Source organism: Phodopus roborovskii, unplaced genomic scaffold (genome assembly GCF_943737965.1).
Source record: "Phodopus roborovskii unplaced genomic scaffold, PHOROB, whole genome shotgun sequence".
NCBI classification, from domain to species: Eukaryota; Metazoa; Chordata; class Mammalia; order Rodentia; family Cricetidae; genus Phodopus; species Phodopus roborovskii.
The window spans coordinates 28,750,603-29,000,593 of NW_026125052.1; the positions used below are offsets into that span (position 1 = coordinate 28,750,603).

At 50.9% G+C, this 249,991-nt stretch overlaps 7 protein-coding genes across 13 annotated transcripts; 6 read left to right on the plus strand and 1 right to left on the minus strand.

Annotated features, from left to right (window-relative positions):
* The first annotated feature begins 6,942 nt into the window (after positions 1 to 6,942).
* Ttyh2 (tweety family member 2) lies at positions 6,943 to 48,191 on the plus strand. Its single transcript, XM_051179917.1, has 14 exons — positions 6,943 to 7,129; positions 16,783 to 16,955; positions 21,393 to 21,504; positions 27,785 to 28,005; positions 31,891 to 31,986; positions 32,353 to 32,425; positions 37,027 to 37,096; positions 37,340 to 37,395; positions 38,089 to 38,181; positions 38,454 to 38,546; positions 39,700 to 39,842; positions 40,467 to 40,652; positions 41,398 to 41,476; positions 46,405 to 48,191. The coding sequence occupies exons 1-14, from the start codon at positions 7,001 to 7,003 to the stop codon at positions 46,477 to 46,479; spliced, it is 1,599 nt and encodes a 532-aa protein (XP_051035874.1). The 5' UTR covers positions 6,943 to 7,000; the 3' UTR covers positions 46,480 to 48,191.
* A 5,923-nt stretch (positions 48,192 to 54,114) lies between these two features.
* Dnai2 (dynein axonemal intermediate chain 2) lies at positions 54,115 to 85,927 on the plus strand. Of its 2 annotated transcripts, none has more exons than XM_051179929.1 (13): positions 54,115 to 54,522; positions 59,186 to 59,385; positions 62,358 to 62,519; positions 63,412 to 63,533; positions 65,565 to 65,707; positions 67,539 to 67,652; positions 74,051 to 74,190; positions 75,360 to 75,482; positions 78,008 to 78,231; positions 80,485 to 80,620; positions 81,436 to 81,582; positions 83,202 to 83,429; positions 85,721 to 85,927. In XM_051179929.1, the coding sequence occupies exons 2-13, from the start codon at positions 59,203 to 59,205 to the stop codon at positions 85,826 to 85,828; spliced, it is 1,830 nt and encodes a 609-aa protein (XP_051035886.1). In that variant the 5' UTR covers positions 54,115 to 54,522; positions 59,186 to 59,202; the 3' UTR covers positions 85,829 to 85,927. The 2 variants fall into 2 exon arrangements, with proteins under 2 accessions (XP_051035886.1, XP_051035894.1); XM_051179937.1 differs by having other exon boundaries at positions 81,472 to 81,582.
* Positions 85,928 to 92,755: 6,828 nt separating this feature from the next.
* Kif19 (kinesin family member 19) lies at positions 92,756 to 116,218 on the plus strand. The gene is made up of 20 exons (XM_051179952.1): positions 92,756 to 92,944; positions 94,541 to 94,621; positions 103,884 to 103,994; positions 104,706 to 104,793; positions 105,089 to 105,225; positions 106,381 to 106,506; positions 106,813 to 107,007; positions 107,410 to 107,556; positions 108,352 to 108,474; positions 110,517 to 110,682; positions 111,208 to 111,382; positions 111,519 to 111,714; positions 112,151 to 112,421; positions 112,529 to 112,650; positions 113,079 to 113,212; positions 113,432 to 113,537; positions 113,678 to 113,765; positions 114,784 to 115,181; positions 115,421 to 115,580; positions 115,807 to 116,218. Exons 1-20 carry the CDS (start codon positions 92,906 to 92,908, stop codon positions 115,935 to 115,937), a joined length of 2,994 nt encoding a protein of 997 aa, XP_051035909.1. The 5' UTR covers positions 92,756 to 92,905; the 3' UTR covers positions 115,938 to 116,218.
* A 779-nt stretch (positions 116,219 to 116,997) lies between these two features.
* Positions 116,998 to 123,194, minus strand: Btbd17 (BTB domain containing 17). The gene is made up of 3 exons (XM_051179965.1): positions 123,016 to 123,194; positions 119,926 to 120,202; positions 116,998 to 118,189 (listed from the first exon to the last, which is right to left on the minus strand). Exons 1-3 carry the CDS (start codon positions 123,098 to 123,100, stop codon positions 117,115 to 117,117), a joined length of 1,437 nt encoding a protein of 478 aa, XP_051035922.1. The 5' UTR covers positions 123,101 to 123,194; the 3' UTR covers positions 116,998 to 117,114.
* A 3,350-nt stretch (positions 123,195 to 126,544) lies between these two features.
* Gpr142 (G protein-coupled receptor 142) lies at positions 126,545 to 132,759 on the plus strand. The gene is made up of 6 exons (XM_051183003.1): positions 126,545 to 126,633; positions 129,030 to 129,156; positions 129,202 to 129,320; positions 129,536 to 129,570; positions 130,716 to 130,877; positions 131,900 to 132,759. Exons 1-6 carry the CDS (start codon positions 126,545 to 126,547, stop codon positions 132,757 to 132,759), a joined length of 1,392 nt encoding a protein of 463 aa, XP_051038960.1.
* Positions 132,760 to 167,469: 34,710 nt separating this feature from the next.
* Positions 167,470 to 194,926, plus strand: Gprc5c (G protein-coupled receptor class C group 5 member C). Of its 6 annotated transcripts, none has more exons than XM_051180011.1 (5): positions 167,470 to 167,705; positions 187,955 to 189,034; positions 191,057 to 191,151; positions 192,744 to 192,893; positions 194,531 to 194,925. In XM_051180011.1, exons 2-5 carry the CDS (start codon positions 187,987 to 187,989, stop codon positions 194,561 to 194,563), a joined length of 1,326 nt encoding a protein of 441 aa, XP_051035968.1. In that variant the 5' UTR covers positions 167,470 to 167,705; positions 187,955 to 187,986; the 3' UTR covers positions 194,564 to 194,925. The 6 variants fall into 6 exon arrangements, with proteins under 6 accessions (XP_051035968.1, XP_051035977.1, XP_051035948.1 ...); XM_051180020.1 differs by lacking the exon at positions 167,470 to 167,705 and adding an exon at positions 175,023 to 175,150; XM_051179991.1 differs by lacking the exon at positions 167,470 to 167,705 and adding an exon at positions 175,157 to 175,390.
* A 26,116-nt stretch (positions 194,927 to 221,042) lies between these two features.
* Positions 221,043 to 233,460, plus strand: Cd300a (CD300a molecule). The gene is made up of 7 exons (XM_051180032.1): positions 221,043 to 221,315; positions 224,147 to 224,521; positions 225,268 to 225,415; positions 228,265 to 228,362; positions 231,194 to 231,252; positions 231,621 to 231,728; positions 232,742 to 233,460. The coding sequence occupies exons 1-7, from the start codon at positions 221,249 to 221,251 to the stop codon at positions 232,901 to 232,903; spliced, it is 1,017 nt and encodes a 338-aa protein (XP_051035989.1). The 5' UTR covers positions 221,043 to 221,248; the 3' UTR covers positions 232,904 to 233,460.
* The last annotated feature ends 16,531 nt before the right edge of the window (positions 233,461 to 249,991 follow it).

Here is a 249,991-nt window from a genome sequence, read left to right on the forward strand (position 1 = left end):
CGGGGAGCGAGCGAGGGAGGAGGAGGGGGTGCGGCGGAGCGAGGGGGGGCAGCCGGGTCGCAGCCGGTTGACGCGGAGGGCTGTCCCCCACAGGTGCGGTCTGCAGCGCCGAGCGCCCGTCGCCATGGTGAGTCCGGGGCCGGGGACCCGGGCGGGCTCGAGCGTCCCCAGGATGCTGGTGTCTTCCAAGCTTACTTTCCGCTTCTCCTGTATTGCAGCCACGGAAAATTGAGGAGATCAAGGACTTCCTGCTCACAGCCCGGCGGAAGGATGCCAAATGTGAGTTTCCAGAAGGCTCGGGCTGAGCCGTGGGGCGGGCGGGCGGGCGGGCGGAGGGCCTGGGCGTCTGGGGAAAGGCAGTTTCTGCCCGGTGTGCGGCGGGGCTTCCACACGCGATCTTCTGAAAGCGTGCGGACGCCCGATGGCAGCGCGCTCTGTCTTTACCTCGCCGGCCGTCACGAGGTAGAGGCAGGAGGATACCTGTGAGTCAGAGGCCACCCAGGGCTGCATAGTGAGGCCTCGTCTCAAAAAAGGAAAAATACAAGAAGCGTCATCGACGAGTAGTAGTCCTCCAGTTTCCAAATAAAGTCCAAAAGCAATGGCCAGTAAAAGTGGCCCGCGCCTGTAAAATCTCAGGAGGCGGAGGCAGGGGGATTGGGCGTCCAACACCACCCTTGGCCCGCGCAGCAGGACTTCGCAAACCCAAAGCACGGGGCGCCCGGGGTGTGGGGACTGCTAGCCCAGCGTGCAGGAAGCCAGGCCTGCTGCACAGGCACTTGGTAAGCAGAGATAAAAGGAGAGGGAAATTCAAGGTTCTTGGCTACATTGTCTCAAAAAATAGGTGGATAAAACAAACATTCAGCGTTGTTTGTCACCTCCTGCTGGGTTTGTGTTCTTTTATACACAAGGAGGGGATTGTCCCCTATTTAAAGGATGTCTGGGAGGATGTACCTAATAAAAGCTCTTGAATGGCATTACCTCACATAGCAGGTTTGTCTGCTCTGTGAGATAACCCCACGTGGCTTCCTTTTCCTCTCAGATGGGTCTTTAAAGTAAGGTCCGGATCGAACGGGTTGGGATTGACTTGTTAGGTTGGACGGGAAGAGCCCGTGAATGAGTTTCGGGGATCTTGGGTGGCGGTCACTGTTAACAAGCTGTTGCCTTTGATCTGGTGCTGTGTGGACTGGTGACCACCAGTGTCCTACGGTGGGGAGGAAGTCTCCTGCTGGTGGGCTCGCCCGGTGTTTCCTTGTGTTGTCCATTCCATCTGCTGTACGTTTGACCCTGCCTTCTGGTGCCTTGGGTGATGGTTTTTTCCTTCTGTGAACGTAGGACCAGGTTTGAGGTTGTGCCCTTGGGAGTTGAATTAAGCGAGTTTGTAGGTGTGACTTTGTAGGTGGATTTTGTTTTTAGGAACAGGCTGTTTGGGCCCTGCTGCTCCTGTAGCACGTGCTGACCTCAGACTTGGGGCAGGACTGGGTGATTCTCTCTCCCAGGTGTGAGGGTCACAGGCTTGTGACACCACTTCTGACTTGCTTTCTTCTTGGTTGTGTTTGGTTTGCTTTTTTGCTTGTATGTGTGTACTTGTGGCGGTCAGAGGACAACTTGCAGGAGTTGGTTCCCCTGAAGGGTGGGTCTTGGGCACTAAGCTCATTGGGTTTGGCAACCGGCTTAGCTATCTTGCTGGCTGTCTTGAGCTTGAGCTGCCTCCGCCCCCCAAGTGCTGGATTTGCAGGTCAGCATTTCCCCTGTGTGGTGTACCGTGTTGAGTTGATGGATATAGGGCTGCATGCACACTTCTGTCAGCCTGAGTCTGTTTATTTCCTCCTCTGTTGGGTATCGACCCACACGTAGGATTGCTGTGTCACGTGATGTGTCTGGCCTTAAAATGATGCTTGGGCTGACGGTATGAGGGCGCCTACCTAGCCCTCTTAGGGCCCTGAGTTCATTTCCCAGCAGTGGGTAAACAGCATGGTGGAACAGCCCTGTAACCTAGCCACACAGTGAATTCAGGGCCTGCCCAGCCACATGAGACCCTGCCTCAAGAACTCAGTCACATCCAGAAATGCTGTTTTGACTTCGTTTTCGGGGGTACAGTAACTGCCAGCACAAAATGCTGCATTCAGGTGTCTGGACTTGGTAAGGTAAAGTCAGCGTAGCCTGTGCCTTGAGCAGGCTCAGCCCTGTGCTTCCTGTGAAATGGCCTGCCTCTAAAACAGTTACCAACAGAGATGGAGTTGAGAATTCATGTTAATCTTGTGCTGCTAGTCGATGAAGCTTTAATGCTTTGCCGCTTTTATGGCCTGGAGTTGATGGTAGTGTCGGGAAGGGGGAAGGTGTGACAATTGCCCAGGATGGCCAGATCTATCTAATGGGATCTGAGGTGCACCTGGCCCATGCCTGAGCTGGAGTCACAAGGTAAAATTATGGGGTAGAGGACCAGGAGATAGCGTAAGAGCCAAGAGCCCCGGCCAGGCAGTGGTGTGAGGTTTGAATCCCTGTGGAGGCAGGGGTCTCTGAGTTCCCCACAGTCAGAGCTGTTACACGGAGAAACCCGTCTCAACAAACAACACGAAAGGTTAACAGCCCTGATGTTCTCACAGCTGCCTGTAGCGGTGATGCCCTCTTTGGACTCCGGACACCTACGCCCTCATTCTAAGAGCCAGGTCCCACAAAAAAACTTAGGAGAAGCTTCCCTGCACACTGAAATACAGTGTCCTAAAAGGGCACTTTGTGTGCAGAAAATTGGTTTTCAGAAGTGGAAGGCCAGAAAGTTGTAATTCCAGCAGATAACTCATTTCCTTCCTTTACAGACTATCCCTTTAAAAGGCTGTCATGGGTCATTTTAGGGTGTTCTGTGGTGCTGTATTTAGGGTGCCAAGCGTGGATTTCCTGTGCATGTGCAAATGAATTCAGTAAGCACTGAGACCCATTAAGTATATAAGAAAGAAAGAAAATGCACCATTTCGGGGGAGGGAGGGATGAGATGGGAGCTTGTTTGTCTGTCTGACCAGTTGTGGCCATCCTTTCTGTACCTCTTGCATGGTTCTGATGTGCCTGCACTCAAGAAGGCGCCAGATCTCATTGCAGATGGTTGTGAGCTAACGTGGTTGCTAAGAATTGAACTTTGGACCTCTGGAAAAGCTGCCTGTGCTAAGCCCACAGCTTCATCCTTAATTCTGGTCTCCTTGGCAGCTGTCAAGATTAAGAAGAACAAGGATAATGTGAAGTTCAAGGTTCGCTGCAGCAGGTACCTTTACACCCTGGTCATCACAGACAAAGAGAAAGCTGAGAAATTGAAGCAGTCCCTGCCCCCTGGTGAGTAAGCCTGGAGGTGGGTAGGCGGTGTTTGTCTTTGCTGTGGTCAGTGCCAGGGCATGGTTGTCTCAGGTTCTGTCTGATCCCAAAAATAGCTTCCTTGGCACTAGTTTATAGTTCGTTTAATCCTCGCAAGCACCTACCTACTCTTTGATAATCCCGAGTTTGCAGAGGATCCTGTCAAGTGTGGTGGGCTAGGTCTGAGGGCAATGTTTATGTCAACCATCTCTCTTTGTTCCCCCAGGTTTGGCGGTGAAAGAGCTGAAATGAACCAGACCTCTGCGTTTGACTATTAAAAACCCTAAAAAGTCATATGTGTCCTCAGTCATTACATGGGAAGTGATACTGCTGTGGGGAAAGCCACATAGCCATCCTCATTGGCTGCCCTTGGAATACCCCTGGGTGCAAGAGAAAATGCATGCTGTGAGACTTGGGAAAGGGAAGACAGCAAAGCATGGGGGTTAGTGGGGTGAGTGCAGGATATCATCTGGGGCTGCTTATTACACTTAACCATTTTCAGCCCAGCAGAGTGGCTGTGAACCACACTGGGTCCACCACCAGGTGGTGCCCTACTGCAGTAAGTGAGCCCATAACTGGGAAGGGCATTGGGTTTTTTGAAGATCTCAGGGATCCCAGGCTGGCTTGAAACCTGCCTCCACCTGAGTGCAGGGACTGTAGATGTATCATGAGTGCTGTACCCAATTTAATGTGCTATGGTTGGCATTTCTTTGTCTGCTCTTAGAAAGTGTAGTCCAGCGGACTGAGGGTGGTTAATGCTCAGACGGGCCAGTTGTGACCAGAAGTAATCTGCTTGGGTGAGCTTTGAGCATTTTGGAAGATGGTTTTGTTTATCCCAAGAGTGGGCAGGGCAGGAGAGGACCTGACCCATGTGTGGTGTTTACAGAAACTGAAGGCAGCTTACAGCCTTGGCTCTTTCTTCCTCCAGCACGTATCTGGAAGGCTTGTTCTGGCTCCTAGGAAGCTTGACAGCGTGTCTGGCCTTGTCCACTGCAGGTGCCTTTGCTTGCAGCGCCGCCTGGCCTGGCCAGCCTGAGTCATAGGATGGGGGTGCTTTTGCTCTATGCTGCCTTTGCCCTCAGGGATTGGGACTCAGGACTGCTGAGGTCCCCGCTAATGTGTGTCAGCAGAGGAAGCACTTCCTCTTGCTCCCTTCATCAGTACCCCAGGAGCAGCTAGAGTGCCCAGCAGTCTGGTGTCCTGAACTGCACACAGGTGGCCATGCTGTAGCCCTAGGGAGAGCTCAGTCAGACCTTTGGCAGTGTAAACTCTGGCTCTGCACCAGCTGGAATAAGTGACTATTGGGGGACATGAGCAGTGTTGTCCAGGGCCACTGAGGGCAGGACACTGGGCAGCACCTCTGGTGCCGTGAAAGGGACTCTAGAGAAATTGCTATACATCTCTCCCTGCTTGGCAGCCAACAGGAACTACACACAAATTTACCCCTTGCTCCAACCAGCCTCGCCCTCCATTCCCTTTCTATTGCGTTATTTATTTGGGACACAGTAAGAGGGTTTTCTTTTGAGGCTGTCAACCACATTGCCCTGGCTGCCTTGATCTTGTGACCCGTCCACCTCCTGAGTGAGGCAATCTCAGGCTCATGGGCATGGGTCACTATGCCAGCTGTTTTTTCTCTGTATAATTTACATGCATTGGAACACCCTTGTGATCTTGATACCTGGGAAACAAGCAGGATCGCCACAAGTTCAAGGCCATCCTGGGCTACCTAACAAGAACCTGTCATAAAAGGATAAGAGAGGTGTGCCTCTCATCCTAATACTGCAGAGGCAGTATTGAGTTTGAGGCCAGCCTAGTCTACAAACCCAGGGCTGCAGAGGAACTCTGGGCAGGAGGAAGGAAAAAGATGGAAAGAAAAAGACTCTTAGCTGTGTGACTGCAGAATATTTCCATCAACTCTGCTAGGAAGCAGTCCCAGCTGTTCCCTGCCCTTGCCTTGCAGCTGCTCATCCTTCAGTCTCTGCACAGAGACTGTTTTCCCTGTCCAGATTCCCATCTGCCACTCAGAATCCACTGGAGACATCATCCAACAATTCTTCCCCTCACTCATCACTTCATCCCTCTGGAGGTCCCTGGGGGAGGGGCCAGCCCCAAACCCCCCCTCCCTAAACAAATTGCAGGACTCCAGAATACTGGGCATGTTTATAATTCAGAGTTTTCAAACCTCCCTACTGAACACTGTAAAAACAGGAAACTTGGGTCTTAGTCATCACTAGGATGGGGAGGCTTCCTAGACAGTGTTGAACTGGTGAGACATCCTTGTGAGAACGAGGCTGTGCAGAGACAGTAGCCAGGTTCAGCAGCTGAGGAGAGGCCCCTGCGGCTGCAAAGCAGGGCTCTCCTGTCTAGGCTCTTTGAGGGCAGGGGCACCTGTTCTACCCAGCAGTGCATGTGACCCTTAGCAGTTTTCAGGGCACCACCAGCATCTAGTGGATCCTCCAAGCTAGAAGCTAATTGCCCCCGCCCGCCCTCTGCGGTGTCTCCTTTCTTACTCGGTGTCACCAAGTCTGCCCCAGCTGACCACCTGTCCAGCACTGTTTCCAACCAAGCCTGACTTGACCCCTTGGCCACCTCACAGGTGTGCTGCTGGCCCTTACCTGCCCATCACCTACCTCCGGCTTCAAATCCTTGCTGCGCTTTGGTCTGGGAGCTCTGCACTTAATTCTGGGTGGGGCTTTGCTGAATGTGACTGCTCTGGTGTTGCCACCACCGCCGCCGCCGCCACCTAACACCCTCTATCCTGGCACCGGAGCGTGTGTGCTGCCCTCCACATCCTCAGTGTGGTCTGCAAGGGCTCATGGCTTTTGTCTCTGTCAGTCTGGCATGAAGGTGGCCCTGCCTTCCAGTGTCCCTTCTGCCTGCCCCTCTAGGACTTCCCCAGCCCTGTCCTTCCTGCCCTACAGATTTAAGCACATTTGAAAGTAATAGCTCTGGGTTCTAACCCCAACACTGCAATGAACAAGCTGGGCATGGGTGCCATACACCTTTAATACCAAGCAGAGGCACTTGATTACTATGTGTTCAAGGCCAGCCTGATCTACATATTGAGAAATAAGTGAATAAATAAATAATAGAATTAGAAGGGCTAGTCCAGCCTCCTAGGCCAAGATCACTAATTACTTATCCACTGACAACTAAATGGTCTTTTTTCCTTTCCTTTATTTATTTATTTATTTATTTATTTATTTATTTATTATTACTGTCTGACTGCAGTAGGTCTTTTTTTAAGATAGATCTCCCATAGTCCAGGCTGGCCTCCAACTCACTACCGACCTGAGGAAGACATTTAAACTCATCCTGTTCTAAGGCATGCGCCATCAAATGTCCACAATCTTGATGTGATAGCAAGGCATCACATTTTAGGGACTGAAGTTTACTTCTCTTCACACCTTCCACCTTTTTCGTCCATCGGATCAGTGGACGCTTTGGGGCCTAATTTCTGGAGCGGATGGATGGGTGTATTCAGGAAGGGGTCCTGGAAGAGAGGTGGGCCAGGGCCTGGGCTAAGAGCCTTGTGCAGGGCGGGGCGTGTCCTCGCCTAAGGCTGGACATGGGGCGGGGCGGGGCGGGGCCCGATCGCGTCCTCAGCCGGCTGGTGGGAGCGGCCGTGGCAGTGGCGGCGGACCGGCTAGAGCTCCTCCAAGCCATGCCGGCGGCGCGAGTGGAGTACATCGCGCCGTGGTGGGTTGTGTGGCTGCACAGCGTCCCGCACCTCGGCCTGCGCCTGCAGCGGGTAGACAGCACCTTCAGCCCCGGCGACGAAACTTACCAGGAGGTAAGCCCGTGCGTCGCAGATCCGAGCCACCGAAAGGGACCCTCGGAGCCGGAGCTGGCCCGAGCGCGCCCAGGTCCCGGCTCCATCCTCTCTTGCCTCGGCAGCCCGCGCTCGCCGCGGTCAGACCCCTTCTGTCCCCAGTTGGGTCCTCTCGGCTCTTCCGGGGGCCCTTGGCCGGGACGCTCGAACTGGCTGGGAACCTCGGGGTTCGGGGAGCTGGAAAGATCGGAGTTAGAGTGCCCTGGGGAAGGAGAGCCAGCGCGCGGAGTTTGCGCTGGAGGCGGAGGTTGAGCCACCCGGAGACTGACGGTGGGGGTGGGGCATCTGAGTCAGGGTGACTGGCGGCCGAGTTGGGTGCGCAGGGGTGCCCCGAAGTTCCCTTCCGGAGACTAAACCACCAGACGTTTTTTTCTCCCGGTCCTGGTGGCCTGAGAGAAGTTTAGGCAGAAACTGACTTGAGTCTCCGGAGTCCACGGTGCTCCTTACCCCGGCCCCAGCTGCCAATACCTCTGCCCTGACCCCTTCTGGAAGGCTTGGGGGGGGGGGGCTGAGAAGCAGCGTGGGTGACTAGCCTCTTGGACTCCAAGAACCCACAGCTGTTTGAGTCAAGGAAGGAAGGTGGCTTCACCCCATCTCACACCATATCCCGCAACCTATCCTGACGACCCTACACCTTCTAGGCCCTGCAATCCCGAGGTCTTGGTTCCCGGGCAAGCTATACTTCCATGATGAACAGGGCCTTCCCTCTGCAGGTTTGGTGGGTAGGTCCAGGCTTCTGATTTCTCATCCAGATCCAGCTACAGTCTCTCAACCTATCTCAGCTGCAGTCAAATCCAAGGCCTCTGTGGCCTGGGCTGAGCCACCCCCCCACACACATACACAAACACACACTCCATAGGTCAAAGATTCAGAAGTTGTGGCAACCTGGGAAGAGGCTCATTATCAGTTCAGAGCTCTGTGCCCATGTCGGACTTTGACCTTAGCCTACTGTGGCAAGGCACCCTCTCCTGATCGTGTGGCAGTGTGGCCCAGCAGATCCTCTCTAGGCTGTGCCCAGGAGTGGCTTTTTCCCTCCCAGACTGTCCTCATTCTGAGGCCGGGGGCTTCTGTTCCCTGTGCTGTGCACTGCCCAGGATCCAGGACCAGGATTCCTTATAACCTTCAATGCCCCTGCTGCTTGCAAGCCTGGGGAGACAGCACCTGCTCTTCTGTGAGGATGGGACCCGTTTGTGCTGCTGGGGGGTACTGTCACCCCCCAAACAATGCAGCGTCAACCTCTCTGGATTGCACCACCACCACCCCCCACCACCACCACCCCCCACCACCACCACCCCCGCTGGGAGGAAGGCGTGTTCCCCCAGGACTGGTGCCTACCGGCACAGCTACCTACGGGGCGGGGCGTCTTCCTTCAGCAAGCCCTTGAAAAGAGATGATACGGGGTTTCTGAACAGCTGGGTTGGGGATGTGAAGAGATCCCAGAGCCTGCGCTCTAGGTCCCAACCGTATTTTGTCCTCTCTCCTCGAAGAAATCTAGCCTCTCAGCTGGGTCAAGGACACCCCTGGCTAGGAGAGGGGTGGCGTGGGTACTTCCCCCCCCCATGGCCTGAGTCTGACTCCACCCACCCCCAGTCTATGGTTAGATGGCAGCTGTGTGGGTGAATCCCACTCACGGTCCCTGCCTGCAGAGTCCTGACCCCCAAACCTTTTGTTTCGTCTCTTTCCCATGACCACTGTACCTATTCCTCCCTGCTTCCATCCTGGCCCAGCTACGAGGGGAAGCAAGGCCCTGGGAGATGAGTGTGGGGGGCCTTAAGGGAAGTCTGGCATTGGGTGTTATTTAAGGCCACTCCTACTTTGGTAAGTTCCCCTGTTGTCTGACCACGGGTCTCTTCATCCTGAGCACCGGAGACAGGTGAGCTCACAGAGTAGACTGGATGCCTTCTGTTGTCAGTCAGCTCGGGGTTCGGCAAACTTAATTTGAGGCTGAGTGTTGTGGCAGGGCCTGGGTGACATGATAAGCAGGGTAGCAGTGGCTGAGGCTTCTCTGAAGCCAGCATAGTTTGAGGCAGCTGCATTGCCATTCCCCTGGTTGAGTGGGATCATAGCCCTATGGCTGTGTGAGCACAGGCACATGGGAATTTTTCCCCTTGTCTGCATGTATCCATGAGTTATTCTACTGAGCAAGCACGGTACAGGCATTTGCACAGGACATAACCAGACCCAGTGATGCAGTCCTTAGACAAATGGCCTTGAGGTGACGGGTATCTAAGGGCTGTGCTCTATAAAATAGAGAATACGGACTGGAAAATGCATGGGAAAGTCACAAACAATGTGGGTTTTAGAGTGTGTGTGTGTGTGTGTGTGTGTGTGACTTAGGTGGGAAATCAGCAGCTAGGATCCAGGAGTGACTCCTTGTGTGCTGAGACCTAGAAAGCAAAGCCCGGCTTAGCAGAGCAGCTCATCTGAAAAGCAGCCCACTTGGTAAGCACAGTCTGTGATCCAAAACCTTCCTGGGCAAGAAGGGCCCTGCTTGCGTCCTGGGATTTGGGGAGGGGGCGCGGGCAGTGGCGGCCAGAAGAGGAGGTTGCATGCCCTGCAACTGGGCTTACAGGTGAGATGGGCACCACCTTGTGGGTACTGGAAGCAGAGCCATCTTGCCAGCTCTTGATTGATTGATTGATTGATTGATCGATCGATCGATTGAGACAGGGTTTTGTGTAGTTCAGACTGGCCTTGAATTCACCACATAGCAAAGATGATATTGAACTTCTGATACCCTGCCTCTACCTCCCCAGTGCTAGATTGGTAGGTGTGTCACCGTGCTCTGTTTATGGAGTGCTGGGGGTGGAACCCAAGGTTTCCCACATGCTAGGCAAGCACCGGACTGAGTTCAACCCCCGCTCAACCCTCCTGTCTGTCTTTCTGTCTATGAGACAAGTGCCCCTGTGTAGTTGAGGATAGCTTCTAACTGGTAACCCATCTGCCTTCCCACCCTAAGGTCTGGGATAGCCTTTGTGTGTCCCATTCCTGGCTTCTGCCTGGGGACTTTGAGCACAGTGGAAGTTCCTAGTTTCCTCATCGTTGGTTCTCCTCATCCTCTCCCCATTAAACTTGAGCGTGAAGCCTCTGCGTCCCCAGCCATTTGGAGGGAGTGCTTCTATGTCCCGGAGAGGCTGGCAGGGCAGTGGACTGGGAATTCTGCTGAGCTCTGTGTCTGTAGTGGGGAATGGCCTAGCTCTCCATTGCAGCTCTCATCCGCTTCACAGAACAGCAAGTCTGGAAGCGGGAGATGATCCCTGCTCTGGGGAAGCAGCAAAAGGGCCCAGGAGCTCACAGGTGGGGAGCAGATGGCCATAATCCCTGTGTGGGATGGAGACCCCAGCTGGCTAGGTGCCCAGTGGGCAGTGCTGAGGACAGTTAGGAAGTCACAGGGTCAGACTGTGTCTCTCTGGGAAGCCTCTTCAGTTCCCTCCTCTGGGGAATTGTCGCCCTCATCATCCATCATCCACTCAGGAGCGGCCAGACCCTGACGATATCATGTCCATAGTACTTCCTGTTGGATCTGCCCACAGCACCCACCCAGGCCTTCTGCAGGCTGTGCTTTAGGAGGTGCAGGGAGGTGGCCATTGTTATAGTTTGGCTTGGGTTTTCCTGAGTTCATAGGCCCCCCTGAGAGTCCCCTGTGGGAGGCTGGGGGAGGATGTAGCTTAGTTGGGAGCTCTTGCCTAGCCGGCACAAAGCCCAGCAAACTGGGCATGATGGCCCACACCTGGGATCCCAGCACCTGGGAAGCAGAGGCCCGTGGATCTTTGTGTGTTCTAGACCAGCCTGGCCTACACAGTAGATTCCAAGGCAGCCAGGGCTATATAGAAAGACCCTGCCTAAATAATAATAAAAAAAAAATACACAAATAAAATCACTCTTGGCTTCATATGGAGCTTAAGACCAGCCTGGGCTATAGACCCTGTCTTTTCTTTTTTCTTTTTTTTAAAGCCCCAACAGAGTATAGAAGGGACAAAGTTTGGAATTCTGGGAGAACAACAGGATGCCCTGGCTCAGCTGGAGGCAGATCTGAGGAGGAAAAAGCAGACTTTTAGAGCCCAGCCCCGTGGGAAAAGAGCCAAGGTCGGGATGAGGAAGCCCGTTCATTCCATCTGAACTGGAGTCATGGTCATCAGGCAGTCACACCAGTTTCCCAAGGGGTTAACCCTTCCCAGGCTTTCGACATGGTGCTCTCCCTATCAGAGCATGAGGCCAGGCTCCCTGCTTCAACCAGAGGCTAGCTAGCTTTCCACTCAGGTTCTCATCCCTGAGAGGGATATGGCTGGGGGCGGGCAGTAGGAGGCACGGGGTGATGGGGATATTGGCCGGTCTAAGCTCTGGCAATTGCTTGGGGGTGTATGAATGGAATTACCCACCCCCTCTTCTGTCCTACTTCCCATCCTGTCCTAGCACTAATTAGGAAGGGACACATAATGGCCTGTTAGAGCAGCAGGTGATACCAAGTTGACTGCTTCCCTCCGTCTTTCCCACCCCCTCCCTTTCCTTCCTACCTTCTTCCCCTTTCTGTTCCCTCCTCCCTTGGCCCACTGACAACCCAGCTTTCAGCTCTAATCCTTTAGTCGCCCAGGGCTCTTGGGGTGAACAGCTAACAAGCCCTACCCCACCTGTATTTGGGCTTTTTTTTGCACTGGCCTGCTCTCAGTGACCTAACTGAGGCTAACTGCCTGGCCTGGAGAGGGCCCAGATCCAGAGCTGTTCAGGACATCCAGGCTCAGGAGTTCAGGGGGCTGCACAGGAAATCTAGGCTCACAACTTCCAGGAATCTGAAATCCAGCACCCAGCTAAGGAGAGCTGGTGGGCCGGGTTTATAGAGAATGGAAAGGCAGTCCTCATGCCTCAAAGTTTCATCTCCCTCCTGAGTGGGGACACCTGGTAAAGTCCATGGTTCCTTCTGCTTGGGGGAAACACAGAGGACATTCTAGTAGCTTAGCAACATTGGTCATTATTACTGAACAAACTTTCTGGGGCAGGTGAGATGGCTCAGAGAGAAAGGCACTTGCCACCAAGCCTGATGGTGTGACTTCAGTACCCACAGCCCTCCCACATTGCGTAAGGAGAGAATTGACACCCTAAAGTTGTCCTTTGACCCCCACACTAGAGTCATGGCATGTGTGTGCCCCACACTAAGATTAAAAAAAAGTAATGAAAAGTAAAAAATATATATTTTTATAATGGAACATGTCCAGTCTTAACTCTTCAGCTCAGTCAATGTTATTTTTTTTTTTTTTAATGTGTGTGTCGCAGATACACTCATGCCTATTCATACATGGAGGACAGGAAGAGACATTGGGTGTCTGGCTCTATCTTATGAGACAGGGTCCTCTCATTGTGCTTGGAGCCAGGCTTGAGGCCAACAAGCCTCCTTCCTGTCTTCCCCCATAGTTCTAGGGCTATAGGGTGTGTGTGCACATGTCCGACTATATACAACCTCTTATGTGGGAGCCGGGATCTGAACTCAAGTCCCCTTGATTGGCAGCAAGTATTCTCTCCACCAAGCCTTCCCCTTGTAGCTAATACATTGTCTTAGCCAACGGGTACCCTTGACCACCCAGGGCTCTGCTGCGTGTGCCTTCTTCTCCATTGCCACAGATGATCACCTCTGCCTGCACTGTGTGTGAATGCAAACCTGTCTGTGTTGGTCTGTTCCTCTGTCGATTTACCCACATATGAAGATGCCATTGCCCCCTCCTGCCTGTGTAGCGTTCCGCTGTATGACTACTGGTATATGACTGCGTGCTGAACACTGTGCTGTTTCTAGTGTTTGAATGTGGACTTTTGTGTGTGGATCTGGTGGGGGAGACACCCCTCCCTTCTATGAAGTAGAACTGCTGGGTCACAGTGTGTATAAGATGCACAGTGCCTTACAAATTGTTCAGGGGCGATGCCTGCTTCTTAGCGGTGGGATCTCAGGGCTTGTGAGAAAAGAGGGAGGATCTCATTTTGAAAGTGCAGGCTGGCCTGCGCCCCTTAACCGCTAGGATGATGGGCACAGATGTGTGCCACAGAGTGACATTTCTAGAGCTGGGACTTACCATCCCAGCACTTGGAAGAGCTGAGTACCAACAATGCAAGGTAAACCGGGGCTACATTGTGAGCTCAAGGGCAGTGTGGAGACCCTACCTAAAAAATAAAAAATAATAAAATTTAAAAATCAACAGTGGTGGGGCTGAAGAGACGGCTCAGTGCTTAAGAGCACGGACTGCTCTTCCAGAGGACCTGGGTTCAATCCCCAGCACCCACACGACAACAGCAGCTCACAACCATCTTTATTTCCAGTTCCATGCATATGAAAAACAAACAAGCAAACAAAAAACCAGCAATAGTAATTGCATCTACAAGGCTCTGTTGGGCCCTAAAGAGTGACTCGGTTAAGCTGTTGGGGTGTGTTTGGGGGGCGGGGGGGTGTTACCTTCTATTGACATCAATCTGTTGCTTCTGCACTTGAAAGCCCCTTGGATGAGATACAGTTGGCATGGGGTCTACTCTGGTTTTGTTCTGTTCTTTGGGATTTGGGGGATTTTGCTGTTGTTGTTTGTCCTAGTTGGGGTTTTATTGCTGTGAAGAGACACCATAACCATTTCAACTCCTTATGAAGGCGACCATTTAATTGGGGTTGGCTTACAGTTAAGTGGATCAGTCCGTTATCATTAAGGCAGGAAGTATGGCAGCATGCAGGCAGACATGGTGCTGGAGAGGGAGCCAAGAATTCTGCATCTGGATCAGCAGGCTGCAGAAGAGTGATTCTGGGCCCGGCTTGAGCTTCTGAAACCTCAAAGCTCATCCCTGCCCCAAGACACACACACACACACACACACACACACACACACACCCCACTTCCTTCAACAAGGCCACTCCCACTTCAACAAAGCCACACCCCCTAACAGTGCCACTCCCTATGGACCTATTGGGGCCATTTTCTTCTGAACCATGCCACCATTGCTGTGGTTGAGTTTTTGAGACAGGGTCTCATGTGGCCCAGACCGGCCTCAAATCAAGTGTGTAACCGAAGATGGCATTGAGCTTCTGATCCTCCAGCCTCTTCAGGCCCACCTCGCAGCTCAGGATTTTCAGGGGGAGCTGTTGTCTGTCAGGAAGCCTAGGTGTGTCCCTCTGGGTGGGGCTGTAGGATGGAGGATTCTGTGCTGGGAGCTGCTGCCCCACCTTCCACCTGCTGGAGGAGGAAGGAGTTCCCTTCCAAGCGTTTGCCAGAGTGGAAGTAGAAGTCACATGCTAAGTGACTGAGACATCTCATTTGTCCTCCTCGTTGACGCCATCACTTTCAGATCTGCCCCTAAGGCCGAGAAGCCTGTACACCCAGAGTTAGCACAAGTCCTATGAGCTGCCTGCATTCCTCACAGGGATGGGCAGCTGAGCAGTCACCACACTCCATACAGTCTACCCAGCCTGCAGCCACCAGCCTCAGCGCTGCGGGTGGCCTCCCGGTGCTTGCCCTCAGACTTTGGTGTCCCTCGGTCTCCTGTCCAGATGATTGCTACCACCCACACGGATTCCCTAACAAAAGCCCTAGGAAGAGCAACTCCCATTGGGGTTCTGTGGGCACTCTGCATGAGGGCATGGCTGAGGCCGAATGGGAAGCCAGGAGGCTGTCAGTTCAGGAGCCTGACTTAGAGCCAGGCCCAGCCCTGGCTGACGGCCACTGATCCCAGGGCCATCTGGTGTCCATCTGGCCAAATCAAGGGATTGGAAGATGCGGTGGAGGGGGACACCTAGGCCTCCTGACAGACAACAGCTCCCTTTGAGAACCCTGAGCTGCTGGGGGGGGGGGACTGAAGAGGTATCCCCATGCCCTCCTCCCTTTGAGAACCCTGAGCTGCTGGGGGGGGACTGAAGAGGTATCCCCATGCCCTCCTCCCTTTGAGAACCCTGAGCTGCTGGGGGGGGACTGAAGAGGTATCCCCATGCCCTCCTCCCTTTGAGAACCCTGAGCTGCTGGGGGGGGGACTGAAGAGGTATCCCCATGCCCTCCTCCCTTTGAGAACCCTGAGCTGCTGGGGGGGGACTGAAGAGGTATCCCCATGCCCTCCTCCCTTTGAGAACCCTGAGCTGCTGGGGGGGGGGACTGAAGAGGTATCCCCATGCCCTCCTCCCTTTGAGAACCCTGAGCTGCTGGGGGGGGGGACTGAAGAGGTATCCCCATGCCCTCCTCCCTTTGAGAACCCTGAGCTGCTGGGGGGGGGACTGAAGAGGTATCCCCATGCCCTCCTCCCTTTGAGAACCCTGAGCTGGGGGGGGGGACTGAAGAGGTATCCCCATGCCCTCCTCCCTTTGAGAACCCTGAGCTGCTGGGGGGGGGACTGAAGAGGTATCCCCATGCCCTCCTCCCTTTGAGAACCCTGAGCTGCTGGGGGGGGGACTGAAGAGGTATCCCCATGCCCTCCTCCCTTTGAGAACCCTGAGCTGCTGGGGGGGGACTGAAGAGGTATCCCCATGCCCTCCTCCCTTTGAGAACCCTGAGCTGCTGGGGGGGGGACTGAAGAGGTATCCCCATGCCCTCCTCCACGTTCTGGCCTTACTGTTACAACTGGCATATGAGTCAGCTGACCCTGACAGGGTGCAGCAAGAAGGACACCAAAGATTATCTACCCCGGCTCCCCTATACCCACCCCAGAGCACAGGGCTGACTTCTGAGGACTCTGGATAACCCAGCACCTAGCATAGGCACATTCCGTTCTGGTGGGGCCCAGGTATGCCAACACCAGTCCTTAGGGTCCCTAGCTTAGTTCCACTTAGCACCTAAGGTGTCCAACGCAGAGTGTGTCTCTTTCCGGTCCTTGTGGACATAGCACTCATTGTGCACAGCCCTGTTTGACCCTTGCTCTCCCAAATGGCTCAGGGCTTGTCATCAAGCCTGGCCTGGATTGTATCTTCATCCAGAACCCTGGGCTTAGCCATGCTTAGCTGTGTTAGTTATTTTTGTCATTCCTAAGACAAAATTCCTGACAAAAGCAGCTTAAAGAAGGAAGGTCCATCCCCCCCTTCCTGTCCCCCACCCTTACAGTGTGAGGGTGCATCCATCTTGGCAGCTCGTGAAGCCATTGGTCCCATGGCATCCGCAGTCAGGGCGCAGAGGGAGCTGAAGGCTGTTGCTCACTTTCTCTTATGTTCAGTCTGGAACTCCAGCCCATGGGATGGTGTTTCCCACACTTCTGATGTATCTTCTCACTTCTGTTAAACTAATCTCGAGGGGCTGGAGAATTAGCTCAGTGGTTAAGAGCATTGACTGATCTTCCAGAGGACCCAGGTTCAACTCCCAGCACCCACATGGCAGCTCAGGGTTAGGGTTAGGGCTCCAGTTTCAGGGGACCCAAAACTTCCCATGGAAAAACACTAATGCACATAAATTATTTTTTTAAAAAATTTAATCTAGACACTCCCTCACACACGTCCAGAGATTTGTCACCTAACACTCTCTGGGTCCTGCTGAACCTGAGCCGTCCTCCCTGTCCATTTTTCCGCCATCCCCACCCTGGCTCCCAACTGTAGGACAGGCTGTTTATTTAGAGGACTGGGCAGAAGGACTCCTCGCCCCCTGCTGGACCAATAAGCTGACATAATCCCTCCTCTTACAGTCGCTGCTCTTCCTGGGGGTGTTAGCTGCCATTGGCCTGGGCCTGAACCTCATCTTTCTTGCCATTTACCTGGTGTGCACATGCTGCTGCCGGCGGGACCACACAGCACAGAGCAAGCAGCCCAACTCATGCTGCGTCACCTGGACAGCCGTGGTGGCTGGGCTCCTCTGCTGGTGAGTGTCCCGTGCGCAGCCAAACCATGTAACTCAGCTCGAAAGGGGCCAGGTGGGAAGGGGGCACTCAACAGGCACAGGCACAGGAAAGCTAGCCTGTGACTAGGACACACACACACACACACACACCCCGCCGTGTCCATATGGGAATACTGTCCCTTTTGAGGCCAAGAATGGGAAACCAGTCACTAGTGTGGCGATAGTGACCCCCCCCCCCAACCCTTCTACAGACCAGGACCAGGTCTGGCAGCCACATGAGTCCCTTCCTGAGTTGACCAGGTGACTGTGGGCATCTTTTCTCTGCATCCCCATCTGCCATCCTGGGTCTGCAGGATCAGAAGTTAGCCCCAATCAGTTCCATTGTTTCCTGATCAATGGAACTTTTTTTTTTTAAGCTCATTTTTATTATGTATACAGTGTTCTGACTGCATGTATGCCTGCAGGCCAGAAAAGGGACCAGACCTCATTATAGATGGTTGTGAGCCACTATGTGGTTGCTGGGAATTTTGAACTCAGGACCTTTGGAAGAGCAGTCAATGCTCTTAACTACTGAGCCATCTCCTCAGCTCCCCACCCCCCACCCCAGATCAGGAACTTCTAATGCCCATAGGTAGATCTTCTCCTCCGCACTGACTGAGGCATGAAGGTTCCCAGCACTGAGAGCCCACCCCACCCACCTAGCACCCAGCCCACGTGATTTGTGCAAGCTCCATTCAGGAATTGGTGTGTTTTCCTCGTTTCTGTATCCGTGGACATTTTTTACGGTATAGCACCCCCTTGAGACCTCTAAGGTAAGAGTCCCTTGCAGCTTGTCAGAAGGACTGGTCCTAGGTTCTAGTCTGCAGGAGGGTCAACTTTCTCCTGAACACATTAACCCCCCCCTGTCCCGCCCTTTCCCATTATAATGTGTTCATTCACTATTTCTTAGCCTTTTGGCCATGATGGAGTGTGGTGAAGTGTTCATGATCTCGTGTGGGTGGGAATGTGGGGCTCACTGAAGCCAACGATAGGCCATCCTCAGCAGCGGAACAAGGACAGAGGACAGATGAAACTTGTGGCTGGGGCCAAGGCCCGCAGGAAAGAGTTCCAGCCCAGATGGGAAGGTCCTGACGTAATGGGCAGACCAGAGCACCCATGAAGAACTGGGGTACTAAAATCCCTCTACCTGGGTAGGGTATCACACGGTGGTTAGGGACCCAGAGACACAGGCCAGCTGTGCTTGCTCCAATGCAGCGACCCCTGGATCCGCAGAAAGCTGCAGGTGCTCCTACATTTCCAGTAGGGCTATTGCCAGATAGGCCTTTTGTGAGGTACAAATGCCATTAGAGTAATGCGCATTTAATGCTGGCTACCCAGCATCCAAGCAGAACCATCGAAATTTGGCCATGTGTGTTCCGCAGCAGTGGCTTTAAGTGTTCAGTACTTAAGAAAAACTCAAGGCGCCGAAAAGATGACTCAACTGTTGCTCTTCTAGAGAACCTAGGTTCATTTCTCAGCAGCCAAATGGTGGCTCATAACCAGCTGTAGGTAACGAGTTCCAGGGGGTCCAACCCCTTCTTCTGGCCTCTGAAGGCACCAGGCACACACGTGGCGCCTAGACATATACTCCCGGCAAAACACCCACATTTATAGAATAAAATGGAAGAGAAAAGCTCAAAGCAGAAGAGGCTATTGTGGCAGGGTTCCTTCCATGCAACATTCTACAACCGGTTCCCAGGCAAGAGGATGCCAGCGATTAAAAAAATCCAGCCATTGCTTCTGCCTTTTTGTTTTGTTTTTTAATTTATTTTTTTAAGCATACTTTTCACGAGTGAATGTTTTGCACATGAACCTGACACCTCCAGCGATGCTCTAGAGAAAGATGGACAGAGCTGTGTTGCAGCAAAGCAAAGCCTACTCAGAGCAGAGCACGTTTCTTGAATGCAAAGAATACCGATGGGAGCAAGGCATGGTGGCACACACCTTTAATCCCTGGTGGAGGCAGGCAGATCTCTGAGTTCTAGCCCAGCCTGATCTACAAAGTGAGTTCCAAGGCAACTAAGCTACAGCTGTCTCAAGGAAGGGAGAATAAGCATCACTCTCTCTCTCTCTCTCTGTGTGTGTGTGTGTGTGTGTGTGTGTGTGTGTGTGTGTGTGTGTGTGTGTGTATGCATGCATGCTTGTACTTATCTTTCCCTGAGTTAGTGTTTTGGGTGAGAACTCAGGAGGCTCCCTCATTGGTCCTGTGATCCCAGGAGGGGAGAACCACATAGAATATGATGGATGACAGAGTTAAGATTGCAAATGATTTACTCAGGCTGGAATGTTGGATCGAAGCCAACCATGAAGCTTCATACAGATGGATTTCAAGTTTGTCTTTTGGTTAAAATCAATAAGACTCCATAGGAAAAAAGAGAAACTGAGCCTGACAATTCCTGAGGAGGAATCCTGGGAGGGGCTGTTACAGAAAATAAGGTCATTGAAGACGGGAGGGCAGCCCAATGTGGAATAGAACACGAAAGCACACACACACACACACACACCAGCTCCCACACTCTGCTCAGAGTCCAGGTTCAAGAGTGACATTGGAAACCAGGCATGGGGGAAGGGGGATCAGGAGTTCAAGGTCACCCTTGGCTATAAGGGTGCGTGAGGCCCTGCTGGGGAATACTTGAGACCCTGTCTCATGTGTCTGTCTCAGAGAGCAGAAGGCAAGAGGTGACAAAGGGACAGTTTGTGGCAGAACTAGAGACTTGTTCCAGCTACTCCAGAACATGAATCAGGACCCAGCTGATTCTGGGTTAACAAGGCAGGCAGAAGCGAAAACTTGATAGCACAGGACTAGATCAGGGATATATAGAGAAGTCCAGGGTTCTTGACCATGTCAGGAAGGACCTGAAAGTTGGCATTGAGCATGTCAAATCAGATCTCAAGACCCCACCAGGGCCACTGAATCATAACCCCCCCCCCAGACTTGCTTGAAGTTTTGTGCCTTTTAGAAGTATGTTGCCAGCCAGGACAAGCAGGCCAGGTCACGTTGGTGGTCCTTAACGGTCACCCTCAGACAATAGCCCCTCATCCCAAACCCTCAGAAGAGTAAAGCTTCTCAGCTAAAGTTGAGCCCACATTATGACTGCTTGCGGTGGCTTTTATTCACAGCTCCCCGCACCTGGAACCAAGTCAAAGATATCTTTCAGTAGCTGAGTGAATAAATACACTTGGACACACGTGGACAATGGGATATTATGCAGAGCCGAAAATAAATGTCCCGCTGAGCCATGAAAGACACTGGGGACCTCCAATGCCTGTCACTAAGGCAAAGGAACCATCGGAAGAGGCCGCATGCTGTGACTCCAGTTGTGGGACAGAAGGGAGCAGGGAATAGGGGCCTCGCTGATAGTAAATTCCTGACACTGTATCTAGACCTGTAGCATTTCAACCTAGAGTGACCCCCGTGCACGCTGTGGGCCTTGGATGGTACCCATGTTCCCACTGGGTGATCGATCATTCGTAGCAAGGGCATCACTTCATAAAGGGTGTCAAATGGGGGACTGTACACGAATAGAGGAATCCTGCACCTGCTGTGGACTTGCAACTGCTCTAAATTTTTTTTCTTTAGATTTATTTTATGTGTATGGATGGTTTCCTGCACGTGTGTCTGGGCACTATGTGCATACAGTGCTTATGGAGACCAGAAGAGGGTGTTAGACCCCCCTGGAGCTTGTAGATGTTATGGAGCTATAACTTACATAACTTACAGAGTTATAGATGATTGTGAACTGCCGTGCGGGCGCTGAGAACTGAACCGGGGTCCCCTGGACAAGCAGCCAGTGTTCTTAGCCACTGAGCCATCTCTGCAGCCTTAAAAACAATTTTGCGTGTGTTTTGTTTGTTTTTGTTTTCCAAGACAGGGTTTCTCTGTGTAACAGCCCTGGCTGCCCTAGAACTCATTACATAGACCAGGTTGACCCCACACTCACAGAAATCCTCCTGCCTTTGCCTCCCGATTATAGGCGTGTGCCACCACAGAGGGCTGTAGAAAAAAGATAAACGCAAGGACTGGGACCGCACCTCGATAGTAGATTGTTTGCTTAGCATGCCTGAGGCCCCAGGTTCAATCCTCAGTACAAGGACACAGACAGATAGGGGTACAAACACAACGACCTACCTGAGTTTGGGTTCCCAGCACCCACATAGAAAGCTCACACATCTGCAAACCCAGTCCCAGGCGTGGGGACCAGAGACAGCGCACTTGCTGCCACAGTCATTCAGTGAACACCAGGTTCAGTGCGAGACTTTGTCCCAAGGGAATAACACAGAAAGCAATGGGGGAAGGCTCCCAGCACCCTCTTCTGGCCTCCTGGTGCACATGCGCACACCTGTGCACACAGAGATAAGCGTATTCTCTTCTGGGTACATCACCCCTGACCTTTGTTGTGTGGGGGGGTCTGCCGGCAGTGCTGCAGTGGGTGTCGGTTTCTATGGAAACAGTGAGACCAACGATGGGGTGTACCAGCTGATCTACTCCCTGGACAACGCGAACCACACCTTCTCTGGAATTGACGATCTGGTAAGGATTGGGGATGTGGGGCGGGGGGTGTGGCTGGGCACAGGCATAGCCCATGAGCTCAGCAAGGCCAGAACAAGGGTGCCAGTCAGATCTCAGGAGGCCAGCTGCACCCTTCAGAGCTGTGTGATCGATGCTGTGGGCTGGGCTGCCATCTGAGCAGTTGCCCTGCCAAAGGCGAACCGTCTCTACCACTCAGGCCTAGAGAGATTTCAGAGCAGCTCTACCCCCTCAGCCCCCAGTAAGTCTGCAGAACATCTGAGTACGGCCTGTACCCTGAAGGAGACCTTGAACGTGGGTTTCTGGAGTCGTTTTATTGTTTTTAAAGCAAGAGGGTCTCACTATGTAGCCCTGATTATCCTAGAACCCACTTCATAGACCACACTCATCTGGAATTTTCTGTGACCTTCTTGCCTCTGCGTACCCAGTGCTAGGGCTACCATAACCTACTGAGCATCGCTTGTTTGTTTCTTTGAGATGGAGTCTAACATCCATCAGACCCTGTAGTCTCAGTGGACTGGCTGGTATTTGAGCACCATGCATGGTGGGTGCCATGTGGGCACCCCAGGCTTCATACGTGATAGGCAAACTCTCTACCAATAGAGCTACATCCTCAGTCCTGAATGTGGATTTTCAAATGTTAGCTCTAAGTACTTTGTACAAAGTTCTGATCCATCCATCAAAAGGGGAAACTGGGAATCTAGAATGGTGGCACACACCCTGCCCCTGTAAGTGGAGAAAGTCTCCAGTAACAATGGAAGACCATCCACCGTGCCCCCTACTTACACACACACACACACACACACACACACACACACACACACACACGAATTGGGAAGAGTCCTCTGGGCTCTGGGCTGTGGGTTCAGCAACATTCTTGCCGGAAGCTCACGGTGGAGACTGAGCTGGACTAAGAAGTTAGGTTGCTTGGAGGAAAAGCTAAGGGGCTGAGCCTGAGTGTTGGAGCAGGAGTCAGGAGCTAGATTTCCTCTTTCACCCTGGTCCCTGCCGGCCTGTCACTTTTGCAGAGTGCCCGCCTTTCCTGCTGATTTTCTAGGTGATTCCATGTGATGTCTCCCTAGGACTCTCTCCCTAGTCCTTGGGCACCTGACCTGCTCTAGACCTGATCCCCCTGGAATATCGAAAGTCCCCAAGAAAGGCACATCTGTGTCTGCAGCCCTCCACCACCAAACCCAGCCCTAACTAGAAGAATCACTCACTCCCCTGGCAACCTCCTAGGGAGGACTCAACCTCGTCTGCCCCCTCCCTGCAAGCATCTTTAAACTCTGCAGTTCTAATCCTTCCATCACCCCCCCAGGGGTGGGGGAGGGGCAGGGACAGAAAATTTCACCTTAAAGAGACAGGCTGTGTGTTGCTTGAGATGTGCACTGCCCAGTATTTGTGGGAGGTGACCCCTGGGAACTCACCCACTCTTACCTCGGTACTGATGAGGATCAAGCAAGCCCCCAAGGACACCTTCTGCCTGTCCTTGGCAGTGTACTGTCTCCCGCTAAGAGCCATCAGTGACCTTGAAAGAGGGAGAAGCCTGAGTGCCAGAACGCCCCAGAGCTGTGACCTTCCCTGAGGGGAAAATGTGGTCTTTATCTGGTGGGAGAAGCTTGCTGATGTCTGGGAACAAGCCCTAGGGCTCCCAACTCTCCTGAGCCAGGCTTGAATGCTTTGAACCTTCCTTCACCCCGTCCCCAGAGATAGCCGCTTACCCTGCGGCTGTCAGGGCAATGTGGGACAGCTGGCCTGGGGATTTGTGATGCCAACTATGAAAAGTTTCTATCCCTCTTACCTAAGGGGTTTGTGAAGGCCTCAAGGTGGGCGCCCCGCAGTGCCTGGCCTGAGGGCTCCCGGGAGATGGTAGATCCTTGTAGGGCCTTCCCCTTCTCCTAAGGGGTGGGGTCCAAATTGCAGGTAAATGGCTAAGTGGCATCAGAAGAATTACCACCAAGGAAAGTAAACTATAGAGTGCACCCTCCCTGGGGGATTAAGGTAATGGCGTCATTATGATAATTACTGCAATTACCATGAAGTAGGGGTAGGTGCTGGGAGGCTGTGGGTGGCAGAGTCAAGATGGAGACTCACCCCAGCCCAGATGACATGAAGCTGGGCTGCCAGAGCCCAGATCTAGCAACCAAATGGTCAACTAGAGGTCCTTTTAGGGCTGTCCCCAAACACAAAGGCCAGGGACCCTCTGCATTCCCTTCTCTTGACTAGAAACCCCCACCATCCTGAACCCATAAGCCTATGGGAAACCGCTCAGTGGAGAAACTGAGGCACAGATAGGTGGCATCACCCCACAGCTGAAAACCAGTGATCTCACAGCAAGAACACAGAGTCCAGACCCCAGGTCTTCGCCCTATGTTCTTCCCCTCCCCCTACTTACTTATCTGAGATGGTGTTCCTCCCAACCACTCCATACCTGACCTAGCGCTTATGTGCGCTCTCTCTTTCTCTCTCTCTCTCTTTCTCTCTCTCTCTCTCTCTCTCTCTCACCCTCCCTCCCTCTCTTCCTCCCTCAACCTGGTGCTTGCTTCAGAATCTCTTCCAGAGCTTGCGGGGGGGGGGGGGGGGGTGGGGGGGTGGCAGCAAGCTCCACCCTGCTGGGGCTCCAATTCACCTTCCAGACAGGGTGAAAATTTGCATTTGTAATGAGCTCCTGAGTGATGATGCTGGCCTGGGGTCACAATTTGAAAACCACACCCCTGTCCTTTGAAACAGTGACCTATCTGGTCCTGGTCCCCATATGGTGAAGAGTTGAGCTGTCCCCTTCATCCTCAGTTACTAAGAGAAAGCTACAGTCCATCTCGGGGACATCACACCTCTGTCTTCTTGAACCTCGAGGACTGGGAACCATTTGAGCAAGCACAAAGCTTCAAGGAGGCCACTGTTGTGACACCATCATCTATCTGTCATCTATCTATCTTTCTATCTCTCTATCTGTCTGTCTCATCTGTCATCTATCTTCTATCTCTGTCATCTATCTATCCATCTATCTCTCATCTACCATCTATCTATCTGTCTATCTGTCATCTATTTATCAATCATCTGTCTGTCATCTATCATCTGTCAACTATCTACCTGTCAGCTATCTATCTATCTCTATCTATCTATCTATCTATCTATCTATCTATCTATCTATCTATCTATCTATCTCTATCTATCATCTATCTAGTCAGTCTAGCTTCTCTTCCCATGAAACAGTACCAGAAGGAAAAATGGACTTGACAGATGTTTATTGAGTTGTGGTTTTCTTTCTTTTCTTTCCCTTCTGCAAGGTTCTGTATCCTAGAACTACTGATTCTCCTACCTCAACCTTCTAACCAATTAGATTACAGGCCTTGGACACCAATCTTGGCCTATTCTATAATTGTAGTTGTTTTATTTGGAGTTTTGTTTTGTTTTGGTTTGGTTTTGGTTTTTCAAGACAGGGTTTCTCTGTGTGGCTTTGGAGCCTGTCCTGGAACTCTGTAGACCAGGCTGGCCTCCAACTCACAGATATCCTCCTGCCTCTGCCTCCTGGGTGCTGAGACTAAAGGTGTGCGCCACCACCGACAGCTGTTTGGTTGGTTTTTTTTAAATACAGGGTCTCTCTACAGAGCTCTGGCTGTCCTGGAACTTGCTGTGTAGACCGGGCATGTGTCACCACACCTGGCTCTTCTCTAAACTTTTAACTTTTCTTTTTCTTCTTGGATTTTTGTTTGTTTGAGTCAGAGTCACTGATAGTTCAGGCTGGCTTAGAACTCTCCATGTAGACAAGGACGATCTTAAGCTCATTCTGCCTCTGTCTCCTGAGTGCTGAGATTATAGTGTTCAATACCACACCCAATTTGTTGGGTGCTTCAAATGAAAATCAGGCCCTCCAGCATCCGAAGCAAGCACTCTACCAGCTGAGCTGCGTGTCCAACCTTGACTTGTCTATTCTTAAAGTCACCTTGACCTTAAGACAGTAAAAACTGAAATGCCAGGCTTGGTGGCACAGGCCTATAATCCCAGGACTTGGGGCTGAAGCAGGAGGGTCTCACACACATACACATACACACACACACACACACACACACACACACACACACACACACACACACACACAAGTGAGGGGTAGAGAGCTTGAAAAAGTCCCAGACAAAGTTTAACATTTTGTTTTGTCTTTTTTTTTTTTTTTTTTTTTGAGATAAGAGATTGTGTATAGTGCAGTCTGGCCTTGACTTCAAGGCAATCCTCCTGCCTCAGCCTCCCAAGTACTAGGTTTCCACAGGCCTGCACCATGGTGGTGCTGACACAGAAAGCCATTCTCATCTAGAATCAGGAAATCACAGTGTAGGGAAGACACGAAAAACCACAAGGGTGATGTCAAGTTCCCATGATTCCCCAAGATCAGAGTGCTCTCCTGGGCTCCATTGCTGCACGGTCCTCTGCCCCTCTGCTGTGCCTTTATCCTGCAGACTGTGGGAGCCAAGACTGCTGGGTAAGGCTTAACCCGGCACCCTGCCCTCCTTCAACTGCACGACAGTGTCAAGGCAGCAAACCAGACCCTGGCAGCATAGTCCTAACATCCCAGCTATTCCAGAAGTTGGGGCAGGAGGATCTCAAATTCCAGGTCCACCTAGACTACATAGCCAGTTCCAGGCTAGCCTGGGCAATTATGGAGACCCTGCCTGAAAACACAACAGAAGCAAAGCGCTTCCTAATTCAGCTACCAACATGCTGGCTCTGCTTAAATGGCTGTGGAGCTGTCCCCAAGCCTACTGGTCCCCAGAGTATGACATTTGCAATATAAGCTGCACCTTGCGCCTTGGTTAGGAGCTGGCAAGGACAGACCCTGCCGTCACCCTTTCACTTAAGTCTGCGTAGACAGATGTTCTTCTGGAGTCATTTACGGCCAAAGCAAAGGACAGGTGGGCAGGACAGACATACTGGGGACTTGGAGGGACATGAGCCCAAGAAAAGACACTGACTTCTTCCTCCTGTCCCAGGGCCAGGCTGGGAGGAGACAGCATCTGTTCTCTGTTTTCAAGGCCCCATTGTTCTGCCTTGCTTTGTGGTTGGGACACTACATGCTGATTCTAGCTCAGAGACAAACCCCTTCTCTAGTAGGGTGCCTGGGAACCCTGTTGGACCAAAGCACAAGGTGGCAGCCTGGGACTCTGAGTCTTTGATTTCAAATCCCAAGTGACTCACACTTTAGGGGAATGTTCATAGAAGAACTAGGAATTATTTTGGTTTCCTGTTTGGAGTCCAGGTTGTGCCCCGCCTCTCTGAAATTCAGGAGGCCTGAGGTGTTTGGGATTTCGGAGTTTGGGGGTTTATATTTGGAGTTATTTGTATAGCGTTTGCTGCTAGAGTGTTAAGATGTGGGTTTTCAGGCTAGAGAAGCTCAGGATGCAGCAAGGCTTGGATTGGAGAGCCAAGGCCCAGGGAAAGCTAGAATAACAGAGCCAGAAATGACCTGGCTCTGTGTCTATGGGCCAGTCTTCCAGCACTATAACAAATCACTGAGATCACCAAATTTATGAAGAAAAAAGGTCTGGATACCTGTAGTCCCAGCACCAGGGAGGCAGGAGGATCAGAAGGGACCAAGGTCATTCTCAACTTCATAGCAAGTTGGAGTCCAGCCTGTCTCAAAAATAAAGGTTTTTAAATGAAAGAAAAGGGAGGAAAGGGAAAGAAAAAGGCTTGTTTTGGTGCAGCTGGGAAGGGTTCAGCTATGCTGGTTGTCACATTACTTTGGAGCCTTTGATCTGAGAGGCCATGGTGAACCTACAGGATGAGCAGAGCTGCTCACTTCAGTGTGTACAGAAGCAAAGAAAGAAAGAATTCTTGCATGTTTGTCTGATCTTGGAGTTACAGACAGTTGTCAGCTGCCATGTGGGTGCTGGGAATCGAACCTGGGTCCTCTGGAAGAACAGTCAGTGCTGTTGACCACTAAGCCATCTCTCCAGCCCCCTCCAGTGTCTTTTTTGAGGGACCTTAAGTCCTGTCACAGATCTAACCACCTCCTATGAAACATTCTGCTACTTCCCAGGATCACCAAATTTGTGTCCACGCCTTTAGCACAGATCTTTGGGGGACATTCCAGACTCACATGATGGCAGTAGGCACAGGACCTCTGCCCTTGGTCACTCCCCAGGGACAGCAGTCTCATGAGCTCCCAGGGTCTGTCAGTGTGGAGCCGCCCTTCAAGCCCAGCTAGCTGGTCAATTGCTACTTCCTCCTGCAGAGATTTTCTCAGTGGCTATGCCTGGGCAACTCCTAGCCCCTTCCTTACCTCCCCCAGGTGTCTGGAAACACCCAGAAGATGAAAGTGGACCTAGAGCAGCACCTGGCTCGGCTCAGTGAGATCTTTGCTGCTCGGGGAGACTACATCCAGACCCTCAAGTTCATGCAGCAGATGGCGGGTAACGTCGTCAACCAGCTCTCGGGACTGCCTGTGTGGAGGGAGGTCACCACACAGCTGACTGAGCTGTCCCACCAGACTGTCTATGTGGAACACTACAGGTGAGGGACTGGGGAGGCAGTGGGGAGGGACTGGGGAGGGACTGGGGAGGGACTGGGGAGGGACTGGGGAGGCAGTGGGGTGGCCACTCACTGGGTAGCACCTCAGCAGTGCAATGCTAAGGGGTTTGCCGCCTCACCCCATCACATCTGTTATACCCTTTACTCATTGCTGTGACTAAATAACACAGACAACGGGAGGGAGGAGGGAGGAGGGAGGGAGGGAGGGAGGGAGGAGGGAGGAGGAAGGGAGGAGGGAGGAGGGAGGAGGGAGGGAGGGAGCAGGAAGGGAGGGAGGGAGGAGGGAGGAGGAAGGGAGGGAGAAGGAAGGGAGGAGGGAGGGAGGAAGGAGGCAGGGAGGGAGGGAGGAGGGAGGAGGAAGGGAGGGAGAGAGCAGGAAGGGAGGGAGGAGGGAGGGAGGAAGGAGGCAGGGAGGAGGGAGGGAGGAAGGAGGCAGGGAGGGAGGGAGGAGGAAGGGAGGGAGGGAGGAGGGAGGGAGAGAGGGAGGGAGGGAGGGAGGGAGGAGGGAGGGAGAGAGCAGGAAGGGAGGGAGGGAGGGAGAGAGGGAGGAGGGAGGGAGGGAGAAGGAAGGGAGGAGGGAGGAGGAAGGGAGGGAGGGAGGGAGGGAGGAGGAAGGGAGGGAGAGAGCAGGAAGGGAGGGAGGAGGGAGGGAGGAAGGAGGCAGGGAGGAGGGAGGGAGGAAGGAGGCAGGGAGGGAGGGAGAGAGCAGGAAGGGAGGGAGGGAGGAGGGAGGGAGATTGGGAGGGAGGTAGGGAAGAGGGAAGGAGGGAGGGAAGTGTATTTTGGCTCACAGTTTGAGAGTGTGGTAAAGGCCTGCGGCACCAAGTGTGACAACCTGAGTTCAATTCCCGAACCCCACATGATGGAAAGAGAAAATTAACTTCTGCAAGTTGTCTTCTGATCTACCTATGTATTGTGACATGCATACATACACACACAGAGTTTTTTTTTTTTTTTTTTTTTTAATCTTTCTCAGACATGACTAGAGATTTGCCTCCTGGTTGAGTCTCGGTCCCATCAACTTGACAGTCAGGTTTAATGACCACAGCGAATCACTTAGGTCCCAAACTCATCTCTGCCTCATCCAGCATCTGTTTATGTCCCTCTGTAACCCCATCCCTGATGATAGTCACTAAACTCAGGCCCTAGGCCTCAGACTGGCTGCCCTCCTTCCGAATACAGGGCCTCAAAGAGTCAATGTTGAGAGCCAAGAAAGGAGACAGCTGTCTCTGTCCTAAGTTGACCTTCATGGTAGCATGCACTCATGTAATGTGCGTGCATCGTGTGTGACACGCACGTCATTGTGCTCAAAGGGTCAGAAGTCCAGTATCATAGACACAGGGTGGGACAGATGTGTGGGTCTTGCATGACAAGTGTCAGCTCTTTGAATCCCTCCCTCACCCAAATGACTTGGCACCTCTCCAAGCCATTGACGAAGATCAGAGCCTCTGCCTCAACATTGCACAATATACTTTTTGGCTTTCTGGATTTGTATCCTATTATATCATAAAGCCCCACCCAGGAGGCTGCTGCTCAGGGCCTGAGTCCAGAGAAAATGCTCAAGGCCTCCCAAGTCAGACTCCCTTTCCCAAAGGGAAGCGCTCACCCAAGTCCCCAGCTCCATGTGGGACTCTGGGTTCCAGGAGGTGCTGCCATCTCCCTCCCCACAGACTTTGAATTTCCTTGGTGGCAGAGTCATTATAGATGAACAGGCCCTTGGGGTTACTCCTCTGAGACATGGGCAAAATGCCTTCCTTCCCCGGGGCCTGAGAGGAGCTGCCAACTCTGAACTGGAATAGCCATAGAAGGTATCCTTATTGACCTTGGCTCTTTCCCTTGAGCGCATCTGGCTGGTCCTGTGAACATTTTAGCAAATGCCTTGATGAAATGGGAAAAGGTTTTCTATATCAAGAGAGGCTTCTTACTCTGGTCAGGCTAAGGAGCAAGGATAGTTCAGGCAGGCCCCTGCAGCTCCCGAATGCTGAGGGTCACTCCCCAGAAAGGCTTTCCAACAGTTGTTACGCTGGCCATCCACCCCCATCGGAGCACTTTACTGGGGAGACATGTTCCAGCTCCAGATTGGAGGGGATAACAGGCTGTTACTGCCTGGGGCTGAGATGTGGATGCTGGCTAACAGATGCCCGGATGTGGTGGGGTGAGGGGTGAAAGCCAACACCATTAATTCATCAGGCAAGAGCCAAGTTCGTGGTGAGAACTCTCTCCCCTAGTTCCCAGGGGCTCCTCTGGGAGAACACATCCGCCCCGAGCTGTTTCTAGGAACAGCTTCCACAGGCAGGAGTTAGGAAAGCACTGCTGTGGATGGGTCAGGAGCCTCTCTGCATCTGGAGTCGCTGCAGATGGGAGAGGAGACGGAAGGAACAACCCATCTTTAGTAGCCACCCTGAGTCTCCATCTACCTTCTAATCTGTAACATAGGATGAGGACACTAGATGGATCCCAAAGTTTCTTTCAACTCTGACTTAAGAAAACTGGCTCCTTAGTGGCCTTCAGCAAGTGGCAGGCCAGCTCTATTCATGTCCCAAAGCCCCATTTCTAGGACCCCAGAGACCTGCCATGGGGTGGGTACCTGCTGCTCTGTTTGGGGGCCCAGAGTTTCAATTAAGCATCTTCTTTAAGCATCAAACCTGTATCCCCAAGGACAGAATCTTATTCGGCTTCTGGGGACCTCCAGCTTGCTCCATCTTCCTCAGAGCCTCTACTCACATTCTGAGGTCCAACCCCGGCACCACATAAATGTGATCCCAGCACTTAGATAGTGATGGTAGGAGAATTGTGTTAAAGGTCATCCTTGGCTACATACCCAGTTTGAAGCCACCCTGGAATACACGAAACCCTCTCTTTTAAAGATTGAAAATAAAAAAAAAAAAAAAATTCAAGGAAAGTAGCATGCCACGGTGTCTAGCTGGTACAGGACAACCGTTCTCTGGAAGCTCAGCAGGGAGTCCAGAGGTTAGCAAGGATGACCCTAGCGCCATCTGAACTCCCTGATAGTCAGGAGCAAGCCCTTTCACACAGGTGTCATGACTCCAAGCTCAGTGCCAGGCACAAATGTCGATTGGAAAAACCTCTGCCTGCCACCCTGTATAAACCACACAGGCTACACATGCCGTGGACAAGACAGGCAGGCTTTCACCAAGGGAGGGGCCTCTCGAGCTCTCTCAGATCTGTGACTGTAACGTCAGGCCTTACCAGGTCTGCTCTCTGAGGGTTCTAGAAACGGAGCAAAGCAGACAGGAGCTGCCTGATTGTGGGGTGGAAGCTGCAGAGACAGAGCTATGTAATCCACTATGTATGTCAAAGTGGATTAAAAATTTGGCCGGTGAACTGGGGTGTAGCTCAGAGGTAGAACTCTTGTTAGCATGTATAAGACCCTGGACTTGCTCCCTGGCATCATTAAAAAAAAATAGTAATATTAAGTAAATTATGACATTCATGTCCTTTGTGGGAACAGGCTAAGTTTACTCTGTAGCCCAGGCTAGCCTGGAACTCACAAGAGCTGAGATTCCAGGTGTCTGCCACTACACTTGGCTTCTTTTTCTATTGCATAAATTCACATCTCTGGTCCTTAGGCATTTTTTTTAAGGTTCTTAGCAGGCATCAGTGAGTAGTGGCAGATAGAGTGGACAGTATGATGTAGACCGTTTCCACCATGATGGAAAGTTCTAGTGCCCAGTACTGGTCTAGGTATTCTACCAGATGATTAAGGCAAGGGGCAGGAGAGTTTGGGGTGCAACTCCTTGAGCCCCTGAGAACCCCGGCTGGCCTGAGCTGCTGTTCTGGCCTCCCAGGGGCAGCAGGTATTGGGGGGGGGAGCGGGTTCTGATCTGTCTCTTTGCCTCCACCCAGGTGGCTGTCCTACCTCCTTCTTTTCATCCTGGACCTGGTCATCTGCCTCGTCACTTGCCTGGGACTGGCCAGGCGCTCCAAGGGTCTCCTAGCCTCGTGAGTAGCCCTGCGTATGGTCCTGAAGCAAAGCGTTGGATTAGAGGCCAACTATAGAGGGAGATGAGGGCCTAGCCAGGCCCTGAGAGTGGTAGTAGCTAGGATGTCCCTGTGTGTCACATGCCCCACACTCCAGCTGTCTCTGTGCTGTCCCAGCTGGGTCTCTTCAACCAGGGCACTGGGATCTACAGCCCTCTCCTAGCCGTTAGTGGGAGCGGAGGGGTGGGGTCAATGCATGGTGGAGATGGGGTGGGGGTGGGGGCCAATGCCTGGGAGGAAGGATGCTGAATTCGAGTAGGATAACTACTGTCCAGGAGACACCCCCTCCACCCTTCTGAGGTCCCAGCGTGTCTGCCTCTCTCCTAGCATGCTGTGCTGTGGGGTACTGACCCTGATCCTCAGCTGGGCTTCTCTGGCTGCTGACACCGCTGCAGCAGTGGTAAGTGGAGGGGATTGTGGATGGCTGTCCTGTCCCGTCCCGTTCAAAGGCCCCAGACAGGCACGGTCCCTTACTTCCCATCTCAGAGTCTTAGAAGCTTGGATCACTTTGGCCTGGCTCAGAGACAGGAAGGGGTTTATCCGGCTTCGGGGACAGAGCCAAGACAAGACACACTGCTTGTTGGGGCGTGCAGAGAACGCGTGGGTGGACAGGGAGCTTCTGTGTGAGTGTGATGAGCTAACCTGGGAGCTTCTGTGTGAGTGTGATGAGCTAACCTGGTGAAGGCTGCCTGGGTCCCTTTACCTTCCTCCAGATATCAGGTGCCTACGCAGAAGGTGGCGTCTCCTACCTTCTGTCCCCTCGACCCTTACGCTCACACGCGAGGGGCTTCCTATATGAGTATATTTTTAAGTCATTGATCTCAGAGCTGAGCTGTCTGAGCACGTGTTCACTCGGCAGGTGGGGGTGCTGTGTGCCTTGGGTTGCAAACTCGGGGGATGGGGGGATGATGCTCCCTGTTGACAGTCACTTAGTGGAAGACAACTTGTAGGCAGAGCATCATGACGTGGTGGTGTGAATCACTAGTTATAGGTGCTCGCTCTATGTGTGTGTGTTGCTGCATGCCCGTGTGAACATGCATGCACAAGAACTGCACACATGCAGGGGAAGACACACTTCACTAGGAGATTTTAGGGAATCACTCTGATTTGAGGGCTCTAAGCCATCCCCGTGGTTTGTTCTTGCTCTGCCTTACCTTGCCTGGTGTCTGTCCCTGGAACTGGCTGGGAACTCTGGTCTTGGGCACTTTGTCTGTCATATCCACAGGATAAATGGTCCCTGGTGCCACCTGGCTCTGCCACTCTTGATAGAGGCTTATTCAGAAGTGCTGAGGAGCCAGTTCTGGTGACACAAGTCTATGGCCCCAGCTACTCTGGAGACGGAGCCAATTCTGGTAGTCATCAGTTACTCTGGAGAGTAGGCTTGCAAATTAAAGGCCTGTGTGAGCTACAAAATTAATTGAAGTGCAGCCTGAGTGACTTAGTAAGGCAGGTCTTCTAAAGGGTGAGGGAGGCTGTGGGGCTGGAGAGATGGCTCAACAGCTAAAAGCACCTGTCCGCTGCCCTTGCAGAGGACCCAGGTTCTATTCCTAGCACCCGTGGTAGCTTGCAACCATCCATAAACTCCAATTCCAGAGAATTCGATGCCCTTTTCTGACTTCTGATCAGAACACACACGGCACACTTGTGAATGCATACACACACACATACACACCCACACATGCACACACAAACATGTACACACACATACACATGCACACACATATATGCACACACACACACACACACACTACTCATACACATAAAATAAATTTAAGGGGTGAGGGTGGGACTGGAAACAGCTCCGTGGCAGAACACTTGGCTACTAAAAAGCTGTAGGTTTGAGCTCTAGTATTATAGCAGGGGATAGAGAGGCCTGGGGACACTCAGTTGGTAAGGTGCTTGCCTACACAGATCACGCCCTGGGCCGTGATAGTGCCCATTTGTTATCCCAGCACTCGAGGGGTTAAAGGCTGGGATTTGTAAGTTTCAGAGCAGTTTGCGGTACATGAAATCCTGCCTCAGAACCAACAAAACTGAAAGGAAGTGGGTATTTCTCATCTCCCCTTTCTGTGTTGCAACCATGCGAGAGGCCAGCACTGGAGCCCAGGCTGTGCTCACGGCACCCTGGTGGCCTGTGGAGCCAGGAGGTTGTAAACTGTGGGGAGGGGCTCCACTGCCCAGAGTGATGAGCACAGCTGCCTGGCTGGCAGCCTCTGCTCCAGATGCAAGTGTGGGTGTAGGGAAGCTTTCCCTCCTGAGCCTATGGGGCTGGGTCCCTTTTCTGGCAGCCTCTGCCTTTTGAAGAAGCAATAGCATCCAGCTTGCCACCGTGAGCTGCCCTTGGGAGCTGGCTCCCTCCCAGCAGGGACTTCTCCCATCAAGCATCTTGCCCGTTCAAGGAACCCGCAGGCAGGCCCGCATTATCTGCAGCCCGGTGCCATGGAACGCCAGGGAGCTGGGAGCCATGCCATTTCCCTAATCTCTTTAGTCCAGCCCTTGTGCAGGAGAGGCGGGTGTGAGGGCACTGAATGGGTCTTTGACAGAGCTGATGCTGCTGTGGCATTTTAATAGGGAAGGGGGTAAGGAGGAGGGGTGTGCGTGTGTCTCGGGGAGGCAGGGGGGAGGGGGAGGGCACCAGCTGTCAAGGGGTCATTGTGCAGAGCTTTTGTGTTCCTCCGCCCTGCTCTCTGAGGCCTATTTAGGGGAGGGGGGCAGAGTCACACCATCACCCTTTCCCCAACCTGCTCACCAGGCAGGACATCCACAGGACAGAGTATGGACACTGAGACAGTTGTTCCAGGGCTCGCTGAGTGGAAGTGGAGCCTGGGAAGCCAAGCTCAGATCATCCAGACCCGTGGCCCTAGGCCCCCACTGCTGGGCCTGCTGGCCACCCCTACGTAGTCGGCATTGAGCTACAAAGTGCCGGGGGCTCTATGGGCAGAGGAGAAGCAGTGCCTAGAAGGAAGAGAGCAAGAGTTGGTAAGGAGTCACCATGGGTGCTTTGGCCGCAGCAAAGGTGACAGAAGACTCCCAGAGCATGCAGGCCTGAGGGGCGGCAGGACCATAGCTGCTGGAGCCCCCAGCCTTAGCCGCATCATCCCTTCCCAGCAGCAGAACCTCTGGAAAGTTACTGAAGTAACAGGAGATGCCTGTGTAAAACAGGAGAATAGCACCCGGTGCCTCAGATGGCACACAGGGACCGTTCGGTGTGTAGTAGCCATCTTGGCTTCTAACACAGTTCTCAGCATGTGAGGGTCACAGGAATGACCCCTTCAGGTACTTGGGTAAGTTCCTGCAGGCTCAACCATCAGCTGGGCTAGCCAATGGCAGCTTCTCCCAAATGTCTAGCTGCCCACTTCCTGTCACCCTATTCCTTCATGCCCTCCATTCTATGTGCCATTGAATGAATCATGTATGGACACAGACATGCATGCTCACATGTATGCATGTGCACACACATGCATATATCACCTTCATTGGTAGATCTGGCATCTCACAATAAGCCATGTACTACCCCATGGTCTCGTAACCCGCTTTCCCAGGCCCGGCCTAATTGGAGATGAAAGAGAAGCCTCAGCATTGGTGATGCCTCATAAAGGGGTCCCTAGCTCCCCCTCTTTGGATCCTAATCTTCTTGAGACACGTGTGGCTCAAAGACAGTGGCCTTCCTCCACTTACCAAGCCACCCCAGCCTGTCTCCCCATCTCTGCTATTCCTGCCAAAGGGTGAGGGTGCACTACCCAGCCTGCTAGCGCTGCAGCTCTAACTGATAATAATAGGCTCGGTGATTTATTATGTATGATGGTGGTTTGTATACGAAACCATTCTCCGAGGTCCTAAGTGCATGTGGGTGACCGCGTATATCAGGGGGAGGGTGGCGGTGTTTGTGTTGGGGTACTCTGGAGAACTTTTGAATATAGAGGAGCCTATTGCTCTCCAATGTCACACACACACACACACACACACACACACACACACACACACAAATACACACACTCTACTCTCAGTAGAGTACAAATACACATGGCCCTGGCAAGTACCAGTCCTCAGTCCCAGAACCATGCCTGTATCTAGTAAGTGCCTATTGATTCAGTGGGTGAGGGATGATGCTGCATGTGGACAGAGTACCTCTTGTGTTTCAGAACCACCCGAAGGAGCTCCATGCTCAGGGATCATGCATCAGAGAAGTGGGTGCCTCCTTGTATGGGGCGTGGAGTTTGCCCTGCTTGCTCTGGAAGATGGAGTGCCTCTTTCCTCCAGTTCTCCATTGCAGCCCATACCGATGCTGGGCGGGCTCAGAACACTCCTCTGCTGCCACTCCTGACCATAGAGGTCACTTAGCCAGGCCATGCTCCAGCTCCAGTCCTATTCCACTGACTCCCTACGGAAACACAGCCCCAAGGGCCCCAGGATGAGCTTTCTCCTAGTCTTTCCCTTCAGATGGCAAGCCAGAGCCAGGCATAAGAATGTAGGCCTTTAATCCCAGCACTCAGAAGGCAGACGGCAAGCAGATCTCCATGAGTTCGAGGCCATCCTGATCTACATAGTGAACTCCAGGACAGCCAGAGCTACATAGTTAGGTCCTGTTGTTTTGTTTAAAAAGCGACCTTCCATAGGTTGACCCCCCAGAGTGTGCAGAGCTCGGCAATGGCAAGAATACAGTGGGGAAAAGCTTTAAGCCCGAGAGCAAAGGAAGACCACCCAGACTCACACTTGCAGCTGCCTCTGGATTAATAGTCCTATGTGAGGTGTCATTGTGTCTATACCATAGATGAGACTACTCAGGCACAAAAAGAATAAGTCACTTGTCCAAGGTAACAGGCAGGAAAGGACAGAGCCAGGGCTCAAACCCAGTAATCTGGCTCCCAGCCTCTCTTCTGCTCTGGATTGAGTTAGAGATCAAAATCAAAATGACCAGGGCGGCAGGAGCTAGGCTCACTCCTCCTGGTGCCTGAGGGTCTCTCTGACCTTCCTCTACCCACTCCTGTCTCCATGACTCAGGGCACCAGTGACTTCTGCGTGGCTCCTGACATCTACATCCTGAACAACACACGGAGTCAGGTCAGCTCAGGTAATATACTTTGGGGCCTCTTGTCACATTCCCCAAACTCAGGCTAAGCCTATGTGGTCCGACTTCCTACACTTTACCTCTTCCTGTGGTCACCAAGCATCTCCGTAGCCCAAACTTAGCTTCCTCTAGACCACTGGACCACTTTCTGGAAAACTGCCTTCTTTGGGAGTGGGGTGGACCACTGGGCAGGCAGAGGGTCTGGTTCGCTGTGAGCTTCCTGACACTGATACTCTTGCTTTGCAGAGGTGGCCCACTACTACCTGCATTGCAGTCAGAGTCTAAGCAGCCCCTTCCAGCAGGTACAGCCCCAAGCACACCCTCGAGCACACCCTTCCCACAGCCCCTCCTCACCTCCCTCTCCCTGGATCCTGAGCCCCATCACGTATCAGGATGGTGGACAGCTGGGCATCGCTTCACTGTGGTCCCTCTCTTAGCTGTTCTCTGAAGGGAGGGAGTTTTGTTCTTGGTCGCTACATTCTATACCTTTCTCCTATGCTCACGAGTGTCCACCTCCCTGGAGAGCTGGTTACTCTGCCGGTGCTGTGGCCGGTGGGGATAGGTCCCAAGGTTCTGCTTTTCTCACAAGCTCAATGGCAAGTTCCATGTAGTGTGAGGGTTACATCTGAGCACCGAGAAGCAAGAAGACTGTGGAGCTCTTAAAAAGCCAGAGGGATGTAGGGAAAGATGTCTTTTGCGGGAGGAGCACAATCGTGGTGCCATAGTGGTTGTGTTCACCAGATGGCTCGAGATCTGAATGCTGGGGAGCAGTTTCCTTCTGTGAGTTAAGGTCCAGTATTCCAAAACCAGTGGAATCCAATTCCTTATGCCTGTCCCCTGAATCCGCAGTCCAAGAAGCCCTTCACAGTGGTACTGCCTGCCCCTCCTATGCAGTTGGCTGACGCTGATGTAGCTATAGGAGGGCAACCCTCCTGGTAGCTGTGGAACCCCTGGGGAACGGATTCTCACGGGGGGCCTGTGGTCTCTCCACCCAGTCATTGACCGTCTTCCAGCGCTCACTGACCACCATGCAGATTCAAGTTGTAGGCCTGCTGCAGTTTGCTGTGCCACTCTTCCCTACAGCGGAGGTAAGGGACCTGCCACTCACAGCAGCCGTGTTGGGAGGAGGGGAGCCCTCGTTGAACCCCACCCCATGCACCCTTCCCTCGCCACACTCCAACCTGCACCCCAGCCAGGCTTGGGTGAGCATCCTGCCAGCTGTGCATCGCTCCCTCACTCCCTGTGGCTCAGCCCTTTCCTCGCATCCAAAGGCCTCTTGGCCTAGCCACTCTTTGTAAGCTTGTATGCACGCCCTCCCCAGCTGCTCACCCTGCCTTCTCTTTCCCTTTTCCTACTCCAGAAAGACCTTCTTGGCATCCAGATTTTGCTAAACTCCTCTGAGACCAGCCTGCACCAGCTGACTGCCATGTTGGATTGCCGAGGGCTGCACAAGGTACTAGGTGACTGTGGGGTACACCAGCAGGGCACATTTTCCCAGAGAGAAGTCAGCAAAGACATAGGAAAAGGACTATCTGGATTCCCTTCAGGCCCAGAAATGAGGAAGCTGAAGCCAAATAGTGGGAAATGGAAGGAAATAGCTAGCGTCTTGATTACATGAAAGGAACTTACAATAGGAATCTATTGTAATGCTAGGCAGGATAGTTTTAGAACAGTGGAAGACTCTTGACCTAAATGATTAATGTATAGCTACCCACTGCCTAGACTAATAGCCATCTGGTCAACCCATCCATCTCCCCGCCTTGCAAGTCAGTGTTTCAATCTCATTGCCAGGATACAATGTACCAGACATACTGATGCATGCTTGTAGTCCTAGTATTTAGAGACTGAGGGAGGAGGATCATGAATTTAAGACCATCTGGGCTATATAGTAAAGCCCTGTCTCAGAGAGAAAGAGAGAGAGAGGACAATCCAGATATGGTAGCACACACCTTTAATACCCAGTCCTTGGAGGCAGAAGCAAGTGGATCTCTGTGAGTTCCAGGTCAGGTAGGGCTACATAGTGAGATTCTGTTCAAAACGTACCAAAAAACCTAACCTTACTTAGATGCAATAATTCAAGGGCCACTGGGGGTATATGAGTGCCTCACCCCAAGCAGTGAGCCAATGTTTATCAACATCTTCTACGACCTATATAGATTTAGAGTAAACATGTGTGCTATGGCCCATATATGCCCCTCACAACCCCCTTTACACTTAGAAATAAAAAATAAACTTTTTTTTAATGAAAGAGTTATAGATGTACTCTGTTTGCAATTCTCCAACTAACCACCACCTCATCTGAGTTGGCGATGGCAGTGACCACATCTCCAAGCCTGGCATCTCCCATCACATCTGTCTTGTTTGAAGTCAGCCTCCAGTGTCTGCCATACTGTAGGAGGTCAGAAAATCCTTGTAGAGCAGTCTGTCCCAAGGAGTTGTCAGATGGCTCTGGAGTGGGGACCCTAAAAGGCAGTGGCCTCTGCTTTGGATGGGGGTCAATCAGATGATGGTAGGCAAAGGCAGGAAGGAGAGGAGTTTTCATGGAAGGGCTCAGCCCCTAGGCTTGCCACACATCCCTCTGCAATGACATGTCTCTGTTTCCCCAGGACTACCTGGATGCCCTCACTGGTATCTGCTATGATGGCATTGAGGGTCTGCTATTCCTTGGTCTCTTCTCCATCCTGGCTGCCCTGGCTTTCTCTACCCTGACCTGTGCGGGGCCCCGGGCCTGGAAACACTTCATCAACAGGTAGGATACCAGGAAGGAGGTGCCCCCCTGCAACATGAAGGCTTTCTGCAGGGGGTCACCAATGAGCTGGTCACCTGAGACAGTGCAGAGTAGCAGAGGGTCTGGCCTGCAGCCCCTGCAGCCTGGCTGGATTTCCTTGAGAAGTAAAATAGATCCCTGCAAAAGTAACTGGGCCAAAGATGGTGACAACCCTGCTGTCACTGCCCAGTATCCCTTGTGCTTCTTCCTAGGCAAGACTGTGTAAGGTGACATGCTGAGAAAGAGGCCCCAGAAAATAGCAGGGAGGGTCAAAGAAAGTACTGTTAAGATGACAGCTACAGGCACCTTATGGAGCGAGACAAAGACAGGAGCTCAGGACCTCACAGGTGGACGAGATAGAGGGAGCGGGCCGCCTCCTCGCCACCATGTATGCAGCCGGTGTGGTGCGCTGCCTGGAAGAGGCAGATGTGCACTTTGGGTCAGGTGCAGTAAGTTGTACCCCTGAAGACCATGCTTTTTGTAAATGCTGAAGAAGATGCATATGGCCTGAAAGTGCCCTAGGAAGAGAGACTGGGGAGCAGAATAGGACCCCACGGCCTTGAGCCTCACCCCTCATGGCTGACCAACTTCTACATCTTGTTCTAGGGGCAGAGACTATGACGACATTGACGACGATGACCCTTTCAACCCCCAAGCTCGGCGCATCGCAGCACACAACCCGATGAGGGGACAGCTGCACAGTTTCTGCAGCTACAGCAGTGGCCTTGGCAGCCAGTGCAGTCTTCATCCTCCCACTCAGACCATCTCCAATGCCCCTGTCTCCGAGTACATGTACGCACAGTAGGGCCCCGAAACTCCCACACCCCGACACCCAGGCTGGCAAGCATGGCCCTCCCAGCCCTGGAGTGAGGTTGAGACAGAGTGTTTGGTCCCCAAAAACACATGCGGGAGGGAAGGCATCAGAGGTCACAGGTTGCCTGATAGGAGCCTCTGGCCACCCCTCCACAGCCGTGTATGCTGGAGAAAAGCACGCTATAGGTGTCAAGCTGTGCACTTCTGCCACAAGGCTCCAGGTCAGTGCCAGGCCTGAGAAGATGCACTTATCCAAGTTATGGTACCCCTGGCATCTGTCCCTTCTGGAGCAGTGGTTCTCAACCTGTGGGATCTCAGCTACCCTGCATATCACTTACAGCTATGAAGTAGTAATGAACTCACTTCGCTGTTGGGGGTCACCACAACATGAGCAACTGTGTTAAAGGGTTGCAGCATCAGGAAGGTTGAGGACCTGCCACCCTAGAGTGCTCTTTCCTTTTTATTTTATTAAATTTTGAGACAGTCTCACACTGTAGTCCAAGCTGTCCTCAGCCTCCCTCAAGTGCTGTGATTACAGATGTGAGCCACCTCGCCCAGCTCTTATTCCTTTATTGCCCTACCCACAACCCCTCCATCACACCCATCTCCACCCGCCACCACCCTCAACTCCCATGAGCACAAGTTCATACACACACACGCACGCACGCACGCACGCACGCACGCACGCACGCACGCACACCTGATCTCTCCTCTCGGCCCACAGGAACCAGGCCGTACTCTTTGGTGGGAACCCACGATACGAGAATGTGCCACTCATCGGGAGAGGGTCCCCTCCTCCCACAGTAAGTATTCCTTCTGTGTCAAAGTCACTGCCCTGGTCCCTGTCAGGGACATAATCAAAAATAGGACCTGTCAACAGAGTGCGTGATCCCCATTGAAATAGAAAAGAAGGCAACAGCTTTGCTATCAAATAGGCATTAAAGCAGACTGCCACACACGTCACGGGCCATCAGCTACCTAGACTATAAAGACACAAAGCAATCTCACCCTATTAGATGGTCTCTTGGGCATGGCCCATTGCACAGCTGTCCTCAAGATAAATGGCTTCTGTCTTCAAGCAAGAGGACCAGCGACAGCATTTGTCACACCAGCCCCTCATAAATCCACCTGGTAGTTGGGATATCCATGCTTGGTTGGTCATTGTTTTTACTCAGAGGGAGAAGCAAATTTCTTATCTCACATGACAGTCAAAGGGGTTCCAACTTGGAGCTAGGCACGTAAGCTGTCCCTGGGGGACAGAGTGTCTTCTGCGGTAATGGCCTTTACATGGCCCTGGAGAAACTACTCCTAGGGCTAGGAATGTGAGCCAATGTTAGAGTCTAGCATGCAAGAAACCTGGGGTTCAAACCCCAGCACAGTGTAAAGCTGGGTGTGGTGACTCAAGAAGTTCAAGGTCGCACACAGCAAGCTCAAGACAATCCTGAGATGGAGATCTTACTTCAAAAGGAAAAGGTGAAAAAGAAAAATTATTCTTGTATTGTAAGACCAAAAGGAAATTTATTCTGCTTTTATTTATTTATTCGTTCATTCATTCATTATTTGATGTGCTTGGGGGCTTTGCCTGCACCGTATACATGCCTGGTACTGTGGAGGCCAGAAGAGGGTATCAGATCCTCTGGGACTGGAGTTACGGATGATTTTTAAACCGCCATGTGGGTTCTGGGAACCGAACCCAGGTCCTCTGGAAGAGCAGAAAGTGCTCTTAATTGCTGAGCCCAGCCCCTTATTATTTTTTTTGAGCAGGGTCTCACGCTGCCTGAACTCTTAACTCAAGGCTTACACTATATAGCCAAGGCTGACCTTGAACTTCTGATTACTCCCCTTCCCTCCCCCCCCCATAGCTTTGAGAGGCTTATTTATTCATTTATTTATATGAATGCCTGGCCTTAGGTTGGCTTATTTCTAGCCAGTTTTCTTTCATTTAAATTATTCCATCTACCTTTTGTCTCTGGGCTTTTTCCTTTCCTTAACTCTGTACTTTCACTCTTAACTCTGAGGCTGGCTGGCTGGGTGGATGGGTGGGTGGGTGGATGGGTGGCTGAGTGGCTGGGTGGATGGGTGGATGGCTGGGTGGGTGGCTGAGTGGCTGAGTGGCTGGGTGGCTGAGTGGCTGGGTGGATGGCTGGCTGGGTGGCTGAGTGGCTGGGTGGATGGCTGGCTGGGTGGGTAGATGGGTGGATGGGTGGATGGCTGAGTGGATGGGTGGCTGAGTGGCTGGGTGGATGGCTGGCTGGATGGCTGGCTGGGTGGATGGGTGGCTGAGTGGCTGGCTGGGTGGCTGGGTGACTGGGTGACTGGGTGGCTGGGTGGGTGGCTGGGTGACTGGGTGGCTGGGTGGCTGGGTGGCTGGCCCCTAGTGTCATCCTCCTTCCTTCCCAGATTTCTCCTTCTGTTTATTCTCTCTTCCTGTCAGCCTTGTCTATTTCTTCTGTCTCGCTATTGGCCATTTGGCTCTTTATTAAGCCATCAGGTGTTTTAGACAGGCGAGTAACACAGCTTCACAGAGTTAAGAAATTGCAGCATAAACAAAAGTCACACACCTGAAAATAATATTCTACAACTCCACCCCCAAGTGTATGCTTCACAGACATGCCCCTCCCACGGTTTATGTAGCAGTGAGTTAGAGGCTGCACCTTGAAAGTCCCACCCTGCCTTCTGTCAGTCAGCTTTCCAGTTCTATCTCCCTCCAGCTGCCAGGCCCCAGGGACACAGACTGACTTTATTATTAAACTAAGCCAAACATGATTTGGGAAAATCTGCTGCTGTGAAAAAGGAATTAATCAGTATACTATGACTGTAAATGAAAGTGATTTTTAGGTTACCTTCTGTCGGAGACAATCAGGCCACTCTCCTTGTTCTTAGCTGAAGTAAACAATAGCTGACCTTATTTGCAAGGCTTCAGGACAGAACAGCTCTCATTGCCTGGGCAAAGTTGATTACCAGCTGCCCTGTCTCAGCCAGCGCCCGGGGAAGATTCCCACCCTCTGCCCTTGCTGGGGACATCTGGAGAGACAGGTACTGATGCTGTCATCCATGGAAACAGGCAGGACAGGAAGGCAGCGCTGCTGGCTACCCTCCACCCCAGGTGCTGTTGCTGAACTTGAGCACAAGCCTGTGAGGTGGAGAGGGTTCTGCCTCTGCTTCTGCCCCCCTCCAAACAGTTAGAGTGTGAGTGACAGGAATCAAGGCCTTCAAAGGCACAGCCTGGAAAGTTGTCTTCCCCTCACCTCTCCCCAGGAATCTCTTGTTCCCAGACCCCTTCCTAGACCCCAACAAAAATAACTCAGGGTAATTGTGAAAATCCCTGAGTTCAAGATCGTCCATGGCTTTGTCTTCAGTTCTAACCATGGCTTTATCTTCTGTTCTAAACCCCATAAAATACCAGTACTGTTGAAAGGGGCAGGCAGTATTGGTACTGAGGACTAGAACTCAGGACCTCACACATGCTCTGTCTACCACCAAGCTGTACCCCCAGCCTCAAGAGATGGGTTTTACAGACAGCAAAGGACCAAGGAAAGCAGAAACAAGGAACAAAATTCTGATTGGTCTTTTCAAAGTTCTCTGTCTTGTAATGGAGACCCTTGTAACCCTTACCATTGGGTAAGGATTAGAGCAGAGGGGACCTCATGGCCACCCTGCTTGAAACTGACCCATTTCAAGGAAACCTGGCTGTTTCAGGGGAAGGGTCTTGTGCTTGTGTGCTCACTGGAATCTTGTAAAAAAGCTTGTGGAATCTGGGCTGGGACCCAGGCATTTGCTCATCCAGCCTATTCCCAGGCAAAGCTGCTGGCCTAGGAGCCAATGGAGAGAACCACCACGCTCAGGCTGCCTCACTCGCCAGTCCCAGGGCTCTGATGGACAGGATGGCCCTGAGTGTTGAAGCCAGCCTGTGCGTTGTGGGATGCTTATCTGGCTTCTGCTTGCTAGGTGTCCACGGTATCCCATCCCCAGTCCTGACCCAGCTGGACCATCCTTAGACACTGTATGTGTGTCTAAGAGACAGCATCACCTCACGGAGATGCACTGGGCTACCTGAAGGGCCTCATGCACCTTTCTCCTCCTCATCCTAACCCAAGTGGCGTGCTTCCTGCTGTGTGTCACCTAGACCTCAGAAATGGCCCTGGGGCCTGGAGACTCTGACCCTGGAGTCAGCACACCAGCAGCACTCATGAGCTTGTTAAGAAATGGAAAAGGTCTGGCTGGGCAGTGGTGGGCACACACCTTTAGCCCCAGCACTTGGGAGGCAGAGGCAGGCGGATCGCTGAGTGTGAGGTGAGCCTGATCTACCACAGCAGATGCCAGGACTGTTACACAGAGAAGCCTGAAACCCTGTGTTAAAAAAAAAAAAAAAAGGAAGGAAGGAAGGAAGGTGTAGAATCTTGGTGACACTTTAAAAAGTTTGGTTTTCTACTTTCTGTATCCTATCTCAATGGGGGGGGGGGACCTTCATGGGTATGGCCTGAGCATGGGGATCTTTAAAACTCCCTAGATATTTAAAGACCCTTAGAGAAAGGGTCTTGCTGAATTGGTTTAGGTCCATTTGTTTTTTCCAAGTGGGGAAACAGGTCTTCTAAGACCTCTGCTGAAGCCACTGGGAAGGTAAAATGTTTAGATGGGGACTGGATGACTGTTCAGTCAGTAAAGTGTGTGCCTTGGGGGCTGAATTCGAGCCTTCAGAACTAAAAAGCTAGGTGTGGTAGTCTGTACTGTAACCTCAGCACTGGAGAGGTGGAGACGGGTGAATGAATCCCTGGGGCTCACTGGCCAACCAACTTCAACTACGGGGCAAGCTTTAAGGTAATGCAAGACCTTCAAAAACAATGTAGATGGCAGCTACACACATATGGTTCACACTTATGATTCAGACGTGACTCCTAGGATCTGTGGGTCTGCGCCCCTCAGTCTTCTGGCCCCTAGCTAATTGCTCCGAACTTCCCTGGCACACCTGATACACAGCAGCTGCCTGGGTGCTGGGGTGGAGGAAGGAAGATCCCTGCTGTGTGTGCACACTGTGCTAGAGGCCGGATGTCAGACAGGAGGGAGGCATCAGTGGGCATGACGCTTCTCAAGCCACCCTGGTATTCCCCCAAGCTACGATACCTTGTGATAAAAACACTGTCTGGCTGCTGTCGCTGGCCAGGTCGTCATTCCTCTGAAGTTCCCAGAACCGTTGCTGGTGCACTTATTCCCTCAGTGTCCATAGAGGACTGGCTCCAGGAATCCCAGGATACCAAACTCCGAGGATGCTCGAGCGCCTTATGTAAAAGAATGTGCTATTTTTCATGTGACCTGCACACACCCTTCTGTATGTTCAGGATCATAGTCGGGTTACTAATGCAATCTAACTCTGCAAATTGTTGCTTCATTGACTCTGGGTGTGGTGACATACACACATAATTCCAGCTCACTGGCTGAGACCAAAACCACCTTTTTGAGTTGAATGGAGTCTAGCCTGGCTGCATAAGGAGCTCCAGGCTATCCTAGACTACAAAAGTAAGACTCTGTCTAAATAAATAAGTAACAGAAACAATAGAAGAACACCAGTACATACATACATAGTACAAGCATTTTTTGGTTTTGAGCTTTGATCCACAGTTGAATCCATGTGTGTGGAACCAGCATCCACAGAGGGGAAGGCAGGCTGTATAGTGTCAGGTTGACCCAATAGCAAGCTGTGCCCTGTTCTGACTGTCCCTCTTCTCCTCCATAGTACTCTCCCAGCATGAGGGCCACCTACATGTCCGTGGCGGATGAGCACCTGAGACACTACGAGTTCCCATCCTAGCAACCTTCAGGGCACCTGCTTCCTCCTGCCAGCTTGGTTTTCAGCCCATGCAGGTCCTGGCTGTGCTTCTGTAACAGAAACTGAAAGTTCCTGGACTGGAAAGTTCCTGTGGCTGCAGAGACAGAGCGGGGATGCCTGACCAAAGCCACAGGTGGATACAAGGGCTGTGACTAGACCACCCTCACTGGCCAAACTCTCCATCCTGGGACTCCCCAGGACTCGGCAGCTGTCCCAGAACCAGCTGCCTGGTTCAGCCCCCTAAGTCCCACCCTCAGCAGATACGAAGAGGCAGGGAGGAGAGGGCCACCAGCCTAAGAGCCTGATTGTCTCAAGGTCCTGCCACCAGGCCCCTGCCTCTTGTTAGCATGGCCCTAAGCCCAGGCCGCACCTTCCAGGTAGTCTGCCCTCACTGCCTAGCAGGTGACAGTTGGGAGTGTGTTAGGAAAATAGGTGTCCAGGAACCACGTTCTGGGACCACACAGACTCTACCTAGACCACAGAAGGATAGAGTTGAGTCCTTCCCAGAGGGCTTGGTGGTTTCAAGCTGGGCACTGCAGCCTGGCCGCCTTGGGCAGGAGCCTGGGAGAAAGCCTGCCCCATTCTGCCTCTCTAAGCCGCCTCCATTCTCAAGCGGGTCTCTGCTGCAGGTGGGGACAGTCTCAGGTCTGAACAGACACTTTGAAAACAACTGGACTCTTGTTCCCAGTATTTTAAGACATTTTGATGATCCAAAGACTCACAGCTCCCTCACAGGCGCCTCCAAACAGGTTCAGATCTCTTGCATCTCTCTCCCATAAGCCATTTTACAGATCTGGAGCAGAGGCTGGGGAGCGGGTTGTAGGGTTTTGTTTTGTTTTGTTTTGTTGTAGTCTCATTATATAGCCCTGAGTGGCCTTGGCCTAGAACTCACAGAGACCTGCTTGCCTCTGCCTCCAGAGTTTAAAGGTGTGTGACACCACACCAAGCCAGGAGCAGATTTTTTGGGGCGTTCGGGACAGGGTTTCTCTGTGTAACCCTGGCTGTCCTGGAACTCCCCCTGTAGACCAGGCTGGCATCGAATTCAGAGATCCACCTGCCTCTTCCTCCAGACTGCTGGGTTTAAAGGCATGCAGCATCATGCCCAAGTCCATCTATTTTTGGTGAAGATTGGTGAGACCTCCTGTCCTAGATGACTGGAGAAGGATATCTGGGGCCTTGTAAAGGGAGAGACGGGGTAGCCAAGAAGACTGAGGGGCTTTCTCTGTTCTGAAGAACTGCCATTTTTCTGTGCTGCCCGCTGAGGGGACAGGTTAGGCTATTTGGTGCTTCCAACCTCCTACCACTCCAGGGTACACAACACACTGAAGGTCCGTGGCCTTGCACACCTAAGCAGGGCCTGTGATAATGTGACAGGGCCTTTTCCATCTCAGAAGAGCCACGTTGTCATCACACCGACAGCTCCCAGCTGAGCCACCAGGCGCGTGTCTCGCCATGTCTCCTATAGCCCGTGCATACTGTGAGCCATCTTTCTTTGCCTGTGTCCTGTGGTGCAGGCCTTGGGCTGCGACCTCAAGGCATCGCTTCTAATGTTTCCTCTGCAGCAACTGAAGGACTTTTTAATGCATGTACATTAAACTAAAACCCCTCTGGGTTCTACAGGAATCAGGTGGGCAGACCTCTGCTTGACACATGTTCACCCTCCCCTGAGCCAAGAAATAAACCGCATCTCTTAAGATGTGCAGTTGGCTGCTAAGTCTGGGGACTATGGAGGGTGCATGTCTCTTCCACAGAGGCCGTGGAGGGAGGGACTAAGAGAGACTCCAATGAGAGGTGAGAAGGGGCCATGAAGGGCTGAATAGAAGGCTCAGCAGGTAAGAGTACTTGCTGCTCTTCCAGAGGATCTGAGTTTGGTTCCCAACATCCACATGAAGCAGTTCATAACCACTGGAGCTCCATCCTCCATCCCCAGAAGATCCAATACTCCCCTTCCGACCTTCCAGGATAACCACATATACATACATGTGCCATACACACAGAGAGACATATATACACATAAAGAGCAATTTAAAAGCAAATCTTGGGGCTGTAGAGATGGCTCAGTAGTTAAGAGCACTTGTTGCCTTTGCTGAGGACCTGGGTTCGGTTCCCAGCACTGACGTGACACCTCATGATCAGACACTCCAGTTCAGGAGGATCTGGTGCCCTCTTCTGGTCTCCATGGGCACTCACACCTATGGAGCACATACACAGGTCTTGTAGCCTCGGTTGACCTGAAACTTACTCTGTAGACCAGGCTAGACTTCTGCCTCCCGAATGTTGGGACCAAAGTATGCACCACTTCACCTAGCTACAAAACCTTTTCTTACAAAGGAAAAAGAGGGGGTTATGAGTGGCTTTCGCAGGTCACAGGTGCCTGTGGCCTTTACCTATGTCTTTTTCTGTGTGGTGATGGTGGTGGTGGTAGTAATAGGGGTGGCAATGGTGTGTGTGAGTGTGTGTGTGTTCTGCACATAGACAGAGGACAAAGGACATTGGCTTTTCAGCTCTACCCCCCACCTTATTCCCTTGAGATGGGTCTCTCACTAGGCTGGCAGGCAAAAATCCTCCTCCCCTCCCCCCCCCCCCGCTGCAGCACTGAGGTTACAGGCATGTACCCAGCCACACCCAGCTTTTTAGGTGAGGGCTGAGGATTCGAACTCAGGTCCTCATGCTTGCACAGCAAAAGCTCTTATCCAGGGAGCCACATCCCTAACCTCTGCTTGTAGCTCCTCTTACAGAATCAGGGCGAGGCCCCATTTCTCCTCTGGGATTTCTCCAAAGTTCTCTCTGAAGGCCACCCATTGTTCATCGGGCTGCTAATAGTAAGTAGCCTTTATTAAGTGTCCACCTGGAGCCGGCAATTCTCCCTGGGATTGATGTTAATTTTTCATTAACCCTCAGAATAAATATATTGTTTTAACAGGTGCATCAAGGCTCAGAACCTGGTTGGACTGAGGACAGAACCAGGGTGCCTCACACAGAACTGGGTGCCTCTGGGTGGGCACGGGATGGGGCAGTGGTTGGGCAGGAGTTGCCCAGGCTGCGCTCTGGCACCTGCAATCTATGGGTTCATGCTGTCCTCCTGAGCACCTCATCGTCAGAGGCTGCTTCTTGGGGCACACCATACACACACACACACACACACACACACACACACACACACTCACGGGCCCTGCTGGCTCAGCAGCACTGGCTCTGGTGCTTGCCCCCGGGCCCAGTGGCTGCTTGCATCTGTGTGTAGCTGAGCTCCAGGATGTCTGGAACATCACAGAGCCCCTGGGTAAGCGACTGTATCCTCCGAGAGCACTTGAGAGGAGAAGCTGAGAGTCACGTGCAGATGACCTCAGTGTCTCTTGTGGGTTTTCATGTTCTCTGCCTGCCCTAGGGAACCCACAGCCTTGGGGAGATGAGTAAGAACAGTGTGCAAACTCCCATAGCTAATCTGATTTTTTTCAGAAGACTGTGGCTGAGCACCCAGGTGACGTGGGCCAAGGGTGCTTTTATGGTCTCTGTAAACTAGATGAAACTTGAGTTGCAAAAGGCCTGAAAGAAGTAGGAAGGTCAGGACCGGAGAGACGGCTCCGTCTCTCTGCTCTCATTGTAAATGGAGTTCTTCCAGAAGACCTGAGTTCAATTCCCAGCACCCACATGGCAGATCACAGCCATCTGTAACTCCAATTCCGGGAGATCTGACACCCTCTTCTGGCCTCTGTGGGCACCACATGCATATGGTGCACAGACAGGAATGCAATCAGTACACCGGTACATGTAAAATAAAATGAACTCAAAAGTCTAGTTCTCTTATTAAAAGAAAAAAACAATAGGAAGGTGACTCTGAGTGCACAAGCCCAAGGGTGGGCAGATCAGCACTGTGCCGCCCCTCTTCCCTGAGGAAGAAACACACCAGCCGCATGCCAAGGGAAAGTGGTGTGGTGTTGAAAGGTCACAGTGTCACTGACCACCACTGGGCTCACCTGACCGTCATCTGGCAGTGATACAGCTACAGACATGGAAAGAGCCAGCTGTGGGAAGAGGACCTCTATTTAGCCTGCTTCCTAGGAAAAAAGCAGGACTCTGTAGAGGCCCTCAGTGAGCACAGGCTTCCTCGGGAACAGATGTAATAGACCACAGCCCCCCCCCCCCCCAGTGCTTCACATTGAAACTAGGGCCTTGCTCATTCGAGGTGGCCGCTCTACCACTGAGACACACCCCCAGCTCAGCACTACCTCTCAGCTCCATACAGTGCGAGAGGCCAGCCATGTTCACTGCCCGACACTCTCACTCAGATAAGAACTGTCCTTCGCAGCCTCCATGAGAACTTTGACTTGTGCCTCCTAACCCACAAAGCCTAAACATTTGATGGCCTCTTACTTTCTCTGAATTCGAGGGTAGCAGAGATGTCTGTGAAGTCAGGTCCGGGTCCCGGGATGGAGTTTACCAATTGCCATGTAACAGAACCAGATCTGATTAGCTTTTGTGGACAAGACTCACATGAGCTTTGTGTTTCCTGTTTTAGTTTGCTGTGTGTGTGTGTGTGTGTGTGTGTGTGTGTGTGTGTGTGTGTGTTTTATTTGATGATTTTGGTTTTGATTTGAGGAGGTTTCACTATATAGCCCTAGCTAACCTGGAACTCACTAGCTAGCCTGGAAATCAGAAATCTGTCTACCTTTACCTCAAGAGTGCTGGGATCAAAAGGCACCCAACTTGCTCTAGTTTTGTTTGTTGTCTGTTTTGGGATAGCCTCGTATAGCCCAGGCTGGCCTCAAACTTAGTATGTAAGGTTAACCTTGAGCTTCTGGTTCTCTGGCCTCCACCTCAGAAACATCAGAGCCATGTCTTCACTCAGTCTTAAAACTAGAAAACACAAAACAAATCAACAACAGCAGCAGCAGCAACAAGGTGAAAGCAGAAGGTAATGGGGAGTAGATATGACCAAAGTACCTTTTATACATGTATACATGTGTGTATGTATGTATAATGAAAGCCCTTACCCTGTACTATTAAATATTCTAATCTTAAAAAATCACTAACTAATCTTACTGTAGAGGAGTTCTAAGGTCTGGTGTGGTGGAGCTTGTACTCACAGCACTTAGGAGGTGGAGGCAGGAGGATCAGAAGTTCAAAGCTAGCCTGAGTTACAAGAGACCCTGACTTAAAAAAATGAAAACGGGGGTGGACAAGCCAGTAGTGTAATGGACTAGGGACCTGCTGGAGTTTGTCCAGGGCGGGGGCTGACTTAAGCAAAGAATTTCTGTGGCCAGTTACACTGTGATTGGGTGGAAATCCGAGAAGCTGGGGGGGGGGGGAAAATACCCAGGACCTTATGAACACTCCTAATTATATGACCTCATGCTGGTCTCCCATGGTGGTTTGCTAGACTTGCCAAGAGCTTAAGAGCTAAGAGCAAGTGCGTGAGTGAGCCAGTGAGCGAGGTAACCCTTCCCAGTATTGGTTGGCTTTACACAGGTCTGAGTGAGGATAGGGTAGGGTAGGGTAAGGTAGGGTGGTGTGGGGCAGGGAGCCAGGGATAACGTCATTGTCATAATAAAAATGACTGCAGTTGCCTTTCCAATTCCCCCCACTTTTTCTTATCTACTCCCCACCCCCGCTCCCCTACCCACGAGTCATCAGAGAGGCCCCAGCTTGCAAGCCCAGCCAGCCACATCGCTCCATCCAGGAACAGATCAGCCTGACAGTCTGGTTCACATTGCACCCCACCCCCCACCCTGGGAGTAACTCCCCACTCCTTCCCCCCACTCAAAGCCGATTTCTAGGGCCCTGTTCCAACCCCATATCCCACATCTTGGTGACTCACTCTTTGCCTGGCTTCGTCCAAACCTCCAGTGCCCACGCCTGGCCTCAGGTTCACCTCGTTCTCTGCGGCCTGTAGCCGCAAGCACGGTGCGAGCGGAGGGGTGGCCTCTGCTCGGTGGTGTCCGATTGCGTATCTTCCCATTACCCAGAAGAACTGTCACTGTCCTCCTCCTGGGAAGATGAGGGACATTAAGTGCCAGAAATGGAAACTAAGGCTGGGAATGTAGATCACCAGTAGTGCTCTAGCCTATCAGATGCAAGGCCCTGTTCAATCCCAATACTGAAGAAATGCCTTAAGTCACTGTTCTGTTGCTGTGAAAAGACACCATGACCAAGGCCACTCTTATACAAGAAAGCTTTTAATTTTGAGGGTTGGTCCAGAGTCACCACGGCAGGAAACATGGTGGCATGTAGGCAGGCATGATGCTGGAGAAGTAGCTGAGAGCCACATCCTCATCCCTAGGCAGCAGGAAGAGATCGACACTGGGCCTGGTGTGGGCTTTTGAAACCTCCAAGCCCCCCACCCACCCAGTGACACACCTCCTCCAGCAAGGCCACACTTCCTAATCCTTTCTAAACAGCTTGCTCAATTGGGGACTAAGCATGCATCTCGATGGGCCTGTAGGGACCAATCTCAACCAAGACATCACAAGATAGGGAGAGGGAGTTGCTAAAAATTACACGATAAATAAATGACCAATCTGGGCTCCCCAGCTCCAAATGCCCGGAGGGTCTTCTGGGAAGCTATAAGAGATTCTGTAGTTTTCTTCCTGTCTCAATACAAACAAACAAACAAACAAACATCATTCTGCGTGCGTGTGTGTGTGTGTGTGTGTGTGTGTGTGTGTGTGTGTGTGTGCGCGCGCGCTCATGTACCGTAGGTAGCACACGTTTGGAGGTCAGAGGGAAGTCAGCTCTCTCTTTCACCGTGGTGTCCAGGGGCTCAAACCCAGGTCATGAGAAGTGATGACAAGCTCCTTTTCCCCACTGAGCCATCTTACCAATCCTAGATGCAGGACTAAACCTCCCTTCTTTAATTTTTAATTACTGCTTTATTGTTACTATTGGTGGTGGCGGTGGTGTGCACCTTGGCAGGAGTAGGAGGTCAGAGGACAACTTTGTGGAATCTGTCCTCTTTTTCCACTTTTACATGGGTTCTAGGATTTGAACTCAAGTCTGTCAGGTCTGTGAGGCAAGTGCCTATGACTCACTCAGCCATCTTGCTGGCCCTTGATGTGGTTTTCTAATCCCTCCTGCATTTTCTCATTTCATTGCCTTAAGCTCGTGAGAAACACGTCTCTCCTGTCATTCATGCGTCCAACAGTTCTTTCATTCATGCAATGAAACCATGTATACAATGTGCCAACCACACAGCTAAGCCATGGCCCTCAAGAAATTTCCATTCTGGGGATATATTCACCAGGGTGGTGGTGCCGGGGATATGGCAGCAGAAGAGACCCGGGCATTGCGGCAAACAGTGACAAATCAGACAAGATCAGAACTGAACAGAGCAGGCTTTCATTAACCCAGGCGCAGGGCTTCCCACGCACTGGTCACTTTTGCTTGCGTTTCCAGGAGACTTCGCCGGATGCATAACTGTAGCCTTGGGTAAGCGTTTTTTTGGACAAGTGCTTATGACCATTAGTGGGATTTACAAGTTGGTTAACTTTCTTCCCCCTCTTCCGCAGATGGCCTCTAGATAAGGGAGGATAGAAGGGTTTTGCTTCCGACCAGGTGGGGGCCGATGTCACGTGCTGCAGATCACCAGTGTCTCGGCCCCTACAGGGTTGCTAGGCAACCGGTAAACTCCACAGCTACCAGCCGTTTGAACTGTGCTGGAACCGGGACGTGGCCTGGGCGCTTCCCGGGCGCGGTGTGACAGGAGAAACTGAGTCTAGGTAAGGGACTGGCGCCCGGGAGGACGTCCAAGCCCGAGAGGAAACCTGGCGAGAGGAGGGAAGAGCCCCAGAGGGTAATAATCACCAACAGTGTGAGAAACCAAGATTCCTTCTAGGAGAACTGTCGGATGCTGGAATCAGGACCAGCGCCCCCTAGCGCTCTTCCCGCAGCACCAGTCCTCGCTGCCCGGAATATTCTCCAAGTTCCAGGACCTCGGCAACCCCCAAGCACCCTGCCTTCTGCACCACTACCCCATCAGGCCCTGACCCGGACTGTGTCCCTGAGTGGGCGAGACTTCTTTAGGGCTTTCAGGTGAATGGAGCAAACGTTCTGTCCGGGGAGGATGGGGCTGATAAGAGAGCTTTCTACTAGGAGGAGGGAGAGGGAAAGGCACACGCCTGTGATCCCTGCGCTACTCGGGAGGCAGACGCAGGACAGCCGAGAGTCCGAGGCCAGCCTAGACTACTCTGAGTAAGCTCCAGGCCAGCTGGATTAAGAGTGAGAACCCTTCTCAAAAACTTAGAGAGGAGCCTGGAGAGATGGCTCAGCAGTTGAGACGGAGCATTGCTCTTGCAGAGGGACAAGAGTTCGGTTCCCAGCCCCTGTAACTCCGGCTCCAGGGGATCTGGCACTTCCGCCCCCCCCCCACTGCACTTGTGTGCACGCCCTCACACACAGACACACACGCACATGATTGAAAATGAAGTCGATCTGAGAAAAGTGAGGTGGGGGAGGGGGGAGTAATGGTGGGAAGTCACAAGAGGTCTGGGAGCTGCATGTAAACGCATCCTTTTCCTTTGCCCCTCCTGAGCTGGCCTTACCATGCCCACTGGGGTCATAAAAAACACTTTCCTAGTCCGGCCCAGGAGGTTCTCAAAGACATGGGGAGGACCCGAGGAGCTGTCCCTCTGCATTCATCGCTCGAGCAAGGCTCCTCAGTTCCAGGCACACAAATGGGCTGCCCCAAGCGACAAAGGCTGGCCCTCCTCCTGGCCTCTCTGGGCACTGACAGCCCAGTTTCCTGCCATTCCCTGGCCTCCCTCCCTACTGTGTACCTGGCTTTCTGTTAAGCCACCAGACTTCTCTCTAGGAATAACGTTGCTCATCGTCCCGCAGGAGGCAAACTCTGATTTGAGATTGGGTGAAGGGTCCCCCTTGACTCTCCCCCAGCAGAATGCAGGAAATGATCACATGCTTTGGTGTTTGGACCAGGTTCTTTGTGGCTCTGAGTCTGAGAGTTGCTGGAACTGGGTGTAGCCCAGTGGTAGAGTACTGGTGTGTGTGTGAAGTCCTAGAGTATGTTCTTTTTGTTTGTTTTTTATGTAGTGGGGGCGGGGTGAGATTGTGGTTCTTCACACTTCTGGGTCTCTAGATTCTCATAGGGGCAATAACCCCCTGACACTCCTAGGCAACAGTAATACTCTTGGTCCCCTCTGCTACACACACACACACACACACACACACACACACACACACACACACACACGGCTTGCAGAAACCCTGCTTAGACCCTGGGGAAACCCCATCCTGTAGCGCTTTTCTCCCAAAAGAGGGGAAGGACTTTTGTGACACTCTTAGCCAACCTTGTCGTTTATCTTCGCACGGTGCTTGCTTGGGAGAAGAGAGCCTGAGTTGGGTCCTTGAATGTGCTGTTCTTCCTGGCTAGCCTTTAAATGCCCCTCTGTCTGCCTCCAGACATAAGACAATGCCTCTGTTCTCTACGAGGGCTTGGTCTTGGGAAACACCAAGAACACAGCAAAGCTGTCAGAGTCTGATCAGGGCTGAAGAGGCTGGTTTTTGGTTTTCTTTTCTTTTTTCTTTTTTTTTTTTTTTCTTCCCAGAATGTTCGCATTCTCTTAAGCGTCCTTATGTCGCCTTAGGAGTCAGCTGTATCACCGCAATCGGAGATGGAGAGAGACAGCCCCTAATTGCCTGAATCCAGCTGCCGGGTCTGGGAGGCCCGGGTGCTTTTCACAATTGGCGGAAAACAGGGAATTTAATTGACTTTGCATCCTTTCCCCCAAGCTTCAATTTCATCCCTACAAAATGAAGACATCAGGGCACCCTTATGCAGACTTGGGGCCTTGACCACCCCCTTGCCCTCTGAGCCATCACTCCCACACATAAGGGAGGCTTTCCAAACCTTTCTCCAAGAGCATGGTTTGTGCTGGCTTTGGGAGTGTTTTGAAGCATGCTTTTATTGTTTTTTGTTTTGTTTTGTTTTGTTTTTTGTTTGTTTGTTTTCAAGACAGGGTCTCACGTAGCTAAATCTGGCCTTGAATGATATAGCTGAGCCTAGCCTTGAATTCCTGATTCTTCTGTTTCTACCACCCAAGTGCTGGGATCACAGTCATATGTCACCATGCTTAGCAGGTCATGCTGCCTTCAAGGAGCAATATAAGGATGCTGAGAGCCTGGGGCGTTAGCCCCGCCCCCTTGTGTTCTAGCTCAGCCCCTGCTCCAGCTGCTCCTGTCTGCCCTGGCACCTGCTTCCGGATGAACCTGCCCAGCTCTCAGCCTCACAGTGTCCAGGTCTCAGCAGCCAGAGCCATGGGTCCGATTCCTATCATCAGGGAGCCTTATAGTTTCTGCTCTTGCATTCAGAGTCACACGGCCCATTTTGAGTTCATTTTGGCGCATGGGATAAGGAACGGCTCGTTTTGGTCTTTCGATTGGGAAATGCCCAGTAGTCCCAGCATCATCTTCTGGAAAGTCCGTCCATCCCCTCCCCTTGCATCCCCTGATGGCTTGTCAGAGATCAGCTGACCATAAACATGAAGGAAGGCTTAGTCCTGACCTTTCGGTTCTGCCTCATTGATCATGCGTCTTTGCATGAGGACATCACTGCCTTCATCATTCATGGTTGCATTGACTGGTTGATTGATTGATGACTGATTTTAGAAAGTTTTTTGAGTTTAAGTCTCACTGTGTGGCCCTGACTAGCCTGACACTCATTCTGTAGACCAGGCTGGCATAGAACTTGCAGTGTGATCCCTCCTACTTCTGCTTCTTCTGTGCTGAGATTATAGACATACTACCATGTCCAGTGTGTGATTGATTGGGTTATTGTCTGTCTCCCCTCTCCCTCCCCGCTCTCCACTCTCTCTCCTCTCTGTATGTGTGTGTCTGTCTTTGAGATAGGCTCTTTAAAAAAAAAAAAAAAACATTGTTTTTAAGATTTTTTTAATTGGGCTATATGTTTTTCCCCATCCCCCCTGTCTTTAAGATTTTTTTTAAAGTGTTAATCTTTTGCCTGCATGTATGCCTGGTACCCTTAGAGGTGGGTGCTGGGAGCCAAACTCCAGTCCTCTGTAGAGGACTCTGCAGTTGGTGAGTGCTGTTAACCACTCAGACATCCCTTTAGCACCAAACAGGGTCTGATGTAGCTCAAGCTGAAGTCCAGAGTCCCAGTACAATCCCCAGATGGCCAGATGGCCAGCCATCTGTACTCAGCCTCCTAATGCAAAGGGTCAGGAGGTCCCTTGTGTTGAGTTCAGGGCAGTTGGCATCATTGACTTTCTGTATTCTCAGGACTTTGATAAGGAGGCTTTTTTCACACTGTGTTTCCCGGACAGCCCCTTTACAGCACCCTTGTAGCTGTAGGTTACCCAGCCAAGGACACCCTGCTGGTGAAGGCAGGGTCAGAGCTCCAGAATCTTGCCAGCCTTCTTTACATTTTTTTATAGTATGGCGTGAGTGTCACATGCCTTTATTCCCAGAACTTGGGAGGTAGAGGCAGGCAGATTCCCATGAATTTGAGGCCAGCGTGGTTTACAAAGCAAGTTCCAGGTCAGCCAGGGCTGTTGCACAGAGGAACCCTGTGTTGCAAAACTAAAAAAGAAAGAAAGGAAGAAAGAAAGAAAGAAAGAGGAGAGAGTGAGTGTGTGCGTGTGTGTGTGTGCTTGTACAAGCCACCGTACACATGTGGAGGCCAGGGAACGACCCGTCGGAGCTGGTCTTCTCTCTTCCACCATGGGCTCTGGGAATTGTGCCACAAGCACCTTTACCTACTAAGCCATCTCACCAGCCCCAATTCTTGATTCCCATAGCCACGTAGCACAAATCAGGGACTGTCCATTTCCAGAACGTGGCTTTTTGTCTCCTCTCAATGCAGCTTACAGATCCACATAGGTAGAGGTGGCGCTGGATCTCCTGGAGCTACAGTTAGAAGCAGTTGGAGAACCAAAGTCCAGATCCTCTGTAAGGGCAGCAAGTGCTTTTGAGCACCGAGCCATCTCTCCAAGGCCCACTTTAGACAGTCTCACTACACACACAGGCTGCTTTCGAAGCAAAGGCTGACCTTGAATTCATGGCAGTCCTCCTGCTTCAGTCTCCCAAGTGCTGGGAGTACACGTATGAACTGTCACACCTGGTTTCAGATAAAGGATTTTTGGGTTTTTTTTTTTTTTTTTTTTGGCTTTGTTTTGCTTCTGTTTTGGGTTTTGAGACAGGATCCCAGGCTGACTTTGAACTTGCTATGTGGCCTAGGGTGATTTTAAAGTCCTGGTCCTCCCACCTCTACCTTCAAGGTGTCTCGCTGATGGGATTATTTTTAAGAGATTATGTGGTGTGGGGAGGGGGGGGGGGGCTACCTGCAACCTGCGTGTACGCCAGCGCACAATGTGTGTGCACTACCCATGGCGGCCAGAAGAGGGCGATGTTGGTCCCCTGGAACCGTAATCACAGGTACTTGTGAGCAGCTATATGGGTGCAGGAATAGACCCCAGGGTCCTCTGGAAGAGCAGTGAGTGCTCTTACCCACCAAGCCACCTCTTTAGACCCTAAATGACTTAAAAAAAAAATACAAGTGTAGCTTCTGGAGAAAACTCCTAGGCTTCCCTAACCTGGCTCCTTGCAAACCAGATGAAAAATGTAGCCTCTGGTGGGACCTGAAATGTGCAGTGTCTGGGTGGACCCCTCACCATTCTCAGACTCTCCTCTATTCCCCCCAAACACCCACCCCTCACCTCCGCAGCCGTCGCAGCCATCGCCATGGAGATCGTCTACGTGTACGTCAAGAAGCGCAGCGAGTTTGGGAAACAGTGCAACTTCTCAGACCGCCAGGCTGAGCTGAATATCGACATCCCGCCCAACCCTGAGCTGTCCTCACTGTATGTGGAGCGGAACCCAGTGGACACGGGCATCCAGTGCTCGGCCAGTATGTCAGAACACGAGGTGGGTTCCTGCTGTGCACACCCAGGTCAGTAGGGAAACTGGCCTGCCTGGAAAGTAGGTAGAGTGGACGAGAGCAGGTGCTGGAAGTGTATGTCGGTGCCAGAGCAGGTGTGTCCACAGAGTACACATGGCAAGGCCATGCTCTGAATTGCTGTTGATGCACAATCTCCGCAATGTTGAAGGATAGATTTTTTTTTTTTTTTTTTTTAAAGACAGGGTTTCTCTGTGTAGTCTTGGCTGTCCTGGAACTCGCTCTGTAGACACCAATCTGGCCTTGAACTCACAGAGATCTGCCTGCCTCTGCCTTCCCTAATGCTGGGATTAAAGGCGAGCGCCACCACTGCCTGGTGAGGAATGGAGAATTAATTACTGTTGATCTGCTATCTCCTGGCATGGGTGGGTGAATTACGGGGCCTATTCAGCTCCAGATGTGGCTGAGGATAGGTGTGAATGTGGCCCAATATGAACCGGTAAATCTACTTCAGGCATTATGAAAATTTTTTGTGTGATTGTTTTTTTTTTTTGTTTTTGTTTTTTTTTTTTGTTTTGTTTTTTAAGTCTGCTGCAGAGGAGGGTGTATACCTCAGCTTGGCTTTGAACTTGCCAAGACAAGAATGACCTTGAGTCTCTGAACCCCCTGCCTCCATCTCACAAGTCTGAATTTTAAAGATCACAACTATTTCCTCTGTCCAGCAGTGGGGAAGACCATGTGGTTACTGAATATAAATTTTGTAGATGACAGTGCTGGGCCCTATTACACTATCAAAAACATAGGACATGCCTAAAGTGGAAATGTTCCTCCCAGGCTTCTGGGGCCTCTGTCATTCTATGCATTTGGCCCTTCTGAGAGAACTACCCAGAGGGACTTCAGAAAAAGAAAGTGTGTAACACGATTAATAAAACCCAGTGAGAGATAACTGGGGCTCAAGCTGAAGCTCAGAGAAGCAAAGCAGCTATCCAGTAGCTCTTACCTCTACCAAGGCTGAAATGGAGATCCTGTCTTCCCTGAGACTGGAAACTGAATCTCCCATGAGACCCTTTGCTTCTTCCTTATATACTCTCTAGTGCTGGGATTAGAGGCATGAGCTCTGTTTCTCTTTTAGACCGATTCACTCTCATGTAGCCCAGGGTGACCTTGAACTCACAGAGACCCAGCTGCCTGTCTCTTGAGTCTTGGGATTAAAGGTGTGTGCCACCACTGCCTGGCCTCTATGGCTAGCTAGTATTGCTGCTGGGATTATAGATGTGCATCACCTATAATCTGTCTGTATGGCTGCGGCTGGCTTTGCATTCTGAACCCCTTGGGCAAGCTTTATTGAATCATGGACAATATATCACCACAGAAGTGTTACATAGAAAATTCCCAGTGGAATGCCTCAGGGCCCCAGGAAAACTGTGTCCCTGTGAAGCAGGGGATCAGACCCTGATCCTGTCATCCACACTGAGAATTGTATGGAATGAGCTAACCCCATTTTATCCTGCCAGAGGTCAACCAGTGAAAGAATCACTCGACTTAGCCAAAACCCCATCACAATCTTGTGGGCGTGAGTGATCTTGATGGCCCACAGGAATAAGCTTCTTGCTTTCCCAGCCTAATTGCTGGGACCCAGAACGATGGTGTCCATGTCATAGCACACCACCCAGGGCTTCCAGACCCAGAACCGAACCGTGGTGCTTGTGGCATGGCCCACCACCCAGGGCTTTGCAGTTGTAGCCCTGCATTTCAAAGCATCTCACTCTAGGAGAGCAGGCTTAAAGCAGAGAGGAGGTGGGGTAACCAGTTACTGGGCAAGGGAACCCTTCCTACAAGATAATGAAAAGCTGTGGGACTACAGAGAGGTGATAGCTGCACCACACTCTGATGAGATGTAGCTCAGTTGGTAGAGTTCTTGCCTGGCACACGCCGAGAGCCCTGGGTTCCATCACAAATGTTGCATACAACCAAGCGTGAGCCAGGCGTGGTGGTACCCATCTTTAATCTCAGCATTTGGAAGGCAGAGGCAGGTAGGTGATTCTGGTTTCAAGGTCAACTTGATTGGCACATCCCGAGTTCCAGGCAAGCTAGGGCTACAAAATGAGACCCTGTCTCAAAACTAGAATAAAATAAAATAGGGGCTGGAGAGACTGCTCAGAGGTTAAGAGCACTGGCTGCTCTTCCAAAGGTCCTGAGTTCAATACCCAGCAACCATGTGGTGGGTCACAACACCATCTGTAATGATATCTGGTGCCCTCTTGTGGCCTGCAGGTTACATGCAGGCAGAACGGTGTATACATAATAAGTAAACAAACCCTTTAAAAAAATAATAACATAAGCAATAAAAATAAAGCCAAGTGTGCCAGTATATGCTTATGATCCCAGCACTCTGGGAAACAGAGGCAAGAGGATCAGAAGTTCAATGTCATCCTCAAGCTACCTAGTAAATTTGAGGCCCGTCTGGGCTACATGAGACCCTGCCTCAAATATAAAATAAGTGAGTGAATGAATGAATGAATGAATGAATATGGGGGTGGGAAGGGTGGGATAATGGGGAGGAGTCAAGAAGGCAACTTTACCTGGGAAAACTGTTCTGCCGGCTCCACACAGCAAGCCACGCTCCGAATCGCTGCTGAGTTGCAGTTTCTGCGATGCTAAAGGATAGAGGATTAATCACTGCTAATATGATGTCTCCTGGGATGGGTGGGTGAGCTCCTGGGCCTACTCAAGATAATGATAAAACTGGGTTTTCCATGGCCACCATTGCCCCCTGCAAAATTGCCCCCTGCAAAGCTGTCAAGGTAACGCTATTGAGGCCACCTGTAGTCACCTGAGGACCAGATAGGGCCTCACTTTGTGCCTTTGGTCAGGGCACCCCTTCCTCAGTAGCCCTTTAAGAGCTCAGGGTCCCAGGACCTGAGACCCGAGGATCTGGGTTTGTAGAAATGGCTGAATGCTTGAACCTGTGACACCTTCTCATCTGTGGCTCTCTGTTTAGGCCAACACGGAGCGGTTTGAGATGGAGAGCTGCGGGGTTAACCATGTTGAGGGGGGCTGGCCCAAGGATGTGAACCCGCAGGAGCTGGAGCAGACCATTCGCTTCCGGAAGAAAGTGGAGAAAGATGAGAATTACATCAATGCCGTCATGCAGCTGGGCTCGGTTAGGCTCCCGCAGCTCCAGCTGTCCCACACCAGGTCCCCTACCTTGTACTGTGCCCAGGCCCATGTAGGCTTCCGTAGCTCTCACCCAGGGAAGTGGGGAGGAGGTGCTCACTGCTGACCATAAGGGCCTATGGCCAAACAGGTTTTAGAGAGAGACTGAATGCTGGAAGAGGGCTGGCAAGATGGTCCAGCCTCTGTCACCAAGGCTGCAGAGAGCTCACTCCTCCTGTAAGGTAGTCTCTGACTGCCACACATGCGCAATGGTGAGCACATCCCGCCAAAACGCAGGCACACACACACATACACAACGATAATAATTAAAAAATAAAATGCAGAAAGCCCTGTGGGTAAAAGGGTACCCCCAAAAGAGCCTACCAATCAGTCAGTCAGTCACATTCATGCACAGAACCGAATTCTTCGTCTCTGCCAGACACAGCAGAGACTGCAAACTGAATCTTACATGCCTTCTGCCCCCAAAGAGTCTGTAACTCACTCCAAGAGTCCAAGACAGACAGACACACAGACCTTGCCAGACACCACCATTGGAGACAGGGGTTTGCCGGTTTGCTTCATAAGGAGGGAATTTCCCGCTGACGGGGTAGAAGAAGGTTTCCTGGAAGGGTGTTGGACTTAGGCTAGACCTTGCTGAACAAGAAACAACAGGGAGGGCCTTTGGGGTGGTTTTTCTTTGACATAAATGCTACGTGGGCCATGCTTGTATGCCTGTATCCCCAAGAACCAGCAGGAACTCTTTGGAGGTGACATTTCCCCCACGCAACAAGGGCAGGGACCAGTCTGTGTGAGTTCCTTCTCAGACTGTAGGATAGGATAGCCCTGCTGGGCAGGGCCAGAGCCCTCTTCACAGCTGAGAACTCTGGGTGTCTCCGCAGATCATGGAGCACTGCATCAAGCAAAACAACGCCATTGACATCTACGAGGAGTACTTCGATGACGAGGAGGCCGTGGAGGTAACTGAAGAGGCCCCTTCAGCCAAGACCATCAATGTCTTCAGGTAGCCCCAGAGGGAGGGTGCCCGGTCTCAGAACTGGAGTGGCAGTTGAGCCTCCCAGTGAGGATGCTGGGAACCGAACCCAGGCTCTGTAGAGGAGTTCATACCCTCTCTGGCCTACACCGGGCATTCATGCGAGGTACATACATACGCGCAGGCAAAACACTGACACACACAATAAATACATATTTTAAAAGGTAGCTGACTTTAGTTTTTCACACAGTTTTAGGCTCTCAGCAAAACAGAGTAGGAGTGAAGAGAGATCTCACACCACTCCCCACCTCCCACCCTGACTGCACAGCAAACCTTGGGGTTTCTATACAGCCAGTGTGATGTCTCACGCACCCACATTCCTAGCACCCAACGGGCTGAGACAGGAGGACCGAAAGTTCTAGGCCAGTACGGGTTACAAACTTTGTCAAACCCAAAACCAAACTCATGGTAGCACACACCTGTAATCCCAGCACTTGAGAAGCAGAGGCACGGACATCAGGAGTCCAAGGTCATCCTCAGACTCTGATACGTGGTTAGTCTGAGGTCAGTCTGGGCTAAATAATAAGACCTGGTCTTAAAGGGAAAAGAGAAGGAAAACAAAAAAAAAATCATTGACCAAATCTCTGCTATGCAGAGACCATGGTTTCCACTAGGGGGCACTGTTGGGCCTCACAGTCTGTGACTTTGGACTAGGGTCCAATGCAGAGCAGGTTTTTCACTACTCATTCTCCTGCCCTCCAACTCCTGGCACCCACCGATCTTTTTATGGTCACCGATGTCTGCACCCACACAATGCTCTGCACTTTGTGGCCCCGTCAGTCTGCCTCCTTTCTCTGAATCTCTCCTCCCACTTCCGCCTCCGTCCCTCCCTCCTCCCCTCCCTCCTCTTTTCTTTCTTCTGTAGCTCAGGCTAGACACAGTAGCCCTGGATTCCTCCGTCTGCCTCCCAAGTGCTGGGATTACAGCCCTTGTTTTACGTGGGGCTGGGGAGCAAGCTTCATGCATGTAGGCAAAGACTCTAGCAACTGAACTACATCCCCCAGCTCCCCCTTTTATTTTGTTAGGATGGGGTCAGGGTTAGAGGTGTGCTGCCATGCCCAGCTGGACAGGAGTTTTGAACTCATTTGGGCAAATACCAAGTAGTGAACTGGCTGGGTTTTTCCACCTCTTCTATCCTGATAATCAAGAGATAAGGCTCCCAGTCAAAACTTCCATCAGGTAAAAGTGTTTAAACTAGGTCAGCATGGTGGCGCACGCCTTTGATCCCAGCACTCTGGAGGCAGAGACAGGCGGATGTCTGTGAGTTAGACTCCAGCCTTGTTTACAGTGATTTTTCACAACAGCCAGGGCTACACAGTAAAACCCCTGTCTTTAAAAAGAAAAAAGGAAAGAAATGTGTTAAACTACAGCCCGTAGTGGTGACACATTGGAGTATCAGACCAGTCAGGGCTATACAGGAATCGCCTTGCTGGGGACACAGCCTGTGTTGGTATGTGTCTAGTATATACAAAGCCCTGGGTTCGATCTCCAATATTTTATAAACTGAGTGCCCCTGTACACACCAGCAATCTCAGCACTTGGGAGGTGGACACAGGAGAATCAGAAATTCAAGGTCATCCTCAGCCTGGGATACATGAGATCTTGCCTCAAAAAAATATACATATAATTAGCCTGAAGTTTGTTCATCTGCTTCCCTGGCTATTCCCTCTAGGTGGAGCTGTTGAGATTGGCTTTCCATTTAAGGAAGCTTTGTCAACTTCAGGGTTTCTGCTTTGTTCTATTTATTTACTTAATTTATTTATTGATTTGCTGTGTATCATCTATTTATTTATCTATTGAGACAAGGTTTATCTAGTCTGTAACCTAAGCTGGCCTGAGTGATGGATTACAGGCAGGAGCCACGAGTCCTCAGCTTCAACCTTGTAAAATCAATTCCTAAGTGAAAGCAGTTGTTTAGATCTACTTGGATTTTTTGCAAAGGAATCTGATAGACACAGATATGGGTGGGGGCTACCCTCCAATCCTCTGCCTTCCCTCCAGGGATCCCCAGGAGATCAAGCGGACAGCCACACACCTCTCCTGGCACCCTGACGGCAACAAGAAGCTGGCGGTGGCTTATTCCTGCTTGAACTTCCAGCGAGCCCCCATGGGCATGAGCCACGAATCCTACATCTGGGATCTGGGTGAGGAAAGAGGTGGTTCCGCTGGCCAGGGAGGGCTGTGGGGTCAGGTCAGAAGCCATCAAACTCAGGGAGCTGAGGCTAGAAACAAGGGGGTCAGAGACACTCGGGGGAGGGGGCACCAGGGGCAGGAGGGAGGCTCTTGTCTCTTCCTGTGTGGGAGCAGGCAGGCACACCTCCATCGAGCCAAACCAGACCAGGAAAGTTCTGGTACACTCTACATCTGCCTTCCACACTGGGGATACACTTCACAGCCTTGTGAATGTTAGGAGTTGCTACTCCCCAGCCCAACTCCAGATTGCTAACCTAGGGCATTAAGACCCAGATCCATGGGATCCCAGAGCCATGGGGTCCCCATAACAGAATTCCTACCTGACCAAGCAGGGACCCAGGTAGAGGGAAACCATCCCACCTTCCCTGACCCTTGCCTTTCACTCCTGGCAGGCAGGGACAGACCATTCTCCCCAGGGAGAAATGGTAACGAGGTAGACATGTAACTCAGACCTGACACACCACTACTTTCTACAGCTCATCAGATTCTGACAGCCACCCTCACCCAGGGCCCCTCCAGCTCCGGCCCTGGTCCTCAGACCTGGGTGGAAGAAACTGACAGTAAATTTTTTTGTTTATTTGTTTTTTATCTTTATTTTTTAAGACAGTTTCTCTGTAAACCAACCCTGGCTGTCCTGGAACTCTCTCTGTAGACCAGGCTGGCCTCAAACTCACAGGAATCAGCCTGCCTCTGTCTCCCGAGTGCTGAGATGAAAGGCGTGAGCCACCACTTTTTGGCAAGAGAGTAGATTTTTTTTTTTTTTTTTAAGACAGAAAGATATTGTTTGGGGGGAGCGCATGTGTGTCACGGTGCACATGTGGGGGTCAGATGACAACTTTGTGGGGTCATTTTTCTTCCACCTTTATCTGGTCTCTGAGGACTGAACTTGGGTCACACCGGGCTTGGGCAGCAAGTGCCTTTACCTACTGAGCCATCTCCCCGGCCCCAAGAGCATTCTCGATGCCGTCAATTCGTGGATCCAGGGACTTGGAGCTGGCGGAAGCAGCAAAGAAATGGAGAAAAAGGCAAACACGGACACACACTGAGGGCTGAGGCAGGGCCTTGTGAGCTCTGTGCTGGAGAAATCTCAGTATTGAGGAAGCTCAGTGTGTTCACTGTGTAGAGGCGAACAGAGACGTGGGGCTATTGCAAACAGCTGAACAAGGATACGGGGTTAGCACATACAAACAAACAAGGAGGCAGGGTTATTGTACAGCTGGATCCAGGAGGCAGGCTTAGGTAATCTTAGGATCGACCCCCGAAGGCCGGTCATCTTCAGTCTGTGAAGGTGAGGAGGCGGCTATGGTAGACGTTCTCTGTACACGCTGTCAACACTCATTCTAGTCTGCTGAAGGAAGCATCACCATTGCCCTTTGAGCCTCACCCCCAGGGTGGGATGAAGGTGGGGCGAGGCTTAGCCCTTCCTCCCTGGGCCTGAGGCTCTGGGGTCCTTGGCTGTGCCTGTGTCAAGAACACACACGTACGCATCCACTCATGACTCACTCACTCACTGGGACTCCCTCCAAGCCTTCCAGCTCAGGACCAAAATTTCACTTCTTACCAAACCTGGGGAATGGACTAGAACTAGAATTCCATAGGTGACTATACAGCCCCCAGGTCCCCCCCCCATTAAGCCACTAGCCAAGATTCAGGCAAAAGAGACCAGAAGGGGAGGAAGGGCCCTTGCTATCTTTTTACCCTCTGTGTCACGCAGATGGCTTAACCCGGTCAGCCCCGTCCTTTATCTATGCGGGCCTAATGGACTCCCCCTCTTTACTTTAGAAAACCCCAACAGACCTGAGATTACCCTGAAGCCATCGTCTCCTCTCATTACCCTGGAGTACAACCCCAAGGATTCCCACGTGCTCCTAGGGGGCTGCTACAATGGGCAGATAGGTAAGGAGACCCCTGCCCCGGCCAGCAGCCATGCGGGACATCTCTAACCCACGTGGCCACCAGGGCCCAGCCTGGACTTAGCAGGCAGACCATTCAGGAAGCTAACACTGAAGTCCCCAGGGAGTCAAGGTTTGCTGACACTTTGGGCTAGCCTCCAGACATACTCATTCAGGTAAATCTAACGTCGGCAGGCAGCAAAGAAGGCTTTTTAAAATACATAACTCATTGTTGTCTTTGACAAAATCTCAATTGTTCTGCTAGCTCAGAGAGGCAGAGAAAATAACCGGCTGACCTCCTCCTCAGCCAATGCCTCCCGACATCTCCAACAAGTCTCATCAAACGGAAAGTGGCCCCGCTCTGCTTCCACTTGCTGTGGGTCTCTCTATCCACCCTCCTGACTCCTCCTTAGTCTCTGTGGTTTTTTCCTTGATAATTGTATGTTCACTTCCTGTGAAGCGGTTGCTTGCCCCGCCTCTTGACCTATGGTTGACTTTATTTAATCCTGTTTCTAGTATTCAAGCAGAAAGCTCTTGGATTAAAGGTGTGTGCGGGCTGAGCCACACAACTAGAAACATGTTTTTCCAGTAAATAACGCAACCTCAGGCTTCACAGTGTGATCAGATATCACGCAACAGGAGGGAGATGGTTCCATGGGTAAAGGAAATCTGAAAACCCGAGTTGACCTGTGTAAGCCACATGGTAGCGAAAGACCTGCAGAGTGTGGACCTTCATGCTCCAACTCAGGAAAGGTGACACCCCAAATTTCTCATGGGAAGCAGTCTTGATGCAAACTGCATGAGGAATTTTTTATTCCAAGTGCACTGGGGTCCACAATCATACGCCACACAGGGGTAGAGGACTGAGGACCCCCAGGGCAGAATTGAGACAGTTTTTATAGGGTTTATAACAAAGCCCACACACCAAACCAATCATCCCAAAGTGTCAAGATCCCACGTGGTGTGGGCCAATCAATCTCTGTATTGATGTTGGCTCCTGGGTGGAGTGATAATTGGCAGTTAGGGTTTGGGACGGGGGTTCCGCAAGCAGTTTACTAAAGTTAGATATGAGGCTGGTCAGCTCATCTCCTGTTATCTTTATTCAGCCAGAAAGCAAGGCCTTGGGACAGTTCAAAACTTGGGTGGTTGTGACTTTTTGAGCAAGATGACCCATAACAATTTCCAGAAACCAGACTGTTGTTGAGAATAACAACATTCCTCAGAAACTAGGTGATTATGAATAATAATAACAATTTCCTGAAACCGGTCATGGTGACCGGGCTATTTCATGTGCTCCCTTTTTCCTGAGCTTTGCACGTAGCTAGGGTGAGTTTTAAATACATGCTGGTGGATATTTTTAAACTTCTAACGCCCCGTGGTCATTGGAGAGTTAGGCTGTATTTCCATGCTTTCAGTAGTCAGGGACAGCAGCTGTCCTCTGACCTTCTCATGTGTGCCGTGGTACATGGGTGCCCAGACACATGTATGTGCATAATAAGTAAATAAAATGTAGGGTGTTTGCTTTGGTTTTTCGATACAGTGTTTCTCTACATAGCTCTGGCTGTCCTGGAACTCACTTTGTACATCAGGCTGGCCTCAAACTCAGAGATTTGCCAGGTGCTGGGATGAAAGGAACGAGCCACCACAGCCCCAGCAAATGTAGCTTTGATTTTGTTTTCTTTTAAAGCTATAGTTAAATAAAGTCCAGGTCCAGGGTCAGCCATGGAGGAATGTGAGGGTTGTCTATCATGGAGTCCGGTCTAGGGAGGGTGTGGGTGACGCTGGGAAGCATCTCCTCCTGTGTTAGCCACAGTTCCCATTGCTGAGACACACATCTGAGAGGAGAGACTGAAGGGAAGGGATGAAAAGGCTCCTGAGGGAACCCGTCCACCACGCTGAGGAAAACGTGGCAGCTGGAGTGGGCAGGTCCTTGGTGGTGGGAGGAGCTTGCAAAAGGGGCTTCTCACTGCAGGCCCTCACCAGGGAGCATAGGTTTTGGGAGTTAAGTAAGGCTGTCTCTCCCAGAGACACACTTCCTCCAGCTAGGTCCCACATAAACACGTGGGCATGTTTGTTTGTTTATGTATATTACATTTATTGTGTGTGAGAGAGACAGAGACAGAGAGTCCTTTTCCTAAGGTCCCAATGACAACCCTGCTAGAGTACAGTCTACAAGGGACAATCTTTTCTTAAGGGTGCACAGTGAGCTCCGAAAGGCGGTTCTGATGAGGAGGCTGGGGGTGAGGTGGCAGGTGGCACTTAGTTGCCACGTGAGTCTGTGAGAGGCGGAGGACATGTAGGGTAGGGATCCGTTCTCATGTTTCACCATGTGTGTCCTGGGGACTGAACTCAGCTGGCCAGGCTTGGTGGCAAGCACCTTTACCCGGGGCATCTCTCAGCCCCTGGGGCATCTCTCAGCCCCTGGGGCATCTCTCAGCCCCTGGGGCATCTCTCAGCCCCTGGGTCTTTCTTATTGGAAGCTAATGAATGAATCCAATCCTCCCACTTGTGGCTCTTAACTTGACACCCCCCTTCTCTTTCGCTTCCCCCTCCGTGTTCTTTTTGACATAGAGTCTCATGTAGCCAAGCTGGACTTGAACTCACTATGTAGCCAAGGTTGATCTTGAACTTACGATCCTTGTGCCTCCACTCCCCGAGTTCTGAGATTACAGATGTGCCCCTACTGTGCCAGGTTTGATTCTGAATCTGTTGTTCTAGGATGTTTCCACTCCATCTAGGTTACCCAGGTCTTTGATGCATCGCTCGGCATCCATGATTCTTGTATGCTTTTGGTCATTTGAGCTTTTCTGTTTGTTTATTTTAGTCAATCAAGAGCTTTGTCAATTTGTCAATCTTTCACTTACTTTTTTACTTCCATTTTTATTTCATTTTCTGTTTCAGCTGTGTGTGTGTGTGTGTGTGTGTATACATGTACCCAGGTGTGTGTGTGTGTGTATCTATGTGCCCGTGTGTGTGTATATGTGTGTGTATGTATATGTGCCCAGGTGTGTGTATATGTGTGTGTGTGTGTGTGTGCGCGCGCGCGCGCACGCGTGCGCGCCCATGTGCCCAGGCTGCCTCCACCTCCCAAGTGCTGGGTTTGCTTTCCACATCCAGCTCTCATTTCTGTTTATTTAAGAGAGGCTCTCACTGTGTAGCCCTGGCTGTCCTGGAACTTGCTTTGTAGACCAGGCTGGCCTCAAACTCAGAGATCTGCCTACTTCTACCTCCTGAGTGCTTAGATTAAAGGCACACACCACCATTCCTGGATATTTGGTTTTTTTTTTTTAAATATTTTGTCATTTTATTTTGTAAGGCAGGGTCTCCGTATGAAATACATACAGGACTTGAACTCACTGTGTAGCCTAGGCTGGTCTCAAAGTTGCATTAATTCTCCTGCCTCAGCTTCTGAGCTCTGGTATTATAAATCTGAGCCACTATGCTTAGCTTTGCTTCGTGTTTAATTGCTCTTGTTTTTCTGGTTTGCTTTTATATTTTGTTATTTGATTATGTATATCTGTGGGTGAGCACATGAGTGCAGTGCCCTTCAAGGCCAGAAGAGGGCATCAGAGTTACAGGCAGTTGGGAGACTCCCATTTTGAGTGCTGGGAACCCAATTCTGGTCTCTGCAAGAGTAGTATACACTCTTAATCACTGAGCCATCTCTCCAGCTTCCTAATGTATTTTTACTTTAAGGACCATGTCGTACTTTGTAGCCCAGGCTAGCCTTAAACTCCTGCTTCCCTGAGAAAAAAAGTCCAGGTCTATTTCTCTGAGGCCTAATGCATCCCCAAGGGAGCGGCCGGGCTGTGCCACAGCTCTAGGCCACATACATTTTCCTGCCATATTATCCATTGTCTGAGCCATAAAGACCAAGCTGTTGTCATGACTTATTCAGCAGCCCTCCTCACTCATTATTCATGACGCCTTTCGGTGGTTTTTCATACTGGCTTACAACAGCTGAGCTCTGGGGCCCTGCTACCATAGGAAGGAGACAGCCGTGACATCTGGGACCACAGGACCCATCTGGGAGCATTATTTCTCAGAGCTAGTTAGTCAAAAGAACACATTTCTGGGCCTGGCCTGGCCAGGAACAAAATAGCCTTGGACTTGGGGGCTACTAGGTCAAAACTTAAGAGCAAGTAAGTATGTCTGCTGGTTTAAAAAAATCATCTTTCCTGGAATTGGTTCTGAGTAAGTATGTTGATCCTTGATGGCCCTCAGGGGGAAGGGAAAGCCAGATACATCAGGGCAGGAAGCAGGCAGGCAAAATGGAAAAACTGAATCACACCCATGAGTTTTTCTTTCTTCCTTCCTTTCTTTTAATTTATTTTAATTTTATGTGCATTGGTGTTTTGCTTGAATGAATGTCTGTATGAGGGTGTTGGATCCCCTGGAACTGGAGTTACAGACAGCTGCCATGGGGTACGGGGAAATGAATCCATGTCCTCTGGAAGAACAGTCAGTGCTCTTAACCTCTGAGCCATCTCTCCAGCTCGTTTCTTTTCTTTTTAAAAACTTCTCTTAGGTGTCTGTTCTCTCTCCCCCCCCCCTCTCTCTCTCTGTGTGTGTGTGTGTGTGTGTGTGTGTGTAGTTCTGAGGAGGCCAGAAGAGAGCGTCAGATCCCCCTGGAGCTGGATACAGGCGTTGTGAGTTGTCTAGGAACTCCAGAGCTCTGCTAGAGCAGCAAACATTCTTAACCAGTGGGCCTTCTTCCAGCCCTATCTGGAAACTCTGATCCTCTGCTAGAGCAGCAAACTAATCAGTGGGCCATCTCTCCAGCTCTCTTTTTAAACTTTTAATATACAATGTAAAGCTTTATTGTGTTGGAGGGTGTGGCAGTTTGAATGTAACTGGCCCCGATAATCTCATAGGGAATGGCACTATTAGGACGGGTGGCTTTGTTGGAGTGGGTGTGGCCTTTTTGGAGGAAGTGTGTCACTGTGGGGGCGGGCTTTGAGATGCCCTGTGCTCAGGATGCTGTCCAGGGTTCAGCTGGCTTCCTGTTGCCTGCAAGATACAGGGCTCTCAGCTCCAGCACCACGCCTGTCTGCACGCTGCCCCGTTCCCCACCATGATGACAACAGACGGAACCTCTGAAACTGTAACCAGGCCACCCCAATTACCATGGACATGGTATCGCTTCACAGCAATCGAAACCCTAACTGAGACAGAGGGGCACATGTATACCACTGCATGGGTGTAGAGGTCAGAGGACAACTTGGTGGAGTTGGTTCTTTACTCCACGTGGATCTCAGGGGTTAAACGCAGGTTATCAGGCTGTAATAGGCTCCTTTGCCTGATGAGCTGTCCCGGCAGCCTGCTTTGTTTATTATTATGTGTTATTAACTTTTTTTAGATTTATTTATTTTGTGCACCATGTATAAGTCTAGTTGCCAGAAAAGATAATGGATCCCCTGGAACTGGATTTACAGATGGTTGTGAGCTACCAGGTGGGTTTGGAGAATCCAACCCAGGTCATCTGGCTTCATGACAATGACCTTTACCCTCAGAGCCATCTCTCCAACTGTCCCTCCATGAGTTTCTTGCAGCGTCGTGTTCATGCAACAGGGAGCTTCATCGGGGCGTAGGCACAATGGGATCTCTGCATAGATTGTGTGCAGCTCGTAGAAAGTGTAGGCTGGTTCGGATGTAGCCTTGTCTCTAGAAAGCCAAACTCAGAGAAGCAGCATCTCTCCAGTTCCACTCCTTATTGGGAAGGAATCCCATGCTTCCTACATGTACACACCCACGCATGCACGCACACACCAGCCCCCAAACACAGCTGTCACCTCAAAGGGAAGTGAAAGACAGTTGTAGAGTCAAGTATGAGTGACCACGGAAGCAGGGAAGGGTTACACCAGATACTAAGGAACAATGTAGCAATAGTTCCCCAAAGTTCTTAGAGCTGAACAGCAGAAAACCACCAACCCAGGCTTTTCTCAGAGACAGTGGTGGAGCCTCAAGTGATGGCGCAAGCCTACAAGCCCAGAACTCCTGAGGTGGAGGCAGGAGACTCAGTGTGTCAAGGCCATCCTTAGCTATACAGCAAGTTTGAGGCCAGCCTGGGCTACATGAGACCTTGCCTCAAGGAACCCAAAACAAAACAAATGCACACCCACCTCCCACTGCCAAACACCAGTGAAAATAACAGGCAGGTGGGTTATAAAAGTGCAGGAAGCCTGTTGCAGGCCTCACATGCTATCTGTGGCTTATTTTTGTTTATTTCGAGACAGGATCTGACTATGTAGCCCTGGCTGGCCTGGAACTCAATATGTAGACCAGGGTGGTCTCGAACTCAGAGTTTCAACTCTGCTCAGTCACAGAAGAGCTTTACTGCAGGTTTGGTTAGTTCGCTTTTCTGACACCTTCAGTTGACAGTCTCATCTTCTCCCCTGTCAGCCTGCTGGGACACCAGGAAGGGCAGCCTGGTGGCAGAGCTGTCCACCATCGAGTTCAGCCACCGAGACCCAGTGTATGGCACCATCTGGTTGCAGTCAAAGACAGGCACCGAGTGTTTCTCAGCATCTACGGATGGGCAGGTACCACCTGGCTGGACCCTGGAGAGGAAGGGAGAGGAGGGGAGGGAGGGGAGGGGAGAGAGGAGAGAGAGGAGAGGGCCATGAGAAACATTCAGAGCATCGCCTTCTGTTTGCTTTTCTGTCGATTCTTTTATTGCACATTGCTGGGCTGAAATCCAGGGCCTTGAGCATAGGAGGCATTCTACCACCAAGCTGTACCTTCAGCCCTCTCTCCTGAGAGAGAGGGAGAGAGAGAGAGAGAGAGAGAGAGAGAGAGAGAGAGAGAGAGAGAGAGAGAGAGAGAGAGAGAGAGAGAGGGAGAGGGAGAGGGAGAATGGTCCATGGCGATCGTGTGGGTGCTGGGAATCAAGGTCAGGTCTCCCAGGTCTTCAGGTTTGGTACCAAGCACCTTTACCGGCTGAGCCATCTCACTGCCCTAACTTCTCCCCTTTTAACAGGGAATAGTGGATAATCCCAAAGATTCAAGGGCAGTTTCTGAAATGCCACCCCCCCAGCCCCTCCCTGGGATGTTAGTTGTCTGTGTCTGTTCTGAGAGATGCTCTCTGCATAGTCAAGGACCCCCCCATATCTCTCTGTTCTCCCTCCCCAATTTGCACACGTGACACCTGTCTGTGCCTGCTGTGTCCCCTGACCACTCAGCAGCCGCTTCAAATTTCATGAAGCATGATTACTGTGCCTGTTGACTGCTTGGTGTGGCTATGTTATGATTTGTTGAAGAAGATTTTACATTCTGTTAGCATCACACAAGAAATCAGTGAGAAGTGCATTTGTGCCCAGGCCTTGGCAAATCTATAGCGTGTGTTGCTGGCAGTGGGAATGCTACCCTGCTTTTGAGTTGTTGTTGTTGTTTGTTTCTGTTTTCAGACTGGATCTCATGTAGTCCAGGTTTGCCCCTAACTACTGAACTTACTGCCTCCGCCTCCTGGATGCTGGGGCTACAGGCGCATATCCCCATGCCTGGGTCCTGTCTTCACCTTGCTACTTATTGCTGTACAGGGCGAGTCTTGTGCCGGCGGCGGCATCTGAATTGTATACAGTTGGCCTTTGTGAGCAAGCCTTACAAATGTGTTTGTTCTCGTTGGCCCCACATCCTTTGAGGCCCCGGATTGTTTGGGGGGGGGGGCGGCGAAAGCCGGGCCCTCAATTTCTCCTTGGTCTTCCCATGCCAGGTCATGTGGTGGGACATCCGCAAGATCAGCGAGCCCACCGAGGTGGTCATCATGGACATCTCCAGAAAGGAACAGCTAGAGAACGCCCTGGGCGCAATCTCCTTGGAGTTCGAGTCTACTTTGGTGGGTGTTTCTTCACTTGCTTGGGGCTATGCTCAATCCCGGCTGATGTAGGAGATGCAAGGAGGAAGAAGCCTTTCCTTCCCGAGGCTTTACCGTAATTGTTCAGCAGGGGGCAGCAGAGCACCTCCACAAAGGCCACCGTGTTCACTGGCTTGAAGCCAGCCCTTGTGAGCTGGCCAGAACCAGTACCCGCGCTGCTTTGGCTTCATCTGAGGCCCCAGGCTGGTTACTTTCCCTTCCTCAGAGGAAGAAAAAGGTGTTGAGGAAGGAAGGAAGAGCAGAGGAGCCTGGTGGGAAGCCAGAGCACAGACACCATTGGGACAATTTTCAAGTGACATGGAAAACCCAAGACAAGGAAACCCCAGGAGCCGGGAATGCTGGTACATGTCTGTAACCCCAGCACTTCCAAGACGAGGCAGAAAAGGTCAGGGGCTCAAGGTCATACATAGCAAATGTGAGGTCCTGTTTGAAACAGAAACAAAAAACAACAACAACAAAACAAAACAAAACAAAAACAGAAAACGAGAGGACACCAAAGAGGGTTCAGTGGGTGAAAGCATCCAATGCACAAACCCCATGGCCTGAGTTCAATCCCTGGATCCCACTGTGGAAGGAAAATGACTCCTGGAAGTGGTCCTCTGACCGCTGTGAAGGGCTCCACCCAGTGTCACACACCCATCCCCACCGGTGGCTCAGGGATTTCCCCATCTCAAAGCTGAAGCTCTTTATTAAGCTGTGACATTTTATTTACCATCGGGACAGAGCAGAAAGAGCCTGGGTGGGCAGGAGCCACTGATAAATATGATGGTACTTCCTCATAGCTGTGTGGGTTCTGCTGACTCACCCTTGATGGTTTGTGCCTTAGTCCCAGCACGGCCACACAGGCGGGAGTTCAAGGCTAGCCTGGTCTACACAGTAAGTTGCAGGACAGGTAGGGCTACATAGTGAGACCCTATGCCCAAGAAGAGAGAGAGAGAGAGAGAGAGAGAGAGAGAGAGAGAGAGAGAGAGATCTACCAAGGCTCTTTGCCTAGGACTCGTTTTAACTGATTTTTCAAATGTTCAAAACGAAGCATATGATTTCCTCCCCAGTAACTAGCTCTTCTGCCAGAACAAATGTAAAACAAAACTGAAACCCTGTACCTGTGAGACAAACAGGTCCCCATCTCCATCCCTCTGAGACCCAAGCTATTCTCATCACTCTTTGTACCTCGATGACCTAGCCTACTCTAGGGACATCAAAGAGAAGCGTCGTGCAAGCAATTGTCTGTCTCCCTCCCTCCCTCTTTCCTTTCCTCCCTCTCTCCCTCCCTCCCTCCCTCCTTCCTTTCCTCCCTCTCTCTCTCCCTCCCTCCTTCCCTCCCTCCCTCTCTCCCTCCTTTCTTCCTTCCTTCTTTCCTTTCTCTTAAAGCAGGGTCTCATTTAGTCCAGGCTGGCCTCAAACTAGCTAAGTGTTAAGGGGTAACCTTGAACTTCTGACCCTGCCTCTGCCGGCTGAGCTGCACTCCTAACCCTTTTCTTCTTTTTAATTTTTAAAGTTCATTTCAGCTTTGTGTGTGCATGTACCTGTTTATGTGCATGACCTCGCGCACACGCACATGCACTGGCACGCCTGCAATGCACCTGTGGACTGGGCATCAAGCTCAGGTGGTCAGACTTGGCAGCAGGTGCTGTTGAGCCGTGTCTTCGGCCCCTGATTGTTGTTGGTTTTTTTTTTTTTTTTTTTTTTGTTACTGTTTTGTTTTGAGACACACCTGTGCCCCCAGATGGTCACAGATGGACTTTCCAGGCTTGGTGGGAGGAGGCACCCTGCACAGAGAGGCAGCTCCTGGAGGTCACTGACCAACAGGTGCCTTTCTGTGTGCTGGCTGGAACCTGTTCTGAGTTCAGTGACATCCAGACTAGGCAGTGCTTGAGCGATTGTCACCAAAAGAGACGCCAGAGATGACTTCTGCATGATCAGAGCCACACTGTGCTCACCCTGGCCATGGTTATTCTACATATAAACTAGTATCCAAACTCCTTATGACAGAATGCTTACTGGGGCTGGACAGCTGGCCCGGGTGAGCACCTGCTATCCTCTAACTCCAGTGCTGTGGCGAAACGGAGGGAGATAGGAGGCTGATTGGGGCTTACTGGCTGCCAGCCAATCTGAAAAACAAGAACTCCAAGTTCAGTGAGAGACCCTGCCTCAAAGGAATAAGGCAGATGGATAAAGGGAGACACCCAAAGCCTCCTTTGGACTCTACATACCAATTCATACAAGTGCATATTCACCACACACACACACACACACACACACACACACACACACTGCAGAGTGCATACAGTGATGCTGAGGAGGGACCTCCTAATGACCCTCTAGGGAACAGAAGAGCCAAGGAAGCTCTTATTAAGTCTGAAGGCCTCAGGAACCCTCCCAGAGATGCTGGGAAGTGGAACAGCGGAAGCCGGCCACGGGTCACGCGAGTCCAGCTTAGAGCTGATGTCTCACGACACCTCTGCCTTCTGTTGTCCCCTCCACAGCCAACCAAGTTCATGGTGGGCACAGAGCAGGGCATCGTTGTCTCCTGCAACCGCAAGGCTAAGACTTCAGCCGAGAAGATCGTCTGTACCTTCTCCGGCCACCACGGCCCCATCTACGCCCTGCAGAGAAACCCCTTCTACCCGAAGAACTTCCTGACTGTCGGTGACTGGGCGGCCCGCATCTGGTCTGAGGACAGTCGGGAGTCATCTATCATGTGGACTAGGTAAGCGGGGGTGGGGTGAGGAAGGGGGGGAGGGGGTGATAGAGAGGAACAGAAGGGACACAGGGACCCACTTCAGACACTTGGTGTGGTGGCTCATGCCTGTCACCCCAGCCCTCTGTCCCAGCATTCTGGAGGCCAAGGCAGGAGGATTCCAAGTTTGAAGCAGCCTGAGCTACATAGAACGACCTTGTCTAAAACAAGAATAACAACAACAAAAAGCCCCACAAACAAAACAATAAAAACCAGCCAACAAACAAAAAACAAACTCGATAATGCCTGTATATATACCACATCCCCAGTGAAATTCACATTTTATTTAAAATGTTTGTTGTTGTTGTTTTAAAGGGTGTTCCAATGACGACCTTGAATTCCTTGAGTTTCTGCCTCTACCTCCCATGTACTGGAGAGGTGTGTGCCACCATGTCTGCCTAACATTGCAGGGTTTTTGTTTTTTGTTTTTTGTTTTTTTTTTGGGGGGTTGTTTGGTTTGGTTTTTTGTTTATTTGTTTTGAGACAGGGTCTTACTGTGTAGACCTGATTGGCTTACAACTCTCTATATAGACTAGACTGGTCCCTGCCTTGACTTCCCTGGATGATGGAAGCAGAAGAGGAAATTAACCCTTTCCTCCCCAAGCTGCTTCTGCTCATGGTTCTGCTCATGGTGTTTTATCACAGCCAAAGAAACCCTAAGACACTGCCTCTACCTCCCAAGCGCTGAGATTAAAAGCCTGTGTTGCTGGGAGTTGGTGGCGCACGCCTTTAATTCCAGCTCTCAGGAAGCAGAAGCAGGTGGGTTTCCGTGAGTTTGAGGCCAGCCTGGTCTACAAAAAGAGGAGTTCCAGGACAGCCAGGGCTGCATGGAGAAACCCTGTCTGGAATAAATAAAGAAAAGAAAAGCCCGTGTCACCACACCCAGCCAAAGCCAGGGAAGGGTTTTTAGTATAAATATGTCCCATGCAGTGTTTGGGATACACTTCCACTAAAAGCTATGCACCGCTTTCAAAAGTCTTCAGCTAGGGGCTGGAGAGATGGCTCCAGGTTAAGGCACAGTCTGCTCTTCCAGAGGACCTGGGTTCAATTCCCAGCAACCACATGGTGGCTCACAACTGTCGGTGGATCTGACACTCACACAGACACACATGGAGGCAAAACACCAATGCACAGGAAGTAGAAATAAAACTAAATAAGATCTCCAGTCAGCTGGGCATGGTGTTGCAACCCCACCCCCACCCCCCACCCCATATCCAGGAGATAAAGGCAGGTGGATCTCTCCCAGTTCCAGGCCAGCCAGAGCTATACAGTGAGACCCTGTCTGCAAAAAAAAAAAAAAAAAAAAAAAAAAAAAAAAAAAAAAAAACCAGAGTTTCTTTTTGTTTGGATCTTTTATTTCTTCCACCGTGGATCAACTTTGTTCGCAGGCTTAGTAGCAAATGAAACCTGAAAATGTAGTCTAACCTCAGGCATACATCTTTGTGGGAGTGGGAGTGGGTTTAGAAGAAAGCTCAGGCAGTGAGAGACAGACAGACAGGGAGGGAGGGAGGGAGAGACAGAGAGGGAGGGAGGGAGGGAGGGAGGGATAGAGAGGGAGGGAGGGAGGGAGGGAGGGAGGGACAGAGAGGGAGGGAGGGAGGGAGGGAGAGACAGACAGAGAGGGAGGGAGGGAGAGACAGAGAGAGAGACAGAGAGAGACAGAGAGAGAGAGAGAGACAGAGAGAGAGAGAGAGAGGAGAGAATTTTAAAATATCACACAATGGATGAAGGCACTGATATCAAGCCAGACAGCCTGTGTTTGATCCTCAGAACCCTCACACTGTGACACAAACACGCCGGCACACATAGACTTTGTTTTTAAAATTATTGACAAATTTATTTCCTGTTCACCAAACAAGCTTTTGAAAATCCAAACGAGGGCCAGAAGGAAATAGAGCCAACCCCCATCTCAGAACTGTGACCTCCCTAGGCATGTCTTTCCTGGGTCCCCACAGTGGATCCCAGTTCCAGTAAGTCTGACACTGTGAGAACCACCAATGCCCAGCAGCGGATGGGGGCGAGCCACACCCCCAGATCCCTGTGAAGTTCACCCTGAGAAGCATGAGAGAATGAGGCTGGCATCCTAGAGGTCAGACCCAAGGAAGAACTTCCTACCCACAAGGACTCAGAGACCCTGGGGGACCCTCCGTGAGAGAGGCCATGGACGGGCGAGCCTCAGCGCTCCTCTGACTCGGGCTCTGACTCACGGCACGGCTCCTTCAGGTACCACATGGCTTACCTCTCTGATGGAGCCTGGAGCCCCGTGAGACCAGCAGTTTTCTTCACCACCAAGATGGATGGGACCCTGGACATCTGGGACTTGGTGTTCAAGCAGTGTGACCCTGCCCTCAGCCTGAAGGTCACACGTCTCCCCTTCCTCTGGGGCCCTTTCTGGATGGGTTGGGGGTTGGGTGCATGTATGTGCGTCTTGGTGCTGCTGCTCTGGGTAGGTGCACTTGCACGGGGTCTCTCTGGGCAATGACTTCTGCCCAGCTGCACTCTGGCCTCGGGAACATGGGTTCCTACAGAAGTGAGGGACCAGGAGACGATGTAGAAGAATTGTCCCAGGGAATTTAAACAGAAGGGAAGGGCTGGAGGTGCCAGACAATGGCAAGGTAGGTACTTCACCAAGTCTGAGTTTGTGCTAGGACCACAAGGACACTTGCTTAGTGTACACACGGCCCTGGGTTCTGTCTCTGTCTCTAGCATGGCAGAAACCAGGTGTAGTGGTACAGCCAGAGGATAAGAAGTTCAAAGCCATTCTTGTCTACATAGTGAGTTCAAGACCAACCTGGACTACATGAGACCCAGACTCAAACAACAGTAGAACAGTAGATAATTTAAGAGAAGCAAACATTTTCTCCCTTCCCCAATAGTGACCCCTATATGCACTGACTCAGGCCCCCTATACACAGATTCTCTGCAGCTCCCCATCACCCTGTATTAGCAAACTGTAGCTGAGACCACTGCCTGGCGCCAAGGGAAGGCCAGGGAGCTCAGTGATCCATAGCATGAATGGCGCTAGACCAACAACGAGGGTCTCGGCAGCCAATGAACTTCATCCACCATGGAAGGCTGGGTTACTGGGGGTGTTTGAACAGGACCACATAACAGGATATTTGTGACTTCGGTTTTCTTTCCTGCTCAACCTGTTTCTGCTGGCCCCTTGAACAGGTGTGTGATGAAGCCCTGTTCTGCCTGCGGGTTCAGGACACCGGCTGTCTCATCGCCTGTGGCTCCCAGCTTGGAACGACCACGCTGCTGGAGGTCTCCAGTGGTCTCTCCACCCTGCAGAGGAATGAGAAGAACATAGCGTCTTCTGTGAGTGCCAGGGCAAGGCCCACTCGGTACAGGTTCTGACCCGGCCAAGTAAGGAGAAATGGTTTGTCGCTGATAGCCAGGGCAGCGCGGTGTTAGCAAACTGTTGATCTGCCCTTGCTCCGTTGCTAGCATTCAGTAGTCCTGGCCGGGTCACTCAGCATGCCCAGACTTTAGTTTCTCAGCCGTAAATCAAAGTGGTTTTGATGAGTAAAACAATGGGACTTTTTGGCTGCTTAGCGTTTGTCCACAAAGACCACAATGAAAGTGACCTGCCTGATGACAGAGCCACTGAGAGCCAACACTGCCCCCTCTCCACCCTGGGGCTCATTCACCAGTAGCATGGGGGACGCCAGGACTGACGTTCTTAGTGTTGAAGTCAGGATAGTCTCCTGCCTGTGCCTGAGGCTGAGTACTCACCCCTGAGCTGAAGACCAAAATCACCATCTTGCCTATCCTGAAGGACACTCTTCACTGTAGCCTGTGTATCTGGAGCTCTGTGGAACTGAGAAACTCGGTGTAACTGCTTGAGGACGACCTTGAGTTTCCAATTCACCCGCCTCTGCCTCCAGAGTCTCGAGGCCACTGGTGTGCCGTCATCCCGTTTACGCAGCTGGATTTCTGCTAGGCAGGCACTCTAACAGCACTGTGAGCAAGTGTGTGTTTGTTTCCAGGCAAGGTCTTACTTTGTAGCCTTGGCTTGGCCTATGTCTACCAGGCTGGCCTTGAACTCGCAGAGATCCACCTGTCTCAGCCTCCTGAGTGCTGGGTTTAAAAGCATGTGCCACCATATCTGGCTTAGTTGTTTGTTTTTTTTCCAATGCATGAATACAAATAAATGAAAGCAAGTGTTCAAGGTTTACATACTCAGAGATGCACTTTCACAGCTATGAGTTTACTTGATGTGTAAGTACATGCTGGCATCTTTTATTTCATGGAAATAGTTCAATACATAGTACATCTCTCAGCTCTAGCGTTGATTTTTTTTTTCAGATAGGGTTTTGCCAAGTATCCCATGTCATCAAGCTTTCTTTTGAGACCACCAGCTCCCCAAATAATGACATGGGGGTTTATGATTAATTGTGAAAAATTGGCTTTAGCTAGGGCTTATTCCCAACCAGCTCTTATTACTTAAACGAACCTATTTCTATTAATCTGTGTTCTGCCATGTGGCTCTTTACCTCTCCTCAGTATCATATGTCCAACTTCCTCAGGGTCTTTCTAACAAATCTACCTCTGTCTCTTCATCCCAGAGTGCCTGTCTCTGCCTGGAAATCCTGCCTATCCTTTCCTGCCTAGCTATTAGCCATTCAGCTCTTTATTAAACCAGTCAGGAGCTTTAGGCAGGCAAGGTAAAACAGTGACACATCTTTACACAGTGTGATAAAAAAATATGCTGCAACAAGCCCAGGCTGGCTTATACTTGTAGTAATCCTCCTGCTTCATCCCCCTAAGTACTGAGATTGTAAGTGTATATCACCATTACTTGACCGACCCTCCTTTGATGATATGACCCCCCCCCCAGCAGACCTCACCCGGAACAAATTTCCATAGAAGCCGGGACTATTGTGGGGGTTTCCAGCTGCCTCCCCACCTCCCTTGCCTGTCCCTGTCTGTCTCAGATATTTGAACGTGAGACCCGGCGGGAAAAGATCCTGGAGGCCAGACACCGTGAGATGCGGCTGAAGGAAAAAGGCAAGGCAGAGGGCAAAGATGACGACCAGAGGGATGAGGAGGCAGCCCTGGACCTTGAAGAGCTAGTCACCAAAGCTGAGGAGGAGTTCTTCGAGGTCATCTTCTCAGAACTGAAGAAGAAGGAGGCAGAGGCCCTGAAGAAGAAACCCAAGCCCGTAAGGACCTCCGCAGGGGCGTGGGTGGGCTGGGGTTTGGGAGAGAGTCATGAGACCACGTTCTGCCCAACTGCTGACCTCCTGGGTGACCCCGAGCCAGTAGCTTTCCTGGATGGACCTTGACTGTCCACTGGTAAGAGGGCTGACTCACTTCTATCTCTTGAGGAAATTTGTCTCCCAAGAGACACCAGGTTCCTTGAGGGCTGGAGTTCCTCGCCATGGTGGGCTCATCTTCAACATTCATGGTGCCCCTGAATCAGGGCCCTGGGAATCCCTGAGTTAGCGTGAGGGCTCTGAGGCCTGTAGGAGGAAGGGCTGTGGTATTTGCCCTCTGTGCACCGCTCTGGCTTAGCCCACTCAGGTGACAGGGTTGTGGCCCCAGCCCGCAAGCATTTTCTGACTTTGTCACCTGGCCTCACACATTCCTTCCCAGTGCCTCAGTGGCCGTCTGGAAAATGAAGACAGCACTGTAAAGACAGTGCCTTGTCACCGTCTGGGGACAGAGGGGAAAAGAATCTTCTCCATGCGCCTCACTCTCTTCGGGGTCCAGATAGATAGGAAGGAGACGAGGGCCAGTGTCAGGAAAGCGATGAAGCCAGGCTACACCAGTGCCTTGCTCTCCTAAGCTGTGTCAGGGGGTCCAAGGCCGAAATGAAAGTGTGGGGCCCTTGTTTAAAAAGTATTTAGGGGAGGGTCTGGGGAGATGGCTCACCAGTTAAGAGCACCGACTGCTCTTCCAGAGGACCCCGGACAACTGTCTAACTCAACTCAAGTTCCAGGGGCGTCCAATGCCTTCCTCAGGCCGGCCTCTGTGGCCATCAGACATACATGTGGTACTCTGACATACATGCAAGCAATACACACATACACAACAAACAAATAAGTATTTGGTGGAGCTAGCAAGATGGCTTAATGGGTAAAGGGACTTACTACAGGCCGGATGATCTGAGTGTGATTCTTAGGAACCCACATGGTGGAAGGAGAGAACCAACCCCCACAAGTTGTCCTCTGACCTCCACCAGGGTGCTGTGGAACTTAGATCATGTGCATGGTCACATATGTGCCTACACACACACACACACACACACAGACACTAAATGAATAAATACACAAATTATTTAGAGGGGCCTGGGATGTAGCTCAATCAATAGACTGTTTACCTGGCATTCATAAAGCTCCAGGTTCCGTGTTCAGTATCAAACCATAAACCAGGTGGGGTCATGAACACCTGTAATGCTAACATACAGAGATCCAGGCAGGAGGGTAATGTCACACGAGGAGGGTGTCAGATCCCCTGGAGATGGAGTTAGAGGTAGTTATGAGCCATCTGATATGGGTTCTAGGAACCAAATTCAGATTATCTGCAAGAGCAGCCAGTCTTAACCCCTGAGCCATCTCTCTAGTACCTAAGTCTGCCTGGTGACACTTGCTGTCTCCCTCCCACTGCTTGAGGACAGCGAGTGATTTTGTGATGCTATATATATATATTTGGACAGCCCTTGGATGAGAGCCATGCATGTGAGTGGGGAGAGGAGTCCACATTTATAGCACAGGCTGGACTAGAGTCCTGTCTCCCTGGCCTGAAGCCCCAGGCTCTTCCCATCTATCATTCCTGGTCCATCCCATCCTTCAGAAGGCAAAGCTTTCAGTGCCAGGAGGCCAGGAGGCGTGTGCTTGGTGTCCTACCTCCTGGAATGCTTTCCTTGCAAGGTTTAAACATTCTAGATGGAGTTCCCCTGGAGAAAGTGTTGAGGCTCACAGACTCAGCCCACCCCATACCTCTTCCTCTCTTAGTCCCTGTAGTTAGTCTGAAATTGGGGCTCAGAGAGCATCACTCAGAAGCTAGGAAGACTAATAATCCATACCTGGAACCCAAGCACTGAGAGGAACCCCAAACCAGAAAACCCAGAGGCCAGCCTCTGTTATACTGCAAGAGTTGCTCCCCGAAGAATGAAAGCGGGCGGGGGGGGGGGACGTTGCCCCATGATGGAGGCCGTCTTCCTTCACCCTTATTTCTAAGCCCACTCCTCGGCGCGTCATGCCTGCGTCCCAGGTGAGGGTGTCAAGGTGGCCCGTGTGGGGCAGGCTCAAGATCTTGCCTGCCTCCTCCATCCCATGGCTCTGCCCCCGATGGACCAACTTGGAGTGGGCACTAAGGGCACCTAGGGACCACCTAGGGACTTCCTCTCTGGGCTCCTGGCAGTGCCTTGATGTGTGGCCTTCGGGGTTCCACCTGTATGAAATGGGCGAGGGCCTGCCCCTCACCAGCATTTCTGTTTTTGCTTCAAAAGAGAAAGCCAAGTTTAGAGAAAGAAGACGAAAACGAACTGTTGGACGAAACTGTCATAGAGGAAGATGCAGGCGAAGAAGAGGGTGAAGAGAGAGCTGTGCCCACCTAGGGCAGCATCTGCCCACAGCGCTGTCCCTCCGTGTCCCTTGCTGCCCACAGCGCTGTCCCTCCGTGTCCCTTGCTGCCCTTCCTCTTGATGCCACTTCTCGCACGTGGAAGCTGAGTTTCTTTCTCGGGTAGTGTTTGGTGGAGACGGATCAGGAACAAGTCACTGCCCCATCCTGGGGCCGAGCCCTGAGTGCACCCCTTTCTAGGGTGGGAATGGATAGGGCTCGTCTCTGCGCCACCTCCCCCAGCTTCAGCCACTGCGAGGCTCACTCGGGCTCAGGGCACACAGGGCCTTCAGTTAAACTCCAGATAGATCCCCATTCTGCTTATCCCAGGTTCTCCGATCAGTAGTTACCAATGCCTTTCTCTAGAAGCTTCCAGAGCTCAGCTGATCTTGCTCCATGGTACAAGGGCCTCAGGAGGGACTACAAAGGGGCAAGTGTCTCTCTCCTCCACCCCCTCACCTACTTTGTAATAGGAACATAAGTTTAGTTCCCATCTCCAGTGCCTCTCTAAGCAACCCCAGGGGTATCTTGCACGCAGCCGCATGAGGGTGGTCTACGAGAGAGGAGGTAGGGTGAGCCTGGCTCTCCTTGTACATGTATGCTTTTTATTGCTGTGCTTCTTATAAAAATTAAGTCAGTGATAACAGCAGTGTTTGTCATGAATCCCACACTCTGGGCCCCTCACTGATCTCCTACAATTCTTCCAAAGTTCCTGGAAGGTTCGTGTTGCTCAGTCCTTATTTTACCAAAGAGGAAACTGAGGCTCTGATCACAGCAGCTGGGGAGTGGAACAGGGACAAGAGCAATTGACTGGGGGCAAGTACCATGCAGAGCAGGAGGCCCCTGGGGGGGTGGGCACTGGGATGGGTCCAAAAGCCATGACTCCATACAGTAGTGGGTGGGTAGAAGACACCTCAGAGCCAGCTCTGTACACCCATACAAGCTCCAGAGGGTCTGTGGCCATCAGCAGAGATTCAAAGTGCCTGCATCAAAAATGCCGTTGGCTGGGCATGGTGGCACATGCCTTTAATTCCAGAATCTGGAAGGCAGAGGCAGGCAGATCTCTGTGAGTTCAAGGCCAGCCTGATCTACACAATGAGCTCCAGAACCAGGGCTACACAGCAGAACCCTGTCTCAAAAAAGGTAGGGAGGGGCAGGGAGCTAACTAGCTCAGCCTGTACAATTCATGCTGTGCAGGCATGAGGACCTGGGCTCATCCCAGCACTGAGGAGGTGGAGGCAGGCAGATCCCTGGGGCTCCCTGCCTAACCAGCCTAGACCAATCAGTGAGCTCTAGGTTCAGAGAGACCCTGTTTCAAAATAAGATGGATATTGACCTCATCATCAAAGTTGACCTCTGACTTCCACCTACTAGAGTTTGGATATTTTGTGGAGGGAAGTCGCAGACCATTCCTTTTGCCCAAAACAGTGAGGGGACATCAAGTTGTTGCATTTGGCTTGAATTTGATGTCAGTAGTCATCATTCGTGTTTATTTAGGGTTAAATCTTCACAGGAATCCAAGGAGGGCCTCTGCATCTTCCACTCACACATCACCAGTGTGGCAAGTGACAGAGAGCGGGGGAGCTGCTGGGTCTCATAAAAGCAAACAGAAGCTTAGCTCAGGCTCGTTCATGGTCCTTACGTGTGTATCACACTCAGCACTCTGAACTCCTCCCTCCAGCCTCAAGAGTGGGCTCACTGGGCCCTATTCCCTGCTGCTGCTGTGTTCAGACAGCAGGCACAGGATGCTGGAGGAAGCAAAATACTCCTCACTGCAAGAGGACAGGAGACACAGAGACCATCCATGCTATCTCTAGGGACTCTCTTCTCAAAGATGTGTTTCTCTGTGGGGTAGATTTTGCCCCCTGGGACATTTTGAGTTAATACACCTGGTAGATGAGTTATTCCTGACACTTCATGCAGAATGGCATGGGCACTACACTGCTCAGAATTCTAGGGTTCCCAGTATTCTAGACCCCTACCACAAAGAATAGTTTTGTCCAAAATGTTATGACTCGGGTAATGTCCGGCTCAGTTCTGGATTCAGTCCCCAGCACTGCAGAAACTAGGGTGTGGGAGGCACTCTAGCAATCCCCAAACACAGAAAGAAGAGGCAGAAGAATCAGGCATTCACAGTCATCCTTAGCTACATATCAAGTTCAAGGGCCACCCTGGGCTACAAGAGACTCGCTCACAAGCAAACTAAATGAGATGAAGGCAGGGTGCAGAAACCTGATTTGGAGAGCCAGATCAACCAAACGCAGTGCTCTGGGGGGGGGGGTGAAATGCACTGTTGACTTGGGCACTGATGGGCCCCCGTGAGGGGCTGACACTATGTGTTCAAGGTGGAAGAGCGTTCTTTTGCTATTCTGGAATGTTGGCCTTTGTTTTGTGCTTGCAAAGACAGCCACCTGCTAGGACCTGAAAATCCTTTCCTGTGGGTACAGAGGGCGCCACTGTGATAGGATGGCATTCCAGAATGGACTGTGGGAAGAAAAAAGCCTGCAGACAGGGCTGGACAAAGGGGCTGGGAGAGCTCTGTACACACGGTGTCCCTGATGCCAGCCTTACTGCAATGACTTCTTTGTCTCATGTGCCTGACAGCTCTTGTCCATTTCCCTCTGTGGTGGCGGGTCTTTGAAGGGTGAAAGGGGCCAAGGAAAAACACCCTGACCCTGATCTGGGAACATGGATTGAAATCCCACCAATCGCTGAGTCCCCTGAGCACTAAATCCCACCAATCCTTGAGCAGAAAAGCTCACCAATCCCAAACCACCCTGGAAATCTCTGTCGCCCCGCCCCTGCCCCACGGAACCCTATATAAGCTCTGTACCCTGCTCAGTTTGCCACTGCCACGCTCCTGGATTCTTCCCTCACAATAACTCTCTTAAATGAGGTTTGGGTGATTTCTTTTGCAGGAGTGGAGCGGAACAGAGAGGAGAAGTAACAACTCTCAACCCTGAGCAGAGCAGAACTATAACACTTCCGCTGGGAGAAACCTTACCCTAGTTCAGCAGAGCTGTTACATCTGGGGGGACCTAAGGGTTGTAACACTTTCGCTTGAAACTTTCCCTTAAGCAGAGCTTAACATTTCACTAGACAGAAATGTAACATTTCACTGAGCAAAACTGTAACAACTTGGCTGGGGAGACCCTCCCCTGCCCCGGGCAGAATTGTTACATTGGGGAATCCTTTCCCGGGAGCAGGGCTGTAAACTACCATGCTTACAGTGACTCTGTGGTACTGCTTGGTTCCCTACTGCAAGGATACCTTTCCATCTGCTTAACAGTCTTCACTGTCAACTTGACTGAATTTAGAATCACCTAAGAGCCACACCTCTGGGTGTATCTATGAGGGTGTTTTCAAAGAGGCTTAACTGAGTGAAGATCGACCTTGAATGTGGATGGTACTCAGGTCTCAGAGTGAAATCAAAGGGAAACATGAGAATGAGAAAGTCATGCAGAGCCTGCATCCATTTCTCTTTTCTGCCTCGGGTCCATCCATTTGTAAGCAAGCAGCCTCACATACCCGCGGATGCACCCACAAGCCATCCGTGTTGCCATCCGTTGTCTTCCTTAATGGGCTGTACCCCACCACTATCATCTTTTCCAAAAAGATTCATTAGTTTTATCTTACAGCATGAGTGTTGCCTAGGTATACATGTACCACGGGCATGCCTGGTGCCCACAAAGGCCAAAAGAGGATCTGCAAATGTCAATGCCGAGCTAGATAGGACATGGAGAGTCAAGTCATAGTAAGCTGCATGAAAGGTGACCAGGCTCCTGTGTGCACACTGTTATGTGTACCCATCCTATCTATGCCTGTGATAGTGACCATAGCCCTGTGGCTACCATTTCTTCCATGAGACCACTGGGTGCTGGGGTCCCAGAGCAGGATGCCGAGGAGAAAGTGAACTAAGTACCAGTTCTTTCTCCTTCTCCTAATTCTTCTTCTTCTTTCTTTTCTTCTTCCTCCCCTACCCTTCTCTCTCCACTCCTCCCCTGTCCTCTTCCTCCCTCCACTCCTCCTCTTCTTCCTTACTGTTGATATAATTTCTACCTCATGCTCCTGTCCCCCTTCCTTCCTTCCTTCCTTCCTTCCTTCCTTTCTTTCTTGATTTTTCAAGACAGGGTTTCTCTGTGTTGCCCTAGCCAGCCAGTGATCTATAGATCACTCTATAGATCAGACTGGACTCAAACTCAGAGATCCCCCTGCCTTTGCCTCCTGCGTTCTGGGTGGGATTAAAGGCGAGCACCACCACCACCTGGCCCTGCCAAGTTGAACTGTATTTCCAACTTCCTTCAGTTTCTCTTATCGGGAATTTTGTCATAATAACTGAAGAACAACTAATACAACCTCAAAGTCACCAAGGAGAATGTTTGAAAGTAGGCATAACTCTAAGTTGAGTCTCCATGTCAAATGGTCTCGGGCCTCTAGCTTTGAAGTGATTTGTTTTGAGACGGGGTCTCTCTATGTAAGCTAGGCTGGCCTCAAATTCACTACTATCCTCCTGCTCCGACTTCCTGGGTGCTGGGATTACATGTATGCACAGCTATACCTGACTCCAAATCTGCTCATTTTTTACTCATCAGTCATGATGGGCCATCTTGGGTGGGATTTATATGTGTGGAGGACTAACAAAGAAAAAGAAAACAAGCCAAAGTTCAGTAGACCAGAGACCTTCTTGAGTAATCCAAAGAGTCAATTCAGGCTCTAAAATGCAGAGTGGGAAGTGGTGGCACATGTCTGTAATTTTATCAGCTGGGAGGCTGAGGCAGGATGATTGTGAACTTGAGGCCACAAGCTAACAGTCTCAATCTCCATCTCAGAACAAAAGGAACAGGTAGGAGACTCTCTGACCTCAGAGCTGGTTTTCTTTTCGGTACAGCCTCAGAGGCTGCTGGGGGCCAGGGAGTCCGGCAATGCTGGGCACCCCCTGCAAGAGACTTTGCTATCCAAGCTTACTTAGCTTGGTTCATATAGTTATCAAACCTGGGGCTGCCAGCTGCTTCCTGCTGCTGTTTATTAATAACTATCCCCAACACAAGCTCCTGGGGGAAGCCCAGGAAACCAGTCCCAAGGCACAGGGTGACATCGTGCTCTGACTCTGGCTGCATGCCAGGTGGCGGTGACAACCCCAAGGAATGAGAGGGCTAACTTCTCCAGCTTCTTTCCTGAATTTGAACCCATGGAGCCTCCCTCTCTGGTCTTTGCAGGGGCTCTGGGCTCGGCTTCAGGGGAGACAGGTGACGCATTACTGTATTCAGGAAGAGTTCCAGCACTGTATAGGGGACAGACAGTGGGGACAGGGAAACCAGGCTCCCAGAGGCTAAGCTGGTTGGAGGAAGAACTAGGAGTAAAATCCTGTTTAGCCCAGGCCTCCTGAGGGAAGGAACGTTTCCATTGGGCTCCCTGAGTGTGTCATTGTTGCTACTGTTACCAACAATCGCAACTATTTATCCATTGTTCCACCTGGCCACCTGGCCAGCCTTTTGACATTGCAAAGTGCTGTTGTCATCTATAAAGTTCACGGGAGACATGATGCAATGTAGGTTTTTTTGTTTGTTTGTTTTAATTTCTAGAAATGTCCCCAACCCAGGGAAAAAAAAAACAAAAAAACAAGACAGGTGGGTAGTGGCACAAGCCTTTAATCCCAGAGTCAGGGGGATCTCTGAGTTCAAGGCCAGTCTGGTCCTCCAGGACAGCCAGAGCCATAGAGAAACCCCGTCTCAAAATAAAGAGGGAGAGAGAGATAGAGATAGATAGATAGATAGATAGATATATAGAGAGAGAATTTTAAAAGTCTTTTTGAGACTTTTTAAAATAGTGTGTGTGTGTGTGTGTGTGTCTGCTAAGGTCAGAGGTTCAATGGTGTTAAGAGTTACTGGCAGTTGTGAGCTGCCTGGTGTCAATGCTGGGAACTGAACTCAGGTTCTTTGCCAAAAAGCATGTGCTCTCAACTCCTGAGCTCTTAACTCCACCCCCTTTTATACTTTTTAAAAATTACTTTTATATATTACGCAAATGTACTGGGATGCCCGTGTGGAGATCAGAGGACCACTTTTGGGAGTCAATTTTGGCCTTTTCACCACGTGGGTCTCAGGAATTGAACTTAGGTAGTGAGGTTTGACCACGAGCTCCTTTACAAGATGTGCCATCTACAAGGCCCTCAGGATGTTTTAAATAAGCCTATGACTTAGTGTTGAGCCACATCCTAAGCCAACTCCTAGGGCCACAGGTGGACTCTCCTGGGTGGTGCGAGCCTGGCAGGCAGTCTGGGTCCATCCATTTTGACCTAGGTTCTGGGTTTGTACCTCAGGCGTGGTTTGCACTTAGTGGGTCAACACCAAGGGGACTTTTCCATAGGATACACCCCACTAAGCCCGGAGTCCCAGGAGACAAGCACAGCTCTTTATCCACGTTATCATCCTTTCTGCCTCTGGACAATGGGTGCAGCCACCCACACCCTAGGCACTGGCCTCCACAGCCGCGATGCCCACATCGATCATGGAAACCCGAGGCTGCCAGGACGCCCTGGAGACGCCCAGCAACAGTCAGGAGGGCAGCAGATGATCGTGGCCACAGGGAGTCGCGTGCCAGGCGGATGCCGGGAGCATAGAGGACACAGCCAGGAGCCGCGAGCCTGGGCGCGGGTGTGTGTGAGAAGCCACCAAACGGACGCCACTGGACGGGGAGGAGGCCGTGGCACTGAGGCCGGGGGACTCCTCAGTCTGACAGGGCGCTTCAGCTCCAGCAGCAGAAGCTGTAGCAGCAGCGCGAATCCAAGGGGCTTTGTTCTGGGTGGAGACGTCGTGCTCACCCAGGTTCAGGGGGCGGAGAGCAGGGGGCGGAGCGAGCACAGGGGGGCGGGGGAGCACTGGGGGCGGGGCGGGACCGGCCGAATTCTCCCGGCCCCTCCCTCCTCCTGGTCAGCGCCCGGGCGGCAGGCGCGTTGTTGGTTTCGGGTTGTCAGGCAGCGGAGGCGGAAGAGCGACCCGGGGAGGTGACCACGGTGGAGGTGCCTTTCGGCTATGCCAGCTGTCGCGGCCTGAGGCTCTCTACCTGCCGCAATCATGAAGGACAGTGGTGACTCCAAGGACCAGCAACTCATGGTGAGACTCCTTATCAAGCTCCTCCTTGGTCCCCTCCACCAATCCTGGGACCTGACAACTTCGCACATAATGTCCACTAAAGAGGACGGGCCAGAGATGGTGGTCTAGGAATGTGCAGAACAACTTTGCTCAAGTTCTACAGAACAGGTGGCTAGAAGCTATGGGTGAGCCCCCAGGGGCTGAGACGTTAGCGCCCCCTTCCCTCCTTCCGAGCAGACCCAAAAGAGACCTGAGTGATTGCCTGAGAAGAAAGCTGGGAATCTCTAGTGAACCAGAGAGTTTAAACCCAGCCTGGTCTTCCTTAAAGGAAGCTGGAGCCACAATTAGGAAGGCAAAAGCCACCTAAACGTGGTGAGCCAGCGCCAAGTCTGGAGTGGCTAGTTACAGGCTGTAACCCAGGCTCTGTCCAAATCAGGACTCCAGATACTTGAGGGAGATGCTGGAAGCCACTTGGATAGACCCCAGGGTCTCCCAGCCTGTGATGGAAGACAGTATGGCAGGGAGGGTAGGGGTAGGTAGAGGCCAAAGATAAGAGATTCCTGGCTATCCGTGGATGCTGAAGACACACGGAGAAGCCTTGGTCCTTGGGGATAGGTGGAGATCTCTCTCTCCCAGCCCCTAGCCTTTGATCTGTGGAAATGGTCCAGCAGCAGCAGATGATGGTAGCCAGACGGCAGGGCAATGTTACCATAATGCCCCCCACCCCATGTACGGAACCTGCTTCTGAAAAAGGAAGCTTGGACACAGCCCCAAGGGTCCCAGACTCTGTGGCACCTTCTCTGGCAGCAGGAAAAAAAAAAAAAAAAAAAAGCTTCTTTGAAAGGGTTTGCTCCAGAATGTTCATTTTCATTAGGCAAGGGTCCCCCCCTCCCTCGAGGAGGTCCAGCCAGGAGACTAATGAGGACAATCTGACAGGCTGTGTGCATGAAATGAACTGAGTACCCTTTGGATCCGCCCAGTATCCAGCAGAAGGAAAATCTCCCTACTTGTTCAGCAGAAGAAAATCTCCCTACTCCCTAACTCTGTTCTTTTGGGAGACATGTGTATAGGGTGAAGACCCGCCATCTCTCACTGGCCAGTAAATAAAGAGCAAAGAAGCCCTTGATGGCACTCTCCTGGGGGTGTTAGGATGCTGTCGCAGGTTGTTAGGATGACAAGGGGAAGATCTCTAGATTCCATCATAATTTCCAAGCCATTCCTGTCATACCCTTACCACCCTTCCCAGCAGCACCTTACTTGCAGACAGGTAGCCCTGGTCCCCAATGCTCCAGACTTAAGCCCAAGGGAGTGGCAAGTGTTTAATTTAGGCATGTGACTGATGCAGCCTGTGTAGACAGTGTTTCCCCTGGGGTTCCACTGAGGTACAGAGTTTTGAAAAGAGAAATAGACTCGGACTCAGCCAGACACCCCATGGACCTGCTGCCCTTTGCCTTGGGCGATGCCCTCCACTGACAGCTTTCTTCAGAACCAAGGAGCCAGAAATGGCTGGATGCTGGAAAGCAAGGGGCTGTTGGGGAAGGAATTCAAAGACTCCTCATTCCTTCATCCATGGCTAAGTGTGTCCCTCCTAACCTAGGGCTCTCATCTTCCTCCCAGGTGGCACTTAGGGTCCGGCCCATCAGTGTGGCTGAGCTGGAGGAGGGAGCCACCCTCATCGCTCACAAGGTGGACGAGCAGGTACTTGGGGCTTCGGTCAGGAGCTGCAGGGTGGAGCCCTGCTCAGCTTGCTTAGCATACCGGGCTGGACGGCAAGAGCTCTGTGTCTCACTGTACCTGTGGGTGGGCTACCCACAGCATCACCTAGCGTTCTTCTTCCAGGAAGGCTTCCTAGATCAGCCCGAGGAAAGCTAAGAGCGTTCAGAGCCGGGGTGGGCCCAGACCATAAAATACATCTTGGTGCCCATGGTGTAAACATCCCCCATCTGATACGCCTGCTATCCACAAAGCACATACTCAGCACCTCTAGAACATGCAAGTCTGTCATGTCTGTTCTCCTGGCCCTCATGTCACTACGATGAAGGATGGCATATGAGGCAATAATTACCCATAAAGGACCTGCAGCATGCTGGGAACCGTGGTAGGAACAAGAAAAGCACTCCAACATGAAAAGTCCTGTCCTCCCTCTGTTGCTGAAGTTTATTGTGGGGAGAGAAGACAAGAATTAAAACAAATGAGGGTTTGCAGCCTAGGAGGGCTAGAAAAAAAAAAAAAGAGCCTGTTGCCAGGAGAGACATAAGGGGCACGGGACCTAAGCTGGGGAGATAGTTCAGTGGTTAAAAAGCTTGCCTCATGGGCATGGAGAGCTTGGATCCCCAGAGCCCACATAAAATGCCACAGAAATGTTCGTGGGTGTGGTAGCAGTCTTGGAAGGCAGAGACGGGGAACTCGAAGAGTGAGCTAGCTGACAGCATTAGCCATTATCTATGGGCTTCCGATTTGACCCCGCCTCAGCGCTTGATGTAGAAGAGTGATCAAAAAGGTCGAAGGGTAGTTCAGGAAAAATACGGTAATTTTTAACATCAACTTTCTGCCTCCACACATGCACTCGTACCCACATGCATACAGACATACATACAAACACACAAGAAAAAAGGAAAAGGAGAGGTGGTGGTGAGCCCAGATATGGTGGCAATGTCTGTAATCCCCTTACTCATGATGCTGAGGCAGGAGGATCAGGAATCCCATGCTACCCTGCGCTTCAAATCAAAACCCTGTCTTAACTGGAACTAGAGTGGGTCATAAAGAAGTGACCTTGCTGGGTGGGGGTGGCACATACCTTCAGTCCCAGACTGGGGAGGCAGAGGCAGAGGCAGGTGGATCTCTGAGTTTGAGGCCAGCCTGGTCTATAGGGTGAGTTTTAGGACAGCCAGGGCTACACAGTGAGACCCTGTCTGGAAAACGATGATGATAATGATTATGACAACAGTGATGGTGATGATGATAAAGAGTTCTTTAGGGGTGTACTCAAGGGGGGGATTGCAACCAGAGGGACTTACAGTGTGCAAGACTCTTGAGGTGGGGTCACAGTGGAACCGTGTCACTGAGAAAAGGCTAGCATGCTCCAAGGAGAGGGTTGACATAGAGGCATGAGGTGAGGTGACATAAGTAGGGCCCAAACCAAACTCTTAGTCAACATGGCCAGCACGCCTGTTTTGTGCTTGTTTGGGTGGTACTCCAAGACTCAGATACTAGAGTGGTCCTGGGCACAATGATGGGATTGGAATGGGTTTGGTGTGGCAGCCTCCTGGTGACTATTGTCTGTGCCTCAAAGCTGTGTGGCTGGCCACTGGCTGGCTACTCTGAGTGCTGGGCTCTTGGCTGTGCTGTGGAATGGGCTCCAGGGTCAGGGAGCATGGAGAGGAAGCTGCAGAGCTGAGCAAGGCTGTGGACAGACGCTGCCCCAAGCCAGTCGGTCCTTTGGGCTGGGCTCAGGAGACCCCAAATGATTTTCCCCTTTGCCCCCTTTCCCAAAGCCCTTGGGGAAAATGGAAGTGCCTGGAAGAACTCCCTATGATGAGCAGGAGCAGAGAGAATGTATGCAGATGGGTTGTGGTTTTGATGTTGTTTGTTTATGAAGGTCTCATAAAACCCAGGCTGGCCTTGAACTATGAAACCAGAGATGATCTGATCTTCCCTACTCTTCCTCCCCAGTGGGAAAATTACAGGTGTGCACCCCCATTCCCAGGTTCTGTGCATGCGCTCTACAACAAGACTATATATATATACTTTTATCTTTATCCTAGAGTGAGACTAGTGGTCGGATATACCCACATCATGGCGTGTGTTTGGAGGTCAGAAGACACTTTGGGGGAACTGGTAATCTTCCGCCACATGTGGCTCCCTGGAATCAAACTCAGATCACCAGACTTGGCAGCAAGCAGCCTCACTGGCTGAGCCATCTTTGTAGCACCCACCAAAAAAAAAAAAAAAAAAAAAAGGGCTTCTTTGGAAGGGTCTTTACTGGTGCCTGCTCAGTGCCTGTTGCACGTGAAGAGCTCCTTAGATGTCAGTTCTAGTCAGCAGAGAAGGAGGGGTCCCCCAGAGCTGCTGTGCTGGCTCTTGAGAGTGGCCAGCTAGAACAGGCAAGGCACTTGGGAGGAGAAACCTCCTTCTAGACAAGGCCACTCCCTATTTGTCCATCTGCCTCCAAGGATATCAGGTTCACCGGTTGGGACAATGGTGTCTCTCTCTGTTGCTCCTGGCTCCAGGCCACCTTGGGGGTTGATCAATATGAAGTGAGTGATGGGAACAGTCCCTGTTAAGTACCCACGCCTATCAGACACTGGCTCCTTCTGTCTAGGAGGGCAGAGGGAGGGCCACCCAGCCTGGCTCTAGCCTACCCCAGTGAGCTGCACCTCCCACCAGGCCAGAGCTGGGCCAGCCCGACAGGCTACTCCTTTGTCAGCAGAGGCTTTGAGAGCGCTGCCTAAGCATATGGGCACAGGGCTGTCCACACCGCCCCCTGAACACTCTGCCCAGCTCCCCGGTGGCTTCCAAACTGGGACTGTACAGGAAGGCCTGGCCTAGTCCCTCTCCCTGCTGCCTGGCAGTGAATACAACAAAGGTCTAGTTGACAGCCTCTGGTGTAAGCTGTCTCCTGGCACATAGACCCTGGCAACTAGGTGTTTAAGGCATGAGAATCTAAAACCAACATGGAGGAGAGACGTCATTGCCTCCAGTTCTAGTCAGCCCTCTGGCCCCGCCCCTTTCTCAGACCCTGCTGTTCATCTGGCCCAGAGGAAGCCTCAGGCTATAGCTCTATCAGGCCAGTGGTGCTCTCTCTCTCTCTCTCTCTCTCTCTCTCTCTCTCTCTCTCTCTCTCTCTCTCTCTCAAGTCGCAGGGCACAATGGCTGGGCAGTGGGGTGAGCTGGTGAGCTAACCCAGGACAGTATGGCAATGGTGATGTGGCTGGGCTCATGTGGTCAGCACACTGCCCCCCCACAAAGAAGAGGTCAGTTAGGGTGGTTACCTGCCTTCCACAGCTCCCTGGGGCTGAGACTGCCATGGTCTCCATGCGCTGGCCCCTCTGAGGAGCTCACCAAGGCAACTCCCTAGGGGCTTGGGTGATAGGTCCCTGCTTCTTGTTTTCCGTCTCTCCTCAGAGCTGAGTGGGTTCCTCTGTAGATTTCATCTCAAGGCGAGGTGATCCAAGGCTATAGTATAGTCCCTCCCAGGAGCTCAGTCAGTCCATTGATCATTGGCAGTTAGTAGGTATTTCCATAGCCCACGTGTTAGTGGGGTCCTAAGAAGGGAGAGGTGGAGGGTGCTCAGTTACTCACTGACTTCAGCCACTATGAGGGGTCTGGAGCCTGCCTTGGGACTGAGCATATCCTTTTGGGGACATCTGGAGCTTGTTAGCCTGTGGCAATGAGGTTTAGTAGAAGAGGGCGTGTCAACAGGCCAAGCCTCCCTGAGCATCAAGAGGCCAGCATGAATCCAGAGCTATAATCTTAATTGTTAGGATGTTTGCCTACAGTGTGCAAAGCCATAGATTCAATCTCCATCACCACAGAAACCTGACATGTTGGCACACCTGTACCCCTGACATTTGGGAGGTAGAGACTGGAGGGTCAGAAATTCACGGTCACCCTTGGCTATATAGCAAGTGTGAGACCAGCCTGGGCTACATGATGAAACCGTGTCCCGTTAAAAGTTAAAACGAGGGGCTGGAGAGATGGCTCAGAGGTTGAGGGCACTGGCTGCTCTTCCAAGGGTCCTGAGTTCAATTCCCAGCAACGTCATGGTGGCTCATAACCATCTGTAATGAGATCTGGTGCCCTCTTATGGCCTACAGGCAGAACACTGTATATATAATAAATAAATCTTAAAAAAATAAAATGAAAGGAAGACAGAGAAAGGAAGGAAAGGAGGGAGGGAGGGAGGGAAGTAGAGAGGGAGGGAGACAGGGAGGGAGGGAGGCAGGGAGGAATACAACAGGCCAATGTGTGTCCTGGTTCTGGGAAAGCTGAAGTGGGTCTTGGATTTGTCAAGAAGCAAGTTCCAGTGACTTCCAGGACCTGAGGTCACAGAGCCCTGGTTCAATCCAGGACCGTGATCTTCATGCATCAGAGGATCTGTGTGCGATGCTTAAACACGACTCCTGGCCTGAGGAAGGGGACACGAGAGGTACTTCTCCCAAAGCCACTGTGGGGTGACTTCTGGCCCCGGGGTTGAGTAAACCCCTGACTGCCACAATGTCCACTGTCCACACCAAAGCTCTGTGCAGACCTTGTGGCTGCCTCCCTGAGGCTTCCTCCTGGAAGGGTGCAGCGGCGGCCTCTCCTGCCTCGACAGCAGCTGGGGGGGGGGGGAAGGGGGTTGGATCCTGAAGCCAGAAACCCCCAAGGAGGTCGAGAAAGCAGAAGGGGCCTTCTCCACCTTCTCCTCACACACAACCCTGCCAAAGCCTCCTCCAGACTCCCCCAACTGTGTTTATCTGCAGGATTTAAACCAACCAATGATATGTACAATCTCATAATTAGCACTTGTCCAACTGCCTGTTTCTGGGGCTTCCAGGAGGCCAGCAGAGGGGCCAGAACGAGTGAGGAGGAGGAAAGCACAAGGCAGGAGGGTGACGTGGGCCCCTGGTTGGGTGCCTGAGGGCTGCTAATGACTCCCTGGGCCTGTGTTTCCCATCAGAGGATTGGAGAGTGAGCACTGTTCTGTCTACCTCGAGTGCTCTGGAGAGGGGTGTAGCTGGGGCAAAGAGGCTATTGTGAAAGACAAATACAGTAATATCTTAGAGTACAGCCATCCCATAATCTGTTTACCCATTTAACAGCTGATGGACATTTGAGCTGCTTCTGGGTTTCTGGGGAATGCTACAAGTATACAAGGAAGCCTCCACTTAGCAGTTGGATGGGTACAAGGAGAGGGTGCCTGTTACTGCAGACTTGCCAGCCCACCTCGGCAGAGATTTTTGTGTGATTCTTGGTGGTACCTGGGAAATCTATGTGGGTCATCAGACTCCTTGAGAAACACCACATTCGACTATATTCTAGGTCATGCCTCCCACCGTCTGGAGGGCCACTGCAAGCTCAACAGCAGGCCCTGGGGCTGCACTGTGAGGGTAGCCAGCAAGGAAGACTAAAGGTGAAACTCTAGGCTTTCTTCCCAACCTGCATCTCTCCCCAGAGACCAGAGACCACGCCTGGCCTCTCAGCTCTGGGCTTGTCTCCCACACCCCACGGCTCACGACTGTCTCCTGCTCATCCTTGAAAGTACGACACCAGCGTCATCCCTTCCAGGCCGCCTTCCTGTCCTGGCAGGGCTGGATTTGGGGGTCTCTCCTCTATACACCAGCTTCCTCCCAGTTGCGAATCTGAGCGCGTCAGAGGCCTCATCTTTTAATTTCTCTAAGGTCTTTCCCATGTTTGGGACACACTGTAGGTGCTTCGCAAATGAGTTGCACTGCACTAGCCTGAACATCCCAAGCCAGTTTCCATGGCAGCCCAGGCTCCCTGCTCAGTCCTTACTGGCTCAGCTCTGGTTCACCTGGTCAAGGGGCACAAAGGGCCCCGTTGTATGCTGTGGTGGCCGGGAACAACAGTGGTGTTCTGGGACGTGCAGTGGGGGCTGGGGTCCCCACAGATGGAGCCCAAACAAAGCCCTCATTAAGTGGGGTGGTGGCAGGTGGATGACAGTGCTTTGATGCAGGAACATTCCAGCATCAAAGAAACTGGGTGTGCAGGTGAGCTTGGCAATGTCTGAAAGTCATGACAAAGGCCGTCTGTAATGGTGCCTGACATTACATGCTGTTCACTCCCCCTAACCAAAGCCCCTTGAGACTCTGGGTCCACAGGAACCCCAGTACCCAAGGTGAGAGTTGTTATATCTGGCCCTGCTCCTGTTGCAGGCCTTAAGGACCCATCCAGGGCCCTCAGAGCCAGAGTTTGTCTTCATCTGGGTCTGGAATCTGAGCAGGGCTCAGGCGGCCGATAGCCTGGGATAGGGATCGAACCGAGACGCTCGGAGGGCTGTGGGGCTGGTGTCCCGAGGACAAACGGGTCTCTAGGCAACAGTGCAAGTACTGAGATGGCAGTGGCTGCTAGACTTTGGCCACCTTGGGAGGGGACAGCCTCGGTGGCCTTTCCCTGCACAAAGCCACCACCTAGCCTGTCCTCGATCCTTGCCTCTAGCCTGCTCACCGGGAGCCCCATATGATTGACAGTCTCCTGGAGAGTCACCCTCCCCTGGAGAAGCACAGAAGGGGCCCTGTAGCTGTCTGAGGTCAGGTGAATTCGGAGAGCCCAGGCGCAGGCTGCTCCAGGTGTCGTGTGTGTGTGTGTGTGTGTGTGTGTGTGTGTGTGTGTGTGTGATCCCAGGACATGGAACTGGGGAGGGGTCTGCTAGGAATCCTAAGGCCCTTGCCCTCCTAAATCCTCAGGCCTGACTGGGGACTCAAAGGGATCCACTGAGGACCTCCTCAGCTCCTGGGTTCAGTTGAGCATGTAGACTGCTCTCCTGCAGCCTCGCCTTCACCCTCATCACCAACCTCTGCTGCTGCTTCTGGATGGCTCTCCATGCCTGACCTATTCACAAGGCCTTTGGAATAGTCATGAGGCCCGCCTCTCCTGTTGATCCAGGGGTGGGGGTGGGGAGGCATGGCTACTGACTCCGCCTTCTCTTAATTGCCCTGTAACAGCCAGCAGCCTTCCTGCTTGGCCCTCTGTGAGGCCTCAGTTTACCTACTTATACTGCATCATATTCCCTAAGGTGGAGTGAGCAGTGGTGGGTGGGGGTTGAGGGGCTGCAGGGCTACTTGGATCATGAACACTGCTAAGGCACCCCACAAGCCTCTGTGACAGCAGAGGGATCAGGAGAGGCTGGGGAAGCCTCGGAGGATGCACAGGTACCAGCCAGAGAGCCAAGTGGCCAGAATCCCCGACTCTGGCTCTGCCATTTCCAAGCAATAGGGTGTGGGGCTTTGACCTCCTTGTCCGAGAGTAATAATGAGAAGTCCATATTGAAGGGCTCACTCAGTAAAGATCTGGTATTGGCTGGGTGTGGTGGTGGATGCCCGTCATCCCAGCACTCAAGAGGCTGAGGCAAAAGGATTGCCCCAAGGCCAAAGCTTGAAGGGAAAAACAAAGCTTGAAGGGAAAAACAAAACAAAACAAAAACAGAATAAAGGCTTTTGGCATGCCCCAAGATTGAATGTTAGTGTGCACCCGGGGTGGATGGCAGCGTGCACTGGCAGTGGCAGTGCCCCCTCTGCCCTCCTTGCCCCTCCCCTCCCCAGTGGAGGATGGGCTCTAAGGCTGCCACCATCTGGCCCCCTGGGAACACTCACCTCATTAAGTAAGGATCATGGGACGATTTATTTCCCCTGGCTGTCTGGCAGAGGCTGGTGTCTAGGGAGCCATGCCCGGCACGCCAGGTGCCAAGCACCTCTCGGGGTGCCTGTATTGTGTAAGGGACCCGGGGTGCCTGTATTGTGTAAGGGAGCCCCTGATGTTGCCACTCCTGGCCTGGCTTCTTTGTTTCTTTTTTACCACCCTACATTTGATAGCAGAGTCTTGGGTTAGGGCAGTCAGTGACTTGCCCTCACCTGCCTCCATGCATACTCTCCCTCTCCCTGGCTCCTTGGAAGGGGATCACGGAGACTCAGTGTGTGTCACACACTTTGTCTCATGGGCTCTGCCCAGCCCTGAAGGAGATTACACCACCATTTCCTCCTCTGGGGAGGGGACTGAGGCTCAGGCGGGTCCCCATGCAGGCATGAGGCCACTCTGTTAATGAGGCAGGGCTAAGATCCAGAGAGCATCCCTCGTGGCCCCTTCTAGGCCCACTCTCTTTGTCCTCCCCTAAAACTCCTGATGTTTCCTGATGTTTCCTGTCTCAACCCCTACTCAAGAGCAGGAGCCCAGCAAGAACCCAGCAGCTTGCCCTGTATTACTGCTTGAACCCTCAGCAAAGCCCAGCACACTGGGACCTGGGCAGAGTGGAGTGGGCTCAAAGATTGTTCTTAGAACAAGGGAGGAACCCAGCCAGCCCTGTCTGCACCTTAATGCATGTGTATCCACACACACATGGAGTACAGCTATCCCAACCGCACGGGGGTGGGATGCCAGCTCAGGGTCCTGCAGTCTCTCTTTCTAACCCCAGATCTTGGCCAGGGATGTGGTTATTTTAAGTTCATGTAGGAGGTACCCAAGCCCACCTGCTCTTTTCACACGCGTACCCCAGCTGTCAGTCGCTCTCTGCCTGCCTTGCTGTACAGTGGTCTGGAGGCTGGTCGCGGAGGGCCAGGCAGGGCCCAAGGGTCATGGAGCTGTAGAGATGCGGTTAAGTCTGCTGGTTTTGCGTGGTGGTGGCAGCGCATGCATTAATCCCAGCACTCAGGAGGCAGAGGCAGGTGTATCTCCCTCTGAGTTCAAGGCCAGCCTGGTCTATATAGAGAGCAAGTTCTAGGACAGCCAGGGCTATACAAAGAAATCCTGTCTTGGGGGGCGGGGGGGGGTCTTCTGGTTTGGAAGCCAGGTTCTGGGTTCAGAGTTCTGTCCTCCACAGACTAGTGCGTAGCCCAAAAGTATCTCAGGACTCTAAACACCCCTCTTGGCAGGCGGGAGCCTGAGATTTGCTGCTAGTGAAATGATATACGAGGCCGTGGTAGAGATGGGGGTGTAGTGGGCAGAACGGGTCTTCTCACCAAGATGTGTTATGACAACCAGTGGTACTGTGGTCAGCAGAAGAGGCCTTGAAGCCCGGACCACTGTAGACGCCACCCCTCACTCACACACACACACACACACACACAGCACTCTCTGCTGTCTTGGGATGGTGCCATCTTCAGGGGACAGTCACTCATCACCAAAGAGGCTTTTTCTCCCAAGCATCCAGACCTGAAGCCCAGAGAGCAGATAGCTCAGGGAGAGGTGCAGGCTGTGGGAACTCCAGATGACTATGGTCTCCCTCCCCACTCGGGGACGTTTGCAGATGGTGGTTCTCATGGACCCAATGGAAGACCCTGATGACATCCTGCGGGCACACCGGTCCCGGGAGAAGTCATACCTGTTTGACGTGGCCTTTGACTTTACTGCCACTCAGGTGAGGGGGAACATGGCCTGGAAACAGGAAAGACCCCTCCACACTTACCCTCCAATGGAGGATTCCTAGGGGGATCCTGCTCACCTTTTCTCCAACGTTTACTCAAGGATCCACTTTCTGGGACTGTGCCCATATGTGGAGTCTACATGTACTTGTGTAGCCTCTCACCTATACGTTTGCAGGCTTGACACTGCGTGGCTGCGTGGCACGTTGCCTGTATACCCACAGGCCGGCACACCTGGTTTTCCACAGAAACACACTTGGTTAGCACTCACGTACCGGCTTGCATAGAGTAGCCACATGAGACGCCCCACAGCTGGCCTGTATGGGCGGGGGGGGGGGGAAGGACCGTGAAAGCCCATCTGGCACAAGGAGAGCAGGTGTAGGGCAGACTCAAGAAAGCTGACACTCTCCTGGGGATCCCACCGTGCCCACCTTCCAGATGCTGAGATCCTCCCAGGGGCTGGCTCTGCATCCTCAGAGCAGGGGAGGGGTGTGGGAGCCACCCTTAAAGGAGGCTTCTTGGGTGTCCCGAACCCTCTTGCAAGCTGTTGTCACCCCTGAGGGATATGGAAGCAGAGACTCCCTCCCTCCACTCAGTTACCTTTGGCTTGGGGCTCCAGGGACAGGGACTACACCTGTTCACAGTCAGGACTTGCCTGGGGGGGGCACCCACATCTTACCCTGTCTCAGATGTCTTCTCCCCTGCAGGAAATGGTGTACCAGGCCACCACCAAGAGCCTCATTGAGGGCATCATCTCAGGGTACAATGCCACTGTGTTTGCCTATGGCCCCACAGGTGAGGAGGGAAGGGGGCACAGACAGGACGGCAGGGCCCTAGTTGTCTTCCCTGAGAACCCCTCACCCTTCACCAGAGAACCATCCTGGCCTGAGTGGGGTCAGGAATGGAGCACGGGATTGTCCAAACCTTGCCTCACCCAGGACCCTTCCCCCCCCAAATCCCGTTCTTCAGCCACGGGGGGGGGGTGCACCCTCACTGACCGACGACAGCTCAGGGGTCCAGAGCACCTCCCCAGTAAGGCTCCACCCCTACCTGGCCCCTGTCCTGCTGGCCACCAACCTGTCCGGTCCAGGTTGTGGGAAGACCTACACCATGCTGGGCACTGACCATGAGCCAGGCATCTATGCCCGGACCCTGAATGACCTGTTCCGAGCCATCGAGGAGACCAGCAATGACATGGAATATGAGGTGTCCATGTCCTACCTGGAGGTAAGTCCCCACCAGGCTTGGATAGGAGACATATAAGATTGGGTGGTCCCCCTCCCTAGAGCCAGTCACTGGTACTTCCTGAGGTGCTCAGAATGCCCACTCCCCAACCCACGTGGACAGGGTTAGCCCCACTTGATAAAAATTGAGACTCAATACCCTTAATTCCAGCACTTGGAGGGCAGAGGCAGGCCAATCTCTGAGTTCCAGGACAGACAGAGCTATACAGAGACATGGAGAAGTTAGGCAGCTGTCCTTGAGGTACACAGAGACAGTGACGGCAGAGCAGGGTTCCGACTTGGACCCTGTGGGTCTAATACCGTGGTATTGCACTCCACGGAAGCCTGGGCAGCCGGTGGCTGAGCCAGCATCCTCAAAACCTCACCTTACCCTAATCCTTTGAGCCCGTTCCTTAAACCAGTGGTTCTCAACCTATGGGTCATGACCCCTTTGGAGATCAATCACCCCTTTCACAAGGGACACATACCAGATGTCCTGCGTATCAGATATTTACATTATGATTAGTAACAGTAGCAAAATTATAGCTATGAAGTTGCTATAAAAACAATTTTATGGTTGGGGAAGGGGGTCACCACAACACGGGAACTGTATTAAAGGGTCACAGCATCAGGAAGGTTGAGAACCGCTGCCTTAAGCAAACGTCTACCCATTAAGGACTTCGTGGGTCGAGAGGTGGCCACTGAAGTTGCAGGGAGGGCGGTAATCTAAGCCAGCAAGCCAGTCTCCATCTGGCTCCTCTGGGAGCTGATAATCTCTAGGGTGATGGTTTGGAGTAGTGAGGGAAGCAGCTGGCAGGTGTTGACTCAGCCAGCTGGGCCTGCTTTGATTGGGGGCAGGGGCAGTGACACCTAAGAGAAGTAGCCTGAAGGTTGCCTAGCAACAAGCTGAGCTCCATCATCTGGCCAGGAATCAGGTCCAGGTGTCCAGCCCAGGACTGGCCTCTCTGCAAAGGGAGCCCCAGGTAGTTCTGATACCTCCTGCAACATTGGCTTTGAAGCCTCTAGCTTCCCCTACCTAGGACTTCTCTCACACAAAGGGCCTGGGGTCCGGCAAACAGAAGCACACGGCCCTTCCTTCCTTAGAGAGGAAGGGGCAGCTCTTGTCCATCTCCCTCCCCCTTTCCCGCTGTCCCATCAGATCTACAATGAGATGATCCGGGACCTGCTGAACCCCGCCCTGGGGTACCTGGAGCTGAGGGAGGACTCCAAAGGGGTGATCCAGGTGGCTGGAATCACGGAAGTGTCCACCATCAATGCCAAGGAGGCAAGTCTCCAGCAACTGGCGAGGGACTGTGGGCAGGCCAATCACTCCGAGGGACCAAAGGCAGGGAGCTACTGGGACAGAGTACCCTGAGCCATGGCAAGAGAAGTCACACCCCCATCATGCCCTAACACACTCACCCTAGTAAGTAGACAGGCCACACAGCTTCTCCATTTACAGAGACCTGTCCAGAGAGAATCGTTCAGGCCCTTAGCCTGCCCTGGGGAGCTCATAGATCAGACCTCTCCCACCAAGCTCAGGGTCCCCTCTACAGGCTCCCCAGCGGTCACCTCCATCTTTCCTTCCCAGATTATGCAGCTGCTGATGAAGGGGAACCGGCAGAGGACACAGGAGCCCACAGCTGCCAATCAGACGTCCTCCCGCTCTCACGCAGTGCTCCAGGTGGCAGTCCGCCAGCGAAGCCGGGTCAAGAGCATCCTACAGGAGGTGCGGCAAGGCCGCCTCTTCATGATTGACCTGGCGGGTTCCGAGCGCGCCTCCCAGGTGAGGCCTGCTCCAAGAGTCCAGGGGAGTGAGGGCTCCCCAGAGAGAAGCAATGGGGGGTGGGCAAGGGTGATGGCCCTCCGGGTGAGGTCAGGTTTCAGAGGAGGAAGGATATGGGGAGAGGCTAGCCAGATGAGGCAGTTAGGACAGCAGGGTGTCTCGAGGACAAGCTAAGCAATGGGCCTGACATCTTGAAGGGGCCGGCTGCTCGGGGAAGCAAGGATGGGGAGAAGGCAGAGCAAAGCTTCCTTCCATACCATGTCACCTCTCCATTCAAGGACCTCGGGGAGAGAAGCCATGGTCTATAGCCAGGGTCATCTGGGTGATGTTGGGCAGCTGAACGAAGCTTCAGTGTGTTCTCCTACAAGACTACTATACTTATATCCCGTCCTGTCGCCCCAGACACAGAACCGGGGGCAGCGCATGAAGGAGGGGGCCCACATCAACCGCTCTCTCCTGGCCCTGGGCAACTGCATCAACGCACTGAGCGACAAGGGTGGCAATAAGTACATCAACTATCGGGACAGCAAGCTCACCCGGCTCCTGAAGGTACAAAAACAAGTCGGGCCTGGGCATTGGCATCAAGGGTAGGCCTGCCAGACCACACATAAACAATGCACAGCTATCCCCACTTGGATTTCAGATGAGTCACCAAAGTTAGTTATGTATCAGTGTGCCTCATGAAATCTTTGAGACACCCTTAAGCTAAGGCGGGCCGTTGACAGTTTATCTGAAACTTGATGGCAAGCAGGTGCTCTCTATATTTCTGGCAACAGGAGCAGTGCCAGGACCTTCCTCCCAGGGCTGAGCCAAAGAGAGCCTTGGGGCCTTTGTGACGGTCAGCCTTGTAGCCAATGGGGCTGCTCATTGGGGCCGCTTCCTCACAGCATGGCCACTCTTGGCCCTTCAGTTATAGACAATGATATCACAGTTCCCATGCTTTGCTGGGTTCCAGGCCAGAAGCTTCCCCAGTGGCTTTGTAAGTTAAGAGGAATACATTTATAGACAAAGAAACTGAGAGGCACAGACAGGTTAAGGAATTTCCCTGTAGGCTTAAACTTGGTTAAGTGCTGGAAACAAGATCCCAGCAGAGGCCTGTGGTTCATGAAGGACTGCATCGGCCGGCCAGGAGGATTGCATCCCCAAGCCAGGGAGTGGGGATACTTGAAAGTGACCGCCACTATATGCATGTGTTCTTGTTGTGCAGGCGTGCATGCATGCCCGTGTGTGTGTGTGTGTGTGTGCGCGCGTGTGTGTGTGTACACCCAGAGAAGGTGTGGTAAAAAGCCTTGGGGAGCCCCTGGGGGAGGTGGTCTCCAGCTAGCCAACATCCCTTTTCCCCAGGATTCTCTAGGGGGAAATAGCCGCACGGTGATGATTGCCCACATCAGTCCGGCAAGCACGGCCTTTGAGGAGTCCCGGAATACCCTGACCTATGCCGGCCGAGCCAAGAATATTAGGACTCGGGTGAGGGCCCTTGGACTACCCTCAAAGCACACCCTCCTGGACTGAGATGTGAGATCCTTCGAGGATCCTTGCCAGCCACTCCACTCTTTCTGCCCTGATCTTGTTACCCAGGCCAATGTTACCCCAAGCCCTTCATCTGCCTCCCTGCCTGCCTGCCTCCCTGCCTGCTGCCTCCCTGCCTGCCTCCCTGCCTGCTGCCTCCCTGCCTGCTGCCTCCCTGCCTGCCTGCCTCCCTGCCTGCCTGCCTGCCTGCTGCCTCCCTGCCTCCCTGCCTGCCTGCCTGCCTGCCTGCAGCCCTTGACTCCCTGCCTGCCTGCCTCCCTGCCTGCCTCCCTGCCTGCCTGCCTCCCTGCCTGCTGCCTCCCTGCCTGCCTGCCTCCCTGCCTGCTGCCTCCCTGCCTGCCTGCCTCCCTGCCTGCCTGCCTGCCTGCCTGCCTGCCTCCCTGCCTGCTGCCTCCCTGCCTGCTGCCTCCCTGCCTGCCTGCCTCCCTGCCTGCCTGCCTGCCTGCTGCCTCCCTGCCTGCTGCCTCCCTGCCTGCCTGCCTGCCTCCCTGCCTGCCTGCCTCCCTGCCTGCCTGCCTGCCTCCCTGCCTGCCTGCCTGCCTGCGGCCCTTGACTCCCAAACACCTTCTTCTGCCTCTCACTCTGGGCTTGCCCCTCTACCATCATTTCCTCTTCAGAGGTTACTCAGTCCTCTGCATGCCCAAAGCATGCAGATGTCATCACCAAAGTCCCAATAAAAGGCTCCCTTACCTAGTGCCCCTCTGAGCACAGTAGCACACTCAGAACCATGCAGGGGTTAGCACTCCTCTGCCACACAGTTCAGGGTAATGAAGCTTAAGGACATAGAGTGACTTCACAGTTAATTGAGGACGAGGCAGAGACCAGAGCTGAGGCTGCCTGGTTCCCAAGTCAGACTCATGTTCTCTGGTCAGGAAGCTGTCTTAGCCTGTGTGGGTGTCGGGGAAAGCAGTGTGGAGTGAAGCCCTACAGCTCCCCCCAACCTTGTCACACAGCCTCGGGGACTTCACAGTGACAGGCCACATGATGGTAACTAGTTAGCCAGAGCAGCTTACCCTGGCATGGTAGTTAACACTGCAGCCCAGGAGTAGGAGGCAGACACAGGAGACTCAAGAGTTCAAAGTCCAACCCTGGTTACACAATGAGTTCAAGGCTAACTTGGGCTACATGAGGCTGATCTTTAAAAAAGAAAAAAAGAAAAAAGCAGGTAATTGGGGTAATTGTTTAATTGATGCTAACAGTAGGTGCCAAGGCAAGCCAGGGAAAGGAAAGTAGGGATGAGCTATCTGCTGTGGGTATGGAAAGACCAGTAGAATTGCCTGGCTAGAACAGAACACTCAGATGAAGAAAGAGTCCAGCCAGGGAGGGGGGTTGGGATGGGGGGGTGGGAGCGGGGTGGGGTTTTGCCTTTAGTCCCAGCACTCAGGAGGCAGGCGGATCTCTGTGTGTCTGAGGTCAGCCTGGGCTACAGAGTGAGTTCCACGACAGGCTCCAAAGCTACAGAGAAACCCTGGAGAGAGAGAGAGAGAGAGAGAGAGAGAGAGAGAGAGAGAGAGAGAGATGGTTTTAATGGTTCAGAACTCTTCCAGAGGGCCTGAGTTCAGATCCCGGCACCCACATCAGGCGTTTAACAATTGCCTATGACTCCAGCTCCAGAATCTTACACCTTCTTCAGGCATCTACACTCACACGCACACACTCCCACACAGACACACATGCAAACACATAAAGTAAAAGATAAAATGGGGGGGGGGATCAAGTCGTCAATTCCCGGTGAAGGAATGGGCTCCTCAGGCAGTAGGGAGCCACTGAGGATGAAGAGCGAGCATGGAACTGTAGGATTACAGGTCTTAAGAGGCATGCAGATGCCATAGGAGGCCGTGGGGAGGGGGGCAAGGAGGCCATGGCTGCCACTGGAAAGGACTGGCAAAGGGGAAGAAAGAGGAAGAGAGGGTACCACAGGCAGGCCTGGCTCCTGGGGTGACTGTACCCCCTCACCACTGATCCTGGGCCCCCTGCAGGTGAAGCAGAACCTGCTCAATGTCTCCTACCACATCGCCCAGTACACCAGCATCATTGCTGACCTGAGGAGTGAGATCCAGAGACTCAAGTGCAAGATCGATCAGCAGGCTGGGCGGGGCCAGGCCCGGGGCCGACTGGATCGGGGTGACATCCGACATATCCAAGGTATGCATACGGTCCCGTGGGTCTCGAGGTGGGAGCTGCTCTTAGCAACCCTCTCCAGGTGGCCTTATGAGGTCCTAGGACCAGTAGCATTAACTCTGGCTAAGTGGCATCGGACTAGTTACTCCACATCTTAGCACCTTCCCCTGGGAAATGGGATGGCATCTCTGCTTTGCAGAGCTGGAGCTGAGATGGGATGGGATGCTCTGAGGACATTATATGGAGGGCTGCCCTGTGTGGCCCTAGAAGGTGTACCTACCGCTCACTGAGATTTGCCTGTTTGCTGTAATGGTTTTCCAACAGATAGCAGAGAAACATGGATACCTTTTTGTAGTTGGCACAAGGGTGCTGTGAGGGCTAGCACAATCTCAATTCGTGTGGGCTGTAGTCTGAAGATACACTGTGGGAATGGGGTATGTGGGAGGAGAGGAGTTGGAAATGCAAGCGGTGGTCTGGGAAGAAACTGGGGGACAAAGCCCCAGATCAGCCTGAACTGGGCCCTGTGCTGACACCACTGCCACTCCTCAGCTGAGGTACAGTTACACAGCGGGCAGGAAGGGCAGGCAGAGATGGGACAGCTTCGGGAGCAGCTCATCGGTGCCTTCCACGAGCAGATGGATGTACGTCGGCGCCTGCTGGAGCTGGAGAACCAGGCCATGGAAGTTCAGATCGATACCTCCCGTCACCTACTCACCATCGCGGGGTATGCTTTTCCTCTCCTCGGACCCTCAGGCCCACCCCAGGTTCAGGTTTGTTGTGGAGGAGCCTAGAACATAGAAACACAGTGCCCTGCCCCATGAGCCGAAACTTGTGTCTCTCTTGGGGGGCGCTGCTGGCAGCTGGGAACACGAGAAGTCACGGCGGGCTCTCAAATGGAGGGAGGAGCGAAGAAAGGAGTCCTACACCAAAGACGACAGTGAGAAGGACTCAGACACAGGAGATGAGCCAGATAACCTGGAGCCACCAGAGGTGGCCTCAGCCCGGGAAAACATCGCCGCCCTAGTGGGCGAACAGAAGAAGCTGCGCAAGCAGAAGGTATACGGGAGTTTGAGCGCAGGGAGTGTAAGGAAGAGGAGGCAGAGGGGTGAGGAAGAGGGAGACCAGAGAACATAAGCCACAAATCCTGGGTGACCTTGCCAAGATTCTACATCTCTGTGTGTGTCATACTTCTCCTTTCTAAAATGGAAGCACCTGTGGTGACGCCCGAACGGAGTTGCTGTTAATGCTTGGCATAAAGCAAGGACTAAGAACACGGCAGTCAATATAATAACAGATTTTTATCTTCCGTGTTGGAATAAGGGCATGGTTGAGTCAAGTGGGCACACAGGCGCCGAATAGTTGCAAGACCCAAAGACAAGCTTTGAAGGCTAGTTTGGGCTTGGAGAGCCAGCCAGGAGGCCTGAGAGCAGAGCCTGGCTGTGCCAATGGGATTGGCCTAGTGCTGAGCCGTGCCGCCCCATCGTCCCCGCAGCTGGCGTTGGAGCAGCGCTGCCGGGAGCTGCGAGCACGGGGTCAGCGCCTGGAAGAGACGCTGCCGCGGCGCATCGGCTCGGAGGAGCAACGCGAGGTGCTCAGCCTGCTGTGCCGAGTGCACGAGTTGGAGGTGGAAAACACCGAGATGCAGTCGCATGCTCTGCTCCGCGACAGTGCACTGCGCCACCGCCGAGAGGCGGTGCGCCGCTTGGAGCAGCACCGCAGCCTCTGCGAGGAGATCATTCAGGGCCAGCGGCAGATCATCGACGGTAGGGCCGGGCCTCCCCACCCCCGAAGGCCTGGGGTATTGTCTGGGGGGGTGGGGTGGGCCTGCCGGCCCATGCCGAGACCTCAGCTGTCCTTCCCCCATGTACAGACTTCAATCTGGAGGTTCCCAGGCACCTGGAGGAACTCTATGAAGTCTACCTTCGGGAACTGGAAGAGGGCAGCCTGGAGCGGGCCACCATCATGGACCGCGTGGCCTCCAGGGCCCTGCAGGTAGGCGATTGGGCTAGCTTATTTGCTGACATTGGGATCCCATGGAGCCAGCCAAGTTCCATGAGATGGCTTTGCTTTTTTTTTTTTTTTTTTTTTTTTTTTCCTCTTACCCACCCTCTCTGCCTTGCCAAGCCTGGGTAAAGGTCCCCATTCCCAGACATTATGCCTGATACTTGTCCCCACCTAGGGTCACAAGGTCAGGACTGGTCATCTGAGATATTACAAATCGCCACTAATCAATAGGATAGTTTTTAATCCCAACAGCTGGGAAACTGAGGCAGGAGAGTTGAAAGATTTGCTTTGTCTATACAGCAAGAGTCTGTCTCAAACAGTAAATACTGACTGTCCACCCTTGTCATTATCCCCCTCTCTTCCCCAACACACACACACACACACACACACACACACACACACACACACACACACAGGACAGCTCCTTGCCCAGAATCACTCCAGCTGGGACCACACTGACCCCGGACTCTGACCTGGAGAGTGTGAAGACATTGAGTTCTGAGGCCCAGCACCCCCAAGACAACACCCTACCCCCACTTGGCGCAGACAGGTGAGACTTCCTGATGCTGCCTACCCTGTGTGAGGAATGTCAGCTCAGTAGGGAAAGAGGGACCCTTGAAGCACAGGGAGGCGGTGGCATGGGTCTGCAGCCAGGATCCGTGGGTTCTCTTCCCTTGGCACCGGCAGTCTCTCCTCTAGGGTGGGGGTGGACCCTAGTGTGACTAGCCTGATGGACAGCTGCCCCCTCCTGTCCCTCTGCCAACTGCAGTGAGTCCTACCATGTGTTCAAGGCAAGCCCCAGGGCCTGGCAGGCGAAGAATTCCTCTGTGCCCACTCCACCTCCCATCCAGGTGGGCACCCTGGTGACCCAGCAGGTGAGATCTGAGTGCCCAGCAGTGGGTGGATTTCTTTTAAAATGGCTAGCACCTCCGAGGCCATGCAGCCTCTGCAGAGTGCAGTATGGGGTCCCTGCTGTCCTCAAGGCCTTCCCCTTTCCAAACGGTTCACCCCTTAGGCCCCACAACAGGACAGCCTGGGCAGCCAGATCAACTCTTCTCCGGACAGCAGTGAGAACCTGTCAGAGACGGCCCTGTCCCGTAAAGGTGGGTGTGTCCTGCACGTCACACGCCTGGCCTCCACTGCCTGACGTTTTCTAAACTGCTCAGGTGACCAAGCCTGAAGCTCCTTCCTTCTCTCTGCCCTCAATGATGGTACCCACTCATTGGCTGTACCAGAAGGACACACAGATGATGGGGAACAATCAGAAATAAAATAGGGAGACTTGGCTGGGAGATAGGGTGGCACACGCCTTTAATCCCCATACTCAGGAGGTAGAGTAAAGTGGGTCTCTGTGAGTTCAAGGCCAGTCTGGTCTGCAGATTGAGTTTCAGGACAGGTTCCAAAGCTACACAGAGAAACCCTGTCTCAAAAAACAAAACAAAAAAATAAAATAAAATAAAATAAGGACACTTGTCATCCCCTTCCCACTGGACTCTAGCAAATTCTAACTCAATCTCTGCTCCCTAAGCATATGGGATTTTGGGGAGAGTGGTAATAGGGATTGAATTTAGGGTCTCACACATGACAGGCATTCTACTGCTAAACTATATCCCCTGTCTCTTTTTCACTTTTAATTTTGAGATCAGGCCTAGTTGGGAGGCCTTTTTTTTTTTTTTTTTTTTTTTTTTTTTTTTTTTTAAGACAATCTTACTATGTAGTTCAGGCTGTCCTGGAACTCACTATGTACACCAGGCTGGCCCTCAAATTCAGATATCTGCCTGCTTCTGCCTTCCAAGTGCTGGGATTAAAGGTGTGCGCCACCATGTCCATCCAGCTTTGGACTTTAGATCTTCCTGCCTCAGCCTCCTGAGGAGCTCAGATTATAAGCCTGCCACACCAGTCTAGACTCTCAATATTTGAAGTCGCCTCAGAGTGTTTGTCTTTGTAATTCCCATCTACAAATGAAATTAAGGTTCTGAGGGGGCACCCCAAGTTTCTCAAAGAGCTAGCGAGTTAGGGCTCTGGGGGTGAAATCTGCGAGTCCTGGCTCTTGCTCACTTTTGACCTGTGAAGAAGGGGTGTAGGAGATGGCCTTGACCTTGATTTGGGTATCTGTTGTAGAGAAGAAAGAGATCTTGACTCGAACCAAGTGTATCACCCTGAAGGCCGCCCAGCGGCGCTCCCGGGCCCTGGGATCGGAGGGGCGCCACCTGCTGGCACCCGCCACAGAACGCAGCAGCCTGTCTCTGCACTCGTTGAGCGAGGCTGAAGATGTTCCTCCATCTGGTCCACTGGCCTGCAAGCGGCCGCCCAGCCCCACACTGCAGCATGCTATTAGCGAGGACAATTTATCCAGCAGCACCGGCGAGGGCCCCTCTCGGGCGGCAGGACCTCGAGGTGATGGCGCTGGGCCCTGGGTGCGCGCTCAGAAGAAAAGCCTTAGCAAGAAAAGGGAGGAATCACTGGAGGCCAAAAGAAGGAAGAGGAGGTCTCGGTCCTTCGAGGTCACAGGACAAGGGGTGAGGCAAGACGCAGGGTGTGAGATGTGTGCTCCCGTTCCTAATGGGTGAGGGCCTGAGAGCTAGCTCCCCCACACCACCCCGAGGAGCTATGGGACACTTCATCAGCCCTTCGCTACACCCAGAGGCCCTGATCTGAACCGCAACAGTCCCCAGCCTGATAAAGTAGCTAGGACTGGGTTCTGTTGTTGAGCGCCGAGCATCTCCCCACTCCATTTCACGGTTTTCCAACTGTACAGATGACTCGTCCCAAAATACACCTGCCGGGGCCTCAACCCTCGGAGGGCATTTCAGACCGGAGGATGCCAGTGTGTGGGCGCCCATCCCCTGGTGTCAGACATTTGGCAAAGGTTACACTGCCTCTGGCCAAGATCAAATTTCCTCCAAGCCAGAACACAGGTCAGTACCAACAAAGGACGGATCAGGGTGGGAGAGGCCTTGACAAGCGCATAGAGGAAAACAAACATACAAGGCTCTTGCCCCTAGTTGGAAGCGTGATTCGGGAAGCAGCATCGGTGGGGTTGTCATACTGGGATCGTTCCCCTAAGAAGTTCAAGGCCACTGGGTGTTGAGGGGGAAGGGAGGCATTCCTCAGTGCCTGATGCTGGCTTTTCCCCGGTCCTAGGCTCTGGACACCCCTCACCCCTTCTTGCTCCCCCCAACCCAGCTGGCGTTTCCCGTAGAGCTACGCGTGGGCCCAGCCTGCCCCATGGTTCAAGCACTCTTGGCAAAGATGGACGCCTCCGGCATAATTGAGGGGCCCTGGTGCCTACTCTTCTGCCCCCAGGACTCAACAGGGTGTAGCAGGGACTGGGAGGTAGAAGCTAGGCAGACAGGTATCGAATGGAGCAAGAGCTTCGAGAGCTGGGCTCCCATGGCTCCATAACTCTACCATGCTCTCCACGCGGCAAGCCGCAGCAGCTTGGCCTCCCAGCCCCGAGCAGAACATTGTTGCCAAAAATTTGCACAGACCTGGGGCCAGTCTTGGCTTCAGCAATGGAGAAGAGGAGCTGATAGAGAGAGAGGACTCCCAGGCCCTCCCCCTGGGCAAGGGGGGGTGGGTGGGGGATGGGAAAGGAGCCCACTGGACTTCACATAGGGTAGGAAGGGATGGGGAGGGAGTCTGGTTTTGTAACTTTTCTGTTGCCTTTTTTTTTTTTTTCTTTTAAATAAAGTCCTACTGGGGTTTTGATGGTTGTGTTTAGAGTTTTCAGAATGTGCCATGTCTGGTCCTAAGATTCATCCAGTTCCTGGTCCTTTCATGAACCCCAGAATCCCATTTCCCTTGGCACAAACCTACAAATATCTGGGGAATGAGTGTTTTGTTTTTGTTTTGTTTTGTTTTGTTTTTTCTCAAGATGCCAAGACTCTCCCTCCCCAAAACGACAGGGCTAGATCGAGGTCTAGTTTGTGGCAGTCTCTCAAGAGCCTTTCTGCTAACCTGGACCCCTCAGCAAGAACCCAGGGACTTGTAGGCCGTGGCAGAAAGCTTCACACGCTATAGGGGTGCTTGTCCACTGGGGTGGCAGCTCAGGGAACGCCTTTGCCTCATATGTGAACATTCCTGTCCAAGAGGGAGATTGCCCAGGCTGGCTGTCAATCACTGACCATTAGGTCGTCTTCCCTGCCCTAGTTCATGTCTGGGTGGGAACTCTCAGGGGCAAGCTCGGTGGAGGGCTTGTGAACCCGAGATTTTGAGACCCGGAGTTGCCTCTCTGAACATCGGTTTATTCTGGACCAAGAGCAGGGAAAGGCACTCCTGAAACCACAACCATCTTGTCTACCACATTCACCTGCCTTCCACCCCAGCCCCAACCAGCCAGCCGTACCTGGACACCCAGGGCCCAGGCTGGCAGTTGCTTCCACGCTTGCCTACCCCTCCTCAGACCCTGGAGCTCCATCCAGGCCAGGCCTTTATTTCTCAGTCCACAGGCTAACTGGGAGTCCTGATGAGGGTGTGGTACACGGGTTTGACAATGAGATGGAGATGCAGAGCATTCTCCACCAGGTACTCCGAGTTGCGCCTCTGCAGGTCTGCGTGGGCCAGGAAGTCGCCAGCCTCCTCGCTGCTCTGATGGAAGCTGTAGGCGTGGCGGACCAGGAGGCGGCCCTGGTGGCGCGCACCCACCAGCACTGTCTTCTGGAAGCTCACGCCCGCCGCGTCGCCACCGCTGCTGGCCGGCGTGACCACTAGCCTTGGCCTTCCGTCCTCGGGGCGCGCGGCGGGCAGCGCAGTGCCTGCGGTGTCCGCGTAGACGGGCCGCAGGCTGACGGGCAGCCAGCGCGGAGAGAAGAGCACATTCCACGTGATCCGGCGACCGGCGTCGTGGCCGCTTGGACCCAGCTGCGTCTGGAAGCTGGTGCTGCGATCGTCGCGAGCCGGGTTGTTGATGACCCACGGGGCGCCCCAGGCAGGCGCGAGATAGTTGCGCGGCAGGAAGGCGCTGCCGTTTACGTGGAAGAACTTGGCGTAGTGCAGCGGCGAGGCGGCGTGGAACTGGTAAGCTTGCAGCAGGAGATCTGCCACCGCTGGGCCGTGGCGCGCCAGCGCAGCCGAGCGCGCCTGCAGCTGGAACAGCTGTGCAGGAGGGATCATCGGGTAGCGGATGGCACGCAGTGCTCGCTCGGCCACTGTGGGGGGCGGCCGCGCGCGACCCAGCCACGCCTCCAATGCGTGGAACAGCTCCAGTTCATCCTGCAGCACCAGGTCCGAGCGCTGCAGGAGCTGCGCCAGCAGCTCGGGGCTCACGGCGCCCCACTCCGCGCTCCCCGCCACGGCGGAAAGGTTCCAAGCCAGGAACTGCAGGCAGCTCTCACGCAGAGCCTCATCCCCAGTGCTCACTGCATAGTGGTACCAGCCCACAGCTGGGCCCGCGCCTCCAGCTAGATGCGCACGCATGTAGTCAGCCACACCTCGCTGCAGGGATGCCACACGGTACTTGGTGGCCAGCCTGTGCAGCGGGATAGCCTGGCCCAGCAGGACGGTCAGCTCACCGCAGTACAAGTACCTGCAATAGAGTTGGAGAGGGGACCCATTGAGATGGCTCAGTAGTTAATTGGGTCCCCTGCACCCATACTGGGTGCCTTGAAACTTATCTGTAACTCCAGTCCTCTTCTGACGGAGGGCACCCATTTACACATTAGATACACTCACACAGACATATAAACTAATAATACGACTTTAATCCCAGCACTTGGGGGGCAGAGAAAGGTGGATCCCTTGAGTCCAAGCCAGCCTGGTCTACAGAGTGAGTTCCAGGACAGCCAGAGTTACACAGAAGAAACCATGTCTGGAAAAACATAATAGTAGTAGTAGTAGTAGTAGTAGTAGTAGTAGTAATAGTAATAAAAGTATAAAAAAAAAAAAAAAAGGAAGATCAGCAGTGTTGGGTCTGGATAAGGTCACCCACACCACCTCTAGCTGGTTTTCCCAGAACATAGCCCCTTTTTGTAATCAGGAACAAACAAGATGAATGGGTCCTGAGGCTTCCTGTCTTTCCTAAGTCATCGCCCCCCCCAACCCCCACCCCTGCTCCAGCCTGTTCCTTTAGCTTCTGGTGCTGTGAAAACCGTATGTATCTACTGAGCATCTCCTAGATATCTAACTACATACTAAAATGAGAAAGGGCTGCTGATAACCTCAGAGTCCACAGCCTGGATTTAGATGCCCATCTGACCTCCTCCTTGCCACTAGACTAGGCAAGTCCTTTAACTTAGATGAATCTTAAGCTTATCTAGCTAGAAAAGGGGAAGAGCCCCCTCCAGAACATTGTCACAGCGAAAGGCAGTGAAAAATCCTGCTATAGAGCACACAGCCAACCCAGGCTACTCCCTACCCCAGGGGACCCTTCTCTTTGCGATTGGCCCTTTCTTGTTATCTGGTTTCCTTTTCCTTGTTAGCTGTTTTGCTGTCTCTGTCTCTCTTACAGTACTGCCCCCCAACCCCACCCCCGTACGCCTCATTTTTCCTGGCAGCACACAGCACCCCACTGGGCTCTATGGGAAACCCTTCCCTTTTATCCCTCTTCCTGTTGCCTGGAACTTGGAAGTGATGTCTGGAATCCCGCAGCCACCTTGTCTAAGCCATCAGAATAGGGTCACCTCCTTAGACCATTTGACAAGTCTTTCCCTGTGCAGAAGCAGAGAGGTGCCACCGACCTGACTTAAGCCTTCCACTCCTTAGCCCTGTGCTTCCAAAGCCACATGCAGGTTTAAGACATGGCTGCCCTCAGGCTGGAGACATGGCTGAGGTTAAGAGCACTGGCTGCTCTTCCAGAGGTCCTGGGTTCCATTCCCAGCACCCACAGCATGGCTCACAACCCACTCTAATGGGATCTGGTGCCCTCTTATGGCGTCCAAGCATTTGTGCAGGTAGAACACTGTATATATAACAAATAAATAAATATTAAAGAAGGAAATGGCTGGTCTCAACCCCGAGACTTGAAATTGACCACCCAAGAAAGTGACCACTCAAGAATCTGTTGTAACCTCTCTTGCCTGGTTTGAAAGTAGCTCAGGAGGGGCTCCCAAGGGCAGGAAGTGGTTACTACACAGGCCACGGCAGGGAGGGCAGTGGAAACAAGGGACAAAGGAGGTGTGTGTTGCGTGTCAATCATGCTATCTATGACTTTTGAAAGTAGATATAATAGCCTCTAAAGCCTGGCTTCGGCGACCGTGGGTGTGGAGGAGCTGGGGGGGGCTGTGGACAGGGTGCCGCCCCCACCGTGCCCCTTCCCCTACATACCTGATGAATTTGTCAAAGACAGCAGCGCAGTCCCGGGGTTCCTGCAGCAGCACCTCGCTCTGGTTGCTCAGCAGCTCACGGAAAAGCTCACTATGCATCCCCAGCAACAAGCGGTGGGTGTGGAAGGCTCGGACCTCGTCCGTGCCCACAGCCTGTACTCGAAGGACGACATCACTGGCGTTGCCCTGTCGCAGCAAGTCCTGCAGTCGCTGGAGCAGCATCTGGGCGTGGTTGATGGAGGTGCCTGCCGCCTCCCCGCCCACATCTGCTCTCTGAGCTGCAGCAAGAAGGGACGTAACACAGCCAGGGAAGGCACCCGTCCTGGGGCCTCCAGCTAAGGCTGCAAAGGGGTTGGAAGTCTAGGGAGGGAGCTGTGTGCTGCGCACACACAAAGTGCAAGACTGCCCTAGAGTTCATCGTGGTTGAGCACGGTGGCCCCGCGGGCGGGCGGGCGGGTGGGCGCGCAGACTCAGGAGTGACTCCTTAGAAGCCACGTGGGTTCTGGTCAGGAAGAAGCCATGGAACAGCTGTTGTGTCTGTGACACCTCCAGGGGAGAGTGAAGAAAACTCTGGCTCCCCACCTCTGTCACCTCCTCAAAAAAACGCGTCCCTCTCTTGTGTAGAGAGCACTTGTCATGTGACTGCCATGTGGGAGTGAATGAGCCACACCCAGTTCTCACAGTCAGGAAAGCGCAGAGGACAGAGCAGACATGGAACAAGTGTACAAATGAAAGGGCGAGACAGAAGGAGTGCCCCAAGTTCAAGGCCAGCCTGGACTACATAGAAAGTATCAGACCAAGTGCCACTGTTAACAAGAGGGGACACCTGATGGCTCAGCCAGTAAAGGCACCTGCTGCTGATGTGACTTGGATACTGGGGACTCACGTGGTATAAGGAGAGAACTAATTCCTGAAAGTTGTCCCTTGACGTCCACCTGTGGCACATGAGCACACATACCCCACCCCCATCCCGCACACATGAAAAGTATAATAAATAAATAAAATGTGATTAAAGTGGGGGAGAGTTCTGAGAGGAGGGAGGTAGAGGAGGGGGAAGAGAGAAAGAGAGAGAGAGCTCCTTTGAGCATTGACATATAAGCCCAAGGACTTGAATTCTGTCTCCAGAAGCCAGGCAAAAAAACCTGGGTGTGGCCGGGTGTTGGTGGAGCACGCCTTTCATCCCAGCACTTGGGAGGCAGAGGCAGTTGAATCTCTGTGAGTTCAAGGCCAGCCTGGTCTACAGAGCTAGTTCTAGGACAGACTCCAAAACAATACAGAGAAACCCTGTGGGGGGGCGGTAGCTGGGGTGTGGGGCTGGAGAGATAGCTCAGCAGTTAAGCAGTTAGAGTGCTGGCTGTTCTTCCAGAGGTCCTGAGTTCAATTCTCAGCAACCACATGGTGGCTCACAACCATCTGTAATGAGATCTGATGCCCTCTTCTGGCCTGCAGACATACATGCAGGCAACACCTATATATGTAATAAATCTTTTTTAAAAATGTGGGTGTGGTGGCAAATGCTTGCAACCCTAGCATTGTGGAGGCAGAGACAGGTGGATCCCTGAGGCTCCTGCTCAGCCAGCTCACCCTTATCAATGAGCCCCAGGTCAGTAAGGGACCATCTTAAAATACAAGGTAGATGGGTGGGTGGTACCTTGCACACTCATCTCACACACACACACACGAATAAAAAAATTTAAAGAGAAGTAAACACACAAATGAGCACTCTGAAGCCAGCCAGGGAAAGAGTGCACGGACACAAAGGGGAAAGCCCCCAAAGACCCTCCGTGGGAAAGGACTGGCGGGGCTGGGGGGACCAAAGTGACCCAAGCCAGGCATGGGCTTTCTGTCTGTCTGTCTGTCTGCCTGCCTGCCTTTTGTTTTCTTTTTAGTTTTTCAAGATAGGTTCTCTTGCAGCTCAGGCTAGCCTTGAAGTCACTCCTAGCTGAGGTTTGCCTTGATCTCAGTCCTCCTCCCTCCCATGTGCTGGGGTTTCGGGGGTGCACCACCACACCCATCTGGGAAGCACAGCCCCAACTCTGTCCTGTTGTATTCCCCACCTGTGAGACGGATAAGGGACTCAAGGAAGTACCATGGGCCAACTGCTGAAGGAATAGGACTGTCTGGGTAACTGAGTGGGGAAGCTGGCACCCACCCACCCCCATTCCAAGGAGACCTGTGTCTTGTGTTCTCGGGGAAGCTATGGGGTCAGATGGGGACACAAACTGAGTTATAGAAAGGACAGCCCTCGGTGGGAGCAGTGCAGGGAGCCTTGCAAAGTGAGAAGAGAGGGTGTCAGAGTTTGAGAAATGCAGAGGAGCACTGGCAGGCAATCCTTGTGCATGCATGCACACACACTCTCACACACACACAAACACACACAGCACACACACACACAGAGCACATACAGCACACACTCATACACACACACAGCACATACACACACAGAACACACACACAGAACACACACAGCACACACACACAGCACACACACACAGCACACACACAGCACACACACTCACAGAACACACACACACAAAACACACACACAGCACACACACACTCACAGCACACACACACAGCATACACACACAGCACACACACACACAGCACACACACAGCATACACACACAGCACACACACTCACAGCACACACACACACACACACACACACACGGTGGGCACGGGGCTTACACATGGATTGTTGAAAGGAAGGCTCGCAAGAGTGAGCATCTGTGTGTGGGAGAGGGAGACCCAGCAAGAAAGGAAACAGCTGCTGGTTAATTTCCCAGCCCTGCCTCCCCAGCTGTCACTCTTAAGGACCTAAATGCTGATGACATCGTCCCTATGAAGCCTCTGCCTAGACCCGGCTGTCTCAGACAATGAGTAGTAGGGTCTTTTTATCATTAAGACCCCTGCCTGCTGCCCAAATCCTCTTTCCCTTGGGGACAATGTGCCCCTTCTCCCTTCTGAGGACCTGTGTTCTACATGGCTGGCTGGACCGCGCCACCTCCTGGCCAGCCTATGTAGCTTCTAGCAGAAGCTCTTGTCCCCACTCCTTACCAGGTATCTGGTCCCACCACAGCCCACTCACCTGCACGAGTGGCCAGTCCCACCAAGGCCAAGGTAGCCCAGAAGCTGCCCCAGGACCCGGGCTTGCGGTGGCCCTTTCTAAGCATCTTTGTGTTCTGTCCCTAAGTCCACTGCAGGGACAGTCACGTCCAGAGCACCCCAGTCCCATCTTTATATAGGGTCCAGCAAAGGGACAGTACCCTCTTCCCTCCCAGTCTCCCTCCCCTACCAGTCTCTGCCATGGATTGGTTGAAGCTGGCCCCTGCTGTTGCCTAGGCAACTACTTAAGCCAGAGTGTGGCAGCCCCAGAGGCTATTGTGCAGGCCTGGGCCCCCAAGGGGAGAAGATCCGGACACCCTCCTCTCCCACCCCTCCGGACAACCCAGCAAGGCTAGCTGTTCCTCTCTGGGGAAGTTTTAAGCTCTCTGAAGGGCAAGCAAAGGGCTTCAGGACCCCTGGCAGACACCGGCCCCAAAGCCCCAGCCCCCAGGCCCAGCCTCCACCCTGGCACAGAGCACACTTGGCAGTATCCTGGTGAGCCGGCTGCAAAGGGAGAGACGGGAAGAGGCAAGAAAGAGCTGGCTCTGGGTTCTGCCCCTCCCCCACTCCCATTTTAGGGTATGGAGTACAATGGGGATTATTCTCCTGCTGTTTGTTGTAGAAAGTTCCTGTCGTGCTCTGGAGAAGGTGAAGGACCTTTAGGGAACCGCATGGGGACTAACCATCTCCCACCAGGGACACGGCCCTGTTTCCCTACCCAGACATCCCAAGTCTTTAGTTGCGCCTCAAGATTCTCCTCCCTGGAAAGTGTCTTTCTTTCACCAGCTCCTGCCTAGTTTCCAGCCTTCCCTTTCCCAAAGTTCCAAGAAGACGTGTAGCATACCTGTCACTGTAGTCCATGCGTAGGGAAACTGAGGCAGGGAGCTAGATTTCGGTCTCGGACAGTACAGAGGAATGTTCTGACAATAAAGGTAGTAAAGACAGGGAGGGTGGGATCTAGAGCCCCGTGCATGTGTGTGCATGCCTGTATGTTTGTGTGTACATGTGTATTCATATGTGTGTGATGGGTGTGTACGTGTGTGTCTTGCATTTATGTGGGTATGTGTGCTGTTGAGACCTCACTTTGGCATGGAATCAACAGGATTTGTCCCCATTCCTTGTGAGAGAAACTCCCTTGAGGTTGACACATGGAAAAGTCAGTAGATCCCAGGAAATCTGAGTTTCTCAGAGGCCAGATCCTGCTCTGGCTATGTGCTGGCATTTCTTGCCATTGCTCTCTGGATCCCAGGGACCAGCTCCATGCACTGAGTACTGTCTCTTTCTGGTGCAGGGCGACCCAACAGCTTCACCTCCTCCTGGAGCCACAGAGAAAGTAAGAATTGGGTCTGGCACCAACCTTGTCCGGGTTGGCAGAATCAGAGCTGTCCGGCTTAGCGGAAACGCCTCCCGGCTCTCTCATGCCTAGTCTCCCTTGTCCAAATGGACCATCCGTCTCCCACTGGCTGGCTGCCTACCCTTCCTGTAGACTGTACCACACCTAGGCTATGTGAGCCTGTGTGGAACAGGGCAGTCCAGCCTTAGAGGCAGCCTCACTTCTATGCACAATGTCCATCAACAAGCAAGATTGTTATTCAGTAGGCATGCTTCCCGCCCTCTCTTCCTCGGGGACCCTCATCAGTCCCTCTTGATGTCTGACTTACCTACAATGGCATCTTCCATGCTCCACTAAGAACCCAGATTTCTCAGTGACAGGCTCGGACATTATGTTTCCTCGGCAAACCAACTGGTTGTTACAGACACCCCAAGAGAGAGAAGTGGTTGGCATTTCAAGCATGAGGAGCCAGGAGCTGTCGGGCTACCAAGAAGACCTCCAACCCCCCACCTCTGACAGGCTCTTCCCATGATTCTAACTCCCCTCATCCCTGCCTCTCATCTAATGATTTAGAAACTACTTACTGGATGAAGTTTCCATTGCCACAGTGTGTACAGATATATATGCATGTGTGTGTTGTGTATTCCTACATGTCTGCGGTGGGAACATCTTGGGCCAGGATATGTACAGTGAGTGCTCAGCCTGCACAGGTGACAGATGGACAACCCCACCTGTCCTCCACTCCACCACCACTGTGGTCCAGAAGCCCCATCATTCCTTGAGCACAAGTCTGAAGATCTCACAAGCAAGAACAGTCCCCAGAGAGGAGCCAGTGGAGTGTGCTTCGTCTGAGGGACTTGTCTGTGCTCAGCCAGCGCTAGCACAGCCAGGGCATGAATGTCTGAAAGCTAGGGGCAGCTTTTCTGGGAAGCTAAGTCAGCCCCAATAAAATGATCTCCGTGTAGCAAGTTATCTCAAGAGGGTCTAGAAGCAACCAGAAACTTCTACAGTCATGGATGGGGGTGTGGGTGTGGGTGTGAGCTTCAGAAACTATAAGGTGAGGATCACTCTGACCCTGGGCTTGACAGGACCTGGGGGATGTGTGGACCTGAGGCCCACCCTGCCTTTACCTAGCAGCCTTCCCACACCCATCTGTCCATTCACGAATGACTCAGTTCACGGGGGAAGAGAGACTCTTGTGAATTTAGGGTCCAGGCTCAATACACCCAACAGGCGAACTAAAGATAAACAAAAGAAAGGCTGGGTAGGGTGGAAAACAGGAGGGTCGGAAATCTTCATGGTCAGTGTCTGCTACGTAGGGAGCTTAGAGCCAGCCTGGGCTATACCAGACCTATCTCATGTTTCCCTAAAGTCACTCACACGCTATGAGCAGCTCACAGTGTCACAGCTTCTCTCCTGTTCTGCCGTGGAATAGTGCTTTAAGGTATGGTACATTCATTTATGCCGTGGAAACTTTGTATAAGATGCATTCTTTGATACTGCATCTGTTTAACTCTGTGAAGCTGTGTTACTTTGCCTGCCTAAAACACCTGATTGGTCTAATAAAGAGCTCAGCATCCAATAGGTAGTAAAGAGAAAGAACAGGCAGGGCTGGTGGGCAGGGAGTATAAACAGGAGAAATCTAGGCTAAGACAGCCACGGAGTAAGAAGGAAAGAAAGTTATATATAATAGAGAAAGGTTAAAAACCAGGAGACAAAAGGTAGATGGGATAATTTAAGAAAAGCTGGCTAGAAATAAGCCAAGCTAAGGCCGGGCATTCATAAGTAAGAATAACTCTCCATGCATTTATCTGGGAGCTGGGGGTGGGGGCAACTCTGCTGTTCAGCACCCTTGATCAAGTCCTTCACCTGATGGAATGTCCTTCTCCATCCAGCACAGTCAGCCACCTGGTGCACAGCCCTCTCTTCCCTGGAGCCTCAGCTTATAGTGGCCTCGACTCCCTATCACCTCCGATGAGGGAGTGAAGCAGAATAGCCCTGGGGGGAGACAGCAAGAGGAACAAACCTGAGTTCCGATGCACCTGTCGCATCTGCAATCCCCACCAACGGGCTTACCGGCTTACCTTCTCTGATCCTTGGTCTCCTTGTGTGTTAATGCGGGTAGACAGTCAGCTGGTGGGGCTGCCATAGGATGAGTAGTGGAGGGACCAGCACACGTATGACCAGCACAGTGCTAGCCGAAGATGTTGAGGACCACGAGACCAAGGTATGGTGCTGCTTGGTTGATGACACGTTTCGCCTTGCCCGGTTAGGCCACAGCCACCGGCTGTGGGGTGCAGTCACTTCCTCTGCCCCAAAAAGAGGCCACTCGCCGCTGAAGAGGCTCTGTGCCTGGCGATGATTTGGTGGCCTTATCCTACACCCTCTCAGGTACTGTCATTCCTGTGTGACAGGGCTGTCCGTACTGTCCCTCTGGCTGTGGGTCTTGCAGACCTCAGCTCTTGTTTTATGGAACTTAATGCTATTATTGCCAGGCATAGCGTCTCCTGCGGGGTGTGTAGGGTCCTGGGACCCACATGACCCTGAATCTCAGCATTTTCTGTCTAGAAAGCCACACCTTCACCCTGAGGATTCAAAGACAATTTTTAATTTTTTTATGATTTAATATGTATGGGTGCTTTGCCTGCATGTATGTCTGTGAACCATGTCCATGTAGTACTCACAGGGGTGGGAAGAGGACATCGGATCCCCTGGAAATGGAGTTTACAGATGGTTGTGAGCCGCCATGTGAGTGCTGGATACTGAACCCCTGTCTTCTGGAACGGGTCAAGTACTCTTCACTGCTACGCCGTCTCTCCAGTTCCAAAGCAACTTTTAAGTTTTTACTTATTTTTATTTATTTGTGTGTGTGTGTGTGGTGTGTATGAGGTGTGTGAGTGTGTGTGGTGTGTGAGTGTGTATTAGTGTGTGTGTATGTGATGTGTATGTGTGTTAGTGTGTGTGTATGTGGTGTGTGGTGTGTGTGAGTGTTAGTGTGTGTATGGTGTGTGTGTGAGTATTAGTGTGTGTATGTGTATGTGATGTGTGTGTGTTAGTGTGTGTGTGGTGTGTTAGTGTGTGTATGTGTGTATGTGGTGTGTGTGTGAGTGTTAGTGTGTGTGGTGTGTGTGAGTGTTAGTGTGTGTGGTATGTGTGTGAGTGTGTGAGTATTAGTGTGTGTGTATGTGGTGTGTGAGTGTGTGTGTGTGTAGTGTGTTAGTGTGTGTGTATGTGGTGTGTGTGTGTGGTGTGTGAGTGTGTGTGTATGTGGTGTGTGTGGTGTGTGAGTGTGTGTATGTGGGGTGTGTGTTAGTGTGTGTTAGTGTGTGTGTGTGTGTGCGTGTGTGCGTGTGTATGTGTGTTAGTGTAGAAGGTCCCTTTCACAGGGAGAAACCCACGGACCCAGGCGAGACTGGAGTAGCTAAGCTGACTGAAGGCACAGATGACAAGGTGTCCTTAGCCGCTGTCCCCTCCCCCCTCCCGCCTGTCTTTGCCTTGCCCCTGCTCCAAAGGTTCTGGTTATCTGTATGGATCACAGGAGAGCTGGATGGAGAGCGCTGGGCTCTGTCTGAAGAGCACTTAAACTTGCTTACAAAGTTTACATCCCTCAGAAAAAGGAAAAAGGATAGAAATGGAGTAGGCAGCCTTCCCAGCTTCTCAGACATGATTGGCTTTCCCAGCGCCCTGAAGCAGGGCCTGCCTCTAACTCACTCCTGCCTCCTGGTGCAGTGGAAGTCTGCAGGGCCTACCTGTGGCACTTGAATTTATTTTTTAGATTAATTTATTTATTATGTATACAGTGTTCTCTGTCTGCATGTCTGCCTGCAGGCCAGATTGTATTTTAGATGGCATGTGGTTGCTGGGAACTATAATCAGGACCTCTGGAAGAGCAGCCAGTGCTCTTTTAACTGCTGGGCCACCCTCCAGGCCCAGCACTTTCTTTATCTGAGCTGATTTCCCAACACTGTATCTGGGGACCTGTCCTGAGTAGATAGCACCTGCCCCAGTCTCCCTGATGCCAAAGGGGCTGATGGAAGCATGCAGGGTCCATGTGTGGCCACCAGGGGGCAGGCACACAAGGCTTCTGCTGTGAGTATGAGAGCCTTGGGGTCAGATGAGCTGGCTCTAGACCCAGACACGGGATCTACCTTAGGGAGCCAGAAAATGCCTGTCGTTCCCTGCCATACTTCTTGGTGCATTTCCAGAAACTAGACCATTGTGGTATCTTGAATGAGAATGGCCTCTGTTGGCTCATATGTCTGAATGCTTGGTCCCCAGCAAATGGAACTGTTTGGGAAGGATTAGGAGGTGTGGTCTATTGGGGGAGGTGTGTAACCTGGTGTCAGACCAGGCCCAGGCTCTCACTCTCTGCCTGCGGATCAGAATGTAAAGCTCTCAGCTGCTACTCCAGCACCATGCTTGACTCCTCCCGATCATGATGATCATGAACTAAGCCTCTAAAACTGTAAGCAAGCGCCAATGAAATGCTTTCTTTTACAAGAGTTGCTTTGGCCACGGTGTCTTCTCACAGCAATGGAAAAGTGACCAAGACCGCCATGAAGAGTGCCTTCAGGGTAGGTCTCGGGTCTGCACCCCAAGCAGTCCTCCTGGAGTCTGTGTGTCCTGGTGCTCAGGGAAAACCAACCTGGTTACTCTGCATCCAGGTGCAGGGAGCTGCTGGCCACAGATTCCAGCTTCCCCGGAGCGTTGCTGGCACCGGCTGGTGTTTATTTGCCCGTGAATGGTGTTCCTGAGAGCTGCTCGGCTGTACCACGTCCAGGGGGAGGGAGGGTGAGCAACAGCTTGCTGGACCACTGGGTCCTGTGCGCTCCACAGTGCTGGCAATCTGGCCAGCCTTCTCCAGGCACGTGGCTTCCTGCTGCCCTTTGTCCCAACATCCCACCTCCGTCAGGTAGCCTGGACCTCATCCTACGCACCCTTTGTGGCATCTACAGGTAAGACTCCTTTGACCCTGATTCTGGGACCTCTGTAGGGAACAAATCCCTGCCTGCTGCTGCTTTCCTGAGGCTTGGGGCTACCCCCCGCCCAGTTCCTGGACACAAATGTCTTCCTTTCTGACCAGCATTGTGTGGGTGCCTATAGAATCAGCCCCTTGTATCCTTCAGCCTTCCCCAAGAGCCTCAACTCCAGGGTGTGGCTGCCCCCACAGAGTGGGCCAGTTTGCCAGCCCCCTGAGCCGGGCAGGTATCCAGAGCTGAGCCTGCCTTCTTGCCTTCTCACTTACTCCCTTTCCCCCCAAGCACAGGCTTACCCCTTTAAGCAAATCCTGATGCACAGCCTTTTTGTCCTGAAGCCTCCTACCCAGCAGGCTTTCCCTGCTAATACTGTGCCATAGGAGAAGCTGTTTTGTTCCTACTGGATCCACTGGAGACTCAATGGCTGGGGACCTTGCCCTTCCTTCTCTCTCTCTCTCCCACTTCTCCCTCCTCTCCTCCCTCACCCCTACTCTCCCACTCCCTACACCAACAGACTCAGAACTACGGGCGGGAGAAGCGTGGGGACCAGGGTGAGGAGCACAGCTGATGGTGCTGTGGAGACCCCAAGGGAAAGCTGCTGGTGACCTGGGGCCCAGGTCTCGACACTATGGTTCTTGCGGGACCAGAGACAGGTAAAATACTTTCCAATAGGGACAGGGGCATGTCGTGGGGGCGGGGGAGGGTGCCGCTGCTGATAGTGAGCTGAGCGGGTGGTCCTGGGAGGTGGGAAGGAGGGAGGCTCCTCCACTCGTCCTCGGCAGGAAAGAAAAAGCTATGATTTAAATTCTAAAATGACTTGGAGTGTATTTGAGGTGACTACAGGGATCCTCATTCCATACTCGACAATGGTGCCACTTTTGGGATAATCTGGGTCATTTGAGCATCAGTAGTGGTAACCTGGGAGAGGGATGCTCTTGACTTAGGATGGTCGTTCCTGAGAGGGGCTGGCTGTTGAATGGAACCGAGCAGCTGCCGAGAGCCGCCACCGTCAGGGTTACCGGCATCCTCACTAAAGGTGCAGCCACTCCAGTCCCATTCCAGACCCCGTGTGTCCACAACAAGCACAGGGTAGCCGGTTCCCTTAGTGGCGGGGATTATGATGCAGGGGAGGTAGGCTACTGCCAAGGACTATTGATAAGAGAGAGACAGAGTGGAGGGTGTGAGACTCTCGTGGCGACAGAGACTGCACTTGGCTTGAGCTTTCTGTCCCAGGGCTCTGTACAAAGCAGTACTGAATGGAAGAGCCTCAGGGCGAGGCAGGGGATGCTGTCAATCAAGCCCCGATGGGGGAAAGAAAAGATCAAAAAAAAATAATAATAATAACTGCTGTCATTGTCTTTCCATCCTTCCTAGCCGGGCAGCCACGAGTTACCCTGCTGCCAGGGCTCAATGGGAGTGACCTAAGATACCATGATGTGGGCGGCCACAAGCCAGAGAGCCCAGAGAGGTCACCATGTGTGGCTGGTATCATTCCTGTCATCTATTACAGTGTCCTACTGAGCCTGAGCCTGCCTGGTGAGTGGGGAGCCAGGGTCTGGGACTTGAGGCTGAGCCAGAGCCGGGGCCCTCTTCATCCAGTCCAGACTCTCTCGAGATGGCTAAACCACAGAGGATCAGTGGTTGCAGTCTCTGTGTAACCTACCTTGCAGAGTGGAGGCAGAGGATGGGACACTGCGCTGATGTAGGAAAGGCGGTGGCCTTGTTCAGGGGGCATTCCTTAAGTCTAGTAAATAATCCTATACCTGTTCCCACCACACCTCTGCTCTGAAGGGCATAGAACTCCCGAGAAAGACACAGGCTGGACTGCCAGTGTGTGGATGCCTGCCTAGGTGAGACCAACTATGGCCAAGGTGGTCCATGGCCCAGGGTATGACTGGGCAAACCTGAACAGATGGCCAATCTTGCCAGTAAGCTTTGTTGTCATTTGATTTGGTAGTGTGGTTACTGGGGACAGAACCCAGGGCCTGTGGCATGCTAGGCAAGTGATCTGCCACTCAAACTATACTCCCAAGCAGCTGGGGGGCTCTGGTGGCTCAGTTGGTTGGGTATTTGTCTAGTATGCACAAAGTCCCGAGCTGGATCCCCACTCCACATAATCTGGGCATAGTGGTGCACACTTGTAATCTCAGTGCTTGGGATACAGGCAGGAGGACAGAGGTTCAAGGCCCTCCTCAACCCTATGGGAAGTTGGAGACCAACTGGACCTGGGAAGACAGCAACAGGAAGTGTGGGGGCCTAGCAGGCTACCACATGAGTTCCAGACCCACCTGGGCAACTTAGACAGACCCTGTCTCAAACTACAAAGTAAAAGAGAAGGCTACTGGGCTAAGGACCTGCTGTGGTAGTATAGCACTTGCCTGACCCTGGTTCAGCTCCCCGTACTGCAGGAAGAGGTAAAGGGGGGGACTAGAAACAGCACAGCGCTGCCCCCTCGCAATGGCAGGTGGGAGGGACCATGCGGACATCTTGAGAAGCCCACTATTAACACCCTTCTAATGTGACCTCTCTCCCCCCTCCACGACCTGGGTCTCCCTCAGTCAACCTCCTGACCACGGTGGCCCTGGCCCGTCTCGCTGCCAGGACCAGGAAGCCCTCCTACCACTACCTCCTGGCTCTCACAGCTTCAGATATCGTCACGCAAGTGGTCATCGTGTTTGTGGGCTTCCTCCTGCAGGGAGCCGTGCTGGCCCGCCGGGTGCCCCAGGCTGTGGTGCGCACCGCTAACATCCTGGAGTTTGCTGCCAATCACGCCTCAGTGTGGATTGCAGTCTTGCTCACAGTGGACCGCTACAACGCCCTGTGCCGCCCCCTGCGCCATCGGGCCTCCTCATCCCCAGGCAGGACCCACCGCGCCATTGCCGCCGTCTTCAGCACTGCGCTGCTGACTGGCATCCCGTTCTACTGGTGGCTGGATGTGTGGAGGGACGCGGACCCCCCCAGCACTATGGACAAACTCCTCAAGTGGGCCCACTGTCTCGTTGTCTACTTCATCCCCTGCAGTGTCTTCCTGGTCACCAACTCAGCCATCATCCTCCGGCTCCGGAAGAGGAGTCAGAGAGGGCTGCAACCCTGGATGAGCAAGAGCACAGCCATCCTCCTGGGTGTCACCTCCCTCTTTGCCCTCCTTTGGGCACCGCGCATCTGTGTCATGCTGTACCACCTGTATGTGGCCCCCGTTCACCGGGACTGGAGGGTCCACCTGGCCTTGGACGTAGCCAACATGGTGGCCATGCTCAACACAGCTGTCAACTTTGGTCTCTGTTGCTTCATCAGCAAGACTTTCAGGGCCACGGTCCGTCAGGTCATCCGTGACGCCCACGTGCCTTGTACCTCAAAGTCACAGCCGAAGGGCACGGTGGTGGAGCTTGTGTTGAAGTCTGTAGGGGGAGAGTTGTAGAGACAGGGGACCAGGCTAGATATCCCCGAGGGCCACCTGCAAAGAGGCCTTTGCCGTTGATTTGTTTTGATTTTTCAAGAAAGGGTTTCTCTGCGTAGCCCTCGCTGTCCTGGAACTGGCTCTGTAGACCAGGCTGGCCTCAAACTCAGAGGCCCACCTGCCTCTGCCTCCCGAGTGCTGAGATGAAAGAAAGACACGTGCCCCCACTGCCAGCGAGACCTTTGCGATTGTATCCATCAAAACTTCACCAAGTTTGTAATCTGGGGGGGAGAGGAAAAGGCTCCCACTTTGGGTGACTCCGGGTAGAAAGAAGGAATAAAACTAGCCACCTCTAAGTTAGCCTCATCCCAGTTCTCATTTTCTGGGGGAAAGGACAGGGTTCTGCTGGCCCACACATCAGAACAGTGCTGGGGGACCCCTTTGTAAGGGGCCACCTGGCACATACAGGGCAAACGTTGATGTGAGCTGAATGGAATTGATGGATGGATGGATGGATGGATGGATGGATGGATGGATGGATGGATGGATGGACAGACGCACGTATTCATGCGTGAACCTGGCCTGCCTCCCACTTCCTAAATTGGTGGCCTCTTTGGAATCTGATGGTAAAGTTGGAGTCTGAAAATGAAGCTATCAGCAGGGACTCAAGGCCTTTCCTGGGCTGAGGGAGCCAATGATTTTGGCTGAGCAATGGGAGGGGCCTAGATAAGAAATAAAGATCCCAGTGTCTTAATGAGCATGGGTGTCACAGGCCTAACCCAGCCAGGGGGAAGCAATCTGAATTTGATTCTGAATGTCTCTTGCACCAGCTAGGCCCCTCTGATTAGCACTGCCTCCTCCTCTCCTCTCCTGGGCCTCAGCAGAAAACTCAGCAGATGGACAGCCCACCTGCTGCCGGCCTTGGGTAAACATGTTAGGGGCCAGCTGGTGCCCTTTCTGCTTCCCAGGCAGGCTGAGTTGACCTCTCTCCTACATAGGCTGAGCCCCAACTACCTTCACCACCACGTCTGGGTGGTGCAATCTAAAGAGCTGATGGAAGCCAAACACACAGTTTGTGCAGAATAAATGCTCAGTTTCCCCCTTGCCCCGCCCCCTGCCGCCCCAACTTTGAAGAGAGTAGGAGCCTTCAACCACACCCGGAAAGGAGACTACCCCAGAGTTGCCATCCTTACCCCTCAGCCACCCACCATGCTCAATTCCATTAAGCTGGGAAAAAGCAAAAACGTTTCCTAGTGTGCCACAAACATGGGGTGGCCTGCACGACTTGGACTGAGAGATGGTTTCCAGTCTTGTTGTAGCTTTGGTGTACTGGTCTGCTAGGCTGCCGCTCTAGGCCTTTTGGGGATGGGGTGGCGGTGCTTCTGGCTACACCCTGTGACCCTGTGAGAGCGGATGCATGTGTGTTCTAAGACACCAGGTCTGCTTCTGACAAGCACAATGCTGAGTTGAGCAAGAAGGCTAAGAGTCTGGGAGCTGCCTGGGGTGGATGTGCTCTGCCTCCGTGGGCATTGAGCATCAGAGACTCAGGTGTGCGTACCCAGACGTGTGCTGGGTAGGGTGGGTGCATGGGGCTCTGTTCCCTGCTTAGGGCAGAGGGGCACAAGTGCAGACAACAAGGGGAGAGGGGACCCCAAGAAGAATGGATGGCATCTGTCTCAGCTCAGACCAGTTCATCCGCTACATGGAGTCTACGAGGAGAAAGCAATGGTCGCCTTTGCTATTGAGCCAGATGGAATAGTTGCTTATCCTTCCTCCCCTGTGCGGAAACTGTGAAACCCTACAAGGAGGTGCTAGGTTCAGGGACAAGCAATTATCTTCATAGACAGCAATGGCAACTGCACCAGGGGGCTTCTTCCAAATGCCAGGTGCTTCTGTCCCCAGGGAGACCAGAGAAAGCAAATGCTCCCCAATGGCCAGAGAGGTACAGTTGAATCAGGTAGAGATCACACATGGGGACTTTGAGCCACCAGAAATGGAGTGTTAATGCAAAGATGACTCCATTTGGACTCACAGGCTGGCTAACATCTGTGTTGAAGTATCATAACCACTTAGCCTACTGTGGAACGGGAAGCAGAGGGTGGTTAAGTGCAATGTCCAAAGTCCCAGAGCTGGTTCAGAGCAAAGCTAAGACCACCCAGCATGAGCCAAGTGTTCCGAGATTCTGGGGATGGGCATTTCAGGGATGCTTTGCTCTGCTTCTAACTCTCTAGTCCTGGGCTTGACACACTAGGGGCCTAGGATCGTGTTTCTCTTGTAAAACAGAATCCACACTAAGCACTGTGGGACACACAGGTGGTCCCAGTTTCTTAGGAGGCTGAGGCAGGATGCTTTGAGTCCAAGAAGTGGAGACCCACTGGGTACCATCTCCAGACCCTGCCTAAAAATACGTAGAAAATGTGAGGTCAAGGACTTGGCTCAGGGAGTAAAGTGCTTGGCACACAAGCCTGAGTGTAGTGGCATCTCGCTTTGCCGGTGAACTTTCGGTGGTGGCCACATCCTAGGGGCATGGCTCCAGGTGTGCTGATGTGATCCCTTATATGGAAGAGAAGATGCAGTTCCTGCCCTTCCAAAGCTCTCACCACAACCCAAGAGAGCAAGCCAGCCCCTCCTCTTCCTTATAAAGGGTCACATCTGCGGCTGCATACCTGAAGCCACGCCCCTAGGATGTGGCCACCACTTCAAGTTCACTGGCAAAGCAAGATGCCACTACACATGAGAACTAGAGTTTGGGTCCCTGGCACCCAGGTGAGAGGCAGGCAGGCCTGAAAGCCATCTGTGATCTGAACACACAGGAGATGGGAACAGGAACTCTCCAGGGCAAGCTGGAGGACTAGCCTAGACAAACCGCTGAGACTTCATCAATATATAAGGTAGAGAGTGGCTGAGCAGGGACACCCAATGTCACCTTCTAGCATCCGTGTGGATGCACACACACATGCACAGGAATACACACAAGACTGCACATCACACACAATTACACACAAAAGAACGAAAATACGGTTTTCAAAATAAGGAGGAAATGCTTTGGGTCACAACGTCTACCATTTTTGCAGACAGGCAGGCAGAAGTGATGATACAGTGCAATCTCAGGACTGGAGAGACTGGGACAGGGGCATCGAGAGTTCAAGGTCGCCTTCAGCTACGTAGGGAGTTTGAGGCCATCCTGAGCTATGTGAGACCCTACCTCAAATAAATAAATATAAGTTTAAAAATTAATCAGATACCATTTTGTTAAGTGTATCCTTGAAATGTAAATGACAAATGCTATCGAAAATCTGCTGTTAGATGGGCGTGTTGACACACACCTGTAATCCCAGTGCTTGAGAGGCTGAGGCAGGAGGATCATGAGTTTGAGGCCAGCCTGGTTTATACAGCAAAAACAAGCAAACAAATTAAACGCCCAAAACGAGCTGTTCTTGTTTCTTTGTGCACTTTGGTTTAAGGATTCTGGGCATGGGATGGGGTCATTGAAATCTACCCTCACTATGTAACTGAGGACAACCTGAACTTAGGGCAATTCTCCAGCCACAGTTGCCTGAGATCTCCATGTGAGCTGCTATGCCTCCCTTTAAGGATTTTCTTATTGATAAGCTCTCAAGTGGTTCTTAGAGAAGACCTCTCCCTAACAGTTTGCTTGTTCTTCCCTCCCTCCCCCACCCTCAACCCTTACCCCTCCTCCCCCCTCGCTCCCTCATACCTTCGGAAACATCTTGACTGATGGGAATCAGTTTTGGAGTGCTAAAGTCCTTCCTTGGGGTCCTGGCTTCCCAGTGACCGTGTGTCAGTCATGTTGACAATTACTTAGCATCATTAGCCTAGGGGACGGCCACTTGTCAAGGGTCTCCCATTTCTTCCCAGGTACATTTTTAGGAGGGTAGTGCTTGAGACAGGGTTCCTCTATGGATCTCTGGCTGTTCTGAAACTCAATTCCAGCCCAGGTTGGCCTGGAATTCAGGAGTCTCCCTGTCTCCGCCTCCTAAGTACTGGCACAAAAGGCATGGATCAGTTCTCAGCTCTTCCCAAGCCATACAGCTTTTGCTGGTTTGGCTGGAAGTTGACTGGAGAACGATTTTCTAGACCCGTCGTATTCATTTTCTAAGGCTAACATCACAAAGCTGGACAGTCTGGGGCTGGGACAACAGGAGTGAATTTTCCCACAGCTCTGAAGTCCCTTGTCCTTTTGTTTTGTTCTTGAGACAGGGGCTCATGTAGCCCAGGCTGACCCCAAATCCATGGTGTAGTTGAGGATGACCTTTGAACCAGCCAGCATACTCCAGGCTAGCTCGTTCGCCCTTGAGCACCCACACACACCCTACTCCCACTGAAACACGGATCTGGAGCATCAGGAATGCTAGGTGAGTACACCGCCACTGAGCCATATTCTCAGTCCTATTTCTGAACTGAGTCCCTTGGCTGTCAGGTTGCTGTTCTGAAATGACCATGGGGTAGTCTTGGCATGGGAGTATGTTGGGACTGTAATCGCGTTAGGTCTGTCCTGTGACCTCCAGGAGGGGAAGGCTCCAAGGAAAATCCCCACTACCCAACACCCCTGTTATCTCCTCCAGCAGGGGGCGCTGCAGGACCGTCTGGCTGACCCATTTGACTCAAAAGGCAGAGCACGGTTCAACTAGCTGCCTTTTCTTTTTTCTTTTTCTTTTTTTTTTTTTTTTTTTTTTTTTTTTCCCTCAAGATAGGGTTTCTCTGTATTGCTTCGGAGGCTATCCTGGAACTCGCTCTGTAAACCAGGGTGGCCTCGAACTCACACAGATCCGCCTGTCTCTGCCTCCTGAGTGCTAGGATTAAAGGCGGCGTGTGCCACAAACTGAGCACGGATGTCCTTTCATTATCTCTACACTAGCTGGGTCCAGGCCCTCTTGCTGACCTCAGCGATGCTCGGCTTCCTTTCCACCGTGGGGAGTTTGGTCCATCTGGGTCCAGTCCATGTCTCTGGGGTCTCACTTGCCCCAATTCAATCCATCTCCAGCAGGACCCTTACCCCTACCCCGTGAGAATGGTTCTCTGCCCCGGGGGGGGGGGGGAAGGGGTTGCTTGGGCATCTTGTCCTCCAAAGGGGTTTGAACCTGACAGGAACATGAACCATGACACAGTGAGTCACAAGCAGAGGTAGGAAAAGGACTGGACTCACTGCATCCCACACCCACCACCCTTGTCCATAGAGATGCCAACAGAGTCTCTCTGGTGACCCTTCCTCTGCCCCAAAGCGTGAAGGAGTCCTTCGCCCACCCAGCCTACAATCCTGGCAAGAGAATCATGAGTTCCAGAACTTCATGAGCTATAATGAGTTTGAAGCCAGCGTCTCAGCTACATACAAAGGCCCCTGCCTCCAACAATAGGCAAGTGGGTAGGTAGACAGACAGGCAGACAGGCAGACAGACAGACAGAACTGGATGGAGATTTAGCTTACTCTAGTAGGTAGAGTGCTTGTTTAACATTCAAGAAGTCCTGGGTTTGATACCCAGCACTGAAATAAACAAAAGAGTTGGAGAGATGGCTCCGAGGTTAAGGGCACTGGCTGCTCTTCCAGAGGTCCCGAGTTCAATTCCCAGCAACCACATGGTGGCTCACAACCATCTGTAATGAGATCTGGTGCCCTCTGCTGGTGTGCAGGCAGACAGGGAAGCTGAATGTTGTATTCATAATAAATAAATACATTTTTAAGAGAAGAAAAGAAAGCAGGCTGAGCAAGCCACAGAGAACAAGCCAGCAAGCAGCGTTCCTCCAAGGCTCTGCCTCCAGGTTCCTGCTGTGGCTTCCCTCAATGATGGACTCTGGTGATGGGAGATGTCCTTCTGAATTATGTGTCTTTTATTGTTTGATGAGTAAAACACTGTTGGCCAGTGCCTAGGGCTTCTTATTGGCTACCTGTCTTAATTATTAACCCATTTCTATTAATCTAAATGTTTCCACGTGGTCTTATCTTACCAGAGAATGCCTGGTGCATCCTTTCTTCCTGTTCTTACATGGCAACTGTGTTTGGCCGGCTCTCTCTGCCTACCTTTCCCAGAATTCTCCTCGCCCTAGTCCCGCCTATCTTCCTGTCTCATTGGCCAGATGGTGTTTTAGTCATCAACCAATAAGAGAAACACATTTACAGAGGGATGTGTTCCACCCCTTCTCCCCACCCCCCTACCCCACCCCACACCCTACCCCCCACACCTCCACCCTCGTCACTCTGGTGTGGAAAAAACAGCCAAACAAACCCAAGTGGCTTTGGCCATGGTGTTATCACAGCTAAGGGGATCATATTGGGACACTGCTGGAGAGAAGACGGACCATGATGGGATGACTGCCTGCCTTCTCTGGGAAGGAGAGCCGCGGCCCAGCAGCTCTTTCCAGAATAGTTGGTATAAGATCTTTGAGCACTGCCTGCTTTTTTGTTTGTTTTGTTTGTTTCTCTGTGTAACCCTGGCTGTCCTGGAACTTGCTCTGTAGACCAGGATGGCCTCAAACTCACAGAGAATCTCCTGCCTCTGCCTTGTAACTGTTTGGATTAAAAGTGTGAGGCACCAGCACCTGGCTTTTTTTTTTTTTTTTTTTTTTTTTTTGGTGTACAGTGTATGCCTGCATGTATGCCTGCAGGCCAGAAGAGGGCACCAAATCTCATTATAGATGGCTGTAAGTCACCATGTGGGTGCTGGGAATTGAACTCAGGAGCTATGGAAGAGCAGCCAGTGCTCTTAATCTCTGAGCCATCAGCCACCTCTCTAGCTCCCCACCTGCTTTTTTTTTTTGACTCAGTTTCTTCACTCTCATCTTTGGGGCTCTGAGGGGATAATGAGGCACAGTCTGTCTCCTTCCTACAGGCCAGGCCTACTCTGCAAACCCTAAGACCCCATTCTCCTGCCCTGGTGTGAGGAGTCTGGACTCAGATCTCCCCAGATGGTTTGGGGATCTCTCTGGGAGCAGCCTTGGAGCCCTTCCAGACAGCCAGCTGCCAGCATGACTGTTGGCCAGTGGGAAGGTGGTGGCATCTTCCCAGATTCCTCCTTGATGTGTATTTAGCAGCCCAGGCAGGGCGAACATCACTGGAATGCCAACCAGGGTGTCCTGACTTGTCACATTGCCCAGAGGGCGGGAGCAGGCTGAGCACTCATGAAGCTGGGTGGAATGGTGTGGGGAAGGCTGGGGGTTCTGAGCTGACTTCAGGCACAGGCTGTGGTCCCAGGACTGCAGGGCCAGGGCCTCATGGGGGAGGTACTTTTTTTTTTTTTTTAAACCCAAAGAAGTCAGTTCCCCAGGGACATGGAAGGATTGTGGGAAAGAGGACTGGAAACAAAGTGTGCCAGGGTGCATGGGGCCAGTCTAGACTGGTTATGGGAGCTCCTGCAGCTGGGGCAGGCAAAAGAGACTCTAGCCTAGGCAACGGGGTGGTGGAGAGCATCCCCTCCTGGGATTTTCAAGACCCATGCTTTCACTTTGGGAAGGTACGAAGCTCTAGGTAGCCAACAGGGACACAGGGAAGGAAGTTCTGGGTCCTTCAATGGAAGTACTCCGGGGCCCCGCCCTAGGTGATGTAACTGCCAGATGAGCCCCTTGACACCATAGAAACTGAAGGACCACCTGCATTCACCCAGGGGCTCCAGGTGGAGAGACAGCTGGATGCTCAACTCATAAGGAACTGTCTGCGCCCGTCCCCAGAACCCACATATGATGTACATTTTGGCCTTAGGGACCAGGACAAAGGGCTTGGTTCTGTTAGCTGATTTTGCCATAGCTTCTTTCTTCCTCTTTCCAAGCCAGATCCGGACAACAACCACTCTGGAGTGCTTCCCCCTGACCTAATGGCCCCGGCCCTGGGTGTCTGTACCCTTAGAAGGCTGAGATTGAGTTTACCTGAGTAAGCAATAGGCCCATCCAGGAGTGATCCAGGAATCACCCACCATCAATCCAGTCAGGTCCATCCTAGATCAAGTCTGTATTGACTTCCCTGATAAGGGAACATTATTTTCTAGTTAGTGGCAGTCTAGTGGCACATGCCTGTAATCCTAGCCCTTTGGAGGCAGAGGCAGGAAGATCACCATAAGTTTGAGGCCAGCCTGATCTACATAGCAATTTCCTGTCTAGCCAAGGCTAAAAAGCAGAATCCCGGGACGATGGCTCAGTTAACAATGAGCTGCCCAGCAGTTCTGGTCCCCAGAACACATGCTAGAAAAATTTGAGTGTGGTGATTAATATGCATGATCCCAGTGCTGGGGAAGCAGAGACAGGCAGATCCCTGGGCTTCACAGCCAGACAGACTAGTCTGATGGTGGCTTTCCAGGCCAGTGAGAGAACTTACCTTAAAAAAAGAAGGAGGAGGGGAAGAGAAAGAGAATGAGAGGGAAGAGAGAGAGGGAGGGAGGGAGGAAGGGAGGGAGGGAGGGTGGAGAAAAAATGGTGAGAGCTAGGGAGATGACTCAGTTGGTAACGGCAACCCTGAGGCCATGAGTTTGATTCCTGAAAGAAACCCACATTAAGGTAAAAGGAGACAACTGATCTAACACCACAAAGTTGTCCCCCGAGTGCCACAAGCATGCTGTGGCATGTCTATCTGTGCCTATATCCCCCAATACACAATAGCAGTAAATACAAGAATTCCATTTCTAAGAGGGTATGCGAAGGTCACAGCTTGCTGGTGGGGCTCACAGGGTCCAAAGCCCTGGACAGACAGTGTCAGGTTTGTGTGGCCAGCACCTTTACCCGCTGAGCCATCTTGCCAACCCACTAAAGCAAACGTGAATGATGCCTGAGGAAGAAATGACACTCACAGTTATCCTTTGACTTCCATACTGACATTCACATGTGTGCACATGTTTGTGTACGAGCACACACACACTCACACACGCGCACACACACAGAAAGAGAGAGAGAGCTAGTTAGCAGGGAAGGAAGGGCTTGAATCTAAGGCCCAGGTCTACCCCATCTCTGTATTCTGAACAAGTAACCATTGGATACCAGGCACAGAAGCTAGGGCCACCCAAGCCAGGATCTAGAAGGCAGGGAAGAGGTCAAGTCAACCCACAGAGCTGTTTATCTCAATATATGGAGTCAGATAACTAGCTGAGTGTTTTAGTGTGGCCAGAACCCAGTGGGTGGCTCAGGTGAGGGTGGCAGATAAACTTGGAAGAGTGGACCAGTGCCAGCATTGAAGGCCACCATGGCAAGCTTCTGGAGGTTTCAGGATTGTTTTCCAGAAAGAAGCCATTGGTGCTGGGGTTGTAGCTCAGTTGACAAGTGCTGGCTTAGCATCTAAAGCTTGGTGCCCACCCATGACAAGGCATAACAGGAAGGTGTGGTGGTGTACACCCCTAATCATAGCACTTGGAGGTGGAGGAAGGAGGATCAGAAGTTCAAGGTCACCCTCAGCTACATTACAAGTTTGAGTAGGAGACCCTGGCCCTCGAAAGACGGCGGGAGGGATGGAGAGAGAGAGAATATGAATGGAAAAAAGTCTTCCTAGTAACATTACTGAAGATAGACTGATGAGTCTGTGTGCCCATGTACATGCACACACACACACACACACACACACACACACACACACACACACACACACACACGAGCAGCCTCTGGTTCTGAGCTTGTTAGCCCTGTAAACCATCCCCAGGCTTCAGAGGTGAGGTCCTTGTCTGCCTCTGGCCTCAGCAGCAGCAGCAGCTGACCTTCATGATCCCAATGAGAGACCCTGGTAGAAATGCAACCAGTGGGGATCCTGGGATTAAAACAGCAAGGCTCATGGCCACTCACTGTGTGGCTGATCACAGTAAAACTGAAGACCATGAATCCTTCCGTGCCAAGGGACCTGGCCTCTGGGAGACGGAGGGCAAAGTAGTCTGATTAGACCTGTCTACCCAACTGACTCAAACAGGGGAAGAGGACACATCCTGCTGGATGCTGGCCTGGGGCTCTGGCAGAAGACACTGTGCCACCCTTTAATACAGTTCCTTATATTGTGCTGACCCCCAACCATAAAATTATTATTATTTATTGGGTTTTCGAGACAGGATTTCTCTGTATTGCTTTGAAGCCTGTAGACCAGGCTTTGAACTCACAGAGATCTGCCTGCCTCTGCTTCCCCAGTGCTGGGATTAAAGGCATTTGTCACCAATGCCTGACCATAAAATTATTTTTGGTTGTGAGCCTAGCCTTTAACAGCTGAGCCATCTCTCCAGCCCCCATAAAATTACTTTTCTTGCTACTTCATAACTGTGATTTTGCTACAGTTACGAATCGTAATGTAAATATCTGATATGCGGACTATCTGATATGCGGACCCCTGTGAGAGGGTTGTTCCACCCACAAAGGGGTCGCCACCCGAAGGTTGAGAGCCACTGCTCTAAAGAGCTACTTGTGGCCTTCCCTGTGATTATCGAAGCTGTGGTTCCCTGAGAATTTGGAATTTCCCTGGAGATCTGCAGCAGGCAGAGGAGAAACATGTCTCCCGGGGAGAGACTTCACAGAGCTCTGCCAGCCTGTGGAAGAAACTGGAGCCCAGATGGTGATGTGTGGGACACCTTACCCAAGACTGTTAGCCATACACACCTCTTGCCCTCCATCAAACCTAAACAGGGGAGGGGCAAGTGATCTAATTATGCAACTATATTATAATCTCAAAAATGAAAGAAAGTTAAAAAAAATAAGCCCGCTCCCGCTGGGGCCCTGAAGGTGGACTTGAGAGGAAGTGCTCCTAGTCCTCTTAGTCCCTCTTTCCACTGTACTCACATGGACTCGTTTTTCTGCTTTTTGCTGACTTGTCTGATTGGCCTGGTGGGGATGGGTGATGGAGACTAGCCTGTAAGAGCTGACAGGGATCAGGCTCAGATCTTAATAACCCAGTAACAGACTCTGTCCCATAGTCTGCCCCGTAGTACCTGTTCCTGACTCTTGACTACTGGGTTTCTCTTTCATCTGTGGTTACAGGTAAAGGAGACTCGCCCTGTAGGCATCAGCCATGGAGGGAGAGCCAGTAGTGCCTGGGTATCAGGTGACCTTAGGGGCCAGGTACCTGACATGTCCTGCCATAGCCAAGTGGCCTAGGTCACCGCCACCCCTCAAGGCCCAGTTTTGGCATCTGGGAAGCAGAAGCAGGCGCTGACCCAAGTAATCTAACCCAACCTTTTGTCATCTGGATTCTTTAGAGCCCAAGAGAAGCCAGGATTAAGGCCGGCTCCCCTGGGCTCCCCTGATCAGGTGCAGGCAGGCAAGAAAAAAAAAAAAAAAAAAAGCAGAAACCACTTCCTGTGCGACTGTAGTATGGGCAGCCTATAGGGTTCCAGCTAACGCTAACTAAGGGTTCCCTCCTCCCCAATTTCCCTAAGTATGACCTCAGGGGGGAGGACCACACACAGGGAGAAAGGACCTGGTGAGCAACAGGTGCAGGCTGTTGGTTTTTCCAAAGCTTCCTTCTGCTTTCTGCTGGCTGAACATGTCCCCCAGGCCATGCAGAAGGGCTGTGGCGGCAATGTGAGGGCGGCTTCTCCAATCCCGGAGCCTGAGGACGCTCAGCCAACTTCCTGGTTACGCAGGATGCAGCCCATCACCTGAGTGAGTCCAGGCAGGTGTAGTTAGCTCCTGGATACCCCCATCATAGCCCTGTGGACTATCTATCACACAGGGGCAGGACGTGGGGCCATCAGGGAGTCTGTATGCAGCCTTGGGTGGCCTGAGGCTCCTGGTGAGGCTGTCGTAGGTGGTCTCGATCTAGTTCAAGGAACGGAAGAAGGACATGCAAACAGCAAAGCACTAAGGGGTTTTTATTTGGAAGCAAAGTGGAAGTACAGCATGCATCCACTGCCACTGATCCAGGAGCGGGCTCTGGGTAAGCAAGAGGCGAGGGGCGTGTGCAGCTGGGTGGAGGGGTGTGGTGGGAGGGATTGTGGAGTTGGTGTCAACAGAATCTAGACTCACCTGGGAAGGGAATCTCATCGAGGAATTAATTGTCTTTATTAGGTTGGCCTGCGCCTGCATCCCTGGGGGAATTTCTCAGCTAGGTTAAATGAAGTGGGAAGACCCCCGGCCTCATGCCCAAGTATGGGTCACATCATTTCACAGACTGGACCCCTGCATGGAATGAAAAGGGGAAGCCAGGGGGGGTGGGGGGGAGGTGAGGATGAGTAGGAGGAGGAGAGGGAGAGGGAACTGTTGTTGGTATGGAAAATTAATTTAAAAAATTCAAAAGAAAAGGGGAAGCCAGATATGGTGGCGCACACCTTTGGGCTCAGCACTTGGAAGACAGAGGCAGGTGGATGTCTGAGTTCGAGGCCAGCCTGATCTACAGAGTGAGTTCCAGGACAGCCAGGGCTACACATTCCTTTCAATGATGGATTTTAACCTGGAGCCCAGAGCAGGGTGCGGGGTGGGTGGGGGATCTTTCTTCTATTTGTGCTTTGCTTGGGGTATTTTATCACAGCAACAGAAATGAAACAAGACCCCAGTTACTAAGTGCTGAGCTGGGAAAGGGACAAGCATGGAGCTCAAAGCAAGGGGGCTCCGGGGTGGAAGCTCCCTCTACACTTGCCTGCAGAAAGTTCAGTGGTGGCTAAGGGGCCAAATGCTGAGTGGCTGGGCGGGCAGAGGAGAGAGACATGATAAAGGGTTAAGGGTGCCAAGAGGATAGAATTGCAGGAAGACAGGGGGTGGATGTTTGTCTGGAAGCCAGAAGGCTTAGTGCAGACAGGATGACAAAATGCAATAACAGCAAACTCCGGGACAAACCAGTTGCTCAGTGCCGAGTCAGACTGGCAAAGGGCAAGGCTGCTTCCATTACGATCGATAGTGGATTATGGGTATTTGTGGGGTGCACCCTGCCCATGGCCTTCTGTCTCATCAGCAGGATTTTGGTAGCAGGTCACCTCCTCTCTCTCTCTCTCTCTCTCTCTCTCTCTCTCTCTCTCTCTCTCTCTCTCTCGGTTCTTCGAGACAGGGTTTCTCTGTATTGTTTTGGAGCCTGTCCTGGAACTAGCTATGTAGACTAGGCCTGCCTCTGCCTCCCGAGTGCTGGGATTAAAGGCAGGTCACCTCTTCTCTTGTGGTCAGTCCTCTTTTCTGAAGCGGTACTGACCCTGTCACCGCAAAAGGTCTTCTAGTGGCTTCTCAGGCCTCCAGGGTGAATCCTGTACCTCAGCATGGCCAGCCTGCTCTCCTGATTTCCCAGCTTCTCATCCCTCCTCCCCCCTAAAGGCAGCCCCCAACGGACTGCGTGGGCAAGCCTGGGGATTGCCCACACAGTCTCAACATCTAACACATCAGCACCTGACATGTAAACAGGCGGTAACATGCCTTGTGGCATGAGGATACTGTCCTCTAGGTGTTGAACTGCAGCCAGGACAAGACACACATCTCACTTGGGGTGGGGGGAGGGGTTGCGCTGCCTCCTGCCCAGCCTGGTTCTGTAGTCACTGGGTGACCCCTGCAGAACCTTGGGGTGTGCCTGGGCCCTTCAACTCCCTATGGCTCTAGTCCCTTCAGAGTATGCTGCTACACCTCTTGCTGCTTTCCATGGCTTGCAGGAGAAAGGGAAGGCGTGAGACCGACCACGCAGGTGTCTTACTTACGGGGAAGCTGAGCCTGAGCTGAGCCGCAGGTGTTTGATGCCGAGAAGACTCTTGTTGAAATTCCCCAAGACCCAAAACTCCCCAGGGAGGAGAGAAAGAACAGGAATGTGAGAGGGCAGCCCCAGGCCAGACAGAGGGAGCTACACAAAGGGGTCCTTTGGCTCCCGGGCACCCCAGGACAGCCCCCCATCCCCCACCCAGCAGCTAAGAAAACATTCCCAAAGCTTGTTGCTTCAGGTGCCCACATTCTTGTGTAACTGGGGGGGGGGGGAGGCCCAGTGGGAGAGCAGGGACTGGCCCCTACACAAAGAGCCAGCCTGGGGAGGAGCTAGAGTCATGCTTAGAAAACCCCCAGGAGATGCAATAAAAGGCCTTTAAGGAACCTGGAAGCCAGTAGTCTGTCCAGAGGCCATGTTGGGATAGCTGGGGGGGGGGGAGCCCCACAAGCAGGGTCATCCACCCACCACCCCCGTCCTTCCTAGCACTGGGCCATGTATGGGAACAAATCAGGAACTACAACTCTGAACTAGATGGAAAGTAGGCCAGGCAATGCCCGGGGAGCTGCCAGGTCCTGTAGTCACTGAGCCCAGGCCTGCCCAAGAAGGGGTCACCGGTAGACTTCCTGGTGGCAAGGCCAGGAGTGTTTCTCTGGGGTTCATGTGTTCTATTCCATCTTCAGCCTCTTCCTGAGGCAGTGCTGTCTCTAGGAAGCTTTGAGAGAGGAGCCTGCAGGGGGAAAGGGCATTTCCTCTCCATCCCCAGGAGGCCCCTGTCAACGGTAAAGGCCCAGCTGGCACTCCCAGTGAGTAAGCTCTTCAGGCAAAAAAGAAAGTCACTTTAGTGTCAATGAACATCGTCCTGGGACTGGAGCAATGGCTCAGGCGGCTAAGAGCCCTTGCTCTTCTTCCAGGGGGCCTGGGTTTGATCCTTAACACACACATGGCGCTCATAATCACTTGGAACTGCAGATCCCGGGGATCTGACGCCACCTTCTGACTTCCAGGGGCACCAGGAATATACATGGTACACATACACAGGCAAAACAATCATGCACATAAAATAATTGAGTAGATCTTCCAGTTGGATGGTTGTTTGGGTGGGCCTGACCTAATGACAGGAATGCATTGACAGCAGAGGATTCTTTAGCAGCAGAAGTCAAGAGATTCTAAGCACAGCGGAGACTGACGCTCCTGAAGTGGGAGCTGCATGGAGCGTGTCAGATTGCTTCAGCCAACACTCAACACAGAAACAGACCTCGTCCTCCTGTTACAAGGAACGAGATGTCAATGCCCCCCACTCGACCTTGAAAGGGGGGTTCTTCCTTGTCTTAGTTAGGTTTTTATTGCTGTGAAGAGACACCATGACCACTGCAGCTCCTATTAATGAAAACATTCCACTGAGGGGGCTTGCTTACTGTTTCAGAGGTTCAGTCCATCATCATCATGGTGGAGTGTGGCGGTTAGCAGGCAGGCAGGCAGGCAGGCAGGCGTAGTGCTGGAGCTGAGAATCCTACGTCTTGCAGGCAACAGGAAACTGACTGACTGCCACACTGAGAGAAGCTTGAGCAAAAGAGACCTCAAAGCCCGCCCACACAGTGACACACTTCCCCCGACAAGGCCACAGCTCCTAATAGTGCCACTCCCTTTGGGGACCGTTTTCTTTCAAGCCACCACAGTCCTCAAGGCTCCAGGTATGAACTCAGCCAAACCAGCGCCTAGATCTTGACCTTGGGACACCCTGAGGATCCTGTAGAACCCTCTGGAGACTCAACTGTGAGCTCATAAATTCTCTTTTCTTTCAAAGATTTGTTCTTAATCGTGTATACATGCATATATGCGAATGTGTGCATGCAGGTGTCCTCAGAGTCCAGAAGAGGGTGTCAGATCGCCTGGAGCTGGAGTTGCAGACTGTTGTGAACCCCCTGGTGTGGGTGCTGGGAATCAAACCTAGGTGCTTTGAAAAATCAACACACACAAGGGCTGGGCTGGCTCAGCGTTTCAGCTTCATAAATCCCCCTTCCCAACTGAAGAGCAAGGCTCCTTCTTAGAAGCCTTCTTAAAACAGAACAGCCAGCAGTGGTGGCGCACGCCTTTACTCCCAGCACTTGGGAGGCAGAGGCAGGTGGATCTCTGAGTTCAAGGGCAGCCTGGTCTACAAAACCAGTTCCAGGACAGCCAGAGATACACAGAGAAAACCTGGAGAGAGAGAAAGAAAGAGAGAGAGAGGAAGGGAGGGAGGGAGACAGAAAAAGAGAGGGGGGAGAGAGACTTTCTTTACACTGGAATCAAGGGCTGGGATATGGCTCAAAGGTAAAGCTCCCGTGTAGCACGTGGGAGGCCCCAGGCTCTCTCTCTCCCAAATATGCCCAACGAAAGCAAAAAATAACAATCAGGAACAAAATACCTCAGCATGAGTCACGCGTCCTTGGTCCCACGATGCTGTGCGGCAGAGATGGCTAACTATCTACCACAGCCCTTACTCTTCACTGCCAGTCCTCACTGAAGAGCAAAGACTGCATTCCCAACCACCCTTGTGACTAAGTTCTCCTCTCTAGACTGTGAGTAGATGCAAGCACAGCTCCTCTGAGCCAAGGCTATAAGAAGACCTCTTCCTCCATAGTTTCTCTCCTGCCAGTTGTGCGTAACCCTAAGATCAAAAGATCCTGGGTCCCTCAGCCACAGCGAGGGGGAAAGTCATCACCCACTTCTTCTATTACGTAGAAAATTAATTACATTTGTATTTCATTTTTATGTGATGAGTATTTCGTTAGCATGCATGTGTTTGGTGCCCACAGAGGTCAGAAGAGGACAGTGGGTCCCCTAGAACTGTAGTGGGACCTGGGAATTGAACCCAGGACCTCCGGAAGAGCAGTTAAGATGGCTTAACTGCTGAGCCATCTCCCCTGCCACCAGAAATAAGTTCTAAAGTAGTGGCTCCCAACCTGTGGGTCATGACCCCTTTGGCAAACTTCTGTCTCCACAAATATTGACATTATGATTCATAGTAGCAAAACTACAGTTATAAAGTAGCAACAATTTTTTTTTTTTTTTTTGGTTGGGGATCACCACGACATGAGGAACTGCATTAAAGGGTCGCAGCATTAGGAAAGTTGAGAGCTACTGCCCTAAGGTATCTGAACTGTTACGGTCAGTGGTCTCTTTGGGATTCTCTTTAGCCTGTCCTTCCTAAGACATGTCCCCGTGAGTGGCTCTCAGCTACATCAAGCCTCACAAGATGCTGACAAAGCTCTCGGAAAGCAAAACTCCAACCAGCCCGATGTTTCACTTTCCTCTACTGGCTCCTATCTCCATCCTGGTTCACACTGCCTACTTGCCCTGAAGTCTGGCCCACCGAGCCAGGCCGGGCCACCATCCATCTGCTGTCCATGAGGGCCTGGCTCCTAGCAAAATGCACACTTATTCCCCAAACATAGGGCTCTTTTTGCAACAGAGGTGGTGTGGCGATGTGTTTGGAGAAGCAGGCTGCTGTTCCGCACACAGCTGCTGGTTACTTTGGGAGGCAGCCAAGATCTCTGAGCCTCAGCCCTGCTCCCCAAGCGAGAGCCTCCAGAGGTTGGGGGGCAGGGCTAGGGAGGGCAGTGATGAGGGCGAGGGAACCAGAAGAAGGTGACAATTCTCTCAGAAAGCAATTAAGCATTTCTTGGGAGCCCCAGGGACCACTCAACTCTTTTGTGCTTTTCCCCCAGGGAGGCTAGGGGGTGGGGATCATCTCTGCCTGCAGTTGTAAGAAAACTGTGCTTTGAACTGTTGTGGCCTTGGGGAAGCTAGCTATAGAAAAAGCCCCATCCACCCCCTTTGACGCCCCCTCCATGGGGTACAGTGGGGCCGGGCACAGAATGAGGTCCCTTGCCACAACTACCACCCATCCCCAGAGTCTGGCTCCGGACCTGACAGAGGGCTGGGTTTTAGATAGAATCTCCACTGTAAATGGCAGATACAAAGGCCCGGCTTCTCCAGAGTCAAATGCCCGGAGGCTTAGAAAGTGACATGGCCCATCCTTCAAGGGGCTCCGGAAGGCCTCTGCCTCAGCAATTTCCAGAGCAAATTTGCTGTTTGTTTGAGTCAGGAAATAACAGGCTTCAGACTCCCCAGGGGCCCAGGAATCCAGCCACTGGCTCCTCCTGTCCATCCTTGTGTGGGGAAAACTCAGCCACATGTACAGGACACCACCAAGGTCAAATTACATGGGCCTGACCTGGGCTGCCCCACAGACACTGGGGCCCACTCAGAAAGGGCCAGCGGGTAACCAGGCTTCTCAATTCTCACGGGTCTGCTTGCACAGTGTCTTGAATTTTCCCCACACAGCTATGGAACATCTCAATCCCCACTGCAGGCAGCTCATAGCATTAACCCTGCATCCTTGATGAGCAGCAGGGCCAGGCAGGGAACATGCATCTCCTATGGTTTCCAGGGAAGAAGTTTCCATAGTACCCCCCAACCCTCCCCCAAGGCTCCTCACCGTCCCCACCCAAGGTCCTCTCTATCCACTCACACCATTCTATAGCCTCAGCCCGGTGGTTCCTTTCATTTCGTCTTCCAGCTTAGGACTTGGCTCATCAGTTCCTTCTGAATATATCCTCTCCCATTCTACCTGGCTCCTTTCCAGGCCCTGGTTCATAAATATACCTGGCCATCATTCCTTCCTATAATAACTACCTCTGCCAGGAAGCCTAGGTTTGACAGGCACACACGGTATCGCGTACTCGTTACACACACGGGGTACTGAATGGCAAGGAATGTCAGAGTCCAAGGTCTTCCCCAAACTAGAAACTCGGGTGGTTCCTAGGGGGAGAAATAAGCTGAGGCCACTGCCCTTTCCTTCTCAGGAGTGACTGGGCAAGAAGCTGGGAGATGGAGACACATACCTACTCCTGCATCTTGAAGGCAGGATAGGACACAAGCTCCAATGCTGTGTATTGAGGTTCTGGGGCTGGTCAGAGGGACAAGCATTGAAAAGATGTTTGGTCAAAGAAGTGTGAGAAAACTTCGTGTAGGGCTCATTTCCCGCAGAGAAGATTGACAACGACTTCAGAAGTGTTGATAGCACATTCAAAGGGCACTTTGCACTCACTACAGCTTCAATGGAGGGCAGTTGGGCACATTCTACCCAGGGAATGCAAACTCAAAGGCCCAGCAGCCCTCTGTCTTCCAGTAGTGAAGCATCCACTTATGCGTGCGTGTTTGGGAACTGGGCTGGGTGGTGTTTCTCTATGACAATGGTAAAGGATAGGAGGTCCCATCCTTGGGCTCTATACTCCCATGATAGACTCCAGTTGACAGACAAAAAAAAAAAAAAAAAAATTAGGATTGCCCAGTTCTGAATATAGGACCAAGTTCTAGAAACATAATGAAGCAGAAAGTAAAATAAGTGAAGTAATGGAAAATTAATTGGACCGGCTGGCTGTAGGTCCCAGGGAATGCATAAATGAAATGGGACGTTTCTGAGGGGTCAAAGGGCGGCGCACACACTTGTCTGCTGTTTGCTATAAGAACATCCCTGGATGAATGCTAAGAAACGGTGCATTGGTTTTACAGGAGTCCGTGTTTTGTTAACAGACATTGTTATAACCTTAAATTTTTGAAATTGTAATCTGTAGGTTGTAAGCTGCAAGTTCCTTCCTGAGCTGTTTCTGGTCAATGTTTATCACAGCAACAGAGAAGTGAACTAAATGTTGAAACACTATTTTAAAATGGGCTAGGGCGATGAGATGGCTCAATAGGCCATGCCTTGGCTGTACAAGTGTGTGGACCAGAGTTTGAGCCGCCAGAATTCAGCACTAGCCCCTTCCTGAGTGACTCTGGCCAAGTTTGCCTAAAGGGGCTGTGCTAGGATCTGAATGTTTGTGTGTTCCCAAATCCACACATGGAATGTGTGTGTTTGAAAAGTGACAGTGCCCTTGTTAGAAAGGGCCTGAGGGCAGAGGGTGTAGGGCATTTGGCAGTGCTTGGCTAGCATGCACAGACCCCTGGGTTGGATTCCCAGCAGTGCATAAACCAGGTGTGATGATGAAGGCCAATGATTCCCCACACTCAGGAGGTAGAAGCAAGAAGATCAGACATTCAAGGGCATCCTCAGCATCGTATCAAGTTCAAGGCCCTGTCTCAAAATAAATAAATAACATAACAATAAAAGATAAGAAGAGGAGCCAGAGAGATGGCTCAGAGGGTAAAGAGCTTGCTATGTAAGCTGATGACCTGAGGTCAGTCCTCAGAATCCATGTAACTTACTGACTCTGCAAAGATGTCCCCTGACCTCCACACGTGTTGTGTGGCATGGCACGTGCGCACACGCACACAGACACACACAGACACACACACACACACACACACACCATATCCACTAATAACAATAGTGGTAGGCATAATAATAAAAGCTAGATTTTTTTTTTTTAAGGAAAAAAGAGGCAGGCTGGAGAGATGGCTCTTCAGTTAAATATGCTTACTGCTCTTGCAGAGGGCCCCAGTTCTGCTCCCAGAACCCACATGGAGGCTCACAAATACCTGTAGTCCAACTCTGGGGAATTTAACACCCTCTGCTGGCCTCCTTGGGCATCTGTGCACACTTAGTGCATATAAATTCATGCAGGTACACACACACACCATAAGTAAATTTAAAAAAAAAAAAAAAGGTTTTTTTTTTTTGTTTGGTTGGTTGATTTGGGTTTGGTTTTTCGACACAGAGTTTCTCTGTGTAGCTCTGGCTGTCCTGGAACTCACTCTGTAGACCAGGCTGGCCTTGAACCCATAGAGATCCACCTGCCTCTGCCTCCTGAGTGCTGGGATTAAAGGGTGCACCACTGCCACCTGGCCAAAAAAAAAGTTTTAAGCACAAAAAGAGGCCCAAGGAAGATCTATCCCTCTGTTCTATATGGAGTTGTGGGACGGTACCGTCTGTGAGACAGAAAAGCCTCACAAGCTACCCAGTCAGGGGCACCAGGACCTTGCACATCCCAGCCTCTAGAAGTGGCTGCTGCTACCTTCCTGTCCCTTATAAATTATCCAGCCTAAAATATTTTTGCATGGGCAAACGGAGGCTTTCCATAGCTCCAGCTGTAAAGCAGGAATAACAGCGTCTGCCTCAGAGGGTGACCACAGGACAGCATGACCAAAGTCTAAGGAAACTTCAGCCCAGAGATGCACACAGCCCAGGTTTCCCACTCTGCTGTGGGCTGTTGTGGGAACGAGAAAGAAAATTCTCTGTGCTCACTGGGGCATGCTTTTTGCATTGCCAGCGTGCCAGGGACTGTGGGATCGTTCCTTCTGCTTCCCTTCTCTTGTTCCTGCTTTAGCTGCGTTTTCTTGCCCTCAGCTGGACCTAAGTAGAATGAAGGACGGACTCTCTGACCTTCAAGTTCATGTTTTTGTTTGCTTATTTGAGTTTTGTTTTGATTTTGCATCTCCCGCCGTCATTTTCAGGTGTGTAGGCACAAGCAAGTATGTGTGTGTGGGTATAAAAAGACACAAGCTTTTCTTCCTCTAAAAAAAAAGGAAAGGAAAGGGGCCTGGAGAGATGGTTCAGTGGTCAGAGCACTGGCTGTTCTTGAATCCACAGGGTACTCACAACCATCTAGATCCAGGAGATCCAATGCCATCTTCTGGCCTTTGAGTACTGTACACATGTGGTACGCATACATACATGCAGGCAAAACACCCACATACAAAACATAAAAATAAATAAATGTTACTTTTAAAGAAAAACCTTGGGTGACCAAGGGGTAAAATTTAAGTTTTTATTTTCATTTTGAAAAATATTTTTATAAGCCAGGAATGGAGGCACACATCTTTAATCCCAGCACATGGGAGGCAAAGGCAGACAGATCTCTGTGAGTTTGAGGCCAGCCTGGTCTACAGAGTGACTTCCAGGACAGCCAGGGCTACATAAGTAAAGAGAAATATTACTCTAAAAAAATTTTTAATGGTTTTTGGAGGAGGAGGAGGTGGTTCAAGACACGGTCTCTCTGTGCTGGGATTAAAGGCATGAGCCACCACTGTCAAACAATGTTTTTTTTTTTTTTTTTTTTTTTTTTTTTTTTTTTTGGTGGTGGAACTGAATTTTCTGTTGTTGTTATTGTTTTGTTTTGTTTTTTTGTTTTGTTTGTATGTGCATTGGCGCTTTGCCAGCGTGTAGGTCTGTGAGGGTGTCAGATCCTCTGGAACTGCTAATTTTTTTTTTTTTTTAATAGAAAGTTCCGGAATGGCCATTCACCTGCTTCTGGTAGAACAGGTTGTATTTTGCCCCAGGACCATGAGAAATGCAAATTTGCTTTCCTCTACCCACTTGGCATTGGTCTGCGTTTATAAAGACTCAGACATATAAACACTCTGTTCCTTGGCCACAGCAAGTTAGTTAGCACTTGGGTTTAGTCAGCAGAAATGGTTGCAGTCCTTTGCTGTGTCCTGCAGAATGCCACTTAGCTGTTGGAAACATGCCTTGCTTTTATTTTTATTTTTGTTTGTTTTGTTTTGGACTTTTTGAGACAGGATTTCTCTGGCTGTCCTGGAACTCACCCTGTAGACCAGACTGGCCTCTAACTCATAGAGATCTGCTTGCCTCTGCCTTCAGAGTGTTGAGATTAAAGTCCAGTGCTCTGCCCAGCTTATACTTGAGTGTTTATGCAATACTGGGGAATTGAATCCAGGACTTCAAGCATGCTAGACAAGCCCTGACCTCTTTTGTTCACTTGTAAACTAGCTACTCTGTGTTCTGACCTGCTCATCTCATGGAATCATTGCATGATGCAAATGATTAAGCATAAGAAATTCCTGGAAAGAGACCGCCCCAACCAGTGGTTCTCAACCTTCCTAATGCTGTGACCCTATAACACAATTCCCCATTCTTTGGTTGCTACTTTGTAACTATAATTTTGCTACTGTTATGAATCCTAATGTAAATATCTGACCTCTGATATTTGACCCCAAAGGGGTTTGGACCCACAGGTTGAGAACCATTATCACAAACCATTCAGATGGCTTCCCTGGGAGTACAACAGGAGAGTAAAGGAAGTTGAGGGAATGTCTGCTTTTACCTTCAAGTCTTTTACCTAAAGTCTAATTTTAGTCTTTCAAACAGGTATGGGTTCCCTTTATGATTTAAAAATGGTGTAGGAAACAAAATAAAAAAAAAAATAATAATAAAATAAAAATGGTGTAGGAGCCGGGTGTTGGTGGTGCACACTTTTAGTCCCAGCACTCGGGAGGCAGAGGCAGGTGGATCTCTGTGAGTTCAAGATCAGCCTGGTCTACAAGAGCCAGGACAGCCTCCAAAGCTACAGAGAGACCCTGTCTCGAAAAACAAAAACAACAACAAAAAATAGTGTAGGGCTACGGATATGGATTCTGTGCCTTGCAGACCAAAGGTCCTGGGATCCATCCTCAGAGACAAAAGCAAACCACACAGAACGCCAGTTTGTAAGTATTCACAGATCTTCCTGCCCTGGGAAGCTGTGCCTTATTCTTTGGAGCCTGTGCTGTGAACTGCTTGGCTCCAGATTTTTCAAATGATTTCACAGCCAATCACAGACTCCCCAGGTCCTGGAAATCTGAGGGTGACAGTGAACCGCGGTGCAGGTCGGAGCCATGGGCTCCTGTGGAACTCCATGTTCTGGGGGTAAAGGCTCTTGGCCTCCTAGGCATGGGGCATATGCTGCTTCCTGGCTAACTGGCCACACCAGCCAGCAGGCAGGCCTTGTGGTGCCAGAGAGAGAGGGACAGAATACTCAGCACAGAGTACATTATTGGAAAAGAAAAATCAGTGGCAGAGCAGAGTAAGGGCCTGGGCGCCAAGGCACCCTCCTCAGGAGCCAACTGCAGCAGGGTTCTGGGGACGTGGATGGCTCAGCAGGAGCTGTGGTCAGCCTGAGCCAACAGCTCTCTGCACCCAAAGGCACAGCCAGGGCTGGCACACTTCACTGGGCAGGGAGGAGGAGCAGGGCGGGGCCGTGTGTCTATGCACCTGTTTACTTCTTGTTTGAAGCCAGGAGCAGGTAAGGTAATGGGTGCTCAGCTTTTCCTCTATCAAGTCCCTAAAGAGCAGGCACTCCCCTTCCTCAGACCTTCTGCCAGCTCTGCAGAGTGGCAGGGGTCACAGCCCAGGAGAACACAGGATACCCCGGAAGCAAGAAAGGAGATCACTGTTGCCGCTAATCAGGTCGTCCTGGCCAACTGTCATTCTGACCAATCACAGTCTCCACAGACCTTGCTCTTCCTGGAGTGGGAAGGGAGAGCTGGAATGGGGGAGGGAGTGCCAGACAGCCACTTCAACCCGGAGATCGGGTTACAGCCTCGCTCAGTCTCTGGCGGGGGTGGGGGTGGGGTGGCTTCTGCCCCGAGGCTCTGCGCTCAGTTTGGGGCAGGGGGTGGGAGGTGGGGAACTCCTGTTGTGTTATGAACGAGTCCTTTCCTGATGTCCTGGGCTGTGGGATTGAGGGGTGGAGCAGGAGGGATGGCTGGTTGCTGCCCAGAGGCCAAGGCGGGACTTTGGCTGTTTGGGTACCCAGCGGCAGTCTCAGGGCAGAGGTGAAGTCAGGGACACCTAGGTCCTTAACTAAGGCTCTAGTCCTGAATACATCCTCTCTGGCTGATTACAGTCCTCAGGACACTTTGTCAAGAGGAACCTCTTACACTCCTCTACAAGTCCAGCAGAAGCCCATGCTAGAACTGTCTGATGCAGAGGGCAAGTCTGGGAGCCTGGTAAAGGACCAGATAGCAAGGATAACTAATTTCACAGTCAGGAGACCTCCACCACTGCTGCTGTGTAATGTAGCGTGAAAGCAGAGGGAGTCAATAGTCAATACATCCACAGTGCTTGGTCCTAATAACATATCCTAAGGACAAATGGTGGGAGTGGGTGTGTGACTCAGTTACTCAGCATGCACAGAGCCCTGGGGTCCATTCCCGACTATCAAACAAGGCATGGTGGGGCATGCCAGTTATCTCAGCACATGGGATGTGGAGGAAGGAGGACCAGAAGTTTGAGAGCATCTTCTGCTAGATAGTGAGCTTGAGGCCAGCCTGGACTATATTGTGGGTTCCAGACCAGCCTAGGATACAGTGTCTCAGAAGAGATCCCAAGGCAGAGACATGGCTCAGAGGACCAGGGTTCAATTCCCAGCACCCACATGATAACATAGCTTTCTGTAACTCCAGGTCTCTCTCCTCTGACCTCTAAGGCATATGTGTGTATATATACATATATGTAGGCAAAGCATACACAAATTAAATATTCTTTTAAAGATGTCCCTATCCCTGTGACTAACAGAATCATACACACAACAAGGGACAGATTTGCATTTGTCTCTGGATTGAGAAAGATAATGCCTCTAAAGACATATACCTGATGTAGCACAGGCAGGGGCTAACATATGGCCATGTGCCTCCAACATACTAGAAAGAGCCTTTTATTTCTTTTCTTTTTTATTATTTTTTTTAGTTTTTCAAGACAAGGTTTCTCTGTGTAACCCTGGCTGTCCTGGAACTCATTCTGTAGACCAGGATGGCCTGGAACTCAAGAGATCCGCCTGCCTCTGCCTTCCAAAGTCTGGGGTTAAAGGTATGTGCTACCATGCCTGGCTGCCTTTTTTCTTTCTTTCTTTCCTTTCTTTTTCTGTGGTGCTAGAAGACTTGAATCCAGGGCCTCACATATGGTAGACACACTCTACAACCTTACCTTGTTTTGTTTTGGTTTTTAGTTTTTCAAGACAGGGTTTCTCTGTATAGCTCTGGCTGTCCTAGAGCTTGATCTGTAGACCAGGCTGGCCTCAAACCAGGAGACTGACCTGCCTCTGCCTCTGCCTCTGCCTCTGCTTTGAGAGTGCTAGGATTAAAGTCGTGTGCCACCACTAATGAGCCATGTTGTTTGTTTTTATTTTGATAATGCTTGGCTTCTTAGCCCAGCCTGGTTTCAGTTTTGTAACGATATGCCTGGCTCAGCCTCTACAGTGGCTGGGGTTAAGACAGGTACCATCATGCCTGGCTCCTGCCTTGCATCTTGTTTGAAACAGGGTCTCACTATGGAAGTCCGGCTGCTCTAGACATCACTGTGTAAACTCAAGGATCCACCTGCCTCTGCCTTCTGAGTGCTGGGATCAAAGGCGCTAGCCACTATGCCTAGCAACAGTAATCATTTGTTTATTTACTTTGCATGTTTATGTGGCAAGCATGAATTTGTGCCGTGCCACAGCACATGTGTGGAGGTCAGAGAACAACTTCTAGCAGTTGCTTCTCTCCTTCCACCATGTGGACCCTGAGGATCAAACTCAGATCATCAGGCTTGGCCGCAAGTGTGTTTTCAGCTGAACCATCTGGCTAGCCCAGCATTTTATTTAATATGTATGACCACCGTGGTATGAGGCAGCAGTCTTGGTTCCCATTTTACACAGGAGGAAATCCAGCCTTAGGGATGCAATTAGTTGTCCAAAGGCACACAGATTTAACTATAATCAGAGGGGAACTGGAAATGCTGATATGCAAGAAAAGGCGGAATGAGGAGCCTGGGGTGCTGCTTCTGCAGAGAATAGGCAGATTGGTAGCATTCAGGGGACGGTGGCTCCAGTTTTTGTGGCATAGAATGCTCAGCTGCCCCTAAGCCACCAAGTGCTCAGCTAGGGTCCCTGCTGGTCCCTCCTGGGAAAGCTGAAACTGTCCTGGGTGGAAGGGCCTTTGGGCATTAGAGGGATAGATACCCAGAGGCTGTGTATTGTCTAGTGTTGCTCTGTGATCCTCACTGAGTTTTGAGTGTTTGCTGTTAGCCCAGGCCACCAGCTAACTCGTGTCAGATAACAGTCCTGTACCACCACACCCTCATTGGAATCTGGGCCTTGATAAATGTAACTAAGTATTAACGATAAGATTTGGATGGATACCAGGGTGAGGTGGCACACACCTATCATCCCAGCACCTGGAGACCGAGGCCAAATGGCTCACGAGTTCAAGGCCAGCCTGTACCATACAGGGAGGCCTTATCTCAAATATTGTGCTTGAGCTTGGCATGTAGCTCTGTGAGTAGAAGGCTTGCCTAGCACATATGAAGCCCTGATTTTGACCCCAGCATAAACCATGCATGGTGGTTTATTCTTCTTCTCCCAGTACTTAAGAAGAGGAGGCAGGCAGGGTGGTGGCGTATACCTTTAATCGCAGCACTCAGGAGACAGATGCAGGAGGATCCCTGTGAGTTGTTAGCCTGGTCCACAGAGTGACCAGGACAGGCTCCAAAGCTATATGGAGAAACTCTGTCTTGAAAAACCAAACCAAAAAATAAACAAACAAACAAAAAAAAAAAAAAAAAAAAAAAAAAAGGAGGCAGGAGGATCAGAAATTCAAGTTCATCACTATTGTAGCCACCCAGGGATACATTTGACTCTATCTAAAAAACAAAAAACTAGCAACCAATAAAATAATTAATAATAATAGTAGAGTAGAAGGGACCCTAAATCCAATGAAGACTGTCCAAATTGGAGCCAGTGATGGCTAGGAAGCTACTTAGAGACCTGGAAATGTCACACGATGATTGAGATAGAGATGGGAGTGACACATTTGATGCTTTGTGACACAAAAAGCCAAGGAATGCCAAAGACTTCTGGCATCCACTAGCAGCCAGGAGAGAGGTTAGGATTGCACACTTTGGGGAGCTGCCGGAAGGAACTGTCCTGTTGACATTTAGATTTGAGTTTCTGCCCACCTCCTAGACTGTCTAATTTCTTTGTGACAGGGTTTCTCTGTGGTTTGGAGGCTGTCCTGGAACTAGGTCTTGTAGACCAGATCTCGAACTCACAGAGATCCACCTGCCTCTGCCTCCTGAGTGCTGGGACTAAAGGTGTGCACCACCAATGCCCAATGCCCGGCGAAATCTAACTTGTCTAAAGTCTCCCAGTTTGTCACAGCAGCCATAAGAAACTAATGCATTCCATGTGATCTTTGCAGGGTAATTCCTGCTGTTTCTCCCTCTCTTTTTAGAGATTTACTTAGTATATATGCACTATTCTGTCATCATGTTTGCCTGCAGGCCAGAAGAGGGCACCAGATCTCATTATAGATGGTTGTGAGCCACCATGCGTTTGCTGGGAATTGAACCTGGGTTCTCTGGAAGAGCAGTCAGTGCTCTTAACCTTTGGGCCATCTCTCCAGCCATCTCTTATAACCTGTCAGTTCTGAAGCATGCAACAATGCTGGTATGGTAAGAGGGTGGACAGGACAGGGGGCAGGGGAAAGGAGTAATCTGCTGGGGTGCGAAGAGGTGGCCTACAGGGACAGTTTGAAATCAAGGCTGGAGACTGTTAGGGGTGGCTGACCATGCATGGGCTCCTCTCCTCTAGCCCTGAAAACTGCAGACAGAGTTGGTGACAAGTTCTTCACTGAAGAGAGAAGCCAGAAGAATCATTTGTTTAGGCCTACACGGCTGTCCAGCGAACATTCAAGAATGCCCATGTAGCTATCACACTGAATGGATATGGCTGAGGTCAGGACGCAAAAGCGTGACAAGGGTGGTGATCACCAACTTTAGACACAGTTTAATGCCTCCAGGACCCTAACTCCCACAGCCCTGGTAACCCGACAGAGCCTGAGTGACTCTGGGAATGGATGCCCAGTGGTTTTTCTGTTCAGGAAATGAAACTCAGTCTCTACCCACATACTCCACCAAAGCCAGGACTTCCATGTTGCCATAACAAGGGCTCTGGTAAGCTGGGCAGCTCCGGAGCCTTAGCAATGGAAACCGTCTCTGGCTCTGGGTGGCACTTGTCTCTGAAGCCATCACACTTCACTTTGTTCCCCCTGACATGGTCCATGAGACAGGAAGTCTCTTCCTCCACCTCCTTCAACATGGGCTAACTTATGAGTGCTTTCCAACACAATGTGGCGGAGCCAGCTTACGACACATTTACATGCCCTTGAAGATGAGCTGCAATTGGGACCTTGAGCTGCCATTGAGAAGCCTGGATTATACTGCTGGACAAACGTCCCGAGAAGAAGCCCCCCCCCCCAGCTGCCATCTTGTCTATCCAAATAAGTTGGGCCCCTTCAGATGACCACAGCCCTAGATTGCTATCAAACTGCAAATATATAGTGACCCAAGGAAGAACCTACCTGCTGAACCCTGCCAGCTCATACAACCGTGAGAGACAGAAATAAATCAGGGGGGCTGGAGTCATAGTTCAGCTGGCAGATTGTTTCCCCTCCATTTGATTCTCAGCATTAGAGAAAATCAGGCACAGTGCTAAACCCCAGGTAACGCCAGCACTCAGGAGGAGGAGGCAAGAGGGTCAGGAGACCAAGGTCATTCTGGACTGTATGTCCAGCTGGAGGCTAGCCTGGGCTGCATAAGAGTTTGTCTCACTAAATAAATAAATCTTACTGTTTTAAGGTACTAAATTTAGGGCATGTTATTTATATAGCCATACTGGAAGAACGTGGAAGATTTATCAATGTATCATCTCTTTCTTTTTTTGTGGGGGGGAGACAGGGTTTCTCTGTGTTGTTTTGGAGCCTGTCCTGGAACTTGCTCTGTAGACCAGGCTGGCCTCAAGCTCACAGAGATCCACCTGCCTCTGCCTCCCGAGTGCTGGGATTAAAGGCAGGTGCCACCAACGGTCCGGTCCGTTTCTCTTGAACACTGGTTCTGTGGGAGGGAGAAGGGACAAGGACACAATCATGTCCCTCCGTAGTGGCTTGACCCAGGGGTCTCCCTAGCTTTGGTGTCCAGCTGTGGTTACAGAGCAGAATGCAAGGGTGGCCTTTCCCTTTCTGGGCTTGGTAGGGAGCCATTTCATAGAAAGCAACAAATATTTATAAAGCAGCTAGACACTCACAGCTCTCTGAGGAGTGGAAGAGGCTGACAACACCTTTTATTGGAAGAGCACTGGACAGTTTCCCAAGCTCTCTTAACCCGACTAAGTCCACTCCACCCATGAGAGCCAGCACAGGGAGCATGCAGCAGGGCTGCCTTTGTTCCTGGGGAGGAAATGACACCACGGGCCCCACAGTCAAGGAATAGCAGAGCCAGGTCGTGTGTCTACTGTCTGCAGGCCTCTTTTGCTCACCTCCCTAGCTGTCCCCAAGCCATTCTGGAAAGCAGTGTTGGATCTGGTCAGGCCTGTTTTTTGTCAGGTTGAAGGGACAGAGCGAGGAGACAAAGCATAATGAGAGCTGTCCTGGGTCCCGGCACCACTCCCAGGAATCAGCGGTGGCTCTGGCATTACCTGTAATTAGTGGTAGCTACTTCAATTCTCCAGGCCTCCAGTCCCTCCTCTGCAAATGGAGGTGCCTTATCTTTGCAGCGAGGAGGCACCATGACTCAAAAGCAAGCTGGGGAGGAAAGGGTTTATTCGACATACACTTTCACACAGATGCCCATCACCAAAGGAAGTCAGGACAGGAACTTAAGCAGGGCAGGAACCTGGAGGCAGGAGCTGATACAGAGGCCATAGAGGAGTGAGGCTCACTAGTTTGCTTCCCCTGGTTTGCTCAGCATGCCTTCTGTTTTTTGGTTTGGTTTGGTTTGGTTTTTTTTTTTTTTTTTTTTTTTTTTTTTGAGACAGGGTTTCTGTGTGTAAAGGTCCTGGCTGTCCTGGAACTCACTTTTGTAGACCAGGCTGGCCTCGAACTCACTGAAATCTGCCTGCCTGCCTCTGCCTACCAAGTCTGGGATTCAAGGCGTTTGCTGCCGCCACTGCCACCACCACCCAGCTCAGCCTGCTTTCTTACAGAACCCAGGACCACCAGTCCAGGGATGGTGCTAGGGACAATGGGCGGGGCCTCCCCCATAGATCACTAATGAGAAAATGCCTCACAGCTGGATCTCACAGAGGCATCTCCCGAACTGGGGCTCCCTCCTCTCTGATGACTCTAGTGTGTGTCAAGTTGACACACACAACCAGCCAGTATAAAGGGTGAACTGAGAGCTCCTGTGAGCCTGAGGGAAGTGACTGATCTGGGACTGGACTGACTACATAGAGGAAGTGGCTCTATGTGAGGACAGAACACAAGCTATCTGCAGATCAGGGAGCCATGACAGTGGGAAAAAGATGAACCTGAACAACCACCACCAACCCCTCCCACCCCCACCCTGCACCCTTACCCCCCACCATCCCTGCATTCCCACCCTCTACCACCCCACACCCCCATCTCTCCCACCCCCCAATCACCTCCCACCTCCACCCCCAACCACCCTCATCCCCCCCCCACTCCATCCCACCCACCCCTACCTCCCCTGCACCAGAAACTACTTTCTACTTCTGCATTTCCAGGCAGCCATGGCTGGGTGACACATTCAGAGAGCAGCCATTGAGCCCCAGGAACAAGGACCTGAGTAGTGTGCCCCGGAGGGGACTCTACTCAAAGCAGAACTTTTAGAAAACTAGGGGCTTCGGAAACACGGAGGGAGACAAGGGCCAGAGAGATGTTAGCCAGCCTGGGCTGAGAGTGAGACCTAGTCTCCAAGGGTACCCTTCCTCCAAAAACAGGGACCGTTGGAAAGGGCTAGCTAATATCTATTAGGGTTGCAGAATGTAGCTCGGTTGGCAGAGGGCTTGCCTAGCCTATACAAAGCCTTGGGTTGGAATCCTACTGTTGCATAAAATATCTAAGTGCTGGGTCTGGAGAGATGGCTCAGCAGTTAAGAGCACTGGCTGCTCTTGCAGAGGACCAGGGTTTAGTACCCAGGAGCCACAACGCACAACTGTCTGTAACTCCTATTGCAGGGGATCTGATGCCCTCTTCTGAACTCTGTGGGCACTGCCCACAGATGGTGTACTTGTACATGCAGACAAAAACACACATAAATCAAAATAAATAAATCTTTAAAAGGAAGAAGAAAAGGAACCCTACTGGGTCTAGCAGCATAAGCCTAACAGTACCAGCATTCAAGAGATGGAGGAAGATGGGGAAGGTCAATGTCATCCTTGGCTGCATATGTCAAGTTCAAGGCCAGCCTGGGCTCCATGAGATCCTGTCCCCAAATAATTACAAACAATTAATGTGCTTCTGAGAATAGAGCTCTATATGCCCTTTATACCCATCATGAGGAGACAGAGAGCTGACTGCTCAAGCTCCTCCAAGGCCCAGAGGGGCTCTCTTGGATCACTTTTCATCACCAAAGCAGGTCCAAGGACAGGGAAGTTGCTGAGCTGCTGTTTGCAGTCCTAGTTAGGAAATGGCCCAGTGAGCAAGACAACTGTTTTGAAATGCAATATGGTATTAGCGAAAGGGCTGCGGGGACTAAGTCTCTGCTGTTGCACTGCTGTGGGCTGGCTGCTTTAGTGTAAGCTATAACAGTGACCTTGAAGAAACCCAAGACCTGGGAGCCTCAGGCCAGAGTGGGAGAATGGCCTACTCCCTGCTTTCTTCCAAGTCTGAGGTTCAGGGAGGGAGGGGAGGAGGGAGGCAAAGGCCGTGGGGTTGAAGCAGAGGCAGGAAAGCTCAGCAGCTGGTGGCATTTGCCTCCAGGGTCCTTTATAGAAACTGGATGCAAAGAGCCAGCCTCCAGGTGTGCTCCCTCCCTGCTTTCCAATGGCTCTCCCCAGCCAGGTGTGCCTGGAAAACCGGAAAGGTTACTGGGTCTGGTTGTCCCTGAGTGGTCATTAGGGTCTACATTATGCCCAACCCCTGGTGTATGGAGTCCATTCTGGTTCAGCGGAACAAATTCAGGAGGCAATGCCTTACCCACTGATCCATGTCCCAGGCCTGATAATAGCTTTTGATAACTAGAACATGTTTATGAGGGTTTGTCCTGCACTGACCCCCGTGCCCCCCGCCCCCACTTCCTGCTGTGGTTATGAACACATCATGTGATGTCAAAAGTCAGAAGGGGGGGGGGAAGATGGATGCATTCATGTCTTCCCACCTTGTCAGAACTTAGCGAATACAAACAAATTCAGAAAGTATGCCAGTTGCATACCACAAGTCCACTGTCGAAACAAGATGCCACTACAGGCTGCAGTTAGTTTGTTGAGGAGTCCCAGTTTGCCTGGATAGCTGGCCGATGGCAAACAATAGTTCTTTTTTCCAGTCTTAATTTCCATCATATTAATTCTCAGGTCACGGGTTACGCATGCACAGTAATGATGTTCGTATCCATAAATGTGTGTGTGCATGCACATGCGTGTGTGAGTGTGCAACAGAATGGCTACAGAAAAACTAAGGCTCCCAAAGAGCTCAAAGTTGCGTTAAGAGTCAGAGCTCTGATAAAGATGGAGGCGCCTGTGTTGATGGGAGATAAGATAAACAGGGAAATTCAGAGCCTGGCTTCTGGGTCATGGGTTGAACCAGCCCTGAAGGTTGAGCTGAGCTGCAGGACAAAGTGCAGCGCTTCATCCAGGTAGATGGGTGGACAGGCAGACGGACAGCAGCTTGATTAGGACACATCAGCAGTAGGGACTGAGCTGAACTAAAGCCTAGAGACAAAGGTGTCTGTCTCTCCCCGTTGATTCCTTCACACACGCCCTGCGTTCAGATGTTGGTCGGAGCCATTACCGCCATAGTGTTCCATGTCTTCCTCTTTATGGCATCCAGTGAGAGTGATGTGGCCTTCCCGGGTTTGGTAAGCTCTCACTTAGCCTGGTTATTATGATTTTACTTCATATTTATTTATTTACTTACTTACTTATCTTTCCTCCCCCGCCCCCATTCTTCTTGTCTGGGAGCCCCGCCTATACTTGGAACTGGCCAATCAGCGTTTTATTCACCAACCAATACGAGCAGAGAGAAGCAGGGCTGGTGGATGGCTTGAGAGCCCACACAGGGTCACACTCTGATGGACAGAGAGCTGACAGAGCTGGCAGGGTCGCAGAGAAGCGCAAAGGGCACACAGATTGCTCATCTGTGAAATGGGTGACCGCCCCTGCCTCTGGGGACCGATGTGAGGTGTGGTAGAGGCAGTCACTTAGGGAGCCACTGATGCTGGGGGCTCTGAACCAGGCCTCACCATCCCCATCTGCAGCAGAGTGGGAAGCAGAAGCTCTCTAGCTGGGAGGGAGCCCGGTCCCTCCCTGGGCACACAGCTTCTGAATAGTTGTGCTGCTTGGCCGACTTCTCCCAGCAGGCCTCGGGTGTGAAGCCCCTTGTCAGTTTCCCCCTTCCGTTCTCCGCTTTAGTCCAAGGAGTGGCTGAACTGGCAGGGCCCAGGGGCCGCAGCCTTTCTGTGCTTTGCCTGTTTCTCCTTCCCATCTGTTCTTCTTTATTCACCCTTACTTACGTGAGTCACAGTGTGGTGCTGAGAGCAGAGCCTTGGTCCTGTGTATGAGCAGCCAGTGCTCTTAACCACTGAGCTATCTCTCCAGGCCCAACCTTAGTTTTTGTTTCTGTTGTTTGTTTTTTTTGAGACTGGGTCTCATTCTGTGGTTCTGACTGGTTTGGAACTCCTAGGTTGATCAGGCTGGCCCTGAACTCAGAGATCTTCCTGTCTTTGCCTTTGAGTGCTGGGGACTAATGGTATATTCCTCCATGCCCAGCTATGTATGACCTTACTATTACTTAAGGCCGGTGTACCCTTTTGAGGGGTGTATACCAAGCAGGCTCCCAGGAACTTGGTAGGGAAAACATGAACCCAGATAATTGTTTTTTTGGTTTTCTTTTTTTCTTTTTGTTTTTCGAGACAGGGTTTCTCTTGTGGCTTTGGAGGCTGTCCTGGAACTAGCTCTTGTAGACCAAGCTGGTCTCGAACTCACAGAGATCCACCTGCCTCTGCCTTCCGAGTGCTGGGATTAAAGGTGTGGGCCACCACCATCTGGCAATAATTGGTTTTCAAAGCAAATGACACAACCAGTTCTGAACCTGTATATTAATGCAACAATCCTCCCCCTACACCACAAATAAATGAATATAATAAAAATATTAAAAACTAAGGACATTGGTTACTGGACCTAACCAGGAGGAACTGCTTCAGGACCATGAATGGGTTAATTTTCTAAAACAGAGCAGATATGAGGATGAGGACTTGTAAAATGGGAGGGAAAGGACTGTGTCGTTCACCCCCCCCCCCCTCCAGTGAGTGACAAGAAGAAAGATGGTTGCTAAACTGAGCTGATCACAGGCCGCCTGCTCTGCCAGGCCCCTCTTTATCTAGACCACAATAGCTATTAAGACCCTCAGACTGCCATCAGCGGTTCTGAACTTGCATAATGCCTGAACTCTGCCTTCTCATCAGCAGGGAGGAGACCAGCTGGAAACCAAAGGAGCTGAAGTTTCATCGGCTGCCCAGCTCCATCACACTCCCAGAATAGCGCACCGGTTCCCGGCAGCCTGAGCTACACCGCAACTGGGCTTCCGGTGAAAAAGACAGTCAAGCCCCAGAAGCAGTGGGAACAGCTGGCCCTGAACACAGCCCTGAAGCCAGCTGACTGGCCCCTCCCTGCCCTGTCCTGCCCTGCTGGAGGCACCATCTCTGGTGAGTACAGGCAAATGAGGCCCATAACCAGAGATCTGAGCTGAGCTCCAGAAAGAGTGGCTGGCCTCGAATTCCAGATGAGGGGTAGGCAGTGACTGGGTCTTTTAAAACTTTTTGTTGAGCCAGCCATATTGATGGGAGGCTGAGACAGGTGGATTGCCATGCATTTGGGGCAAGTCTGGACTACAGACGGAAATCCTGGCTAACCAACAACAATTAAGAACAAATAAGGGGCTGGAGATGTGGCTCAGTTGGTAGAGTGCTTGCTCAGTGTGCCTGAAGCCCTGTTCCATCCCTAGCACTGCATATAAACTGGTCATGGTGGAGCACACCTGTAATCGAAGCTCACAGGAAGTAGAGGCAGGAGGATCAGACCTCAAGGTCATCCTTGGCTACACAGCCAATTCAAGGCCAAGCTGGGCTACCTGAGACTCAGTCTTAAAGGCCAATCAATCAAACACACACAATACATAAATAAGGGCTTTGTGTTGTGTGTTGTGGAGCCTGCTGGTAGTGGCTGGATTAGCCAGAGAACAGCTGCGGAGGCTGGTGAATGGTCAAATGACTGCAGGCTGGTTAGAGTTGAAGTGGCCAGTGGGGCCAGTGGCCACCAGCAGAGAACGGGACCAGGCTGCAGCTGGCTTCTGAAGGTGAAAGGGTGGGCAGAGAAGGGAGGGCCGAGAAGGGAGGGTAGAGGGGCTTGATAGCTCTGCAGCCCTGACTTAACTTCCTTAGGCCTTTGCGGATCTTCCATCTACTAATTCCCTTTACAAATGTTAACTGAAGTCTCATTAGGGCCAAGCAAAAAGGGAAGCACAAAGATGAGCCAGGCACACACCTTTCCCTCAAGTCTTACACGTCTGTTGAGGACACGTGTACGTAAATAACAACCCATTAGGCAGAAAACAGTAAGGGTTATTTATGGAGGAGGTGGTGTGTGTGTGTGTGGGTACAGTACGATAGAGTAGAATCCAAAGCACTCAAACAAGGGCCTGTGACTCATGGCTGGGTTTAGCCTCTATGAATTTGTTTATAAAAATCTATAAAAGAGAGAGTAATATCTGCCTTGTGGAATCCTATCTATCTTTAATAATACCTGCCTTGTGAAATCCTACATATCACTTGGATAACTACAGGATTGTAAGCATCATTTGTGTAAAAGACAGAAATGGTTTAATGCTATGTGGAGGTAAGCCATCACAGGTATTGTATTATCAACTAGGCTCCATCTCTGAGCACATCAGCAGAAGTCAGGGAGCCAGGACTCTAAGCCCACCCCACCCCCATCCCTTTACAGAAGCTTGACAGCCTCCTACAGCCCTTGACAATCAATCGGATCAATCCACTGATAGCTAGTGCCTACATTTTAGATGTGTACCATCCTATGCCAGGGGCTGCTGGGAAGGAGAGCTTTGGAGTCTAGAATCCGTTCCCAGCAGAGACTATCAGAGGGCTGGGGAGGCAAGATTTCTATGCCTAAGGTAGCATTAGCAATATAGTCAGATGGGTGGAGGGGGAGGTTGGGATCAGAAGATCAGACACTCAGGGTGGCCATCTCAAAAAACAACTTTTAAAATTAACAATGTATCTCCAGGCAGTGGTGGCATTCTTACTCCGAGGCAGATCTCTGTGAGTTCCAGGGGAGGCTCCAAAGTTACACAGAGAAACAAAAAAACGACAAAAATAATTTAACAATGTAAAGAATAAAGCCAGGAGTAGTGATTCACACCTGTAATCCCAGAAGTCAGGAGACGGAGAAAGGCAGGAGGGTCAGGAGTTTAAGGTCATCCTTGCTTACTTAGAGAATTTGTGGCCTGCCAGGCTAAGCAAAAATTAACCAACCATCCAATGGATCAAACACTAAAGAATGGAAGAGTCCTAGATATGGGCTAGGGAAGAGGACGCTACTGTCCTCAGCAGTTCCTTCCAATAGAATCCCCAGGGCTTCAAAGTGGGGAGGTCTCCTGAGGGGCTGAGAGGAGGGGAGGGCATCCTGGATTGAGAATGGGAACCCCAGGAAGGCCAGTGTGGGGGGTAGAATCAGGCCTCTCTGGCTGGAGTGACTATTTCCTGTAGGCAAGAAGAAGGATTTTCCTTGTGGCCAGGCCAGAGGGAGTTTGGACCTTGACTTACCAGCCATGGGAGCCATTATCAGAGCCAGTGAACATCCCTCACTAGTTGGGGCTTTGTATGATGATCAGCATGGTAGGTTTGGGGGTTTAGGGATCAGGCACAAAGTATGCTCACCCTTGAAAGGCTATCAGATTGCAGTGGCGCTCTCTAAGGTAGGGAGAGCAGAGAACAGCATGGCCACTCACTTCTGTCTTGCTTTTTGGAAGAGCTGGGTGAGTTGATTGTCTTGAATGCCTAGACTTGGATTTCAGGATGTGTGTTGTGTCCTCTGTGAAGAGGACTGGCCAGACCTGTATGAAAAGTCTTAGAAAAAAACCAGTTCTTTCTTCCCAGGGAAGTTGGTTACTGCCATTGAGCCACTGAGGCGTAGAAGGTGGGAGATTGACACAGGACTGGGGAGGCACAGGTTTCGTGGAAGGGTTCAGCATCAGGTGACATTCCAGCAGGCTCTACCCAAAGCCTGCTTCCGGGTACAGTTCCTGAGAGATCAACCATGGGCGGCCGGTAGTGGGGTGTGAGTGTTTAACTCCCTCCGATCCTGGCTCCCTGCTTCCTAAAATTGCTGTCCTGGAATGAATCCTCTCAAAATAACCCTGCAGGCTCAGCTTGCAGCAGGAAGCCCTATGAGCTCAAAGGGGAAGGAGTCCTGTACTGCATCCGGGGCACTATAGGCCCAGCAGCAAGGAGAGGTGAAATACAACCCGAATACCAGCAGCTGTGGGACTCCCAGTCACCCCCAGTCCTCCACAGGGATTCCAGCCCCCCCTCAGCTCAGTGTGGGATAGCCTGCCTGCTTTCCTCCCCCACCCCTTCCTTTTCCTTTCCCTCTTTCTTCGGGGTGGGTGGGTGGATAAGACCCAATCTTCTGAAGCCCAGGCTAGCCTCCAATTCAATATATAGCCAAGAAGGAACCCATCATCTCCTGTCTCTCTCTCTCAGGTGCTTGGATTACAAGATGGGCCATCATGCCTGACTCTGAGGGACTGCTTTTAATCCATCAGGGCCTCCCTGGCTTCCTTGAGAGATTCTACACGTTGTGATCTTAAGAAAATGTATTACCTGCAGCACGTGGACTGTATACCCAAAACTGGTCACCAGATTTCCACCCTAGATTCTTTTTGTTGTTTTTCTTTTGAGACAAGGTTTCTTTGTGTAGCCCTGGCTGTCCTGGCACAAGTTCTGTAGAGCAGGTTGGCCACAAACTCAGAGATCTGCTTGTCTCTGCCTCCCCAGTGTTATCATCCAAGCAAACCTGGCCCTATTCCTTGGGACCTGGCAGAATCACCGGGTCTCTCTAAGAAGGTGCAAAGGGTCTCTTTAAGAGTCAAGTTCCAGGCCAGGCCGGGAGTTGGTGGCACATGCCCTTAATTCTAGCACTCTGGAGGCAGAGGCAGGTGGATCTCTGTGATTCAAGTCCAGTCTGGTCTACAGAGCTGGTTACAGAGCAACACAGAGAAACCCTGTCTCAAAAAGAAAAGGATAAGTTCCACTTTCTCTTTCTTTCTGCCATTCTCTTGGAGAGGCAGGCCGGCCTTTGTCTCTCTCTTCCTTTCCTTTTCTCTCTCTTTCTCTCCTCCCTCTCTCTCCCCTCCTTCCCCTAATAAAACTTCCTTTCCATGTAAGTTCTGCCTGATGAAGTGTTTGGCCCCTGCCATGGGATCTGTGGTCCCACCTTGAGCAGCATATCATAACACCCAGTGCTGGGATTAAAGTTGTGCTCCAACAGTGCTCTTAATTGCGGGACCATCTCAAGCCCGAGTAGGATAAATCTTTCTGATCCAAGCGTGGAGGTGCATAGGCCTTTAAGCCCAGCACTCCGGAGGCAGAGGCAGTCTTGAGGCCAGCCTGGTCTACAAAGTGAATTCCAGGACAGCTGTTACACAGAGAAACCCCATCTCAAAAAAAAAAAAAAAAAAAAAAAAAAAAAAAAAAACAAAGCAAAACAAGACAGTCCTTTCTGGGGGAATGCAGGCTCCTCATAGGTAGGGACACTGAGTCAGGGAGGAGTCATCTGTCCCATCCTCATACCCCTCCCCACCACCAGACAGGGCTTCTCTGTGTAGCTTCATACCCTGTCCTGGAACTCACTCAGCAAACCAGGCTGATTTTGAACTCACAGAGATCTGCTGAGGCAGGAAGGAGTTTTTTTGTTTTTTTTTGTTTTTTTTTTTTTTAAACTTTTGCTTAGACAGAGATGAGGGAGAGAGCTTAAAGACAGGAAAACCAGCACCAACCAGACCTCACTGGGACACAGACAGGCAAGCCCGCTCTAGTGCTCCTGAAGTGAAATAGAAAAAATACTGGGGACAACCGGGGCATTGGTGGCGCACACCTTTAATCCCAGCACTCAGGAGGCAGGCGTATCTCTGTGAGTTCCAGACCAGCCTGGTCTACAAGAGTTAGTTCCAGGACAGGCTCCAAAGCCACACACAGAGAAACCCTGTCTGGAAAAAAACCAAAAATAAAATAAAATAAATAAATAAAAAATAAAAGAATGCTGGGGAAGCAAGTTCTTCCAGCGTGTGGTTTCGGAACAATTAGCTGATGTCTAGTGGAGAGGTCTGTGGCTCCGAGGGCTGGGCCATCAAGCAGGGAGGAAGAGTCTGGCCTCAGACCCATTTGTAAGTGCCAGGAGCCTGGAGGGGAACATTCTAGACAAGTTGTATTTGGAGGGTGGGCTTCACTCTTGTTTTACTAAAGAGGAAAGTAAGGGGGTCAAGAGGGTGGCAGGTGGCATTTCTAAGACTCTGAGATTGAGGCCCCCCCCCCCCCCCCCCCCCGCAGCTCAAAGATGGCCAAATGAACAAAGACCAAAGACAGCATCAGCCTGCCTTTCAAGCAGGAGCAAGCAGCTAGAGTGAAGGAAGGGAGGACAGGACGGCTCTGTGCTCCTGCCAACCCTGCAACTCCAGGAGTGCTTGCAGGGGCTGGTGGGCAGTCCCTGCACTGGGCCATCTCTGGTGCTATGACATTCTTGTGACAATAGAGTCCACAGTGGATTAAATCAGGGTGAGACACATTAGGGAACACAGACGTTCCTATGGTGGAGTCAGAGCTGCTGCGGAGCTACACAACTTTAACACATTTGCAGCAGCCCACAGCCAGGACTGGCTCAAGTGCAGGGCCCAGACTCTTTCTCCTAAGACCTACGCAGCATGCAGTAGGTGTCTTAGAGAACCAGAGGAGGGAATCATCTGCCCAGAGGGACTTGCTTTGTCCTTTGAAGGCAGATCTTGTTCCAGAAGAGTGCCTGGACAAAGAGCTCTCAGACATTGGCCTCATTTCTACGGCCAGCTGCCCCACAAGGCTGGCAGAGGGCACGGCTCAGCCACTGTGGGACAGCCCCCTTTTTAAAAATGATTCCCAGTAGGTGATTAGGCACCAGACACCCCAGCCTGGTGGGGGTGGGAGTGTGTGGGGGGCAGCTAAGAGTGGCCACTTTGCTTTGAGACAGAATCTTGTGTAGTCCAGGGTGGTCTTGAGATGACCTTGAGTTAATCATCCTCTTGCCTTTACCTCCCAAGTGTCAGAATTACAGACGTGAGCCACCAAGCTGGGGGAAACAGTCACGGTTCTGGAGGCTGTAGGGAAAAGAGAGAATGGAAATCTGGAAATCAAGATGGTTTGCAAGCACTCTTAGACCATTTCCTTTCCTTGCCTCCTGCCTCCTGGCGCCCCCCCCCCCTTCCCTTAGCTGGCTTTTCACATATGCCAGTGAGCCATCTCAGCACAGTTAGGCATCCGTCTCCGGGTTAATGAAAAGCAGGCAGAGGCCAGGGCGACTCATTCTGTTCACTTAGGTCTAACCAGTATGTTTACCTTTCTAGCTAGCGTGGGCACCAACTGCCTGCGCCATTCAGGCCTTGACACCTGAGCACTAGATCCCCAACCCTGGAGTGGGAGGCGGACAGAGTGGGAGAAGGTACCCCCACAGCAGCCATCCACTGAAATAGTACTGAATGAAATAGTTCAGGCTTTTGCCACGTTCCCCACTCCGGACGGAATGGGCAAGGCACGGGAAAGGATTCCGGGTTCTACAAATCCTGCTCCCTCCACTTCCCAGCCCCCACCCCCGCTAAGCAAACATTCCTCCCAGAGTCAGAAAAGAGCAAAGCTGTGTGCGAGGGGAGGAACCGGCCTGAGGTTTATCGCTCTGGCAACTCCGGTGATTCATTGAGTTGAGACTCCAGGTTGTCATAGATAGAGGCATGCAAACACACACCAGCCGGGGAGGTACGGGTCACCAGCTCTCTGCCCTCCTCCACCTGGCTGGCTATCCCCTCGCCTGTGACCAGCTGCCTCCCCTCCCCCTCGAGGGCGCCCAGGGTTGAGCAAACACGCCTTGCCGCCTGCCCTGCCACCGGCAGGCTCTGACCGCGCTCTTGGCGATCCCCCAGGCAACTCGGCATCACGAGAACCCGCACCCTGAGACCCGACGTCCTGCCTTCTCCCGCGTCCCCAGGGCCCCTGTCAGGCCCAACAACCTCTTGCTCTTGCGACTTGTCCCCTCCGGGGATACACTGCAACCCTACACGACCCACTCAGTGCTACAAGGACAGCGCAGCCCACTCCCGAGGGATCCCAAGTCCTCAGGGAAAGTGGCTGGAAAAAAAAATCTCTTGTTTACTGGGCCAGAATGGCCTCAGCTGGGATTCGCTTCCCTATTTCTGCGGTTTCTTTTCAGCAGATTCCTGAGGCTGGAGAAGAAAGGGTGGCAACCGGTGGATCCACAGGGGCAGGGAGTGGGGGGTGGGGCTCAAGGGAATCCGAATTGGTGGAAAGGTCCCCTGACTTCGGGAGTGGCCGGACTCGGAGTCAGGAACAACGTGGCCGGGAGCGCAGGGACCACAGGGATCCTGTTAAATACTGTACCTCGGGGAACAAAACTGAGAAGACTAATTAGGACAGGTCACCACAGGGAACCGGGACGCGGGGAGGGGAGCCCGCGATGTGAGAAACTCGGGCGCGGGGTAGTCAGGCCGACGACGACGGCCAATAACCTATAGGGGTTCTGGACTCAGTCTACAGAGTTGGGGGCGTTCGCCGTGGCGTTCCCTCGTTATCTTGGAGACTGGGTTTGCCGGGAAGGACCACGCACGAAAAGAGCGAGGACGCTCAGTGAGTGCTGTGTCCACGTGTGCAAGCTCTCAAGGGGAGGGGGCGCGCGGGAGGCGTGACCAAGAGGGACTTTACGTCTGAGTGTGCGCCTCGCTCCAGTGGGAAGCAGCGAACTGTGCCAGGAATGTGTCTCGTGGGAAAGCCAGGACGAAAGTGACAAAGGCTGGGTGTCTGTCACGGGGAAACGCGCCAAGGTAGCCACCGCGCGTCTGTGGGTGCGTGCGATCGCTGGGAGATGCAACCAAGGAGTGTGCTGGGCTGCACTCCGAACCGCTTTCGGGAGAGAAAGGCGAGTCCAGAAAGTGAGTACGCGCAAGTGCGCGCGCGCCCGCGTGCGGGGGCGTGGCAGTAAACAGCAACAACCCACACTCCAGCTTGGCCAGAAACTCGGGTCTCCCTCCCAGGTCGAAAGTGCTCAGCGGCCGAGCCTGGAGGTGAGTCCGAGGGGGCAGGGCTGAGTGCGCTTTGTTAGTAGGGTTGTGGATCGCTACTACCTGGAGCGCTGCTGGCGCCAGAGGATCGCCAGGAATGGAGGTGATGTCACGGTGATGCAGCCCGGCCCACTCTGGCCGAGAGAGGGGGGCACTGCGCCGGGGGAAGCGGGCGAGAGAGCGAGCCACAGAGTGCATCAAGCTCAGTCTGGGGTCCCGGGGAGGAAGGCCCTGCACTTCTGCCCAGGCCTGGTCACCCCCACCGGAGCGGGCTCTGGCCCCGCGCCTTCCTTTGAGTCCTTCCTACGCCCGCAGGCGCTCTGCCTGGAGCCGAAGTTGGCTCTCGGCGCTGCGCCGAAGCGGGCTGGCTGCGAGTCCCAGGTAAGGGCTGTTGCCTCGGCGCTCCGCCCTCGCCATCGGCAGGCCGGAAGATCTGAGTCCAGCTGGCTGGGAGAGGGCTGAGGCCCGGGGTGGGCGAACAGGCACCCACTCCACAAGTTCACGGAAAGTTTCCAAACCCAAGCCCGCTGGGGACTTAATGGGTCAGGGAAGCAGGGTGCTGCATGGACGGCCAGGAAAGGATTCCACAATCCTAGTGTCCGAGAAGTGTCTCCTGTACTCATTCACGCGCTGGGAGGCCACGGTCGACTGTGACTGTAGGTTGGCGTCCTTTCCCTCGTTTCGTTGCGGTGCGTGGGGAGGGCAGGTTTCTGTGACCAGAGCGGATGGAAGGAACGGAGCCTGGCTCCTTGCTTTTTCGGTTCAGACTTCCAGGGGTGCGCGAGCAGAGACCTAGTAGTCCGATTGGAATGGAGAGGCTAGGGCTCCGGATCTCTCCGCGGGAAGTTTGGAATTTCAGAGGCCTACGGCGGCGCCTCTACTTGCGGAGGCCTAGGTTCTGGGTCCCACCCCTTGCTCGCCCCTGGTTTTTCCAGAGCGCTTTCCGCTTCCACCTCACGCCCACACTTTTACACGTACAGTTATAAATCACTTACGACTTCAAGATCTTGATCCTGAAGTACAGACAAGAGAACTTATGGAAGCATTGTGCGCCTGCAGACCCCCCCTCCCCCCAACAGTGTCTGTTATGTGGCCGGGAGGGAGTGCTGTTAGGGATGGGGGCGGGCACATTCCAAAGTGGAGCAGACCCCTGATTGCTTAGGAGGCTTCTAAAACTCCGCATGCTGGAGTATTTTGGTTCAGTTACCCACTCTTGGTTATGAAAGGGGAACGGAGGATAGTAAACGGGTTGTGAGTCCTTCATGCGTTAGCATCTCCCCAGGTTCGTTCTTAGCAAATTCGTTGACCAGCGCACTGGTCAGAGGGCTGAAACAATGGGACTTGTCCTGAGACTGAAAAAAGGAGGAAGTGGTGGATGAGAGGCTAGAGGAAGGCTGGCTACGTGTCCACCCATCTTTCCAGCTCATCTGCTGAGGGGATGTAGCCAGGGAAAAAGAAGGATGCTCTGTGGTGTCCCTGGCTGAGCCATTGCTCCAGCCAATGGGGCTGTAGGTGGTCCTGGCCTTTGGCTTGTGTCCTGCTCTGTAGCTTTGAACCTACCAGGCAGCCTTCTTTCCCATCGGTGTGTGTGTGTGTGTGTGTGTGTGTGTGTGTGTGTGTGTGTGTGGTGTGGGTATGTGTGTGTGAGTGTGTGTGGTGTGGGTATGTGTGTGTGTGTACCCATGCCTTTGTGTGAACCCATGCCTTTGTGTGAGAGGGTATGTGTGTGAGTATATGTGTGAGTGTGTGAATGTGTGTGTGTGTGTGTGTGTGTGTGTGTGTGCGCTGATCTGATGGAGACCAAGGGGATGTCCCTCTGGAAAGGTGAAAAGGTGAAGGTCTGCTTGCCTTACCTGTAACTGCTCAAAACCAGTCAGGGCTGGCGTAGTCTCAGCCCACCAGCCTTGCCAAGGCTTCTTGGCTTCACCCAAAGACAGAAAGAAGGAGAAAGGGGATTTGGGAACTTGATTGCACTACCTCGGACCAGAGTTGGGGGCTGGGTAGCTGACCCTGGGAAAAGCTAATTTCTGAGGTGATTAAAAATATTTGTATGATGCCTGAGAGGCAGTGGTGCACGCCTTTAATCCCAGCACTCAGGAGGCAGAGGCAGGCCGATCAATGTGTCTGGTCTACAAAGGGAGTTCTAGGACAGCTTTAGCTAAACGGAGAAACCCTGTCTTGAAAAATGGAAAAAGAAACTGGGCCTTGGTGGCACACACCTTTAATCCCAGCACCTGGGAGGCAGAGGCAGGTGGATCTCTGTGAGTTTGAGGTCAGCCTGGTCTACAGAGCTAGTTCCAGGGCAGGCTCCAAAGCGATACAGAGAAACCCTGTCTCCAAAAACTAAACAAGAAAAAGAAAATTGTATGACTGACTGATTCCAGGGAAATGAAGTTAAAAGCCTTTTTTGTTTTGTTTTGGGGGTGGTACAGAAAATAATCTGAATTAGAGCCTTGGCTGTGGGCTGATAAAGCTTCTAGGGCAGTAGGGCCCTGTCCCTCTCCTGGGAGAGATGGATACTGTGTCCTTAGTGGATGGCATACACGTGGTTATTGTGTTCAGGGTGCAGAGTCCTTCACAACTCCTGAAGACTCAGAGCAGTGGTTCTCAAACCCGGCGGCCAAAAGACCCTTTCACAGGGGTCACCTAAGATCAGACAACAAACATTTACATTATGATCCACAACAGTAGTAAAATTTCAGTTTGTAAAATAGCAATGAAAATAATTTTATGGTTGGGAGGTCACCACAACACAGGGAACTGTGTTAAAGGGTCACAGCATTAGGAAGGTTGAGAACCGCTGCCTTAGAGCTTGGTAGGGGAGGCAGGGTATGTGATTTGAAAGTTCAGTCTGAGTGCAGGGTGTGTGTGTGTGTGTGTGTGTGTGTGTGTGTGTTTGTGTGGTGGGTACATGTAGTGCTATTTAAGTTCCTGTAGGTGGAGCTGGCCTCTCCTGCCTACCCTTTATCCACCATCTTAAAAAGCAGTAGGTGGCTGCAGAATCTGCTCGGTGGCTAAGAGCGCTGGCCGCTCTTGCAGAGGACCTGGGTTCAGTTTACAGCACCCACATCCTAGTTGAAAACCATCTATAGCTTCAGTTCCAGGGGTTCTGATGCCTTTTACTGACCTTCGGGCAGCAGGCACACATGTGGTGCGCATATAGACAAAAATGCAGACAAAACATTGATACTTGTAAAAAATCAAAATGAATGTGTCCTCCTGGACTGTAGGATTGAACTGTGCCCTAATGTGCTTCCTTCTCTTCAACTATGTTTCCTTTTTTGTTTGTTTTTTGAGACAGGGTCTCACTGTGTACTTCTGTCCATCTTGGACCACACTACATAGATCAGGCTGCCCTTGAACTCAGAGATCTGCTGCCTCTGCCTCCAAAATGCAAGGGCCTCTGTCCTACACAGGGGAGAGAGTCCAGCCCAACTGTCCTAATTTTCCCACCTGACTATGTTTCCATGGCCCTAGCTGCCCTTCTTTCTATTTTCTGGAAAAGCAGAAAAAATGAGGGGTATTTTAGGGTGGAAATGGTACATTTCAGGGAAGCCCAGTTTTCCACACTGGAGGTTGAGTATCAGAGGTGAGATTTGAAGGATCAGGTCGAGGCGGAAGCTGGTTGTTCCTTAGCAAAGGCAAGAGGAAATAAATAGCACAGGATTGTAGCCATTCCCAAATCCTGGCCCCAGTGTCTGTGAGGTGCTGGGGACTAGCCCAGCAGAGGCACATGTTTCCTCTCCATTTTCTTCCCTGGGGAAGGAAGCCAGGACCTTGTCCTGGGACATGCCCATACTGACCTACATCCCCAGCCTCGGGATGACCTGGCTGTTATCAGATGTAAACCTGCAATGTGGCCTGTGGTACCCTTTCCTCCTAGATCTCCCTTGTCCTTAGCTCTGTGTGTGTGTGGGGGAGGGGTTGTAGCATTAGGGGAGGAGGTTGTGGGGGTGGGGGTTGCAGTGGGGGGTGTGTGGCCATTATGGTGCTACCTTTGGCCTTGCTCCTTAGACTGGATGAACGTGGCTTCAGTAAATTGGTTGCATTGTGCTTTTGTGAGACCATGACCCTGGCGATGCCCCCCCAGCATGTTCAGTGCAGCGTGCAGCTTCAGTGCAGCTTGCAGCAGCCGCTCATTGCCTCCAAGCCCCTCAACTCCATGCTTGTGGCCAGCCCCGCCTCCTGTGCACGTGCTCACCCCTCCCTTGAACTTAGTGTTCTTTCTCTTGCTGTGAGTTTGGGGGCTGAACGCGGGTGACAGCTGTCATCTTTTTTTCTCTTTCTTCGACCTTCACTTTTTCAACACCTACCTCACACACCCTGTTCAAGGCTTTACCTCCTTTTAGGCTGTGTCTTGTGGCAATGTCTGGTGGGATGTAGTACAGTTTTTATTCATTTACTGCTATCAGCATTCTTTTAAAAAAAATACTAACTTTATATGTTTGGGTGGTTTTCATGTGCACCGTGTATGTGCCAGGGAGACCAGAAGAAGGTGTCATATCCCCTGGGACTAGCGTTTCAGACAGTTGTGAGCTACCCATGTGAATGCTAGGAACCAAACTTGTGTGTGTCCTTTGGAAGAGCAGTCAGTGTTCTTAACCACTGAGACATCTCTCCAGGCCCCACTATTAGCATTCTTGGTTTTGCTGAACATTGAGTAAAAAGCTTTGCGTGGTGTGTTTTCCGATTGATTGATTGTTCATGTGTGTGCACATGTGTGTGTGAATGCATTTGGAGGTTAAGGTTTACATCAGGAGTCTTCCTCAATTGCTCTTCATCTAATTTTATTATTATTATTACATTTATTTGTTCACCTTTTAGGGTTTTTGTTGTTGTTGTTGTTTAATCCCCTCACCCCCCACCCTCCACCCCCAGACAGGGTTTCTCTGAGTGGCCACGACTGTCCTGGAACTTGATGTGTAGATAGTCTGGTCCTGAACTCACAGAGATCCCCCTGGCTCTGCCTCCTGAAAGCTGGGATCAAAGGCGTGGGCCCCCACTACCTGACACTTGTAGTTTTTATGTGTGAGAATGCACACATGAAGGTCAGAGGACAACTTGCAGGAGACAGTTCCAGGTCCTGGGGGTTAGACAAAGGTTGTCAGGCTAGGCAGCAAGCGCCTATACCACTGAACCATCTTGCTGAGCCATTATTTTACTTTTGAATATCTTTACCCAGGCATAATAGTCATACACACCTTCAATCCCAGCACTCGGGAGGCAGAGGAAGGCGGATCTCTGTGAGTTCAAGGCCAGCCTGGTCTATACAGTGAGTTTCAGGACAGCCAGAGCTCCGCAGTGTGATCTGGGCTCTAAAATAGAAATATACATATGTATCTTTTATTATTCTTTGACAATTTCAGACATGTAAACATAGGGACTCTCTTCCCACAAGAGCCCCCAACTCCTGACTTCCGTTCCCTGCCGGCGTCTCTAGTACATTCCTCGCCCCACTTGGCGCTCTTCCCCTTTTTTGTTAATGATCCACCGAGCCTGTTGGAATACGGACTGGTCCTGCTGACTTGACCTTGTGTGGGCAGTAATGGTGCAGTGATTCATGGGTACATTGCCATCTCATGTCCAGGAGACAGCATCTCACAATGCTCCTCCCATCCTCTGGCTCTAAACATTCTTCCCTCTCTACAGTGCCCCTGAGTGGGTCCCCCTTATTTGTTGAGGTTCTTCACTTGATCTTGGAGCTCACCAGTTCAGCTAGACTGGCAGGCCAACAAGCCCCAGCGACCCTCCTGTCTCCCTCCCCAGAGCTGGGATTACAGGTGCATGCCTATGCTGTGCTCTATCCCCCCCCCCTTTGGAGGTGTTGGGGAATCAAACAGAAGACCTCATGCATGCTAGACAAGTGCTCTACCACTAAGCCATACCCCTAATTCCTCATGAATGCTTTAGACTAGGTCTCCTCCCCCTTGTCCCTTTCTTCTTATTCCCTTACTCACCGTCTTCCTGGAGCACCTCTTACAGGGAATTCTGTCCCATGTTGTATACCCATGTTGTGTAGTGTATTCATCTGCGTCATGCTTTGCATACCTACCATATCTCTATTAGACCTTATCGAGCATCAGGACCGAGACTGTGTTTGCTCATTTTTGTGTTTTCTAGAACTCTAAAAGCAATTGGGCCTTGTCTCCCTAGATATATAGTAAATACTGGCAAACTCAGAGTCATTACCTGTAGTGAGATAGTCGGCCTATTTGTTTATCCTGATCCTTATTTAACCATGTTAATTACCTATTTTATATCCCTACCCCTCTGATTGGAGATATGAGTCTGTAGATATGTTTCCCGTATTGGTTGATGAATGAAACACTGTTGGCCAATAGGAGGGCAAGATGGGTGGGACTAGGAGATAAGGAGGATTCAAGGAAGAACTAGGGAGGAGTCAACATGTAGAGACTTGAGAGAACAGAGGTTCCGGCTCTCTCTCTGGTGAGATGAGACCATGTGGAAATAGTTAGGTTAATATAATCCTCCTCCCATCACCCCTCACCCAGTGTTTGGGGTTGAACCCAGGACCCTCACAAAGGTAGGGAAATGCTGTACCACCAAGCAGTGTCCCTGGTCCTGATTGCTTGCTCTAAACTAGACCTGGCCCAGGAAAGTGTGTGAGAAACTCTCTAAGGGGCACAGGCTTCTTGCTTGTACTCAGCGATCCAGTCTCTAGCTGCACCCCAAATTCTAGCTATTGCCTTTGCTGAAACATTGGACATTTGTTACTGGTGAAAGATCTTTCGGGTCACTGGGAATGACTCCATACCCATTAACTCCCATGGTTCTTCTCTTCCTAGTACTTGTAAATACTGGTAACACTTTATTGAGTTACCAATATATAAAGTTAGATGCAGGGGAAATGAACTTTGGCATTAGAAAGGAAAGCAACTAGCATTTTATTTGTTCTTTTTTGTTTTTTGAGACGGGGTTTCTCTGTGTAGCTTTGGAGCCTGTCCTGAAATTTTCTCTACAGACCAAGTTGGCCTCGAACTCATGGAGATCCACCTGACTCTGCCTCCCGAGTGCTGGGATTAAAGGCGTGCCCCACTAAGGACTGGCATTATTTATTTGTCTTTATGTGTGTGCCTGTGGGAGTTTATGTGCACCATGCACATGTAAGAGATGTGGAAGCCAGAAGTGGGCATTGAACCCCAGGAACTAGAATTATAGGTGGTTGTGAGCTGTTAGGTGGAAACCGAACCCAGGTCCTCCTAAGAGAAGAGAGTGCTCTTAACCACTGAGCCATCTCTCTGGACTTCCCTCCCCCTCTTTTTCCTTTTTTTCAGACAGGATTTCTTGTGGCTCAGACTGATGTCCGGCTCACTGTATAGCTAAGGATCTGGACTCCTGACCCTCCTGCCTTCCCCTCCACTGGGCTGGAATTACAGGTGTGTGCCACCATGCTGGGCTCTAAGACTTTTTCAAGGGTCAAAAGCTGGGTTGGTATAAAGTCCAGTAATCACAGCACCCTGGAGGTTGAGGCAGGGGGATTGCCACATATTTGAGGCTATTCTGGGCTATCACTTGAGTCTCTCAAAATGAATGAATAAATGAATGAATGAATGAATGAATGAATGAATGAATGAATGAAAGAAAAGGCAAAGGGGGAAAGGCATTCCTGTGATGGTTCAGTGGTTAAGAACACTGACTGTTTTTCCAGAGGACCCATTCAATTCCCAGCACCAACATGACTTCTCACAACCACTGTAACTCAAGCTCCAGCCTCTATGGCACTGCATGGATGTATATGCAGGCAAAACATCCATAGGCATTTTTTTAAATAAGTTAAAAGAGGGGTGGGGCAAGGCAATGTGAAAATTGATCATCTTTATTATTCAACTTCATTTGATTTTGTGTATTAGTAATTTTCCTGTTGTTGTTTTGGGACGCTGTCTTTTCTGGGCTACAGTTGGAGCCAGCCAACCAGCCCATAGTTTGTGCCTGAGGGGGAGTGTGGACCAAGGAGGGCTAGCTAAGGGAGTTAAGAGGCAAGACAGAGACACAGGAATATTGTCAGGAGGGCCATTTGGTCCATACTGACCGCTTTGAGTTTATTCTTCAACATACCCAAACTGGGAACAATGGTAGAAGACTTCTGTTATCATATATAAGGAGCGAACAGACTTCCTTTAATCCTCCAGGTATTTGGTAAGCCACACCTGAGCTGTCTGTTGTTATTTAGATAAAGACATCATCTACCAAGGCCGGCAGCCGTCAAGCTATAGACTTATAGGAATAAGGACAGTTTGAACTCCCTGACCTTTAGTCTAGATGGAGTGGAGCCATCTTTATTTTATGTGTGACAAGGAGCCCACTTGAGGAAAGAGGGGTTTGTTTTAACTCATGACAGCAGGAGGTGGTCGGTCACATTGTATGTGCAGTCAGGAAGCAGAGAGCAGTGAATGCTGGTACTGGCTCACTCCCTCCTTTTCCTCCCACACACCAGCCCAGGGAATGGTGCTACCCACATTTCGGGCGAGTCTTTTCACTTCAGTTAACCTAGTCTGTATAGATTCTGACAGCAGCGCCCAGGCTCAACTCCTAGACTATTCTATATCCTGCCAAGTCAACTGACAGTATTAACCATCACAGCTTGTGTCATTTCCTCTGGTTTCATGGCTCTCCATTTATCAGTTATGGACAGAAATTTTCTATCCAATGGGACTTGGCATTTTGTGTACATATTAGAAATGAGCCAGGAGTGGTGGCTTGAGCTCATGGAGGCCCACATACTCCTCCCCCACAAGTGTTGAGACTAAAGGTATGCACCACCATGTCTGCAGAGCTACAATTAGTTTCTTTAACATGTAGAGTGACTTACACACAGAGGATCTATGTGTCAGGGGATTTGGGGCTTCATTAATACTTTCAGAGCCCTTAAACTGTCTGTTAGACCTCTTTCTATGGCTAAAGCAACTTATTTTTATAGAGGAAAGTTTATTGGGGGCTTGCTTAGTTTTAGAGAATTGGAGTCTAAGAGGTGGTGGAGATCACTGCCCCAGGCAGGCAGGCAGGCAGGCAGGCAGGCAGGCAGGCAGGCAGGCAGGCAGGCAGGCAGGCATGGTGCTGGATCAGTAGCTGAGAGCTCACTGCCTTATCTGCAAGTAGGAGGCACCACCTAGAGCTTGATCTGGAATGGCCTGTGCTTTTGGAAACTTCCATCCCATCCCTCAATGACACACCTCCTTCAATCAGGCCATGCTTCCTAATCCTTCCCTGTTCCTCCACTGGGGGACAAGCATTCAAATATAGGTGTCCAAGGGAGCCATTCTCATTCAAACCACTACAATTTCCAAGTCAATTTAAAGCTTTGAGTGGAAAGCTCAAAGTTTTTCTCTTGGGACCAGGAGCTGTGCTTAGGATGGAACCCTGGACACACACACACACACACACACACACACACACACACACACACACACACACACACGCACGCACACACACACACACACGCACGCGCTCGAGGGAAATAAGTGGTCCACCACTGAGCTGCACCTTAGTTCCCACACATGATCTTGACATTCAGCAGGGTCAGTTCTCATCCACATTGTCTGTAGGCTTTTGAATGTGGTAACAGGCACCTAGGTTACAAGTGTATACAGCCTGTTTGGTGAGTCCTCATCCTCGTTATGTTTTCTGGACAAACATACACGGATACGGTCTGGAACATTCCTTATTCCTTCGGCCCAGATGGCTTTATTGAGCCTGGTATCAATGCGCACATCTGGGATCCCCATCTCCTTCACAGCAAATTTCCGGATTTCTTTGAGTGCCCAAGGGGCAAGCTTCTTGAAGCCCACGCCATGGATGCGCTTGTGGATGTTGATGGGGTACTCTCAGGTCACCATCTCACTGATGGCAGACTGGCCCTTCCTTTTCTTGCCACCCTTCTTTGCCGGAGCCATCGCCCAGGGCCGCAGAGCCTCTGAGCCTCCAGTCAGCATGGAAAAAATCCTCACAACCTGCCCTGACCCGCCCCTGGGGAGTATGGAGGTGGATTTCAGAGCCAGGACCCCACTGCCATCCATCTTGAATTTTTCTTAACCCATGACCCCTTCCACTTCACACAGGGAAACTGTCTGGGCAGCCAGCTTTGGTTTTCTTCTGTGGCATAAATCTGCAACATTTGGTATAGCTGCAGTGAGCATGTGGAAGATGTTACCTTTCTGGTGTTAATAAATAGGCAATCTCCCCCAATTTCACGGCAATGTCTTAAAGTCTTCCGCTAAAGATTAATCCCTTTGAGGTCTTGTTGTCTTTGCGTTTAGCTTTTTTGAGGCAGGTTCTGTCTGTAGTGCTCCTATGGAGCTCACTGGGTAGATCAGGCTGGCCTCGATCTGCTTACCTCTTTCTCTGGAGTGCTGGGACTAAAGGTGTGCAGCACCATGCCCAACTCTTGGTTTGCTTGTTTTTTTCTTTTTAAGAGATTCATTTTTATTTTATGTGTGAATATTTGGCCTGCATGTCTGCCTGCACACCATCTGCATAGTTGATGCTGACAGAGGCCAGAAGATGTCACGTTTCTCTCTAGAACTGGAGTTACAGATGGATGCCAGAACCTGGGCTCTAGAAGAGCAGCCAGTGCTATTAACCTCTGAGCCATCTCTACAGCCTGAATCCGTTTGTTTTCCTTTTCTTTAGTACTGAATTAGACAATGAACTCTATGGAGTCTGACAGGGGAAGTTGGCACTAAACATGAAAAACAAAACAAAACAAAGCACCCAGAAGCCAGTTTTTGTATCCTATGCCTATACCCTAGCATCAGAACTCTGAGTCAAAGTTAGCCTGGGTTATGTAGTGAATTCCAGCCTGGGCTACAGAGCAAGAGCCTGTTTCATGAATAAACACACAAACAAACAAACAGTAAGTAAGAAAAAAGTATGTAAACTAAGGAAAGCAAGCCAGTGAGCAGCATTCCCCATGGTCTCTGCTTCATTTCCTGTCTCCAGGTCCCTCCACGGCTTCCCCTGATGATGGACGGTGACCTGTAAGCCAAATAAACCCTTTCCTCCTCAAGTTGCTTTTGCTCATTATGTTTATTGAAGCAACAGAAAGCAAGCTAGTACATTTGAAAAACTAATTTTCAACTCTCCCCCCCCCCCCAGCTGTAGGTTATTCTTGCTAAGCGCTTTGGGTGGAGGAATGCATGGCTGAGTGGCTGTTATTAGTTGGGGTTCTCTACAGGACAGAATTTATAGAATGAGTACATACCTATGGCTTACAGGCTGTGGTCTAGCTAATCCAACAATGGCAGTCTACCAATGCATGGTCCGAGAGTACAATAATTGTTCAGTCATCGAGGCTGGATGTCTCCAATGGCCTTAAGTATATGCTGGAACCCCGAAAACATAGGCCAGTGAAGGCATGAACTTGACCGTGAGAGTGAGGGCCAGCAGGCAAAGAGAGAACTTGCCTCTTCATGTCCTTTATGTGAGCTGTTAGCAGAAAGTGTGGCCCAGATTAGAGATGTCTCTTCCCACCTCAAATGATTTAGTTAAGAAAAAAAAAAAATCCCTCACAGGTATGGCCATCCACTGGGGTTTTGGTTCATTCCAGATGTAGTTAAGTTGACAACAAGAACAGCCATCACTGTGGCTCTGGACTTGGGCATTTCTGGGGCTTAGTTAAGGGGCACAGTATCTTACCTGGAAGTCCCAAGGTAGAAAGGACAGTGCTGGGTGGTGGTGTATTCAAAGAACAGGTTTTGATGGGTTAAGGAGGACACTGAAAGTTCACTGTTGGTCCCCACCCCAAGGTTTATCTTTATTTCAAGTGTATGAGCGTTTTGCTTGCGTGCGTGCGTGCGTGCATGCGTGTGTACCTTGTCTGTGCATGCCTTGAGGAGACCAGGCTCAGATCCCTTGGGATCTGGAGTCATAGACTGTTGTGCGCCGTCATGTAGATGCTGGGATTCAAACTTGGGTCCTTTGGAAGGGCACCCAGGGTTCTTAACCGCTGAGCCATCTCTCCAGCGGTTAAGACATTTCTACTTTTCCATGGTGGCTCACACCTTTAATCCCAGCACATGGGAGAAGGAGGATCTGTGTGAGTTCAAGGCCAGCCTGAACTACAAAGGAAGTTCCAGGACAGCCAGGGTTACACATAGAAACCTTGTCTCAAAAAAAAAAAAAAAAAAAAAAAAAAAAAGAAGAAGTGACAGGGATGACAAACGAGTCTCACCTGTCTACTCATTTTGATAAACCTGCAATGAATTCTGGTGAGGATTCTGAAGAGCTGGAGGGATGGCTCAGTGGTTAAGGACAGTTGCTTCTAAAGGACCTGTGTTCAATTTTCAGCATCCACCCGGTGGCTCACAACCATCTCTAACTCCAGTTCCAACAGGGTCTTCTGGCCTTAGCAGGCACCAGACACACATGGGTGCTTGGTGATACATGCAAGCAAAATATCCATACATATAAAATATAATTGTTTACGTTAAAAGTACATACATAAAATAAGGGCTCCTGATCAACTCTTTGTTCAGGATGGGGGAAGCTATACGGCTCATATTGATGTCTGACCTTGGAGAATTGATTTTTGCCTACTCTTTCCGTCTCTAGGGACCCAGCTGAAACCTGGCCTGGGAGCCAGGATGGCCACCCACAAAACCTTACTCATGTGCCTAGGACTGCCTCTGTTCTTCTCCGGGGCCTGGGCCCAGAACCATGCCCCACCTGGCTGCAGCCCAGACCTGGATCCACTCTACTACAACCTTTGTGACCGCTCTGGGGCTTGGGGCATCGTCTTGGAGGCGGTGGCTGGGGCCGGCATCATCACCACGTTCGTGCTCACCATCATCCTTGTGGCCAGCCTTCCCTTTGTGCAGGACACCAAGAAGCGGAGCCTCCTGGGGACCCAGGTGTTCTTCCTGCTGGGTACCCTGGGCCTCTTCTGCCTCGTGTTTGCCTGCGTGGTAAAGCCGGATTTCTCCACCTGCGCCTCTCGACGCTTCCTCTTTGGGGTCCTGTTTACCATCTGCTTCTCCTGCCTGGTAGCCCACGTCTTTGCCCTTAATTTCCTAGCCCGGAAGAACCATGGGCCCCGGGGCTGGGTGATCTTCACTGTGGCTCTGCTTCTCACCCTTGTGGAGGTCATCATCAACACAGAGTGGCTGATCATCACCTTGGTACGGGGAGGCGGCCAGGTTGGCCCTCTAGGCAATGGCAGTTCCGACTGGACAGTGACCTCCCCCTGTGCCATTGCAAACATGGACTTTGTCATGGCACTCATCTACGTAATGCTGCTACTGCTGGGAGCCTTCCTGGGAGCCTGGCCCACCCTGTGTGGCCGCTTTAAGCGCTGGCGGAAGCACGGGGTCTTTGTGCTGCTCGCCACGGCCACCTCCATCGCCATCTGGGTGGTGTGGATTGTTATGTACACCTATGGCAATAAGCAACAGCATAGCCCTACCTGGGATGACCCCACGCTGGCCATTGCTCTCGCTGCCAATGCCTGGACTTTTGTCCTCTTCTATGTCATCCCTGAGGTCTCCCAGGTGACCAAACCTAGCCCAGAACAGAGCTACCAGGGGGACATGTACCCTACCCGAGGTGTGGGCTACGAGACCATCCTGAAAGAGCAGACCAGCCAAAGCATGTTTGTGGAGAACAAGGCATTTTCTATGGATGAGCCAGCCTCAGGTGCGGGGTGGACTTTGTATATACCCTTGTGGGGGTGTGTTTGTATGTCGGGCTGTGCTTGTGTGAGACTACATAGGGTCTCATGTAGCCTAGGCTGATCTCGAACTCACTATGTAGCTGAGCCAGGTCTTGAACAGATCCTTCTTTCTGCCAGTTGCTGGCATTATAGGTATGTGTCAACATCTCCAGCATTTGTTTGTTAAAATTACATTGATTTATGTATTTAGTCATTTCTTTCCTACCATGTGGCTTCTGGGGATCAGACTCAGTTTGTCAGGCTTGGTGGCAAGCACCCTTATCTGACTGAGCCATCCTTTTTTGTTTGTTTGTTTTTTGAGACAGGATTTCTCTATGTAGCCCTGGCTATCCTGGAACTGGCTCTATAGACCAGGCTGTCCTTGAACTCACAGAGCTCTGCCTACCTCTGCTTCCCAAGTGCTGGGATTAAAGGCATGTGCCACCACTGGCTGGCTGAGCCATCTTTTATGCCATATCTTTTACTGCAGGGCAAGGAGCCGGTTTCTTGGAATATCTGTGAATATCTGTCTGCTTTGAAGCCCCTGTGTTCAGGGATGGAGCATGTAGTGTAACTCAGTGGTAGATTACTTATGTAGCAGACCCAAGGCTCCCGGTTTAGTCTCTGGTACCACAAATAACCATTCCTGCTGGGCTGTAGTGACCTTAGCAGCGCATTTGTTAACTGTAAGGAATATTAGCATTTATTTGGATGCCTGCTGTTTGCTGGGCTCCAGTGCTTGTGAGCCACAAGCTGTATCCCCCTCAGGCATGACCATAGCTCTGCCAGACCCCAGATGTTTGTAAGATATGTCAGGGCTCTAGATGCAGCCTGGCTGTCACACACTGGCTCTGGCATCTCTGAGTTCAGTTAGAGACATGGACATTCTAGAATCAGAATCCTAGGGTCCCACGTGCAGACTGTGACCCTCATACTGCCTGCCTTGTGGAAATGGGTGACCCTTGCTCTTGTGGACACACGGTCTGTGATCTTATTCCCTGGAGATGACTGCTGTCCCCACACTGGGGTGGCTTCTGGCACACAGAGTGGGCCACTGAATGTGCAGGGAGGGGGTCATTCTGGAAGCCAGAAAGATAGAAGATCTGGGCAGGTGCTGGGAGGGGCAGCAAACCCTGTCGCCACCCCTCCACCCCCCACCGCACCCCCAATTCCCCCCCCCCCCCCCCGCTCCTAACTTAGCCCTTCTTTGTCAGGCCAGAGAGTTCTTAATCTTTTTCTTCTCATGGAGATACTCCTGGGATTTCTTTTTTTCTTTTTTCCAAAATGGAAAAATCAATAGCACGAGGCCAGCACTTAGGAATCCTGCATAGGTTATGGTCCCTCAGCCCTGCAGAGGACAACTGAATCCTGCATCCCTGGCCCCTCTGGAAGGCCTGTTCTCCAGCAGCTCCCCTCAGATACCCCAGAGGTGCCCACCAAGGTGGATCAGATGGAAACCCTCATCAGAAGGTGCAGGAAGCTACAGATCTCCCTGGGAACTTGCCATGGGGCTCAGGATGGACTGATTGAGCACCAAGTCTCCCTGGCTGGACCCTGCATGGCTACACACTGGCAGCCAACCATGCCCCGTGAGGACATGAACACATAAAAAAGCTGTGGGGTCTCAGCTGTATTTATTTCCCCGTGGGCCTGGCAGAGGCAGGAGCTGGAGGCTGGCCATCTTGGAAAGCTGCCAAAGGCCCTTATGCCCCTCATGGCCTCTGGCTCTGAGGCCAGATAGGATGTGAGAGTTGCTGACAAACACGTTTTTTCTGAGCTATAGGGGCGGGACTGATGTGTGTGTGTGTGGGGGGGGGTTGTCCCATGGTGTCGGGAACTAGCAGCACTCTCTCGTACATCCTAACGAAAGAACACAGACATGGAAGGGAGCACCAGGGCCCCAGGGCCCCCATTTCCCTATGTCCAGGAGAGTTGCTTGGGCTTTGGGTCAAAGCAGAAGATATGAGTCCAGAAATCTTCAAATTTGACCTTGTTTTCCCCTACAGCGAAGAGACCCGTGTCACCTTACAGTGGCTATAACGGACAGCTGCTGACCAGTGTGTACCAGCCCACCGAGATGGCCCTGATGCACAAAGGCCCGGTGAGTTGGTCCCCCAGGTTCCCGGAACTCGGTTGAGAGCCACAGAGCTCAGTCTGAGTCTGCGCAGGCAGCGAACCTGTGGCTGGATAGAGAGGCATTAGGGTATGGCAAACTTCTGTGGCATCAACCCTGCCAACCCAGGACACTAGCACACTGCAGTGGGACCTGCCCTGAATCACTGGGCATCACCCACAGCCTGCTGGCACTTGGATGCAGAAACAGGTTTTAAGGACCATCTTTTGGCTACAGCTTGCACCACCAGCCTGGGCTATGTGAGACCCTATTTCCGTGCCTGGCTAGCAAGTCTTGACCTTATACTCCCCTGGGCTCTGGGAGCCGGTACTCCATTAGTTAGGGGTCGGTGGGAACAGGAAGGAGGTGGATTAGATTCTCACTCCGTATATATTCCTCCTCCCTGTTGGCAGTGGTTGCCAGAGAGGTCAGCGACCTGCCTTGGCAGGGTTCTGGGAACAGGAAGCCAGGAGGTCAGCAGGGTGCTGTTCCCATCCCTTTCCCACCCGCAAGCTAGGAGCAGGGGGTGGCTGGTGTGTCTTGAGATTTCCAACCCCAGCTCTTTTCCCCTTGATACCTCTTCGCCCCCAGCCTCTGAACCTTGTCCACAGGAGTCACCCCAGCCTCTCCCCCAGTTTGGAGGGTGACCTGAGCCGGACTCAGACCACCCAAGCGAGTAGCAGTTGAGAACTTGCTTAATAAGCAGACTGGGCTCGAGGTGGGGCAGTTTATTGTGACTTCTGTGTTGGTAATCTGGGACGTGGGGGCTGTTGACATCACCTGGTAGCTTGGGTTCAACCTAAAAGGGAGTAACTCCCCAAGGCAGAGCTACAAGGATTTTCAGGGCTTTCCCATCCCTGTAGTTTTAAACATTTGCCAGCCTATCTCAGGGTGGGGCCCAGTTAGGGGTGGAGCTCAACTGGGGGTGGGGCTTGACAAATTATCCTGTTAATATTGATGCCCTCCCAGATCCAAGTGTCTTAGATGGCAGGGAGTGGCTGGATGCTCCTGGAAATGGGGGCCCCCCTCCACAGGTGGGAAGGTCACCCGTATCTGCTGGTTTGGGAGCCTTGGAGTTTTAGTGGTAACACCTGTCTAACATGGTGCGACCACCCCAGGGTTTTATGTACCTTCCAGGTAGAACATTTGGGCTCAGATTCCTAAGCCAGAGTTATATGAGCCAGGACCTATCAGAAGGGTACTGAGTGTTGTAGTGACCTTTTGGGGACTTGGGTAAGGCACTTGTGAGTGGTAGTAGTCATGTAGTGGCAGCTTAATGGCAGCTGGCCTGAGGTTTCCCTGAGGAACTAGGAGCAGGAACTCAGAGAACCGGTCTCTTCTAGGAAGCCCCGAGGTGTTCAGGGACCGTCTTCTGTGCTCAGAAAGCCAGTCCTCTATTTCCAGAAGTAGAGTCATTCATCTTATTCTGCCAGCAGGACCCTGGTGGAATGGGGGTAGGGGGGGTCAAGGGGTGGGGGCTGGCAGGCACAGCCTGCAGGAAGCTGAGTGTTTGTGCATTTGCCCTGGCGGAACCTGGCTCCCGATCCCCCCACTGTGAGCCCGCCTGTTCTTCCTTCCAGTCCGAAGGCACTTACGACATCATCCTCCCACGGGCCACCGCCAACAGCCAGGTGATGGGCAGTGCCAACTCAACCCTGCGAGCCGAAGACATGTACATGATCCAGAGCCACCAGGTGGCCACACCACCGAAAGACGGCAACATCTCTCAGGTCTTTAGAAATCCCTACCTGTGGGACTAAGGCAGCAGCTGTGGCCAGGAGGAAGTGGGCGGATTTGGAGAGGGCACTCAGGACCTGGCCTGGGTGAGGGGCCCACTAGGGACGCCGTGCTTTGTGGCTCCCTTCTCCCTCACTGGCTCAGGGTAGCTTATGCCTCAGGGTCAGGTCGGCTGATCTGCCAGTGTTTGGGTGGGTGTCCTGGGGGCCCCCTCCCTCTCAGTATTTGTGGAGTCCAGGCGCCTGCCCTGGTTCATGCCAGGGCCATCTCTGGTGATCTGCTCCATCCAAATAGTGTTCTGCTTGGGGTGGTGGCTAGTCCCATGCCTACACTCTCCAGTGACACCTGCAGCTTCCAGAAAGCTCAGAGAGGGTGCCTTGGGCTGGGTCCTGCTCCTCTGTGAGGAGCAAGGGCGCCTAATAAACACATCATTGCTTTATTAACTCTTGCTCTGGGCTTGTGGTTTCTGACTGGGTTCTTGCCTGCTGTGACTCCTTCCTTTCTCCATGGTGGGTCAGTGGACCCTACTCTCCTCCTCCCATGCAGCTCTTGGGGCTGACGCTGCTCGCGTCTCCCATGGTAAGGGGCTGCCACCTCCTCCAGGGTGGGGTGCTCTGGTGTGTCTGACATTAAGTGCCATCAGAATGAGCAACTCAGCTCTTGTCTGGACCCACAGCTGTGAGGGTCCAACCTGGGCAGCTTTCTCAAGGGTTTCTTTTCCTGGCTACATTCAGAGATAGACAGAGGAGGCAGTCCCACCAGTGGGCAGTTCTGGGGTGCAGAGGGGGTCAGCTCGTCTGGGCCTCTCCCATAGGAAGTTCACATACTTTAGAGGGTGAGGCCGGCAACCGTTGTGAAATCATGCTTCGAAACATGAGTGAGATGGCTGTTTATAATGTGGGGTCACAAAGACAGACAGGCCAGGCTAGGTCCTGGTTGGTCCAGGGGTCGCAGCAACATGTACTTAGAATTTGGGAATCAGTACGATCTTTCTCCAACAACTCAGGCTTATCTCCATGACTGGAGGGGGTAGGTAGGGCACGGGATGGGGCAGGATGGGGCAGGATGGGACCAATCTTTCTTTTCATTTCCAGAGCCAAAACCTCAGAATGCTGTCACTGGGTTATATTGGGTCTTAAGGGTAGTTCCCAGTCTCTGTTATACACAGAGTGACACAGTCAGGCCACAGAGCCTCTAGGTAGCTGGACCAACACTGGACAGACTGACTGCCCCAGCTTTCATTCTTGGCTCTCCCAGGGACAAACCAGATTGTCCTGGGCTCTGAGCTGCCTCTGTCCCTTCTCTCTGGATGGGATAGTGTTCAGACCCTTCAACAGGACTTGAGAGCCTGCCCATCTCAGGCTTGGGAATGTTCATCTCCAACTAGCCAGAAGCTATTTTCTGATACCAGTTGTAAGGGGAGGAAAAAAGAAAATAGTTTTTTGTTGAAAGGGAGAGAAGCGTTGTTGGAAGGAAACTCCAGACTTCTCCCAAACTTCTATGTTTAGATTGCATCACTCCCCGCAGACTGAGCCTTTTTTTTTTTTTTTTTTTAAAGTACAATCCAGTACTTGGAATGTGAGCAGTAGAGTCCATCCCTTTTGACTCTTGTTCTTTCTGGTTACTTTAGGATCAGTCCCCGAAAAACAAAACGAGATGGTAGATGCCCTCTTCCCTGGACCACACCTCATCCGGATACCCTCACTGCTCTGCATCCAGCTGAGCAGGGCCCAGCAGTTCCCCCACATTTGTCCTTGGAGCTGGGAGGGACCAGAGGCCACCAATGTGAAGCTTTGCACTGAGTTGGGACCTTGGGATAGGCCTGAAAGCGTGTGACTGCTGCTCACAGGGTCACCTACCCTCCTGCCCACCCCAGCCTCCTGGTCCCCAAGTGACTGCAGCTACGGGGGGGCTAGCCATCGACTCCTCTCTCCTTCCTGCATTAACACGTCCCCCAAGCCACAGTGTGTGTCCCCTTGTGGTTCTCCAGGTGGTTGCTGTCCCACTGCAAGCATCAGGTGTGTGATGCCACTGCTTTGACCCTGGACCTTCTTGGCCATGTCGGTAACCCATTTGCGTGCCACGCAGCACACCTCATATGTGTGTCCGTGGGTCTCTGGAGACGAGCCACACAGAAGCTGTTGTCCCTTGCTCTACTCTGGGCCTCCTGCCACTTTTCTAGACGGTGCAAAGTCACCAGCTAGGAGCAGAGCCCAGGTTGGGCAGGCTGTTTCTCATGACCTGAGGGTCCCAGGTCCTAGCACCTTTGCTCCTGGACTGAGTCTGCCCTACCTTCAGTGAGCTTTGTCAATCATCAGAGCAGGACCGTTCACTCTGCCTGTCCTGCCCTCCCGATGCCCATTCCCTTTGGTAATGGCAATCATAACACTTGCCCCACCCGGCGAAGCGTTCTTGTTGTCCAGCCCTGCCGCACAGAGAGCCCCACCTAAGAGTAGAAGAGCTTGTGGGCCGCAGTGGTGCTTAGAGCTTTGCACTGTTTCTGTTCCTCAGTTACCCCCTGGCCGAATCTCCCCAGATGGTTCCTGGGACAGGTGCACAGGCGGAATACCTGGATGTCTGGGTTCTGCAGGTACCTGCTGGGACTACTTGGACATATGTGGTTGGGGTCTGGGAGCTCCCTTAGGAAGCAGTGGGTGGGAGTCAGGGCTGCATTCATTCTCAGGGCAACTTGAACCTTTCCTGTGTCTGGCTTGTGGGGTGTGGGGTCCAGGACTGGAGATTGCTTATGGGAAGATGTCTAAGTTTCTACCTCAGCTTGGGCAGCCGATGTCCTTGGGACACCTGGACAAGCCCTGCCGCTTTAATCACTAGAGGAGCCTCTAGTGTCCTTGACCTTTGGACATGCACCTGAGGAGCCCGCTGTCCACCCAGGTCAGAGAGGGCCATTTTCAGGCTTTCGACACCGATGACTGAGATGATCGTAGTGCCAGACCCTGGAACCAAGACCACCACACCATCATCCTTTGTTCTACCCTTGGGTACCAGACAGAGCCTCCTCCAGGCCCTCCCCAAGTATGCCCTGGAGCCTGGCCCTTAGCCCAGCACTACTTAGTGCTGAGGCAGATGGAGGTGAAGTTGAGTGAGTGGCTTCCCATGCTGTCCTTAGCAGCCTGTGTGTGCCTTTTATCATTCGGTAAAATGTCCCTCACAGAGTGGGACTATACTCCAAATGTGACTCCTCCTGCCTTGACCTCTCTGTTCAATGAGGATGCTCAATCTGTGGGCAATATAATCCCCCCCCCACACACACACACAAAGGAAGGTGGTCTCCATGCACCTCACTGTTCTTAACCTAGAGCTCTGAAATCTGTCACAGCAAGCAAGCGACTAGTTTGCTCTCTTAAGCGATTCTTTTAGGACTCCGAAAGCACCAGATGCTTAAGTGTGCAGCCTGTGGTGGGTGTGGCTGTTTATAGCCCAAATCCTGGCTGCAGTTGCAGCTGAGGAGTGATGGACTCCTGGAAGATGCAGGCCTGCTTGGACGCAGAAGTATCCGTGGTCCTTACTCTGTGTCTTCCAGTTTCTGTTCCAGTGGAGAAGTAAATTTTTAGGAGGCTGGGGGGGGGGCGGGGCTCCCAATTAACAGCGCTGTGTCACACTCAAGTCTTGAATGGGAGACGAGTAGGCCCATGCCTGGTTCAAGTTCATCATTCACAGGCCACTCCCTTGGTAGATGTCACAGCAACACTGTTAAGTCCTCTCATGGATGTAAATGGAGGTTCAGCTTTGTAACTACTTACAATTAAATGACTGTCCTTTCTTTGTGAGGGGTTAATGCCTCTGTGTTCCTGTATGCTTCTAAGGCATTCTTGGTGTCTGTCAGCTGACCTGCCTACCTCTTACCCCCCACCCCCTTCTCTGCTGTACCAGCGATGGCTGTCTGACTCCAGATAACTTCTCTTTGGTTAAAGACTTTAAGGGAGGAAACCAGGCCTCCAAAAGACATTCATTTCTCAGCTGGGCATGGTGTTGCATGCCTTTAATCTAGTACTTTGGAAAACGAGGCAGGCAGATCTTTATGAGTTCCAGGACAGCCAGGGCTACTGAGTGACAAGGGAAGAAAAAGAAGAAAAAAAAAAAAAAAGGGGGGGGGGGACATTGAGCCCAGCAGTGGCTTGCTCTTAATCCCAGCTGGGAGGCAGGGACAGGTGGATCTCTGAGTTTGAGGCCAGCCTGGTCTACAGAGTGAGTTCCAAGACAGCCAGGTCTGTTATACAGAGAGACCCTGACTTGGAGGTGGGGTTGGGGGGAGACCCTGAGTTCTTACCAGCAAGCACAGATAAATGGTTCCCACACAAGATGTAGGGAGGGAGGGATGAAGGTGGGGACACCTCAGATGATGTTTTGCTCACAGAAAGGCATTCAGGATGATCACAGCTGCCCCAGGCTAAGAGGCTCTGTCATGGCCACACCCAGCTTGCTCTAGTGGCCCATGTACTTGTTCCCCAACACTTCAGCTCCTCACAGAAGAGATGGGAAGCTTAGGTGACTTGCCTGGCTATCGCCACTCGGACATCCTCACCAAGACCAGCGCTTTCTCCAGCTCTACAGAGGACACTCCAAGGTTGTGCTCAGGGGGCTGCTAAACAGACTTCCTGCCTGCTCTCCCCGCGCTGGGTCCTCCAGGAAGCTGCAGCCCCCACTTAGAGCAGCACCATGAATTATTTAGTATGTGCACCAGCCAGAGTGCGCTGACCTCATCCTCCTCCTCAGGCCCCATGTGGCTCTGACCTCATCCTCGTTGAGGGAAGGTAGCTGTTAATGGGCAGAAGTGGGGGTGGTGGGTCCCATTGGGGTGTCAGTAAGTGAGAGGGAGGTACCAGCAGTCTCAAAGAGGTGGTCCCTGAGACTCGGTTACCTTGGTAACAGGAAGTGACTGTGCAGAGTGGAGATGTCTATATATGGTATAGAAATCAAAGGGCGCTTGCTAGCTGTGGCCTTGCACAATTTGTTTGACCCCGTCTCAGTCTCCTTTCACCTGTAAAATAGTGACAACCTTTGGAGCACTCTCGGGAAAGCCGCTGTCAATGGGAAACACTCAATGTGTCCTCCCATTCTAGCAGGCCTCTGGACTGGACCATTTGTTGTCCTTGAACTTACCATATCCTTGCTTGCCCTAGGCACTGGGTCCCCAGGATGGGTGCAATAGCTGGTTTGGGGGTTCAGGGTATATGTTGGTCTATGTTGGCAATTTCCTGATATGTAAGGGGGAAGGTGGGTTGCACAGGAAATCCAAGTAGCCAGGCTGCTGCGGGGCTGGGACCAGACAACTGCCCCCAAGTACCTCTAGGGGCATCGAGAGGAGGGGCAGCTGTGATCCCTTTCCTCCTTCACTGGGAGAAATCTGAGCACTGAAGTTGTGAAGGCTTCAAATGGCCTTTCCAGCGTAGCATGGCCTGACTCTGCTCGTTGTCGGAGTTGGGCTGGCACAGCAGCCCCTGCCCAAGTCTGCGGAAGAACGGGCAGATGAAAGGTCACCACAGGGCTGTGTCTTACACGGGAGCTGAGGTGGGTAGGAGGCTCATCCTAGCCAGCCATCTGCCTGCTGGCTCCCTGGTGAGTCCACAAAGTGGCGGAAGCTTGCGTCACCCCTCTCCCCACACAAGGGCACTTGAGAGTGCAACGGGTCCGGACCCGGGAAGGGTTTATAGTGAATTCCAGTGGGGGAGGTTCAGACAGGACCTTGCTGGATCCTCGGGGTCCTGGCTCGGGATATCTTCCGCAAACACCCCTACTCTCTCCTAGGCTTTGGGGTGTCGGGAGGGGGAAGGTGGCTTGAACTCCTGGAGCCCCACTCACTCTCCTTCTAGGGCTCCGCCTCTACAGTCCCCAGCCAACCCGAGACCGCCTCCTACTCCCATCTAAGCCCCGCCCTGATGCCCTGCAATCAGATCCCCTTGAGCGCCAGCCGGCGCCAGCTGTCCCTAGCTGTCCCTGTTCCTGCCCAGCCCTGGGTGAGAATGGGGTGGGGGATGGGAAAAGGATTGTGAGGATTGTTGGGATTAGCCCTCGGTGTCCCCACCTTCCCCCATCCTTAGAGCCCGGGGTAGAGATAGTTTAGAACGCTCTGTCCCACCCACCCCGCCAGCCCAGGATCATGTGTGTCTCAGCCTAGCTCAAGAAAGCAGGTCCCTGTCTGCAATGAGGACAGCACCTGGATCAGCCTGCCTGGGCAGGGAGCCCCTCCACTGTGCTGGCTGGGCTTCAGGGGGCTTCAGCCTGACATCCGGGAAGAAAAAACATTCTTTTGGTGGGCGCTGTGTGTGGTGGGTTGTTGAGCGGGGTCCTCTATCCACTAGATGTCAGGATCACCAAGTCCCAGATTGAGACAACCAAAAATGCTTGGAGAGGTGGCAAATGTTGATTAGGATTGTCCAACGCCTGGGCCGAGGGAGTTACAGAGGACCTCTGAGCCAGCCACACAGGAACCCTAGAGCCCACATAGTCCCAGATCCCATACTTCTCTGCTGATGGGCAGCCAGAGAACCCTGACCTTTGGCTACAGCAACACTTGATCATCAGATCCCTACTTCCTGCCCGGTGAACTGTCTTGGGACAGGAATGCCACTCACACAGGTTTGTTTGCTGTACACTGGATCAGGGTATCTGGGTCACGAGAAAGACCCACAGTCAGGGCCCAAGGTCAGGGAGAATCTGGGCAGCAGGTGTCCAGCTACAGGTCACAGCAGGGGGCAGGCCACACTTGGCTGAACACAGGTCTTGTGACCCTCAGGAGGATAAGTAGAATACCACCCAACACACACACACACACACACACACACACACACACACACACACACACGAGTTGGGGTTTGTAGCCCAGGCAGATCCCCTCCAGCCCCTGTACCAGATCCCTATAGGAAAGGCTAGCTGAGCCGGTGTGGGGGCAGGATGCTTTCTGTAGGTACAGAGCCTGTCCTACTGCAACGTGCATTTAGGAGACTCCAATCCCAGACTCAAATGGTATGGTTTTAGTAGCTCCCTAGCCCCACCCACCACATTCAGATTCCCTTATTTGCATAAAAGGACTCTGGAAGGAACACTTGGACAATGAGATTCAAGTTGGTAAGTGGTAGGGTGGGGGTGCCAGGCAGAGGAGGCAGAGGCTTTACTGCCTTGCTGTTTCTCTCCCTCTTCTTTCTTCAGTCTCTCTCCCTTTTACTGTGACCATAAGCCATGAGTTTAATTTCCTGATTCACTGCATGCTGGGGTAGAACCCATGGCCTTACCCACGGGAGCCAAGGGAACCATCGCCAGCTCTGAGTCACTCTTTTTAAAAATTTAATTTTATTTTATGTACAGGGGCATGAGGGTGTCAGATCCCCCGGAACTGGAGTCACAGACAGTTGTGAGCTGCCATGTGGGTGCTGGGAGTGGAACCTGGGTCCTCTGGAAGAGCAGACAGTGCTCTTAATCCCTGAGCCATCTCTCCAGTCCCCATTTTCAAAAGATTTTTAAAAAATTATTTTTAATTATGTGTTTGTGTGTGGTGTGTGCATGTGAATGTGGTGTCCTTGAAGGCCGGGGCTCTGGATGTCCTAGAGCTGGTGCTCCTCCTGGTTGTAAACCACCCGAAGTGAATGCTGGGACCTGAACTTGGGTCAGGAGGAAAGGCAGGCATCGTGGGTGCTTGGGGCTACATGGCTAAAAGCACTTGCTGCTCTTGCAGAAGATGAGGTGGGAATGAGACTATCTTTAAGACAAGAAAAGAGCTAGGGAGATGATGGCTCAGTGGTCAAGGGTACTGGCTGCTCTTCCAGAGGACCCGGGTTCAATTCCCAGCACCCACATGGCAGCTCACAATTGTGTGTAACTCCAGTTCTAGGCGATCTGATACCAATGCACTTAAACTAAAAGTTAAATAAATTAAGGAAGGGAGGAAGGAAGAAAAGAGCAGAGAAGTCTGACTGAAGAGAAGGCTCAGTAGTTAAGGCTGCTCTTCCAGGGTGGGGTGGGGGAGAGGGGGTTGGGTCTCAGCATGCTCATCAGGTTGCTCACAGCATCTATAACTCTAGCTCTAGAGATGATCCGATGTGCTCTCTCTCTCTTTTTCTCTGTGTGTCTCTCTCTGTATGTCTCTGTGTCTTTCTGTCTCTCTCTCTGTGTGGGTATCTCTCTCTGTCTCTCTCTCTCACACACACATACACACAGAGTAACAGAAAAGCTTTTACAAAGGCTCATCTTTGGGGATGGGTGTGGGATTCAGTTGTGGGGGTAAAAGGGGCCAGACAACCTAAGCATGTGCCCTGCCCCCTCCAGACAAATCCCTTGTAGGATTTATTTATTTTCTGATTTTTTGAGATGAGTTCGCACGTATCCCAGGCTGTCTGGAAACTCACTATGTAGTCATGGATGCAGGGATGACCTCGAACTCCTGATCTTTTTGTTTTTACTTCCTGGGTGTTGGGATTAGAAGTGTGAACCACCACTACTGGCTTCTGTAGTGCTGGGGATGGAACCCAGGGCTCTGTGCTTGCTAGGCAAGGATTGTGTCAGCTAGGCTGTGTACATCCACAGCAACCCCTCTGGAATTTTCAGGAGCTCACTGTTCATTGTCCTCTAGAATGCCTCAAGGGGACAGAGACCAAGTAGGGTGAAACCACACGCAGGCTGGGGGCTAGCCCCTCTGGATCACGTGCCTGCCAATCTTCTGTGTCTGTGTCTGGGGTGATCCCTGGGCTTTGGGTTCTGAGTTTAGCAGCAACTTTCACCTTTTAAGGGAATCTTTTGTTCCTGTCTTTGTTTACATGTTTCCTGCTAAACCCATGGACTCCTGGGAAGGAGAAGTTGTTGCATTTTTATCACCATGACCCTATCTTTGGGTCCAGAGCCTGGCATAACAAGGGCAGCCATGAAATATTTGTTAAGCAAATAAACAAGGTCTGGGTGTCAAGTGCCACCTGGTGGAGACAGAAAGTCTGGTGGTGTCTCTGATGCCAGGGAGACAGTGGACCTGCAGGGATGTGTCCTGGTGCTGTTGTTTGACTCAGGGTCAAGGGTAGGGTCAGATGGGGAAATAGAGTGAGGGTAGGGAGGAGGCTCTGCCCACTTTAGGCATGTAAGATGCTAAGGGACACTAGCCCACGCAAGCATGTGGTTCTGGCATGCCTTGTTCTCCCCAATTCCCTCTACCTTGCTAAAAATCCTTAGATTGCGTTCCTAAAACTACCCCCTCCCCAAGTCTGTTCCCTTATTTGGGCAATTCCTCCTCATGAGGCTATCAAAGTATTGAAACCCAGCAATCAAAAGCCCCCTTTGGCTCATCTAATTAACCTGTCCAATCAAAATCAAACACCTCATCCTGACATGGGGTTTCCCATTTTACCTTTTTTTTTGTTGTTGTTGATGTTTTTTTAATTTAAATTTGAAACAAGCTTGTTTTACCTGTCAATCCCAGTTTTCTCTTGCTTCCCTCCTCCTCTGCGCCCCCAACCCCCATCCCATCCCCTTTCTGCTCCCCAGGGAGGGTGAGGCCTTCCATGAGGAGTCTTCAAAGTCTGTCATATGATTTGGAGCAGGGCCTAGGCCCTCCCCGGTGTGTCTAGGCTGAGAGAGTATCCCTCTGTGTGGGATGGGCTCCCAAAGTCCATTCATACACTAGGGAGAAATACTGACCCACGACAAGAGGCCCCATAGACGGCCCAGGCCTCCTAACTGACACCCATGTTCAGGGGATCTGGGTCAGTCCTATGCTGGTTTCCCAGCCATCAGACGGGGGTCCAAGAGCTCCCCATTGTTCAGGTTAGCGGTTTCTGTGGGTTTCTCCAGTCTGGTCCTGACCCTTTTGCTCATCACTCCTCCCTCTCTGCAACTGGATTCCAGGAGTTCAGCTCAGTGTTTAGCTGTGGACCCATTTTATCTTTATAAACTGCCATTTTGTATATGAGCCATGTCTGTCTCCTCTCTATCCTTTGTCCCTCCTGGACAAATATCCCTCAGGCATCTCCCTGCCTTTGTTCCCTTCCCCTTCTCCCTATATCTTCTGTCTTTGTCCTCTGTCCCTGCCTTCTGTCCCTCTGGGGCAAATAAATCCCCTTTGTGTTGAGAACTTGGTCTTGGGGGGTCCTGAGCCGATACTTTTCCTTCCAGGGTGAGGCATACACTGTGACATAACTCTGTAAACAGGGTGTGGGGGGTGGTGTTTGTTCTAAAGGCCATAAAGGGGTAAGGGAGGTGACTCGGTGGGTAAAGTACTCACCAAACCACTGCGAGGGCCTGAGTCCCGTCCCCAGAACCCACATAAAAAGCTGGGCAGGGTAGTTGGTGGTGGTGGCCGCACACTCCTTTAACCCTAGCACTCTGTAAGCAGAGGCAGGCGGATCTCTGTGAGTTTGAGGCCAGCCTGGTCCACAGAGTGAGCTCTAAACATCAAAGGCTACAGGAAGAAACCCTATCTCAAAAAGCCAAAACAAAAACAAGCCAGGCATGGGGTGCCCGGTGATACTAGTCCTAGGGAAGCAAATAGGGGGATGCCTGGGGCTATCTGGCAAGCTTCAGTTTCTAGAGAGAGGTCCTGTTGCCCTTCCTCCCTCTTACCGACCCCCCCCCAAAAGACCTAAAGGGGAACCTCACTGAGGAACTGCCACTAGGGTTGATCTCACACATACACACATACACACATGCGCTTGCATACACGCGTGCATTTAAACACATTTGAACATACCACACATACGAAACAAACAAACAAACAAAGGCAATGGAGATAACAATAACTACGCACCCTTCTGGATGTTGGAACCTACAAATCGATAGCATCCTTATTCCAATTTGTAGGAGGAAAAGCTGAGACTCAAGTTACATATTCAGCTAGTGTCACACAGCTTATCCGTGATAGGGTGGCATACAAAACCTAGGCTGGTCTGGGTGGTGGTGGTGCATGTTTTTAACCCCTGCAACCAGGAGCATCTGTGTGAGTGTGGCTCCAGCCTCGTCTACAAAATGAGTTCCAGGCTAGGTAGTGTCACGAGTAAGGTTTTTCCCACCGCCGGTCTGGGCTCTCCCGCCATGCCAGCCCCAATTAACACACAGAGACTCTGTATTTGATATAATGCTGTTGGCCAGTTACTAGTTTCTTTATTGGCTAACTCTGTCTTAAGTATTAACCCATTTCTGTTAATCTATGTATTTCCACGTGGTCTCATCTTACTGGAGAGGGGCTAGCATTTCTCCTGAGTCTCCCCATGAGGTAGCAATACATGGTGAGACCCTGTCTTGACCAACAAGAAGACAAAACCCAGATGATGGGTTTCATTGAAATACTCATTCTTTTATTGGTTTATTCGTTTTCAGAACTAGCCCCTCTTTCCCGTCAGTAGCTGGGACACTGGCTCTTACAAACTCGGCCTTTTTTGTCACGTGAAGTCCTCCCTGTAGGGACCTCTGTCTTCTCTGGAGACAGTTCTGGTGATCAGGTAGGGAGAGGGGTCCCTGCATTAGAACCAACAACTGGCTTTCATTTATCTCCCACCCCATCTCCGCTGTTCCTCTGCAGCCTCATCCTTTACCAAACAGGCTCTGTACAGCCATTAGGTCATAGTTTGCAGAAGTGGTTACCTAGGTTATTTGGGTGGGGACTGGCTCAAGCATAGGTGGGATTTCCTTTCCTTTCCTTTTCTTTTTAAATAGCCAGGCAAACATTTGTTCAGAAAAAGGGAGTAAATAACTCCCGAGAGTCAGAGGGGATTCAAAGGAGAAACATGTTCGTTATTCCCAGTTTTTCAGATACAGTCGCAAGTAGCCCAGAAGGCTTCATACTTGCTATGTAGCGGAGGATAACCTCAACTGGTTGATCTTCTTAGCTCCAACTCCCAAATGTGCAACATATGCCTGGAAAAATGTTAGATGCTTGTATTTTTCCTTCCTTCCTTCCTTCTCTCCCTCCCTCCCTCCTTCCTTCTTTTCTTCCTTCCTTCTCTGCAGTCTATTTGGCCTAGAAGTTGCTATGAAGCCTCAGCAGGCCTTGGACATCCTCCCAGGTACCGCTAGAATTATGAGCCTGAACCAGCATGCCTGGCTGGGCCCAGAGATTGTTTCAAAGCTCCCCCAAAGGATTCAAAAGTGCACCTGGGTTTGGGCTCCTGCCAGTGTAAACAACTGTGGTCAGTGGGACTTGGAAGTGGGGCTCTACTTCACCCCACAGGACCCTGCCTAACTGGCTACTTCTCCATCCTGAGAGTGGGACCTCTCATTTCTGAAAGTGGGAAACCTTAGCAGAATTTAAAGTTACCTTCTTGGGCCCCTTATAACTGCAGCCAAAACAGTCCTCTTTTTTTCTTAAATATTATTTATTTTATGCACATTGGTGCTTTATTCCCATTTATGTCTGTGTGAGGGTGCCGGGTCCCCTGGAACTGGAGTTATAGTTATGAGCTGCCACATGGGTGTTGGGAACCCTGGTCCTCTGGAAGAGCAGCCAGTGCTCTTCACTGCTGAGACATCTCTCCAGCCTCCAAAACACATCCCCCCCCCCCATTCTTTTTGGCTTTTTGAGATAGGGTTTCCTGTGTAACAGCTATGGCTCATTTTGTAGACCAGGCTGGCTTCAAACTCAGAGATCCCCCTGCCTCTGCCTCTCAAGTGCTGTGATTAAAAGGGTGTGCCACCACCACCCAGCCCAACCTTCTTAACACCTTCTTAAGGAGTGTTTCTGTATTGGGAGCCTTGTGGTGTTAGGCATTGAACCCAGAACCCAGTTTGCAGTGCAAGACCAAATCAAGTCTTGCCAGGAGTGGAGGGCAGGGTGGCATGACCCAGCCCCTTGCATTTGCCTTCTCAGGTCCCAGAAAAGAGGGGTAGGAGCTCTCTCTATGCTGGACCTGTAGCCCAGCCCCTCCCGTCTTCTGGAGCAGTCCAGCAGGCAAGGAACGGCGCAGTACTCTGCTTACCCTACAAGGCTGACACCAGCAGCAGTGGGTCTTCGAGATAATGGTCCCACTGGAGACCAGAGTACCCTTGATTTCACTGGTTGCCAGACAGGAGCTTGAGAGACCCAAAGCCAGAGCCTCCGTGTCCCAGCACCCTCCAGGCTCCTCTCACCCTCTCCTTCATTAACTGGCTCTCAGGAGGCCTCAGGACCTCTTCCCAGTGTTTGAGGCCTCCTTGGTTGGATAGGAGGTGGGGGTGGAGGACTTCCAGATGCATCCATGCCATACACACACCTGGATACACCTGCAGTTCCTGTACAGAAGTTTCTACTTGCTCAGGAGAGACACAATTCCAGAGGTGACCAGCAGATGGCGACAGAGATTGCTTGTAGCTGGCTCTGTGGTCTCTCACCTAGGGTGGGTCCTTCCATCCCTCCCTCCCTTCCTCCCTCCTTTCCTCTCTCTTTTCTTCTCTCTCTCTGTCGGGAGTGGAGTGGTCTTTGTGGGCTGCAGTTGGAGCCAGCTGAGCGGCCCCAAGTCCATACATGAGTGGGGGAGTGTGGTTGAGGGAAAGGCTAGCTATAGACAATAAAGAAAAGACAGAGAGAGACAGAATAAAGGTCAGGAAGGAAGATCAGTCAATACTGAAATGCCACAGGTTTATTGTTCATCACTCTTCTCTTATATACCTTAACCAAAGAGGGGAACACAGTATCATGTATACTGAATAGACTTTTCTTCCTCGCTTATTCTAAGGGTTCAGTAACCACAACCACACCTTAGCTCCAACTACTTGTTCCCCAGCCTTGAGGTCAGGAGCAGTCACATCTCAGATTCAGGTCTGTTGTTATTTAGACTAAGACAGCCTGATGGGAGATGTCATTCTGTATATGTTTCTCATACTGGTTAATGAATAAAGCACTGTTGGCCAATAGGAAAGCTAGATAGGCAGGACTAGGAGACAAGGAGGAAAGAGGAAGTAGTAGGGAGGAGTCAAGATGGAGAGACTGGAGAAAGCAGAACCACCATTCCTCCGCTCTAGGTAAGACCACGTGGAAATACACAGAAATGGGTTAATACTTAAGACAGAGCTAGCCGATAAGAAACAAGTACCTGGCCAACAGCATTATATCAAATACAGAGTCTCTGTGCGTTAACTGGGGCTGGTGCAGCGGCGGGACAAGACCAGCGGCAGCAGGAAAAACCCTACTACTTACAACAGCCAAACACCCTACTGTAGCTATACCTTTGACTTTTAGGTCTTGTGACTTGCTGAGGACAGCTTTGAACTGTCTGTCCTTGTGCTGAGATAGAGTGCAGCCATCTTTACGGGCACCCACATCTCTCTCTCTCTTTGTTTTAAAGACAAGGTCTCACTATGCAGTATTCGCTCTGTAGACCAGACTGGCCTCGAACTCACAGAGACCCACCTGCCTCTGCTTCTCCCAGTGCTGGGATCAAAGGTGTGCACCACCACACTTGGCAGAAGCCAAGGCATGTGCTGTCACACCTCTCTGTTTTCCCATGAAGTGGACAGAGTGAGGAATAGACCATCTATTCTGTATATGAGAAATCTGAGTGAGGACACGCTAACCCCCCACCCCCCACCCCAGCTCCCAGCTCTGCCCTCTCTTCCCTTCCAAGATGTCCCACCATCGTCACAGTTGAGGGATCTCCCTGAGGTAGGTGGCCTCCTGCTACCTCTTACCCCCTAAGACAAGGAGGGACCCATCAATGGCCATCATGACCAGCTGGTATACTATGGCTGGGGGCCAAGGGACACACAGGTTCAAGTTTCCTGGGTCCCTTAAGGATCTGCCAGCCAAGGTTAATTCCCCAGAGATGGGCAGAATGGTGGGACAAGGAAAGGCCCAGTAGTCTAAAAGAGGCAGGTTAGACCAGATAGTTGTGGAGTGCCTGAAGGAAACCCAAAACTTCCTAGTCTTCAGGCTGTCCCTGAGGAAATGCCTTCTTTACAGATGGTCATGTGTAACCTGTATCTTTGCCTTTGTGTCAACTTTCACAAATCCCAAGTTGTACGCATTAGGGTCACAGCAGAAGCACTCGAGCATTAAGGGCATTAAGGAAGTCTGTTCCTTCTGCTTTTCTCGGTTACTCATGAGGCCGCAGAGCTTTTCTTCCTACCATGGGAAACAGCCACACAGACTTGCTTCCTGTTTCCCAGTGCTTGTTTTGAGGCCCAGCCTCTGACTTGCCCTGGGTACTCAGAGGCTTAAAGCCATCCCTGGAATCCTTGGAGATATGCAAAGAGAAGATTGTGTATCCCAGAGAAAGGTAATCGGGAGAGTGTCTCATCCTGGATAGAGAGAACACATACACTCCCCCTCCCAAAAAAGAATCCTGTCGAGTCCAGCATGGAACCAATAACTTTATTGTGGTTACTGACAGAGGCATGGGTGTTTCAAAGAAGTGAGACCATAGGGAAGTGACCCTGAGGGACTTATCGGCAAATTATAGACACCAAAGAGAAGTCCCACCCATGGCACAGATAATTCTAGAAAAGCAGCACCCACAAGAGGCCCTGAACAATGAACAAAATTTAAAATAGCTGCACCAGGAAAAGACTCAGAGAAGTATTTCCCTCTTACATAACAGAGGAGGAAGGACAGGGGTGAAGGCTCCTGAGCCTGGCCCTCTCTCTGTGAAGGAATGCCAGTTGACCTAATCTCCTGAGGGCTTCGGGCAGGTCAATCATGGCGGCACTAATCCAAGATGGCCACCAGACAGCCTGGGACAACATGAAACATCCCCACACATATTTTCTGGGGGCCATCGGGAGTCAATGGCCCCAATCTGTCACTTTAGTGCCCTTCCTCAATGGCATCCACCTTGCATCCACCCTGAGAAGAGGCTCTGAGCCAGATGAGAGGATCCCCTGAGGAAGGGCTGAGTCCTGTGGTCCTCAGGTTTTTCTCCCACATCTGGTCCAGTGATGGCCATTGGGAACTTGTGAAGCAGGGTCGATTCGTTGGTACCTGGATCTTTTGTGGTGGTTTTCCATCATTCTGTGTCTTCTTTTGTGTCTTTGGGCTGTTTGTCAGGGTTATTTGTTGGGAAAGATGTGGCAGGAATGGGCTCAGATCAGCTCCTCTTTATAATAGTTCAAGGTTTCTTGTAGTAAAATAATCCTTCTGTGGCACTGACCACGCCCATTGGGGGGTGGAGCCATGGGCAGAAGTGACCTGTGGAAGGAGGTCGGAGGAAGAGCCGGGAAAAGCTCTCTTCTTGGCGGGACTAGGACAGGAGAGCATCAGGTGGAAATTGCTGGTGTTCATCTGTCTAGGTTGTAAGTTATTTCTCCCTGAATAAACATCTATTCAGCCTATTTGTTAATCCTGATCCTTATTTAACCACAATATCTGGTGTCAGAAGCGGGATTAGGATTTTTAGGGGACCTGGGTTTCACCCAGGTGGCAGACGCCGCTCCCCTCCCCCACCATCCCCAATGGGCAGGGTCCCTTGCCTAACCAGGTGGACTCACCACAGCTTTGGGACATTTGCCTCTTCCTTATGGCAAAGGAGATCTTTGCCGCCAAAGCGGCCCTGAGAAGGCACTCACCGCTTCTCATTTTTTGCCCATTTCTGCACCGCACTTTGCATTCGTGCAGAGCCGCTCGGCACCTACCCTGCTTGTGCGTTTTCCCGCCGTTAGTCCTGCGGTCCCAGCAATTCCACAAGTCTCCTTTTAACAAAATTTCACTTGCCATAGTTTGTTAAGAGGTATTCTACAGGGACCGGGATCAGAAGGATCGTCTGCTGCCGGACAATATTTGGCGGTACACTTCCGGGCAGAACCGGGATCAGACGGGTCCTCTGCGGCTCGGCACTATTTGGTGGCACACCTCCAGGTGTAACTACCATAAGCTGAGATCTACAACTAAAAGCATCAAAGTTCCAGGACAGCAGAATTACACCTAAGGTAATTGTTACATCCTTTGCAATTTAAGCTGATATAATATCTGAGATCAATTGTTCCATAACTATGGCAGATAATTTTACAATGCAGGACTTTAGGAATTATTTTACTTCATATATAGAAGGGATTTTAGCAGAAGAAACTTATGACTGGACCAATATGTACTTTTATGTTGTAATAGCAATGGGTTTCATCATTAACATGATATTCTTAAAGAAATGGTTTGAGATTACAGCAAGCAATAAGGAACTTGTACAAATCATAGGAGACTTAGTAACAAGGATTCAAAACATTGAAAATGATAGAATTCAAAGCATAGAAAGTATAGAAAGAAAGGTTCAGAATATTGAAGATTGCGTTGGAGAGCTGACAGGTAAAATACAAACCGTGGAACATGAAAATGACCAAGTAAAAAACAGAATTTGTTTCATGTCAGATACCTCAATAACCAGAACAGAAACAATGCAATGCATTAACATGCTAGCAGAAACAGCTCGTTCCTGGTCGGAGGAAGCTACTAATAAGTTTAAAAAACTGGAACATCAGATAGAAAGACTAGATGATAGAATCTCTTCCATGTCTGAGGATAATGGCAAGCTAGCAGATAGAACATTGTTTCTGGAAGGCAGTTTACATGCCATTCAGATAATATCTAAGGATGAGAAGATTAAAAATATGGAATCATATGTAGTTGGAGAAAGTAAGAAACTGACTGATGCAATGAAGTCTCTAGAAAGTTATTTGATTCAAGAAGTTTAGACACTCAAAGAAACAATGGTGAATAGATTTCAGGCTTTAGAAGACTTTCAGTCTGATACATCAGAAGAAGAACTACAGGTAACAGGGCATGAAAAAGACTTAAAATTTTCCACACCATTTAGGGTCAGGGGAGCTTTCCCTGTATCTATTAATGAAAAACCAGCAATGAAAAAACACCCAAAAGATGTCGTTGCATATCAGTGGGAACCAATACGTATGAAAGATTTAAAAGGTATAAAGGAAGCAGTAGTCTCTTATGGCCTGCACTCACCTTATGTGAAGCAATTAGTAGAATCATGGGCAAGGAATAACAAGGTAACCCCTAAGGATTGGGATCAATTAATATCAGCCGTCCTTGAAAACTCCTCTCAATTAGAATGGAGGGCTTTATGGAGAGAGGAAGCAAAAGCTCTTGAACTTCAGGGCTTAAAGAAAGGTTATAAAGCTCCCCAAGTTAAATTCTTGGTGAGGGTCTTTATGCTGACCCAGAAACCCAAGCTGCCTATGATGAACATATCTTGTCTCTATGAAGTAGAGCAGCTCTGAATGCTTGGGATAAGGTTCATGAATTAGGAGAGAGGCTAGAACCCTATACCAAGTTAAGGCAAGGACCTAGAGAATGCTTTAGTGTTTTCTAGAAAGATTATTTAGGGCAGTACAATTGGAGGTAGCAGACATAGATGCTAGGCGAATACTCATAGAATCTTTAGCTTATGAGAATGCGAATCCTCAATGCAAACAGGTGCTTTGGCCTTTAAAAATGCAATCAGCACCCTTGGATGAATGGGTCCTATATATAGGCAACATTGAGTATAATGACAGTAAGACTGAAGCATGGGTAGGAGAAGCCATATCTAAAGGTCAGAAAAGACATCAAGATAACAGAGTTCCTTACTATGTTGACTTAGAAGCTTGGGTAGGAGAAGCCATCTCCAAAGGTTTGAAGAGATATCAACATGTCAGATGTTATAACTGTGGTAAGATAGGACATCTAAAAAGAAATTGTAGGTAAAGCTTCCTTAGAAATAACACTCCCAGGAATGAATCAAACAGAAGGCCTCAGCCTCCTGGGTTATGTAGAAGGTGTGGCAAAGGCAGACACTGTTCAAATGAGTGTAGATCGACCAGAGACAAGCAAGGAAACCCTTTACCATCAGAAAACTCCTTGGGGGGGCCTCTCGAAGGCCCCCACGTCACAGGTGGTCCGAACATTCCCAGTCACAGTGGAAGACAATCTCCCACAGGACAATTAGAAAATCTGTGCCTGTTATAAAAACTCATACCGCTCTGGATGACAAACTAGTGATGGAAGTTGAATCAAACATGACAGAAGGAAATAAAAACGTATATTTTGGCAAACCGCTATAGTCATAGGCCTAGATTGATAGTTAAGATGAATAATAGACTGTTTGACAGTTTACTGGACACAGGGGTGGATGTAACTATCATATCTAATAAGTCTTGGCCTCAAAGATGGCCCCTGCATGAGGTAAATGTTCAATTCTTAGGGATTGGAACCCTGTCTCAGGTAAAACAAAGCATGAGATGGATTGAATGTATAGGACCAGAAGGACAGAGAGGAAGGTTGAGACCATATGTGGCTGATGTAGTGATAAATTTATGGGGTTGTGATCTATTACAGCAATGGAATACACAGATTAACATTCCTCCAGTATTAGATAAGAACCATAAACGACCTCATGATTGTGGAAAAAATATTATAAAGTACTATACAAGACAGATACCAAATATCCAGGCTGTACAAAAACAGAATACAAGTGCTGAACAAACAGAGGAACCAAAAGCCCTACCTTTAAAATGGCTAACAGAGGAACCTGTCTGGGTAGGACAATGGTCTATGACCTCTGAGAAGTTAGAAGCTTTAGAAAGCCTAGTTCAGAAACAGCTAAATGCTGGACATATCGAGGAATCAACCAGCCCTTGGAATTCTCCTGTATTTGTGATCAAAAAGAAATCTGGTAAATGGAGAATGCTTACAGACCTGAGAGCCATCAATAAAGTTATCCAGCCAATGGGCTCTCTAAAGCCTGGAATGCCCTTGCCTTCTTTGATACCCAAAGAATGGCCTATTATAGTTATTGATTTAAAGGATTGCTTCTTCACTATACCTTTACAAGAACAAGATGAAGAGAAATTTGCCTTCACGGTACCTAATTACAATAATTCTCAACCGGTGAAGAGATATCAATGGAAGGTTTTGCCACAGGGAATGCTAAATAGCCCCACCCTGTGCCAATATTTTGTACAAAAACCGCTAGAAATAATTCGTAAACAGTTTCCACAATCCATAATCTATCATTACATGGATGATATATTGTTAGCTGACTCTAAAGGAGAAATATTAGAAAAAATGTTTACGAAAGTAAAGGAAGTTTTACCTCGCTGGGATTACAAATTGCACCTGAAAAAATACAAAAAGGAGAGTCTATCAACTACTAGGATATAAAATAGGTCTACAGAAAATTAAACCACAAAAAGTACAGATCAGAAGAGATTACTACCAGACTCTTAATGATCTTCAAAAATTACTAGGAGAGATTTCTCAACTGCAAACCATTATTGGAGTAGAAGGGCATGATTTGAAAAACCTGAAAATGGCCCTAAAAGGAGATAAGGACTTGAATAGTCCACGAATACTATCTGCTGAAGCTGAGAAGGAATTAGAATGGGTAGAAAAGAGGATATTAGAAGCACATGTGGACCGTGTGGACCCAAACCTACACTGTATTCTGGTTATATTACCATCTAGAGAATATCCTTCAGGGATTTTGATGCAGAGAGAAGATATCATATTAGAATGGATATTCCTACCACATAAACAGAATAAAAAACTAAAAACATATATAGAAAAGATCTCTGACTTGATATAAAAGGTAAATTAAGACTTCATCAGCTAATAGGAAGGGACCCAGCAGAAACTATAGTACCTTTAACTAATGAGGAAATTTCCTCCTTGTGGAAAGATAACGAATATTGGCAGAGAGCTTGCAGTAACTTTTTGGGAACGATTAGCAACAACTATCCCAAAACTGAGAGAATCAAATTCATAAAGAAAATGATTTGGATCCTTCCATGCATTGTAAGAAAAACACCTATTTCTGGAGTTCATACATTCTACACTGATGCAAACAAATCAGGTAAGGCAGAATATAAATCAAGAAAAATTAGCAAAGTGGTTCAAAGCCCTTACAATTCTGTACAAAAGGCAGAATTGTATGCCATTCTCATGGTACTTATGGATTTTCAAGAACCCCTCAATATAGTTACTGACTCTCAATACGCAGAGAGAGTCATCTTACACATTGAGAGAATGCTGAATATATTCCGGATGATACAGAATTAACTTCATTGTTTATACAGTTACAAGATACTCTCAGAAAGAGGACTCATTCTATATATATAACACACATCAAATCCCATACGGGTCTGCCAGGTCCTCTAGCACAAGGCAATGATGAAATTGATCGTTTATTGATAGGAAGTGTGCTAGAAGCCTCAGAGTTTCATAAGAAACACCACGTGAACAGCAAAGTTTAAAAAAGGATTTTTCTATCACTTGGGAACAAGCCAAGGAAATAGTAAGGAAATGTCCTACTTGCTCATCCTGTAACCAAACTCCTTTACCACCAGGCAGTAACCCTAAAGGTATATTTAGGAATGAAATATGGCAAATGGATGTGTTTCATTTTGCAGAATTTGGAAAATTAAAATATGTACATCACACTATAGATACATTTTCAGGGTTTCAATGGGCTACTGCTCTGAGCTCTGAAAAGGCTGATTCTGTTATCACACACCTATTAGAGATAATGGCCATTATGGGCATACCTGCACAAATAAAAACTGACAATGCTCCAGCATATGTCTCCAGCAAATTGAAACAGTTTTTTGAGTATTATAACATAAAGCACATAACTGGTATACCACACAATCCTACAGGACAAGCAGTGCTTGAGAGATCCAATCGTACTTTAAAAGAAATGCTCCATAAACAGGCAGGAGGAACCAAGACACCCAAACACAGATTACATAATGCTTTATTAACATTAAACTTTCTTAATGCTGATGAAAAAGGAAAAACAGCTGCAGAAAGACACTGGACAATAGAAAAAACTTCTGAACTAAATCAGCCAGTGTACTTCAAGGATGTACTGACCTCAGAATGGAAAGCAGGATATATGTTATGTTGGGGTAGGGGTTTTGCATTTGTATCTACAGGAGAAGAAAAACTATGGATACCATCTAAGTTAATCAAGATCCGAGTTGAACAAGAGAAACATCTTAATGAAGAGAAATGACAAGTCATCCAACAAATTAGGTCCCATGAGGTGTGCGGAGGCCTCTCAAAGGTAGGGGAAGTGTTCTGTTCTTGTTCTTACAGGAAAACAGAGAAAACCTATCATCAAACAGCCAAAAGACACTGAACATGTAGGTACCTACAGAAGAGAAGACAGCTCTTCAAAAACAATCACTTAAGGAAGCAGAATCTGATATATGGTAAAAAAAATATTTAATTGTAGTAAACTATTTCTATACAGAAATCTATTTCTCTCTACTATCTAGTATTCCTGAAGTCCCAATTCATGTAAACCAATGCTGGCTTCGGAGTTGGATTTGGCTTTCCTTCTCTAAATTCAAGCATGTTGTTAAGATTAAATTCATTGTTTCTGCCTTAAATCAAGAAGCCAATTGGTGTAAGGCAGAAGAAAACAAAATCTGGGGACTCATTTCTTATACTCAGTTTTCTCTCTGAAATCCTAATTTTCTCACATACTTTTAATGCTTATTGTTGTCTTTCCCTAATGCATACCTTAAAACTTGAAATTTTTACTTTAATATTGATGTGTAACTTTTCCACAAGGAATAATAACGATTCCTAACAGCAGTCTTTGAACTCTCCGGAAAGAAGATGGGGCCCCACATCCTCGTTTCCACTTGACTCAACCTGATGCATCTGAACTACAAACGTCACCCCAAAACCGGTTTGAGACTGTGTTGCTCGAGACAACTCATGACGAGCTAGCTGTAATGGTGCACCTTTTTATTACACCCTGGCCAGAGTTTCAAATAGAACTACAGTCAAGAATTTTCTGCCACACAGTGACTAGCTACATATGTCACAGCCAGTTCTGTTGAGAAATTTGGTTGCTAAAAATTTTCTTCCTACAGGATCCATTGGAGCAATCATCGTCCCATTTCAGCAGGAAGTAACCTTAAGATAACGATGTCCCCTTTCCCTACCCTTGGAATTTTGGGATAATAGTCATCGTCTTTGGGTTGGTTTTAGTTATTTAGGGTTGGGTATGGAAGGTGATGCTTACACTCGGGTTTATCTTTTAGACAGTAATAGGGAATGGTTGGGAAAGGTATGGTTTAGATGGGATATAGGTAGATTAGCTATTTTCTTGTGAATTTGAGTAAGAATGAGATAGTATTTTACAGCTTACATTGTTATGTATTCTTATATGTGGTAAGCTATGTAAAATTAAGTTTATATTTTGTTATATTGTGTGAAATCTTTCCACTTACGATGTTTTATGTATATTTTTTTACCATATTCTATGTATGTATACTTTTCTTGTATTCAAGACATTTTGTATATTGATACAATTTGGGATATTTATCATGCTGCCCTTTATAGTTCTACCTCTTTTGCTTGTCTTGACATTTCTACTCTACCTCTATTTTAGGGATTTATATGTATGTATATGTATATAGTTATATTGTTTAAGTATTTGTTCCTGCTTTACTCAGGGAAGTTTTAATCAGTTTTTTAGCTAAGTTCCTGAGTATTACAGATTATCTTCACTCATGTTTCCTGTACCTATGAGATTAGTCAGATATAGATGCTTAATCTTAAATCACTTCATAGACATGCAGAACATGGCATTTAAATGTTTTAATATTAGTACTCCGTTGACATGAGACACTGTTGCTCCTGACAGCACCGTGCACTTTCCCGAAAATATGTTGGACACTGTTGTTGCTCCTGCTGGAGTTCATTCTGGCCTCAGCTAATGGCCTGTTGGGCAAAGAACTGCCCCACCTTGACCACTGATTTGGACATGCAGTTCTATGTGCTTGCAGGAGACAAATATAGAAGACTGCAGGACCTTGCCAAGTCAGGGTAAGACAGCCATTCTACCTCCCTGCTATTGTTGTGGTCTGTCAAGTTCTCTTGGCCTTAGCCAAAACTGGGTGTACCAACGTTGCTGTGAGACCTAGGGTGACTGTCCAGGTAGCTTGCTGTTTCTGTCCTTGCTGCACCTTTTGGAAGTTGCCCATCCACTCTTCCTGTCTACTCTAGTATCATTATTTTCCTTCTCAGGTCTTGATGAGGTTGAAGATTAAACTATCACAACTATTATTCTTTTTTCCTAGTTAGATATATTAGGTACTAGACTTACGTTTTCCAGTTTAGGACAACTCTATTGTAAACTCCGTTATGCCTTCACCGTAGGACTAGATATGTAGGTCATTTTGTTCTCGATTTTCCTTTTCTTAGAGCACACTTGTTATTCACTGTTTTGTATATAGTTTTGTATTAAGCCTAAATCTTTTCTTTAGACTAAAAGGGGAATTGTAGTGAGATAGTCCTTCTGTGGCACTGACCACGCCCATTGGGGGTGGAGCCATGGGCGGAAGTGACCTGTGGAAGGAGGTCGGAGGAAGAGGGGGGGGGGAGCTCTTTTTGGCAGGACTCGGACAGGAGAGCATCGTGAAATTTCCTGGTGTTCATCTGTCTAGGTTGTAAGTTATTTCTCCCTGAATAAACATCTATTCGGCCTATTTGTTTATCCTGATCCTTATTTAACCGCGATAGTTTCTCTCTGTTCCAAGGAAAATCGCTCCCTGGAGATGATTCACAATGCATCCTCCTCCCCATTGGATCTGGTGTCCCTATTGCCTTGCACTACAAGTCAAGGCATTTCCTCTTGGGAGGAGATGAGTCTAGGACGTTAAGGGACACTAATATTCACGTGTCCTCATGATCACTGCACCCCTTATTCCCACAGATGGGTTGTCGTTGCTGACCATTTAATAGGTGACAGGTCCTCTGTGTGAGCATGAGTACACACCTGTGTTCCTGTGTGTGAAAGCCAGAGGAGGTTGTCCAGTGTCTTCCTCCATTGCTCTCCATGTTATTCCTTTGAGACAGCATCCCTCACTGAACCCAGAACTCACCATATTTAGACTACACTGTTGGCCAGCAAGTCCTAGCAATCCTGGCTCCATATCATCTCCATCCTCAAACTGGAGTTGCAGATGTATGTTGTGGGAAACAAGCCCACCCCCATTCTGTAATAAATTAAAGAGACTAGTGAAAGTGAGGCGGTTTGTTTAAGAGTTTCTCTGTGTAGCCCTGGCTGTCCTGGGACTCGCTCTGTAGATCAGGCTGGCCTCAAACTCAGAGCTCCACCTGCCTCTGCCTCCCGAGTGCTAGGATTAAGTGTGTGTGCCACCATGATGTGCTTAGACAGTTTCTAATATTCTGTAGAGCAGGGCACTAGCATTGTCAAAAGGCAAAGATGGCTGGTGCATTGATTTGGCAAAAGACAGTGGTTTTCTAAAGTCCCCAGTTCTGGTCCCCATTCCATAGGCTGACTCTGACAGTTACAATCTTCACGTTCTTCTAGCATAGCCTCCCCAAGCCCCCCACTCTGTTGGTTCAGGATGCAAAGCCTTATCTAATGAGTACCTGGGGCATGAAACTACCTTTTTTTCTAATCCTGGGCTCATTCACCTAGAAACTTCCCAATTCTCAGAGTTCCCTGACAAGTGGGCACTGTCTGCCAGCTAGCGGAGAGAGGAAGCCAGCTTTGCCTGTGCTCCTGTGGTTTCTTATGAGCCCTGAGCCTACCTCATACTGAGAATGGCCATCAGGATTCATTTTTTAGCATGTCCAGATTTCTACATGGGTACTGGGGATCCCAACTCAGGTCTTTATGATTGCACATCGAGCATTCTTAGCCACTGAACCATATTCCAACAACCCCACCTTCTTGAGTCTGGATCTTATGTAGCCTGGACTAGCCTCAGACTCTACACAGCCAAGGATAACCTTGAACATCTGATCCTCCTGCCTCAACCTCCCAAGAGCTAGGATTCTGGGTTTGTACTATTACAGACAGTTTACAAGCCATGGGTTTTGCCCATGGTCACTCAGATGCATGTGAACCAGCTACAGGAGTACCTAGCTTCCTTTTTCTCTGTCTACCCTGGGCATTCAAGCACCCAGCTGTGCCTTTGGATCATAGGACATCTGGTGTGTGTGTGTGTGTGTGTGTGTGTGTCACATTTCTGTGAGTCTTAAAATGATCACACTAAGCAAGCCACCAAATAGGACTCCTCTCCTATGTGTTCATGTTTAGTACAAGATCAATAGTAAGTGACTTTGTTAGTTTCAGCTGTCAACTTGACACATCCCAGAGTGGTTGTCTAAGGGAGTCATAATTGGGACACTGCCTGGAGACCATTGATGGGTGGCGGTGTCTGTGAGGAACTTGGTTTTGATTGCTGTGGGAGGGCCCACCTCTTTGTGGGTGGTGCCATCCCTGGGTAGGTGGTTTTGGGCTGTATGAGGAGGGAGCTGAATGTGAGGCTGGGAACAAGCAAGTAAGCAGTGTTCCTCCATGGCCTGTTGCAGTTCCTATCTTGACTTCTCTCAGTGATGGGTTGTGACCTGGAAGTATAAGTTACACAAAACAAACTTGAACAGAACAACAAAATGAAGTCTGTAAATCTGGTGCCCTCTTCTGGCCTCTGAAAGCATTGCACACATGGTGCACATACAGAAAAGCAGTCACACATAAATACATTTTTTAAAAATTATTTTATTGATTGATTGATTGATTGATAGGGTCTCGTTATGTAGCTCTGGCTGTCCTGGAACTCACTTAGTAGACCAGATTGGCCTCAGACTCACAGGGATCCTCTTGCCTCTGCCTCAGAGTGCTGGGATTAGAGGCATGCGTTACCATGTCCATTTTTTTTTTGTTTTTTTGTTTTTGTTTTTTTTTTTTTGTTTTGTTTTTATTTTCTTGTCAGTCCTGGGAACTGAACTTTGGACCCCATGCATGCTAGTCAGGCACTCTATCACTGAGCTACAGCTCCTGGACCATGTCCAGTTTAATGTGTTTTATTTTTACTTTTAAAAAGCATTGTGGTGGTTTGAGTGAGAATGGTCCCCATAGGCTCATAGACTTGAATGTTTGCTTACCAGGGAGTGGCGCTATTTGAAAGGATTAGGAGGCATGGCCTTGTTGGAGGAAGTGAGTCACTGGGGTGGGCTTTGGGATTTCAAATGCTTAAGCCAGTCGCAGTGTCTCTCTCTTCCTGGTGCCTGTGGATCTGGGTGTAGACCTCTCAGCCCCTTCTCCAGCACCATGTCTGCCTGCCTGCTTCCATGCTTCTGACCATGACGGCAATGAACCAAGCCTCTGTAACTGTAAGAAGCTCCAATTAAACGTTTTCTTTTTATGAGATTTGCTGTGGTCATGGTGCCTCTCTTGGTTTTGTTTGTTTGGTTTTTGTTTTTTTCTTTTTTCGAGAGAGGGTTTCTCTGTATAGCTTTGGGGCCTGTCCTGGAACTAGCTCTATAGACCAGGATGATTAAAGGTGTGCTACACCAATGCCCAGTTAGGTTTTTTTTTTTTTTTTTTTTTTTTTTTTAATGGTGTCTCTTTTCACAGCAATAGAACACTGACCAAGACAAATATTGGCAACGGTTTCTTACTGATCTTTAGTTGAGCTATGATGCTATCACCATTGCCACAGGGTGGAGGTTTGGTTGTGCTGAGACAGTCTCTCCAGTCTGTTCCCAAACTTCTGAGCTCAAGTGACCCTCCAGCCTCAGCCTCCAGAATAGTTGTGTAACAGAGGTGTGCCACTGCACTTACCCGTCAGAGAAATTTCCCCAAAGGCAGCTGTTTTCCCCCTTCTGGTGGCATAACTAGCACGTGTCTTCGTGGGATCATTTGCGACAGGAGGGAAGAAAGCATGAGCCTCTTAGAAGGATGTAGAAGGAAGAGCACTCATCCTCATCACAGGGATGTCTGTGGGTTTAACAGCCACCAGGTAGCCTGTTTTACATTGAGGTTAGGCTTTCCTGGGCTCTTCTGGTCTTTCTATATGAGCTGGGGGAGTTCACAGGATACGTGTGTGTGTGTGTGTGTGTGTGTGTGTGTGTGTGCGCGCACGTGCATGTGTGTTGTGTTTCAGTGGACCAGGGCTAGGGGGGACCTGCAGGCTGTTTGGATCCCTTCTTAGGTTCAATGGGGCTGCACAGGAAAGGTCACAGCCTGTGTCAAATGGAAAACACATTTCCAAGACCGGGCACCCTTCAGGGACTCTGGAGCTATTAACTCTAGGCCTAACGGGTTCATGGGAGCAGAGCACCCAGGAAGGTATCACCCTGGCAGCAGGGACTTCCTCCCACAAGGCTTCCGTCCTGCCCACAAGAGTAGTGAGTAGCCATTCAGAAAGAAGGCCACAGAGCTAGAGGTTTCACCCTGGCACTCAGAGGACCTGCGCCTGTCCCGGGCTTCCTCAGCTGGCCTCGGTGCCTCCAGATGCTTTCATTTTCTCAGTAGCTCAAGGAACAGAACTAAGAGAAGTCAGAACAAAACAGCTTGACACAAAGAAAAGCAGAAGTGAGGGCTCAGAGACTGACGGTCCCCAACGGGACTGACTGAACCGTGGAGGGCCCAACCGTGGCCTGGCGGCCAGTGACCGGGGTGTGGAAGAAATGGCCCGACTAGCCTCAGCTGTGTGGCTACCCACACTGCTGTGGCTGCTGCTTTTCAGGCTTCCAGGTGAGGAGGCTCTCTGCTCAGGAGGGTGGGAGGCCTCAGGGAAATGCCACGTCAGGCACCAGAACCTGGATCCCTCTGTGCACAAAGCTGAATGTGACAGCTTCATCCTCTGTGTAAGGTGGACAACCGAAGGTCCACACTACTCAGGGCAAAGGGGCAGGATCCTGCTAAGCACCCAACTGCCAGAGCAAGCAAGGCACAAGTCCTACACAGTGAGGGCTGGTGGCTGCCCAGAAGGGGTGCCAAGAGGAATTTTGGATGGGTTAGAGTAGGAAAGAGCGAGCCTGGTAATGGTGTCACACGCCTTTAATCCTAGTACTCAGGCGGATCTCTGTGAGTTCGAGGCCAGCCTGGTCTACAGAGCGAGTTCCAGGACAGCCAGGGCAACACAGAGAAACTCTGTCTCGTAAAACCAGAAAGTAAATAAACAAAAATAAGAAATAGGGAAGAGGGCATGGTAGGTGGTGCCAGTGTGTGGACAGCGGCATGACCGGGGGCCATGAGAGATGTGTGTTGTTGGTGAGGTATGTGGACAGATTTAGTCTGTTCTTTCTTTCCTTCCTCCCTCTCCCCCTCCCTCCCTTCCTCCCTCCCTTGTTTTGTTTTGTTTTCAAGACAGGGTTTTTCTGTTTCTCTCTGCTGTTCTGGAACTCTGTAGACTGGCCTGGCCTTGAACTCCGAGATCTGTCTGTGCTGGAATTAAAGGCATGTGCCACTATGCCCTGCTAATCTTTTTCTTTTTTTTCTTTAAAGATTTTCTTTTTCTTCCCATGCGGTGGTGGCGCACACCTTTAATCACAACACTCTGGAGGCAGAGGCAGGTGGATCTCAGTGAGTTCAAGGCCAGCCTGATCTACAAAGTGAGTTCTAGGACTGCCAGGACTATTACACAGAGAAGCCCTATCTTGAAACATGTGTCACCATCACCACCACCCCCCTCCCCGAAAAAAATTATTTTGGGGACAGGCTTCACTGTGTAGTCCTGGAACTTACTATGTAGACCAGGCCAACCCTAAACTCACCGAGACTGCTTTCCTCTACTTCTACAATATAAGGATAAAAAAGAAAGGTGAAGTAGACAGCTTTTGGCAGGCCCTGCCAAGGTATGCCGTTAAACAAACACGCTACTTGCAACAGAGTTAGTACAAGAAGTTCATTTGGGGAGGGGGAGAGTGAAAGGCCAAAGGCCATGTTGGAGTGGGGACATAAGACAGACAGGCAGACAGACAGACAGACAGACTGGCAGAGGACAGGGAAGAGAATCAAGAGACAAGAGAGGCAAGAGAAGAGGAGAGAAAAAGAGGCTGTGCCTGGAGGGCACTTTTAAGGTGCGCTCATGTCACACAGGAGGAGAGGCACCTGGTGACAGGTGATGTACCTTAAGTGCTTTGGTGGCAGATGCGGGCTGCCCCCTTGGTGGAAACTAACAGAGGGCTGGGATAAAAGGTGTGTACCACCACACCCCACACACGTCTTTATTCTTTGAAAATACAATGTAGTTTGGTCATCTCCAACCCTCACCCTTCCTCCAACTTCCCCCAAGTCTACCCCAACTTCCTATTGTTATTATTTCTTAAATAACCATTGAGTCTGACTAGAACTGCCTCTGGTTTATCCACTGGGGCAGAGGCACCCTATAAATGGCCACCCCCCCAAAAAAAGGAATCTCTAATCCAGTCACTCTGGGGTCAGGCAGGCAGATCTCTGAGTTTGAGCCTCATCCACAGAGGCCAGCCAGGGATACATAGAAAAACCTTGTCTCAAAAGAGACCCCAAAAAAAAAAAAAAAAAAAAAAAAAAAAAAGATAAACAAACATTGGTTGCATCTGAGTTTACGCACTCGCTTATAAAAGAGTGAAAATCATCTTGGCTATTTTTTCTTTCATTTGTTTGGGTTTTCTTTTTCCTTCAGGATTTAAGGAGAGTAGTTGAAAGCACCATGCTGAGGGGCAGAGCTGGAAGGTGGAAAGCTAGCCATCTTCTGGGGGGGGGGTAGGGATGGGCTGGGGGAAGCATCCTAGCAGTCTGGGAAAGGAGCACCTGAGTTTGGATCCCAGCATCCACTTAAAAACTGCACTTGATTTGTATCTAAAACCCCAGAGCTGGGGGTGCAGAGTCGAGCAGGACTTGATGCCTCCTTCTCGTCTCTGCAGGCACCATGCTCCTGAACACAAACCTGCACACAAACACATATGCACTTAATTGAAAATAAAAGTGAAGTGGTCGAGAGATGGCTCAGTGGTTAAGTGCACTCACTGCTCTTTCAGAGGACCCGGGTTTGGTTTCCAGAACCCATTCTGGGCATATGGCACCCTCTTCTGGCTTCCAGAGGATCCTGCATGTAGGCATGGGGTGCACATAAACTCACACAGGTACACATAAACCCACAAATTCAATAAACCTTAAAATATAATCTTCAAAAACAACCTCAAAATCAGCAAGGTACACCTGTGTTGAGAGAGCAGACCCTCCCATTTTCTGCCCATTCCCCAACTCCCCTTCCTGGTCACAGGGTCATGAGGACATTGTGGGAGCGGGGCATTCATACAGCAGGCCACTCTCTTCTGCTCTGGCTCGTAACCCTGAGGGGGGACCACACGGGGGTGGCTATTCTCCCAGGTCTTGGGATGCCCAGGGCTGCCATGTTTGAAAACGGAGGCCCTAGTGGGTGGGAGGGACTGGGGGATCAGGGTTGAAGGAAGGAGCAGGCCAGAAGGGAGGGAGCTAAGGGGTGATTGGCTGATGGGAGGTGAAGGGATGCAGAGTGGAACTTTTGGAGACCCACACCCCATCCAGCTGTGAGGGTGCAGAATTCGGCTTGTGTTTTCCAGGCTGTGTCCCTCTTCGTGGCCCCAGCTCTGTGATAGGCACTGTGGGAGAATCCCTGAGTGTGGAGTGTCATTATGAGGAGAGATACAAGGCTCATAACAAATACTGGTGCAGAGTGTCACTGCTGCTCTGCAAAGGTATTGTCAAGACGGGAGCCTCAAATGAAGCTAGGAAAGGCCGAGTGTCCATCAGGGACCATCCAGCCACGCTCACCTTCACAGTGACCTTGGAGAACCTCACCCTGGAAGATGCAGGCACCTACATGTGTAGTGTGGATATACCGTTTACCAATGGCTCCTGGTGGGAGATCACTCCCTCCTTGGGGATTGATTCTTCCTTCAAGGTGGTGGTGTCTGTGGTCCCAAGTAAGCACCCAGGTGAGTCCTCCTAATGAGCACTATAACACCACAACAGTCGCAAAGTAGCAGGGATTTCTGGGGCAGGAATCAGCTGAGGGCCTGAGAGTACATCGTATGTGGTGGGTAAATGGAGATGAGGGACAGACAGGGAGAGGGCAACAGCCACAGAGGCATCCTGGAGTAGCTGCATCTTGTGCGGGAGATGCTGGTCCATTAGGGGATGGGAGGCAGAGAGAGCAGAGTATGGCCAGGATAGAGCTCCGTGTCCTGTGGCTTGATGAATAGAAGCTAGACTTCTGGGTGTATTGGGGGCCTGAGCAGAGGGTCAGTAGGGGGCGGACGGTGACAGTGCTGCATGCTGGGGGATCTTTCGCTAGTGACCAGCCATCTTTGCAGTTAGTTCTCTTTGGCAGGGTGTGGCTGAGGCTGGAGGACATCAGACTCAGCGTGTGGTTTTGACTCGGGTGAGTGGTGGGTGGCAGCTGTGTCCTGTGTGCAAATGATCACCTGATCTAGGAGGATGCTCCTTCCTTTGCTGATGTATGCCTGTGATCTTAGAACTCTGGAGGCAGAGGCAGAGATCACAAGTTCAGCACAGCCAGGGCTGTGAACCCCACATGGAGACCTTGCCTCAAAAAGTAAAGAAAAAAGGAAAAGGAGGAAGAATGGAGAAGGAAGGAAAGGATGCAGGGAGGAAAGACGCCACTGGCCCGTAGCAGAGTCTGAGGAGACTCCCTAGGTCTGATCTGTGGTTTTATCTTCAGGATCAACACCGCGGACTCCTGCAATGACCACCAGCCTATCCACCAGCCTGACCACCAGCCTGGCCACCAGCCTGGCCACCAGCCTGGCCACCAAAGGTCCCACCCAAGGATCCACCATGAAGGAGCATCCTGAACCACAGGGCTTGAGGTGAAGTACCCAATCCCTGGTCTTCAGGTGGCCACCCCAGCTGTGTGGTCCCCTCAGGAGAAGGGTTTCCAGAACTGTGAGGGCTTGGGGTAAGAACCCTTGTTTCCTGACTTGAAGGTGGTGGCCCTTCTCCTCAGAGGGGCTTAAGTAGGCACTTGGCTATCTGCTGCTGTCATACCCCTCTGCCTAGAACCTCCTGTGCCATTGGCTCCAGTCCAGGTCGGAGGCCATGGGTCACTGAGCACGCTAGGCCTGCCGATGCCGAGGGCAGGGAGAGCTCAGGCTGAGGAGGACAGAGTGTGATGGAAGGAAGGAGGGTAGCATGACAGGCGCCGGCGTCCCCTCAGGCATGGCTCAGTGGTTCATAGAATGTTCTCTGGCTCAGTGGTTCATAGAATGTTCTCTTTCGCGCCTCATGCTGATCTCTATGCTACCAGGTTGTCTCAGGTGTTTTCCTGTGGCGGTGATAAAACACCCTGACCAGGACAACTGAAAATAGGAAGCGTTTGCTTGGGCTCACAGTTTCAGAGAGCTAGAGTCCATGGCCATCATGGTGGGGATCATGGCGGCAGGCAGGCGTGGTACTGGAGCAGTAGCTGAGAGCTCCTGTCTTTTTTTGGGGGGGGGTTGTTTGAGACAGGGTTTCTCTGGCTTTGGAGGCTGTCCTGGAACTAGCTCTTGTAGACCACGCTTGTCTTGAACTCACAGAGATCTGCTTGCCTCTGCCCCTCCAATGCTGGGATTAAAGCATGAGTCACCATCACCTGGCTCATGTTTTTTCTTTAAAAAAATAATTTATTTATCCTTATTTTATGTACATTGGTGTTTTGTCCACATGTCTGCTTGTGTGAAGGTGTCAGATCTTAGAGTTACAGACAGTTGTGAGCTGCCATGTGGGTGCTGGGAATTGAACACAGGTCCTTTGGAAGCTGAGCCATCTCTCCAACCTGAGAGAGCATGTCTTGAGACATAGCCACAAGGCAGAGAGAGCTAACTGGGAATGGTGTGGGCTTTTGAAACTTCAGAGCCTGCCCTCCAGGGACATTATCTCCCACAACAAGGCCTACCTCTTAATACTTTCCAAAAAGTTTCTCCAATCGGGGATCAGGTATTTGAATGTGTGAGCTTATGGGGGCCATTCTCATCCAAATTATTATACCATGCTAATGTTCAGATGACTAAACTGAGGCTCAGAGGGCTAAGAAATCTGCCCAGGCGCATAGCTATTAAAGACAATGCAGGGCTGGGCTCGGGCTTACATGACTCCAAATTCTTGGGTTCCCCCTTCTAGATATTAGGGAGTCACCAACTCCATAGAGAAACTGAAAGTAGCTACAGACTCCCCAGAACACTGCGTGCTGGCACCAACCATTTCCAGGGTTCAGACTGTCCACTCTGACCCCATTGGGATCCTATAGGCTGAGAGCTCTGGCCACCTGCACTTGTAGCTATCAATGTTGAGGCTCCCATGATCCTCTTGGGTTCAGGAACTCACTAGAGTCTTCACTGATAGAAATTATTTTATCATAAAAGATAAAGACCATGAGGAGACCAAAAGAAAGCCAGCAAGGCCAGACTGAGAGAATCCTAAGAAGTGTCCCAGGACCCCCTATCTGAGGCAGGGTCAGGGTGCATCACCCCAGGGGCCTCTGTGTGTTTCCACCAAGAGCTCCCCGTCTCCTTCTCACGGTGTTTTCTGGGGTCTCATGAAGCAGGGCACTGCAGGCTGAATTGCTGGCACGGGGGTGAACTTGTCTCCAGCCCCTCCCTCCCTGCAGGCTTGTGGGAGCACCTGCCGCATCTCTGACCCCACATTGGTCCCTGGCCAGCAGCCCTCATTCTGACATCTCACTCTTAGCTCTACACAGGCCCGTCTAGACTTCTGACATTATGACACAATGTTGTTGTCATCGGTAAAGTAAGAGCCATGCAATCAAGTTACAAAAGCATGGGGAGGGAGAATCCAACCACCCCACCTCACCGTACTTTAATTTACAATTTGGTGTTGGGCTGTATTTACTATTAGGCAGGGCCAAAAAATGGGGTCTATAGACCGAGACCTGGACACTCCTGTAAGTACCACTCAAACGCTCACAAACAACAAAGGGGACCTCTTAGCAATTTCCCCAGCAGGGGCGTCCAACCTGCGGACGCTGTGACATGATGTCACAGTTTACAAATGTGTTGACCACATTCAGAGTTATCTTGGGACACGTGTGGCCTCTCTCCCAGGGCCCAGGGCCTGTCCTCTCCCTACTACCCCGCACCTGGAAACCTTCCTAAACATTTTCTGCCAAGCAGGAGGCACAGTGTGATGCTAGGCAGGGCAAAATGCAGGGCCCAAGCATGCTGCTCCTGGAGGTTAGCCTACAGATGTTCAAGGCAGGCAGAGCCCTGCGTTGTTGGGTCTGAAAGAAGTGTGTGTATGTATGTATGTATTTTTGAGATGAAGTTTGACTACACAGCATTGGCTATCCTGGAGCTCACGGTGTAGACCAGGTTGGCCTTGAACTCACAAAGATCCACTTACCTCTGCCTCCTGTGCACTGGGATTAAAGTTGTGGATCAGCACTTCCAGCTTCATACAATTGTATTGTTATTACCACGTGTGAGTGAATGTACATATGTGCACAACTTTCAGGAGTCAGTTCTCTCCATCTGGGCTCTGGGGCTTGAACTCATGACCTCGGGCTTGCATTGCAAGTGCCGTCTCACTGATGCTTTTTTTTTTAAACACTGATTTCATGTATCTGTTTTGAAAGTCAGGGCCTGAGTAGAGCACTTGGCTGGGTTGAATGAGGCCTGGGGTTTGATTCCCCTCACTGAATAACTAACTCCCTCCCCTAAAGCCTCCCGGTGCTGCTGTCTGTGTTAGCTCTGCTGCTGCTCCTCTTGGTGGGGACCTCTCTACTAGCCTGGAGGATGTTCCAGAAGCGTCAGGTCAAAGGTGAGTTAACTTCCTGTGTCCTTCTGTCCCTTCTCCAGGGTGGGTGGGTTCTGGCCAGTCTTTTACCTTCAGTGCTCCGTCCCCAGTTTGGTTACACACCTCCAGAGATGGTTCCCCAGAGGCCTTTCTGCTGGGGCTTGAGTGGTTGGGGGCAGTGTCTTCTTCGGTTTAAAACCTTTAGTGGCCTCCCACACAGTCGTCTCTGAAGGGTTGCTACCCCCCCCCCCCAGTGAGCCCTGCCAGCCCACCCCTCCTTTCCTTCTTACCACATTTGTTTGTGAGGCGGGAGCCTCAGCCTCTCTCCTGAGCTTACTCAGCGTGTTGAAAGTGCCTCCCCTGGCCTACTCCCGAATCTCCAAGTGATACCCTCCGATTTCCTGTTTTTGGACTTTTTCTGTGAGGGCGTAAGGCCCTCCTGAGTGTTCCCCTGAACCTTGGCTATCATGGTTCTTTTGTATTAGATGGTTCTCATCAGGCATCCCTGGCTGCCATCTCATGTAGCCCGTGCACTGCTTCAGGCCGGGGCCATGGCTGGACTCACTATTGGGTTTGGTGTCTTTAGCCCCACAGGCACCCCAGGAAGCTCCTGGGGACCTGAAGTCCCACCCTCCCCGAGTTCACATTGACAGACAGGACTTGCACAGGCTGTGGCAGCAAACATATTCCCAACGAATCCAGAACCACGAGTAAGCGCAAGGACAGAGGGACAGAAGGACAGACGGGAAAGGGCCGGACCTCTTCCAGGGGAGCTGCTATCTTCCTTCCTGGGCTGAGACTTCACGACCCTATGAGCAAGGGGCCCTCGGGGCCATCTTTGTTCATGTTCCTGGAGCCTCTTGAGGCTTCAGTGAGCAATGTAGTAGCGGAAATGTGGCCATGCTGTCCCTCAGCTGCTGACAGAGCTACTGTATGCTGTTGCTGGTAGGGTACAGGGACCCCAGACCTCAGCCTCAACTCTGGCTGCTCCTGGAGGCTGCCCGTGGAGCAGAGGCCACCTCAGATGATCATGGTACGGAAGGGGAAGCCGCTTTCTCTTTCTAACTGGGCTCTGTCTCTGAAGTCAGGGTTTCTCTGTGTAGCCGTGGCTGTTCTGGAACTAGCTCTGTAGACCAGGCTGGCCTCTAACCACCTGCCTCCGCCTCCCGAGTGCTGGGATTAAAGGTGTGCCCCACCACTGCCTGGCCCTCCAGTCTCTCTTGGGGAAGGGGCTGTAACCAGAAAAATAAAAGACCCAGAGACAGATCCTTCACGCTGATGATCAGAAAAGCAAAGCAGCCGGTCACTAGCTCTTACCTCTACCTCAGCTTAGACCAAAGGGTCCAGACTTGACTGCTCCTCAGACTGCTATGCTCTCCTCAGTGTGGTTAGTAATCTCAGACTGCCTCTGCCTTTTATCTCAACTCCTGGGATTAGAGGCGTGAGCTCTGATTCACTCTCCCGTAGCCCAGGGTGGTCTTGGACTCAGAGATCTGATAAAAAGTGTGTGCCACCACCACCACCTGGCCTCTATAGCTACCTAGTGTGTCTGGCTTTGCTTTCTGTACCCTCAGGCAATCTTGAATAAATCTTAAATGATATTTCATCACAGGGGGCCCCTGAGCTGCAGCTGTCATGTGGTTCCACTAACAGCATGGGACTTTCCCAGTTTGGACAGCTCCAGCTCTGTGAGTCCCAGCGCACCCGCTTGGGTGCCCTTTCACCCAGAAGCACCGTGGCCCCGCACCCGCTTGGGTGCCCTTTCACCCAGAAGCACCGTGGCCCCACACATAGCTTCCCCTTTAAGAAAGATATGAGACTCTGTGAGTGGGTTCGTGTGATCCCTGTGCCTGGGGACAGAGGCAACAGGACTGTAGTGAGTTCAAGGCCAGGTGGTACTATGTAGGGGAAACTCTGCCTCAAACAACAACACCAAAAGGACAGGGTGAGGAGAGAATTGCTGTAGGAAACTTGAAAGATATACGAAAGCAACGGAGGAAAGTTATATAAGGTACATGGTAAGTCATAACCCCAGCTCCCAGAAAACCAGCCACTGTAGTTGGGTGTGCAAGGTCTTTCTCGTCTTATATCTCTGCCAATACAATTCCTTTAAAATGACCCCCCCCCAAAAAAAAAGGAAAAAGAAAATGGGGAGAAAAATATTTACAGGCTGGGCAGTGCTGGTGCACACACCTTTAATCCCAGCACTCGGGAGGCAGAGGCAGGTGGATCTCGGTGAGTTCAAGGCCAGCCTGGTCCACAGAGGGAATTCCAGGACAGGCTCCAAAGCTACACAGAGAAATCCTGTCTGGAAAAATCAAAAAAGGAAAAATAAATCCATGTTCTAATTATGTGTTTATGCGTGTCAGAGGTCAGATGTGAGCATGGATCCCTTGGAACTGGAGTTACAAGCAGCTGACCAACGTGGCGGCCCCTGGGAACCGAACTCAGGACCTCTGGAAGAACAGCCAGTGTTCTTAACCTCTGAGCCATCGAGAGATGGCTCCCCTCCCCTCCAAATGTGTGATTTCCTAAAGATCTTGCTTCATGGCCAAGGTGGCACATCCCTGTACCATCAATACTTGGGAGACTGAGGCAGGAGGATTAGGAGAGCTTGAGAGCAACCTGGGCAACATAGCAACACCCTGCCCCCTCTTCAAACACTTCCCACCACTTAAACCTGTAATTTTATACTTAACACAGTACAGCATCTCCACTACTATGGAATGTTCTAGAAATCACAGACAGGCCTATGGCTGAAGTCTCCAAGAAAAGTCTTTCTCAAAGTATAGCACATTCTCCCCCCCCCCCTTACTTTTGCCTGTGGTTTTATCACCTTCGCTTTCTCTCTCTAGCTGATAACTATCCAGAGCTGTCCCAGAACCTCAGGCGCATAAGGGAGCTGCATCAGGAGGTGAGCCAGAGAATCTGGGTGGGGAGGGGCAGAAGGAGGCTGTCAGGGAGCCCCTGGGCTGGTAGAAGTGGCAGGTCTATTACAGGTGGATGGAATTGTTCCAGAGCCGGAGAACAGCACCTGGAGATCTAGTGATCAACTCTTGTCCTACGTTCTGTCCAGTCTGTTCCCCTCTAGCCGGGACAGCGGACGTGGATAAAGGGGGTGGTCCTAGGATAAAGGGGGGTGATCCTAGAGAGGACAGGGTGAGGGCAGAGGGAGAATGGGAAGACCAGAGTCTGGGGTGGGCGGGAGATGCCTTCAGAGGAGCAGGGCAGGGGCATGGAAGGGAGGGACTCTGTGGATGACACTTGGCCTTCCTTGTGCAGGCTGCTGACCAGAACGAGTCGCAGTATGTGAACCTGCAGCTGCACACATATCCCCTGAGGGAAGAGCCGGCGCTGCCGAGTCAGGTGGAGCTAGAATACAGCTTGGTGGTAAGTCTGAGAACCAAGCTCCCTCAGCCTGAGGATGGTGGGCCGTGCAAGGGTACCACTCAGGGGTGGGGGAGGACAGAAAGGCATTGGGCACTGGCTCAGGATGGCAGTGTAGGCACGGGGCGAATGGAGTAGGGAGTGGGATTATAGGGTGGCCAGCACCTAAGGCCCTCATGACGGTCAGTAAGTCAGAGCCTGCTGTCTCTCCTTAGGGGTGGGCCCCTCATCTCTTTGGTGTTAATTCTCCTTTAGAGGTGTGCTCAAGCCTCAGACCTCGTTACCTTCAAACAGGAGGATGGGGTAGGTGGCCTCCTTGGGTGTGACCTGCCATGAAGAGGCTTTCTGGGGAGACACCCCCCCCCCCCAGGCTCAGAGCCTACTGGGTTCTTCTCAGGTGCCCTGAGGGATGTCATAGTTTGGTGGCAGGAGATGGGGACATACACTGATCTGTAAAAAGTGGCTCATCTCCCTGGATGTGTCCACTGCGGCCCCATTCAACCCAGGCTGCTGACCCCTGCCCCTGCCCCATGAGAGGAATAAGGAAGGGTTCTGTTCCACATCCGTTCTGGATCCCCAAGCTATGACTTCTCCCAACTTGTGCCAGCGTCTTTTTTTGGTTTGTAAATGATTCATTTCCATTCATTTCTTCCCAGCGCCCTCTCAGTCTGGTTCTCCCACATCACCTCTTCCTGCCTAGCTATTGGCCAGTCAGCTCTTTATTAAATCAATGAGAGCAACACATCTTCACAGTGTGCAAAAGGATTATTCCACAGCCTGGCATTGCCTGGTAGCTGATGACTGCAGAATAGGTTGGAAGCTAACTTCCTTTTCCCCCTGGGACAAGTAAGCCTGTGACCAAGCAGAACCAGTAAACCTTAGAACTGGTGTGCCATTGTGGCTACCTCTGCTGGCCTTCCCACCGTGACTTTTACAGGCGGGCCATTGAGTCCAGTTCTGGGCAGTTGAGGGGTGTGTGGACTCTTCTTCTCTGAGTCTGGGGTCTCTCCCCACAGGCATTACCCAAGGAAGAGCTCCACTATGCATCAGTGGCATTTGACTCACAGAGGCAAGGTTCTCGTGACAATGGGAATTCCTCTTGCCTGACCCGGGACCAGGAAGCAGAATACAGCCAGGTCCGGAAGCCCAGGAAAGGCCTCTCTGACCCTTACCTGTGACTCTCTGTCACCTGATCCCCTCAATGGTGACCATCAGGTCACTGAGCTCCCGGCAGGCTGCTGCCTTCAAAGTCATAGGCCTAGCTGGCTTCACTCAAGATGGGCAGGAACCAAGGCTCTGTGGGGACAGAGGCATGTCCCACCGACTGTTCTGCCTCTGGGTATGGAAGATGTAGCCGCTGCATCCCTTGGGGCTTTGAGAAGTGACATGGTTCATACAGAATGACATCGGTGTTAGCTTTGTAGCGTCCACCCCAGCAGGAACATCGGTGATCTCTGTGGGATGTGGAGAACCAGCAAGGGACCATGACAATAGGAATTTGGAGTCCTGGAGGCTAAAAGCACCATCTCCCCCATCTCAAAGACAACTGAAGCCAAGCTCTGAGGAGAGGAGCCTAGCACATGGCTCCAAGGTCAGGGGCAAGCTCCTCTGGACTCTTAGGTAAAAGACGAAATAAAGTTTAAAATATCTTCTTAAGGGGAGGAGAAGAAAATTGCTTAAATGATGTCTGCTGTCTGCCCGTAGCCCCATATTAAAGCACAGCTTTGAAATCAGAGGAGCCTTGGGACACAAGGGCTTGGGCAGGATGTGTCACCACTGGGCTGTTCCCCTGTGGAACACACAACAGTCTTTTCTTACCAGGGTAACTTTAAACTTGAATCCAAAGGGGACTGTGAGTGTTTCCAGCATGCAGCAGCCGCCAACGGCTTGAAAACCATGTCTGACACAGTGATTTTCCTTATAACCCTTCACATTGCTCCAGAAGCAACTTCAAGGGTAAGTAAGTCATCTCCAAAGAGCGGAGAGATGATGGTTATTGGAGACTTCTTTGGATTTTTGTTTTTTAAGACTGGATCCTTTATAGCCCAGGCTAGCCTTGAACTTGCTGTGCTCAAGGATGACCTTGAACTTCTGATTTTCCTGCCTCTATCTACCCAATATTTTCAGTGCTGGGGAATCTAGACCTAGGGCATCCCGAATGGGAGTCTTCCCCAGGCTGGACACTTTAGATTTCAGTTCATGCACCTCACCCCCCCCCCCACGTGTCATCCCATGAGTCATCCCAGATACTTCTCTTGCTTCCTGTGCTAATGTTCTGCGACACAAAAGGGGAAGAGACATGCACACGGAGATGGATGCCCAGAAGCCACAGTGTGGGGGAAGCCTGGGGGAGGGGCATAGGGTCTGTGGTGCTCACAGAGCACTGGTATGCTTTCAGCTCTGTCCCAGGCCTCAGCCCCAAACCTACCAAAGGCTCTTTCCACTTGAAAAAGCAGCGGGCCCTGGATCGTGCAGATAGGACTCAAGAGCCTTAAGGGGGAAGTGGGGAGGCCGTGGCCGAAAATAGAGTGCTGGGCCCAAAGACAGTGAAGGCTCGTGACTAACCTGGACTGCCAACAAGGAGGGGTGGGCAGGAAAGCAGAGCACACTTCCTGTGTGAGTCACTCATTGTGGGAAAGCCCAGGTGCCATGTGTGCAAGCACCTCCGGAGAGTGCGTCTCTCCCTTCAGTTTCTTCTCCTTCCCTGGGGCTTCTCTCCTGGCTGCCTGGGGCAGGTCAGCCCAAAGGCAGCTTTCATTCATTCATTCACTTGCCCATCCATCCATCCATCCATCCACTTACCCATTCATCCGCTTACTCATTTATCCAACCATCACTCAACCATCCATCCCTTCATTCACCCATTCATTTAATGTATTTCAGTCACTCATTGCAGAGCATTCAGGGATCTGTGCCATGACAGGCAGAAGGCTGGACACCAGGAAGCAGGGGACAAAGCCCCTGACCCACATGGACTTTTGGGTTGACAGGGATGTGGACATGGCCCTCTCTCTACTCACCTCTCTACTTCAGTGGACAGTGGAGGAGTGTCTCTTCAGATTTGGTTCTCTGTACACACATGTACCAGAGGACAATTCCCTGTTAAAGAACAGAAAACCTACAGGGTGGTGGTGCACACCTCTAATCCCAGCACTCAGAAGGCAAAGGCAGGCGGATCTCTGTGAGTTTGAAGCCAGCCTGGTCTACAGAGTGAGTTCCAGGACAGCCAGGGCTACACAGAGAAGCCCTGTCTTGAAAAACCAAAACCAAAAACATAAAAGCCAGACGCTTCACATTCATATTGAAGAGTGGCTGTCGTGATTGCCGAGGAGGCTCAGTGGGGAAAAGTGCTTGCCACACAAATGTGAGGACCTGAGTTCGATCCCCAGAACCCACGTACAAAGCTGGGCATGTGGTCAGCTAGAAGGCTCAGTGGGTGAAATGCTTCCTGCCACACCAGTCTGGCAACCTGAGTTTGGTCCCCAGAACTCATGTGAAGATGGGAGGAAACGGCTTACCCCACAAAGTTGTCCCCCAACCTCCACAGCATGGCACATGCGTGCCCTCCTCCAAGTAATAACTTCAAATTGTAACAAAAACAAAATTGAAAAGTAGGATGTGTACCAAGAGAGCCTGTAATCCCAGCCCCGCATCAGCAACACAGGACCCCGAAGCTTGGAGGCCACCTAGCAGTGTGATAACAGTGTGAACTACAAAGAGACCACACCTCAAAGGGGGTGGACCACACCCAAGATTGCCCTCTGACCTTCACACGTGAGCCTGCATGCACACAAAGGAACCACACACAATGGCCATCAGGGTCCATGGTCCCGTTGGTTCAAAAGCTAAGGTGATGGATCCCTATTGCGGTAAATAAGGATCAGGATAAACAAATAGGCCGAATAGATGTTTATTCAGGGAGAAATAACTTACAACCTAGACAGATGAACACCAGATTCAACCCAATCCTCTCCTGTCTGAGTCACGCCAGAAAGAGAGAGCGCCTTCCTGGCCCCTTCCGACCTCCTTCCTCAGGTCACCTCCGCCCATCGCTCCACCCCCAATGGGCGTGGTCAGTGCTACAGAAGGACTATGTCACTACAGATCCCACATCTTCTTTAGTCTGGGCTTGGAGCGAAGCAGGAGACAGAGTCCAGGGGGATGGCCTTTATCTCACACCCCCATGGGGAAGCATGTTTTCCATTGAGAAGAGGAAACAGGGATCCAGCCATGAACCTCAGCAATGCCATCTGACATGTCCTTTTCCTGGGGAGATGTGAGCAAACATTAGCCACCCCACATAGGGCTCAGCCCAAAAAAATAACGCATCCCAGTCCAGGTTGATGAACCAATGAGCTCACTGGGTTTCCTTACAGAAGCAAGGGTGCATCAGTCAAAAAAAGTCCCACTCAAGTAGAGAGATACAGGTCTCCCCAAAATCTCTGTATGTCGAATACCCTCCCCCACACTTGAGCTAATTTCCCATCTCCTATGTACTCCAGCCCCTCCTCACATGCAGGTGGACAGAATTATGTGCAAATGGCAGGGAGGGAACACCCATGGGGGAACAGCTGGGATCTCAGGCGAGGGACTGATGGGGATGCTTGATAAAGTCTCACGAACGTGGGCAATTATAGCTGCTGTGCCTTCAAGATGGCGGTGGCCGTGTCATGGCCAGGACAATGTTCTTCAACATCTCTAAGGAGTACTGTTTGTCTTTGTGTGTGCGCGTTGTGTGTGTTAACAGGAAGTTGTCAGATCAAAATGGAATCATTTCTGTCAAACCCTAACAGAGTCCACTTTCTATTTTTTTCTGGAGCTTTTGGGTAGGATCAAGTGCAAGCTCCAGGAGACTGGGTCAGTTATAGGAAAAAGGGTTATCTGGCTTAGTGTTTTGAAGTCTGGGAGGGCCAATTAGGAGACTGAGTTGGGAAAGAGCCTTCTTGCTGATGGAGGTTCATCAGAGTCTACAGTCAGGATGGGGCTTCAGATAGGGAGAGGGACACATAGCAGGACCAAGGTGTGTATGTGGAGATCCAGGGACAATTTGGTAGGAGTCAGTTCTCTCCTTCTACCATGAGAGTTTCAGGGATTGAATTCATTGTCAGGCTTGGCAGCAAGTGCCCTTAGCCACTGAGCCATCTCATCTCACTGGCCCAACAGACCTATTTATTTATTTATTTTTAATGAGCGTAGCACCAGAACTCACCCTTTAGACTAGGCTGTCCTTGAACTCAAAGGTCTACCTACTTCCCGGATGAGGGGATTAAAGTATGCACCACCATACCTGGCTCCCAACATACACCTCTTCTTGATATAACTCATTTATCCAGTAATCTATGTCCTAATCCCACCCTCTTTCTCTCTACAGTCCTGGTAATTGAACCCAGGTCCTCAAGAATGCTTATCAGGTACCCTTCCATTCAGCCCTGTCCCCAATCCTCTCTTTAATGTTTTATTTAGAGACCAGGTCTTTCCTGCTAAATTGCCCAGGTTGGTCTTTAACTCACTCTGTAACTCAAACAAGGTCTTGAATTTGCCCCAGCTTCTTCAGTAGCTGGCATCACAAAATCCAGGCCCAGGGCTATCATGCTTCAAGGCCCCACCTGATTCTACTGCACAACAAGGGTTAAAATCCAGCATCTGTTCTGATGGACTTACCCAAGCAGAGACATCTGTGAAGAGGATCATTGTGTGTATTTATTTGATGACAATAGACTGTCACCAAGGACTCTTCCCAAACCACAGCCGCACACAAAAGTCATGATGACCTTGCACACACACACACACACACACACACACACACACACACACACACACACACAAAACCACAGCTTTGCAGCAAGGTCACCCTTCTGTGGCATCTGCCCAGCGGCTGCCTGCACAGCCTCAGTGGGGGAACTTGGCTTCTGCAAACTTCCTCACCTTCCTCTTGGCCCTCCGCCTTCCTTTACTCTCCACCCCTCTGACACCTCTCACCCTCTGTAGCACACATGTGCCATATTGCAATCTTACCACACCCAGTGAGTTCTTTCCTCACTTGCACAGTTGAGCTCAATGCAGTATTTTATATATTAGCTGAGATCCCATTGAGGGAGGGCGTGCTGGCTAGTTTTATGACAACTTGGCGCAAGCTGAAATCATTGGAAAGAGGCAACTTCAATTGAGAAAATGTTCCCAGCCTGTGCACATTTTCTTGATTGGTGATGGATGTGGTGGGGGTGGGCTGGGCTCACTATGGGCCTACCACCTCTGGGCTGCTGGTCCTGGGTTCTCAGAGAAGACAAACTGAGCCAGCTATGAGGAGCGAGTCAGTAGCCATCACTTCCGCTCTGAGTCCCTGCTGTGACTTCCCTTAGTGATGGTCTGTGATGTGACCTGTAAGCGGGAATAAACCATTTCCTTCCCAAGTTGCTTTTGGTCAGGGTGTTTCATCACAGCAACAAAAAACCTAACTGAAACGGAGGGGAATAGGAGTGTCCCTCTCTGCTCAGGCTGCCTGCCAATTGCAGCTGACAGAATAGTGAGCTTCAAAGATGGCCTTGTTTCAATCCACAGGACCTGTGAATATATTTTAGTAAGCTAAAAGGCACTTTACTTAGGTGGGCGGAGTGGGGGGAGTACTTTTACCGCCATCACTGAGAGCTGTGCTCACTGCCTTGGTCTATGCTGCCATCAAGCAGCATGCTGCCAGCTTGGAGATGTGGAGCAGGGCCTCTTAAAAGAGACTTGCAGTTTTTTTCCCCATGTATGCTGAGTCGGGAAGCCTCTTTTAAAGGAGCTGGGCGAGTCTCTAGCAAAACAGAGACTACCCGAGAAAATGCTGCTACCAAGAAGCTGTGCCTGACTTTGTTCTTTTATTTCTAAAATCCCTTTTAAGCTTTTGTCTTTCCACAGGAAATTCATGCTGCACATTGTGGGCATCATTTTGTTACCAGCACTTTCCCACCAGCCTGGACCCACAGCTGCGTCAACCCCAAGTAACACACAGAGACACTGTATTAGATATAAAGCTGTTGGCCTGTTACTAGAGTTTCTTATTGGCTAGCTCTGTCTTAAATATTAATCCATTTCTATCAATCTAAGTATTTCCACATGGTCTTATCTTACTGGAGAGAGGATCCAGACCTCTTCTCTCCTGTCCTACATCTTGACTTCTCTCCATTACATCTTCTAGAATCCTTCTGGTCTCTTAGTCCTGCCTATCTTGCTTTCCTATTGGCCAACAGGGCTTTATTCATTAACCAATAAGAGAAGCATATATACAAAATGACACCTCCCATCAACCTTCAATAAGTGCCATCTAACCCCTTCCTCTAGGTCTTCCTGCTTCTTGCGTCATCGGGTGTACAGCTCTGCCACACCCTCCCACCACACTGTACTGTCACCCACAGGGCTACTGGCATGTGCCACCACACCCACTTCTAGTCACCTCCATAAGGTCTACCTCCCAATGCCATCACAGCAGCAATGAAATCCAACCTGAGTCCATGGGCTCACACCCGTAATCCCAGGCAGAAGGACCACAGAGGGTCAGAAGTTACCCTGGGCTACAGTGATTTCAGGACAGCTGGGCTACAGAGTGAGACCTTGTCTCCCAAAACAAACTAAACAATAAAACTAGTTCCAATGTGAGTTTGAGAGAAGACATCCAAAGCACAGGAAGATACAGTGCTGGGTCACTCAACAGTGAGGACATGCTCTGGGAAATGGGTTTGTGTCGATTTTATCATTGTGTGGATGGTTACAGTGTATAAACCCATGTAGCAGACTACCTGTTACACACACACACACACACACACACACACACACACACACACGCACACACACACACACACACAGAGAGAGAGAGAGAGAGAGAAAGAGAAAGAGAGAGAGAGAGATGTTCCTACTGCCACTACGAATAAGACAGGACACTGTGAGATTAGATTAAGCACAAGAGAAAATAAAATGCATTCAAAAGACATGATAGGAGTCAGCAAGGGGGCTCAGTGGGTGAAGGTGCCTGCTGGGTAGGTGGGAATACCTGAGTTTGATCCCTGGAGCCATGTGGAGGCAGAAGGAAAGAACTGACTCTAAGAGTTACCCTCCGACCTCCACACGTGGGCATGCATGTGCTTCTCATGCGGTCCACACACACAAATGAAAAGATGTGATAAGTTAGAACTACAAAGCTGCTGCGTAACTGGTTTGCAGAGAGTTATGTTTAATAAGTAGAGAGTACACTTTAAAACAATGTAAAGCACATTTATATATGCATATATACGTATACATAAACAAGCACTATTCAAAGAGAGTGTCTCACACAGCACAGGCTAGCCTCAAACTTGCTGTATAGCTAAGGATAACTTTGACCTGCTGACCCTTTTGCCTCTACATGACGCACCATGACCAGATTTGTTGGTTTATTGGTTTTTTTTTTTTTTTTTCAATGTTGGGACCAAACCCAGGGCTGGGAGCATGTGAGACAAATAATATTCTAGCCACAGAGCCACATCTTCAGCCCCTACATGCCATGGTTTCATATTCCTGGCAAATGGCTGTGGGTGTGTTTATAGCACAATGTGACGCGTGCAGCAATGCTAGACAGCTCTGGCATCACTAGGAGATAATTGTTCATCTCATGACATTATTTAGGTCCAACATTGCACGCGTGGCCTGTCATTGACTCGATGTGGTTATGTGGCTTGCGACTGTACCAGGTCATTTAGCTCGGGCACATATAAATGAGGCCCACATGTTCTTGCTCTTCCAGACACGTGGATACAGTCTTCCCTTCCTCTCCCTGCCCCTTAGTGTTTTCATGCCCCAACAACCTCAGAGGCCACTTTACATTCTCATGTAAGTACATCAGCACCATCCCATAACATTCCACTGCATGGCTGCGCTCGGTAAGCATTCTATCACCAAGCTACACTTAAAATAAGCCACAGCTACATCTTACTTTAAATTCTTAGCTAAATTCAGGAATCCCTGAACTGGGCTCAGTGGGGGTTAAGAGTCCAGGAAGGGCAGTTGCAATGCCACCTACACCCCCTTTGTTAAAAAAAAAAAAAAAAAAAAAAAAAAAAAAAGAGTAATTTATGCGGGTATCTTGCCTGCATGCATATCTGTGTACTACCTGAGTGCCTGGTGCCCAGGGAGGCTAGAGATGCAGATGGTCGTGAACCAGGGAGGCTAGAGATGCAGATGGTCGTGAACCAGGGAGGCTAGAGATGCAGATGGTCGTGAACTGACATTTGTGTGCTGGGAGTCAAACCTTGGACCTCTGGAACTGCCGAGCCGTCTCTTCTTTCCAGTGTTGTTCTTTTGCTGCAACTATGAAACACAAACACGAGACTCAGCGCCCATGTGGTTTATTGAGAGAGGGGAGAGGAAGGAGGGGGGGTTAGCTGGTGGCCAACCGAAATCAGGGGAGAGAGAGAGGAGAAAGAGCAAGAGAGAGGGGCGAGCTTGGTGGTGCGCTTGCTTTAAAAGGGAAACGTGCGCATGCGTAACTGAGTCCCATGGCAGCCAGGTAAAGCTTGAGCAGCCAGGTTAAGTCATGGCCATGAGCGTCCGCCCATGGTCGGGGGGCGGGGTCAGCAGACTGCTGGTTCCCAACAGCCAGTGTTCTCTTTTCCTTTATAATTCAGGAGATCTCATTACAGATGGCTGGGAGCCACCATGTGGTTGCCAGGAATTTTTGAACTCAGGACCTCTGGAAGAGCAGCCAGTGCTCTTAACTTTTGAGCCATCTCTCTAGCTCCCCCCTCCTTCTGGAGTAGATGAGGCTGGCTGTCCAGAAAGCTACAGTTATCCACCTCCAGCATTGGGACTACAAATGGGTGCTGAAATGCCCAGTTTTGTTTTTTTGTTTGTTTGGTTTATTTTGAGTTCTAGGAAGGGAACTTGGGTCTTCATGCTCATAAGCCAAGCCCCTTACCAACTGAGCTAACTCCCCAACTCCTCAGCACGATAGAAGGTTGTAGTGAGATATTCACTTTGTCCGCACCTGGAGACAGGGCCAGATGTTACCTGGGGGAACTAAGTCTGAGGAGGGGGCTCGGAGCTCTTACTTGCAGCACGGGGACAGGAGGACATCCGGAGGCATCCTTGGGACCAGGAACCTGCTGGTGTTTATCTATCTGTCTATGTTGTAAGTTATCTCTCCCTAAATAAATATCTATTCAGCCCATTTGTTTCTCCTGATCCTTATTAAGCATCAATAGAAGGTATTCTAAATTAGTCCTTATCCATCTATCCAAATACAAGAGAAAGATACTGATCCAAAGTTTTAAACCATGACCTCAAGACTGGACGGCAAATTCAAGGTCAACCTAGACTATGTAGACATTCTCAAGCTTCCTAATGCTGCGAACTTTTAATACAATTCCTTATGTTGTGGTGACCCTCGACCATAAAGTTATTTTTGTTGCTACTTCATAACTGTAATTTTGCTACTGTTATGAATTGTAATGTCGATATTTTTGGAGATTGAGGTTTGCCAAGGAAGTCACAACTCATAGGTGGAAAACCTCTGAGGAAAGGAAGGAAGTAGGGAGGGAGGAAGGGAGGCTTTTTATAAAAAAACACATTTTATTTAAATTAGAAACAATCTTATTTTACATATCAACCCCAGTTCCCTCTCCCTCCCATCCTCCCATGCTCCCACCGACCCTCCCCCATTCTATCCCCCATTCATTCCCCAGGGAGGGTCATCAAAGTCTGTCAAGTCATTTGGGGCAGGGCCTAGGTCCTCCCCTGTGTATCTAGGCTAGGAGAGTATCCCTTCTTGAAAATGGTCTCCCAAAGTCCGTTCACCCAAAGTCCGTTCGTGGGCTAAGGATAAACATTGTTCTACTGCCAGCGGCCCCATAGACTGCCCAGGCCTCCTAGCTGACACCCACGGAAGGGCTCTTTTGACTTTGCCCTTCAGTAATTTCACTGGGCCACCTCCAGTACTGGTTTGTAGAGCTGATTCCACTTTGGACCCAAGTGGAGGAATTAGACAGTTATATGGCTCCACCTTGTGGTCATGGCTAGAATCGCATGTGTCCTGTCCTCGCTGGCCAGCCAAGACTGAATTTTGTGTTTTCTGGACCCGGCAGCTGAGAAGGGGAAGAGCTTGAATTAAGGAGAAGAACAGAAAACCCTTGCCCAGCACTCCACTGCCCCGCCCTTCCTTTGATGTGGAAAGAAAACCCAAACTTCCTGATGGTCATGAAGCACTGATACTCTAAGTTCTCCATTGATTGCAGCCCAAGGAACGGCAGCCGCTGCCCCTGTGACAGGCTTAGAAAATATGCGGGCACACAGACAGACAGTGAGGCAAGAAGGCACACAAATCTTTTGTTTTTATTCTTTTGTTGTTTGTTTGTTGAGGCAGGGTTTCCCGGTGTTGCTCTGACTGTCTTGGAGATCTAGACCACGCTGGTCTTGAGCTCGCAGAGACCTGCCTGCCTCTGCCTCTGGAGAGTTGGGATTAAAGGCGTGTGCCACCACAGCCACTTGGTTGATTTTATTTTATTTTATTTGTTGTTGTTGTTGTTACAGGATCTCATGTTCTAGCCTCAGACTTACCAGGTAACAAAGGATGATCTTGAACTCCTGAACCTCCTGCCTCCATCTTCCAAGGGCTGGGAGGGATAACAGATGTATGCCACCACACCCAGCTTTATGTGGTACTGGGGATAGAAGCTGAGGCTTCCTACTACATACAAAGGAAGACAGAACTCTTTCATTCAAGGCGATCTGGGAGTCAGGACTGGAACACAATGCCCGGTGCCCTGCATTGGTTTTCCTTGTCACACACAAATCCCAGTCCCTTTGAATTAGACCCCACAGCTCTGGACCACCTGGCTCAGCAGAGCCCACAACATCTGTGAAGCACAAGCAACTGCCAAACTAAGAGTCCTCACTTGTCTGGAAAGGACAGCGTCATTCTAGAGGCAGAGGAAGGCAGAGCTCCATGAGTTCGAGGCCAGCCTGGTCTACAGAGTAAGTTCCAGGACAGGCTCCAAAGCTACAAAGAAGCCCTGTCTTGAAAAAAAAAAAAAAAAAAGAAAGAAAAGAAAAGAAAACAAGAAAAACAAACAAACAAAAAAAGGGAAGAACATTGTATAAGGAAATAGCATACATTTCAAAGATAAGGACACCTGGGTGTTGGGTACAATGACCCATCCCTATAATTCCAGCACTCAGGACCAGGAGTTCACACTTATTCTTGGCTACATGATGAGCTGAGGAGCCAGAGGGACAGGCCTCCTGCTGAGGTGGAGGTGTCATGGTAGCTTCCTGAAAGTGGAAATGAGCCCAGCCACCTCAGAAAGGAATCAAAGTCCACGTATGCTTGGAGAAGGGTGTTAGTACTCAGGCATCTGTACTGGCCTGCCCTTGGGGTCCTCACAGGATACGGGGTCCTCACAGGATACGGGGTCCTCACAGGATACGCTGCCCTCAGCTGCAGCCACTAAGAGCACCACCTGTGCACGCTCACTATGTTCCCTTTGAAAAGGGCCCTGCCCACCTCCCGTCTCTCTCTCTCTATGCTTCTCTGTCTCTTTGTCTCTGTCTCTGCCTCTGCCCCTCTCTCTTTTCTTCTACTCCTGTCCCCAGAGGCTGGTCTCCCTTCCTCCCTTTCCCATTCACTTTCCCCAATGCAAAACCCCTCCACCCAAATTCATGGTGTCTTTTACAACAAAAGGGGTGTGTGCTACCCTCAGAACACAGGGAGTGCTGGGAAACCACAGTGTAAAGACCAGCTCACAGGACAGCTGGGGTGGCATGAACCTGCTTAGACTTTTATTTGTAAATGATTCTGAAGGCAATGGGAATTTATTTTTAATATTCAAAACTACGGAGAAATATTTATTGTAGAAATATCAGGAAAGGGCCTAGGAACAAGGCTCAGCAGTGATGAGCACTGCCCGAGGCTCCAGGAATGATCCTCAGCACCCACATGGTGGCTCACAACCTACTGTAACTGCAGTTCTGGGGAATCTGACGCCCTCTTCTGGCCTCTGAAGACACTACACACATGTGGCATACTGAACATGCAGGCAAACAGTCACACACACCTGAAATGGAAATAAAGGTAAAAAGTTTCAATGCCTGAAAATAAAGTTGAGCCATGCTCCTGCTCCTTGAGCCTTAAAACACCTTTTCTAAATCTTTCGAAACGGCCTCTATGCTGTTGACTTCATTATAGTCAGCTACAATGACTCACGCCGTAACCCCAACCCTTTGGAAATTGAGGTAGGAGGATTGCTGCAAGTTTGAGGCCAGCCAGGCCTATGTAAAGAGTGAGATGCTGTTTCAAAACACAAACAAACAAAACACTAAGCAAACCTCTTCATTAGCATGCCCTTCCCTTACACTCCAGTGCCTCCATTTCCAGCGTTCTGTGTGTCCCTCATTTAGCATGTATCTCTTAGCTGTCTGTAAGACCCCAGGGATGGGGAAATGCAGAGGGTAAACAAGCTTCCGCTCCACAGCTTCCTCTTCTTCCTCCCACTGATTGCCCCCAGCAACAAACTGCCGGTGGTGGCTGCCACGCGGAGGGAGAGCTCACGCGTGTAGAAATGGACCATGAGAAGCCTGGAGCAAGCCAGACGACTCAGGGGGGCAGAAGTGCTTGCCACTGTTTTGAGTTTAGTCCCCAGAACCAAATGTGAGAAAGCAGGATTGCTGTGGTGCACATCTGTGAGATGGGAGGCGAAGACAGGAGAATGGCCTCGAAGCAGGAATATACCTTGGCTCCACGATAGGCAGAACGCATATGGCTTCCTGTGTGTGCTCCATCAAGCCTGCTGTCCTCCACCTTATATATCCGCCACTCCATCTCAGGTCACAGCTTCATACTGCCTCTGGTCAGCCCATCCTCTCTTTGTGGTCAGGAAAGTGTCTCCCACAAAGTCGTCACGGTGAAGGTTCTGTACATCTTTAAGGTGCATGGAGAACACTTTGAGCTGGACCTCTTCTTCCCATAGTTGCTCTGTGGGATCAATTGAAATAGTATTCATGGATCTTCGGTGTCCTGAACTGGGTGGCGCATCTGTGAGTCAGACAGAGGGCAGTGTTGATAATGATAATTTGTTATCCTAGCAAGACTATTCATTAGGAGTTTTCCAGGGTTAGTTGCTGTGGGAAGCGGAAAGTGGCATGCCAACGGCTCACAAAAAGATTAATACCAAACGAGTCATTGGAAGCCACATCAGAGCATTCCCTCTCCTATGTAAATAAGAGAGTTGATGGCAGGTGACATCTTGTTGCATCTCTGATCACCCAGATACATGGCTATGACTGATGGCTAAGAGTAATTATGTCCAAGATGGAGGCTCGGCTGAACAGCTCCATCATGCTGGGTGTCACAGCACTGGTTGGATTTCTGCCATTTCCTTCTCCCAAGCCTATGTCAGCAGTGCTCCATCTTCCTTTGCCTGATGCCATCTGTGGGTACACCAAAATTAAGACTTATCCTCCCCAGAGTCAGAGAGGGGACCCTCGTTAACACTGGAGAGACAGCTGTTCCCTGACAAATAGATTTGAGGGAAAATTTGTCAGCTAAATAAAGCCTCAATGTTGACTACTGAGTGATTGGCAGGAATTTGGGGATTGGGTTTGTCACAAATATCAGGAAAGCAGTGGTCACCTAGCCTTCAGCTGTGAGAAGCCAGTGTCCTCATGGAACCTCCCATTGCAAAGAGAAGTATTACCTTGTTCTGGAAGAGTCTGAGCTGAGAGGCTGAGGAGAGGTCAGATTTCTAAGGCAGCATCTTACAGAGAACTCAGCCACAAAAGTCACCTGCAACCTGACTGCCAGGCGTATGCAGGAGAGGGGATGCTTTTCTGTGTATTCTGGTCGCTTTTTCGTGATGCCTCGTTGTTGAGATAGGATGAGAGAGAGAGCTAGGAGCTGCTGTGTTCACACAGACTAAGAGGCAGGACCTGGAGAGCCCGTGAGAAGTCCAGGGACAGAGCGAAGCTTGTGGAGCAGCCCCCTGCCCACCTGCCACACCAAGACGGTGATGTTTTGTCGGAGTGTGACCTGGCAGAGGATTGTACTCCAGTTGCAAGGCGTTCCCAATCATTTTGCCTTTGGTGGGGTTAAAGGTGATCCCGTGAGTCTGAACCAGACAGCGAAACTTCAAGAGAGGCATGGGAAGAGGGGCTCTTGGATCATTTTAGAAGAGATAATTCATTTTTTCCATGGCAGTCCCTGGGGCGAGTGTGATGACTATATGCTATGTAGCTCCTGGGAACCAAGAGGAACCAGTGTTAGGATAAAGATAATGATGAGGTGATGGGCAGAAAACAGGAAGGAACTTGCATCAGTCCACCCACAAAGGTCAAACAAAGCAGCTTAAACTTCTGTGTAGCTAAGAGTGAGGGCACAGAGGAAGAGGTGAATGTCCTGAGATGAGGAGGCAAGGGCTGGGAGATGGTCTATGGAACTGGGAGAAGAAGGCTGAGACCTTTCCAGGAGGGGAGCTAAATATAAGACCCTATTGTGGTAGATTCGAAATTGCCTACCTATGAGCAAAGCAGAAACATGAGCAAAATGGGAGTGTTAAAAAATATAATTGGTGGCCAGGCCCTGGTGGCACATGCCTTTAATCTCAGCACTTCGGAGGCCAGCCTGGTCTACAGAGCTAGTTCCAGGACAGGTTCCAAAGCAATACAGAGAGACCGTGTCTTGCAAACACACGTACACACACACATAACATTGGGGGCTGGTGAGATGGCTCAGTGGTTAAGAGCACTGGTTGTTCTTGCAGAGGTCCTGGGTTCAGTTCTGAGCATCCATACAGCAGCTCACAACCATCTAACTCCAGTTGTGGGGGTTACAGGATCTGCTTTTTGCTTCTATGGCACCAGGCAAGCATGTGGCACATGTGCATACATTCAGGCAAAATACTCATACACACAAAATAATAAGGAATGTGTGTGTGTGTGTGTGTGTGTGTGTGTGTGTGTGTGTGTGTGTGTAATTTACTTTATTGCTGAAGACATCACACAGTATGGTTACAGGACACAGAGGAATTAAGCTGGAACTTGATGGCAGCTTCTCCTTGGTAGCTAATAGAACAGAAATGTGCAATGTAGGCAGTTAGTGGAAACTTACAGTGGCCTTACACAAATGTGAACCCTAAATGTTACAGTAGCAACCTGCCAGGCAAGGTAGACTCATTGATGCCAAAGGGGCATTGTTCTGGGGGTAAACAACCACTTTCTGCTGGAATCTGAAGCCACTCCATGGGAACTAGTGAAAGCCTAGAACCATAAACGTGATCAAAACCACTCTGATATTTTGCCAAAGGGAAACATAGTCAAACTGCTTTCTAAACATTTGTGTTCATGTCTGTAGACCGGTGCTGCACTGGCTTTGGTCAGAGAAGAAGAAACTCATAATGGGTACTGAGAATAAGTGACTGTGGGCATTCATCCTTAAACGTGACATCTGTATCACCCCTCTCTAAAGCCCAGGGAACAATGAAGAACAATCGTTTATAACAGGCTTTCTTAGACCACCAGCCCTCAAATCATGACATGGAAACCTACTAGTTATGAATGGGCAATGGACTTGGCTTTAGTTTAGGCTTGTCCTACTAGGTTTTACAATTCATTTTAACCTATTTCTCTTTATCTCTATTTTGCCTTGGGGCTTTTTACCTTTCTTTCATTCTGTACGTCCTGCTTTCCTGCTTCCTCTATGTCTGTCTGTCTGTCTGTCTGGCCCCCAGCCCCTTCCTTTCTTTCCCTCTGGTTCTCCTTTCTCTTGAGTTTAGATTTCTCTTCTTACTTATTATCTCGGCCTGCCAGCCCCACCTAACCCTCTACTGCATAGATATTGGTGGGTCAGCTTTTTATTAGACCAATCAGGCAGGCAAGTTGAAACAAATGTAACACATCTTTACATGGTTAAGGTAATGTTCCACAGCATAAACAAATGTAACACAGCTTTACATGGTTAAGGTAATGTTCCACAGCATAAACAAATGTAACACAGCTTTATATGGTTAAGGTAATGTTCCACAGCATAAACAAATGTAACACAGCTTTACATGGTTAAGGTAACATCCCACAAAGGTTGGAAAGAATGTAAGAGTTGAAGGTTGGAAGGAGCGCAGAGAAATGCTGTACTCTGGACCTGATGTCCCTGTTGCAATTGTGAGCACACAGCAGCTGTGACATGAAAGTAGGGAGACTCGTTGAGAAGAGGGGGGTTAGCAAGATTGAGATGAGGATGAGAGACGGTGGTAGGGATGGACATGACAATACCTTGTACACATAATGTGAAATTGTCAAAAAGAAAAAAGATTTTAAACTTTAATTGCAAATCAGGTTGGAATGTAGCTTAGTTGGTTGAGTGTTTGCCTGGGTTGGATCCCCAGCACCATATAAAACTGTGTGTGAAGTTACACACCTGTAATTCCAGCAGTTTCCAGGTGAAGGCAGAAAGATCATTGAGTGAGTTCAAGGCCATCCTCAGATACATAATAAATTCAACAGCAGCCAGAGATATGTGAGACTTTAGTATAAACAAACAAGTCCACAAAAGTAAAGGAAAGAATATTTATTCACTTAATGAAAATCACATTGATAGTTTGGTATGTGACAGTCTATTTTATATGCAGGTATATATGGTTAAATCTTTTCTTTTTTCTTTTTTTTCTTCTTTCTTTTTCTGGTCTTTTCAAAACAGGTGTTCTGGAACTCACTCTGTAAACCAGGCTGGCCTTGAACTCACAGGGCCTGACTCTGCCTCCTGAGTGCTGGGATTTTTGTTTTGCTTTTGTCTTTTGAGACAGCATTTCCCTGTGTAGCTTTGTAGACCAGCCTGGCCTCAAACTCACAGAGATCTGCTTGCCTCTGCCTTCTGAGTGCTGGGATTAAAGCCATGTGCCCCCACACCTGGCCACTAAAATCTTCTTATAAAAGGTGAAATCCTCTACCTATTTCTTGCAGCCAGGTTGTTTTAAGTCATTTTTTTTCTTCCCCTGCCATAAATTATCCATTGTCTCCATATTTGACAAAAAGAGCCACACTCTCAGTAGAATAGTGATAGAGTGGGAGAGAATGTTTGACAATAATACATTTGAAGAGACGTTATATCTGGGATATATAGGAAAATGATCTGACTAGAAAGTAGATAGAAAAGGAGCTGGAGCAACAGACCAGCAGTCAATAAAGCCCACTGCTCTTGCAGAGGCCCCAAACGGCATCCCCAGAGGCCCCAAACGGCATCCCCAGAGGCCCCAAACGGCATCCCCAGAGGTCCCAAA

Bases quoted from the DNA above. Each gene is read 5' to 3' on its own strand.
- Dnai2 (XM_051179929.1), top strand. From the start codon at position 59,203: ATGGAGATCGTCTACGTGTACGTCAAGAAGCGCAGCGAGTTTGGGAAA. The intron at 67,653-74,050 runs GTAAGGAGACCC...CTCCCCTGTCAG, and splicing joins CTGCTACAATGGGCAGATAG to CCTGCTGGGACACCAGGAAG. The intron at 74,191-75,359 runs GTACCACCTGGC...TTCCCATGCCAG, and splicing joins CAGCATCTACGGATGGGCAG to GTCATGTGGTGGGACATCCG.
- Kif19 (XM_051179952.1), top strand. From the start codon at position 92,906: ATGAAGGACAGTGGTGACTCCAAGGACCAGCAACTCATG. The intron at 106,507-106,812 runs GCAAGTCTCCAG...TTTCCTTCCCAG, and splicing joins CCACCATCAATGCCAAGGAG to ATTATGCAGCTGCTGATGAA. The intron at 111,715-112,150 runs GTATACGGGAGT...TCGTCCCCGCAG, and splicing joins AGAAGCTGCGCAAGCAGAAG to CTGGCGTTGGAGCAGCGCTG.
- Ttyh2 (XM_051179917.1), top strand. From the start codon at position 7,001: ATGCCGGCGGCGCGAGTGGAGTACATCGCGCCGTGGTGGGTTGTGTGG. The intron at 40,653-41,397 runs GTACGCACAGTA...CTCGGCCCACAG, and splicing joins GCCCCTGTCTCCGAGTACAT to GAACCAGGCCGTACTCTTTG. The intron at 41,477-46,404 runs GTAAGTATTCCT...TCTCCTCCATAG, and splicing joins GAGGGTCCCCTCCTCCCACA to TACTCTCCCAGCATGAGGGC.
- Btbd17 (XM_051179965.1), bottom strand. From the start codon at position 123,100: ATGCTTAGAAAGGGCCACCGCAAGCCCGGGTCCTGGGGCAGCTTCTGG. The intron at 120,203-123,015 runs GTGAGTGGGCTG...TTCTTGCTGCAG, and splicing joins GGGACTGGCCACTCGTGCAG to CTCAGAGAGCAGATGTGGGC. The intron at 118,190-119,925 runs GTATGTAGGGGA...ACTCTATTGCAG, and splicing joins GTCTTTGACAAATTCATCAG to GTACTTGTACTGCGGTGAGC.
- Gprc5c (XM_051179977.1), top strand. From the start codon at position 175,926: ATGGGTCAGGGAAGCAGGGTGCTGCATGGACGGCCAGGAAAGGATTCC. The intron at 176,044-187,954 runs GTAGGTTGGCGT...TTCCGTCTCTAG, and splicing joins GGCCACGGTCGACTGTGACT to GGACCCAGCTGAAACCTGGC. The intron at 191,152-192,743 runs GTGAGTTGGTCC...TCTTCCTTCCAG, and splicing joins CCCTGATGCACAAAGGCCCG to TCCGAAGGCACTTACGACAT.
- Cd300a (XM_051180032.1), top strand. From the start codon at position 221,249: ATGGCCCGACTAGCCTCAGCTGTGTGGCTACCCACACTGCTGTGGCTG. The intron at 221,316-224,146 runs GTGAGGAGGCTC...TGTGTTTTCCAG, and splicing joins GCTGCTTTTCAGGCTTCCAG to GCTGTGTCCCTCTTCGTGGC. The intron at 224,522-225,267 runs GTGAGTCCTCCT...TTTTATCTTCAG, and splicing joins GGTCCCAAGTAAGCACCCAG to GATCAACACCGCGGACTCCT.
- Gpr142 (XM_051183003.1), top strand. From the start codon at position 126,545: ATGACCAGCACAGTGCTAGCCGAAGATGTTGAGGACCACGAGACCAAG. The intron at 126,634-129,029 runs GTTAGGCCACAG...CTCTGCATCCAG, and splicing joins GACACGTTTCGCCTTGCCCG to GTGCAGGGAGCTGCTGGCCA. The intron at 129,157-129,201 runs GTGAGCAACAGC...TGCGCTCCACAG, and splicing joins CACGTCCAGGGGGAGGGAGG to TGCTGGCAATCTGGCCAGCC.